Source organism: Pieris brassicae, chromosome 9, assembly GCF_905147105.1.
Source record: "Pieris brassicae chromosome 9, ilPieBrab1.1, whole genome shotgun sequence".
Taxonomy (NCBI): Eukaryota; Metazoa; Arthropoda; class Insecta; order Lepidoptera; family Pieridae; genus Pieris; species Pieris brassicae.
Genome location: NC_059673.1, coordinates 13,334,863 through 13,621,446, shown reverse-complemented (window position 1 = coordinate 13,621,446; position 286,584 = coordinate 13,334,863). Strand labels below are relative to the sequence as shown.

Here is a 286,584-nt window from a genome sequence, read left to right as displayed (position 1 = left end):
TCTGCTTTAGTCTACGTTTAGGTATATAATAGGTAGGTTTATAATAAGGTCGTTAAAGTTTTACTTTAACGCGACAGTTTTAATCTGTCCTATAAATCTAGTAATAAATGTTTCATTTTTGTTGCATTTGGAACGCAAATGCGTTCTGTAATGTCTGTAATTTAACCTTATATGAATTTTGTTTTAATTTAAAAGCTACGCCATCTTCCCTGTACACAAATATTGTGAAAATTTCGATTGCGAACATACAGGTAAATAAATAGGATTCGTCGAATCGAATGCTTGTCAAAACAGTACAGGCCTGGTTTGTTGAAAGTTTTCAATCAATATAAATATATCAATCTCTTTCGGAACAGATTACTTTTTAGCCGTACGAATGTATATAGCATTAAATATCGTTATTGCAAACCCTTATGTAAGTTATAAATTCTCGGCGTGGTGTTCAGTCCATAGAACGCCTTGTCGGCCAGCTGAAGGTGGAAGGCACTAGACCGCGCGGAAGGTCACCTACGCGTTGGTCTCACCAGATTAAGTCTTCCGTAGGAGGTTCACTCAATGAGTGTAGCAAGATGACCTCTCGTACGCAACGATGGCGAAACGTCGTGAAGCGCATCAGCGACGACGTTCACAACGAGATAATTGTCTGCTTCTAATACCACTACTACATAGTGATCTCAACCGCTTTGTGAAGAGTTTACCCGATAAGGAGAAGAAGATGTAAATTGTAGCCCAAAATCAAAACATTTTACAGCTACAATCTCTGCGATGATGTCATAACCCTCAATAACCGAAATTATTCCGGCCGCTAACAAAAACTTATTGTCTTATCCACCGGAGCCTACGGGCTGGCCAGCCCGTTGTTCGAATAGTCCACGAGTACGTGTGCACATATGAACGTCTTGTCCGTTTGTTTCAGCCAGTTGACATTCACTGTTGGACCAATACAACCAGGTCCCCTCGCCATGAATCCAACGCCGTCAACCCTCAAGTCATCTGTCGCACTGGGAGGCCGTCCAACTTTTAGCCAACTGGTCCACGGCCTTGATTCCAGGACGTTTTGCCCCATTAGCCATCCGTTCTTCGGGCACTGTACTACACCCACTGCCATTTACGCCCTTCTTGCTATGTAACTTCTTAAGATATATTTACTCTTAGTTCTCTAGAGGGTAGAACGGAGAAGTACTGGGAGAACTCTTCGTCCAAATATGTTATGTGAAAAATATGTGTTTTTTAGTAACACATATTTTTCACAACTCTTTACTCTTTAATCAACATATAAGTTATCCAGAATATAATTACTAAAAATAATATTTAGTTAAATGGTCAAAGGATCCTGTGCAAGTTTATTCAATTGTATGTGACATTTGGATATAACTTCTTGTTCCCCTTCATTTATTTTTCTATATTATTCATTATACTCCTATCGTATTATATATACGGTAGGAGTAGTGATGCCAGTGCTAAAGCTTGATTAAACTGAAAATAATTATTATAAAAGACAGGACCACATCACTTTCAACTGTGTCAAATGCATTTTTGAGGTTTTCAAAGTATTTTAATAACAAGAATGTATAATTATAACGAATATATAACGAACCTTTTTAGGTCTGGGCCTCAGATTTCTGTTTCATGTTCATTTGTTAATCTAATAGGCAAGTGGGTGATTAGCCTTCTATGCTTGACGCACGCCGTCGACTATGGGTCTAAAGCAAGCCGATTTCCTCACGATGTTTTCCTTCACATTCCCATTGGTGCACAGCCGGGGTCGAACCAACGACCTCCGGGATAAGTGACCCTGAAGCCACTAGGCTAGCACTGCTCTAAATAAAACATAAGTAAATAGTCATAAATAAAACGCTAATTAATAATTAAAACATGGAAGCAATTAAGCGGATGCCCTGATCAATATCAACAACATTTTATGTCCGTTGTATCACGATAATTTAATTTTATAATTATTGACAAAACTTAATTAAATAAACCTATTTTAAGACAAATATATTACAGATTAAAGATCATAAAAATCAAGTTTTTATTGATAAAAGACAACAATTATTGGAAATGTCAAAAACATTTGAGCCGGCTATGTATTTTCTTTTACTCATAAAAAATCCACGGTGCTATTTCAAGAGCAATATTTTAAAATAACAGAATATGCATAGTCACGTTTGCGGTAAACTGATGTTGACCATAATTTATTCTCTTAAACATAACTTGAAAATTCTCTCTGGTTTTTAAAATTCGTTAGTCACTGCTCCTTCCACTCAAACCCTTTCGAGTGCTCAGAGTTAATTGGATCTTTTGAAAAATTCTTGCCGGAATAATTTTTCATCTATCACTTTGCACGTAATTTGCGCTTGTTTGCCGAGCAAACATTCCTTTGATGTCTGCAATCGGAATATTTAAGTGTTCTGGATATTTTCACTGATTATTTATATTATAATTGTAATAACTGTATAAAACACAATACGATAGAAGGTGAAATTGCACTTACAATTACATCACCTTCATGTATACAAATAAGTGCAAATATTCCTGCTATGTAAAGCATCGTAAGAATATACTCCCAGGGTACTTTCAGACCGACTGACCTCAGAACTATTGTTTAGGTAGAGATTGAGAGTCGAGGCTTCTAAAATATTCTTCAAAGACACTGTTAAATATGACAAAGTTCAAATAGAAATAATATTTGACAAATTTCTGAAAGCAGATTTAAGTGTGGGTGACGTTCTAGAGTATTAGGTCTAGCTATGACTACCGTCAGTCAATATCACCTATATTGGTGATTAACATCCATTATATACAAAAATGCCTAACACATATGGAAAACCATTGATTAAAAAACTTCTATACGATAAAACGACTAAATACTTAGCGCAAAACTGATTCAGAAAGTCGAGAAACTTAATGTTGTAATGATTTCGTTTAAATTCGATAAGTTTTTTATGCTGATAAGCTAAAAGCCTTATATCCAAATGAAATCGTTCCGTTACATGCATTTTATAAAAGCACTAAAAAATTTGATACGAAATAGGGAACATAATCTCGATTTTACAAGCGCTTTATATTTCTCTCGACATTATTCTTGTTTTCACACGAATATCAAAAATTTCGTCTGTCACGTCTTTACTGCTTTCATAAAGGGTTCTCCCATGAAATTTCATGGGCAAACTTAGGCGCTTACTAACAGCTTGTTTATAATCCATTGTTCGCTCACAATACAGTCTTATTGTTAATCATATGGGGTATGTTTATGTGTAAAGTTGGCAAGGATTAATGTACTGTTAATGTACACTGCGAGATAAAGTCAACCTCCAACAATTTCAAGTAACAAGTACGTAATTGGCAAATTTGGAGAATTTACACGACACTTTGCGTAAATGGGAATGAGAGAATTTTAAATTTAGAATTAAACATTTTAGTGTAAATATAAAACACAAGTGTTATAATGATGAATTCTTGTTTTCTTTTTGATCGGCTTATAGGGCATACAAGCCTACGCTAAGGGATGCCCTAAAAGGTCAGCCATCGCAACCCATGGACATTTTACAGTGCCTTTGGAGTATACTATTTGAGGGAGAAGAATATTTTTTTTTTATTAGCTATCAAGGTGATCAAAAATTACAACAAATAGCACATTTACTCACTCACTCACTCACGCACTCACTCACACACTCACTCAAGCGCTCAAGCGTGTTGATAACAGTTGAAAAATCAAAAATAAATAAAATAAAAGATGTAATTAAATATATAGAAATATATTTTAAGCAACGTATAATTAAGCTTGTTATGAAAGAGCTGGAAACCCTGACACATGTATTTTTTACAAATGTACTTAAAATGAATAAACATATTTTTATGTATTATATATTATTTTGTATATTACATTTAAAACGACACAAAATAAAGACATCAAAGACATATTTAGCTCCGAAAAAGAAAACGTGATTGGGGAAAAAGAGCAGTGTTAAGCAAGGGCGTGTCACGAGAGTCGCCTCGTAAGAAGCGCCACTCAACGCTTAGATCGTGCGTTCGAACGCCATATGTGCACAAATGATATTTTCGCCTGAAAATTGGTGGCATATGTCAGGTATTTCCTCAAATACTGCAAAGAGAAATTGTCTAGGAACAATATTTAACACAATATCCTGTTTAGTTTTTGTCTTAATAACTGTGTATAACATGTATTTAATAAATAAATAAAACGACACTATTACATAAACAATATATTTATTTTTATTCTATAATTTTATGCCAGGAAATGTGTATGGTGTTTTCCGTCGTTTCAAACATTCATTATTATATATACAGTGTCTACGTGAAAGAGCACCACAGATGTCCTTTAATACCGGTAAGATTAGAAGATGTAAATAGTGTAAGGTTAGTACAATTTTAGCGTGTGTACATCAATCACCCTGACATGACTTCAGGGTGTTCGGTTAAATGGATTATAGGAAGTCGCAGCCTATGTCAGAGATTCAGATTTTACGTGTCACCGTGTACTATCTGCAAAATGACTTGAATATACAATAGTAATTTTAGTAGTGTTTTCGTATAATAAATTTGTTGAGAGTATAAAACGTGACAGAAAAATATAGCCAATATGGATTATACCATATATACGACGAACATAGAATATAACATTACTAACAAAGATAATGTAATAATAATTTGCTTGTGTTGGTTTGCAATGTGTGGGTGTGTGCGTTTTTATGTGATCTTAACATCACATTCATTCACTTTCATACAATCATTTCTTTTAGCAAAAATAGTTACGCAATAAGATAATGAAAAATAAATAGTAATCTAAAATGGTATTTACACTTTTGTCAAACTAGCCTATTAAAAACTTAGTTTTTAAGCGAATTAGGAATTATTTATTATCGTCTGAATTATTTTTTCTTATTTTATATAATTGTATGCAAACTACGGGGGCCGTCCAATAATTACGTCATATTTTTTTAGCACTAACTTCAAAAGTCTAAATAAATAGCTTAGTACTTCTTGGCCTCCGAATAGAGAAACTGGTAGCGGTGCCTATTTTGTGCACTTCCCGCCAGCTGCTGGCTTTCAGCTGATGCAGTCCTATATTATTTTTCCATATGAAGTATTGAATAGTGTCAAATGATTTCTAATTGATTAAGGTTAAATCTTAATTTAGTTAAACTATTAATTTATAATTCTTACCATCAAAGCAAGATTAAATATTTGATATACCACGCCTCCTCAAACCGACTTAAGTAAACTTTAATATAATTCTAAAGGTAATTTTATCTGAATTCTAAGGAAACTAGCGAGCTTATTCAATGGTATAAAAATATTTTAATGTTTTCTATTTCCTTTATGATCTGTTGTTATCATAATTAAAACATGAGGCCTTATTGAAAAAAGCAAGCTAAAGATTCCATTTTCATTACCATGGTTACGATATCCCCTTGCCAGTGCCCTAGACAGTGCCCTTTTATTCGCGTTTTATATTAATATCTACTTACGTTAGATTAACAATAAGAGAAGCATTAATAAAATTTAGATGACGACTTTTATTGAAAATGCTGTAAAATTTAATCAATTAATCAAACATTTATTATATATATATAGTTTGGTGCATCCTGTACCTTTTTTATTTACTTTTTAAATATATTTAAATCCACTTATATATTTCTTTGTTTGCAATGTTGGCCGCAGTCCTAGTGGCTTTAGCGTGCGACTCTCATCCCGGAGGTCATAGGTTCGATCCCCGGCTGTGCACCAATTGATTTTCTTTCTATGTGCTCACTTAACGCTCGCTCGAACGGTGAAGGAAAACATCGTGAGGAAACCGGCTTGCCGTAGACCCAAAAAGTCGACGGCGTGCGTCAGGCACAGAAGGCTGATCGATCACCTACTTGCCTATTAGATAAACGAATGATCAGGAACAGTTACAGAAAACTGATGCCCAGACCTAAAAAGGTTGTAGCGCCATTGACTTATTTTCATTTTCTATAAATTTCTTTGTAGATTTCGTAAAACAATTTCAATACAAAACCTTGTAACAAACATTCTGTTAATAATGAAATTTTCTCCAATTTTAGTATGTAATATGTAATAAGATTTTAATTATCTGCGAGGTGAAAGTTAACGAACCATTAAGAATCGTCGTGAATGCCAATTATATTGACATTTACTTCGAATATTTACGATCGTTTGAGGTCTTTTGAGGCCTTAGAGTGAACGATGTAAAATCTTAATAGAATTAACGATAGTCCATGGGTGAATGTGGAACTGAACGAAAGCATCAAAATATTTTAATATATGTAGATTAAACAAATTGTATGCGAGTTATGCAATGTATAGGTATGCAACTTTGACCTGGTCTTCATCCCTCAAATCGTTGGTGCAGCAATAGACTTTACGTCTATGGGCGCATTCAACAGTCGCTCGTACGGTGAAGAAAAACATCGATGGACAAAAGTCGACGCCGTGTGTCAGGTAGCTTGATCACTAAAAATTAAATTATTTCCCAATAAGTCCCATACTTTAAAAGGTTGTAGCGTCACTGGGATTTTTATACAAATTCTCTAGGAAAAGGGAAAATGTATATTGACGTATACGAAATGATAAAACTATCGTTAAATCCGTGCTATGATCCTCTGACGAATATGTTTAGTACTCTTCTTACGCGTTCTTTAAAGTGAACATTTTAAAGAACACTCAGTCCATAAATAAGCGGTATATACCAAGCGGCAACCCATGCTATAATTAAGAAGAAACAAGCGTTATGGTTCATTACATTTCCTACTCCGATTTTACTTCCGTTTGCTATTTCCCTCAGGTGCGTTTACGACTAACCAGGATCCAGAAGATAAACCACTCCTTATATGGAAATTGTATTAGTATAACTCCCAAGCGAAATTAGAGAATTGTCACTAAATAAATTCAAAGCCCTCGTTAAATGTAAATTAATAAATAAATATTTTTGTAAATTTGACGAATACTTATATGATACTAATCCTTGGGATTGATTTGCTTCAGTTCAAACAATTTGTGTGACTCAAAACTTAGCGATTACAAAGAGTGGCGGAATAGGTCTTGCCAGTTCTTTTTGCCCGCTCTATGCCCTCAACTTGCGAACTGATATAAATTGTAAACTTAGAATAAATTTAACTTCTTTTCTGGCGTTCATAAGTGTACTTGTTTACCTATATGAATAAACTTATTTTGAGTTGGAGTTTAATTTGTATGAAACATTAAAAATCTAAACCCGATTAGACCATCATTCTAATTTGTTTTCGTCTGAAATGCCAGAGCGCGAAGCTAAATCAATAACTTATACCCGACAATCAACATACGTCTAAAGAAAATAGCAGTTTCGATAGCCTGAGGTCAAGTACATTGAGAGCACTCGTCTCGTCAAATGTAGGTGTGAGTGTCGTCCGAAGTTGGTCTGACTTCTCTCGAGATCCTTTGAGACCTGATCGATACGACCCTTTGGACAAATATTTCTCAGAAAGGTTTCAAATTTAAATAATTTAGCTTTGAATTTGTATGCTTTTTTTACAATTTTATAAATATTAATTAAAAATGGGACAGGGACATTTTTAGGGTGAGACCCTAAAAATCGGTGAATGACAAACTTAGACTTTATTGTAGTAGAATTAATTTGGTATATAATCTATCGATAGCTGTAAAATTTATTAAAATTACTATGCAATAATTTCTAGGCAACGAGACTATTATACAAATTTGTGAGAAATTGCGCAAATATGAGGTTAATGAGATATAATACAAAAAAGAAAACTAACTAATTAATAAAAATTAACATTTCAGACATCATCTTTTATATTAGAACTCTTCAAACTTCAGTTGGCGAGTATTTTCATAAGCAAAATTAATTAACTCGGGCATTCAACAAACAGCGTCAAGAAACAAACGCATAAAATTCACTTATTCCTTCGTCAAACACCACAGCCGTTATTACTCAGTCGATGCAAACGGTCGCCTCTAATTAACCCAGTTACCGTATAATTAGCCTGCTGCCTTTCCTAGCTCGGCTGTACACTAAATTTTCACTTTACACAAGCTTCATTTTCTAACCTACGGAAATTTCTGCATTAAATATCTAAAGGATAATTGAAACTTAACAACTAATTATATATTTTATAATAAATTTCTTCTTATTTTTCATAAGGCGGACTTATGAAACATTTCTGTATATATACCAATGGCGCTACAACCTCTAAAGTCTGGTCTACTTCTACATCTGTTTCGTCATTATTTGTTATAGGCAAGAAGACAATCAACTTTCTGTGCGTTACACACGCCGCCCGTGACGTTTTGCATTAGCACTTTATCCGGCATATCGGTTTCCTTACATTTTCGACATTACATACTCGACCGTGCGAGATTTTGAGCTTTATTTTAATTTATATTTAAATTTTACGTTAGTTTTTGAATTAGTTTAAATTGAAGATAAATGTACTTTACATGAACTCTTCGTCATGAGGTCTCCGTTAAATTCGTTCAATAATGACTATAGTTATTAAGCTCGTTAGAATATTTTAAGCCAAGCATTACGATTGACAAACAAACAATCTAGAAAACAGGAGAAATATATGAAACTGATAACTACCTTGATGGAATGAGATAAATTATACATTTGGGTTCATATATACACACTCCAACATTATTGCGCTTAACATACTGTATACAAACTGAAATTATGCAAATAACGCAACAAGCGTTTACGCTATCACCATTGCTATTCTAAATCTCGCGGGAGAGTTGCATTTATAGCTTATAGGTGTACGTATAGGCGTGAAAGCTGAACGTTTATTAACAGTTTGTAGTTGCGACGAGCCAGTCGGAAGCGATAATGTCCGTGCTCCGCATTTATGGTCCGCTGCGTGCCGTTTGTTCAACCGCCCCGCTGATTCATTCTGACTGCACCCGATGCAGATATCGGCTTTGTCGTCACTTTATACTGTTTAAATAAGGGAAAAGGTTATAATGTCCACTTCATTTTGTGGTCACCTTATGGTTTGACTTGTGACCTGATATAGAGGCCGAGAAAAACACACACATCTCTAAACCCTATAGTTGTACACGTAAATAGTGCATATAGATGGTAACGTTAGTAACCTCGTTATAATTTATAAAGTAACAGCCGTACGGGTCAAAGGTTGTATGTGTGTTGTAGGTGAGATATGTCCAGTGTCCACCACGATAATTATGGGCTTGAAGGAGGCCACGATTCTTTTTACTACCCTTATAGTCGCCCGTTATTATTAAGAATATAAAACGAACGTTCATATAAAACGATTCTATATTAGGTGTTATTTATGAAGGGAGACTAATGTTGAAGTCGAGGCGACAAAATATGCATACATTGCATAAGTTAATTATGTATATTTTTGATAAAGTGAACATGGGTTTAATTAATTTATTAAAACATAATAATCAAATACACAGTATTTCCTTAACCTACATAGTAATAATAAAATAAATAAACAGATTTTTTTATCTTTGAATAAATTACATTTCGTATTAGTAAAATTCTCAATTGGGAACGTATTACAATTCATGAACTATAAACAATATTAATACAATGTTTTTAAAGCATGGTTCACGTTACCTGAATACCAATAACCCTTTCAAGACAGTAATTTCTCGCAGACACTAAATCTTAGTATTCATTCTTTGTCTGCTGAGTAAACGTACCTAAATCTTCTCAGTTTCTAAACCATTTGGTCCGACATCGCAGACACATGGTTTTACCTTAAGGCCATTTAATATAATTAATTTTCCCAACTTTTTCTCCATCCCCTATGGAATTGATATTCCTTTGTTTGTCTTAAAAAGTACCGGTTCGACTAATTTCAATTATAAATGCTTCCGGATGCTTATAACAAAATTTAAGTTAACTGTATTCTTTATACATGACAAAATTCATACATTACTAGTTTCCACACTAGGGAGTCCCTGTGTTGTGGATAACTAGATAAAAAGTAGGTTTAGTGTTACAACTAATCAAACACAAGTCTTATAAGACGTTGAGTATATGTGAGTGTGAGAATGGGTGGCACGTAGCACATGCCAGCCAAGATACGTTGTAAGGCCTCATAATATATGATAACATATTACTAGCATTACAAATCCAAGCTTTAATTAGAAAAATACTTATTTAAGTATTACAAACCGAAGACATTACTTAGACTAGACAATATTATGACACTATCTGGTCAATATAGTCTTGGAGCCTTGTTGTATTTACAAAAAAATAAAAAAGATTTTAAAACAAATGGTGACTTTCACCAGTATAATACTCGAAACAGAACCAATTTGAGTGTAGGACCAACCAGGCTCCAGAAGATAAACCACTCCTTATATGGAAATTGTATTCGGTTTTACAACAAACACCCAAGCGAAATTAGAGAATTTTCACTAAATAAATATAAAGCCCTCGTTAAACGTAAATTAATAAATAAATTAAACGTAAATTAAGCTTTTTTATAAATTTGACGAATACTTAAATGATACTTGGGATTGATTTGCTCTAGTTCAAACAATTTGTACGATTTAAAACTTAGCGATTAAAAATAATGGCGGAAAGTTTCTTGCCAGTTCTTCTTGCGCGCTCTACGCCTTTGACTTGCGAACTGGTTGTAAATGTAAATTAAAATTAATTGAACTTATTTTCTGACTGTCAAGTGTACTTGTTTACCTATATGAATAAAATTATTTTGATTTTGAGTTTACAAATATTAATATTTAGGTTATTCTTATAGCCAATAATTGCTTTAAAGCGGGTGGTATTTTAGCTTAAAAGCAATTTTTTCGACGGAGGGCGTTGAGTAGATAATATGCATCTATCTATATTGTATATTTTAATAACATGAAATGAGAAAGCACATAATGACATGATTACTTTTGTAATCGTTATTTAACTACTAAATGAAACTATTAATTAGAAAAATAACTAAGTTCTTAAACAAATTGTCAACAAAGTAAAGAACAGCCGCAACCTATAACTTAGTTTAATAATGATAAGTTGTGAAAGGGTCATTAAAAAACTTTTAAGCCTTTGTTAAACCGATAAAGAGTTATATGGATAAAGTTTCAATAATTTTAAAATACCCGCATGTTATGCATTAATACATTCTTTGTAGTAATTAGATTACAAGAAGAAAATACCCTCGAATACAAACATATTAATTACTTAGCATATACCTGAAGAGAATTTCACTTATAATTAGACTCCTACCCTGTATATGATACAAATATTGTTGACACTCCGCGGATATTTGAGCGGGGCCTAATGGAAAATTTTAATTGGCATCGCATTACTGTTGCGATCTTAAGTCTCTTTTGACTACGAAAATTATACAGAGATAAGACACAGCGCAGTGTTTGGTCTCATTATTTAGTTAGTCGACTTTAACTTAATAAAGAAAATTGGTAATTGGTAAATACAATTAGATTGTGCATGTATTTCAATTATACAAATTATATTCTATGGTATATAAATACTATTTATATATAGTGTACGCCATTCGACATGTTAATTTAGAACTTTATTTAGGGTCTGATTCACAATGTATGGATAAAGTACGAAATAGCTTTGCAACACATCAATTTGGAAGATAAAATTTCGTGATAAGAAACGGGTTTCATCGGACTCATAACTTATGGTGGACTTTATGTGAAGAATAGCGCTATTCGACAGTCGTGAAACGCGACAATAGAGTTAATGCTACCAATAAGTAACAAATAGCTTATTTGGAACTTATGTAAAACTTATCCGTACATTATGTAACAGACCCTTAAACAAATAAAATAACTATTGGTAACAAATGTATGGAGTCCAGGAAGATGTGCAATACCAACATGCCCTTCACTAATGACTTCAGAACGCTACTACGAAAGAAAAGAATACGAGGGTAGCCCAGAGGAGAAGACATTTACTCGAACGCTTCAGAGTAATATAGGGAAGTCGATCAGGATAAAAAAATCTATCGTTAGATAAAGCGAAGGCGTCCGTTAATGTATATGCAAATAGGTGTGCATTGCATGGATTTCAATAATATAACAATTTAATCGTGATAATGATGTCTGTCTTCCCTATTTAAAAATTTGTAACATGTCAAACATTTAGACAGCAATTATGTTGATGTTACGTTGCAGTATTTGATTTACCAGCTATAATTTTTAAATTGCATTTATATTTTCAAAATGTGTGTCTTTGTTTAAAAGGTGACATGACTAAAATGACAAAGTTGTAAAAGCCTCGCCAACTCTTAACCTAATTCCTTATTTTAAACTAATTTGAGTATACAAATTTATTTTAAGTTTTAGGAAATTATAAATACTGAAAACGACTAGCACAGTTTTTCACAAGCAAGGTAACGTTGCCTTTGAGTAGTCTCAAATATGACTAATTATACGAATTTAGGATTGAAATTATTTTAATTCTACTGTGTTAAAAATATTACTAAAATTATTGAGAATGGCGCAAAACAGTTTTAGATTTATCATTAAAAATAAATGCTTCCTTTTTTAAAATATAAAATAAATCAATGGCGCAACAACCTTTTTAGGTCTGGGCCTCAGATTTCTGTATATATTTCATGATCATTTGTAAATTGAATAGGCAATTAGGTGATCAGCCTACTTTCTGTACCTAACGCACGCCGTCGAATTTTTGGGTCTGAGGCAAGTCGGTTTCCTCACGATGTGTTCCTTCACCGTTCGAACTGATGTTAAATGCGCACCTAGAAAGAAAATCCATTGGTGCACAGCCGTGGATCGAACCTACGACCTCAGGGATGAGCGTCGCACGCTGAAGCCACTAGGCCAACACTGCTCTTTTTTATTATATACAAGTTACAATATAAGTAGTGTAAATTAGTCCATATTTCTCCAGAACTCATTATTTATTTTAATAACAATATTATAAATTTGTTGAAGGTTTAATCGATAAAAACTATTTATGGTACTCTGATTATTGTTTCACTCTGATTTCCCGTGTGTATTCTATTATTAGGCTTTTAAATTACTGTTAAAATTAAACTAAAACCACTTTGCGAAACGAGATTATTCGTCATTCTAAAACATTGATGTTTTGTTTCTGTTAAGCAAATCCAAGCTTTCGAGAACAGGACGGTTAAAAAGTCCTACAAGCTAAAGCTTACATCAGATCGGTCCACGTTCGTTATGTACACGTGTATCAGGCTCCCACCGGACTGTTCTGTCCAACTAGTCGCTATAAACTAAAATGGACTTCACTCTTTCAGTGTTCCAATACGGGTTCACAATTTTAATTGCTTCATTTTGAATATACGTAAACCGATTAAGTTTATGTTTGTCATTATAGCCTTTATATCGCGAGCAAATAACTATATTTGCGTTGTGGTATTTCTAGGTTATCGCATAGGTCTCTAGTTTTTGTAAAGTGTTTTCATTGCAGGATGCGGGTAGACATTATTTTGTTACCAGTGTAGTTAGGTATAATAGTGCATTTGAAATTTTATTTGAAATCTATACGTATATATATTTATAAAATTGTATGGAATGAATGATAGGTGTTTGTACTAAGAATATTATGAATAAAAAACAATTTCATTACGAAAATCTTTTTGAAATGCTTACTACAAAATTAATTTTATTAATTAAACCAGTCATTTTAACGTCCCTACTGAAAATGGCTATAATTAAAAATACTATAGTGGTTTCATCAAAGGGATATAAATCTCAATCAGACACACAAGTATGTTTTGTCGCCTTTTTACTGAAGCTTAAAATGACTGTTAAAGCAAGACAAAATTTATGTGTAAACATAAAACCCGTATTTCCTAATTACTACATTTTTTTATATATGTGACTATATACTTAATGCGAATTCTCGACTCTGAGTCTCTATATTTAGTTCACAAAAATTATCTCGTATTTTTCTCCTGAAAAAATAACCTATATTTGATCAAAATAATTGCTCACGGATATTCCAATCAAATATTGACATTCTTAACTTATACCTTTACGTTACTTCCTCTTCGATATTATTAATTTTTATCGAGTTACAAATTCTCATTTTACCGTTTTATAGGCATTATTAGAAAAAAATTGAAGCTCACTTTAAATCCAATTTTCATTTCCCTCATCAACCATATTGTTGGTTAACCAAGAAATGTTTAGCCGCTTTAGCTTTTGTAAAGCTTTATGCCGCTAGACATATAGGCCGCTAGGTATACTAAAGAACAAGGCAAACTAGAAAAAGGAAATTGCAGATTAACAACTTTGGTCTCCAACATGCCCATATGGGAGAACTGACTATTTCTTGCCAGTTGAGTAGACTTATAAACTAAGGTATACTTCGTTCTGACCGGAATGAAAATATTATAATTATTTATTTAATTAGATATTAGATATATAAGAACTTAGGTTGATAGAGCTAATTCTAATTAGAAGAATTGTATGTCGACTTTTGTCGAAATCCTAACTACCTTTGTAACGTTGGCCTGCTTAAAGAGCGTTGTTAAAGAGCGAGACCCATAAAAGCATGGAGCATTAAAAATATAGTGTCACTATATTAAACTTTTATCAAAACAGGCCTCACAATTTTATTGTAACGACCAGCTATAAATTCGCTGTTTTCATTACAATTTGAATACATTCATGTTTAATACAGCGCAACATATAAATTAAATAAATATGTATATTTGTGCTTTTAATGCCAGAGTTTATAATGACTATTTTAATAGGCCTTTCTGTATACCATTGCCATCGTTTAATATATAATTTATATCACTAAATAGCTTATTAAACTGGTAAAAAACGGCTTCGTACAGCCAACAAAGCAGCAAAATGCAAGGTAAGTGCCAGCGCACAAACTCGCTGAAACGCTGACGCTCGATTAATAACAACAGAGTTGTTGGGGTTGTGTATGCACAAAACTGCACAAGTTGGCTTGTTAAGCCTTTGTGCTGAGTAATTCCGGCAAATTCATCACAATATCTTCGTATAAGCCCCAAAGTGACTTCCGCTCACACACTCTTATGACATGATTAACGACGATTTAATTGCGTATGTAGTGTAGGGCTACAACTGTTTTTGGGTATGTCAGATTTCCCGATTATATGTAGCACATATATTATGTAAATCGCAAAGAATCGAAATAAATGTAGGCAATTTACATATTCTAGATACATTATCAAAACTTCGATTAAGCAAGGGCCAAGATTTTTAATTATGTACGTGACAATATCGCTACACTGCTATAGCCTTGGGGTCAGATTTTTCTGAGTTGTCATTGATATTTTTTCTCTCTAGGCAAGCTTGTAATGACTCTTACAGATGAATAAAAAGAAAGACACAAGCCTGACACACGTGTTCGAGATGCCACTATCCTCGTGATATATTCCTCCATTGTATGAGTATGGATGTAAAATTAACCATGTGTTGTGATGGTTTCGTTATGAACCACTTAAGCACTTCGCTAAGATTGCTTTAATAACAAACTAATTCGGTATAAATATACAGTGTAGTCTTAGCTTATTAGGCTATAAAGACATTTAAACTCACACACACAAATCACAAAAAACATATTGCTTCTATTCGCAAGAGTAAATTATACTGTAATAAAACTGAATTATAATCGCCTAAATGATATTTTTAAGCGATCATGACGACGACGAAGACCGCAACAAAACTGGAAAAAATGCTTCAAACACTAGCCAGGGAATGTTAAAAAGTCGGGCTTCACATGAACAAAACAAGAATCTTATCCAATTGTATGTGCCAGCCAATCAGAGTAAACAGTAATGCCCGCCTTCCACTGCGAGCGGAACGGACCCATTACGGACTCCGTTATTCTCGTAACGATGACGAAGGCGGGCCTAAATATAAACCCTAATAAACCTGTAGAATATGTTGACAATTATGTACATTTAGGAATACAAGTATCTTTCGACATGAACAGCAGCGAAAACGAAGTAGATAGAAGAATAAATGCGACTTGAAAGAAGTACTGGACCCACTAGGAAATTCTGAAAGGAAACTACAGTCTACAAGAAAAGAAGATAATAATGGATTCAAATACCTTGTCTGACATACGCAAGTGAAAGGTGGGTTTTCAACAAGAAAACAATAAGAAAAATCCTGTCTTGTCAGCATGCAACGGAACGAAGCATCTTAAAGTTGAAAAGAATAAACAAAATAAGAAATATTGACATTCGTAAAAAAACAAATCTTACAGATACACTTATAGACGTTCTAAGGCTTAAACGGAAATGGGCAGGGCATATTTCTAGAGCGCGGGATAAAGGATGGACACTAGAAATAACAAAATGTACTGGACCTACTGGAACGAGATGTAAAGGACGACAAAAGAAAAGATGGACAGATGACATTATAGAACTAGTAGGGAAAAACTGGATGAATGTTGCTCAAGACAAAGAGAAATGGAAAAATATAGAGGATGATTTTACCCTAAAAGGGGCCATACAAAAACTAAACCACTAAAAAAGAAATGTAACTTATTTTTTTTTAAAGTATAATAACACAACTAATACTAATATTAAGGAATATAACTAACCACTCGTTGTATGGATTAATGAATAATGCTTTAAAAATAATAAAAATGCTAACTTTGCAATAAAAATATGATGAAATAAATAATTCTTTTAGATCTATGACGGTGAAAATATTCATTGTGTAATTGATGTTTAATGTTTACGCATAAATCTTGCACAGAATACGGGATCAAAAATTGATTACTCGAACATGACATCAAATTGAAGATAGCATAAGTTTGATGATAAAACAATCTGTAGGATATTTATCAATTTGGTATTATGTAGAAGCATGTAGTTTTTTTTAATACTCAAACTGTTCTTTTGAACTTTGACTGCTATCACTCTGGAACTTAAATCTATAATAGTTAGACCTAACATGGTAACATGGACGTTTTTATGACACATAGCACATGACTCAGCTCTATTGTCAATAGTTACAATAGGGTTTTTTTGGAATTTTTTGAACTTTGATTTTAGATATCTAAGTTTGTACAGATTCATAATTTATTTGAAAATATTTTGTTGCATATGTTCATCAGGGATTAATTAGATTATATGGATAGATGGATTCTAATGACGAAAGAATTTCTTTAATCAGTCCAGTAGTTTTGGAGGATATTCAACGCATGCACACAAACGATTAAATCTTTTCTCTTTAAGTGTTGATCACGTCTTGAATAGTATCGGAACTTCTTGTAAACATCATTTGTAATAGATACTTAATGCAGTATACCCATAATGTAAATTAAAATATGTACCTTCAATCTATTGTTATACTTGACATTCGCAATTTAAGAAAATATTTAAAAGAATTCTCTCATATCATAATGCGACATTTGGATTTCACTCGAGTATCAATCGAGATATAATCCCTTATTTAATTTTTTATAAAACTAATTATTATTTATAAAAATTATATCGCGGATAATTAGTAACAAAGAGCAAATACTTGTAGAAAAATCGGGAATGAAAATAAAAGAAAATAGTCGGGGCCTTCCCAAGAGCATTGTTGACCCTGGCTGGTACTTAAATCAAATGGTTACCGTTTTAGGAAATTATAGAACAATGATTTTATTCATCTTGCCTTGCTGGAACGCTAAATTAAACGAAAATATGTTTTTTTTTATAACTATAACCAATTTAACAAAGAGATAGAGAAACAGATAAAAAAATAGTAATTGTCCTAAATATTACATCAACAGGAACTGTGAGAATATTACATCCCTGTTGATGTAATATTCTCACAGTTCTAGGATCTCTCCCGTTAAGCTGAAAACTTTGCGGTATGGTGGTGTGTTATTGTATACTGAATATCTTTGAAAAGACTCAATAGATATAATAAATATTATCAAAACTAGCGCAATGCTAATAGTTACCATTGTTAGTTAGCGCTCAAACATGAACTGTCATGTTTGAGCGCACTGGCACGTGTTCGTCTATTAAAACATTATCAATTTACCATGTTCTGTGGAATACATCGATTGCAGTGCGAATAAATTATAATGAATTATAACTTCAAAACAATAATTTCGTTAGTCAAAACAATGCGTGTTTTTAACTAGCTTATAAACACGCTATTGAAGATGTAGAAAATATCAATATTCAAAGATATGTACTTAGTGCTAGTTGTGAATTTTCTTTTTTGTTTTCTTCGATAATATTACTTTACCTCGCAACAAACTTAAGGGGCCTAATCCGCTTTTCAACTCGAGCTTTTACTTGCCTTATGACAGCGAGCTTAGGAACTTGGTCGCAGTATACACGAAGGCGTGTGCGGTAACGATATTACCAGACACTTTACTATTCCATTAATATAAGCAGTTATAAGTTGAACCAAACTAACGAGAAAGTAGAGGTATGTATGTACCATTTTCGTTTACAATAATTACGAATAAGCTTAATTACCCCGGCCTAAACTAAATTCAGGTTTCGTGTACCCTCCAGATTTTCAAGCCATCCTGTCATTCTATTAGGCCCTCTTTTCAGAAAAACTCGTCGTGGCAAAAACTCAACGATCCAAATTAAGCATTCTGTTTAACTAGCTAGGTATGTATATCTACAGTTCTTTACCTTATGAATCTTATGTTTGACTACTACACTGCTTGTCACGTTAAACACTCTATTTTTTATAATTATGTACATATTTATCAGTTTTGCCAAGTTGGCAAGCTCAACGCAGTTTAATCTTTGATTATAAGCAAAAAGTATATATTATAAGTAATAGGTAATTCGTAACATTACATAAAATTTAAAACCATTTTAATATACACGTTTTTTTAAACCTTACATTTTGGAAAGTTAAAAACGGGATCATTGTGTACTTTTATGTACTTGTATATGTATGTTTAGGTTTTTCTCTTTACGTTATTTTACAATAGTGATCGATAGCACTACATCTCAACTTACACTTGCTGGAAACTATATGTGTTAGTTGCTTAACCCTTGCAACCGCTTTCGCGACCTAACGTAAACAATCCCTAATGCTTCAAGAACAGTGTGGAGAAAGTTTTAATCTTTCTTTGCACACATCTGATAATAGGACAATCGTGTCTTCGATACCTTTGTTTGTTTAGGCGTCTATTTATTAAATACTTATGAACCCTCTTATACATCATGTAAATACCATAGTTCCGGCAAAATAAAATCGCTTTGAATAGAAAAAAAAGTGCGTGCGTACAATAATGTAAAAGCCCCAATAGATGATTATGTACCAGTATATGATCACTCCGTGTATTTGTATATCTATATTCACACTTTTTACACACTGTATACGAGCTAATGATGATATAAATAAATAAAAAATCTGCGTTTTCTGCACAAGACATTATGCGACAGAATTGCCATATATTGTTCTAATATGTAACTACTAAAGGAATAAATCAACCAATAGCCTGTATTTTTTCTTGATCTCCCTTTCTCACTCTCTCTCAATCGGTCTCAATCACTCTCTCCCTTTTCTTCGACAAAAATGCTGTACATCTTCGTGACGTTTCCGTTATCCGTAAAAAAAATTACCCTCATGCGCCTAAAGAAGTTTTACTTTAAAAATTTCTTTAAAATACCTACAAATATGAAATAATTGATCAATTGCCTACCTATTACATTATACCTTACATTAGTTCAATTCTGTTACTGTCACATTAAAATTATCTTAATTATTACTGGAGTGATGTATCGACGTTGTCGTTGAGTTTTTATGTTTTTTGCTGAATTTAGACCTTTTTAAATTATTTATTTTAATTTTTCATAACAGGTCTCAGGTGTATTGTAGATTGGTTTTTAAGATTTCGAGAAAAATCTTTTTTATACATATCTGGATTTATTCTCAGCCGTACGCAGTTTAAATTTTTTCCAATTATTTTTTTCAAGTGCTTCTAATTAAGTTGCGATCACTTGGAAAATTAAGATTACATATCACGTCAATATTTGTAATTTATTATTTCTATTTGACACAGCACGTAGTCTATCTGGGTCTTAGTATTTTTGGGGGAAAGCCATGTCCATCGTACAGAAGGCTAAGAGACCTTCAAAGAAATGTGATTGGTAAAAAAGCGCCTATAACATTGGAAATTACCCAATATGTTACAATATATTCATAAATAACGAAATCTTTGCTCGTTTGAGACGATGAGAACTATTATACCCAATTCAGCCGTAATTTTATAAACGGAGTCGACCGCAATAAACCTTTGTTTATACAATAGTTACACTATTATAGTTCTAAAAGCCGTGTCTTAAGGACTTTATTACACTGTGTGGGCCAACCTCTGACTTACTGAACGCCTCTGTAGCTCTAACCTTACCACAATTTACGACAAGAACAATTAAAATTATGAAGGCAGATGGAATGAGCTAGTCTGAACGTTATATGTGGCAAGTGTTCGCATTCATTGCTAATTACACAAATTCAAACTAAAATTTATACACGAGTCTCTTTGTTTGATCCGTTTTCCCTGCGTCAGACGATAATAAGTAGAAATAATAAGCTTCTGTCTTTTGTGATAAACTCATTCCATTAACATACTATTCACTATAACTTATATATACTGTGTATCTTGAGAAATGAGCAGTAGCGAAAAGAACTTGAAGGAACTGATTGCGCTTGGTAACACAGAATGCATAAGTTCAAATAAAATGGCTAGATTTAAGTATGTAACGATAATTTATGTATTTGTTATTTGGAAATTCGGTACTAATTTATAAAAATAGATTAACAACATCTTGTCTTCCCAATATTTGTCAGAAATAATCATTATATGTGATGAGTACGTGTTTGTACTAAATCAAAGAAGCTGAATATATACATTAAAGAAGCTTTTGTATTCTTACCAAAGCCATACATTGAGTTACGTACCAAGTTATCAAACGAGTTATCAAAACGTTACCTATTCTAAAATCAAGAAGCTCTCTTGCTTACTGGAAATTTGTATTTACAAATTGCTACAAGTGAAAGACGATTTAAGATTAATATTTGTTTATAATTTTAAAATGTAAATATGTAAACACCACGATTTCTTATGAAATGTAAATAGAGATGTTATTGAACGTTCTGCATGCATTATATTTAGGTCCTCTGATCCCTATTTGTGGAAGAATATTACCTGCACCAGAAATGCAAAACTGTTTACAAAGGCCGGAGCGGAGGCAAACTGTACATCGCTTACGGGTTTTATTTAACTCAAAATAGAAAGCTTTTTTTAAATTATAAATAACTTTTTTACAAATTCGAAATTTAAACGGAAATTACTACATTCTAAGCCTATACTTGAAAGATAATAATTTATATGCATTAACATTTTGGAAGAATTTTCTTTTACTTTAATGTAACGGGGGCAAACGGGCTGGGGCTGGAACATACTGTTACTTTAGTGTTTTAACAGTAACAGGAGTCACTTAAATCCATACATTTATAGTCCGTCAATATTTTTTTAAGTACATACTATTATTCCAATCCAAGACCAAATTAAAACCTAAACTTCTACTAAGTTTAGTGGTCCAAATTATATAATCAGATGTATACATAATTTATACTTTTATTTGTAAAATTTTGGGGCATTCGCAATCGACTCTGTATAATGCAATACGCCTACGAGAACAAACAGTGGCATCAAAGGTGAAGAATCCAAAAAGCAATTTACTTTTTCTACTCTCTCAAATTGGTTTCAGATTCATTCCTGTTGACAACTTTATCGAGCGCTTTTCGATAAATTGCGGTGAGGGTAAACTAAATAAATCCAAGGACTTTAGATAACGTAATGGCCTCAGTAATGTCTGCCTTCTGTAATGCAATCGGAAACTAAACCGGCCACACTCCACATTGCTCCAGTTTTTCTCCGTAACGAGTAAAGTAGTTATCCATTATCCTCTACCCCCAATCCAACTTTAAATCAAATAATTACGGCACAACAATAAAAATAATAAAACTGACTCAATAAGGCTCAATAATATAGGTAACTACAATAAAAAAAACAGATTTGATACTGACGGAACGGTGTACAGCTAATCGAATTAAAATGGCAACACTAATAAGATTGTAACAAAATTCAGCTTTTCCGTGATACGTCCATACATCGTAGATTAACAATGTACTTAAGTAATCTGAAAAATGAAAATACAAGTAAAAATAACTTCATTTAGGGTGGTCGTTATGCAAAATTCACGGCGTTATTAATGTAAACACGTCCATGTTATAGCTTTATTAAAAGTTAAAAAGATTTATTGCAAAAAGATCGTCAAGGAATAAGAAATAACACCAGCAGCGTGCCCTGGACTTACATCTATACACATACTTTAAATATATTCTATTATTTGCAGAAAATATGCACAATAAATACGCAAATAATTGTACTCTACACTAACTAGTCTGGACATAAATACTGTTTTATAAAAAGTTTTTATTTTTCTTCAACTTTTTAATTATTTTGAATTTGGAACATGTATATTATTTTAAAAACTTCTTTCGATTTTGCGCCATTTCACATATCTTTTCGTGTTCATTATCAAATTAGAATATTAAATGGGGTGTTAAAGAAAATAGGACTGCAGTGATCCTGCAGTGACAAAATGGGTATGAACCCATCGGTTAAATTCTAGACAAGTCAAAAGCCATATGTTGGTATATCGTACCATCACCAGATTCAACAACACTACATCTGTCTAAGACCAGTTAAGGTCGGGGCGGCCGCGTGCTGTTAGAACTACAAAGGCTGTTAATGTTACCTACGTCAGTGATGATTTTGTGGGGCGGGTCTTATCAGAGAGTCAAAAAACTACATTATTGTGAAAGAAGAGTGAAAACTTCTGCCAAAGTGTGACTTGGATCATGTTTTTAAACCTCTAAAAAATACACTAATCAAAAATATCCCGTGGACTTTCCAGCAGTATTCTGCACCTAGTCACAAGGCACGTACTACCAAAGCTACTCAAGACAGGTTAACCCATCTAGCCCAGACCTCAATCCTTTAGACTACAAATTACGGTCAGTTTTAAAGGACATGGCCTGTTCTAAAGGACATGGCCTGTTCTAAAGGACACGGCGACATTGAGTCTCTTAAAAAATCTTTGGAGCAAGCAGTAGCGAAATTTCCCTTGGAAAAATCGCGTAAATCCATAGATTAGTGGCAACAGATAAAGAGCCTGTATAATCCAAAGGTGGCCTTTTCGAATACATATATATATATATATATATATTTTATTTTTTTTAAATTTATACCTACATATTTCTTAATGTCTCACATTAAGAAATATGTAGGTATAAATTTTAATAATATTACATTATTCTTCATTTAAAATGCAAATTCATTATACACATAGCGGAACTTATGGCTGGACTAGATATTTCAGCAAAAATTTAATTATTCGAACTTTATCATACAGTGACATGCATGATGTTTATACTAATCAATCGGCAAGCAAACATTGCTTACTGGCGATAGGGTAAACTAATTCGACGGCATTGCAGGAGCTTTGAAGGATGAAGGACCGCGGAAAGTCCGGATTAAGCTTGTTTTTAAGTTTATCGCAGCTTTAATATTGTTCGTGGGAGCTTACAAAACTAGATAGCTTACATATACAGGCTTAATAATGGTCTGAAATGTATAATTTTATTATGGTACTCTTTTATTCGACTTGATTAAATCTTCTATTTAATTTCTGCATAAGCTCAAAAAAGTAGCTTTTTTGAAACAAAAAGATTTATATAATTCGACATTTCATGCGCTTTTCAGAAATCATGGTCAATAGAGATCTATACTATTTAAAGCTCTAGGTACTTAGACGCAGTTCTTGCATAAGCAAACAATTCGGACTTGATCCATCAGGTGAGGGCTCGGGTTCGTCGATTACTTTTCCTATTTCGTTCATTTCAGTCCGTTGTATGTTTGCATCGTTAAGACTAAATGTGCTAATATTTTTTACACTCTGGCGCAGCAATAAGCGAGTCTGATGGTCGTAGTAAATCGTTACTTGATAACGACTACGATTAACATTTTATTTTTTTATCATGTTTGGTGAAATTCGTTGGCAAATGGCAATCCCTTGCGAGTAATTAACCTTTTTGAGTGAAATTTGTTAATTATTGTAATTCTTTGTTTTGTTATATTTATTTCTATTTTGTTACATATATATTAATTTGCTTAAAATAAAGTCATTTTTTACAATATATCTGTTTGAAGACGTTTCCCAATCCGCCCGATAGGCCATGGTATAGATAAATTCCTGTTTTATCAGTCATTCTTATTCATAGGCAAATAGATCACCCTTCTTTACCAGACATTTCGATATATAAAAATAATAAATCATAAATAATAACAATTTATATAATATTTTATTCTTCTGGTTGAAAAAGTTTGATTAATAATGTTTACTGAAATTTGTAAACTAATATTACAGAAAACACTTTGATCTTTCCCATTTGTATTATTTTATTTACTACATACGCGCCCAAAATATTCCTAGTTTTCCTGAAACGTACAAAAATGTTAATATGAAAAATCTTCTCTCAGAACAACGTAATATATTTTAATAAAAATATGCCTTAATTTATACTTATATCCCACAGGCACACGAGGTTTTGCTTATAAATTCATTTATTTACCTTTAATCTTTAATAAGATCCTATAGAGATTATCAGTTTTCTTTATTTCTCGAATTCCTTTGAACTGAAGTAATTGCTAAAGATATTAATTTAAGGAAATTATTTTATTTATTAAAACATAGCCTATTTTTAACGAAATATTCAAGGCATATAACCAGATCAAAAGATTGGTATTATTTTAATATGATATTTTGTCAGAGCTATTAGCGGGACAAAACTTAATAGAATGAACACAAATCTGGATGAGTGGCTGAGTTTTAATTGGCATTGGCATAAAAAAACCTTTGTGACGTCTATCATTACGACTAATAATAACTTATTCAATTTTAAAACCATACATTGCCGTTATCATGAACTCAACACAAACAACAAAAATTCAGAATTTTAAAGCATTTATAGAAATACTACACCTTTAGCTTATTATATTTCAAATCCAAATCATTTTTTAGATCTAATAAAATTGTAAACACATATTTTCCTCCAAAACCTACAATTCACAAGTCCATAAATTCCGATATCTAACAGGACTTAATTTGAAATTGGCTCAAAAGTTTTCTTAGCTTTTAAATGGAGAGTTGCTTAGAATCACTGAAGTCAACAGAGCAAAGTTTTATCCTGACTTAAAGGTTGGTAGCGATTTACTCGATCTAAGACAAACACTCGCTAAGGTACATTAAATAATTGTGGAGGCAGCAAATTTATTGCAAAGCTTTTTTCAAGGCATTATACTCATCCTTGCAGACAGGAAATTTTAATAAAGAAAACTACTTGCTTTCACTTGCACTTAGCTTTTATATTCATTTTAATAGTCTTTAGAAATACCTTTAAACAAAATAAAATAATCATTAAAAGGATAAACGCGTTATTAAAACATGGCTTTGTGTAAAAACAAATTTCTTTTTACGGACTAATTAAGAACACATTATAATACTGTCCATAACAGATTATCAGAACTTAAGCTAAGTATTTTATTGATTTAAGATATTTTTTAATATTTTAGATACATATTTTATATAAACCTTCGTCAATGGTACATTAAAAATATTCCTACTCATCCTATAAGAAGTAAATAATTTATCTTTAAAAGTATTATATATTTTAGCATACTTTTAATTTGAAAACATTGGACACGTGTCTCTCTCTAGAAATTTTTATTTCTTCTTTTATGAATACGTATTTCACATGAGCTCGAAGTTGTTTTTTTATTATTTAAATAAAAACATTATATCTGATTTTAGTTTTCTTAGTCGATTCAATGAGATTATCGCCTGTGTTCAAAACACCTTAAATAAATCATCATCAAAAACTGAACACTCGTTTCATTACGCAGAGAATAAGCAAATCGTATCCGAATATAACGCAATCAGCAACACTTCATTGAAATGCAAACTGACATGAATAAACTAGAGAGGTCGTTCGATTGAAATGTACAATGGGCTCATCACTACTCCCTGCGCAGAGTTGTGATAGGAATTTATATTAATTTCCTGTGTCTGTCGAGCAAAGCAGCCGTTGGAGGCTGCGGTCGCCCGGCTGTCCGGTTCTGCAATGGACATGCCCGTATAAACTCGTACGCTAATTTTACCTCCACCACGAAATTTCCATTCACACTCGACTCTAGAAATTGACATTGTCAATTTGTTTAGACTATGTTCCAAGTTTGAAAGTTCTCGATACGAAATTACTACCAGACTCGGTTGGCTTTTTATGTTAAGTCTATCGAATAAACAATTTTAAAAAAAGAACATTTATTAAACAGCGATATAAAATCATTGCATTTATGATCTGATCTGATAAGCCAACCAAAAGCCGTTTAATACGAGAGCGTAAAGTAACAAACAAGTTTTATCTTGGAAACTTTCACAACACCTTCATTTTTCACAAGATCCTCTCGACAAGAAGGAAATACCAAATAGTTTGATAACTCTGTAATCGTGGTCTGGGTTTTGATTTAAGGACTTTGTTTAGCTTAATACAATGTGCCCTTGACGCGTCTACTGGTCTCATCTAACTGGATTTTGAATTTAGCTAATTAATAGGATACGAGAACATCATGAATCCAATATATTTATTGTATATATAATGAGAAATAACAAGATGTTTATAACAGTGTAATGGAAACACAAACTGGACACAGTGAGGATGTACCTAATATAAGAGCAGTGTTGGTCTAGTGGTTTGAGATCGTGATTCCTTAGGTAGTAATTTTGATCCTTCGCTTTGCACCAATAAAGTTTCTGTCTGCGCATTTAACACTCGCTTATACTGTGACGGAAACCAGCAATAAACAGTGTGTGTCAGGCGCTGAAGGCTGATCACAACAGATATAGAAATTTGAGGCCCAGACTTTAAAGGTTGTGGCTCTGCTGGTTTTTTAGAGGTAAATATGATAGACAAAATATATTAAGAGTCGTTCGTCCTTCAATAAGTTCGGTTGTTCGTTTTTGTCAAACATACATTTGCGCTTCTAGTGTAATTAAATATGACCGCATTAACAAGCCGTTTTACTTACTATATTTTTATATATGGTTTTAGCTTCACATTTGTTTATCTGTGAAGGCTCATAAAACCTACCTGTTATTTAATAAAATATGCTACTTATATCGATCACACAGAGATTTCATCAAATATCTAACATTATAACTAATATCGCAAACTAATATCGTTTGCACAACAAAAAGTTTTACCTGCCTACTGAATAATACAATAGACCACTAAATATTACGACTCGAAAATAAATACTTATTATTCGCATGAAAGTAAATTTCAGCCGAAATGTGAAGTAATCCCTATTAGCCGACACTTTATAGTGCAATGGAATTGTCCGGTGTTGAGCCATCGAGGTTTACGAGCAATGAGTACGGGCCCTGCTAATTATAGGATTACTCATACTTACACGTTACAGATTTAAGGGCTAAAGGTAAATGCTGGCCCCATGATGTTTATCGCCATCTCCTTTTCACGTTATATTAACGAAAAATAAGCAGCATTCTTCATGGAACGATAAAGATTTCATGTGCTTAGTGATAAAGTGGATTGCATCGCGTCGTGTTAAGCACTATGTAAAGAGTATAACATATAATTATTGGTATTATAATCTTGTGCATGTTTAAGTTTTAAATTAATAAAATCAATGTATTTTATCGTAGGTAAGTTAATTAAATATTGTCTGCCTGTGCAGTATTTGTATTAATATGTAGAAAATGTTTACATATAAGTTTAAAAAAAACAAAATATTTTAATAAAATAACAGGTAGCGTATAGTTGAGCACGTACTTTTAATTGATAAAGTTATTGTTGTATCAGAGTGTTAATACTATATCTTTTCACCGATAAAGATACCTACATAGATACATCTATATATATAAAAATCTTACTTCGGCAGAAAAATAAGAAATAGTTGAAAATTTGTTTTATAAAAAAAGGTATATTATAAAATAAAAAACAATGGCGGTACAACGTTTTTAGGTCTCTGATTTCTGTATTTGTTTCATAATCATTTGTTAATCAAGTAAGGCAAGTAGGTGATCAGATTTTTGTGTCTGACGCACGCCGTCGACTTTTTGCGGATAAGGCAAACCGGTTTCACTCACAATGTGAACATCTCATTTCGCCGTTTGAGCGAATGTTAAATGCGCACATGGAAAAAAAGTCTATTGGTGCACAGCTGGGAATCGAAACTACGACCTCAGGGATGAGAGTCGCACGCTGAAGCCACTAGGCCAACACTGCTTAGTATATTATTAAATCGTAATGTAATAAGAAAAGGGTTGGAATCCTAGATGTATCTTCAATTAATCACAATTAATTCAGCCGACATAACCTCCCTCGGTGATATATTAATTAGGTCAAAACACCGTGCCAGGACCGATCTGGTCTTGCGACTTGTAACGTTATATTACCTGATAATGAATCTTCCATGTAGAGTGTATTTGCCTTCTCATATTAACGAGTTTTATATTCAACTTGTCGAAACTGTTACGTAATTTTTTCTGTCTTCTAGACTGCCACAGCCACGTTGTTATATTACCTGGTATGTTTTAAAACGCTTCCTCAAATTCACTCACTTTCCAAATAATTGATTTCAGAGCAAACAGTAATTGTCTTAGTTTGTATATATATTATTATAGCGAATGCTATAGATTTCTTATCCTTACCTTTGAGGAAGGAGAATGTTCTTTTGTCAACAATTGGAGTTCGTTTCTGCCAGGGAAGGCCCGGTAACCCACCAGGAGTTGATTCCGCAGTTCACCACTGATAGATTTTATGTCTCTCTCACGCATTAGGAAACGTATAAATTTCGGAATATGTAAAGAAATATGAATAAACGCAAATGCTCTGAGAATATACGGAAATAAAGTAAAGTAATTTCTAATTTGTTGGTTTTTATACTTTAAACAATAGATTACTATTAATATAACCCAGTTTGGCCAAAAAAATTAAATAATGGCGGACAACGCACGAATCTCCGACATTGGTCGTTACGTATTTTGGCCCCCTTTCATATAAAAGGTCCTTGTTATTGAGCCATTAAGGAATCACTGTGAAAATTTAAAAAACAATATTTTCAAAGCATCAGAAATGTCAATACAATCTGTTCTAAACAGATATTATCTCGAGGATAGCTTTTCTCAACATTTCCTTTGATGCCTTATCTCGGGAAACTATTAATCTTTTGTTTTTCAACCTTTGTGACCCTGTTACGTTTATTACTACATCGTTCTATCTTTTATCATTTACCGACGGAAAATTAATCTTACGTTCCATAGAAGTAATTTTCGATTAACCAGACTTTGTTAATTGTTAGAAATATTTGTTACCTATGTATATATTAGATATATGTTTATTTAAGGTCAATTTACGATCAAACCAATAATTTTTATTTCATTAGTTAGATTGGTTTGTCATATATTTTCTTTTTACATGTCGTTCTATTACAAGTGGCGATACTCAGACAAACACCACCATCGCGTCGTTGGCAAACGCTGGACAGTAACATCCCTTGGAGCAATTGATCCAAAAGTAGGTTCCAATGTATGGCTACCGATGAAGAAACTATCGTCATCTGTTTTTCTTCTTCATTTTGTCTGTGTCATCATTATTTAGCCAATAAAGGTGTAGAGGGAGTCTTTTCTGCTGTTTTGTGGTATAAAACTGTATGCCATTTTAGTTTGTAAAATGCAATTTTTCCCATCGCAGACAGAAGACCAATAGGACTTTGGACTCGTAGTTTTGTGTCTTGTCATCCTTATCGGGTTTCCTGAGAACCACTGCTGTTGCGATTTTCCATAGTTTCGGGAAGTATCCAAGTTCTAGCCAATTGTTTGCCATTGATACATACAGTAACACTCCGGATCTCATTTATAATGTTTAAACAACAGAAGAAATACAAGTTAAATTATATCAAACAGTCATTTTTAGGATTAAATAAAGTCCCGTTAGTAGAAACCGAGGTACTACAGACACATTATTATGTATGTTTCTTCATAGAACGTTAAGAACCCTTATGTGTTTTTCAATTCGAAACACATATTGGATATCGAACTCATCTCTATAATCAGGAAGTCATGGTTCAAATGAAGACCGTGTATAAACAATACTTCAATTCGATATAATATAAAATAACAGAATATTTAGAACGTTTATGATCGATCTCAGGTAAATTGTAATTTGCTGTTTATTTTCTTTGGTTTATGGGTACTACACATTATTAACTCATTAAATCAAATATTTGTCAACTTGATGTAGCAGCCACTCGCTGACCACGATTTCTAAAAAAACATTCGAGTTACGTCATGAATGGAGTGTATATTTAATCAAAAAGTCTTAATTAATTAATAATAAAATCAATATTTCGATTAACATTAGTGAAAGCAACTTTCAACCCTAACTCGATAAAGACGAATAAGTGAAAAGTTTAAGTTGAACTCAAATATCCCAAATGGGATAACAAACATCTTGGTCATGAAAGGTTATCAATGATTTTAGAATTTGTTTTTTTAAATGGATCCACAAATATTAGTAAAACATCTAACCTTTATACCCGTTGTCCAACTCCTTACTTAAACTTGCAAACGCTGAAGATGTAATTGATTTCCGATGATCCATATTTTATTCGGTCGAATATGTTTAGAATAAAAGCTAACTTCCGTTTCCGTAGAAATTCGGGATGTCGAATTTCGAACAATTTTAAAATTCAACTTCTAAATCTTCCGTGACGCCCCCAAGCGAATAAACTATCATCAATGCAGTAAATCAGTTTCAGTTAGCATGTGCCGGCGTGGAGTGCGGACGCTCGATAAGCTGGACCAACGCTGACGAGACGAATTGCTATTGTTCTATTAATCCACCAGCGTAAGCTGAGCTCTGAATAGAAATACTTCCGTATTTCTATGTCAATAACGGAATGAATGAATAAAATATGAGATATTAATGATGTTATTAATGACTACATTTATAAAGCGTTCTTCGGAAACAGAGACTACGTACGTTCAGAAAGATTCCTTTTTTAAAAATGTTGTAGTGTATCAAATATTCTAAAAAAGAAAAGTATGTGTTCAGCAGTTTCTCAATGTATAAAAGCTTTTTGTTACTTTAGCTTTTTGTAGACATTACAAATTGAATTCCAAGAGGAAAAATCACGCGACAGAGTTATCTAGTTATATTTATTGTGTTAAAAATATTCAGTACCTTATATATACCTTACTTCGAGTAGTAAAAGAATGAAACCTCATTTAAAGGAAAAATCATTTTTGAAAATATTACAAATTTAATACTAACAATAAACAGTACAGTTCTTATCAGCATAGACACTACAATATCTGTTTTCCACGAGCTCTATTAAAACATTGCCGTTGACGAAGACTGGCTATAAATAAGTGGCTTGTTCAGCTCAGTATCAAAACCAGTCAAATCCTATAAATTCTACATCGTATTAATTGCACCAGCAATTGCAATTTTATACGGTTAGATTTAGAGCGTTGATTGCATCGAGATTCTAAGCGAATTGCAATTCTCAATACAATAATTCGATTCCCTCTCCAACTATGAACTGATATTCTGGTCATTTCTAACGTGAGCGTACTGATGGGATTGTTGGGGATTATTTAATGGACTAAAGTAACTAGGATATATTGCTAAACGGCTTGTGAATGTATATAACTTATTCATTGATTGATTTATTAATGCTATATTCTAAAATAATATGTATATTTTAAACATTGCAATAATAGTTGTTAGGTTTTTTGAATTTGTGCAAAAAAGTTACATAAATAGGTATGTATTTATACATTTTAATAAAATACTTTTTGTAACAAAAATCATATTTAAGGATTGTTCCATTATAGTTCTTAAGTGATAAAAAAGGGAAAAACACAGCTGTCATGTTCTTCTATCTCTATCTTTCAGACCAACCTAAACTAAGATTACAACCGTCTTACGGGTTTTACGAAAATATAAATCGCTTTGTAGTATAGTAATATAATTTTAATTAAATTATTAAATAATACAGCGAGTATTTCGAGCAACCTTTTACATCAATAACGTAATACTCATTGTCACGATTAATTAATCGAGTCTACTTTTCATTGTTCACAGCTTCTGGAGCAAGCTGTGTTGATAGCGTGGCGTAGCACTGGGATGACGTCATACCCTGAAACCCTCTAACGAAGTTATTCCGGCCGCTAAGGTATATACAACTTTTCGTCCTTACCCACTAGGGACTTTCGGGCCAGTCAGTGGCTAGATTGGTCGAGGATACTTCCTTTACGTTTTTCACAATAGGGTAAAGTGAATTAATTATATTCTATATACAATCATTGAATGGCAACAAGCTAGCACATTTTTCCTTAGGTTAACATTTTTTCTTAGCTTCCTTAAGCTTTATGTGGCGCATTCACGTGTATGTACTAAAGGTTGCCCTATAAAACTTAGGACTCTCTAAACAGCGCTGAATAGACTTCGTCGTAGTGGATTTTCTTGAAGAGAAAATTACTACCTACTTAATCTTCTGTATGACTGCACACAACGATAAAACGCATACATAATGTTGCAACGCTTTCTCAATGTCGGACTGGGCAGATAAATTAAAAAAATAAATAAAGCAATTTACTCGTTTTCGTCTAAATAGAATATTCTCGATCGTTCGTTCGTTTAAACCCTAGAACGGGTTTTCATAAATTCTGATAATCTATAGGATATGTAGTGTATGATACTTTGAAATCATTTCTAACACAATACTCACACACACACTTACACATCGCCACCGTCGTCATTGTAATCTTCGTCATATATATAGGAAAAATTATGAATAATATCTAATTATATAAGATCTGTGGAATATTAATTAATTACATACATTTTCTGCACTAATAGTTTTTTACATTCCTATTAATATTTATTTTCGTATCCGCCGCGTGATTTCAAATGCTAAGTAAGCATCTAGTGTTATATAGGTGTAATTTAACCGGGCCTAAGTAAGACTACAGCGCGTAATAAGCTGGTCCTGATATGATGAAATCATCGAGGCGGGGGTGTCACGCAACGCACAAATGTATCTGATTTATCTGCGTCGCTCGTCCGACACACTTGTTTTATTGTCGCGTCCTCCCAGCCTTGGTCCATAGTACGGAGATTTATTGCCTACATTTGATGCTGAAGTATCGAATGCTGTTCTGAAGGATAAATTGGTACTTAGTGCCTACAAGAGTAGGTACCTGCCACCCGATATCTGTTTGGCTAATAAGGTTTTAGAAGGCTTGAAATGTTTCGTAAAATGCATAAAGAATGTTACTGGTCCTCAATTTTTATTAACTTTTGTCGTCTCTTACGTAAAATCAAAGAGGCTATTAAACATTTCCCTCATCTTAAACCTACGAGCAGTGTTGGCCTAGTGGGTTCGGCGTGCGACGCTCATCCCTGAGGTCGTATGTTCGATGTCCGGCTGTGCACCAATGGATTTTCTTTTTATGTGCGCATTTAACATTAGCTCGAATGGTGTAGGAAAATATCCTGAGGAAACCGACATGCCTTAGACCCAAAAAGTCGACGTCGTGCGTCAGGCACAGAAGGCTGATCACCTACTTGCCTATTCAATTAAGAAATGATCATGAAACAGATACAGAAATCTGAGGCCCAGACCTAAAAAGATTGTAGCACCATTGATTTTTTAGGCTTAGTAAATTTTTAACTCCGGTGTGATTTTCAATGGATTTATCCGATACATACAGGTGTATTTAAACAAATCAACGAATTAAAGATTTTATTTATCAGGTCCCGTAATGGTAAATCGTAAAATAGATCAAATAAGGCTTTATTTATTGAATGTAAAATTTTAGGAAATCTAATGTTAGTGCTGCATTCATATTAAAAAAATACAATTCTCCATAAAGTACAAATGGCATCAAATTATAATAGAGATTCAATCGGGTTGTAATTATTAATGCGTTGCTATAAAAATATATAGCGAATATACTATTTAAAAAAAATATTATTCGTATTCATATTTTATCAGATTAAAAACGCTTTTGCAATTTAAATTTTCAAAACACGTGCCAGGAATTAATTCTCAAATGAAATAATGCTTTTCAAATTTATTTGTTTTATAATTTGCACAGATTAAATTGCATACGTTTGTGAAAAAATCCCTTTTTTAAATTGGTTGAGGTTCCCATAGTTAAAATCGACTTCGACTTCGTACCCGTTGACAAATAATATGAGAACAGACCAAACGGCCAGGAGGCTCATATGAAGTTAAGTGATACTGCCGCCCATGGACACTCAAAGCCTGAGGGCTCGCTCGTTGCCCACCTTTTAAGAATGGGTACGCTATTTTCTTGTAAGACCCTAAAATGAATTCAGTGGGCAGCTGGTTCTACATAATGATCGTTTTCACCAAAAAATGCCTCAAAAACGCTCCATTGTGGAATGACGGACGTTGACGTGATACAGGTGGAATTTCGTATTCTGACTTGACTCTGAACACTCTCCGGGGTAAATGCGGTTCATGATGCAGAGAGACTCCACATCTCTACGCATCGTCAAAATTAAGCCGCTCGGAAATGACGATTTGAACCGCTCTTAGTTAAATACGGTCCAGTGGAAGGAGCTGTACTGAGAAAATTCCGCCCAGAGGTGCGAACAGTACTTCATATGGTACTGAATTTTGTCTTTAAGAATCTATGGTCATAAAAACATAGTATTTTTCTTAATGTTTCATAAATTTCGCCAGCCATTCTATATTTCCAGCAACAAACTGAAAACATAATAAATAATAAAGGAGAGACTCCAAAGTGTCTTCGTAAAATGGGTGCCTTAAGATCGCAACATACAGATGCAGGGGCAGGACTGACTGATTCGACGTTTTACAATCAAAAGCTCAAAACCTAAAAATCCGATTTTGTCTTTCTACCGTCTTATTAGAAAGACAAAATCGGATTATGTCACTTTTCTAATTGGATTGGTGATAAAAACCAGTCTCTTGTCTTCTAAAAATTCGTAGGAAGTTCAAGTAGTATTCTGACTATAGGAACACTGTTGGCCTAGTAGCTTCAACGTACGGCTGATAAGATTCGCCACAGCCAGAAATGAGTAGACTACCCTCAGGTCGTACCTTTGAGCCCCGAGCGACAACCATTGACTTTCTGTATACGTCATCGTGAGGATACCGCGCTTATACCTAAAAAGTTGACGGCGTGTGTCAGCGCCGATTGTGTACTTGCCCATTAAAAAACAAATGATCACGAAACAGATACAGATAACCTTAATAGGTTGTAGTGCCACTGGGTTTTGGGTTATTTTGAATATAGAGCTCTAGCAATTTATCAATAGCACATCGCTACATTTGCATTTACGACATCCCAAAGACATTACTAAGGCTATTTTCTTATCTAATGCGGCCACAGAATTTATTTAGCCCTTTCCACGCCGTCATATCTCAGTTATCGTTCAATGGATATATATGTTCGTTTGATATAGATGTTAACAAGGTAACATCGCTTTGACACCTCATGAAATTCTTTCCGAAAACTCCGAATGTTCAATGTAACGTCCTATACGTTCAGACTTTCCAAATCAAGGTGCAATTACGGAAAATAATACTTAAGAATGGAAATGGGAATAAATAAAACTAAAATATAGTATTCTTGTGCTTATGCAAAGATGAATTTATTTTCCTATTGACATACTTCATGTGAATTGAATTAATTATAAACTTAGACATAATATTAATCATATGTTTTTATTGTTTATTATTATTTTGGGTTTATTAAAAATCTACAAAAATTATAAGAAAATATTACTTATTGTTATTGTTAGTTAGTTAATGCATACTTTTTCTAACAGTGCGCATACTAAATTCTCCTTTAAGATTTATTTATTTCTTATTTCCTATTTTTTCAGTAACCTAATACAATAGAAAAATTAAACTAAAAAAACAAAACAAGTAAAATCTGAAAACCTAAACCTTTTTATTCTTCCTATTCAGCCAATGTGCAACTAAACACAAACACAAAAGTAAATGTTGCTACTTTTATTAAATTTGTGCGCCCGTCGAGACGAAAGTCGAACAATTTAAAAACACAAACATGTTTATATTATTAAAATGGATAATGAAAAAGCGATAACAACAGATGATTTTGTTATGAAAAAGTTAAAAACTAAATAATATACACACATACATTAAACAAAATGCTATGACATGAAAATACAAGCGTAAAATAACAAACAATAATGATATTGTCCGCGGCAAGAATTCGCAGAAAGCCAGCCAAAACTTTGCGATAATGAAATGGTGGAGTGACAGGGACACGATTTTAACAAATTAAATGTCTAATTCAGAAACTTCAGTCCATTAACTATTAAAAACGAAAGAACGAACAGTTGAAAAATAAAATTTTGTTGAGAAATAAATTAACCCGACTGAGGGTAAGCTCCGCAATCTGCATTAGCGAGACGCACTTCTTTTCCAACGATTAAATAAAATTTCATGCCCGGTTGCCTACGGAAACTGGACAAAGGATATTTAAATTGAATGGATTTAATCCCAGAAACCTATAGATGTTCGCTAATGCAGCCTTTTTTCTTACGAGAGTGCTTTTGACATTAACATAGCTTGTGATGTTATTTGCAATACTCCATTTGTTTGCAGTTTTTATTATAGAATTGCTTTTAACAATTTAATTACGAATGTTGACTTAATTTTAAAACACTTTCCATCTTTTCGTTCTCGTATGCTACAAGTTTAAGATGTATAAATTGATTTATTTATTGTAATACTAAAAGTATAAAACTCTAATTTTACCATAGGTTTTAGTTTACCGCACGTAACAGTAAATAATAAAATACATGGGTTTAAAATATATGGTTTAAGCCTTAGAATCTGAAACATAAGAAACTAAATATTTAAAAAAGCGCCTGTCCGAACGCAAAGGCAAATTTTATGTTATTGGCCATAGGACTACGGCGTTATAACCCCATTACACCTTCTGCGAGATTCACACTTATAGCATTCTGTAACAGCCTATTTGCATTTATTTTGAATTATCCGGTAAATTGGATTTGCGTAAAATATGAGCATCTGTTATTTTTTTATATTTTCTTTATTTTTTGTTAATAGTTTTGATACAGAAACATTTAGATACCAAGTTTTTGATTATTTACAAATTGAACGAAAAAACTGCCTTTCTAATAAGTGCCAATGTACATTGGATTTTGATGTTTTAATCTACATAGCCCGTTTATGTCGATATTTTTACATAGGGCTCATGATTATAAATTTAGCTATATTATATAAATTCTGATTTCTCATCTACTTAGTAAGTTAGTGAATTTTACTGAAAAGGTAATATTTTAAATTCAGCATTGAGCAATGTTGGCGACTTTCATGCCTAAGGTCATAGGTTCGATCCCCGGCTGTTGTGCACCAATTTAATTTCTATGTGCGCATTTAACTTTCACTCTAACGGTGAAGGAAAACATCGTGAAGAAACCAGCTGGCCTTAGACCCAAAAAGTCGACGGCGTGCCTCAGGCACAGAAGGCTGATCGCCTACTTGCCTATTAGATTAACAAATGATCATGAAACAGATGCAGGATTCTGAGGCCCAGATGTAAAAAGGTTGTAGCGCCATTGATTTTTTTTAATATTTTAAATTAATGTTATGGAATTCTATTTCAATTATCTCCATACAACACAATAATCTTGTGAGCAATCAACTTACAAGATATTAAATACGCCCAATTATCGGTATAAAATACCAATCATACCTAATGTTCTGTAAACTTAATGATAAATTAAAAATACTATAAAACACAAAGGATATTTCCCCAGGGCAACATTAATGTTCCGGTGGTGGCGTCGGTCCGTTCGACCGAATCTGGAAATTAAGGCAGAAAAAAGTCAATAAATCCAAGAAGCAGGTTAGGGAAGGATAACAAATGTCTCTGGAACGACACAAAGCGGCAGGCAGACGCGACTGGAGCTATATTATGTGATACTAACCTCTTGGGAAGGGTGAATCCGCACTGATATTATAAATACAGATCTTGTCAATTGTAATGTCATTTAATACATATATAACTAGAATTTACACATGTTTACGAGGTATGTTGTAAAAATGTTAAAATAGTTACTTTTTTAAATAGGTCTAACCAAAAAATGTGTGCGTGTACAAGTGTGTACACATGAAAGAAATAAAACTTCTTTATGACCTTATTTTTCGAAAAATTATCTACTATATGCAACTTTACAGAAATTGGTTAAATAAAGTAAAATTAGATCAGGTTTAACAAAAGGCTTTTATTATCATAGACATGAATACAAATAATACAATTATTTCATTTTACCTAACAAGATTATTACAGAATTTCATGAATTGTAATAGAATTATTACTATTATTGTTATCGTTTTTATATATTTTTGTTATTAATGGCTTTGAATCTTTTCTAATCAACCGTGGTAGGGACAAAAAGATGGCCCGTAACGGAAAATGTGACGCGTAACAGAAAAAGTGACGCGTAACCGGAAAATGTGACGTGTAACTGAAATATGTGATGGTAAATTTTTTTCCAACGCCGATAAAGAAGCTTCGTTTCGATAAATGTAACGTAAATTGACAGTTCTAAAAGAATTGCGAAAACAAATCTACAAAAGCCGCCTCTGTGCCTAACGCAAAATAATTTTTCTTTCACAGGACCATACCATGATCATCATACCAGAGAAATTATGATATGTAGTTTACAAGTTTATATAATATAAGATCAATTTTATACCTAACTAATCCAGTTGGTCAGTTTTAATTAAATTCAGTAATAAAACGTCACCAAGTATAGATGCATGAGGCACAACTCCCGTCCACTACAAGTTTGCGAACTAATCCAAGTTTTCCTTTACCGGCTAATGAGACGAGTTTGATTCGCGTTCCTTGCTTTGAATAGTCCAACCTCACAAGTTCTGACATAAGTAATACATATAATTGGTCTACGTTGCAAAAATGTTTGCATATCTGTAACCTTACAACGACAGAGTATTTTAAACATTGTATTACTGTCGGGAAATTTACGACAGCGAATTCTTATGTTTTCATTCTTTTGTTTCTTCTATATTCTTATTAAAAATGCGTTTAATACTTCAATCTCATAATAAAGCTACAGCAAATCCAATTGTCTACATAAAATACCAATCGTAATTATTTTTACTCGTTGAGTTTTCTATGTTTATTTAACAGATATCATATCCTAAATACACTAATTTACTGAAAAAGACTCATTTATCTATTAAAAAATTTAGCCTGTCTTGGAATGGATTTCTTCATGTTCTTTGCGGTTCCAAATTTCTTAAAGTGAACTTTAACGAGTGACAATTACAATAAATGACTCCTAAATAATTACAAGCATAAACGTCCCAGTATTAACGTAAGAAAATACTTCTCAAAGGCCATTAGAGAACCATTTCTTCTCTCACATTGGAACTGTAATTCAACTTCCAACTAGCGTTCAAACAAACGTAGCCCATAATGGAAATTACACACCCCTGAGGTTGGAAATCAAATTGATAGAAGAGGTTATACAAACGATGTGGCCGAGCGAAGACCGAAGCCTGCCGAATATTAATCGGTTGGTAAATGCTCTTTTATTTGTTTTATCCTTCCCACGTTGCCGTCGCTTGGTCAATTGATCAGGCCAACACTTGGACTAAATTAATGGTTCGATAGATTTAACTGATTATCCGTGTACTAAGTATATAAGGGTTGTAGACAAGGCTGTGGTTTATGTTGCCTATTTGTAATACTAAAATGTGTCGTAGCCGTACGCTAAATTAGCTATAAAGATCTCCTAAAGTAAATTAATGAATATTTTGACTTGAATATAAGGTACAGGTACGAAATCACAAGTTTAAAAAATTTAATTCATAGCATATGTTTTGACGCATTAGCGAAGTTACTAATTTTTATTACAGTGGAGGTACAACACTTGGTATTAGCATCAAATTCTATACATATTTCGGGATCATGTTTTTTTATATGGAATGTTGGTAATCGCTTGTGCCTGTTACACAACGTAATTTTTGGGTCTAGAGCTTTCCCCGAAAGTATTTCCTTCGCCGTACGAATAAATGTTGCGTACATAGAAACTTTGTCCGATTTACGGGCTTAGAGGCGCGCGTCTAGCCACTAGCACAACACTGCTCAAATCAAGCAATGTCTTCTTTGAATGGATTGGATTATTAACAATATTAATGTTTAATTCATTTAAATAAAATTACCAATTTGACTTTCTTTTATACGTACAATGACATAAAATACGCGTTTCAACGATCACGTAATAAAGAAAAGTACGAGCGGTAGAACTATAGCGAACTAAATGCCCCGCATGAGGGCAAAGGGGTCACTCATCCAGGGTAGAACACCAGCCTAATTGGACATAGACTGCTCTTTTCACGTCACTCCAGCTTCTTCTGTAATTATGCTTCGTTACCTGGTTGGTTTTGGACTGCCACGTTTCCTTTTTCCTTGGGGATTCCTTGTTGATCCTTTTGCCCGATGAACAGCTTGCTTGGTAATGTGACTTGGATTCCTCTGGAGCGCCGCTTAGAGCAGCTATAAGAAATCTCTGACGTTCATAATTGCACTTATGAATGTAAAAATTATTAGACAGATCTTGAGATCGAGAAAACGAGTTTTATTAGATAATAATTTAGAATATGGGTCTACATCTTAGTCGGCCCCAGGGCCCGCATATGTGAAAATAAATATTTTGGCAATCTATTTTATTTGTCTTAAATATTAATCTAGATAGAGTTGTTTTGCATATAACATTTCGTTAATATTGAAAACAATCATCACCATTTCAACGCAAACCAATATTACATTTTACAAATAAAAAGCTCCATGTTTTAAAATCTTTTATTATTTGGTTTCAATATACTGATCCACTATCAACGTCCGACGGTATAAAGGCTTGATTAATGACATTTTCCTCTAGAAACCGTTTGCAATGAATTATCAACTGCAACAATTTTATAAAGTGTATTTCGGTTAGTAAAATTTTAAATGTTTTAATTTTATATTTTGCAATAAATATATATTTAAAGTTTCAATTTACTTGTAAAATACATTTTTCCTTTGACCCCATATTAATTAATAATTTAATTAGCGAATAATTGGGAAGTTGCTCGAATCTCGGGTTAATGAAGTATGTCTTAAAAAACTATTTAATTACTATCTGCCGACATATTTTTCCTTTTTTAGTAATCGCAGCATTTATATCATAGTTGGGTGTTTATTGACTTAAAGCAATTTCAAAGTATAATAGTTGTTTTAATATTAATTGATTTTTATTTAAATATAAGCACTTTTTGATTTGAGAAACTTTTCTAAGAATCTTAAAATAACAAAAGCTAGAAGCTGAAAAATATTACTTTCTTATGGTGATTTTTCACAGCGACATTTATCCGTTTCAGCTCTTGCTTCAAGTGCGCACTTTCTTCGTAGAAACTGGTGTTCACATTCCACGTATCATCTTTCAGTATAAGAGGCAGAACGTAAGGAAGACCTACGATAAATTATTTTGCAGATATATGAAAACCGTCAATGGCACTTTTTTAGAGATTTTCGGGAAGTTTTTAACCTATGTTTAATAAACCATTGCGGGACACACAAAATATAAATTTTATTAATATCTTTTATTCAGTTTTGGTTTCCACAGATTTTGCATACAAATCCTAGGATTAAACCAAGGTCTCTCAATATATTTTCATACCTTCCAGTGATGTGACAAAAAAAACTTATTTAATATATAGATATTTGCATTTATTCCATAACTAACATCTCTCAGCTTCGCGTGGAATTCCTTTTCGCAAGATGCCACTTCTCAAACAATAATTGCTATATCCCAGCCAATTTACTTTCAACTACATGAATTTCACACCTGTCTCTTCTTCACACTATCTATTGCGGAAAACCGTACAATAGTTTTGGAGTTCATCGCGTTTGTATAGACAAATCAGAAGTTTGATGATCGGACGTCGAGGCAAAATTCCAAACGAAACGAAAACGAAATTCCACCCGTATCACCTCGATGTCCGTCGTTCCACAACTAACCGTTTTTTAATGAAGTATTAGCCGCGCACCACCACTATGTGGAACCAGCTGTCTACTGAAGTATTTCCAAACCAATCCGACTTACGATCCTTCAAGAATACCGTACCAATTTTTAAAAGGTCGGCAACGCACTCGCGAGCCCTCTGCCATTGAGTGTCCATGGGCGGCGGGATCACTTAACATGAGGAGGGCCTTCTGCCCGACTGCGTCCTGTAACATAAAAAAGACCTACGCAGGCGGAGGATTTTATTTTATATTATCTAAGGACGACGTTACAAATCCTTGACATGTCCAATCATAACCAATGGTTATCTAAAGGTATGGTATGTAAATTTAGACTTATTGTTAAACAAATTTTGTAAACTTTCTGCTATATGTCCTTCACGAAGCCTCTTCTATTATTAAATAACTGTTTAATGATCATGAATTTCTATTGTCGATTTAATTACAAAAGCTATATACGTCACAATTTATATACCTTTAGCGGTGCCCAAAGATCCATCACTTATGACACCCATATTACAGTGTATTTCAGAACTGTCACGGGCTTTCCAAATGTTCTTCAAAGTTCGTGCAAACTCTGCCGCTTTATAGATAGAACCGTATGGGTTTTTAGAAGCAGACATTGCTGTCTATAGGAATTATAAATTCATTTGAATACGTTTGTAAGTTTGATTAATAATCAGTAGGATAGGCATCGTATAAGTATTCAATTGCTCATATAGAAAATAAACTCCATTCAAGGGTTTAAACGCACAAGCCCAGGCTAGTCGCACGCTTAACGAATGCTAACACTACACTAAAGCATGCTTTCTGTTTTTCTGTTTCGAATTTGTAAATCTAATGGCTCAGCCTCCTTTGTATAACTCACGCCCTACTTTTTGAGTCTAAGGCAATCTGGTTTCCTCACGCAGTTTTCCCTCACCGTTCAAGCGAATGTAACATGCGCACAAAGTCCATTTGTGTAGCCGGGGATCGAATCTACCTACCTCAGGGTCGTAGGTTTTCACACTGACGCCACTAGGCCAACACTGCTTGTGAGCAGAGCAGAGCAGAGAGAAATATATATATAGTGACTATATAAATAGTGACTTTAATATAAGTGCGAAAATCGAACGTTAGAAATTATATAATCTATAATTTATCCAGACCGAGTAAAGGAGAAAAGAAACAGTTTTGTTACATTGTATGCCAAGCGATTTTTAAATTCACATGCATAACCTAGTTTCAGCAAGTAATATATCTCGCAAGATTTTCTTACAACGCTAAAAACCGTTAATACCTTCTCAATAAAATCCTTTTTCATCCAAGTAGCGTTGAATTGAGTAGGATCAAGATTCAGTGATTCCAAGAAGTCTTTAGCGAGTAATCCAGAGTCACATTGCGAGTCACTTTCCTCGTGAATAACTAAAGGTTTTTTTACTTCGATGTGAAATGTTTCGTCGTTGGCTGCCCATACTAGTACATTGTTAATCACGTTGCAATGGACCTTAAAGTATACTAAACCTAGGTTTCGTAAATTATAAACGTGTACACGAATTTTGACTTGACATAACTTTTTTTTTAATAAACAAAAATTTACATTTGATTAGCGAAAATTAAGAATATTAAAATTATATTTGGGTATCTATCGAATAAAAATCTGTGTTACATTTAAATACTCAGCTAGAATCGACTTTCCGATTGCGGTTATTGGGGTTGAGCAATAAAACACATCTGGCGGCATATTCTTTGACAACGAATTTAAAATGTCAACAGCAATAAGACCATCAGTAACAAAAATTGGTTTCCTTTTTATTTTATTTTGTTTTTCTTTGCTATTTCTTTGTTTTCCTTCATCTTCCGTGTCTTCAGGCCATATAAAATTATTAGCTAATTTGGTTATAAGATACAACGTATCAAAAACTTCCTCTGATGGCTCATTATTGAAATCAAACGAATTTGGATTCGGGAAGTTTGTTATGAAACAAAATACGTCACCGTCTGCAACGCTGAAACAATAGCAAGCCCTCCCTCATACCGTAAGACTCAAACTGTAATAGGATTAATTACAAATAATTGATTAATTTAAGGAATATATGATTGTTCTAAAAACCAATTTCACCTGTCATTATACTATTAAAATCTACCTAATATCCACAATGCGGGATTGAAAGTGAATGTGATCAGTATATAATTGTATCTATGGCATGGTACTAATTGTACTAGCTACTCGCCACATGGCCCTCTGTATACACTATGGCCTATGTTCTAAGTCGACCAACGTCGGCACTATAGAAATTATAAGTATAAGCCAAAACGATACCGATCGCAAAATTCGCGTAGAACAAACAGTACAATGGAGTCTTAATCTCAATCACTACCACTATTGGGAATTACAGAATTCCGGCGCAGTCCAAAGGACTGTTGCGTCATCTTTATGATGTGGCGTTGCGACAGCTGAGCTGGGAGAGATAACCACTATGATTTAAACGTAATAAATCAAGATTTCGGCAAAATGGGTTATCAGCAATTTTATTATTATAAATAATTTTTATTGATTATACCTTGGTAAATCTGAAGAAACTTTGATTGAATTCATACAGGGAAATGCACATGCTGCAACCTCATTTTTCAATCCTTCAGCAATATGTACTTCATTCGAATAAACAATAATGTGAAGGTCGACCAACTGTGCCTTCCCAAAGACTATTCCGGACATAATTTTAGCTATAATTAACTTGGCAGTTGGTGATAATGAATTAAAAATTAACACTCTTAATGATTCGTACACCGGGCTGCATTGTAAATTCATAATTCGGTGAGTACCTTACTTCTTGTAGCGAATATCAACAAATGAATTATTATATTCAATCAAAATACTCGCTTATAATAGATTTTCTTGCCACATTGACAGACGTTTAATATTTGTAACACATAATGTTTGATCAGGAATGTCAATTTTATTCAGTTTGTTACATGTTTGTTATACTTCATCTTTACAAAGGTTCTATATAATATAAAAACGGAGAAATAATTTATGTTTAACGTTCTTGAAATTTAATTTTGGTATATCATAGATCCTAATATTGTACAAGTATATAATAGAAATAAACGAAGTTCGCGTGTTTAAAAAAGTTATAAACGCCTTTCTTTTTATGAGATGAACGGGATTTTGTGAAATCAGTTGATGCACAGATAATTATGGATTAGTTGACGTAATGTGTAATAACAACGTCAGCGTAAATAAAGCTAAGTCAACTGTCGAAGTGATAACTGACAACTGATAAATGATAACAAATTCTAGTTTCAAACTACTTTATTTTAATTTCAGCCAGAAGCGAAAACAAGGACACTTACGTGTTATTTATAAAGTTTTCTCTTGTAGAAATGTTTTGTGAATTATTTAATAGATAATAATGGCTTCTGCTTCCTCTCAAGACAACTCTGAGGGATCTCCAACGGCGTCAGTATCGTCCCTTAAAAATCCAAAACAAGAGCGATCCCCATCAAGATCTTCATCTAAACACGAAAGATGGCCGGAAATGTTGTTATCCAGGCCAGAAAAATCTTATTTCTACACAACAAAAAGTAAGTACTATTTCACTACTACTTCTTTTTTAAAGAATAATATATTCCATTTACTGGTTATTCATCAAAAATTGTTAGAAACATTCATTCCAATGAGGTGTCATCAACATACATATTGTTTATTGTGAATGTTAAACTCTGAGTATTTATTTTACATGTTATCCATTCCATAACAAAGAGATGTATTGCTTAAAATTTTAGTGCCTTAACAAATTTTTTTCACATATTGATAAAACATACAACTTTCTGTTTTATCAAATTTCAACACAATGTAATTAATAAATACATTGAAAACTTAAAAATTAATTACATGTTTCTTAATTTATTGTTATTCAACTAATTCTGTAAAAATATTATATATGATACATATAAAGTAATTGAACAATTAACTACTAGTTGTAGAGCAACGATTTCACACTGATATATTTGATAGATAATCTATTTCCAAATAATTACCTTTTTAAATTGATAGGAATTTCTTACGGATCACAGCTCTTATAGTTAACAATAATACAACATAGATATTTTTAAAATATTGCAATCTTAAATGGTGTATTAAAATATTTCATATATAAAAAAAGATGTTTCGACATCTCTGGAACCTGGATTCTATTGCTTTAAATGTATTTATTGAGAAAAAAAATTGTTTTCAATGAGGCAAAAGAATTATTTTAAAACGCAGACTCGCATACTGACTTTTTTATATAATTTGAAACTCGAAGAACTAGGGATTCATTTCCAAGAGTTCAAATTAATTAACATTTAAATAACCACTAGAGGGAGGTGGGGACGACGACTCTAGTAAATAAGAATGATCAAAATTCGCGATTATTATTTCTATAATTTTACTATTATATACAATAAAGTGTACAATTTTTCACAAATTTTTATTTCAAAAAGAATCAATGCCATTACGTTATCAACATATTTACATGATATATAAATTTAAATGATATATTAATTTAAAGAAATTGTAATCCAAACTTACCCATATTTTATTTATAAATACAATTGAGAAGTGGGGACTTGTCTCTAAACAAACAAGAGGTATGTGCACAATAAATACTTTTAATTATAGTGTTTTGGGAGCAAGATACTATTTCTTCAACTTCAAATTACTGAGGACAACAATTAACATTGATTTTATTCAATTTATAGAGTGTTTTTCAAGAGATGGGCAAACAAAAATTATTGAGAGATTCGAATTAACAAATGTCAAATTATTGAGAGTCCACTGTAAATTTATTTTACTAATCACAATTTAAAAAAGGTACTACAGAATAACATCCCTCATGTCATTGCAGCTTACACCCTATTTGAATTAAATAAATATTGGAGTGTATGTAATACTATTTTTTCACTTTTTATTATTAATTCCAACAAAGTATGGACAGACTGCTATATGTACCTCTAATAGAAATTCTTAAAGTTAGTTCATTAAAGTAAAATAAAAAAGTCTTGTACACCACTTTCTTAAGGCCTCTTTTCACTTTGATTAGTATGAGCGCAAGTGATTAGTAATTGAGGATGATTAGTGCAGGTGTGTAGTGTTCAATTCTCGTTCAGTGGCTCTGTTAAATAAATTCAGTTGTCAATAGATCTACATGTTTGGATGAACATCGAGAAGGGCGCTTGCAATTGGAAGAAGTGTTAAAAGCGGTGCTATCTGAAACCGAAAAAGTTTTGGAAGCTGAAATTAAGAAAATAGACTCATTCATGGTGCAAGTTCCCAACTCTTTAAGGAATTGACTGCTGAAAATGCAAAGGTATATCACTTTGCTCTCAGGTTGACCGAACAGTCCTGCTGCCTGGCCAGAAGTGTTTTGGCAGGCACGCTACTAGTGCGAGGGGAATTAGGGCGCATGGGACGTGGCTACTCGCAGGTCACTCGCAAAAAATTAGAACACGCTTTTAAACATGTTACTATGCAACCAACTAATCACTAATCAAAGTGAATCCAGGCCTTTATACCTACTAGCTGACTCTGCAAACATTGCAATGCCACATAAATGTTTGATAGATGAGAAGTAACAGTAGTAGCTGCCTGGTAGAACTAACTAATTGATGTATAATTCATCAGTTATGGACCAGAATATGAAATTAATTAGAAAAAAAATAAGAACAAATTTTGGAGTGAAACTCATTACTCAAGGTTACAGACATACAAAATTAATAATACAGAGTTGTATTCTAATAATACATACATAGTTATTTTTTAAAACATACTAATAGTCATTTTACTTAAGTATAAGACAATTTCCTTCAAGGTAATACTGCCAATTTACATAGACCTGAAACATGGAAACATGTCATCTGTAGGAACTGGACGTAAAAAAACAGGTTTCACACATCCTGTAAGTTTCCCACTTTCCCTAGAGATGGCAGCTCGCCGGTTGAGTATTGATTTTTCCGTTTCCGCCGCGGTCGCCGGAAAATCAATATTCACTGAACTTGCTGGAAAAACCATTTGTATATTGTCTCTACTAGAATCACATTGCGCGTATCTTAATATTAATCCTAAATTTGTGTTAAAACACTTTCTCTTGGCTTAGTTAACATGCAGTCAGGGGTATAATCAAAATTAATAGACCAGTGTTTGTATTTTCGCTTCAAAGTTTATTTGCTGCTTTATTATGCGTTCTCTTGCCGCTGTCCGTGGGGTAGAACCCGTTCAGGAGTTGGCGATCCCGTCTTCCATCGAAGGCGACGGGAATTCTGATGCCGAAATGGCTGGAGCGCAGGATACCATATACCTCTGCAACTTCCGCGTGTCAGTAGATGGCGAATGGCTATGTCTGAAGGAGCTACACGACATGGAGATGCAGGATTCCTATATCCGACCCTCTGATAATGGTGCGATCACTTCTCCGGACGATCCTATGCATTCATTGATGGGTAAATCTTTGTTGCTACGTTTGATACGTAGTGACTAGCGCAAAAAGGCGATACTAGATGCATGTTTTATTCGCATGTCAACTCGCATCGTCAATGCATCGATTTTTACGCTCCCATCACAATTTGAGACACTTATAGATTTTCAAAAGGTGTGCCGTTTATAAAATTAAATATGTTTTAGCTCGTGACCCAGTGGTGATAGAACGTAGCAATCTCGTGAACATCTCCAAGCTGATTGTAAAGGAATTGATTGAACAATCCCTCCGCTATGGCCGGATGCTCGACAGCGACCACTTACCGCTACATCACTTCTTCATTGTTCTCGAACATGTCATGCGTCACGGCCTCAAACCAAAAAAGGTATATTTCCTATTTCTTTAACATGCATTACAGTTACCGAGGTACATGTTATAAATGTTATGTCAGCAAAGGTAAGGATATTAATAACTTGTTGACATCGCATGTTCGTTTTATTATTCAAGACTATTCTTAACTATTGACAATCTAACACAAACAATGTAAACTGCAATAATTAAGGAGAACTTCGTAGGAATATCGCCCAAAGATACATTGGTAAAGTCATTTTTTTATCCTTTATGCAAATATTCTAGGTCGCGATCATCTGCAAATTTATCACTGCCTTTTGTATAAGACAATGTTAACATTTATGTAATTATATATCGATATCCTATAGGGACTCCTCGGGCCGAAGAAGGAGCTGTGGGACATCTTGCAAATGGTTGAGAAATACTCTCCTGAGGCGGCAGATATTACAGCAAGTGTGCGGGATTTGCCCACCGTTAAGTAAGTTTCGATTTTTTAAATGTTATAATTCTTACAATTAAAAAAATATCCTATATATATACTGACTTGGGATCAACTTTTAGTTTTGTATAAATGGGTGGTGATTCACATATTTACAAAATTAGGGACACGTGCTTGGAAGCCTAAACAGAACATCATACTAAAACATTATGTTATTTAATTTCAACAGTATACAAGTGAAACGATCTGCTATATTTGGAATCTGTTAAAAATAAATCTTATTAACTTATGTGTAGAACGGCCATGGGACGCGCCAGAGCTTGGCTTCGCCTGGCACTGATGCAGAAGAGACTTGCCGATTATCTAAGGATATTGCTGGAGCACCGTGAAGAAACGCTGGAGGAATATTTTGAACCCCACGCCCTGATGCTGAATGAGGAAGCGGTCATCATAACGGGTCTACTTGTTGGATTAAATGTCGTTGACTGCAATTTGTGTGTCAAGGTTAGTCTTGTAACCCATTTCTTTAGTACATGATGTATTATATTGTACTATATTATTTATTTATTTTCATCATTATTGCACATCGAAAATAAAGAAATAAAACAATAAACTTAAAATATGGTGCAACGGGTCTTAACGCTATTAAGCGATCACTTCCAGGCAACCCTAGTTTAACAGAAGTTAGAGCTGAATAGTTTTTGATCAACTGATTGAGATTTTGATGTGTAATTATTATAATTGTATAAGTATTTACATTTACATTGGAAAAAATATATAGGCACGTTGAGACTTATAAAATTTACGAAACTAATAAATTTGGTATTGTCTTTTATTAACATAACTTTTACATATGTAAAGAAAACCCTTTTTTAACGAATTGAAGCTATGTGTTATTACAAACTTTAATTATTTTACATAATATTATTATATCAATAAATATTATAAAGTCGACTACATATCTTTAACAGGCTTAAAAAAAACAGAAAGATTAATTTATTAATTACATTGACACGTATATTTTTGTATAATTTTTCACATTGAAATTACTAAAATGTCTACAGGAAGAAGATTTAGACAGTCAGCAAGGTGTGATCGACTTCTCTCTATACCTGCGCGGGAGCAGCTCCTCCCACGATCTCGCGAATAACGGCAACAATGGAAATAACGAGCCCAAGCAACGACACATCAACACTATGCTCGATCAGAAGAATTATATTGAGGAGCTGAATCGACACCTTAAGTGAGTAATTATTTTTACAGTACATATGTATTGATGGAAACACTGCTATCTAAGCCAGCTTAATGCATTCCATTACTAAAAATCGTTCTGATCGGTATAGAAAATAAAATGTAAATACCGTAACTTTAGACAAACCAGCTACCCACTAAATTATTTCCGAAGCAATTCGACTAAGGCCACTAGAAAAGAGTTTACCAATTCTTAAATGGCCGGCACGTGCTAGCCTTCTGGTAATGTGAGTGTTCATGGGCTGATGTATCACTTTACCTTGTTTGCCCCGGTAAATAAAAAAAATAGGTTTTAAGAAATAAATTATGGACAAATGAATTAAAAAATATAAACTACATTTACGTGAAATTTGAAATGGAACAAAACGTTTTGTTCAAGGGCTTCCATGTAGCAATATTTTTAACACGCTTAATTCTAGCATTGTACACTCATACTACCTATTCTTGTATATGATATGGAGTGTTTTTGGAGTTGTTCGTATTACCTGCAGCTGAGTTTTATTATCGGACGTCGAGACAGAATACAAAACTCCTCCCGTATCATACATACTAATTCATTAAAAAAAACACTTGCGTGTCTTCTGGCAATGTGAGTGGCGACTGTATCGCTTAACATTAGGTGAGCCTCCTACAGGTTTTCCACATGTTATATAAATATATAATCTTATCAAAATAAAGTCAAATTGTAACGTCGGGGATTCCGTTAAAAACGAAAGAGTGAGTAATACGAAACGTGAAATGATGACGCGCTTCATTCGTATGTGATTGTTATTACAAAGTGATAAAATTGTTAATTTAGAAATGCAATCACGTTTAATAAAATTTGTTTGGACGTTTATGTACAAATTGTTTAAATATGTCAAGTGAAGCATAGCGTAACGGTTGCTATAGTCGACGCATTTATAGCGCAACAATTTGTTTCGTCTTCCACAAACACACACAATTACATCGTCATCATAATATATTCATGTATTTATTATTTTTACAGTACCCTCGTTTTTAAAACCAATTGTGTTGGTTATCCTAGATGAAACTTTGTAAATTTAAAGAAGAGCGAAACTTCCCTGTAACAGTTCTCTGACTTACTAGGGAGGCCTCAATCTGAATTCTGTTGTACATATAAGCTAAACAAATAAAGAAATTTGAATTTTAAACTGAGTCGTCAGGCAATAAATGTATGGCATGGATAGGAATTTGCACGCAATGGGTTGCATTACATTGCTAATATATCGGCAAACCCAAAGTATCGCCCATATATCAGGATCGGTATCGTTTCATCCCTAAAATAAACTATGAATTTAAATGACGTGTAATACTGAATCTGTGTATTACTGAATACACAGATTCCTGTGACTGGCTGGCTACAGCAATAATTTGACGGTCGAAGTCGGACTAAATAAAATCATGGCGTTATACTTAATTTTCAAATAACAAAATAAAAACAATTGGAAGTTATCGTGTTAATGTATCGGAAGTACGGTCCATAATGAAATGCTAATTGTACAATTCGACCGCAGAGCTCTGTAGTTTATATTGAAGTCACGAAAGCATCTAATGCGTCACGATAATACAAAGCTCGCGACTTTCCATCCATACAAATATATTAAATATAATGTTTGCTATGAGTAATAATCTAGTTTTTACTTTATTATGAAGTAAAGGAGGGCTCTGTGATATTCCAAACAGTGCTAGAGTCGGATTCAAAGTCTAGACATAGCTCAAGTCAGACCCTACACAACTCTCCTCTCCTCTTACATAACTCTTTTTATTCCAAGAATAAAGAACAAAAATTATATGGTAGTACAATCGAAAGTTGGTATATTCTGCCAAACACAATGGCGTGCAAATTTGTCTTAATAAGAATTTGACATTATGAGTCATATCAATTCATTATCATTATACGTTATCAAATAATGTTTCACGGAAATATTTTTTTTTTTCAAATGTAGTATCTTAAGTTGATTTTAAAAAACTCTACTTGGATGATCTTTAATGTTTTTGTTAAATTATTGTAAACCTTGATTGCCACACAAAAGTTTTTCCTGTACAGTTCCAGATTAATTTTTGGCACAGACAGTTTCTCGCCATGTCTACTTCAACAAATGTTTATTCCCGTTGACTTAAAAATCTATTAAAAAAATGTTTTGTGAACATTTCTAAAATAAACATACAGGGAAGAGATAACTACGAGGTATAGACAGACACGAGAGCCTGATAGAGTATGTTATTATAGTTTGATATAACGGGGCAAAGGGGCAGGAGGCTCATCTGATGTTAAGTGATACCGCCAATAGACACTCACATTGCGAGAGGGTACGCAAATGCGTTGCCGGCCTTTTCAACGATTGAATTCTCTTTTCCATAAGTAACCTTCAAACTCAAAATAACTTTATTCTTATAGGTAAACAAGTACACTTATGAACGTTAGAAACTAAACTAAACTTTAAATTAATTGTAAATTTATATTTACTACCAGTTCGCAAGTCAAGGGCGTAGAGCGGGCAAGAAGAACTGGCAAGAAATTTTCCGCCAATCTTTTTAATCGCTAAGTTTCGAGTAATACAAATTGTTTTAACTGGAGCAAATCAATCCCAAGGATTAGGATCATTTAAATATTCGTCAAATTTTTAAAAAGCTTTGATTAATTTACGTCTAACAAGGGCTTTGAATTTATTCAGTGATAATTATCTAGTTTTAAGGAGTGGCTTATCTTCTGGAGCCTTAGTCAAACTGCTTCAACAAACGCTCACCGCATATAAGCAAATCGAATGAATTAAAGCACTTATACATCCCCCAGAGATAATTGGACATACCCACACACCCTTTAGCAAGGCTTTTTGGCTTTATTTTAACTTGAAACATTTAAAATATATTTAAATAAATAAGTGTTACCATTTTAAAGTACGCCACTATCTTCACGGCATAAACTCAATTTGAATTTTACAAGTCTTCAGGCTTAGTAGCGCGCCATATATTGTAATTGTCTATGATTTAATAATATTTTGCTTCTAACATGCCAGTGAGATAGTGTTCGTCGAATATTGAAAATATTTTGCAACAATGTTTTGATAAACGTATTCTATCAGAAGAGTTTAATTTCCTGACTCCGCAATTGTATTATGTGAAACTATTTGCACTGTGCCAGGTTTTGTTTCATTTAAAAGGAATTGAATTTTCAATTTCCCAATTTAACCTATTCGACTTGGGGTCGTTCAAGAGCGTAGCAATTCCTAAGACTTCGGCAATGCACTTGCGATCCGTCTTGCAGTGTGATGGTCCATGGGGGGTAGTATCATCATCAGATGAGCCGTCTGCCCGTTTGCCCAATGTATTTAAAAAATCAGCTGAGTAATCATTACCTTAGGCGTTTCTATATCCTTAACCCGTTATTGCCACAAGACGTTTTTATATAGAAATAGCTTTTGACGAGTACGATGAGATTAATCCATCGGTGGTAGAAACACATTGGAACCCAAACATAACGGACTCAAATTGAAAAATTTACCTTGATTTCAAAATATTATTACAATTTAGATCCATGATCAGGGAATACAATCATACTAACTGCTATTCACATGGTAAACAATATTTTTTTATATTATGATATATGTTTGGATTTTTTATTTTATATAATAATATTATAAAAACTCATGATTTGTTACATTAGAAAACCACTGTGGTTTGTATAAATGTAAGCATATCAGTCTTGTTTAGGAGCGCGACAATTGCATATAAAAGTAGTTTTTTAATTCACTGTTTTTGTTGGTTACCGCCGCGGTAGCAAATACCTCAACGTTATCTCGCCATATACGTTGTTTGCTCTCGATGTACAGAGCCGAACTTGTGTTACCGCTCGAGTCTGTACGTCATGCTCCACTCGTTTTTTTTTTCATCTCGATAAAAGTGCTCGACTATAAGGCATTTATTTACTTTTTCTGTTATGGCCAGTATTTTGTAGTTTAAAAATTCCTGTTATTTCATATTTATATGAGTCGAGCACTTTTCTCGAATGTGTTTGGAGGTTATATGTAAATTATAATGTTATATTTAAGTGCCACGGTAGCGAACCTGCAGTCAAAAGTGGAAGGCCTGACAACAACCAACGCTCTCATGAAGGAAGATCTAGCAATCTCCAAGAACACAATGATACAGCTGGTTGAGGAGAATAATCAATTGAAACACGCTTTAGGTATGTTTATTATAAATGTCTAATATATCAATAGATGTTTATATAAAAAGTCGTATTAAAGAAAAACGTTGACGATTTATTTATCCTAAGTTAGCGGTAAGGAAATGTTGATACGAAATCAAATTGTTATCAAACGAACTGGTGAAAGTGTAGCAGGAGTGAGTCTTTTCCTTCCCTAACAAAAAATATAATATTTATGGCTAAATAATGAATCTTTAACTCGCTTAATGCCTTCACAGTATTATATATATTTTATTTGTACTTTTTTTTACATATTTGATAATTCTAACGCGATTTAAGTTCGGTGGCGGTTGTTGGAGTATGTTTGAAATAAATTAAATACTTTGTTTTCAGCTAGTTGTCAACTCAACTGGCTTTAAACGTTTAAAAGATGAGATTATAACTAACTATAGACCCCTATATGAAGTGTACTTAAGTAACACTTGAATAATACTGTACTCGTTCTATTAGACATTCGAAATCGAGAATTTTATATTTATGTATGTATGCATGAAAATCTGAAGGGCTTATTCCAATTTATTGGCTACACGTGTAAGTTGATTGCCAATATTTGCTTCGCGCTTCTAAATAATAACTAAAATATATGTGAAACTTAACTATATTACTCGCGTTAAGTGTTGATTAATAAAACTTTGGTTTAAATTAGAAAAAAATAACTTTAGTCCCCCGGAAATACGAAAAGAAAACGGAAGAAAAAGTCTTCAAAATGTAAACATGCTTCAGAGATAGTTGTTAATTTCGCAACAGATAAGAAATGAGTCACGCCTATTGTATCGCTTAGTATACGTTTAAATGTCGCCGGCGCATCACGTATGCTATGGGTAATTCAAATAATAAACGGAATAACTTTTGGAAATCATGTCAGTGTCTATATTGAGTGTTATTAATAAGAATTGAAGTCCATTACCGAATTACCTCGAGAGTCTAATGTCCATTATTTTGTTCAGGTCAAGACATTACTAAAGATAGCAGGATCAAAGTGACCGAGTTGCATGAAGAGGAGGTGAGTGATTTATGCGTTTACAGTTTTTTTTTTCCTTTTGGATAAATCTGGGATTTCGTTCTTTTTATAACTCGTCGTGTTCTGTACACGGCACTGTTCTGTATACAGGTTACGGCGTAAATTCATACATTTACCCAGAGTTTGATTCCCGCTAACATTATTTTAGTTTAAAATGACGAAACGTATCTTCGTCCCCTGTTGAAGGCTAAGAGGCTCGACATATCGTTTTTGATTAATATAGTAAAGTATAAGGTTTGTAATGATAATGTTTATAAACATTGCATAATATTGATTGACTGATTGTTGTATTATTATTTATATTGAGGCGATTGTTTTATGTTATTTACACTACGTTGGACAAAATTTATGCTTGAAGTCTCAGAATTATATTTGTAAATGTTTACTAAATAATTCAAAACAATCAAATTTTGAATAAACATTTGCATTAGCAAATTATTCAAGTCGTACTAGTTTAATATAAAAAGTAGCAATGGCTTAAATGTGTAATTACTGAATTTATATAAATGAGTAAAGTAATTTGTAGTGGCTAGTGGTATAAATAAAAGACTCGGAAGATTTTAAGTATATGTTAATGGAAAATAATTACATTAAGAGTATATAAGAATAAGAGACAGTCTCTTGTTAATTACATCTGTACTGTCAATACGATCCAGTTGACTTAACCATTTACTTAATAGCCAGAAAAATCAAATAGAAAGTTACGATAAACGAAATTTATGTTAATTTTTACATATCCAATTTAATAATTTCTATTGATTTTTTTCCTTTATAAGTTTTGTAAATGTTTGAATCTTTTTGTATATATCTTTAGAAGAGCTATTAAAACTTGAAAATGTTGTAATACTAAAAGAAAGTATCGTAAATGTAGATATATAGAATTTAATGATTCGTAACGAAAATCGTGGCTGATATAGCAAACATAGTAGCAGTACGTTTTGCTCTAATTGATACTAAATAACACCTTGTGACAGTTTTATCTTAACACTTGTTATAATCGACACTTAGCTCGAAATCATACATACTAAAACTCGTTAAATAATAAATGAATATATTATAAATAGCTGATATTCCATTACTATAATATTAAGTACATTAAGTTAATGTTATTGTATTTATTAGTACACGACCTCCTCCAAAGTCTTCTTGTCTCTAATCTTCACTACTATTTTCGAACCTTTCCGCGCTTTCTCATTTCTTCTATCCTGAGCTATTCCCAGCAAAGGTGACCCATCTATCATCACAAATGTCGTTACATACTTTCATTAATTAGTAAATATGTTGAACATAAACAATCACACTACAAACAAAACTAAAATAATTTTTTAACTATACTATTTTATAGAAATATTTTTTGTTTACTTACGAGCAGTGAAGTGTAAATACAAAAAAAGAGATCCCGGCTCTCTTCTACGCTTGAAAAATTAACTTTCATCTGTTTCACTTATAATGAGGAATGTATGTGCATTCTCAAAAAACTTTACTCTAAACATATATGTGTGTAGGTTTATCGCGCAATAAAATAAAATCGTTGATTTAGAAAGAAATTGGTACATTCAGATTATTTAATTATACAAAAAAAAGAACAATCAGCCGTATAATATTAGGCAGGCACATGTCATAATAATAATAAGAACAATTTAGTTATTTATGATTGTTTTCAAAACTTATGTTTATACTATGTGGGAGAGACCACGCTGTAAAAGCACCTTGCGTTAAAAATTAATCCCTTGAAATCATTACACGGCAGTGATCTATAACTTCTGGGTAGGTTCAGAGCCGTGGCGTAGCATTTTTTTAAATACATAATAGTGCAAAATTCAGTTACCTATAGCCGTGTTCGATCTCTCGATAGATATAGGCAAGTTTCAAATTGTGGGATATTTACAAAATTATCGTTTTTTTTTGTATAGGAAAAACGCAGCGTGAAAAGTACAACGTCAGACAAATCGAAAAGCGACAAAGACACGGAATCTGCGAAACTTTTGGAGGAGGAAAGGAAGAAGAATGCGGAACTTCAGAAAGAACTTGACTTGCAAGTATGTTGAGCTTTTTTTTATAAATAGAAGCCAATGGCCCGATAATATGAAACGATAATTGGTGTCTGGTGAATTTGGAGGACGTTCCATCACTTCGAAGCCAGCCTCTTAAAAGACAGACAACGCAACATTGGACTGCGCAAAACAACTTGAGAGATTTTGCCACGCCGTTCTTGTATTTCCTCGTAACACCCCTCGCAGAATGATATTAAGTACTTTTTTTATTCAATAATAGAGAGTTTGAAAAAAGAACTCTTTCTAACTAAGCAATTTTTTTTAAAATTTAAACCAATTGAAACCATGACGATCATGCGATAATTATAACAATGCATAATTAAAACTGACTTAGACTTCGCACGAAAGATTAACGGAAACTCTTCGTTTATTTACCTTTTAAAAGTCTAGTCGTTAATGTATTTAGGAACTTATTAATGACTAATTAAATAGGCATTAGTTAATAAATATACCAATTAACAATAAATAGCTATAATTTAATAGTTGTACATATTTAGATTTGCTGGAAAATTTTACGTTATCTGGCTGTATTTTTTATAATACCCCAAAACGTTCTTATCTCTTTAAAGAACATCAAAGATTCTACAGTCGTGGGATTATGCCTAACAAATATATGTATCGAAAAATAGATTACATTAACACGAAAAAATTCAATTATAGCTTTTCCAAGCCTTATAGTATATAGTAGCACGCGGTGCTACGGCGTTTCGCCGCCTCGCCGAACATATATACCTATTTTATATACTATTTATTTATTAGATATCCAACGGGTATTCTCATAGTAGCACATTCTAGTTTATATGTTATTTGCTACAAAGGTTAAAATAAATATATAAATTATTTAATCTTTTCGTAATCGATTCGTATTTAAGAAATAGCCAAATTCACGACTTTTCCTATTTTAATATTATTTATTAAACACAAGAACAGAGTGTTACCCCTCAATAGAGATTAAGTATTTTTGGATCCTTTTAATGTTAAAAATCCTTTTTAGCAAATAAGGTTAGACTTAAATTACTTATTAGTCTTATGTACTTATAATACGTACTTATTATAAGTATATGTACGTATAGATTGTAATGTTAAATGATGTCTTTGTGCGTAGACAATTTACAAAAAACTTTTTTTCCTTATTGGGATTCATGTTAATTTGATTCGACATATAAATATTATGTTTTATATCGGATTTTGATGATAATATACAAATTTTCCAGATATCGCTTAAGGCAGAAATGGAGGTCGCAATGAAATTGCTAGAGAAAGATATACACGATAAACAAGACACAATTATCTCACTTAGGCGGCAGCTAGATGACATAAAACTGCTCAATTTGGAAATGTACAAAAAATTGCAGGTAATTTTCTTTATTATTTATTGTACATTTAACTAAGGAAGTTTTTATTAACACTAATTGACATGTGTTATGGTATTTCGTTTCATTATCGAAAATCGAGAGCATTTTTTAAATAGCGTAATAATTATATTTACGAAGGATATTTAACGATGTATGTATTAAATCCTTTTAATAAAATGTTAAAATAGCCTGTCTTAGCTTTAAAACAACTTATTTTAGAAACCAATGCGCGACAGTAATGCTTTTGATTTTTGTTTTTAATCTGAAATATTTTTACCATAAATCTGCTAATCATTTCAATTAGAGCATGCCCTATCTAGGATTTTGTACCCTTTACCTACCTTGACCGTTTATTGCAGACCTTGAACGAGTTATTTTATAAAGGCTATTACTATAACAATTAATTGACCTCAAAATCAGTGAGTCGTATTGTTCAAGGTCATTGCAAATTTTATGTTGGTGTAACAATGTCGCTGGTAGTATGATACCTCTTTGGAACTATATAGGTATATGTGCTGCGATTCTAATTTCCGCTTAAAATACTTTGTTGTGTTGTTAATATGCTCTTAACTTATTGCATAAATTTTGTAAGCTTTTGCTGGTAATATTAAATATAAATCAATAATTTATGACAGTAAAATTTCCAACAAGCCCTTCTGTTATTGTTGTATTCAAAAATCCGAATACTATAGTGTCATTGTCCCGAGAAGGTCGCACTTGAGTGTGGGAGCAAGTATTCAAATACCCACGCGTTCTCAAGTTAATTATCCGTTACATCCACTTATTGAATAAATCTTGTCATACGTATTTTCCCGCAGCGATTATTTCAATAAGAAGATATTACACAGTAACAGCAGTATTAAAAAATGTTACCTCGCTCGTGCCACGATCGTCAGCTTTTCCACCGTTGTATTCACTTAGTACGCTTTTACTCAACGCTTATGTAGTTCAGATATTATACATATGTAACTAATGCTATTGTATTCACCAATGCCGCGCTTATATGGAAGGAATGCGAGGTGGATCTCACGAAGAAAGGCGAAATGGTCTCCAGGCTTCAAGGAAAGGCTGAGCAAATTGGCAAAATACTTCACAACTTAGAAATATATAATAATTTGCTAGGACCCGAGCACGATCTCGTTAAAGCGCTTAGATCGCCCTCTAACGAATCGCTCGGGGCCAAAGTAGACACTTTAAAAGCACAAAGTAGCGGTCAAAAGGGTACAAAGTCGAAAGATGAGGGACCGCCAAAAAAGAAAATTAACCTACAGGAAATACCACCGTTCCGTAAAAATAAAACTATTAAAGAATGAATTGATCATGTACTTAGATGTAGATGGGTGGTATTTCCTAGCAATTATTATTAACCGCTATGTAGAAAATCTTTTATATATCATACTAACAAAAGGCAATAATTATCGAGTTAAATGGTGGCTTTGTTTTAGGAATGTGAAAGTTCCTTGAAACATAAAACAGAACTAATAGCCAAATTGGAAGCAAAGACTGAATCAATGGGCAGCACGATACATCAACTCGATGAAAAGTAGGTTTCTAAATATTTTCTTAAAAGTGCCTAGATGTTAACGATCGAGTCTTTACTTACGGCTTGACATATCAGGGCCTAGTTGGATTGACATCGAAGCAGACATATCCATTGCGTTAAGCGTTTGACTTAAAACGTTTTGAATATTCTAGAATTTAATAAATGAATGTCGAGCTGGCAATCCTAAGATATTTGTATACTTATTAATTGTCAGCTTTCAATTTCTCGCTGTTTATTGGAATATGGTTCAAGTTTCTACAGAACGTTTCAGGACATCGCATGACGTGATAGTTAAGTTGTATTCGTTGTAAACTCGAACTAGGCCTACAGTCGCACATTGTCAGCGATGCACAGCTTATTTCGTCATTGGCAAACCCTTACAATAAACTTTGGTGATTTTCAATATTTTGATAACAATTTTATTGAAATGTATTATGATGAATGAAATGATTACAAGCAAGGCGCTACGCTTTTGCTTCGTTGCTGTGGTTAACATGTTTTTTATCTTATAAAATGTATTGTGTTATTTTAAAATTATAACTGTCTTGTATTAAATATTAAAATTATTTTGTACTCTTTATCAGTGATATAGTAGTAAGCATATTTCAAATATATTCATGATCTCATATTCCATTATGGTGGGTTCGTTTTAACTGTCTGGTTTAAGCAAAACAGACGCAAATCGCAGGTGACAGCTATCTTAACACATTGCGCATTGTAAGCGTCGTTATTTAGCGTTTAATGTGAATTTTCTTTTATAGTTTTGTAATTCAGAGCTTAGTTGTAATGCCTTCGTTATAATAAAGGTTATTCGAACATTAATGGTATTTCATTTATCAAAACCGCAGATTATTTTTGGTTTATTGTCTAGGTTTGCCATTGTCCATTTATTTGCATGATAATTTTATATTTATGCTACTCTTGTGTTTCGATATTTTGTTTTGTATCGCTGATCCCATCCATAATCCATAACCAATATTTAAATATCCAATCGATATTTATATACTCATGTTGGTAACTATGTATACTTAACAAAATAGTGGAAAAGACGTCCCAGGTCCGAGAATATTTTTTATTTTGTGTTGTTTTGTTTGCAGTTATGTTTAGTAATTAAACAAAATACCTTCTTAAAAAACTACATATCCTTGATTCTATATTGAATTTATGCGGTATATGAAAACGGTTAGGTTGGGTTAGGTTAGGTTCTGTCACGTTTTAAACCAATAACTATGCCGCTTCTATAGATTTACATTATCACTTTTTTCAATAGATTTTTTATATAAAACAAAAGATATTTTCTTTATATGACAATGTAGCCCTTGCTACTTTAGAATAATTTAAAAATATATGGGATACACAAATGAATAAGTTTAATATTTTTTGTCAAAATCTATCATTGCGAAAAATAAAGCTTGGACTAAAATACGTTATACATGGGGCATAGGTTACAGGAAGATAAGACTGTTAGGAAGAGTCTGGAGGACACTGCTCGATCGTTAGGACAAAAGGCGGTGACCGCTGAAACAAGAGCCGTGGCTGCTGAGAGTGATCTTCGGATAGAGAGGGAGTGGCGAATATCATTGCAGGTTGGTTTTATTTATAATTAAAATTTAATTGTATTATTGTGTTACATATAACTGAAGGTGTACAGCGTAAAAAAAATCACAAAAAAGACTAGAATGAAAAGACTAGTTTTTTAATAGGTAGAAGGCTCACCTACCTCCTATTCTATAAAAAAACAGAAAAACTCAGTTAATGATGACTGGAACACACAGGTCTTCACTATCTACTATGTGGAACCAGCTGCCCACAATATCAAAACAGTATCTGTTGTAGTTAAGACTAATTCTAAACAGGTCGCTTGCATCTAATCTTTACATACAATTTTTTTCTGTTTTAAGACTGACTCGGAAACTTTCCTTATATTATTATTAAGATTTTTTTGCTGTATTCAACGAAGAGTTATTCAAATCGTCGACGACCAGTCACTTTCCGAGTGGCTTGATTCCCAGGCGTTGCGTAGAGATGTGGGTTCTCTGCATCTTCTACTGCATTAACCACGGAGAGAGTTCAAAGGAGTTGTTCGGATTAATACCTGCAGAGGAGTTTCATTATCGGTCGTCGAGGGTGGTATTTTGTATTCTGACGTTGCACAGTCGAGCGCTTCTTAAAGCACTTTTTGCCACCGCCATTATGTTGAAGCAGCTGAAGCATTTCAAAACCAATTTGACTAAATTTTCTTCAAGCTAAAACCGTACAAGTTCCTGAAAGGTCAGCAATGCACTTGCGAACCTTCCGTATCACTTAAGATCTCTGTGAGTCGCCTGGTCCAAAAATCCTCTGTACTTTAAAAAAAATATTATAATAGGTATTGTCTTTTGTGAACATAGCTTTTACACATTGAAAAAAAACGCTTTTTAACCGAATTGAAGCTATGTGAAACTAATAAATATTTACATAATTATGTTTATAATAATAATACATAACTTCAATCCGGTTAAAAAGTGTTTTCTTTTAATAGGTAATTATGCTTTTTCAAATTTTTATTATGTTTTCTCCATTAGGACTCAATGATACGGGATCGCGACAAAATATCGGCGTTGACACAAGAAATAGAATCATTAAAATCAATAGGACAAGTAAGTATTCAAATCATATAAATAGTACAATAATATTTGGAACCTCCTAAAACTTTGGTCTTTTAAACTGATTATTCTGTCGTTGCGTTGCACTATCTGTGCCAATTAACTCGAAGGCCCACAGGTTATTGGTTCATGTGACAAACATTTCATAACACCATTCTTAATGATAATGAAGGCGTTACAAAGTCTGAATTACAATTAAAATTTGAGTGTTTTTGCAGACACTATCCTGTGTCTGCATATATTTGTATTAATTTTAATTACATTTAAAAACGGCGCCAAAAATGTAACGCATTTCGTCTTGTTAAATTCTAATTTCTTATTATTTAAACCTTTCAGAAATATATGGCCTTACAAGAAGAACAGCACCAACTTAGAGTTCAATACAGTGATGCGCAAAAAACTCTGGAAGAAGTCGGCGCTACGTTATGTGAGAACAAATTGCAACTGGCCGAGTTGTTAGAAAAAGAAGCGAGGGCTGTACAAGACGACACTCCAAACTGGACTAGCGATAAGGACGCCTCAGCTTGTGCGGCGTGCGCTAAAGAATTCACTATTGCAAGGCGGAAGGTATTACTTTAGCTCCAAATTATTATATCCGAGTTCTTATAAACAATTGTCTTAGTTACATAAGTGAACATTATTTAAAAATAAACAGCAGGTTGTATAAAGTCCAATGAAGTTCTCTTATTCTATATTTCAATAATCTGTTATAACACTTCGTCAAATGACACATGACATGTCTATGATCCGACACATGACATTTATGAAACAGTTTTATTCCTGTCCTTTGTATTAAAAATAGTTAACCATTTTCAGCACCACTGTAGAAGATGCGGCAACATTTTCTGTGGAGCGTGTAGTGAAAAAACCGTAGCGTTAGCTGGCAACACCAAACCTGTTAGAGTGTGCGACGCATGCTTTGTCGAGGTTCGACTAACGTAACCCAAGACCCATATATAGAGGTTGTGGTATGACAAAGACTTATGTAGAAATTTATATTATAAACTGGAAAATTAGCAAAAAAGAATTCAACGGACATGGTTGTAAGAATATATCTATAGAACAATTTACCTAATATTTTAAATAATATATGGATTAGGATTTTTTAACTTCTATACAAGGGCAACATTCATTCCTTGATATAGTAAACACACTGTAGTTTAAACAACGAAATCATGCGTAGTTATCCTGAGGAAAGCGAACGAAGGACTGAAATAAAAACACATAAGTTTTTATTTCAATGTCTAGACTCAAAGGAACATACGCGAAAGTGGGCACAGTGTTCATGATTTTACTATTCCGTCAATAGATGGCGCTATTAAATGTATATTATTAACAACTAATATTTATTCAAGAATATTTTCGTTTGTTGTAAAGTGTATTCACCGTTGGGTACACGAGTCTTAATCCCATATATTCAATCGTTATCCATCCAATAGTTGTCTAATTCGTCTAAAGTATCGCTTGCGCATAAACCTTAATCTAGTTTTGATAGATGTAAAATCATAAAGTTACCGATATCCAGATTGAGTATTCTGATAAATGAGCTGGGTCTGGATATCCATAGTTGCTCCCCTCACTAATTTAAATCGATTTCGTTTAGTTTTATTATATAATTTCGTTTATTTTTTATTATCTCTTCGGGATATGCTTGTCAGATTAATAATTGTATCTTTTCTTGTACCAATGTAACCAAGCTTTTATATATAAATAAAGATTCTTACAGGACATACGAATTATATTTCGTATATGTCCAATGTAGTCTACGTTCTTTACAAGAAGCGACGCAGAATGTTTGAATCAATATGGCGGTAACCGTCTTTATCATTAACCCTTATTTTTAACGGTGGCCAGGTTTTTTGTGAAGAGCGTGGACTGTTATATTACTCAAGTTTTAATCTGTTAAAAAATATTAGCGGTTTTATATCAATTATGTTTTTAAATTGCTTACTTCATAGTTCTGCCAAGAGGTGGCGCTTATATTAACTGCAAATCTTTATTCTTAAAAGTTATACTCAAGTGCTCGTTCGGCCTATACTGTAATTAAAAAAGTTAATATGAAATCATACGATGTATTATGTAAGTTAATTAATTAGCTAACTTAATAATCTTGATTTTATAGAAGTCGTAACAAACTTATTAGCTTATCCATTAAAGGATACCATCCTTATTTATATATTATACTTATTTATATATATCATAACAATAAGCAGTGTTGGCCTAGTGGCTTTAGCGTGCGACTCTCGTCCCTGAGGTCGTATATTCGATCCTCGTCTGTGCACCAATTTTCTTTCTATGCACACATTTAATATTGGCTCGAACGGTGAAGGAAAACATCGTGAGGGAACCGACTTGCCTTAGATCCAAAAAGTCGACGTCATGTGTCAGGTACAGGAAGCTCATCACCTACTTGCCTATAAGATTAAGAAAAGATCATGAAAGATATACAGAAATCTGAGGCCCAGACCTAAAAAGGTAGCACCACATATTTATATATAATAATTAGATTATAATTTACTATTTATATAATATCCATCCCCAATATACCGGTAATGTATAACCGTGTCAATTTGATAAATAATAAAATCCTTAAAACATTGGACACAGAAAGTATCTAAACTAATGTTTAAACTATTATCTCAAAATAATATCATCAAAAAGCCTTTGTTGTAAATAAACGGACTTTTGGATGTTTCTGGTACAGTTATAACAAATGTGTTTTGTGGCAATGTTTATTTAAAAAGTGTTGTTTTTTTTTAAAGTTACATTAAAAAGAAAATACACTTTATTTCATATTTATAATTATTACAGTTTTTTAATTAAAATATACTTTTCTAGCTATGACATATGGTACCACTCGCGTATACCCGGTATTGCCTCGTTGGATAAACACAAACATTTATTCGAACCTGTTCTTCAAATTTGTATGGATAATATAAATCAGCTATTAACATTTCATTGCAATACCTCGGAACAATTATATTTAAGTTGTGACGATTAAATGCGTATCGTAAGAATAGTGTTTGTCTAGTGGCTTATTGTGCCTTCCAAGACGTGCGTTCGATGTGCGTTATTAACACTGGGTGAGTGCACTAGTATGTCTCGATCACAATCTATATGTATCAGACGGAAGGCTGGGCTTAAAAATAATAGAAGAAAACATTGCAATCTCAAGCCAAGATCTATTTAGATTGTAGCGCACTAATATACACGCTGGATTATTCGTAATTAAAGCGTATCTTCGGTAAAACGTTAAAGTGTATTTTCTTTAGACATTAATTATACTTTTTTTTTTATTATTACTATATTATAATAATGAAATTTGTTCTTTTTAATAAAAGCCTAATAGAGAGAAATTATAATATAATATTGAAATCGAATTGTGGTCTCGAACTAGCTTTTTTAATTTGTCTATGTGCTATATAAATATTGTTATTGGCTGTTTATGTAAATATTGTATTATTTTAAATTCAATATACTATTTTATTTATTCCTTTTCTTTCTTACACCTATAATAAACACGTTAAGAATCATTCTGAGTTAAAAACTGTAATATCTGCTCCATAGCGGTTGGATTGTCTTCAGGGACCTGCAAAATAGATGCATAAGTTCTTTAGTTTAGTTTTCTATATACAAAAGACAAATGCGTTGCCAGTCTTTTGAAAACGCTCTTTCCCTAATGGACCAAGTCTTATGCTTGAAGACACTAATCCAATAATGAGTTTATCTCAATCCACAAAGTCGAATGTTCGCTGTTATTTAAGCAATACACGACCGGAATATATTAAATTTGATGTGGGAATGTTACAATGATATATTTCTCATTAAATGTATGGATAGGATGCATTGCCTTCCTAACTAAACATCTTTTAATAATCCCTAGAAATAGACAGGAATCTGATTTTTTTGGCAAATTCATTGACATTTTGTTTCAATAAGTGAAGCCTGAAGTTTTAGTTCTCTACAATATCCCTTGACGTCATTCCACAACTGAGCATTTTTTTAAGGCAGCTTTTATTGGGCACCACCACTATGTGGAACCAGCTGACCACCAATATATTTCAATCCAATTCTACTTAAGGTACTTTAAGAAAAATTCGTATAGATCCACTTGCAAGGCTTCTGGCAATGAGAGTGTCCATGGGCTTATCACTTAACATCAAGTGATCCTCCTGCCCGTTTGCCACTGTTATAAAAGAAAGCAATATTATTGTAAACTTGAAGATTAAAAAGAGTGCTGAAGAGTTGCCAGTTCTTGCCTGCTCTATCGATTTAGGACCTTTATACTTAGATATATCCTCTCAAAAACATTTTTAAACATACCCAATGTCCGGAACCGAATACGGCCCAAAAACTCAATTTTCCGTATGTTTTGTAGAAGCCGTTTCTTTCGCCTCGTATTGGAACTCTTTTTGCATCGAAAAACTGTTTTGCGCCGTGCCATTTCAAATTATGTACCCAACTTGTAGCCCCTAAAAGTATCTGTCACGTTAAAATATATTATAACGTAATAAAACATACATCATCCTATAACAGGCAAAATATTATCAGAATTCTTACAACTAAATAAGTGATATAAATGATAAGGTATTTTAAGATTTTGGAAACGATTACGAATATGTAAGTAAGACTTTGGTAAGGGTATAAAACAATTCGTGAATGTATCAATGAAATAAACTACTTATTTATAATAAATTTCAAATTACTATTTCGTTTTCGTCAATATTACCGTCCTTTTGTTAAGATGCTTGCTGTAATCCTCAAAAATAAACATTGATAATTCTTTTAAACTTATAATAATGAAAATATTTTAAAGGAAGTTGTTAATAATAAATAATGATGGTAATCTACGTAATAATAACGTAAAAGGCCAAATTAAATTACTCACCACACAATGGCGTCACTGCATCCAAATTCCCATTATACACAGCGACTTTCAAGTTTGTTCGATTAAGTAGAATTTCTACTGAAAAATAAATATTTAATTCAAAACTGCTCGCACGAAGTAAATTTACTGTCTATACGGATCTGCCGCGAATTTTGGTTATAATATCGATTAAGAAATTTTATCCATGTGTGTATCCATTATACATGTACTGTTTTTTTAATATTCAGGTCATGCGCTCTTCATTGTTCGTAGTAAACCCTAATTCTTCGTCAAATCCTGACTTTAATCTAACGTCGAATAAATGATATTTGTATTTTATTTTTGTGTGAATATAGAAGGAAAATATCATGAATGAAACTAAACTTTAACACACTTATACACAAATTTTGATATTGCTGAAGGTATTTTACATACATGGTAGTTGTTTCAGAAACGATAGATACGCACATGATACCTTACCACTTATAATTGTATTAGGTAATCTTATCATCGAAAATAAATCAATGCTAATAAGCGAATACTTACAAAATCTAGTACCAGGCTCAACAAAGCTATTTTGCAAACTAAAATAGACATCGTATGTCAGATGTTTCCAATTGATACTTTGATTAACGTTAAGAGTCGGTTTTACAAACGTATTCATATTCTCATCTAGTTTTTTTAAAAGTAAACTGTAGCTATAATGATTGATGTTTTCCAAATTTATCATATCATATTCGTAGGACGCGTCGTCCATTATTGTACCAAACATAACGTAGTCGAGTTGTCCCGCCTTGTAATAATTCCTTGTTTTAATAAGACTGCTGATATTTTCAGCTATTTTTGTAGCTGTCCTAAAGGCTTTGATGTCTATTAAACCCTGAAAAAAATTTATATAGCCTATTTTATTGTTTTTAATGTTTAATTTTTTATTTTATTTGTTGAGAAAGATACCTTCTTACTAAATATATATATAACACTTTTTACGCGATTAAACAAATTTTTACATATTTACTTAATCATTAAAATCATTTTAATCCAACTATTACAGAAAGCAATAAACTAACTGAAATTAGTTGAGGGACACTCAATTATTCCTTATAAGTTTTACTGACACATCGACTGGCTATTGAGCAAATTTTAACAACAAACCTGGCCTAAAATTATTTTATGAAAGCACGTAAAAAACGTATTAGATTTTGACATACATTTTGGAGAATATACAATAACAAAAATTTACACCAATATGACATAATTAAGGTATTAGAAGCAAGACTATGAAAAGCATACCATATCAAACAAAAAGCGTGGTTGCTGCTTAGAACTCTCACTAGTGTCTATCCAACCTCCGCCAATCCCAATTCCCTTGAAGTTCATCTTCAAGCGTTTTCTTTCTATAGCCTTAAAAAAATATATAATACACTAGCCGTTAAACGTCGTTTTGCCATGTATATTATGTTCAGGAAACATTTATATTAGTTCAATAAAAATAACCTATCTACTATAATAAATAGGAGTTGATGGTACAGGATGACAATTATTAAGGGTTGTATGTTCCTTCCGTTTCATAAAAAAACAAAAAAAATTGTCTAATTTTTTTTTGGGGTGCACCCCCTACCCCTTATCACTTAGGATTTTGAGTGATAGATAGTAGCCGATTCTCAGACTTACTAATCTATACAAAAACTCATAAGCATCGGTCGAGCCGTTTCGGAAGAGTTTGGGAACAAATATTATGACACGAGAATTTTATATATGTATATATAGAGATATTCTACTGCTATAATATAGTTTTAAACTGTTGAGATAACGATTAGACGTTGAACTTCGGTTTCGCTTATATTATAAAAACATTGCAATACTTACCGTATGAAGAAAATATCCCAACCTTGCAGTCAATTTACCGCCATAACTTTGACCGACAACATAAGTCGGTGTTTTACGAAATTCCTTATGAATTTTGAAAAAAGCCTTCGTAAACCGCATCAAATCTTTTGCTGTAAATAATACTGGCATAAATAACAATGGTACTGTAGATAGACTCTTTTTTCTGTATATCTTTCAACGATCAGGTCCGAAAGTTCCTTTTATGAGATAATAAATAAAATATTGCCAAACTAATGCCGCATTGGAGGTTAATATATTTTTTATAGAGGAATTATCTCCGTTACGGTCTGTATTTGATACCTGCTTCTCTATCGCTTGTCACATATAAAGATGTGTTGACGGCGTAACTAAATCCCGCACCGACTGGATGGTCAATTAATAAAATGTTTCTGCCATTCACCTAAAACAGACATTAAGTTCGTCTTATCTATTTCATGTTTTAAAAAAATTTACAAGATTTGTTTACCCATGTGTAATTTCGTGGTGACATATCTGTTTTAAAGGGACCAAGCTCGCAAAAATTTCCAATTCCACTCGCAGCATTCCCCGGACCACCTTGAATCCATATTATCAAGGGTTTTTGATCAGCACCTGCCCTCGTTGCATCAGCATAGTACAGCCAGTAAAATAGAAATGCCCCAGGTCGAACTTCGATATATTTATGAACTGATTTCCAAGGTCTCTGACGTAGGGCTTCTAGATATATATTTGATTCTGGAACTGTATATCGTGACAGTTAAAGCACGCACCTAACACAATGAAGGAAGTTAACGTAAGGCGAATACTTACCGTCACATGCAGCTAAGAAGAACCCGTGAAGCAAAACAAGTAATATATAACTACACTTCATAGTTCTTTAGTACATAAGGACACACGATAGCTTTGAAGCATAGTGCTCGAATGCGCTAAAAACTGTTCGCGGTGAGATCATTGTAATTTTAAATTAATGAACTAATACGCTAAATGAACGAATTGAAGGATTATCCTGATCGCTACAATTTTCGTCACGTGTTTTTAGTTAGACGTAGAGGACATCCGATACATTAATTACTAACATAATTGTCTTCTAGAGCGTATATTGTCACATTAACGCCCTATAACATTTTAAAAGGCAACCAAGGTTGCACTGTAGGGCCGATTAGAAGTAAGCACAAAGGAAATGAAAGTTGTTCTACCGGATCAATATGTATTATATAATAAAACTATAAAATAACTTAACAACACAATAATTCATTAAAATATTAGATCCATAAAGGAACGAATTACATCAGTGTCCTGAATGTTCCTTGGTTTTGGGTTTTTAGGTTGATGTTTGGTTGGTTCAGTGGTAAGGCTTTTGGAGTCTCTGTTTTGTAACGATTGCCTTCTGGGCTTTACTTGGTGTACACCCACAACATGACCAAGGGGAGCTCCAACCAAACCGGGCTTGTATAGAATTTGCGGCTCTTGATCATACTCTTGAACAGGCTTCAGGTGATCTAGAATAAAATGGCATTATTAGACTTCTTAAGTCAGAACATTGAGAGGTAATTGACCATTGCAATTTGAGTTATACGGTATGTTTAAGACCGAGAGTTTTTCTTCGACACTCGAGATATGAATATTTCGAATAATTTTTGTTTGGCATCATTTCTCTAATATAATATGTACACGCTACATAAGCATGTTAGAGTCGTTGATTTTTTAATATACAGTTAGGACTTTTAGCAGTATTTTAGATACCATTAATTGTAGCAGTAGAGTCAAAAACTCGCACCTAGACGTTGAACTTATTTACGTCATACGCATTAAGTTAATAATAACAAATTGGCTTAAATTAATCAACCATTTATCAGTTTAAACATATTAAAAGTATAAATATACACCCAAACTGCACACGATTTCAATAATTCAAAGACCTAAAAATAACTGCAATGTCAGCCTTGAATACATTTTTTCTTATGACTTAAGTTTAATTTACGTAATTACTAGAATAGCAGTATACGTATGCTATACATTGCCCTTACTTTGCTACACAACTGTCAAATTATCGATTTTATGTCGCAAGTGATACCATAAGTATGCTTAATAAAATTTACGTCAATCTCACATTAGTGAATATATATACAGTATAAACTCCATATAACACCACGTCGTCACAACGTTAAAATTAATTGGCTTTGGTTGGTTTAGCTTGTCTTCCATACAATGATACACTCTACATAGCATTACACCCACTCAATGACGACAACAGCTGAGAAACTAAAAAATATGTCGCTATTAAGTTTATTTATTATGTTTATTACGGCATAAGAAATTTCTAAGAAATTCGTTCTATTGTTCACAAATTGGATTGTTTACACGTGTAGACTGTTGTTGACCATGACTAATAAGTAGGAGTCATGGATTATCTATACGTTTACCTTTTCTCCATTTAACGACAACCATCTAAAACGCCATAAATTGCAACGTTTCTTCAGTGTCGTTACATAGAGTTTACACTGTAATAGTTAAGTAAAAATTTGTTAGAAGAATCCTTGGAATTTACTCTACCTCAAATTTAACGTTGGAATTGTACTTCCTTAATTATTTATAACCTTAAATACAGTAAACTAAATATATTGCAATTTATTAAATTTTTCATGATTTATTACTTATTTTCCCGTTAGTGGTATCAGTTTAAAATCATGCCCTGCGTTGCTTTGTTAAAATGTGTTCTTTCAATATTATCATTATAAGTTCTAAAACATATTAGGGTAGAGTATAACATTTAAGGGTTATTTTTACATTGTTTAGATGGCATATAAATAAATAAATTATTTTATATTTTAATACAAAAGTAAAAATACAGAAGTATACATACCGGATGGACTAAATCGCATTGGGGGTCTATAGGGGTTAGTGCCGAAGTAGCCTCCAGGCGGAGGTCTCGTCGGTTGATAAGAAGACTTTACTGGCCGCTTTGTTGGAGCTTCTGTTGGGTGCCGACTATGTCCGAAAAGGAATCCCAAAGGATTGAAGAACAATCGCTCCTTATCGCGCTTTTTTTGGTTTCGTGTTACTGTTGACATAAGTATTATGTAATTTTGAGTCATGTCAGCTTTTGCGACACACAGAGCGTAATAAAATGAACCAAAGTTGTATAAACTCATTTAACCTTTGGGACATGAAAAGTTTTATGTAACATCATATTTGCTACAATAAGATGTTGTAGTCATAATAACAAGATACGATGTTTTATTATGTTGCATTCTTTGTGCAAAACGAAACATAGTACCTAGGAACAGATTTAACATTATCATATTTTACATTAATTTAACTAAAATATTTGGTATTGTAAACGAACTTAAAAATTATCAAATGGTCAAAAAGTTATAACACTTTCGCAAATTATAAATATATTTTATCAAGAACTGTACCTTGAAATGCTTGTAGGTCAAGAGAATGTGTGTTTTTTACTACCTTTAATTATATTTAGTTAAACTGAAATATAAAGTTTTTATTTAACATTAATTGAATTTAAACATTTTTATCCAACTTAGAATCCTCTTTTAAGAATTTTATTCGTTTTACTAAAGTATAATTTTAATTCAACAACAAGTACCTGTACTTAAATCATTCTCGTCGTAATCTTCGACATCACCGCATTCGTTAGGTTCATTCTGTGCATCATCCTGCAATCCGCCATGATTTTCTTGATTTTCATCAGCAAATAAACTGAAAATATGCCCAAAGGTCCTGGACTGCTGACTATATCTTGGATATCGGCTATGTGGGGCTATTTTATTTGTAGGGCATGGTTTTACTGTTATTGTTGTCACTTCAGCCAAAAACAACACCTGCCGGGTATAACGGGAATTAGAAATTTTCACATATATAATGTAAAAATATAAAAAAAATACTTACAAATAAGATTTTAATTAAGTTTGTAGTACTCATTGTCTTAACAATACATTACTGTGCGATGTCAAATTGATATCTGAATGTAAAATTTTAAAAGCTCGAGGTTTCCCACGCGCCAAGCGAATGCGTAAATCCTTGGGCAACGACCGCTCCTTTTACGATAATGAAAATTCTTAATGGTGTCCGAATATAACCAAATTGACCTAAAATATACTAATCCAGTTTTGGTAAGAGACATTTAAGAATCTAATTTGTAAAATCTAATCTAATTTAATACATTTGTTTAACTTATAATTTGCTTTCACTGTTATATATCTCTGTTTACCAAGTTCTGTTACGAACCTACGTCCTCTACGGCTATGAGTGAGTGAGTAAGTATGTATGTTGGCCAATGGCCCGTAATTGTCCCTATCATTGTTTTTAGATTAGTTCTTTAGAAGTTTAGAAGTTATTTTTTAAGTTGCCGGTTGACTGCTGGCAGAGCCATTTTGGACTGTCTGCAGACCGCACCTTGCGACCATGGTTGATGTTGGAGTTGCGCAGATCTTTGGCGAACCCAGGCTTGCACCTGCGAGAAGGGCTAGGGAAAGCTCATCGGCAGCATCGTTGCCAAGAAATCCACTGTGTCCCTTAATCCACTGCAGGGTAACTCCGTTTGTCAGGGTTATTGCCTCCAGTGCATTGTGACATTCCAATATCAATTTACTGTTTGTCTTTTTGCTTACTAACGCCATCAGCACAGACGCACTGTCGGATACGAACTTAATACAAAAGTTATTAATTCCTAACAGCTGCACGGCTCTGGCTGTTTCGGTTGAAAGATCGAGCTATATGTGCCCAAGGGTAAGTGTGTGTTGATGTTGAGATCAAGACAGAATATGCCAGCGCCGGAGCCACACCCTGTTTCTGAGCCCTCGGTATATATACGCAGCTCATTCAGGGTTGATCTATCGCATTCCTTTCTCTCATTTGCACATGTTATCTTCTATTGAGCATGTGTTGATTTGCAATCCTATCACACGGAGCGGCTATTAGAGGTTAGTATTCTATCGCCTTATTGAGAATCGCTGTGTGTGTGCTGTAGTGATTTTTGCCCCATAGATCCAATACCATCAGCCTGACGGCAGCCAGTGAACGGCTATGAGCATTTGAAGTCACAAAATCCTTCAATACGTTTACGCGATTATCATAGTATATCACATTCAATGGCCACTGTTTGTAGCTTATATCACTTTTTTTATATATAACTGGAAGTTTGCCCACAATCCCGCCGATGTGGCCATTGGACGCCTGTCCAGGAGATATCTATTTATTTAAATGATATGATATACCTACATATAATGATATAGAAACTGCCTAGGGAAGATGGAAGGCAAGGCTCTCACTGTTTTTATAAGAAACGACAATCCAAATCATGTATATTGTATCGATAATATATTATGTAATCGAAATAAACAGAGATGAAACCATCATACTATATTTTTAAAGTAAAATATATTTCGAAAATTTTTGCAACATCTTTACCAAACTTCAGAGTTTCATAATATTCCGTATTTGTAAATCCTATTTGGTGACAGCTATAAACTTTGAATTATGATGGTATCAATTAATTAAGTTATATATTTATATATTCGCTCCTACTATTTTATTAGAATAGTAAAGACAATTATGATAGCGATGTTGTAAATCATTTAAAACTTAAATTTTACTTGTGTATAAGTAGTAATTTAAGCCAGGTATACCTACAATATAGCGATTTAGGCTTTATTTAAGAAATTATGAGTAAGACTTATTCTCTTAATATCCTTGTTAATTTAATTTCTAATACAGTCATTGGTAATACAGACAACGCCCGAACACGAAAGACCATCGCTACAAGAGTTACAGCTGGAAGCTCTACGTCACCCACCGTTCTCACATAGAGTAGATTTCTTCTTTTTTCAAAATTTAGACCATTTTTGTAAACAATCCGCGATTTTGATGGCTGAAATAAATTTTCATACAAATCTCCAATTTACAAGCATAACCATCCTTAATTAATTGTAGTCTACAATTAGTAGTACCTAGGAGTCTGGACATTACTATCGAAAAGTTTTCTACGTACACTACCACTTTCGCGTAACTGTATTGACGAAAATACTCTGTTCGCAGGCAAGAGACATGTTACTACACTATCGCAAACTCGACAGTATAAATCCGAGATCCTGTATATTCCGTCATATTATCTCTGTCACATTTATAAACTTAATAAAAGTTAAAAGTTCATAATATTATTTAAAATTTTAAAAAAGTATGCTGCAAAATGGACATAAGAAGCTTAGACAAGATGGCTTAACAGTAGTGTATGTATAAAGTCTAAAACTGAATCTGAATTGAAAATGACTGCTCGTGTCGACAGTCGGTCGACACTTGTTTGTGTGCGTTCTATAAAAGAAAAGTTCAATCCATAAAACCTAACGTTAGATGTTGTGATGATTTCATAAAATTGTTTAGGTAAGTAGGTAAGTTTGTAAGCTTATATAACTACATGCATTTGGTACATAACAGAAAAGTTCCTCCAGTTACTTTGATGAGATACATTCTGGGCCATTAAAAATAGCGATTGTTTCCTTAACACAACGTTTGTATCTAATCTAGAAATACAGTTTCTTTATAATAAATATCTTATTAAGATTAAATTTGAAATAGAAGAACATAGTTTGAGTTGCTGTTCTTGAGGTAATGTTACTTAACCAACCATTATTTTTACATTATTCATAAAATAGTTCATCCCTCATTATTAAATTAATTTCCAGGTACCAGGTATAATACTTAAATTATTTAAAAGGTAAGACTTTAATACAACTTGTCCATTGGTAGTTTATGTTAATACTTTTAGTTGTCTTATTATCCTCTCTGTTTCTGAAAAGGAAATATTTATTTTATTAGTACTTTGATCAAATAGAACACTGACAAAGTTGTGTAATATCGCTACAGGGTTTATGACAATGAAAATTGACAACTGCAACCTAGTATCTAATCTGTGAGTGTGATCTGATCGTCTGCAATCTGCATCACTGCAGTACAATACGAGAGAAGTCCTGTTCACTGTTGTTATTGATTTTTGCAAATCTATTTACAAAATAAATAAATGAATTAAAATGGCAAAGAAACAGGAAAAGGTGTATTTAGGATATGAAGAGGAAATTATTAATGATAAAAATTTAACGCTTCTTAGTTATACAGTTAATAAAATCGGAGGTTTACCCGTAAGTACTATTCACAATCTTATGTCTTCTATTGTATATTTATATATGAAGATGATATTTATTTACATAAATATTAGATCGAAATAAAAGCTTGATTTTTATTATAGGACTGGCCCTTACCAGAGAATTTTAAGATTCCTTCCAAATGTCCGATATGCAGTTTGCATAGGCTTTTAGTTGTTCAATGTTATGCTCCACTTGAGAACTCTGAATATCATCGAACCCTCTATGTGTTTGCCTGTATAAATTCCAATTGCTGGAACCAATCAGAAAGGTAAGAAATCTTACATACCTAAGATCAGGTCTCTTTATATCAATAAGGTAATTTCTAAGTATGGTGAAAACCATTCTAGCTGGATTTGTCTTCGCGGCCAAATAAAAGATGACTCAAGTAAAACAAGTGCTGTTGTTGCCATACCTAGTGTAGACACTAATTTAAGCTGGTGTAAAGGCTCAGATGATTGGGATGAAAATGACAATGGAGATTCAGCTAATGGCAATGTAATGAATGTGGATAATATTTCAAGCCCAAACATTCACAGGTTAGTAGAATTTTCATTACCGAGTTAAAATTCTAGTTTCAGTTGTTAAAACATTATTCTACTGAATACAGAAGATCTTTGAAATTAGTTATATATAAAAGTAATCTTAAAAAAAGTCCTTTATTTTTATTAACATTATTGCTAAAGATTTATACTTCCTGAATAAAAAATCTGAGATTAAGTATAAGGTTTTAAGGAACATGGGCTACAGCTTTAACAATAAGATTTTCTAAAATACTGTAATTTTTCTAGAAATTCTGATGATGATGATGAAAGTAATTCTTATGACTTAGAAGCCGTTGAACAAGCATTGGGAAACATACACATGTGTGATGCTCATAATGCAAATCTCTCTCCATTGCAAGGTAATATATATAAATATATTATATTAAAATGGTGACAAGATGTTCTTAAAAAATAAGTTGTTATTTTAAATTTGTCAATAAAAAATATATTATATATAAATTTTTTAGAATAAGATTTTGGTAATGAATATTAGTTTGAAATAATTTTAGGAGCAGTAGGTGCTATAGGTGTCCCTATGCCAGCAGCAGAATTGGAAGGTGGAGATGAACCTGGCCTGGTCACAGTAGAAACCCCTACAGCCCCCACTAGCAATATTGAAGTGTTGTTACATCAGGTTATGTTACTTATTTATAGTGTCTTATATGGCTGCAGAGGTTGTGAGAAAAAAATAATAAATTTAGACTTTATTATTCTATAATTATACTGTATTAAGTGTAAAGTTAAAGGTAGCCAGAATTAATTTTGTAATTTTTCAATCTCTTTGGCCTTCTCTTTGATTCTCTTTGATCTTCTTAGTTGCAGACATTTTCTTAGCAGATTTTCTCGCCATTTTCACACGTTTTAATTGAGGACTAGCAGTAAATGTATATTTAGACTTTTTTATTGGATGTTCATATGCACACAAAACCTACCATCATAAACAATATTTTTAATTTATATTATTTTTATAAGGTATGTCACTGTACTAATAATAGCCATCATTTATATTATAGACAGCTGAATTACCTGCTGACTTACGAAGTCGACTCATGTACGGCCCTCTACAATTTGTCCCAAAATATATCTATGTAGAAGAAGAATGGAAGAAGTCTTCTTATAATGATGAGAAAATCACTGAATTACTCAACAAATACACCAAAGAATCAGGTCATTATTATCCTTTTCAGAAAAAAATAATTTTACAAACAAAGAAAGACATTAATGTTTTTTTTTTCATTACAAATGCTATGTACAGTGTGAATTATGAATTTGATATAACAATGATAAGTTTATTAATGATATTGGAATATCAGATAAACTATACTATTTAATAATATTATTTGTAATATTACTGTATAAGTGCTATTTTAAGTATGAGTAAATTATTATTTAATTTAAAATTATTTAAAGTTTGGGTTTCCAAAAACCAAGATTTAACAAAGTATTAATGTATCTTTGTCAATGAGTTGTTATTTGTATGTGTATTAATCTTATCAATTATAGATAAATAATAACCCATAAAGCACATTACCGTTTCCTTATATAGATTTTATTTATTTTTAGATTTAGAAGCAAATGTTAATGTAGAAAGAGGAAGCCTAGGAGGAGAAGATGAAGTGTATGAAGAAGCCACACCGCTTCACGGAGATAGACTCTTTCATTCCTTCTTATCGCGATTGCAAGATAACCCGGGACAGATACTTAGGTATGACCATATGCTGTATGAAATTTTCATAAAATTCTAAATGTCAATTATTATCTAATTATATATGTATAAGTATACAATAATATGTATTATTAATATTTCTTAGGAAAATAACATTTTGTTCGAGTATTTAGGGATTCAGTGGAAGGGCAATTTTTTCGACTTACTAAGAATTTCGACATAACGAGGTTCAAGTTATCGAGCTTCCACTGAATTGTTTTTTACAGGTACAGTCGTGGCGAACCACCACTACTTGGAGCACCTATAACATTAGACAGCCCATCTTGTCCATTAATTTGTGCCAGATGTGGTGCCAATCTAATCTGTGAACTTCAACTATTGCCAGGATTTGCAGAAACGCTTCAAGTGATTCCCGGAAACATACGTCTATCCCATTTGCATTTCTTATCTGTGCTCATTTTCACTTGCTCTCAAAGTTGCTGGCAAGCCAGTGATATATATGTTCCGGAAACTGTTATAATTCAACCGGAAGTTATCTAATTCTCTTGACATTTGCAGTGACTTAAAAGTCATAATAAGAAAATGGTTTGTAATGTTTATCTTTAATTAATATAAACTTGTGTTCTGGAAAATTGACCACATGTGAAAGTAGTTTAAACTATATTTCACAGACAGTTTTAAAATTTCATTAGCTCTTATATTAATGGTTACAATAATTAATTTTTATTTTTGGAATTACAAGGTTTCAGAATGTAGTTTTAGATCCCAGGTCGTTTAGGCTAATATTTATTATTGTATAATGGTAACCTTGTAATTACGTTCCTTGTCAATGTCATTTAAAATATTTTTGTCTTTAAAACTACTCTAAAATAACGCACATAATAGTAGCTACATGTATTTTATAAATCAGTCTTAAATGTTGTATTGTTTTGTCTCTTTGTATCCAAATCTATGACGAAAAGAGACTGCTGTAACTGTTAAAATTCTAATGTAGTTTTTTAAGAATAACGTTGTTTTCATTTATGTTTGTTTTATTATATGTCTAATATATTTATATTGTTTTAAGGTATTCATATAATGTATTCAGTATAAACTCTATATTAACGATACTGAATAATAAAGTGAGAGTGGGTGTAGTGCTATGTAGAGTGTATCATTGTATGAAAGATAACCCAAACCAATTAAAGCCAATTTCGTGGCTTTAGCGAGATCGTCGTTAAATCGAGGGACGTTATATGGAGTTTACACTGTATGTAAATGGTTTGGTTATCTAAATATAATGAAATAGACATTTCTTCCTTTAAGAGCTTACCAGTTCATTAAATAACTAGTAATATCACATTTTAATTTTCAACTTTTAGAAATGAAAATTCGTCTGTATCTGTGATTATAAACTTTGTTATAATTAGATTATAGGATTTTTTCTCTAGTATTTCCAGCTGCCTTTAGGGTGGGTACTGACGACAATCTAATAAAAACTTAATATAAAAGGTAATTATTACAATTGACCTCTGAAACTACAATCAGATCACCAATGTCCATTTAAAGAATATTTAACATATTTTTTCCCAGTCAGTGATTAATACACTATTAGTAACTCACAAGAGTTATCGTGCCAAGCCTTAGTTTGTCGTCTGAACTAATAGTGTATTGCATTTATTAATAATTGTCCATTCGATACCTGCCATAAGTAGAAACTACGTTCTAACTTAATCTTTAGCTATGTAATGACATGGAAATAATTGTGATTTCAGTTTTGAGGGTAGTTTCAAAATGCATTGATAGTTAGTGTAAGAAGTAAAAGCAATAAAATATTAATAATTAAAACTTGATGTTTATTATTGTACCTTAATCACGTCATTTTTCAACCTGGGACGTATTTTTTGACAACTTTTAAAATATCTCCAATAACAGACGTAATATGCGATTCAATGTTTAATGGACTAAACATAATCGGACAAAACTTTCGTTTTATATAAGATTTCACTTTGCTGTTTCGTTCTACAACGGGTCATTTCTTTAGGCAGTATTTGCCACGCACCATCTCTATGTGGATCAGGTTGCCCACTGAAGAATTTCCGAACCAATTCGAGTTATCGCCAATAAGGTTGGCAACACAAGCGTCCTTCCTGATTGCCCCGTTATACAGGTGGCCAAAAGTCGTGGATCAAACGCAACTAGGGGTTAGAAGAGGTCATCAAAATATTGTTTTACAGGTCTAGTGGATATAATAAAAAAGATACAGGTGTAGATTTTTTCGAATCTCAATAAGAATTAGTCAAAAAAGTCAATTTTTTATCAAAACGCAAAATAAATTATCTTTGCAGGGGTCGAGTTTAAGGACCTCAGTAGAACATTTTTTGCAGCTAATGACCACATCTAACCCCTAGTTGCGTTTGATCCACAACTTTTTGGCCACCCTGTATGTATAAAAACATCTAAATGCATGGTTCATCTACTGAGGGTAATACCTCCGATATATTTGTTTGCAAAACTTTGTAGCGCCGATGATAGTTAAGTGTGAGACAAACATTTCTCATACAAATATTTTCTGAGACTTCAGCACCAGCAAATTAGATTGTGGCATAGGCGGAGTTTGTGTGACGTAAATTGATCAGGAAGTTTATTTTTGAGTTCACGAAATGAAACAATTATTTAAAAAAAAAATAATTATCAAAACACACTTAAAACCAAAAGGCTACGTCTACATAAAAGTAATCTTAGTCCGCACTTGGTTCACTTGCCATACGTTGAGGTTCTCGTACTCTTCGATACATGCGTCCACCTAAAATAAATTGTATTCAATTATCAACAATAATATAGATAGATAGATAATTAATAGAATTTTGGGGGATTTAACTCTTGTAAAACGATGCGAAGCGGGAATTCCGGTACTTTACATACACTACATAATAGTAACTTTTAGGTATAAAGTGTCACCGGGTGGGTATAGTGACGATTTACTAATGGGTACGGAAAAACGTTACGGCGCGTTACACGGGGGGGGGGGGGGGCGTCAAAGATCTCCAAAAATAGCGTGACGTTGACTTAAACGCTCACTTAGCCATTGTATTGTACGTTCGAAGCCTGAATAATAGATTTATCTAACTATCCTCAATAAAGGGGTTTGAGATCAATCTCTCGGTCGGAGTCTATACGTTTCTAGGAAACCAACGAGCATTTTATGTCTCTATGGGACACGCTTATTGTAATTTCAGTTTGTACAACAAATTATTTACTAATATTACGTAACTAACTTTTTGTATAAATTCTCACCTGATCTGGCTTGAATCCCTTGTCCACACAGCGTTCTATGACGTCGGCTACCTTCACAGTGTTATTGGAACCGGCAAGTTCACGGACCACGGCGAAGATACGATCCGTTGCACTTATACCCCTGTTTTTAATGAGTTAAAATTACTCTATGTAGCGATGTAGGGACTCAGTATTTTCTGACGTAATAGTTGTTATATGAAAACGATGTAAAAATAATTTATTGAATTATAAATATATGTATTTTGGTCTCTTCAAAGCTCTTTGGTTTTGCTTTAAGCATTCTACTCATGTAAAATTGATATTTTACGGCGTAACACAGACATGTAAGAGGTGTTTTAATTTTTGATAAACATTTAAAAATGAAAATATGTATATACTATTGATTCTTTTTGAAGTGAAACTTCTTTATCGGCGTTGGAAAAAAATTACCGTCACATTTTTTCGTTACGTGTCATCTTTTTCGTGTCCCTACCACGGTTGATTCGAAGAGATTCGAAGCCATTAATAACAAAAATATATAACGATAACAATGATACTAATAAATAAAGGTAAAATTAAATAATTGTATTCATGTCTATGATAATAAAAGCCTTTTGTTAAACTTTATCTAATTTAACTTTATTTAACCAATTTCTGTAAAGTTGCATATAGTACATCATTTTTCGAAAAATTAGATCATAAAGAAGTTTCACTTCTTACGTGTGTACACTAGTACATGCACACATTTTTTTTTGTTACATTTTTTATTACAGCATAGGTTGAGATTCTTGTTATCAATTTTAATATAAGGTTACTTCGTATTGTTTGCGCAGTATTAACACTTAGGAACTTAGTTTATTCATGGCGAGAAAAGCAACTATAATTTCACAAAAATAAATGAAATTTATTTGAATTTAGAATTGTGCGCTAATCCATAAATAATTAAATACTTTATTTTATTAATTAAACAGATAAAGACCTATTATATTGTATCTTAGTTTGAATATCATTATATATTTATACCTTTGCACATTATCTTCAACATGAGTGAGAGACTGTTTGGACATGTCCACGAGACGAATGGCTTCCGACACGTCCTCCTTCTCAACCATGTCTGATAATCTGTCGAAAAACATTGCTTGATATTTTTTTATGAAATACGAATCAAAGAGAATTTACGCCATATTGACGTCACACCTTACCGTATACCGTACCTCACAATAACGTATGATTTTTTTTTTAGAATCAATAGTATAGGGCTTACTAGAAATTTCTTTTCTTGTAAATCGTACTTTTCATGTGTTATTAGATCGCGATTAAAACATTACAAAAAAATTTCAAACGAAAAGGTCATGTAGTTTTTTCATACTGTTGTAGCGACATCTACATTCTACGGCCACAATCATTCTGATGACGTCATACGTCAGACGCGTTAACGAAGTTATTCGGCCGCTAAGGATATACTTGACCAGTGGGGCCTTTGACAAGTCTGTAACCTGATCGAAAATCTTCCCTTTAAGTCGGAGGAGGAGCACCTATCCTGGACACCGTTTTATACTTGGAAACTGCTAAGCACAAGCCTTATACCGGTGAGAGTGTTAGCTAACTTTAAAAAAAAATGTTTTTTTTTTAAAATTAGAATGTCGATAATGCTATCGAGAATAATAAATGCAACAGAACTCAACATTTTCATATCAGCGTCAATATTATCTAAAAGCTTTTATATTTTTTAATAACGTAACATTACCTAAGTCTTGCAAGTGCGGTAGACAATCGCAGTATCGCTAGAAGGTTCCTCGCTGACGTAAACGTGACGTCACGGCTGTTACGTGCCTCACGACGTAACTCGACGTACGACGCTGAAATTTTATGTCCGTTTACTAAACAAATGTATTTGAAAATGCATTTTGCTCTTAATAAAATTATATATAAAGTCACTAAATTTTATTGGCATGTTTTTCTATTATTTCAAAATACGTCTTTAGCAATGGAGTATCAGCTGTCATTCCGTTCGTGCATTCCAGTCATTGTCATTATTTTTCTGTTTATCCTAGCAAATATATACAAGCCTTGCTTTAGTAAATATAGTAACGGGGTTATCAATATTTAAAAAAATATACTTACAAACAATATAATCAGTGAGGTGGGTAGGCACAGTTGGCTGTTTTCGTTTAGTGAGAGCGATGTACCGACGGACGAGTCGCATCGACAAAGCGCGTATTTCAGTCGGCGGCTGACACGAGTGCTGGTGCACGTACGCTATATGCTTGGCTAGCTCTAAATCCTTGTCTCTGAGAATTAAATCGACACAATATTTATACTACGTACTAATAATTTATATTTGAATCCGTGTCTATGAATTGGTTAGAAAAAGCACAGATGAAAAACGGGGCCGAGTTTTCACAAAGCACTAATGCAGATAATTTACGTTAACTTTAACAAAAAAACAGTGGCGTCGTTCTAAATATACTAGTACATACATACACACACACAGTATATAGTAAATAGTACTATACTGACTGAATCGTAAATTATTTCAAAAAATTTTTTTACAAAAATTTACGAATCAGTATAGTTAAGTATAGAATTTTAAATTGTTTTTACTTTGTTAACGAAATTAACTTATTTATTTTATGCAAGTACGACAGAAAAATATATATTTGTGAAAATAGACTTCAATAGTGCATGCGAGGATTTCTTTTAAATACTTGTTTTTTAATTTAGTTCTAACCTAATAAAGTAAAGAGAATATTTAAGGCTCTCTTCTTGTTTTATTTTTTCAACAAATTCTCTAATTCAAAGGTTTCGACCTTGTCTTCTCACTATGTTAGCGAGACAATTTGAATGAAAGTAAAATTATCAGCTACATCACATGACATTTCATTTTACTACTAACAACCGTTGTGGTTTTTTTACAATCCACAGCGGTTTTCTAATATAATAAGTAACATATTCTGATTATATTATATTATTTTGAATAATAAACAGAAAAAAAACAAATTTCGATAAAATGAGAATAACGTTAAAAGAAAAACTTCGGTAAGTGCTTAAAGACTAGACTAGAAGTCGTAGACTTTTGAAATTTGCTGCGTCAGAAGCGGGCCGATTTTCAAAACGCACAATTTAGTAAAATTACGTTTGGATTATTTTTAAACTGTAAATATATGTATAATTATAATTAAAATAATAAACAGAAAAAAAACAAATTTCGATAAAATGAGAATAACGTTAAAAGAAAAACTTCGGTAAGTGCTTAAAGGCTAGACTAGAAGTCGTAGACTTTTGAAATTTGCTGCGTCAGAAGCGGGCCGATTTGCAAAACGCACAATTTAGTAAAATTACGTTTGGATTATTTTTAAATTGTAAATATATGTATAATTATAATTAATATAACAAAATATGTGCATGTACTAGTGTACACACATAAGAAACTTCTTTATGACCTTATTTTTCGAAAAATGATCTACTATTTGCAACTTTACAGAAATTGGTTAAATAGTTAAGTTATATAAAGGTTAACAAAAGGCTTTTATTCTCATAGACATGAATACAATTATTATTTATTACTACTAAGATTGTTACAGAATTCCATTAATTGTAATAGATTTATTACTATCATTGTTATCGTTATTATACATTTTTGTTATTAATGGCTTCGAATCTCTTCTAATCAACCGTGGTAGGGATAAGAAAAAAATGGCGCGTAACCGAAAATGTGACGCATAACCGAAAAATGTGACGGTATTTTTTTTCCCAACGCCGATGAAGTTTCAATTCAAAAATTCTCATTCAAAAGTCATGTGGCGACAAAAAACCAAATTTATAACTTCATAACAACACAATAAAATTTATAAATATTATTAATAAATACCTATTAGGTTTATCCTGTATAAGCCAAAGCAGATCGAATCTGGAGAGCAAAGCCGCGGGCAGCTGTATGTTTTGTTCGATGGTGCGCTTTGGATTGTACCGCCCATATGCGGGGTTGGCGGCCGCAAGGATCGACACCCGGGCGTTTAGACAGGTCATTATACCAGCCTGAAATTTTACAATTATACGACTATATAATATAATAATAACTATATTTATTCGTTTTTGACGTGATAACGTCTTATAAATCGATGAATGACGGCTTTATAGGACGGATAGAGCGGGATTACATTGTTTACAACAATTGCAGAAAAAAAAGTAAATAATTCTTACATTTTAAGAATCTGATTTGCGATATAATCTCATATATTTAAGTTTAAAAAAAATATTTGAATTAACGTGGTAAAAAAATCATTTAACTCCTTTGTATTATACAAAATAATAATAATTTAGTGATAATAACTCAATTTAACTCATAAAGTTATACAGTTTTTCATCAATGTTTTCTCATGACGTTACCACGTAAGGTCCGTACGTAAATCGACTATATGACGAACAACTATTTTTTTTACGTGTTTACGTAATATTTCGTACGGGTAATGTCATATAAAAAATCTCTTGTCTTGTCTATCATCTTATATATGTTTAAGGACACAAAATTATTTCGTCCGGGGTTCGAATCAACGACCTGCAGCCGACTGACTGACTGAACAAATGAACAGTTTAATGTGCCCAATTACGGTGAGGGAACAACAGGTAACATCGTGAGAAAACAGGCTTGGACAAGTTGACGGCGTGTGTCAGGCATAGAAGGCTGATCACCTACTTGCCTATTAATGATCACGAAACGATACAGAAATTTGAGGCCATAGCGCCAGTGATGTTTTTATTACAAAATTTGACTTAATCAATAAAACAAAAGATATGAAGGAATGACTTACTCGTGACCATGCAATGCGCTTAAAACGCCGGGTCAGTTGTACAATATTCGAGATAAAATGCAATATTACCTTAGCAATACTGATGGTCTGCTGTTCCATGACCTCATGTATAGCGGTTCGGTCGCTGTCCGCCATTTTGTCAAATTCATCGATACAGCACACGCCCTGGTCCGCTAACACTAATGCCCCACCCTCCAGCATCATTTCACCTGTGAAGGGATCCTGTAAGATATTATATTTTACGTTATTTAAATAAACATAATAAATAACTTATAAGTTTCCTCAACCAGAAGTACTTTTATTATCATAACTCATCAATTTATTATTTCGCTGATAATAAGACCCAAACTTCCCAGGGAGCATTTTCAGTGTTTACCTTTAAAACGGCAGCGGTAAGACCGACTCCTGAAGACCCTCTGCCAGTGGTATACTGGGAGCGAGGAGCCAGACGATCTATGTAGTTGAGGAGTTGCGACTTGGCAACTCCAGGGTCTCCCATGAGACAAATGTTAATGTTACCACGAATTTTCATACCGTTCGGACGTCTGTAAAGTATATTAATAAATAATTTACTGTTCTGTTTTCTTCTCAGACAAGGCTATAGGCGTATGTGTTTTTAAAAAAAATGTGTGCGTGTACTAGTTAGTGTAAACAAGTAAAAAGTGAAACTTCGTTATGACCTTATTTTTTTTTAAATTATCTATATAGTGAAGTTGCATATCATATTGATATGCAACTTTACAGAAATTGGTTAAATAAAGTTTAACAAAAGGCTTTTATTTTCATAAACATGAATACAAATAATACTGTTACGAGCTAGGGGATCGGATAGAAAATGCCGTAGATTTCTTCAAAGGTTTATTTCTTGATAAATCAATGAGCAATTTATGGGCACAAATTAATTGCAGAGATGCACTAATTACACACACAAAAACAATCACTTATTACTTCACTTATGCACACTTCACACAGTACTTTATCACTTATATTCACTTTATTCGCACTTTGTCGCTTCGGTGTTTCGCTCTTGTTATCGCATTCAAAACTAAAGTTGACTAGTCGCGTTTCCGCTCGCTTATATATCCCTGGGAATAATTCTAAACAATATTCGAGAACTCTCTAGGCGGGCTTGCTACTGAGTAGCGATTGCACAATTCTAGAACGTCCGCACTCTTTGTCTCTTTCGCACGTTGCTCCGTCCTTGTCGTACGGCGTTCTAGATTCCAGTCCAGTCTAGTTTCGAGAAAGTTCTGATCTTCCCTCTCTCTCTCTCGTATCATTTCGTCCTTGTCTCACACCTAGAAAGTTTGGTCTAGAATATTCCTTTATCAAAGGGGTATACCTAGGCCTGAAAACGCCTGAAAACGGGTCTCCTGAAAACTGCACCACCCTACTACACATGTTCTGAAACCGACTGAAAAAAGGTTTCAGCTTCCTGAAAACTAGAGTAACATTATGGAAATTACAATTTTCTAATATGTGATTAACCCTCTTCTGAAACGGTCAGAAATCATATTACAGCCTGCTGAAAAGTTCTCTATCTAGTGGAAAAATATAGAAACATTGCAGTCGACCCGTCTACGTAACAATACTATTATTTCATTTTACCTTATTACTACTAAGATTATTACAGAATTTCATTAATTGTAATAGAATTATTACTATCGTTATTATATATTTCTGTTATTATTGGCTTCGAATCTCTTCGAATCAACAGAGGTAGGGACAAGAAATAGATGGCGCGTAACGAAAAAAATGTGACGCGTAACCGAAAAATGTGACGGTACATTTTTTTCCAACGCCGATAAAGAATTTTCACTTCAATAATTCCACTGAAATCAATAGATCGATCGATATCGATCGTAAATACGTTTACCATTAACCTATGGTGATATACGATGTAGACTAATAGGTTGATGATTAAGTAACAAAAGTTCTAAAATTTACTTATGTTTGTTGTTACTTATGTTGAGTTTGTAATCTAAGTTTTAAAATCAAATCATTTATTTGGTAAATAAGACAAGGCAAGTCAAAACAATATATAGCATGTAAATTTAACATCAATATATTCAATATACTAAAAATGTAGTGACGAAATAAAATACAAATTCACAATATTAAAAACAGGGCAACATCGTAATGGTACATAGAACTTAATACCTCACCTATCAACACCCCCAACCAGCAACAGCAACAAAGCCTTTTTAACATCTTCGTGGCCATATATTTCTGGCGCAAGACTTTTCGCCATACGTGAATAGAGATCGTCTTCCGCCAACTCCGCTAACTCCTCCTCGGTTAAAGCTTCTGCCAGTTCGCTTTCGTCAGCTTGGTTTAGACATGTTACACCCTTAAACATTCATTAACATGAGCGGTCGAAGTTTTTACTGTACCGTTATGAAAATTTCGGTCAATCGGATAAACAGTTTCGGTCTAGTGGAAGTCCTATTTGTCTATAGTCCTAACCTTTGTCTATGATATTAAAATGATCTAAGAAACGGATGATACCCTATAGACCAGATCAGGCAGTCACAGAGTGCACTCAAGACCCAACCAGGGTTGTAGCGGCACTGATAAAAATCAACGATCAAGTGCTTTTTTTAAGAGTTATTAGAATAAGTAAAGTAAAGAACTGTGTTGGCCTGGTGGCTTTAGCATGCGACGCTCATCCCTGAGGTTCATCGTAGGTTCGATCCCTGGCTGTGCACCAATGGATTTTCTTTCGATATGTGTATTTAATTACATAATATTACACATAAATTTTCACATCACATGATTTTTTAATATTACTGTAGTAATGAAATAAATAGAGCGATTGTACAAACTCCAAATAAGATTTAATTATGGTTCGACATAAAATAATAATAGTGTGGTATTGTAAAAGGATTTTTTTTTTCGAATAATTTTTATTATAAGGATTGGCTGGTTAATTATTAATGAAATATATTATTATTCAAGTATCACAAAACACAAAACATAAATAATATTATAATTTTGACATGGTTCTGTATGAGAACTATATAATATGTATAAAGATAACACTTTTTCAACGGATTGAAGTTATGTATTATCATAAACTTTTTTTTATTATTTCCTAATATGTAATAGGCCCTTAAAAGTAATTTTGTAATATTCATTGTATTGTCAATTTATGAAATTGTATGTTGTTAATTGTTACTTGTTAGAATAATTCATATACATATCATCAATAATTTGCTAAACTAACATTTAAACATTTAAATGTTATGAATAAGATAATTTTAGTTATACATAAAGACTTACATGCGCCTCTAAATAGGTATCAGATAGCAGCCCTTGGATCATTTGCCTGAAGCCAGAATTGAGCAGCGGCAGGAATATCCCCGTAACTGCTACATGGTCCCCTGGTTGAGCGCGACGCGTGGTCTCACCGCGACAGTACACTGCTAATTGACGAGGTATGTGGCCTACTGGCACTTGATCAGACTGAAAAAGAGCAAATATATTAACTGCAAAATCGCTGGCTTCACTGTAGCTGTTAATAACGCATATAGATTGAAAAACCAGATTCAGAGTCACATGCTTAAAACAAAATAGCAGTTTAAATAACTAATTAAGCATTTTTACCTATAATTTAAAATATTAAATACTTATTGTATGCACTCACATGCTCCTGTATCTTAATCTCTTGAAACTTCTGGAACCGTGAACCGCGTGTCTGTAAGTGTAATTGTCCAGCAGTTTTATTAACACGACACTCATCTGCTGTACAGGCAGGTGGCGGAGTAAACTGTAGGGAGCGGACTGGTTGATATGTCTCAGCTCCACAGGCACTGCACGAGTATGTAGCTACTATGAGTAGTGGCTTTACTTCGGTACAACGGGTTACTATTCCTGGGAAATGCAACAAAATTTGTTTTAAAAGTTTATACGGGAAGTAGACTAAACAAAGGAAATTAAAAATATTGTGTTATAAATATGCATTCTACTATAATATTATACTTTTATACCATGGAATAAGTGCAACTCACCTCTGACTGTAACTAGTTTTCCAATGTGTTCAGCTTTTACATCTCTGATGGGCACTGATTTTGATGTTGTTAAATCTTTGAAATACACTTCACTACAAGGAAATTTTTTAGTTTATTTTTTACCATAGTCTTGGACTTGCATCATTTCTATATGTAAATTTTATATATTATCAATTACTTAATATTATCAATACACTTACAATCGTCTAATAAGTTCAGGAGGGTATCTGTTTCTAGGGTCTCGCATTTCTCCCGGAATCCTGTGGCTTCTTGATTCTAACATAATTCTATGCTCTATATATACATCCAATGCATCTTTTGCTTCAACCTAAAACATATAAATTGCCTAGTTAAAATTTAGATATATATAGATCCACAAAACCTTTATTAATAATAATAATAATCAATGGCGCTACAACTTTTTTAGGTCTGGGCCTCAGATTTCTGTATGTATCATTATCATTTGTGAATTGAATAGGCAAGTAGGTGATCAGCCTTCCGTGCCTGAGACACACCATCGACTTTTTGGGTCTAAGGCAAGCCGGTTTCCTCACGATGTTTTCCTTCACCGTTCGAGCTAATGTTAACATACACATAGTAAGAAAATCCATTGTTGCACAGCTAGGGATCCTACGACCGTCGAACCTACGACCTCAGGGATGAGTCGAACGCTAAATCCACTAGGCCAACACTGCTCTACAAAACCTTTATTGCTTTACGGTACTTTTGTTAGGTGAAAAAATTATTTAATCAAAATAAGTAACCTCTCTGTGTTTGTGGTCAGGTAGCATTTCATAAACAACGTCTGAGACCATGTTAGTATATCGCCTCGTATTTTTGAGCACAGCTGCACATAACTCTTCATTCATCTCGTGTAAATCATCCAAGTCAACCACAAAGGCAGTCTACAACAAACAAAAATATAAATAAACAATGCAAACGAAAATAATCATAACCTCAATTACTTAACATTACCTGTTCCCTATGAGCAACTTTCGTAAGCTGCTCAGAGTATTTAAAAAACTTTGCTCCATCTTCGTCTGTCTGGCAAAAGTCAATAAAGAAATTTTTAAATGACTCTGAAACAGAATGTAACTATTTTTGTTAAACGGCAAAAGTAGGTAATGTTTCAACTAGTTACAACGCGATTTACCTCTATCGGCAGTGTAATCTCGCATAGCCATAATTGAATTTCGATATCTGTTTATTCTATTACGTAAAAAACTCACTAAATTATTAATTTAAAATAATTGCAGATGCTTACTGACCAAACAAAACAAAATAAATGTTTTGGCGCGTAACGGATACCAATGAGCTAGTTCTTTTTTTTTAAGCCACAGATTAAGATACAAAATATTATGCAACACAGATTACTTAATACTAAAGGCAGGCCAAATAAAGTTCTCGGTACAATAGTAAAATGTAGTGTATAGTCAAATCTTTTATAATTATACAGGTATATTAGTAATTCAAAGTACATATTTCTGTTACGTAATAGGATTCACCCTTATTTATTAAAATGTTTTGAAAAAAATCCAATTTAAATCTAACTTTTAAAAAAAATTTCGCACAAATATGCCTTAAAACAAAAATGTTATAAAAATTGGTTTATTAATAAAAATGTTATAAAGATTATTTTAAAAACAACCATTTTCTTAGCTCAACAAAGTAATGGTTTTAAAATCTAGCCATAAAGTCTAATCTAGTACATCTGTGTATATATATCAGTAGCAATTAGTAATGTTTACCTCTACTAAAGTAACAAGCTAATAAATGAATTAAAAAAAAAACCTCTACTAAATCTGTGTAGTAATGTCAATTTTGGCGCCAGTTTGTAATGTCAAAGACAAAATATAAACTTTGTTTTGCAGTGATACATTTAATTGTAAAATGTATGTTCTATAACGAAATTAATGTATGAAAGAACTAATTAACATGGGAGACTCTGTTGGTAAATATGTATTAAATTCATCGCTGTTGTTTAAACTTTGCTATTAATGAGACTAACTCCACGTATTGTTTCCTTACAGCTGGTCAAAGAGCAAAACGCCAAAAAGTTGATAAACATGGTCGCTTATCAGCTTTTGAAAAACTTAAGCAATTAAAGGGAAAAGGATCTAAGAATAAATACGATGTAGATGAATTAGAGAATGTGTATGATACTGTGGATGAAAAAGAGTATAGTGATCGCGTGTTACAAAGACAAGAGGAAGATTGGATTGAAGACGGTATAATTTTAGTCAACTCTATACACGTGTTTATATTATACAAAAGTTCCTTAATCATTCATATTTTAGACGGTACCGGCTATGTTGAGGATGGGCGTGAAATATTTGATGATGATGAAATTGACGATTCGTATGCTATGCCTGACAGCAAAGAGAGTGGTAGAGGTGTTAAAAGAAAGGCTAAAGTTGCTCCCCCTATAGGAAGAGGAAATATTAAGAATCTTTTAGGAGCTATGCCAGCAAAGAAAAAAGAGGTAAAACAAGTTTGTTGTTGTTGTATATAATGATCTCAAAATGCCTAATGGTTGGTTCTGCATCTGGGGTTCTTAATAATAATTAAGTATTTAAATTAGTAATGACAGAGTATTAAATGCTTCATGAGCTCTATTATATTTATGATGACTATGCATACCAACTAAGAATTTTTTTATTTGTGAACAATAATTGAATTTTTTTTTATTGAAAGTTAATAATTTTTCAGGATACAAAAATATCTGATGACAATATACTGTCAGATATTATGTCTGATTTAGATGGCACTGCTGCAGCAACAGTAAAACCCAAAGCCCAAGTAAACAATTTGAATAGTATTGATTCCAGCAAAAAGGATGCACAGAATTATTTTAAGTCATTAACTTCTGCAGTAAAAAAATCTAAACCTATGATAGTACTTGATGATCCACCTAATGTTAAACAGGAAATTGTAAGTTGAAAGAGATATTATAAATGTTGAATTATGGAGATTTTTTAAAGGTTTAGATTAATTCTAAACTATGTAAGTTTATTATTTTGTTAAGGTATCCTATATCTAATATCTATAGATATCATAAGATTTGTTTTATAGATTTAGTTAAGACTCTAGTACATTTTAAATTCTTGTTGATATAGGAAAAACCTGTGCTAGAATTAAATGGAGTTTCACCAAAAAAAAGTACTTGGAGAATAGATAAAGAAATTAAAAAAGAACTTGAAGATTCACAAATGCAAAATATAGAGGAATTTCAAACACAAGACATTGATTTGGGTGATGATTTTAGTAATGATGCTATATCTGCTGTTAACATAAAAGAGGAACTACCTAGTTCATCTAATACTATCACAGATGTAGCTGAAGAATTTCTCAATGAGGATTTTGATGTATTCCCAGTAAAAAAGCAGTCACCTAAAGAATTAAAACCATTACATACATCATGGAATGAACAAGTTGGTGATAACAATGTTGTTTCCATTCAGTCAGATGGTAAATTGCCTCTACAAAGTAATAAAGATGGTAAAAAGGTGCTCAGGTTTTATTGGTTAGATGCCTGGGAGGATAAATTTGTTAAACCAGGTGTGGTGTACTTGTTTGGTAAAGTGTATGTGAATCCTACTAATAAGAAAGCCGGTTGTGTCTCATGCTGTTTAGTTGTAAAGAATATAAACCGACAAATGTTCCTGCTGCCTAGAGAATATGTAAGTTAATTAATTAGCAAATTACTTTTTTTTACTTATTATATTTATTTTGATTATCTACTATAAAAAAAACGCACTTTATATTAAACAGTGGTAGTATAAATTGCAGAGAAGTTATTTATCTAATTTAAATTAATTTAGTTTCAGTATAATTAACTCACCAAGACACACCATTAGTAAAACTTCTTGAACTAAAACCTTATTATACAGTTTATATTTATTGTATATTCTGCTTTTGTAAAAGTTAAACGAATAAATAAAATATATTTCTAATAAGTATATTTATATGTTTCAGAAATTAGACCCAGTGACACTAGAGCCTACAGATGAGGAGGTTGGTATAATGGATATGTACCAAGAGTTTAACACTTCTGTGGCGACTGAGTTGGGTATAAAAGAGTTTAAGTCGAGAAAGATTACCAAGAATTATTGTTTTAACATACCAGATGTGCCTGCACAGTGTGACTATCTCGAAGTCAAGTATACGGTGAGTTAAAAACTAATAGTTTTTAATCTAAACAAGATTTGATTAACATAACTTGATCTTGCTATAATGTATCATGCTCTATTAACAAATACATGTAAATCTTCATTAATTAAAATAATTTCAGGCTTCCATTCCACCACCGCCTAACAAGAAATATCTTACATTCTCTCATATATTTGGAGCAAACACTTCATCGCTAGAGATTTTTCTTCTTGAAAGGAAGATAAAAGGTCCTTGTTGGCTTGAAATTGTTGAAGCTGAGAGTGTCGGAGCAAAGGTGTCATTATGCAAATTGGAAGCAAGTTGTGATAATATGGAAAATATTAATGTTATTAGGAGTGGTGAGGATTTGGAACCTCCTCCTATTATTATTGCAGCTGTAAGTACCTGTTTAGGCATTATACTCTTTTGTCTATACATTTAAATAGACACATATACACCAATTTAGTAATACTAGAAAATATTTCCATAATATTTGAACCCAAAAATCTAAATTCTTAAAATAAATAAATTGATTCATAATCTTAAATATTATTTATGAATTCATATTAGTCTGATGTTATGTTTAATGAACATGATATTCAACCAATGTATTTTAAGATGGAAAAGTAGTTATTGTCGTGGATTTGATTCCACAGGACACAATTTTTTTTCAATTTAGAAGACAAGGCTGAGCTGAAAATAAGATTTATTTAGGAGGCAAAAATGTGTTTGCCTAATGCCCTGATGGACTGTTAGTCAACATTTTTAATCATGATTCTAACTTTTATTTCTATCCAAAACTAAAGAAATATAAGTTTTTCTTGATTCTGTAAAATATAATTTCAGATAAATATGAGAACAGTGACTGATGCAAAAACAAATAAAACAAAAATCTTAATGATAAGCTGTTTATCGCATAGCAGCTTTCCAATACACAGGCCACCCCCTAATCCACCATTTCAACAACATTTTTGTGGTAAGTCTTTTATTAAAATAGTTATTCCATAATTAAAACGTGGTCACGGTGACCATGCACGCTGTAAAGCACGCGAAACGTCGGAAAAGTTTAAATTTAAAATTATGTAATAATTATAAGTTTATAATAATACAAATAGCTTTAATCAGATTAAAAAATTGTTTCTTTCAATGTGTAAAAGCTATGTTAACCAAAGACAATACTCAATATTGCAAAATTTATGTATATTATTGTCAAGCTGGCTCCTACACAATCAATATATTTATATATTGACAGTATTTTTATATAGATACGGTATTTTATTTTTAGTTATAATTCTTTTGGCGCTTTAGGGGAAAAAGATGAGAGTAAATTTATACGATGCGCGCGCAGCGTCATAAAAAACCGACACTCTGAAGTTGGAAATATTTTTTGTGATATTTAAATAAACTTTATTTAACTACATAATGCGTTATAATAAAACTTTCAATGTATTAAATACATTTTTTCTAATGTTAGTGTCGTTTTTTATACAAACGTAGAATGAGGCGAAAGATAAAAAAATATCGCCTAAGAAGTATAACTTCAAACGCGTTTACATAAGTGTGTGTACTTATGTAAACGCATACACAACACACACGTTTTTTTTTAAATTTGGACATTATTGTGTGGCCTTAGTACTGTAAGAATTTTTGTGATAATCAAATAAATCCGATTGTACGATATTTTTTTATATGAAACATGTTTTATTTTACTTAGTTTTCTTAGTTTTTAATTACTTCCTTTCAGATTGTTAGATACAAACTTACATTCACAATCTAATCAATGTACAGATTTTACAACGAATATACATGTAATACATTTTTAAATTCGTAACATCATTTACGTAGAATGTCCGACATTAGTAAATTTAAAAATAAACAGGTATTAAAAAATTCTTTATTACAAGTAAGTAATGAAAGATTTTTAATCAGTCCAGGAATTTATAGTGATTATTATAGATAAAAAAATATCAAAATGAAAAACTTTCTATAATATTTCTCTAATATATACCTTCAGTGTCTTAGAACTTCCCTATACACACATTTGACGTAGTTTTGTTTTGTGGCAGAAAAATAATTTGATGTTCTGTAGTTCCTACTCGGTATAGGCTAACATACAATTGTCCATGGGTAACACATTATTTTTCTAGATATAGGTACGTTTTATAATACTGTACTGTGTGTGTGTTTTTTTTGTTCTTTCATCAATAGTTTCCACAGCGCATGCGATGTGAGATTTTTTATGATTTCATAATTTTTTTCACACATCGATTTTGATTCGATCGACCGATTTTGTAAATGTAATAGTATAGCTTATGTCAGTCAGTGAAAATTTTTGAAATCGATAAAGTACTGTGTAAAAACATTACAAACATACATACAAAAACACATACTTATGTTTCCTCTTTATAATATTAGTATAGATAGAATTTTTCGCTATATTCCTATATAAAGCGTTATTGCAATATATAATAACATAATAAATTTGTTTTTTTTTCTTTACAGTAATGACAAAATGCCATGAGCTATGGCCAATTGATCTCAAACAAAAGCTGCCTCAGTACAAAGCGACAAAATTAACCAAATGTGACACAGAAAGAGAACTATTAAATTTCTTTATGGTTCAGTTTTGGAAATTAGACCCCGATCTGGTCATCGGTCACGATCTGCAAGGATTCCAACAGGACCTCTTAATAGGAAACATTCTAGACCTAAAGATACCGAACTGGTCTCGTCTAGGCAGGCTCAATAGATCTGTGGCCCCACAGAAAAGATTCGCAGCCAGAGACGCCTTTCTGGGACGACTCGTTTGCGATATTAAAATCTCAGCCATGGAACTAATTAGAGCGAGAAGTTTCGATCTAGATACACTGTGTGTCAATGTTCTGAAGATGAAAGAAGGCGACAGAATAGAAGTGGCTCCAGAAGACCTACCTCGGTACTATGAAAACAGCGACGATCTACTCAAACTCATCACGCTTACTATGCAAGATGCTTCATATATTCTAAAAATCATGTGCGAACTAAACGTTTTACCACTGGCCTTACAAATAACTCAAATTGCCGGTAACGTTATGTCTAGGACGCTGTTGGGGGGTCGGTCTGAGAGAAACGAGTTCTTGCTCCTGCACGCGTTCACCGAGAAGAACTATATCGTCCCTGATAAGGTTTACGGGAAGAAGAATACCGTCGAAGATGAAAATGAAGAGGAAGCAGTCAACAAGAAACAGGGAAAGAAAAAAGCGGCTTATTCTGGAGGATTGGTTCTTGATCCGAAAAAGGGCTTCTACGATAAACTTATTCTTGTAATGGATTTCAACTCTTTGTACCCAAGTATTATACAAGAGTTCAACGTGTGCTTCACGACTATTAAAAGAAGAATCACTACAAATACCGATGACGATGTAAACAATCTGATCCTACCTGCACCTAACACTGAATTCGGAGTTTTACCGACGCAAATCCGGAAACTCGTCGAGAGTAGGAGGGAAGTTAAAAAGTTAATGAAGGCCCCAGATTTGCCCCCAGAACAATACATGCAGTATAACATACGACAGACTGCCTTGAAACTGACTGCAAATTCTATGTACGGGTGTCTCGGATTCGCACATTCGAGGTTTTATGCCAAGCCGCTGGCCGCCCTCGTCACCATGAAGGGCAGAGAAATCCTCATGGATACCAAGGAAATCGTGCAAAAACTGAACTATGAGGTCGTCTACGGAGACACTGACAGTTTGATGATAAACACAAACTGCTTAGACTACGAACAAGTATTCAGAATCGGAAATGATCTGAAGCGGGAGATCAATAAAAAGTACAAACAGATCGAGTTGGATATCGATGGAGTTTTCAAATATCTCCTATTGTTGAAAAAGAAGAAATATGCCGCCGTAGTTGTGAGTAGAAATAAAAATGGAGAATTGGTGTACGCTCAGGAACACAAAGGTTTGGATATCGTGAGACGAGACTGGTCTCAGTTGGCGGCCGAAGCGGGGAAGTTCATCCTTAGCCAGATCCTCTCCGAACAAAGTGCGGACGAAAGACTTGAGAGCATTCAGAATCATTTAAACAAGCTGAAAGATGACCTCATGAGCAATCAGATACCTCTATCGCTTCTAACAATAACGAAACAACTTACGAAAAACCCGAACGAATACGCCGACAAGCACGCTCAACCGCACGTACAGGTCGCCCTCAGACTAAATAGTAAAAACAGTCGCCGATTCAAAAAGGGAGACATTGTCCCTTACATCATATGCGAAGACGGAACCGCGAACTCGGCGACCCAAAGGGCGTACCACGTGGAGGAACTAAAAAGTTGTGAAAATCTCAAAATCGACTACAGATACTATTTAGCGCATCAGTTACATCCGGTCATATCACGTATTTGTGAGCCCATCGAGGGCATGGAGCCGGCGAGAGTGGCAGATTGCCTCGGCCTCGACCCGTCCGGATATCGTCAGGCGAAAAAAGAAAACACGGAGACGTACGAAGTCGAGAACGAGCAAGAGAAGTACCGGCATTGTAAGGAGTTCACCTTCGTTTGCGTCAATGAGAGTTGTAAAGTCGAGAATCGGATAAGGGATACGTTGCTCAAAGGGGATAAAGACAGTGTGACGTTTTTAGAGAAATGTCAAAACGAAAAGTGTGAATTACGACCGGTTGACTATATGGCGAGTGTGCAAAATCAGTTGAGTTTGCAAATACGGGAATATCACAACGAGTATTATGCAGGGTGGGTCTCGTGCGAGGATCCGGCGTGTGGCGGCCGAACAGTCCGTCTGCCGCAGACATTCACGGCCGGGTATCCGGTGTGCCGGCATTGTGACAAGGGCCTGATGTTTAGAGAATACACGGAGAAAGACCTGTATTTGCAACTTAACTTCTTTGTGTATCTCTTCGATTTGAACAAACATACTAACGCAAGTAAGTATATTTTATTTGGTTATTTAACTTTTTTTTATTTTTATTATACAAAATAATATATTCAGAAGATGTTACATTAGAAAACCGTTGTGGTTTGTATAAATGTAATCATAGCAGTCTTGTTTAGGAGCGCGACAATTGCATATAAAAGTAGTTTTTTAATTCACTGTTTTTGTTGGTTACCGTTAGGCTATCTTATATCTGACTGGGCAGTCCATTTATTAGCCGCGGTAGCAAATACCTCAACGTTATCTCGCCATATACGTTGTTTGCTCTCGATGTACAGAGCCGAACATGTGTTACCGCTCGAGTCTGTACGTCATGCTCCACTCGTTTTTTTAATGTCATCTCGGAAAAAGTACTGGACTAGAAGACATTTATTAACTTTTTTCTGTTATGGGCAATATTTTGCAGAGTTTAATAATTCCTCTTTCTTCATTTTTATATGAATTGAGCACATTTCTCGAGATAACATGTTTGAGGATTTAACTAAAACTAGCCTTACCGCTAATGTATACTCGCTAATAACTCTTTCTCAATACTATTATTTTTAATAGTCAGGCCGTAAATTAATTAATATGATTATTAATAATTCTATAAAATAATGACTAAGTTTATTAGATATTTGGCAAATCGTTAACTATGAAAATCATTTATGATGTTGCATAAGCATTCCCAGACCGACCATGATAAATATTTATTATTGTTAAAATCATACTCACGTGTAGATCCTACTTATTTTCTTATAGATTATAGAAGGATAGTGTTCCAAATATTTCTTTTTCGAATATTTAATTTTTATCTTTTCAGAAACGAAAGTATCAACGCAAGTTGCCGCCGCATTTTTGGTCTTAAAAGAAATGGTTGAAAACTGGCTTTCACATTCGGCTTACTCAATAATATCTCTAACAAAATTGTTCAGATTCTTCAACGTGGATACAAAAGTCAAAATTAAATCGGAACCTGTAGAAATTGATATCACCCCAGAAACAGAACACATTGATGCCTTGATGGAAATGGGCGTCTATTAGTTTAGTTATTAATTGTTGTATTATGTAATTTGTATATAGTCTAATAAATTGTATACTTAAATGATTGTATTTTTATACCCAACACTAACAATACGTAAGCAATTATAATTTATAAAATTAATACTGTTTTATTAAGTTAAATCAAATAAATATATTAATTTATCTTCTGAAAGAGCCTGCAAATGTTTCAAATCTTGGAAAATTCTACGTAAAAATGATTTACAATCGTTGAGCAATATATAACCCAGCTTAGCCCAGTAAATTGACTCATAAAACACATGAAAACTAATGAAACCTTTTTATCATTAAACCCTATTTTTTATATAGAGGGGGCAAACGGGCAGGAGGCTCACCTGATGTTAGTTATACCGCCGCCCATAGACACATAACCAGAGGCCTTCGTTGCCGAGCTTTATAAAATTGGTACGGTCTTTTTGAAGTACTGTAAGTCGAATTGGTTTCTAAATAATTCAGCGAGCACCGGGTAGCATATACAGTTGTGGTGTGCGGGATGTAAAGTGTAATTAAACCGTTTTAAGCAAAGTATTTATCTGTATCTTTTCGTTCGTTTTCGTTTATCGTTTTGGTCAGCACGGCTCATAGTTTTTAAAACAATACGGAGCTAGTTTTCTGTCAGATATTTTATTTGTGTATAAGAGTAACTCCAGACCAGGGGGAACTGGATATTTCAAATTATATAAATGACTACTTCATGTTTGTCAGCTAGTTAAATTGAGAATAGGTTCGGCCAAGGGTTACATAATAATTATTGACCTCGTGAAGTGAGTCACCTGGATTATTTTACCCCCACACAGTATATTTCACAAATAGGTCGCTCTCCGGTGAAGAGTCGAGAAACCCATTAAGCAGCGTGAGTAACCGAGGAATGAGAGCTTGTTGACGCTGGACAGTGCGAGCCGAACGCACAGCACACAGGTTATGTTTCCGGCAGCGGTAATAATTGTCCGGAACGTACAGTCTCATGATCTCTCCCAGCAAGTATGCGCTTTCCGTCTTGTTTTTAATCACGCTTAAACCAAATTTGATTATAGCTATAGCATCAAGAACTTAGTAGAGTAGAGGTAAGGAAAAAAATTTACCTTCTTTTATACAAATTTCTGAGGAACTTTTTCTGTACCTTTTCAATCATATCCCTATAATACCTTTCATAAGGGGACCATATGACGCAGCTGGTTTCAAGAATTGGCCTTCCTAATGATAAATATAGCAACCTAGAGTCAGTGTCCGACAGACCAACTGTATTTCGCAGGACAAACCACAATTAACTTTAGGAACTGGGGTCACGCGGGATGTCTTCCATAACGTTGAGTAAGACCCCTGAATATAAAATAATATTGAAAATATGCGATATAGGTAATATTAAATAGTCTGCCAGTCGTTTAATTATATAAACCTGAATTATATAGGAATCATATCTGGAGCCGGAGGTGTTTTAGATTTTAGTTTATTTACAGTACGCACAATAATTTCTTTTTCGAAACTTTTGATATCAAAATGATTAGCGTATACATTTGGGTTACGATTGGCAGTTGCTGGATTTAGATGCGGGCGGTCTACCAGAAATACTGACTTGAAGTGACTTACAAATTCTTCTGCTGCGTCACAACCATAATATACTTTTGGGTTTCTAAGGGAATTAATATATTGCCAAAATTGCGTAGGTTTATTTACTAAATTTAATGAGATGGTATGTAAATAGTTATTGTTAGCTTTGCGAATGTCATTCTTAATGATTGACCTAAGATGTTTAAATTCTAAACACGCTTTTTTATCATTAAGAAACTTTCCTCTGCCAGTAGAGCTGGGCTTTAGTTCTTAATTTAGCAATGATTTCATTACGAAAATATACAGGTGAACCCTTTGATTAGTTAATTTTCGATTTTTTTCTAGGAAAACATTGATCAAAAGAGCTACATAGAATGCTATTAAAATGTTCCACCGCTTCATCAACATCATCAATAGCTAGTAATTCTCTCCAGTCTACGTCTTTAAGAATATAAAATAACGACAAAAAAATCCCATATTAAAGTTCCATTCAGTTATATTAGCAATATTCGATGGTTCACGGGTTTGCGCAGTTACTTTCAAGGGTGGATGATGACCGTCAATTCGGGACAACTGCATGCTGCTGATGTCGGAACTATTTTCATCCTGCAGAAGAGACCTATTCGTGCAATCGGCCTACACCCTCTATCTTCTTTGCCGATGAGTAGAGATATCTGCGATACAAATTTAATGACGTGGAACAAGTGATACCTGTATCTTTTATTCTCTCTTATAATCCATAATAAACATATTTTTATCATAAGTGCCTATGTAGTATAAAGTTATACTACATTGGTTAAACCTTTTTTTTGTGTTTAACGAGGGCGCACATTTACATTTCACATAGCAATAATAAATACAAACATTGTGCCTAAGCAGTTGAGTTTCAACATGGTCTGTAAACTAAAGTTACTACGTCATAATTTATATCATTATAATACAAATATTGACTTGCGACATGGAACTTTTGTTTTTTTTTTTATATAAGGAACTCTACGTACTAGCCTATCGGGCACGCAGTCAGTCAGATATGTGACCGAGTAGCTAGGTAGCAGGCGAGTGTCGAAGTCTCCCCTTTCTTAAAAAGGGACATTATTAACTTAGAGGGTTGGCGTCGCACGCCGGGCCCGGGCGACAACTACTCCGGAAATATCGTCATATTTATGGGCGAGTTAATTTTTGATTTAGTTTACACACCTTTTTAGATTTCGTTACTTTAGTTGACGATTTGCTATATTTTCAATTATAATGCTATTGGGTTTACAAATGTCAATCGGCGACGAAATACATTAAATCAGGTATAAAAACAAAAAAAAATGGCGTGTTCATGTCCACTGGAGACGACAGCCTCCAATTATATAGGTAATTGATATTAAAAATGCATTGCTAAAACTTCCTACATAATTTATTATTCAAACCATAATACACAAATCAAATATTTAATGATAACCCCTCCCGCGACCTCTGCCGCCTCTGCCTCGGCCTCTGAAGTTATTTTGCTCAAAGTTTCCAAACGAGGGCCGACTGCCATATTGCGGACCACGCGGCCTAAAATTATGATTGTGCTGTTTGCCACCGTTCATGAAATGTCGAGGACCCTGATGGTTGAAACTCCCACGAGGTTCGTAATTATTCTGACCATATTGCACGTTATTCGGTTCCGGGTTAAAGTTGTTTTGGTTACCTAAAGGCACACTAAAATTTTGAGATTCGTTGTATACGTTAGGAAGTTGATATGGGTTCTGCTGATTTCCACTATTGTAGGGATCCCTAAAGTTGCGCTCCGAGTTGAACGGTGGTGCGCCGAGCGAAGATATCTGGTTGAGGAAGTCTGGCTGCGAATTCCTCTGATCAGCATTTTCTTGGGGGTCTCCGAAGGATCTCGGTTGGAATGAAGTCGTGGGAGTGACATCCGCTACTTGTGCAGGGTAAGCCGAACTGGATTTGATGGAGGCTTGCACTAGCGCGAGAAGATCTGAGGCAGAGGAAATATTCTTAGCGAAGTCGAAAAGGGGAGGGGCTGGCTTTGGACTCTCTGCTTTCGGTGGAGTCCTGCTTTCTAGCGATTTCCTGACTATCTCCATCTCTTGTCGCATCTGATCTTCCTTGACTTTTTGTGTTGCCGATTGGAATAACTAGAAAAAGAAAGAATTGTAAATTTTAATTAAAGAAAAGCAAGCAAAGCTGTACAAAATGGGAGAATTTGACGTCTCACCTCATCAACGGTGTAATCATCATCATCGCTATCAATGGTGACAGGCTTAACGTCCACTTTCTCTGGTTGTTTCATGGGCAGAGACTCCGAAACAGCCGCTGCTTCCGCATCTGCGCTCACGTATTGTCTCAAACGCTCGACTCTTGCCGGTTCTCGCGCTTCTAGCTTCTTCAAATACGCTATTAAGCTGTGCTGTTCTTCAGCCGAGAGCTCGTTGAAGTTCTTGAGTAGAGTCTCAAGGTCCGAGTCCGAGAGGCCGTCCATTGCGTCCGGGAGGTCGTTAGCGGCTGCCCTGTTCAAGAATTAATAATTTCAATTTATTCGTCATTTGTAAAATTAACCGCTTACATAAGTAAAATATTTTATTTCACCTCTAAAAGTTACGCCCAAAACATAATATTACGTTCTTTAATGGTTTATTTATAAAATGTAGTAAGCCATATTTTGTTACATTTTGCTGCACTCGCCTTCTAAGTTTGTACTTTGAAATACAGAGGGACTGGGATAAAAAAAAATTGCAAAAGAAACGTTAACCATAACAATATCAATTTAATGTTTCTTGTTGATAATATTTTTTTTCTGTATGAAAAGCTAACCGTGCTAGCATCGTGTGCGTGTATTGCGTTATTATGCATTAACACTCCACTTTGTGTAATCGCCCTTCGACATTTGGGTGCAAATTAGATAATAGTTATTTATGGCACTTATTGGCCTATAGTGAAATTTCCATAAAAGTCCATAGTTTGCGTGATGGGACTCCTTAAGGATATTTCGAACGGCTATTGCATATATAGTGACATATTTGCTTGTAACTAAAATATTTAAATTTATTTTATATTTATCTATATCTAGTTCAGATAGTAAAATTGCTTTGTGCATTTTGACACGCATTTACACCAACATAATTTCACGAGACTAAACTTTAAATATAAGTTCTTATAAGTGTGAATTAATAACATAATTCTTAAGATCACCCCTTCGTGACTCTTGAGATCTCGTCAATATTTATTGATGTAAATAAATATTGAGCGTATTGACATAAAATCGAGATTTTTGTGATCCATCAATATTTTTCTATATTGATTGACTGTGTATGTGTGTGTAAGTAAGACAACAGAGTAAGATGTTGAATCTACTAGATCTTGGTTACCCTACCACGGTTGATTGAAAGAGATTCGAAGATATTAATAACAAATATATATAAGATAACAGCGATAGTAATAATTCTATTACAATTAATGAAATTCTGTAATAATCTTAGTAGTAATAAGATAAAATGAAATAATAGTATTATTTGTATTCATTTCTATGATCATAAAAGCCTTTTGTTAAACTTTATCTAATTTAACTTTATTTAACCAATTTCTGTAAAGTTGCGTATAGTAGATCATTTTTTTAAATAAGGTCAGAAAGAAGTTTCACTTCTTACGTGTGTACACTAGAACCCGTACACATTGTCCTTTATTTTACAAAGACAAATAAATTAAAGTTACAAATAATTAATCCTTACCTCTTATCATCATAAGCAGACTGAAGCATTTGTAAGGCGGAAGCGGCGGCAGCGTCGCTCCCTTCCGTTCTCTTGTTGGACTCAATGGTTTTTACTTGCTCCTTGAGTTTCGCCTCCCGTTTCTTCGCTTCGGCCATACCGACCTAAAGATCAAATTTTAACAGGCTTTCGCAATAAGTATTGTAATTAATTATTCATTATAATTGCAAAAATTTCACCCAGAAGGCGTACAATACGGAGTGTATCATTACGTATGGATGAATTACAATACCACAACTGACTGTTCGCAATAGCGAACGAACGCAGAAGGGACGCACGCGGCCGTAAAGCGAGACAGCAATAATAAGGCCGAGAAATATTGAAGTATTTTCTATTGCAAAGCGATTGTTCCGGCCATACGGCTGGGACACTAAACATTAACACTAGACATACAAAAAATATTGACATTTCCGTGAAAAAATACTAGAAAAGTAACAAATAAGTCAACAAAGTGCCGGAAAGGACTCTCGTATCTACGGATTTTATACTAAGGTTATATTCTACATTAAATTAATTCTTAGTACTTAAAAGGATATGAAAAAACTAGGTGAAAATGTTTTTTTTTACATATTTATTTATTTTTGTTTGTTGTACTTATGTTCCAATGGTTTTGCATTGGAACATAAGACTTTGACCTGTAACGTCATAACGTTAATAATTAAGCAATTTCATAGAACTTTTCAATATTTTGTGTATAAAAAACGCCATTATATCAAAGATTGCTGTTCGTTAATATTATTTTTTATTTATTCGATATCATTATACATTAGTATTTTTAAAATCAAGACTTACCACAGCATCAACGAGTTGAGCTAACTCCTCCGAAGAGACATCAGTTTTCCCTTGAGCAATGAGTGCGGCGGCCATCTGTTGGGCGATCTCTTCCCGATCTACTTCACCCACACCCGCCACTGGCACAATACTGGCTTTGCTACTCGTTGGTTTACTGCGTTCTTGCTATAAAATATGAGAAGGGCTGTTCATACACTGGCGCTACAACCTTATGGGACATTTAAATTATAGACATCATATATATTATATTATAGGTGATCACCCTTCTGTGTCTGCCAATTCAGGTTTCTTTCCGAAGTCTGCTTAAATTCGCACGGAGAAAGAAAGTCCTACGATAGTATTGTCTTTTGTTAACATAGCTTTTACACATTAAGAAAAACACCCTTTGAACGGATTGAAGCTATGCATTAAATTGTAAATTTTAAAACTTATAATTATTTACATAATTCTAAATTTTAAAAATTTCCGACGTTTCGCGTGCTTTTCAGCGTGCGTGGTCACGGTGACTGAAGACAAAAGGTGTTAAATGTCGTAGATATATATTTTTTTAATATTTACTTAATTATTTGAACAAATAAACCATTTTAACCTAATTAATTAATTAACTGTGCAATTAATAAATTTAATAAATATATTTAATTTCTAGCTCGTATTCGTATCCACAACAAAAGTTCTGAATTAGAATCGGTTCAACAAAAACAGCCTTTAAGCTGAACTATACATTAAATAAAAACACGCTTACTTGCTAAATCCACAGTTAAAGCATACTTGGGACCAACTTTTTTATATATCAGATAAACAGTATTAGAAAATAATTCAAGGCAATTTATATTTATAATCGATTTTACCCTTTGCCTGGCCCGGGTTCGTTTATCAGCAGCATGAAGAGTAGCAGCCGCTCGAACAACGGCCGCCCTGACTGCAGAGGTCGCAGCCGGTGGGACCAGACCAGCCTGCAAACCCCCCTTCAGTTTCTCCTTCGCCGTCTCTATTAGGACCACTGCGGTGTCTCGGTCTAAGAGCTCTTCGGATGAATTCGCCTTTTCCTGAAAATTAAAATCTATAGTTACCAATATGAACGCAAGAAATAAAACTAATAACGGATAAAAACGTGGTTAATTCGTTTACTGTGTATTTAACGAAACTTCATATCATATAACTATCACATCAGGTATCATTAAGTAACAAATTTCGTCTATTACGGAAGGCCGTACCCAGATTGGATTACAATTTATCAGGTGATATATATATATACCTATAATAATACATAGACATTTTGTCTAGTAATTATAAATACCTAGATTTAATGGCTGGAAAATACTACGCAACAAATACTCAAAGGAAATTTTATATTTCAATAAAAACAATATTTCATTTATCAGAGAAAACTCCTGTGCCTGTGCTCCTGTGTGAAAATGAAAAAAATCCGTTGATGTTAATTACCTTCTCCATACGTATGGCTTCAGCTAATAAGTCCACGACTTTAGGCCCCATACTCCCAAGATGGTCCTCCAACGCTACCAGCATACGCAGCGTCGCAACTATGTTATCTGCTGAATTCGTTAAATCCTAAAAGAAAACTAAATTATTATACCTGATCCAGTTAAAATTATTAAGAAATTTTGGATTTAATTAGTATATTTTAGTGACTAAAAAAACATCATTTATCTCATCCGTTTACTGAAGCAAAACAGTGTTGGCTGCGTACGTCTCTATCATGAGGTCGTGCGTTCGAATCGCTGTGCATGTAGGAATTTGTGCTCTATACACAAGTAACACACACGCGAACGGTGAAGGAAAACATCGTCAAGAAATCAGAATTTAATCTAAAAATCGATGGCGTGTAGAAAATTTTGAAAAAAAAAAACGAAACAGAAATCAGTTTTTTTTACTACGTCCTAATGAAGTTACACACACAAAAAATTTGTAAAATGACTTTATAACACATGTAGGTCCTATATCCAACTCGAGACAGCGGTAGTTCATCATCTCTTAAACTATATTGTTACTATTTATTTATATTACCTTGTAGTCTTGGCTATGACGTGCGTGTGACATGCGTGAAGAAAGACTATCGCCTCTAGACCGGGAAGGCGGCGAACGCATATCTGGTAATGACCCCAGCGAATCACCAGAATCCCATGGAGAGGTTCCACTGGAATGTCAGAAACAAATATATTATAGCCAAACGTATGACACGTGAACTATATTGCAAATACTTTGATGTGACCATACTTTTGCCACTCTCTAAGTGTGTTGTGTTAACTATTCGAATTTTTACCGAATCCACGTATATAACGATAAATTCCTTGAATCGTTAATAATTATAATTATATATGTGGAGCTAAAAACCCAAACTATATAATGTATGTTGTAAGCATAAATTGGCAAAATTAAATATAAAGGTGTACCCATACGATTTAAGAAAGTCAATGGTATTAGAAAAATCTAATTATTTTGTTCATAACATAAGTTAAAACAATTTTTCAATAATTCCATGCTAAATAACAAAAAGATATCATAAACACGAATTAATTTCAACATCCAACATACGTATAACGTATATATATACGTAATACGTTGGCCTATCCGATTGTACCATTTTTTACGTCATCGGGAAATAAATTATGATATTCGCTAATATAAAGTGCATTTTTATAATCACCCTTGAAGCTCATCATCCGAAATGAGTACGGTCTGCATAGAAGGTTCTACATTCGTTGGAGTGGGGCTTGGGTTCCGTGCTGAGGAGGACGCGGTGCTGAGGCGTCCTCTCTGGGACAAAGGACTCCCTCTGCTATGCCAAGTACTGCGGCTGGGACTTCGCGACCTTTTATATAAAGACCTGTATTGTGACTAGATTTTATATAACATTAACAAAGTAAATATATATATTCACTTTTAAATACATTCAATTATCCTCTGGCGATTTAGGTTTCAGGTGAGGCAAGAATACTAATGATTGATCTGGAAATGTAATCACCCCCTGCCCATAGACAAGCATTATCCTATATCGTATCCTCACCTCAAACCTTAATTGCCAGAGAATAATTACACGTATTTAAAAGTTAATATACATAAATAGCCCGCTGAGCTCAACGCAGTTAGTTACATAAACAATTTTTGATTATAATTTATACATATATCTGTATATACATATACAGTTACAGTTTATAATTTATTTATTTTATCAATTTTATTTCGAATTGAAAGTTATTTCTTTATTATAAAAAATCTTCACAAAGTACACAGCTTACATTAAGTAGCGTTAGCGTTATTTATTATGGTGAAATTATACAAGGCTGTCTAGAAAATAAAGGATATAGCAATCAAGTAACTAACTAATCTAACCTAACCTAAACATCAGATATTAGTACCTTTTCATCGGGCTCCGAGAGCGCGTGCGCAGTAATCTCAGAGGCGAGCGACGAGGTGGCGGTGACACTGAACGCTCTTTATCTCTGCAATAAGTCAAGTCAAAATATAGGTATCTTGTATACATATAAATATCGAAAATTTTCGTCACGATTTTTTTATTCCCCAATTATTTTGTAAGAAGCGGCATCCACGTCTTGCACCGCATGACATACATCATGCTGATGAAAAGCTAACGATAAGTCTACCAGCGGTTAGCACGTGCCCCGCGCTTACATCATAACGAGACTCGCACAGAGCACGTAAGTGAATCAAATATGAAATTTATAATATCAGGAATTTAGGACGACGTACGACACGTAGCCATCGCATACAATAATATATTTACAAATAAAAATATATAAGCGATTTTAAAACAAATGGTGACTTTCACCAGAGTAATCGGTAATGTAGTATACTCGGAACAGAACTGATTTGAGCGTACGATCAACCAGAATATAAATGGTATGGAAATTGTATTCGTTTTTACAACAAACTCCCAAGAGAAAAAAAGAAACATAAATTAATCAATAAAGCTTTTTATAAATTTGACGAATACTTAATAACAATTTGTTTGACTCAACACTTAGCGATAAAAAGAGTGGTGCAAAGTTTCTTCCCCGCTCTACTCCCTTGGCTTGCGAACTCAATGTAGTAGTAGTCAATGTAAATTTAGAATTAATTTAACATATTTTCTGTTGACATTCATAAGTGTACTTGGTTACCTATACGAATAAAGAGTTATATTATCTACAAGATATGCATACCTCAACTCAGTTACAGCAACAATAGGTCGGCGATCAATCTTGTACTTAGAGTCAATGAATGGTCGCCTTTCCATTGAGCGTCTTAAACGATCCGGTGACCTTCTACGTTCTTGAGAACGTCTCCTCTCAGGCGATCTTCGTCTCTCGGGTGACCGTCGCCTGTCGGAAGACCTTCTCCTTTCTGAAGACCTCTTCCTGTTAGGCGATATTCTCCTGTCAAGTGATATTCTACGCTCGGGAGAATGTAGCCGGACTAGTTTCTTAAACTCGGGTGTGCGTCTTCTGTTCTGCGGTGAGAGGGAACGCTTCTTTTCCACTGAGAGAAGCCTGCGATCCTAAAAAGTTATTTCTAAATTTATCATAAATTTTATTTCCTTTAAAGTAAATAATTACTAGCGTTATATTGACTCAGGAGAGACTTTGCCGATATTATTTTGTTTTACTGTTATTGTTATACGCGTCATGTTAATCCTATATCCTATAAATACGGCTCTGAAATGTTTGCGTATAGCCTGGATGTCCGATTTATTTAATTAAAAAACATCCTAACTACTCTTCAGAACAAACAATGGTAAAGTTGAGCTGAAATTTTTAGTTCACAAGAGATATTATTATTGATAATGTTTTGCAAGTTAGTGATTGGATGCCATTTATTGACACTTGTGAAGGTAACACTGAAAATTATAGTATATGCTTAGTTATTTAAATTTAATATTTACTTTTTGTTAGAGACATAAATTAATTAATCAAACCGTGTCGTTGTGATCTGACCAGACAATATCTCAGATAAGGGAAATGTAAAAACACATTTTAGACTAAAGAACTTACGTCGGTCTTAGACGGAATGTTATTAGGTATGGCGAGGCTGAATTTCCTATAGATCTCATGCACGGCCACGCGCAGTTCTTGGTCATGGAGCTCCTTCATACGCACCGTCCAGAATTTTATCCATTCGGGCTTGAAGTCGTGCTTCGATGGGTCTTTTCCCTCTATAAGGCAATATTTAGTTTTAAATATAACCAGTATGTATAACATATAAAAGATTTTCAAATAACACAAATTCACAGTATCTTAAGTCTGAAGAATGTATATGTCGCAGTAAAGTAATTAAATCAGAGAGTTAATTAAAAATCGATATTCAATCAAGTCGCTAAAGTTCCGTCAGACAAGTGAGTGAACGAAACTAGGCAACAAGACTAACCTAACCATTTACAATAAAACAAAACACGGAATTTTCCAACCTCTCAGTTCTTCACGAACACACCGAAATAACAATACCAAATGAAATAATCATGACGGAGTCTTGTTTTACATTGTTAATCAACACGCTGGCTTTCGGTCAGACAGATAGTTTAACATTTTCGACGCCGCTTTATTTAAATCAAAATGCTAGCGACTTGATTAAATATTGACATTTAATTAACTGTCTAGAGATTCAATTAACTATCTGATTTAACTACTTTACTGCGACATATACACCAAAAAAACCTAATCGTATATTTCATTTGCTATTCTCTAAAGAGAAATTTCAGTTTATTATTTAACAAAACAAAGACAGTCGAAAATCTTTTCATCTGTAGAAATTAAAATGAATTACATTCGAGTACAACAAAAAGACATCTTCGAAAGAGAACTAATTGTACAGAAAATCTATCGTTCCGTTTATATTAAGGATTTTCATAAATTTCTGTACGAATAAAAATTCCTTACTTACCAGCCTGCAGTTCCTTGTACCGTCTATTCCAGAATTTCTTCCACTCCTCAGGGTATAGGGGATGCTTTTCTGGATTCTTCTCGTGGTAGGCAAGCATTCTCTTAGCTGTCGTTTCTGCTTGTATGCTCAATTCCTTTGCGCGTTTTACCTTAAACTCCAAATTGCCCGGTCGTTGTCTCTATTAAAAAAACACTGTTCTAAAGTAACCCAAAAGCCATGTTTAATTTAACATCAATTTTCAACGATTTTTTTAAATTTATTTATTATAAAAAATAATATAATATAATCACAATATGTTACATTAGAAAACCGCTGTGGTTTGTATTAATGTAAGCATAGCAGTCTTGTTTAGGAGCGCGACAATCGCATATAAAAGTAGTATTTTTAATTTACTGTTTATGTTGGTTACCGTTAGGCTATCCAATAACCGACTAGGTATTTCAATTATTATCAAAATATCAGATATTTAGCCATCCCATCCCATCCATTTGAGATGTAGTACTTTACTACATCTCAAAAATCTAACATTCAAAGCTTTCCCTTCAACTCATACCCTTGGGCGAGAGTTATGTAACCAAACATTACTTGAGTATAAACTGTAAAATATCAGTTTTGGTACTATATATACCTATATATATATGTATATGATAAGTCCTTTATTAGTTCTTAGATTCATCAATTTTAATAGAACAGTGTCGATTCCAAAAATGAACAATAGATCGACATCATTTATATTCTTTATAAGTAATAGCTGTGTCACTTAGTTTTAAGAGCCTATAAATAAGTTAAGTTACATAGACATACATTAAATACCCCAAAATGTATGTTAAAGTTCTTTTTAAAGCTTAAAAGTTTTAAACTATTAAAGACACACAGCTTCGAAAATTGTTTCAATTATTGCAACATATCTCCAACAACAGCCATCGAGCTCGAGGAAAGTGTGTTTTTATCCTTAACAACGTGGAATATAAAATGTTTTAGGCAGAATTCAAAATTTTAACATCTGAAAGGACCGCAGAATGAATAGACCTGTCGTCGTGATTTTAAACTTTCTTCTCTCTCACTCTTTCTTTCTATAAACGATCTGAAGAAAAACTCACCCTCTCTTTTGTCAAGATATGAGAGTTTGTGTCAGGACGCTTTTTGGCATAATACTGCTCCGGGGGCGTTTGTTGAATATTCCTGTAAAATGACATTATTCCTGTTACATAAATGTCAGGTAATATTAGGATTATCAGGAAACGGATATGAACGAGGCAATTGACCGTTAATTTTGATTGTTGCGTTGGTAAACCATTCATATTTCTTTTTAAAATGATTATTTATTTAGATTCGAATTATTATTTAATTGTTATATATGTAGTTTGGAACTTAACCACTTAATAATGAGGAAATCTCTTGAGTGGGGTCGTTCAAGTATTACGTAAGCACTATACGTGATTTAGTAAGAGGGGGGTTTTTGATTTTTTTATTTGGTGATTACGTCAATAGTAATTATTTATTGATATTTTGTTACCATAACATACATAATTATACAAACAAAAAGTAAGTAGGTTACATAAATAATTTGGCAACAGGCGGCCTCTATCGGTAACAAGCGATTTCTTCCAGGCAACCCTAATATGGGAGAATAAAAAAATAAACACCCACAGAGGGTGAAGTACAAGAAGTGCATAATTAATTAATAAAAAAACTCGAAATAACATGCAATCCAAAGAAAAAATATAAATAATAATAATATAAGAAAAAATATAAATAATATATACAGTCGTGGTCAACTAATTAGGGACACTCTTTGGTTAAAGCGAATTGTGAATTTATTTTTTATTTTCCAACGAGAGTTACCAAGGCATAACCCTTGGTAATAGCTGACGTTGCACTCAGCGATTTCGCCGACTATAGTTTATTTGAAAGTTAATTATTGTATTCGTATTATTTAGATTTAGATCAGTCTTGTAGTAGATTTCAAATTGTAAAGACATATAAATAAATAAATTCTTTTTTTAATGTCTTTTCGGTCTGCCTTAACATAACTGGCGCAGTCGGTAGGATTGCACGTTTAACTAGGAAAACCGCGAATCAAACTCTTCAAAGTCCCCTGGTAAACGGCGACTCCCTAGTCGCGTTACTGCAGTCCAAAGGAACCTCATCAAGGGCGGTCACCGAGATCCACGCGGGTACACCTGGAGCATTGGGCGTTCCCTCGTGCTCTACTTCCTGTCCTAGATATAGTTTATTTATATATATATATATAATTAATGAGTGTTTAAACCTAAAATCGGTTTAAAACTTTAACATTATAACAATAGGCTTGTTCTCACATCGGACGGACATTCCTTAGCGTCACGTTACGCGTATTGTTAAGTGTAAGCGGATCTACATAGAAATTGTTATATTTTATGACTTTATTAATTCATATAATTAAATTCAAAATATGTCACTATTAGATTCACCGCATTTTAAAATTTTGGTAGATCTTATTCCCAAATATGACGGAACTAAGAAATTACTTAATTTTTATATTAGAGAGGTAGAAAATGTTCTCGAACAAATAGAAGTCGCGGGGAGGAACCATCCCACATTGCTTAGCGTAATAAAAAGTGAGTTGAGCAGTGCGGCTGTAGAGGCAATCGCCTATGAGACTATACGTGGAACAATATAAAGACAGCTCTAATTCGTCGCTTGGGCGAGTAATACAGGAGCTTACGAGGTCGCGTAAATTTAAAAATGAGAACGCCGAGTCCTTTGGCAAACGACTTCGTGAGTTACTGGACACCCTGTTATCTGTAGGAAACCATGCTAATAAAGGTTATTATGAGGAAATGGTAATTGAACAGTATGTTAATAACCTAGATTTCCATATTTCATTAGGCGTTAGAATAGCGAAACCAGATACACTAGAAATGGCGATAGTGGCAGCTAGACAGGAAGAAGCGCGACTTGCTCTTAACAAGCCGGGCCCTTCGACATTCTATAACGGCACGTTTAGACAAAAGGAACCGAACTTTCCTCAACATTCACATAACAACAGGTTACCCTTCCCATCTCGACTACATCTTCCACCCACAGGAAGAAAGCGATGTCGAGCCAAATTCTTGTCAGGAGGAAGCCGAATACAACCCGGATTTTCACGAAGCTCAGGGAGAGGAAGACCGGAGGTAGTGAAAATCAACGTCCAAAATACCGACCATCTACCGTACATAGAGCTGCCGGAGTTTCAAGGTAAGTTCTTAGTAGATACCGGTGCCAGTCGGAGTGTTGTTTCATCTGATGTTATTTTTGGCAATATTTGGGAACAATTGGTTGAGTTCGAGTCATTCGAAATATCCACCGCACATAGTAGATCAAGTCATAAGTACATAGTACACCTCCCGTTACCACCAATTTTTAACACAGACACAATTCATAAATTTTTAATTTTCGACTTCGACCCAAAATATAAGGGACTAATAGGATGTGACTTACTGAAACGTTTAAAAAGTAATATTGACTTAAATCGAGGAATATTACGTACAGAAACAGCGAATATACCAATTTATTTTAATCATCCTTTGCGTAAAATTAAAATTGAGCCCAAATGTGAGAAGGTAAGAATAAAGACTAATTATATAGATGGACAGTATATTCATAACAAACACTATTGGTCTGAAGGTTTGGAATCCCCCACAGCGTTAGTTACAGTTAAAGCCGGTTCTTTTAAAACTACTGTTGTTAATAGTACTGACGAAAACATGTTTATTTACGATAAATCCCCTATAGAGTTGGAGGCTTATTCTGAAACTAAGAACGAGTTTGTAGAATTAAATACATTAAATGTTAAAATAGACGTAGATAAAGAGGTCTGTGACGATTTGAATAAAATTCGAACTGGTCACATGAATGAGGAAGAAAAGCGAGAAATTACTAGGCTTTGTTATCGTTACCGCGACATTTTTCATTCAGAAAATGTACCATTAACTTTTACACATGCAGTTAAACATCAGTTAAGATTGTCAAATGATACACCAATTTACGTTCGTAGTTACAGACAAGCCCCACAACAACGTGCAGAAATACGTAACCAAGTTGATAATTTACTAAAGCAAGGTATTATTAGAGAAAGTATTTCACCATGGTCGTGCCCAGTGCATATCGTACCTAAGAAACCGGACGCATCTGGTAAAGTTAAATGGAGACTAGTAATAGACTACAGACGACTTAACGACCGGACAATTGAAGACAAGTATCCCTTACCTAACATACACGACATACTTGACAGATTAGGACGTGCTCAATACTTTACTACTCTTGATCTTGCTAGTGGTTATCATCAAGTGGAATTGCACCCAGAAGACATAGATAAGACGGCGTTCACTACTGAACGAGGTCATTATGAATTTTTGCGCATGCCATTTGGCCTTAAGAATGCACCTAGCACATTCCAACGGTTAATGAACCATATTCTTAGAGGTTTACCGAACGTTTATACATACCTGGATGACGTTATCATAATAAGTACGTCATTACAAGAACACATAGAAAGGCTGCGTGAAGTTTTTGAAAGATTTAAAATTCATAACCTTAAGGTTCAGTTAGTCGGAATTCCTCCAAAAACAAGTAAATTTTTTAGGTCATGAACTTACAGACGAAGGACTGAAACCGAATAAGGACAAGATCAAAGCTGTACTTGACTTCCCGTTGCCTAAAAACCAAAAATAAATCAAATCATTTTTAGGACTAGTAGGTTACTACCGCAAGTTTATTAAAGACTTCGCAAAGTTATCAAAGCCTATGACAGTTTGCATAAAAAAGGCAGAAAAATTGTGCATACGGCAGAATTCTTAGAATCATTTAACAAGTGTAAACAAATACTTACTAACGATCCGATATTGCAGTACCCCGACTTTAGCCAACCGTTCATATTGACAACTGACGCATCTGACTTTGCTCTAGGCGCTGTGTTATCTCAGGGTAGAGTAGGATCTGATAAACCCGTAGCTTATGCGTCGCGTACTTTATCAGACTCAGAGTCGCGTTATTCCACTATCGAAAAAGAGCTTTTAGCGATAGTGTGGGCAATAAAATATTTTAGACCCTATATCTTTGGACGTAAGTTCACAATTTATACTGATCACAGACCCCTTACATGGTTGATGTCGCTAAAAGATCCTAATTCAAAGTTGACGCGCTGGCGACTGAAATTGGCGGAGTATGACTTTAATGTTGTTTATAAGAAGGGACTGCAAAACACTAACTCAGACGCACTATCTCGATAATCAAGATAATTCATCACAGCATTGATTCACTTGCAGTAAACCTTGACGATAATGAAGACGATGAATTAATTGGTCGAATATTTGAAAATGTCCGTATAACACAACAAAATAACAGACAGACTGATGACGAACCGATGGCAGGCCCGAGTAGACAAGATGATAACTTAGACCCAGACGTACAACTAGATCCACAGAGCCCCTCAATTGCAGAATCAGCTATAGATGAAAATCAACTAAGTGAGGTAGAATTAGTTAGTACTAATAATACCCAACCAGATAATGAAAATAACGGTATCCCTATTTTATCTGACGCAATCGATAGGCAACTAAAACAATTTCATATTAGGTCAACCCCAGGTACCACTTACATGGTAGAAGATAGGTCGACCAACCGACGCACTGTTATTAAAGACGTTTTTATTACCGTAAAAAACACAGAACAGGAAATAATTCGGTTTCTTTAAGAGCACACCATTGCAGATCGCATATTCCACTGTTATTTTTATAACGATGAATTGTACCCAACATTTTGTAAAGTTTATTGTACCACATTTAATAATCGAGGCCCAAAACTTATTAGATGTACCACGCGCGTTACGCTAGTTGAGAATAAGAACGAACAGGAAGCGTTGATTAAGAAGTATCATGAAGGTAAGACAGTACACCGCGGTATACAGGAAACACTTAAGCAATTGCACAGAAATTACCATTGGCCTAACATGTTACTTACTATTCAAAGGTATATTAACCAATGTGACATTTGTTTGAAAGCAAAGTATGAAAGAAACCCTTTAAGACCCCCTTTAGCAGTTACTGAAACACCTCGTAAGCCCTGGGAACATTTATTTATGGACTTATATTCAGCAGGAGGAGACCTTTCTCACTATAATAGATAATTTTTCAAAATTCGCACAGGTAGTTCCGTTAAACGCATGCAGTAGTATACACGTAGCCGAAGCATTATTACAAGTTTTCTCTGTTTTAGGACTCCCGCATAAAATTACAACAGACTCAGATAATAAGTTCGATAATGACGTTATTAAGGAAATCTGCTCTCTACATGATATTAACATTCATTTTACAACCCCGTATAACCCTAACTCGAACTCACCAATAGAACGTTTTCATTCAACTATAGCTGAAATAGTTAGAATTCAGCGTATGATTAATAAAGACGACCCAATTCAGTTAATTATGAAATATGCCATAATAGCTTACAACAACGCTATTCACTCGGCAACCGGTTATTCACCACACGAGTTATTATTTGGTCACACAACTTCACGTAACCCATTGGAGCTGCACTTTCCGAAGGAATTTTATCAAGATTACGTCCTAAAGCATAAGGCAAACGCAGAAGCTATACAGCAATCTGTTACTGCCCTGATGTCAACAAATAAAGAACAGGTAATAGCCAGGCGTAATAAGCAAGCTGTAGACATCGTATTCAAGGTAGGTGAAACCGTATATAAACAGGTGGCGAAAACAGCAAGGAACGACAAAACTAAACCCGTATTTAAAGGTCCGTATAAAATTATTCACCTCCACCCTAATAATGTAGCCGAGATAATAGGTAGTCATCCAAATTCTAAGTCGATTAGAGTTCATTATAAACTCCTTAGAAGGCCCCACCTTGTTCCAGGGTCCTCATCGCAGGAGCAATCATGCTCTGTTCAAGAGGTGACGTAATCCTTAATCCCGTCAACAACAATCCGGGAATCCTTTTGCTTAAACAAGGGCGGATAATGAAACAAATAGATATTTTTAATTTAGCATGTGTGTATAACATGACTTATTTGCAGTCAACCATTAATGAGTTAGCGACATTATTCGCAAGCATAAATACCACAGAATTGTATACAATGCATACAGATCAAGTGCAAAATTCTTTTAGAGCTCAAATAGAACATAATCTATCTTTAGTGAATAGAAAAATTGATTATATTATTCCCAGAATGTTAGGCGCAAACGAGGTCTTATTAACGGTTTAGGCTCAGTTATAAAGTCCATAACAGGTAATCTAGATCAACAAGGCGCTCTTAAGTTTGAAGCTGATATTTTGGCCATTAAAAAGAAGGTTACTTCTATGCAAAAGGTTCAAAAGAAGACATTAGTAATAGCCGAAAACACGATAAAAGAATTTGGTCTCCAATTAGATAAAATCAATGAAAATCAGCGAAAGTTAGTTTTGTATTTGGAGAATACAACAAAGACGAATGATGTGCTAGCTAATCACGTTCGTAACTTAGACATTTATGTTCAAATAGATTTCAGTTTGCAAATTACATTAGATAAGTTAATGATATTAGAAGATGCTATAACATTTTCGCAATTAGGTGTTATGCACCCTAGTATTATAAGTCCGCAGAATTTAATATATGAATTATTACAGCTTGGAAATATATACAATTTAGAACCAATTACAGATTTAAATATAGGAAATATAAGAGAACTAGAAAGGTCAATAACAGTAAAAGGGTATAGTACTAAGCACTCATTAACATTTATTTTACAAATACCTTCTATTGATAAAAGTATATATGACCTTATTCATTTATATTCTATCCCTGATACCGAGTACCTCACCATTATACCCAAATCCAAATTCCTTGCAATTGGAAGCGATGAGTACGCATACCTCGACAACAGCTGCATGTCGATCACCGAGAGCGTTCATCTCTGCGAGTCTCTGCAAATGAAATCCTTCACAAAATCAGAAGATTGCATCGTCAACCTCATAAAACACAAGAATGCCAACTGCAGCCGTGTTAAGATGGTACTAGGTGACAGCAAGATCCAAAAATCGCGGGACAACACGTGGCTGGTCATACTTAAACGAGAAGAGATCGTAAGAGCACAATGTGGGACCAACACATCTTACCATCGTGCATCGGGAATCCATCTTATAACCGTAACAGAAGATTGTCGCGCAGAAGTTGCGAACATGACGCTGCAGTCACATGTCACGAAATTAGACTTAGATGAAATAATACCATTGCCCCAAAAACAAGTCTCACCTGTGGATGTCGTGCGGTATCAAGTAAATTTGCAAGATCTGGAATTAGATAACGTTCGGCAACTACTGGACAAGGCTGAAGATCTGGAGAAGCAGGGTGACATCAACGACTGGCCTAAGATGATGTCAACTCCAAGCTGGACAACTATCATCCTCTATCTATTACTGATATGTGCAGTATCATGGAAAGTATATAAAAAGTTATCAAGCAGATGCACCAAGAACGCACGGAAGATCACGCCTACCAGTGGCGACACTGGTGGAAGCTGTAAAATCAGCTTCTCTCTGAAGGACGGAGGAGTTACCAAGGCATAACCCTTGGTAATCGCTGACGTTGCACTCAGCGATTTCGCCGACTATAGTTTATTTGAAAGTTAATTATTGTATTCGCATTATTTAGATTTAGATCAGTCTTGTAGTAGATTTCAAATTGTAAAGACATATAAATAAATAAATTCTTTTTTTAATGTCTTTTCGGTCTGCCTGAACATAACTCGAGTCTAAACCATATTCCATATCTCTTACATGTAAGTATAATTAGTAATTTATGTGCCCGATTATACAAACAATAACAACTTCTTAAACATTAAACCTCTTTACAGTATAGCTGATAGATTATCGTAGTGCTATTTGTTCAAATAATGCTGGCTGGCCATTTAATTAGGGACACTGAGATATTGCGTTCTATTTTTAAAATTTGAATCTCAATACTTTTTTACTTCTTCTCTTATTGTTACGTGGTAGTTTTGGCGGCAATCCCGATATTTATTTTAGGTTTTGAAAAATATTTTAAAGAAAAATGGATAAAAATAAAAGTTGCGATCCAACACTACGAAAAATTATCATGAAGTTTGTTGTCGACCATGGTTGGCCATACCGAAGGATAGCAGAACATTTAAATTGTTCAAAAACTATGGTATACAATGCAGTGCAACATGTCAGACGCAATAACACAGATTTAAATGTGCCCAGAACAAAAAGATCGAGAAAAACAACTCCGCAAGAAGATATAATGATAACCAGGTTAGCTAAGAAAGATCCATTTCTAGGCTCTATTTTAATTAATCACAAAGTGTTTGGGACAGACGAAAGAGCTGGTGTCTCGGCTAGGACCGTTCGATGACGTCTGGTAGAAGCAGGGTTGTTCGTTGTTGAAGAAAGAACATAGAAATGCTCGTTTGGCGTTTGCACGTAAATATGGACATTGGACCTACGCCCAATGGCAAAATGTATTATTCTCTGACGAGACCAAGGTTAATTTGATTTCTTCAGATGGAAGGCAATACGTACGGCGTCCAGTAAAAGCGGAAATGAATCCAAGATTCACAAAAAAGCAGGTGAAACATGGCGGTGGAAACATTAAAATGTGGGGTTCATTTTCTGGACGTGGAGTGGGACCTATGAGGAAAGTTCAGGGTAACTTAGACCAACATCAATACAAGGCAATATTGGAGGAAACGATGCTTCCCTATGCTGAGGAGCATCTCCCTATTATATGGACGTTTCAGCATGATAACGACCCGAAACATACCGCCCGTTCAGTCGTTTCTTACCAGTCAGTCAGTATCGGTGCTAGATTGGCCAGCAAATAGCCCGGATCTTTACCCAATCGAGCACCTTTGGCACGAAATCAAGAAAAAAGTAGCCACTTATCGTACCACAATTTTAGATGAACTTAATGAAGCTTTTTGTGAGGCATGGGCAAACATTCCTGTCGAAACATGCCAGAAACTGATAATGTCTATGCCACATCGGTGTCAAGCGGTAATTACTAACAAAGGTTTTGCTACTGGGTACTGATTTTACACGTAATAAAATGGAGCTGTTAAAGATATTATAATACTGCAGAATACTAGTTTTGTTTAACTCTATTTTTCATTATAGTTTACTGTCCTTAATTAAATGTCCAGCTACAGAATTATACCTTAAAATTGAATACATATTCAACCTTTGATATTAAATACTTTTTTCTATTTATTTATTCTTTTATTTACATCCATTTAAAGCATAATAATCGGACCAAATTATGCAAATAATAGTTACTGAGAAATCAATAGGGTTTTATATTTGTATGTACATAACCGGTTATTGTTCTTCACTATCTTGCATGTCCCTAATTAGTTGACCACGACTGTATATATTTACTATTTTACACATATTATTATATTCGACATTGGATTCCCACAAAAAATTAATACTTTTATCTACTATTATTATTGATAGCTTTGCTTACTTTTGCTAACAAGAGGAGGGGGGAATTGCAATAAATCAGAAAACCTTGCAGAATACTTAAAGGCCCCAGTGGGATTGAGGCGTTATTGAATTTTGGTAGTGCGTACAGGGAACGCAGGGCATGATTAAAAGTAGGGCATGATTAAAAGTAGGGCATGATTAAAAGTAGGGCATGATTAAAAGTAGGGCATGATTAAAAGCAGGGCATTATTAAAAGTAGGGCATGATTAAAAGTGCGATCGGTGCCCTGAAACCGGTATACTTAATAATTTAGGCTAAAGTAATATTTGAAATATTATAAGGAATCGATATAAATAAAATATTGTACGATAATTCGTCGTTTGTGCTCGCACTTTATCCACATGACGCACACTAAGCACGCTAAAGATGATGATGTTAAGAGATTTTTGTATATATAAAAATGTATATTTCTTTACGTTTGAACGTGCTAATGAAGCGGTTTCAAAAATAAAAAAAATATTTGTCAATTAAATACCTTTTAATGTCATGTCTGCGGAATTCATCGTCATCGCTGATATCCGACAGTTGCTCCGTTGGTAGACCAATAGGTTTAATCTGGAAATAATTATTAACCGACTTCAAAAAAGGTGGTTATTAGTTTGACAAGGTGGTTATTATTTCGGCTTCCAAAAACGTTTAAAAACATGGGGAGATTTAATGACAGAACAATCGAGGGTTTGCCGTCACTTGTTATTTTTTAAAGAACTGGGGGCAAACGGGCAGGAGGCTCACCTGATGTTAAGTGATACCGCCGCCCATGGACACTCTCAATGCCAGAAAGCTCGCGAGTGCGTTGCCTGCCATTTAAGAATTGGTACGCTCTTTTCTTGAAGGAACCTAAGTCGAATTGGTTCGGAAATATTTCAGTGGGCAGCTGGTTCTACATAGCGGTGGTGAGCCGCAAAATCTGTCTTGTAAAACGCTCAGTTGTGGAACGGCGGACGTCGAGGTGATACAGGTGGAATTTCGTATTCTTGCTCGACTCCCGAAGATGAAACTCAGCTGCAGGTATAAATCCGAACAACTCTTCTGAACACTTTTGAATTGTGTGCCTTTCTTCTTATTAAAGATATATCGAAACGAGGTATGTACTCAGGAAAATTGTGAATCGACGGCCACCTTGCTTTGTGGTACAATACGTAATAACACATTACCTGCATACCAAAAATTCCACACAGTCAAATAGTCTATCGGTAAGGCACAATGCGTATCACTATCAATTTAAATTTTGCAATATATACCTTAATTTTCGGTTTCGAAGGGGCAGCTACGATAGGCGGCGAAGGCTCTTTGCTCTCTGAAAAAAAAGAACTTCATATAGGTTAAAATATATTTACTGATATTATGTGTCGTCAGAATGCAAAGCACGCGAAACATCGGAAAATTTTTAATTCAAAATTATGTAAATAATTATAAGTTTATAATAATAATACATAGCTTCAATCCGTGTGTTAGGTAAAAAGTGTTTTCTTAATATGGATAAGCCATCTCAACAAAAGACAATACTATAATACGGAATAGTTTAGATTATACCTGACTTACCTAACAAGGCTAAGTTGGATATCAGGTCACCGTCAATTACTTCTTCAAAAGTGCATCCATCAGCCTCAGAGAAATGTTTTCCAGAATATATCCATGGCACAATTTCATCTCTGTTGAAGAATGCTTCTAAGATACAGATGCATAGTCACTATATTATGAGGCTGGCATTTTAAACGAAAATTTGAGACCACGCAGAATGTATAGGGTTTTTATTTATTCAAACTATTTTTTATATAAACAAGGGCAAAGGGTCTTCTAATGTTGACTGATACAGCCTTCCATGGACACTCACATTGCCAGAAGGCTTGCAAGTACCTTGGCGACCTTTTTAGAATTGGTACGCTCTTTTCTTGATGGACCCTAAGTCGAATTGGTACGGATATACTTCAATCGGCATCTAGTTCCACAAAAACGAAACAGCCGTAAAAACGCATAGTTGCGGAAAGACGGAGGTCGATGATGAACCTCAGTTGCAGGTATTAATCCGAACAACTCCTATGATCGCTCTCCATGGTAAATGCGATAGAAGATGCAGGGATAACCCCACATCGGCCTTTCTCTCTTCCAATTACCCAAGAAAGTCATATAAAGGAATGTCCCAGAAGTGCGTAACTAAATGAAAAAGTTTTTTTTTCAATGTTCGTTCAAGTATTACGTCACGCTATTTTTGGAGATTCTTGACCCCCCTCCCACATTAAACGCGCCGTAACGTTTTTGTATCCAATAGTAAAACGTTTCGTGACCAAACCCAGTGACTCTTTATACCAAAAACTTACCATTATGAGGTGTAAGGTAATGGAAAGTGGAAAATAATATTAACAATAACAAGAGGACCCCGCCCATCGTTACGTAATACTTGAACGCTCCCTGAACTACTTGAAATAAAACTTACTTATTCCGTTGATATTCGTCCTTCTGAAAATTGACAGGTTTCATACGTCCATACTTCATTTCAATGCATTGAACGAGACGATTCATGACCATCATCTGACCAGTGCGACTGCACTTCTGATTGCGGTAAGGCAGCAACGCCTTGTGCGCCTTTGGGAAATGTTTGCTCTGAAATATTTTATATTAACTGTTATACACTTACTAGACTGTCTCTATCTATCATAGGGCACACGCACATTTGACGGAAAGAAACAGATATAATAGTGCGTAATTGTTAGTTTAGTTGTAACATTTAAAAGTATTTGTTCAGTTTTGTCACCCAAAGTCCCGCATCAGTTGGGATTTTCTCATGAATTCCCCAATGGACGGCTTTCTTGCACGAAATAATAAAAGTTTAGACATAAAAGTAAACAGTGTTATATTTACAGTTCGAATTTAAGTTTATTAAAACTGTATCGATCGTACACACGCAACCACAAAAACTAGTAGATAGCTAAAGATAGTAGTAACATAGATAACTTTAAAGTAGTACGTGCGGCACTGCGACTTGTGTACTATTGTTACATGCTCGTAACTCTTTATAAATATATTTTGGAATCATAAAACATTAAATCAAATAATTATTTTCAGAAACCGTGGTCTGTCAGTCAGAAAAACATGTATGTTTATGGCCAAATATTTTTTTTTCTCAACGCTGTGTTACTTACTATCTATAAATAATAGCACTTATAAACCAAAAATAATTACGAGATAATGGATCCGATGCGAGTAACAGGTCAAATGGTTAACAATGGTCCTCGGGTGTCCCTGCTTGAAGCAAAGAGTACACATGTACTGCGGCTCGTGGTGGGATTCCTCAGGCGGGTGCTCCACCAAGTACTCGACGCCTACGAGCGGAGCCCTTAAAACCAATAATACAAATATAGAAACTGAAATAATAGAAAGATATCAATCAGAATAGAAGACTGTAAAAAATAAAGTATTATTCCGCGTAATCGGTATAACACATGACTTTAAAATGCTTTATGGAGTAAAAAAATTGTTAATAATTATATTAAAAATACTCCAAACTAATGTTTATCCATATTTAAATCAATCCATAATTAAATATATTGATTTTTATACGTCAGTCAATAGTCTTGTGGTCATTTAGCAATCGAGTTGGCACGAGTTTATTGAATTATTATAAAGTGACATAATATTTATTTATCTATTTCTTAACAATTATTCTTATTTTTAATTTTATTTTCACAAGACTTCATTACTTACATTGCTAACTTTTACTACTATTATTATTAGTCTCTACTAAGTATTAGTATATTCCATTCTTATTCTTTTTTCGACTGAGGCACAAACTTGCTGTTGAATGACCAGCGCTGTGGAACAACTCTGCTCCTCAGCATAATGCTGAGCCAGGGCCAATTACAACCACAGCACATACGCATCACATACTTAAAACGTTCCTTGTTGTTTTAGACAAAAATTTGTTACCTCTCTTTTTTTAACTTTGATAGTTTAGATGTTTTGTTAGTAATAAATGTTATGTCTATGTCTATTCGTTGTGCTATTCTGTCGCCTAAAAGCTATGTTTAAATAATACTTACTTCGTATCATCAAGAATGTCTTGTATGTGGCATCGTAAACTTCTATAATGACCGTATTTTTGTTCCAGCGGATCCAATATTTCTTTTGGTTTTTCATCTTTAAGGGTCTTGAGCGCCTCTGAAACTTTAAGGATGTGTTAATTTTGATTAAAAGGAAACTGCGTTCTTATATAAAAATATATAGCATATAATATTTTTTTTAAATACCAGATCGAATCGCGGCTCCTTTTTCATGAAGAATATAAGGATGCTCATGGAATATTGACAAAGGCCACACAGATTTCTGGGACAGCTTCATCTTATGTCTTTTTCCCGAAATGTGGAGCTGCAAAATACGTATGTTAAAAACTATATATAATGATATTTATTTGTTAAATACGAATTGAAATTTATACTTCACTAGATTTTACCGGCCACAACTCTTGCGAACTTACTCAAAAGACATTTTCAATATTTTTTGAAGTGAAACTGGGTAATTTTTTTCGAAGAAAAGGGAGAGCGATTGAGGGCGAAACTAAGGAAAGAAGAAGAAAGGAAAGGAGATCGAGAAAAAATACACGCTATTGGCTGATTGATTGGTGAATTCGTTTAGAACTCTATACAGCAATTTTGTTGCATTACGTCTTGTGCAGTAAACGCAGATGTGTAAGAAGTATGAATATATATATATACATGGAGTTATCATATACTGGTACATGACCATCTATTGGGGCTTTACCTTAGTAATAATTAATTTACAAAGATGTTTCAATTCAGACATGTGTACTTTGTACGCACGCACTTGTTTTGTTAAATTGTTTTATGTATATAATATATAAAAATGTAGTAAAAACTATTTATACAATTTAGTCATTGTGATGGTTGTTTGTTTGACCCTGAACTGCAGAAGTCTGCCGGAAGTGAGGCGATGAAGTCAGCGTAGCCGTTTCATACTGCTCTCAGATGTCGAATGTTTTACCACTTGTCGTGGCCAGATCGTTAAATTAGTCACCGATCGTTGTATCACTAACATTTTAAACATTTCATTGACCATTTAGTTTCAGAAGGAAACATATATAAAATTATATTTATTAATGTCCTACATAATTATTCTATCTTTACGTTATTGATAATTAATTAATTGTATACATAATAATCAATTCAATTCATACCTGCAGGACCTGCTCTCCGCTACATTGCGCCGCGCAGGGAAAGCACAGATAAATCCAATTCCCAGGACCGTCGCGCCCTCGCCGCTCCACCATAGCACGAGCTGACCCATCTTCTACTCTGATCTTCAAAGTTTCTAAATGTTCCAAAAACTCCTGTTCAGCCTGTAAAAATATCATTATATACTTAAAAACTAGCTGATCAGTTGACGAATCTCACTTAACCACAACAACAACACTTAACACAGGGATCAAAAATAAAATACGACAAAATTTTATCTTCAATATATTTATTTCTTATCTATAGGTAATATGTTTCTGTAATATACTCACCGGAACCACTTCTATTCTAGCACAAACACAAGACTGTATTCCGTAAGACATATTGTCTTATTTTAAGTACGGTAATATTAAATACCTTTACGTTTTATTCCGTTGGAAGGCGAAAGAAGCATTCGATACAATTTTAAAGAGAAACACAACTATAGTTAGTTCTCTTGTTTTACTAAATTTAGTTAGTTCTTTCGTAATAAGATTTCCATTCCATTCCATTAAACAGAGTCACAACTGGCTAAGTTACAAATGCTCAGTATGACACCCGTTTCTCAAATCCAATAGATTTTTGACATACAAGTAGCTTAGCTCAAATTGCTAAATCTGAGTTAAACAGCCAAAGACCCAGTTGGAATATCGGCACGTAATACCTGGCAAGGTTTGGCGTGGAGGGGAGAGAAAACGCAATTAATGACAATTATTTGCCTTTTGGAAATTTATACGAAATTAATTATAGTGAAATTGTTTGTCTCTTATGAATATCGAGTTGTTTCAATGTTAGTATCATCTACCATAGTATATTCTTTATTATCATTTAATATCAACTTGTAAACCATAAGTGAAAACAGAACATTTTCCAATTATGTTAAAAAACCTTTTTAGCCAATTATTTTCTTCAGAGGCGAATGTATCTTGCCACATCTTCACATACAATTAATAACTATGAGGATATGGTTGAGAATTGCCATAATAATTTATTTGAAACATAAAACTATTTGATTATATATTTAATAATTGCCTAACCCAAAGGATAAACAAGTCTTAAACTTTCACTATTCTATTATTATACTACTGATTGTTTGACAAATTATGTTACATTAATGTAAGGAAATTATAATTCAGTAAGAAATAATTATGTGGAGAAATTATTTTTTTTATACAATTTTTTGCCTATAACCAGTATTAAAATAATTAATTTTCTCGATACCAAGTCCCTAAGATGGAGAAAATCTTCAATGCAAGTTGTGTATTATTAACCAAATATTATAATAAATATATGATTGATTAGCTGTTTAATGGTATTATGATATAGTAAACAAGATGGCACAGAAATTTACAATTTTAATTTTTTTTTGTCTTTTTTTCTAATTTTGTCAAATCTTCAAAAGCAAGTCTTCATTCATACATGCATAGTTCATAATGATAAAAATTTAGAAATGGTAAAATCACGAATTTTGAATAATTAATATTGTGATTGATAGGTAAAATAAATAGTTCTTGAGTCCTAAATAGTTCACTGTATACCGGAACACTTTACACAAACACACCAACTTCTTATTAAGCATCAACAAACTATAGCATTCCTCAAACACATTAAAGCTTTTAATCTATGCTATTGTACTAATGCCAATTTCTAACATAAAAATGAAATGTTTTTTTTTCTTTAATAATTAATTACTATGTCCTCAACATATATGTATAGTTATATACCTGTTCTACTAATAAACAATGTAAAATGAAAATGTTCCATGCAAACCAAATCGCATTTAATAGTATGTGATTATCCTCTACAATTTATTTGAAGAGGTTTAAGAAAACTATCTATTAAGAAAGAACTATTAAGAAATCTAGAAGACTTCACTAAAAGTAACTAAATGTTTATAAATGGTTTAAATGCAATATGAATATAAATATTTTAAATCTCTATATTTACCTTAGTGCCTTCTAAACCAAGTTTTTTTGGTACTTCTGTCACAGTATCTTCATATCCTTCAGCGCCTGGTGGACAATCAGGAAGGTCCATCGTGATTCACTACACTTTAAATTTATAACCGATGTAAGGGTATAAACTTATTTTCACTTCACTATCTTCAAATCTTCTGAATCTTGAGCAATTACACTGCAATGAAATTAGTGTAAAGATAATTTCTAGCTATAGTATTTTGGTTGTTCTTTACATTTACTATTAAAAACAAATTGATACTTACTCAAAATTTTATTGTAGAATACTTACATCCTTGTGATGGTTTGGTAATTTTCACAATGTGGGCATAGTTGAAAAGTTTTTAAACAATAACAGACTTACAATTTTTTTTATTTAATATTTTTTATGACCTATAGACAAATCTTAGAGGTAACATCGGTTTTTTTTTTTAATTTGCTATAACTATAGCTATAACTATATAGCCTTTCTGAACATTTTATAACAACCCAGTTATATAATGATTAAAGGCCCTTCTTTACAACAACAACAAGTCTTATATTACTAAATATTTTTTCACAGTACAGAAATTGTAAATTTTTAACAGATTATAATTATCATCATCATCATATATATTTTTTGTAAATTTCATAACCTTTATATTTCTAAAATACAAAGTTTTATATAGAAAATATGTATGTTATTTAATTATGTTTGTTTATGATGCAAGATCACATATCAAAATCATTAGATATTTTAAAAAGTAAAACAAAAAATGAATACAAAAATATTTATATTATATATTATTTATATGTACTAGGTAATAAATCTATCAGTTTATAATACAATCAAATATTTTCTCTCCTTAAATAAAAGTATTAATTGGATTTATAAGTTTTTCCTTCAATGAGTTGCTAACTTTTTCATGTTAAAACCTACTAAATTGATATTTTTGCTATAGACATTCGCGAGCATCGACCCCATTTTATCAGAATATGGAAATTGCTAATATTATAATTGTACTCACTCTTTACTCCAAGTACTAAGACCGTTTATTATATTAAAACAAAACAACATATATACTACAGCCGTATATTTCTTTCTCGGATAGAAATATTTAATAACATTGAACGTATTACGTATAGTATATCGTATGTAGTTACTAACCTGCGCAAGTATTGTTTACGTTGACACCTGACAAAACACTAAAAATATCTTATAATATTTATGCGTAATATACTCAACTATATTTAAAACATCTTATTAAATAAGATATTTAATTACTATACTACATTTAACACGCTAAATTATTCCATTATTAACAGCCATAAGCCAGTAGCCAATTTAGCCATACCACAGAGTACAGACTCATACTCTGTCGGCTGTACGCATCTATTTTTGCCGGCCTTAGGCGCAAAACGTATTCCACAGATTACTAATTAGTAGCGTAAATAAAATACTGATTAGTAGAGTAGAATAAAATACTGATCAATAGCGTACAGTATATTAACCAATTCTAGCATATACATTTGAGGAAGGAAATTTATGCAGAAGCCCTTGGGTTTGAGATAAAATCACTTATTATTGAGACAGGCAGACAGGCAGATAGGCCCTCTAAAGCCAATGCATTTTTTATGGGATTTAATCTCGAGTCCCTTCTCAACCTATGCAATTTTTTTTTATTTGGAAAATCCCTGAGAATTAGAGTCTGGCTTATGAAAGAAGATAACGAAAAAGCGCGGCAAATTAAAAAAAAATTAGTATGGTATCCCTAAAAGTTTGATATATTTTGTGGATTAAACTTACTTGATACTTGATTTTATTTTATTATTTTTTACATAGTAACTGTATTTCTATGACATTAAATACTATACGTATTTAGTATTTTACTATTGATACTTAAAATGACTGACATTGCATGGAAAACTAAAACTATATTTATTACAAAACACAACTTTATTCGGAATAATCAAAATCAGAATCCAAAAAATCTATATGCATAGATTCATCTGAGTCATTGCTGTTATCACTGTCTCTCACATTGATTATGAAACTTTCTAAGTGGACCTCTGTTGTCCTGTCCCTTTCTATATATTTATTTTCTACATGTACAAAATGATCAGTCATTTTCTTCCACTCTTCTGCAGTTACATTTTCATATGACTCTTTAGTGACTTGTTCTAACTGCTCTGTAGTCAATTTAACATTTTTATTTGCTACTTTGTGTTTTGCATACCAGCTCAATGGCAATTTGATCACAATGGTATGGAGGTAGTCTCAATACCGCATGGCCATTGTGCTTTTATATTGGCTCTGGTTTATACCGGTTTACTAGACATAGCAGTTCTGCTTTCGTATGGTAGGTAATAATAATAATAATCTTTATTTCTTCTCTCACATATACATACATAGAAGGTTATTATAATTAAACTAAGATGATAACATTTGGAAGTGTATGTAAGAGACTGGTCTCTGTAACAGGAGACCTGAGTGACAGATAGCCAGCCTCTCCACCACCGGACCGGAACACGTACAATCAGGTCATTGTCATTGGCTGTGTGTGCGCGCGTGTGTGTGTGTGTGCGCGTGCGTGTTTGTGTATGTGTGGGCGACTGGGTGTGTTACAGAGTAACAGTTATTAAATCTTCTGTTTCATCATAACTCAACGTCTTCAGCCAATTAGTAACCATTTTTTTACATTCATATTTCGATAGTGGGTAAATGTTAATTTTTTCATTTAATTTATTATACAGGTAACAGCCTAGGAAACCAAAGAATCTTTGCGAGAAAGAAGTTGTCCATCGAGTAATACGACAGCAAACTTTATGTTTAATCCGCTTGTTTATATTTAATTCGGGGTCGTAACTAGTTTTATAATGTTGTTTTAAAACTGTGTTGAGAATAAATAATTGACGAATTGTTAACACATCGGCTAGGGCATAAAGCTCTTTAGTGGGAAAAAGAAACGGTAAGGAATGACTTACTTTAGCACTGCTCGTTGGGCTCTTTCAAGTTTTAGTAGATTGGTTTTGAAAGTACCTCCCCACACAGTGATACAATAGCTTAAAATTGACTGACATAAAGCCTGATATACTACTTTAACAATTCTATTGTCTGCTATAAGTCTTAAAGTTTTAAAGATGTAAATGAGTTTACGAGTTCTGCATGAGAGAAGATCCACGTGAGAATTAAAACTCAAGTTACTATCGATAACTACACCCAAATACTTAACACTATAGGCAATGGAAATGCTTTTGCAATGGCAGAGTTGATTTGAAGAGCAAGTATGGGCTGTGATAGAAAAATAATCATGAATGTGAGACGGAACGTTTTTAATAGAGAAGGGCATACATTTTGTTTTATCAACATTAAGCGTAAGGCCGTTGCCTCTCAACCATTCATTAACAAGGCCAAAACCAAACTGAGCAGAATTATACACCTCATTCCAATTATTGCCAGAGAAGACAAGGGCAGTGTCATCTGCAAAAGATATTATCTTACCATTTGGCAACTGGAGGTTACATAACTCATTAATGAATGTTAGAAACAACGTTGGGCCAAGTACGCTTACCTGGGGGACACCGTAAGTTATTGGCAAGTCATTACTTACAAAGTCACCGACCTTAACCCTTTGAAATCTATTTTTAAGGTAACTTAAACTTAGGTGTCTCTGTACCTTGATTGGAACACCTCCAAGTGATTTTTGCTGCCGGCGTTGCGTCGTAAGTATTAGAAAAATTATTTAAAAATTTGTGTAATGTATTAAAATTCGTAAACAAACCGTACATTTACTATTTTTCTTCTATCGGTAATTAAAGATGTGAAATTCTGCATAAAAATCGTTATTTTTTTATATTTACCGATTATTTTCTATTGTTTTTGTACTTTAAAGTTTTAAATAATAACCCCCAACCACTTTTACGCTCCAGAAACAGTTATTTAGCTAACCTAAACGAACAATAGATAATAATTGGATTTTGAACAGCTCCGGCGCTACGGGAAATGTAGCTCCTCCACCCTTGCGTACCAAAGTACAGATATTTTATTCAAGCCTCCACGTGGATGCTGCTCTTCTTCCGCGCCTCCGAACTCTTATATACACTCTAGGGGTAGGCCAGACAAGACCACGTGGATAGTGGGGTGCTCTGATTCGGTTTTTGACAAACGATGACTGGACGCTATTAAAAAAAAAATGGCATTTAAATCGATGGTCCATGTTGGAAATTTTATCGTCGATACCTGAGTAGTATCGATACTTTCAAAATTTTGAAACCGTACACTAATTGAAACGTATAGTAATGTTATTTGCGAATTTGTATGAAAAAAATGGATCTCATGAACCGTAAGTTCCCGCAACCTAAAACTTTGCAAAACGCTTTATTTTAGTGAGGACTATCTACAAGAAAATATGGACATTTAAATCGATGGTCTATAATGGAAAGTTTATCCATTTTTTATTCTGTTATTTATCTTTCTGAATCAGCGAGGTTACCAATAGTTCTTACTATTGCATCGATTCCTTCTACATCCTCCAGATTTCCTGCGAAAGAAACGAAATATTCGATCAAATAAAACAAAGTTTAGGCTATTATACCTGTTAACTATTCGGAAAAAATATATAATAGAAATAAAAATGAGTAATTACATGAACTATGAAGGCAATAAATCATACTAACCTAAGAAATTCAACACCACACGTAAACAATCTTGTTTTTGGTAGAATTCAGCTTCTTTTTCTTGGAATTTGGATATTATGCAGAACAATATCTCTCAAACTCCACTTTTCAGTAAAACTATTGTTTTACTGATATTTAAATACGTAAATGAATAAATAAGAACAAAATAAACCAAAACGGATGTTTGTCAACAGCCATATTGAGAAATTGACAATGACATTCTGTATTGCAATCCGAAAGTTTTCAAATAATTCAATTATCTTCTTTCATAATCAATAATAATATTAAGATGTAATATGTTCTTGTACATATTTTGTTTTAAACTAGCTTATCCTTTTGTTTACTTTTGATGTCTTTGTTTATTTTTTCTCGCTTGTAGTTTCCCAACCTTTTACTTGAAACTAGCATAAAGTCAAAACTATTGCCATAATATAAAAAAATATATATCCTCTTTCATTTGCGAGACTCTAGTAAATTGAGTAATTTAATTAGTTTGTTGATAATTAGTTATAAATTTAAAATTGAGTTACATTTTCGGAATAGCTACTATATTCGCGATATTATATAGCGACTTACAAATATCTATGACAGTAGGAGAATCATGCGATATTGATATTCATAACTGAAGTTTACCCCACTCCTGTTACAGTTGCGTCTGCTGAGGCTTAAAATTACAATTATTAAAACATATCTGAGGAATTCAATGACACACGATCGGCTTTCATCCCTTTCTATTATTTCAATCTAGAATGATGTAGCTCATTATTAGTTTATTATGCTTTAATTAAAGATTTATTCATTATTAATTTAGACTTAGGAAAACAACAATTTTAAAATGTCATCACCAAATTATCCGTGTTTGGCTATTTTTATTAGTAACTGGATCGTCCGGATCCGTTAGGGTATGTCGAGGGCTCGTACGAGGCTTTTTTGTCGGGAAGGGGTAATAATTGATGCTTTTATGCACCAATGGGTTGGGATAATGTTTAGCCTTGTCGAAGTGGCGTGTGGACGCCAACTTCATCCATTGGGCTATGGTAGGGAGCTCCAGGTCGTGGTGGAGATCGATGTTTCTCACCTGTCACGTTACAAAACTCAAATTTCATTTATTTGTATAACTTAAGCATTTCTTCTCAAACATGACAAAAATCTAAACTAAACAACCAGACCTACTTTCGTATCACATACTTTTCACGAAGGACCAAGGGCCAGTCAGAGCCGAACATTATACATTTTTTTGTTTGTTTGTAAGAGTAATCCGATTCTAAAACTTATTACGATAATGATGGCATTATCTCTGTAGTATTACGAATTTTGACGTCTACTTTTTTTAACACCTAACATAAATAAAATTATATAGATAGGTATCACGCAAAATAAATCATATACCTACGTATCTTTTCAGTAAAATCATAAAGTAGGGAGCATCTGCTTAGGTTACATATACTACGCTGTTTCGATTTGAAATTTCATGGAATCTTTTTTTTATTGAATAATTGCGTATATTCTTACTTAAATATTATAAATGCAAAAGTGATTTACTCGTGGTAAATATAATATTATATCGAGTGCTAGCGGTAAGAAGCGTAGTATTCCCGTTTCAATGGGGCGAGGGCAACTGACTAGGTACTAAGTACTGACTAGTGGCTAGTGACATAAACGCCTAAAGTTCGGGTCGCATGAGACAGACCATACAGTGTTTCGCGGAACAAAAATGAAGTAAAAGCCAAATGATTTTTATTTAAATATTTAGTGAAATATACAAATCATTTAATAAAATCGCTAGTAACAGATTTTTTATTAAATAAAAACTTAATTAGACAAAAGTATTTGTACTTTTTTTGTATCAAAGAATTTATATTGTTTTGTGTTTTTAAGTAGAGTCAACCACTAAAAGTATTGTGAAGGATCAATACATATTTATCATACATATATACTTAGATCAAATCAAAACTGTGATGAGTGATAAAGCTAACGGCCAACTTTTGAGATATCTAGAGGGCCACTAGCTGATTAGCGATGGTCAGAATGGCTTTCGTCGTGGTCGCTCAGCTGGTGACATAGACGGGCAGAGGCAATAGAGTCCAAGGAGAAGGCTTTGGTTGGCTGTAATTTTGGAGATAGCGAAAGCCTTTGGTTGGGTGTGGCAGAGAGCACTTCGGAAGCCTAAGAACTGAGGATAAAGATTTTCTTGCTTGATTCATTTTCTGGTAGTTATGTCGGGAGATCAGCTATCACGCTGATCGTATCATCAAGGTCATCATTGACGGATTCACAAGGCTGTGTCCTACCCCCGAACTATGTCCCACCAATATCAATTATATTGATACGATCTAGGGGATGAGATAGAAAACGCCGTAGATCACTGTAAGGGTTTATTTTTTTAAAAATCAACGAGGAATTGGCGTTTTTTTAGTGTAATTAAATACTAGACAAACGCAAATTACCTGTCATCTTACATAGAAATAGAAATGTCATTGAATATGCGTAATATGTTATTATTCGAATATGTAATTAATCCAAACCCAAAAACCATCATATCCCTGTATCTTCATATCCTTTAGCATTAGGATGCAAAGCAGAAAGATCTCACTTGAGTCACTAAACTTAATTTTTTAAATATATATGACAAAGGGTCATGTGACTTTCACATCACAAGAAGGGTGTAAGACATGGGTATTTTCAAAATTTATTGTATTAAGTCGAAAATAACCGTCAAACCCGTGAAAATAATGATACAGCGCGAGTTCTATTACAAAATGTTCTATCTGTATCATCCTTGTGATTGAAGTTCGCACGAGCCTTTAGAGGGCATTCACCGAAACTCTTAGCTTGCTCTAGAGGTAATAAGTAATAAGTAATAATAAGCAAGATCGCGAAGCCACCTGCCCTAAGCCTGTAGGCAGCGAACCGCAGACAGAATCGCGTTTACAATGAACTGCACCGGACGTATTAGTTTTGCCGCCACTTTCTGGTTTTTAACGCATTTGGTTTTTGTTCAAGCATATACCACTTTCACTCCCGGGGCAATTTCGCACCATGGAACTCCTATGGAAATTGAGTATTGGGATTTTAAAAGAAAACCTATCGATCAGATGGTAGACATTACTAATGAACTTGGTATAAAAGTACTGGCGGAACATAATTATTTAAATTCAAATAACATAGCATTTTCTCCATACGGTTTAATGGGAATCCTAGTGGCTTTATACGAGGGAGTAGATGGTGAATCTTCGTATCAAATCCAACGTAGTGTGCCATTACCTAGGGATCGAAGAATTATAAGGATAGGTTTCAGAGATATACACCGCTCACTAAAGGTAAGTTATAATTATAACGTAGATTAAAATATTCACTATATGTTTTATTTCTTTTAAATTACAGCTTAAGCAAAAAGTGCATTAGGTATATATAAGTTTTTTGTTAAATTGTTTTAATATATCATTATACATTTGTGCCACGAAAAATTGAATGTTTTATGATATTGCATTTATTATACATATCGTCTCACGTCTAGAATTTCATTAAATTTACGAAGATATGGTTTTTACTAACTCTTATTAATGTCAGTTTTTCTATCTTTAAAGCAAATTATGAATTATTCTTATTTGCTTATTTGGATTTAAAAGTATTAAGTAACGTTGGTTAATTGTAACTCTTTTTTCTTGCAAAATACTGGTTTATATGTATGACTCACGTAGCTACATATTTTTAATAAATATATTTCATCTGTTATAATATAATCTTACAATAATAATCAGTGACGGTACAACCTCTTTAGATCTGGACCTCAGGTTACTGAATCTGTTTCATGATCATTTTTTTAATCTAATAGGCAAGTAGGTGATCAGCCTCCAGTGCCTGACACACGCCGTCAACTTTTTGGGTCTAAGACATATCCCTTAACCGTTCCAGCGAATGTTAATAGAAAGAAAGTCCATTGGTCCAACAGCCAGGGATCGAATCTACGACCTCAGGAAGAGAGTCGCACGCTGAAGCCACTAGGCCAATACTGCTGCAATATAATATTATACCTAGACCAGTCACTACAGTAATGATAATTTCATAAATCCTGCTTAGTATGTCATATATTTTGTGCTATCAGTAATAATCACACGAAGATATATGTATCTGTAGAAAATCTTTTCTTTATTTGTTTTAATAATATTTCAGACATATTTTGTTCCTGAAGAAGGATTTTTGGCAGGATTGGCTTTAAATAATGAAAATGTAACATTTACGGAAAGTTACAAAAATACTTTACGTTTTTATAGTTTTGAGTTACAAAACGAGCCCAACACTACAAGTAGTGAAAGCACGAATATGACATCTCCAATGGCAGACACTACATTTACAACAACAGCAGCAACGCATACTGATACTACCACAATGCAATCTACTACGAGAATAAAAGAAGAAAGTACTACAGATCACGTTACTGAATCATTGGGTAACACAACTGCAGCTACCATGGAATCAACAACAAATGTAGAAATAGTCACACAAACTGAATATACTACAAGTCAGGGTTCGAGTCCAACATTTACTACTGAAACTATTACAACACAAACGGAATCTCTTATTACAACTGAACTGTTAACCACTCGTGATTTAACTACTACCGAGATCGTATCATCACCAATTTCAACGGGAAGTACCTCAACACCAACTACGACTGAAATTGAATCATCTTCAACTATGACGCAAACCACATCATTACTAACTACAACCGAAGGCACATCACTACAAACTACGATGGGAATAGAATCTTCACCGACAACTGAAACAATGTCATCACCAACAGCATTTGCAAATAAAGAGGATGAGGCAATATCTCCTCAAACGATGCCTTTGATATCTGAACAGGCTAACAATAACAGTGCAACATCTGGAAATGATTCCACGCTAGAGACTCTGCAACGTAGGAAAAAATCATTGTTAGATTTTATATTCACCAATCCACCTGACATGGATGTCTATGAAGAATACAGGTCTTTTACCATCGGACAAGAAGGATCTGAAATTGATATGGATACACAATTTGTGCTTAATGGAAACCGTAGAATTGAGGTATATATTATACCTTCTTCCTTATATATCCTGTCTAACCAATGCGATAAGTATAGTTTAACAAAACTATGTATGTTTCAGGTACCGTATATGTATTATGATTCTGTGTTACACCATGCCTATTTACCACATTTAGAGGCATCCGCCATTCGTCTGCCACTGGACAGCGACCGTTATTACTTGCTAGTTGTGCTACCTCTCAGAGCAGGGTATGGGGAAATCGAACGACTGCTTGCGCGCATGGCAAGGGAGTCAGACCTCTCCGACGTTTACGGAGCTTTAAGACCTCGGCGTGTCAGAGCGAAAGTACCTAGCTTTGTTGTGAAGGGTCACGTTATTTTAACAACCGATCTACAAAAAGTAAGATTTTATATTCTTTATGGCGTGATGGGCCACTAATTAATGAGTGTACAAAGAATAGGGTTTATATTTGATTTGAAGCGTGTTTAAAAAATACTTCTCGAATATCAAAGATACCAAGGACTTTCTAATATTTTAACCGAAGTTAAATTTTTATAACAAAATCGTGAAAATTTATTTTAGGTTGTTTTGACCTATATTTTTATCAACACGGCTAGTAATAAAATCAAAATTTTACACAACACTTTAGTGATATTTCGATTTTTAATACTTCTATGGTCTTCTTTAAAACGATCTTGTTCGTTTAAATTTTGAAAAAAATTGTCATTCTATGCTTCATCAGAAACATATGAATATAATTTACAACCCCAACAGCTTTGTTTTCTATAACAAATCAATGTCAACATCAATGATTAATAAATTAAATATCGCCATAGCTCGGAATTCGCGACGTCTTCGAGCCTCGTCAAGGGGATTTTACTCCTATGACTTCTCAGACTGGGGTTTACGTGCGAAGCATTGAACAAGCTGTCTCCGTCTCAATGAGGAAATATCAACCAGATGAATCGAAGAGTGAGTATTTCATATATTTATATATTTTATTAGTCGTAGTTACAGTGGCTCATCTACGCAAGTCGTTAAAAAAATATCAGACAAAACAGACATAGAAATCCAGACCTAAAGGATGTAGCGTCAGTTTTTTTAATGTATAAACAACAGCATGCAGTAGGTTATACCTACTCTTATGAACACTCGTTTTCTAGAAAAATAATAAATCTATAAGGCCAACGCAGACCAAATGTTTTACTTAGCCATACTTACAATTAAATTCAAAGTTTGATTTTATCTTATCATAAAAAATTCAACGTAAAAATTGTGTTTGATTAATTGGAATTTGACAAATTAAACGCTTTAATAAGCATAATTATATTGTAAATGAATGTTGGGACCTTAACACGGCGTACTACAAAGCTCTGGGAACATTCCGAGGTCACGGTGGTAAACCATTTAATTGACCAAAGGTGCGGTCAACGTTTGAGACGATGCGAGACAGCAAAGTAACGCGTTTATTTTATAAAAAAAACCAATAAGCGCTAATTTTCAAATTAAATATTATAAGAAAGTATGCGATGATGTTATTATCCGTAATTTATTTTTATATTTCAACTACCAGATCCTCTCCGTTTCACTTTTGTTAATTTAAGTCGCATTTAGGATGAAGAGACGTATTTTTAGTGATTCACTAATAACCATTTCACTAAATATTTAAGCAATTAGTGGCAGTACATAGAGGTACCTAGGAAATTTGCTTAGGTATATGGTTATATAGGTTACTGGTTAGTTGACCACCACCTTGCTCAAACGCAACAAAGTCTAAATGAGTCTCATAAATTAAGAGCGTAGTAAAGAAAACATTAATATAACATCAATTCAATGTTTTATACCGTAAAAAATTTTCACCTAATTTTCTTGTTCGAGAGTAAGATAAAGTATAATTGCTAAAAGAATACAATTCGCAGTGTGAAGTATATAAACGTCCGTTGTCTATTGTCTATGAGAGATGTTGCAACGACACGCGCATTTGAATCAATTGATGCGCCCCCGGTGCTCAGGCAGTGACGGTAATTAGGTAAATTATTGTACAAATATTACTGGCTCATGGAAGTTATGATTCCTCGATAAATAAAGTTTTCAATTACATAAGTGGACTAAACTGGGGATAATATAGTTGATTGTTTCCTGTCAGTTGTCACCGCAAATAATTTAGCTATTTTGTTTTAAATTTAACGGTTCGCCGCATTTGCATGACGAGGTCGAATGTTTGCCGTAATATTTGCTGTATTTAGATTAAGCAAATTAAGCTACTTTAATCTAAACATAATACATGCACACATGTAGCAATTTCCTATGCTTAAACAATGAACGTTAAGGTAAATCATTTGTAGCTGAGAAATATACCTTTTGTCTTCTATTATTAGTTCGCTATTATTTAAAAATGGATGGATGGTTAAGTAAAGTAGAAAGACAGACAGGGACAAACGAACGACTGATGTTCTGTATTTAATTCTAATATATTACCCTAATGTTATCCGTTTTAATGTGCAGTCAAAGATTATTATTAAAATATTCACTTTCTCAACTTGTCGCTATATAATGTCATATTGAACTAGTGCGGTCCCATCTATGGGCACCTAAAGTTGTACACAACCACTTCATATTTCCTTCAGGACTCTTGTCTTCTTAGCTTGCTTGCAATTTGCATTAAACGTAATGTGAATATTAATATTTAAATATACGTACAGCTGGATATGTATAACTTTATTTCATGTGATTTGTGCATAATATATTTTCTTATTTCTAATGCCTTCTTACGAGTTACCCAATAAATAACACAGAAATTATATTTTTTACTAAATGGTTTGTCGAATGAATTACGTTTAATAAATATTAATATTTACGTACAGCTGGATATGTATAACTTTATTTCATGTGATGTGTGCATAATATATTTTCTTATTATTCTAATGCCTTCTTATGAGCTACCCAATAAATAACACAGAAATTATTTTTTTTATACTAATAGTGGTTTGTCGAATGAATTACGTTTTATAAATTTAATTTCAGTTTAAATATAATTTACTGACATTAATATGGATATTATTTATTTCAGAAAACTTATCAAAACGACGCCGACCCATTACATTCACAGCCACCTACCCCTTTCTGTACTTCGTCATGGACTCAACCATACATGTATCTCTGATGGCTGGCAAATTGGTTGACCCATTGAATTCAAGAATATTATAGAAATACAAAATTATACACAACTTTTATGAGACAAAACCTGTAAAGATTTTCAGATAATTGACATAAATATTTCTGAATACACTCATCATTAATTAGACCCCTGCTATTAGTTGAGATTTTAGTCCCATAAAAAGGACAAGTTACATTGGCTATAATAACTAATAATTGTATCAAGAACTTAGGAAATGCTTTGGGGGCTATTTGATCATAACAAATTTAAAGGCAACATCTCCATTAATGTTTAATAAATAAAACAAGTGGTTTTTTGCGTTATTTAATTACACATATCACTTCGCCCTCTTAGACTTGATCTTTCTTAAGTAGAACTCGAGCTCTTTGCCTTCCAATACGTAACCATCGGCGCGACCGCATTGGCCTGGCCGACTCGCCACACAGGCTGAAAAAAACATTTCTTAATTACATAGTGAACAAGTAAATAAAAATATTAATAGATCGGTAAAATATTCAGAGTAACTATGACAGATATCATATGACTGCTAGACAGTTCCCAAAACGGTTCCTGCCAATAGATGCAGCCTCACAACTTCTCGATTTCATCATTAATAGGAAGTATGGATAAGATTGTTCATTTATAAGAAAATAAAAGCTGTACACAATCCAGTATCAAGTTAAATTATAACATATTATTAAAAAATCCTCTCTCGCATCTGACGCACTAGATAATTACAAGGATTTTGAATTATAATTTTATTTTATAATGAAGATGGTTTAGATTTTGTCAAGGTTTACAGATCGGTTAAGTTTTTACCTAATAAACGTCCAGTGTGGAATTGTTCTTCTAAACCAGCTTCAACCTTGGAAAGGCGCTGTCTGGACAAATATTTCTTTGCGGTCTTCTTACTTCTTTTCTTATTAATAATGGCTTCCTCAGCTTCAGTCTTTAAAATAAGATATTTGTTATGATATTTTTTTATTTTTGTGGTTTATTACATTTTCTGTCAAGAATTGCAGACAATCAACTAACTATCTGTATCAGTAGTATTGTAACAATGTTGTAAATAGGTTTACAAATAATTCTGTGACAATATGTAAGTTTTTAATTATAAATATGGTTTTAAAAAATTTGGTAAATATTCTATAAGGCATATCATGTGGACATATACTAGTACTAGTTAAGTTAGAGTGACATTCTGGAATTCAGGAAATTAGAAGAGGTTGGTGCTATAATAACTAAGCAACACAACACTTTCAATTTGGTAAGGTAAAAGCAAGTTAACAAACAACTAAATGTTAACATTCATGAATTTTTAAATTGCCAAAACTTAACAATGATATGAAATTTACAACAATATTTTTTAAATGTTACCAACCAACCAAGATTCCATGGTATTATGATTTATAAAGGTAACTCACAAGACCGTCCTAATTCTACAGAGAACTCTTGATGTTCTAACACTGTTTAAAGAAATCATAAATAAAAAAGTTTATTTGGATAAATGGATGGAACATCCATTGGTAAATTATTATAAAGTTGAAACTGTTTCATTAATTAATGGCACCGACCATCTTTTACAACAACAGTTTATTCTAGAATTATTCAATAATAAATACTAAATCTCAAGCATGTTTCCTTTAAGGATCTGCTTATTTTACTAAGTGACAAATGTGGACCTAATTTATCTCAAAAATTAATTTATCATTTTCGCATAAAAGAGTGTAACTCAAAAACACTACAGCAAAAATATTAAAAAATTGAGACAGTTGTAGTTTGACTCACCAGTTTAGCACCCTTCTTTCTTCCAAGAGGCAGAAGGTAGTGGGATTCATACCACTGGCGGAAAGGGGTGGCATCAACTACCACTATAGCATTCTTAACAAGAGTCTTCGTACGCACCAACTCGTTGTTAGATGCATTGTATACTACATCTATGATACGAGTCTTACGAGTGGCACCTGAAAAACAATAATATATAGTTAATAAACAGTTGGTAATGAAAGACAAATAAATATTCTCAAGTAAATATCTCTGAGACATGTGAGAATTTTTTTTTACCCCATCATGTAATAGGCATTTCTATTTGGTTCCACATTTTAAATGGGTGTCCTGGAAATTTTATCGAACTTATGATATAAACATTGAAAACTTTAGTTTATAATTAACTATTTAAATTTTGGTAGATACTTACATTCCGAACCCCAAGCAAAGTTACCGGTGTCAAGACGTAATGCACGGTATTTAGTATTTCCTCCACGAGAACGGACCCAATGAATTCGTTGTGGGCCAAGCTGAAAGAAATAATTTTACAGTTAAAATACGGCACACTAATATAATCACAACAGCACTAAGAGGTTATATTGTAAACACGTTCTAACTTTAGTGTTAGCAGCCGGGCGACCTAACTCGTACTTCCTCTTCTTACGGATTGGGGCGCGCTTACCGCCCGTAGCTCTCCTCTTATGCCAGTGATCACGGCTGATACCTATACAAAATCAAAAAACGGATAAGTTGAAGAGGAAAGTTCACTCACTTCTCATATTTATTTTGTTAAAGATTTAGTACGTCAAACAAAAATAATAACAGAAACAATTTTCACATCCTCAGTTCACTTAAATATAATAGTTTTAAACTTAAAACTTATGAGTATTATATTGATAAAAGTTGATTTAATTTCACAAATTACAATTCTACTCACCCATCTTGTCTGGGTCAGAAAGAAAAGATTTGTCAAAAGGACTAATAGAATGTCGTAACTATTTCTGTCAAGTGTCATGACCACTGACTTTGACATAATACATCAGGAGAAGTATAACCGTCTACTATTCGTATGAGATAGAAACACCGCTTGAAAACATTGAAACAGTGTAAAAATAAGAGTGGAGACCTAGCTGTTTGGCTGTAAATGTTATATTAATGTGTCTTATGAAAAAATGTATAAGTGAATGAAAAACTTATTCACACTCATATGATATTTTTGATGGTAATCGTAAACAAATTTATTAAATTCTCGTGATGGTTGCTTTTGCTTCATTGGGAAAATAGGAAACACATTTCAAGAAAATTTATATAATTGATTCTTGTGAAAATCCTTAGTTTGTTTGTCTTGGTCTGTATAATTTATATATCTATTAGATTATAGATAGCTCCAAATTATAATGAACGTTTTCCAAATAAATTATGACTTAAAGGTCTATGTTACCAGGTCATAAAATAATAAAAAAAATAGATTATAGAGACAATTTAGAGTTATAATTTAAAATTAGTAAGCCGTTTACGCTTATTGCTCTATTGATATTTTTACAAGATAAAGCAATTCCTTGATTTTATATTTATCCGTTTACAATATCCTGGAACAAATTACTTAAATAATTTAAGTATTTAGTTTTGAGTAAAATCGAGTATAATTTAAATCTGTTGACTAAGGGCTTTATTTAAAAGGCTAAATCTCTTGTTATAGATATTTTAACAATATAATATTGATTCTTCTTTTGTTTGTAATATAATTCGTAAGGTAAATATTCCGTATCGCGCCACCAGCGATTTGAGTTTAATTTCATTGTTCTGTTTCAACCTATGTGGGATTTCCCAATTATACAAACCATCTTACCATAAAAGAACTGAAATGTTATTATTAAATTTGCAAACCACATTTCGTGTTGGCATCTTGTCATAATATTAAAAAAAATTACGTTATCACTTGCACGCTGTAAAGCACGCGAAACGTCAGAAAAAATTAAATATCAAATTATGTAAATAATTACATATAAGTTTATAATAATAATACATAGCTACAATCCGGTTATAAAGTGTTTTATTTCAACGTTATCACTTAACTTATAAGTGTATACTGTATGCGGCACACTTAATTTCATTAAAGTATCCGAATTTGATTACTAAGTTTACAACTATCAAGCAAAAGGATAAATGTGGATTAAATCTCTGGTTTTCGTTAGGTAATTAGTTATGCCCTCATATTTTATGTGTTTTATTTCTTATTCATAGAGAATACACAAGTTTCAGATATCTGTGGCCAATACACAATTGTCATAAGTAATACGGGACGCTAGTTATTGCTTACTGTTTTCTTAATGGTTTCTTTTTATCATGAAATTTCCAAAAAATAAGTGAAATAAATAGGCTATTCTTTTAATTAATTGGGCACTTCATTGTATTTGTGTTTCTAAGGTTATCAAAATGTCAACGACGGATTTTTATATTCGTTATTATGTGGGCCACAAAGGCAAGTTTGGTCACGAATTTCTTGAATTTGAGTTTAGACCCGATGGTAAATTGAGATATGCCAATAATTCAAATTATAAAAATGATACAATGATTCGCAAAGAAGCGTATGTGCATCCTTGTGTGATGGACGAACTCAAACGTGTTATCGTAGATTCAGAAATTATGCATGAAGATGATCGACTTTGGCCTCAACCAGATCGAGTCGGAAGACAGGTATAACAAAATTTATTGTTATTAATATTCTGAGTTATTTATTTAGTAGACATAACAAGCAGTCATAACCGCACACAATGCCATGTAGTGAGCAATAAGTAATTTCATATTTTCAGCACTTTAGGTTATACAAGTTTGACAAGTAGTAATAAAGTTTGTTTGTTACAGGAATTGGAAATTGTTATTGGGGAAGAACACATATCTTTTACAACTTCAAAGACCGGCTCATTAGTGGATGTTAATCAGTCTCGTGATCCAGAAGGCTTGCGGGGCTTCTATTATTTAGTGCAAGATCTCAAGTGTCTAGTATTTTCATTGATTGGTCTCCACTTTAAAATTAAGCCCATATAAGTTACTTTTAATATCTTTGGAAACTTAAATAAAAATATTTTATACAGTATACTTGTTGGTTTATTTTGGTAAAACTTCACTTAGTGTTAGATACACTAATGTATTTTTGTATTCTGTCAATTAAAAGTGCATTCAATCTATCTATTTGGAATTTGCTATCTAAAACATATTACTGTTTAGTATAAATTATAGGAAGTGTTAATGTTAATAGACCTTATTAGTAAATATTTTATTTTTCTAGACCGTTTCATTAAAAAAAATAAACTTCAATGCACAGGGCAGATGCAATACAAAAATCATTTTCACAGATACCTATTTCAGTATATTCTTTCCATAAGAACTAAAAACTTATACTACATTCTAAACTGCTATTTAAAGGCTGCCGATACTAAATATAAAACACTCAAAAATTTTCAGGCATAAGTAATATGCTTATAAAGAAACGTATGTTGCTGTATTTATTTATGTTTATAGCATAGCTTTGCGCGTTGCGCGCGCATCGCATCTGCCCGGCGGCGACTATGGCGGACGAGCTGTGAAGTATGGTCGAAGTTCTTTTAAAATCGGATTGTATCGACTGTTGCCAATGGCATAAACGAAGTTTTCTGTAAAAATTGTACATTGTAAATAGTCCTGTGTACATATAGTAATTATATTTGTGGTCGTTTTGTTTAGAAATTGTGTGAATAGTGTATTATTTTCAGTGTTTATTGAATTCAGTTCTCGACGCCGACAAATCTATAATTTGTGTGTTAATACAGTGGCACGTAACATAAAACAACAAAATAAGTGATTTCTCAATATATTTTACTCGTCTTAAGATAATTTTGTTCACCCTCTTTGTTTCAAAACTTAAAGAATAAAGCCATTGCCCGATCCTTGCAATATTTTGGTCCTTTAGCGGCTGTCATCGTGCCCCGATAAAACTAGTAGCTGTCATTACAAAGACAAAAAGAATACAAAAGTCACTAAATGGCTTCTATTTTGAATAACGCTAACCACAAGTAGTATGTTTGATAATGTAAATCGAATGATTAGAATATAGATCGATTATTATTAGTAGGTAATAGCCGTAGCTCCCTAAAACAGAGATTGTGAGTGTTGTTTACGGTTTGTGGTACTGAAGCGTGGTAAAACTGAATGCTCGAGCCTCACGATAGCCCAATGAAGTGGCCAGGCACAGGCGGTGAAGAAGAGGCCGGAGAAGGTGGATTGCAAACGGCGCGCGCGTCTCAAAATCGCGCTCAGGACGACGCTGCCGTGCACTATATGTTCCAGCGAGAAAATCAAGAAACCGAACTGTCCTTAGCTTCTAAACAACGGTGGGCCGTTGGTGATGATAATATTGTTGAGGTACGCATTTAATCAGTAATTATAAGCACCTAAAAATATACAAACCAATTTAAATACATACTTAATTCTGTCATTGTTTTGTCATTGTGACATTAAATAATTTGAAATTTTTGTATGAAATGCGTTCTTGAGGTATTGGGACATTTGTAATGACTTATAACCCTGAAATTTATATGGTTTGGGTATTAAATATCAAAACTATTTGTTCATTTTTAATAAAACACCCTGAAAGTATTTATTTATATTTAGGGTAAGATTCAGAATAGAGACAAGAGTAGGGCTAAGTATGATTCCTGTGTCAAACCATTACATTCAATGTAATTCTGAGAATGATGGTTAACATTATACATTCCTAAAATTGTTACTAAATGTTATTGCAACTGACAACTTAAATTATTATACAACAACCACCATAACATCAAAATAATATATATATGTATTTTATTTTATATAATATTCATAAAAAATGTTTTTTTAATGGCCTAAAAAATTAAATAAATATAAGAATTGATCATATTCTTTTGGAAGTAAATTCTGTTCTTTCTGTAACTAAAAAGTTCTGTCTCTTTTATTCCAGAATCAAGATAAATGGAAACACCCTACACCAATAGCAATGAATAATATGCAACCTCAAGGACAGATGGTGCCCTTAAAAAATGCACAGGTTACACCACAACAATATATTAATCAAAATATTGCATCATCAGTGGGGCCGCTGGCTATCAATCCATCAGTTATTGGTAGTCACCCACATCTGACAACCAGTATGGTTCACACACAGATGGCACCACTTCAAAATCATGCCTTGGGAAATAATCTTATTCAAAATAGTGCAATGATGCTACCACCATTACAAGGGATGCAAAATGCTCCACAACTTGGACAACAAGGAATATATGATATGCACCAACACCATGCAAATCCAATTCAGGCAATTAATGGTATAGGGAAAAATGAACACATGATGTATATAAGCCAGGCGGGTATGCTTGCCCCTGGAACTAATCAATTTCTCCAGCAAGGACAAAATCAATTAGGACTCACACCAATGCCAGCTGTTAGAAATCAGGTAAGTCTATCTTATTATTCCACTGGTAATAGATTTGAATAACTACAGTAATATACCTCAATATATATGTAATTTTGAAGTGTTATGTATGTAGTCATACAACTTAATAACAATCTGTAATGTAATTAACATGTTTCGAATCTAAATCCACAACAGCTTTTTTAAAATACTTATTTATTTATACTTCTTTACCATAAAATACAAAAATATTCATATAAAAAAACAAAATGCCTATGTAGGTAGGTAAGTCAAAACATTAATTTGTGTGTGCTATATGTGCTATATTTCATTTTGCAATGGTAAAAGGACATCTATGGCTATATTGTATGTTTATTAGAGAAATCACAAAGTTAAAGATATTTTTGTTCTTATTATCTCTTAGGTTCTCAATAGCTTGCTTAGGTAAATGATAAATGAAAATTACAGTTATTTCCCTATGATTTAATATTTAATTTTGATTGAATCACACATAGTTATGCCATAATAATATTATCAAATAAGATTTATTTGTACAAGCACAAAGTTTTTGGAATATAAAAGTTATTTAAATAAAAACTTAACATGTTTTCTCACAACATCAGTTTTGTCTAGCAAATACTGGTAACAGTTTTTTTTTAATTAGACTTAGTGGCTGATGGCTAATGTCAAAAGCTGTATTTTATTGAAATTTAAAGATATTGAACCTGTATGGACTAAAGCTCTTTGCCTTTCCCATTAGGCATAAATTTATATCATCATTATTAAAGATATTGTAGAAAATAAAGTTATACCAATAATTAAAACCTGTAATACTGTCAGTATATAATAGACAAAATATATTTATAAATATTTTGAAGGTCAGTTGTTTACGTCTAGGTTGTTGCAAAACCAAATTTATGATTGCTGATATTGTCATTATATTTTTAGTATGAAAGTACCATCAACATCTTTCATCTGAACACTAGAGATTGTATAGTAAAGAAGCCATATCAATCTAAATGTGAGATTTGTACTCTGGTTTTGTTCAGTTGAGACAAGCAAATAACTATGCATGTTGACAAATTATTCATATTAAAATAATAATTGATTGTACCTCGCATGGATTGGGAGAAGTTACCTGGTCTGGTCCTTGTTTCCAAAAATTGTTTAGCTAATTGTTAGACAACTGTATCCACATATCTCTTAATTATCATATTAAATGTTTAATAGTTAAGAGGAGATTGACCTTATTACACCTTCAACATCTACATTCTCCAAGATTGCAGACTACAGTAATTATCTCATTCTGTCTAGATCTATTGGTGACATTAGATCCTAATCTAATAGAAAATACAGTCAACTCTATTCATTTCATAAGGACTGCTCTAACAATTAAGATTTGTTTGAAAGTAGTTAATGTTTTTGAGTGTGTATGCTGGTAGCATTATTTTTGTCTATACCAGTAGAGACTATATGGACTATATGGACATAAACGATAAATACTTACTTTAAATTTTTTCACTCAAGTTAAATAACCAATGTCAATAATTATTTCAATTGTTAAAATCACAAGCTGTAATTTATTTTAAATTTAGAGATTATATAATAATAATGTAAGAAGATACCAAGGTCCAGGTACCCATTATAGTTGTCACAGAATATCTGAGCAAATTATTTTTGCTAAGAAAGGAAATCTGGACAGGTTGCTAGAATTACATGTTTTCTCTATAATAAAGACTTATCATATCAGACACATTAAGTCCATGTATAAAATATATTTTATTTGTCTAAGTGCAGTAGTGTTTTACAAAGTTTTTTTAAAATTTTGTAACTTGCAATGTTCTAAGGCTAGCATTCAAGATACGTTATCGTAAGACGGTCGAAGACCGGGTTAAGCCTAGTCATGGCCAAGCCAAGTTTACAAAATTATATTTAGAAACATTGTCAAACTTCGCGAAGTCTCGTTTGCATTGTTTTTTGTAAGACAGAGAAAACTTTTTACCAATTGGTGTAACCATGTAAAAATTTAATAATGTCGCCTGCATATTGTTATTAATATTATATGAAACTGCAGTATACATCAATTTAACAATGCAGTAAAGACAAATAAATTTTAAGTTCTAAGGTACTTTTTGAACCAATATAATTGAGATTTTGATAAATAAATTGATTTATTTATTTACCGTAGTAAAATATTTTAAAGTTTTATTTAGGTGATATATTAAACATTTTATCATTCTTTATTACCAGATTTATATTCACCAGATTCGCATTACGCCTATATTCTACAACGTTGAACTAACTTTTTTTCTTTTATATTATGGCAATATTAAATCTAGTTTCAAGAGTTGTTATAATATTTTTTGTGTTCGAAGTTCCGATATATTTGACAGACGACGTCAATTGCTCATCTTTAGCGCGCGAAGACTTAGTCTCGCTCCACTCGCCAATTTCCATCACTTGACGTAAATAAACTCCAGTTTAACTTAGAGTGTTTCTAAATACAAATATGATCGTGATGTCCTTGGACCTACGGGAGTCATTTCCGGCAGAGTCTCGTCGTTGTTGTATTTCATTTAGTTGATGGTAATAATCAAGGATTTTCAAAAGTCAATTATAAATATCTTGACGTGACTGTAAATCAGGAAACTAACTAATCGACGAACAGATGTATTTTAAATTTGTTCTGATAGTCCATATTTCTTTCATTTCGCCTACACTGTTTGAATTAGGTTGCGCCGTTTGATACATGGTCCGTTTCTTAATCCTTTTTATCAATGACAAGGCAAGGCACCAGGTGGACCTGGTGGCTTATCACTGTTTATTTTTCCATTCATTATTACTGGCGCTAGATATTTTTCTTGTGTGGGATATTGTGGATGTATTCGACGACCCTAATGTTTCGATCGGCTAAAAAGCTGGAGGTCCAGTTGCATGTTTTCTCTGGGAGCCAATAGGTTGGAAGCTTTTCTTGGAAGCGAGAGAAGCGCTTTCTGCCATAGACGATCGAAAAGCTTTCGCTACATCCAAAATTGATACGACGAATTACAATAAATAAATTAAGAGTCTTTCCTCCAACATCGATTTTGTTCCCTTTGTAGTAGAGACTCTTGGGCTGTGGGGTTCGCTAATTAATGACTTAAGTTATCGCCTGGTAGATAGTACCGGTGACCGCAGAGCTGGTGCTTTACTCGCTCAACAAATTAGTATCGCATGACAGCTAGCAAATGCTGTCAGCATTAAAGGTTCACTGCCACAGGGAGGTTGGTTGCTGTGAACCTTTATGTTAAAGGTTTTAAATTTATTTTTATTATTACTATGGTAGGTTAAGGAATTGTAAATACTGTATATTTATGTTACTTATTGTTATGTTTAGGTTTTAATAAATAATATTTTCGCAGGGTTAATATCCGTAAGTAGTTCCAGAAAAATGTTTACTTTTCGCTATAGCAATCTTATTTCGCGACCGATATCCTGGAATGGTGCGAAAAACCAGATTTCTTTATTGTGAAGAAGTTTTCAACACAAAATTGTGAGCGCATTTCTCTTTCCACTGATTTTAAATGAAGATCGTGTACTATAATTCTTTCTACTCTTACATTAAGGTTTTTAGACGACGAATTGTGATACATTTTTAAAGTTGCTGGTAGTCAATTATCTGTAGATTTGTTACGTGTCATGTGACGATATAGAATTTACATTTCGTTTTCTTTTGGTTTTGACTCATCGTGTACTGCTAATTACAGTTTAAAATTTCCTGCTCGATTCGGCGAATCAGATAATTCTCAATATACCATGCTGCCAGCATTCGATGTCTAGTTTAATAAGTAACTTCGTGTAGCTAGAACGCCCCATTTCTCTCGTCACTACTGTCCTGCATGTATTAAGTTAATCTACGATGTAATACATGCGTCAGCTACAATAGAACTTAATACTGTCAACCCTACTGACATAGATGAGAATGGAGTTAGGAAGGAAGAAGAGACTATATGACGAGAATTTAGATGTTGTATATTTCGCATCAGTCACACTTAATCACAAACATATGAGATAGGCTTAACTAGTATTCAACTAGTATTTAACAATGACTTAAAACACAAGAATAAAAAATTACTCTTACTATACTTAATAATTGTAAAACCATTTATTAAAGGGAATGTGAAAATTTTCAAAATTTTAGATTTTTAATGCCGATCAACAGTGTTTGTCTTGTTGCTTCATGAGCGGTAACATTTGTTTTGCTTTTGCATTATATTGGATATATCAGCATTCTTTAACTCAGAAATTGCTGGTTAGATTCTAAATTTGTGAACTCCTAGAACTACAGAGAAGAAACTAATCAGATTATAATCTAATCTAGTAGTCTGCTGCTTCTTTTTTTGACTGGTACCTGTTTATACTTAATAAAATTTTTCAAAATGTTCCCAATTTATCTACATATACCTTAATAATATTTTTAAACCAATGTCAATATTATTATTTAAAACTTGAAAAATCTAAAGGAATTAATTTCCAGCACACAACACAAAAACTTTTATGTTGTCTTAATAAATAATATTAATAACAGTCTTAATTTTCTCTGATATATGAACTGCCACACACACAGGACAAATTTCTTAAAATGCTTAAAAATGAATTTGTATTATTCTAAGTGCATTACAGTTTGTTTGTTATTTTGTTAAAGCTTTCAATAACTTTCTAACCTTTTGCATCCACTGAAAATTAAAAATCAATACTTACTGCGATGCTCTATGGTCAAACGATTGTGCAATGTGCGCCATCTATTACACGTTTAGTAAAACTTGACTCCTTCCGCGACGCTCCCCACAACGGGGAGAAGTTTACGCAGGCGCTGTGTTCGCCGCTCGGCGTATGTCCTTTGTTCGAAACAAGTCAACATTGTATTTTCAAGTTTAGATTTCCTACATAAAATTTGCAGCAAATAGGCAATTTAGTGTAAGAGATGTGTTGTGTCATTGTTAAAATAAGTATCACTATAATTTAGTTGAAAACTCAATGTGTAGTGTTTCGTATTTCAATAAGCTTTCGTTGTGGTACATGATTGAGCTTTAGGTGGATTGTACGCATGAAACCTTTGAGTGACTTTTTTTTCGAACCTAATGTTAAGGATATGGGCCCCGACATGGTAAGTCTTTGTGTTTTACTGTGTAGATATTTGAAATAACTTTATGTTTTAAGTCATGAATTCGTGGAAATCTTGACTTTTCACAGCAACAGGTCCGTTTTTGTTTTGTTTACTTGTCACCGGCGTCCGCCATTTCTGAATCGTAGTAGCTCACCGGTAGCTTTTTAGACTAATTCAGAAAACCAATACCTTTGTAAGCTATGTTAAATCCATTGTTAAATAGATATCAGAATGCGAATTACTCATATACATCTAATTTGATGTTATCGATATTGATATTCTTACAAGTAGCTTACAAGGCCATGTTCACTTGATAGGAAACAACCAGAACTAGTCGGCATTTCTTCTCTACAAAATCACTATTGCAAATAACAAAAATACATAAAAGTCTGCTAAATTATCAAAGAATATATAAACAATCTTATATATAACATCTTAAGCTGATTATTGCAACATCTACAGAAAAATACTTCTAGAACAGAACTGCAATCCTTACTTATAAAGTTAACGATTCATAGAGATTCTGTGTGTGTTTTTTATTTTAAGCATTTCTATATGAATATAAATATGATTATTGTTTTTGACTTATGATAGTTGATGTTCAATAAAATGTATTTGAATTGCATGAATTCAATAGATAGTGTGTATGTGTTAGGGGACAGTGGCTACATTGGATTCTTCGGCTAGCAGTTTGCTGCTAGACATTATCAAAGCAGAATAAAGCACAAAGTGAGCGGGTAACAAGATTTATATCACTGCTTCTACTGAATGTTCATGTGCTTTAAATCATTCCAACAATATATGATGCCCTTATTATTTTGCATTGTTATTCTATCTCGGAAGCAGTAGGAAATAGTTATTGTTTTGTTGTTTTCTACAAATTTACAACATGGCATCCAAAATGTGCTGCTTCAGTTATGTTTAATTAAAAGTTTAAATGCTTTTCCGCACAACTCAATGTGTTTTCTGTTATACTTGTTTTATTTTAAAAATGTTATTTAGTTCATCTCTTTGTTGCATGAATTTGTGGAACATTGAAATGAAGCATGTCATGTTATAGTGAATCAAATAATTTAAAGATAAAAATGAACATATTTTCTAGCCTCATAAATTATATAAAAATTAAGCTGTTGTGGGGATTTGAATATTAAATATAAAATTTATAGGTTTATAAAATTCTTAGATTTAATAATCATTTCTTGTACTAAAAAATATTTGGCTTATCATTACTATTAGGACCATATGATTATTTATTATTCCTGGAAGAGTAAATGAAAATGTGATTCTAAAGGTTATTTTTATTTAGATTGCACCTGCTGCAAAAAAGCTATGGGATAAAGGCCCAGGTGCGGGAGGAGACAGCAAGGGTCCTCCTCAACTACCTCCTTTGCAGCTTAATCCTGAACAAATGTGGCGTGACTCCACCTGGTCTGCTCAGGGTAAATTGCTAACAGTCTTTCATCTCAAATAGAGTCAAGATAATTCCTCTCTTAAATTATTTGTATGTAATAGCTTTCTTAGTTGTTACATAATCTTTTTCACCCTTTTGATGTCATATCCATTCCCTTACAAGTATTAATATAATATGTTTGTAAACATATTATATTATTTCAGTAACTTTTATTTCATATACATAACATTAAGTCTATCAATTGTAATGACAGTGGAACACAATGTTGGTGTACCGATGATGGGTACACGACGCGGTGTGGCCTTTCCTGGTGGAGACGCGAGCAGCATTCTGTCACCAAGGGACACAGCTGGACTTGGAGTAAAGATGGTTGAATATGTGCTGGGTGGATCACCTACAGGTAATTAGATTACATTAGAACCAATACATTGGTAGTTGAATTATATATTTCACAAGGTGTAGGACAGTTCTAATGATGATGTTGTCTGAAGTTTAGATCAGCTATAATCAAGCATAAACATCATTCTAATACATAAGTTATTTAAATTTGTCTTTTACTCCTATTACTATTACTATTTACATCAAGTTATATTTTCTTTATTTATAATCAGTAATTCATAAATTATGTCATAGTACCTAGTTTTTTAACCAGGTATGTAGTTTAAGAAAAATAAGTAAAATTATACAGTTTTTGGAATCAGTTGTTACTAGAACATTTAATTTTAGGATTTTGAATGAACTAAGACATAAAATGATGAGAAATAATTCTTATTTAAATCTAATCTTTATGTTGTAACATGATTCTTATAAGAATAACATAGACCTTATATACACACATATTATTATGTAGTTGCTCTCATGGAATTTGACTGAAACTATATTGTGTGTCCTATAATACCAAAACAAAGATTGGTAGTGTAAAAAATTTAGTTTTGAAACTGGTTTATTTACATATCGTTACTAGACCATTTCAAGTTTGAATTTTTTGAGAGATCACTTTATGTTTTCGAATAGAAGCAGGTGGGGTTGCTTCCGGTGGCAACGAGAAAGTCGCTGGTGTAGTGTCAGGCCTGCGAGGCATGGTCCTCGAAGAACGCAACGAGGAGAAATCAGGCTCACCGTTTGACAAAGATCTGCATGAACTACATGACCACGGGCAGTTGCCTAACGGCCTTCATAATGGCCAGGAAGACGACAAGGCTTTTAAGTAAGTGCTTATAATATATAGATGAAAACTTTTATTTTATTATTTCTTTAATTAATTCATTATTAATCAATATCTTTGTTCTTGAGGTAAATTTCAATTAGATGAAATACCATATGACAATATTAAACAATTTTATTTTATTTATGTATAACTATTGTAGCTTAGTCAACACAGATGCAAAATTTTATACGAAGTTAATTAGAAGGCTTAAATGAGCTCGATAACGTAATATGGATAGATTCGGCCCCAGTGACTATGATGGGGCGAGCGTGAAGGTCGGTAGGAGCTCGAAACGGGCCGGTGCGGGCAATAACCGCGAGCGATCATGGCCTCTGTCAATGCCAAGCGCCCCACTCTGTTTAATTTTTACCGTCTGCGCCCGCGCAGCCCTCCCCACTGCATACGTAATACTTTATCATACTTTCCAACATATGATTCACAGAGTAAACAGATCTGCTTACATAGAAATTTTATTACAATTATTATCAATATCAAAAATCGTTCATAGATATTTACTTAATATGTTACGACCATTTTTGGACACTATGGACATAATATCATAGCGATATTAACACGTCAAATGTACGATTAAAAACCTAAACCTAGTCGTACACGTTGCAGTCGCACTCCGGGCTCTCGGCAGCCATCTCCGGCCGAAGAAGACGGAGGGGTGGGCGTGAACCAGGGCGTGGGGGTGCGCAACGGCGAAGCGGCCTTCCCGCTGCTGCCGCCGCACGCGCTTCCCGCGCACCAGCCGCAGCCGCTGCACCATCTCCCGCATCTGCAGCACCCGCAGGTCTCTATTCTCAAATTTCCGAATTTTTCATTTAAACGCCTATTACAACAAATCGTGTTCGTGATGGCACCGTTTTCGGTAACATGGTTACGTGAATAGACAAATTGTCAAAATATATTTAATTATATAGAAACGTAACTTTATTGTACACTGTCAACTGGTTAGTGTGTAGTAGTGTAGTAAGGAATACAGTAATATTTTGAGCCTATATGTAACATTACGCCGAGCAGTGTTGGCCTAGTGGCTTCAGCGTCCGACTCTCATCCCTGAGGTCGTAGGTTCGATCCCGGCTGTGCACCAATTGATTTTCTTTGCATGTGCGCCTTTAACTTTCGCTCGAACGGTAAAGGAAAGCATCGTGAGGAAACTTTCTTACCTTAAGACCTAAAAAGTCGATTAACAAATGATCATGAAACAGATTAAGAAATGTGAGGCCCAGACCTAAAAAGGTTTTTAGATTAGGGCTGATTATTATTCATAATTAATAAACATTACGCACAACGGACCAATTGAGAGTCTAGTCCCACAAACCTTTAATAATAACACAAGTAATAATAATAAAAGCCCGTGTAATTTTCAATCTCTACAAACATAAAATTTACAGCTTAGATTTGTTATATACATTTTTTTTCTTGCTATCCTAACTTCCTTCAGTACCATTGATCGGAACTCTTTCACGGGTAAAGGCCTCATCTAGCCTTTTCCAAATATCTCGGTCCGTTTTTATCGACATTGTTTTATAATCCATTTAAAAAGGCTATTATACTATACTGTTTGTAAATTTCAATACAACATACCTAGGAATTTTTTATCCTTTGACCTTGATTATCATTTTAATATTGACAAACGAGAACATTTTCACTTTCTATTTTAACACTATAGCTGTACAATATTAGACATATTTGTAATAATAATTGTAGCGCCACTACCCTATATGGGCCTTAGCCTCAGATTGCTGCTGTTTTTCTTTAATGAATTATGTTAGCTGTGTTCTATATTTTGTAAGAGACACAAGTTAATTTTAAAATCATCCTTTAATTACCATCTTCTCTTTATTACCATCTCAGGTTTGAGAATAGCTCATCTAAATAATTATTTCTATACTTATAAATCTAATATGTATATTTTGTATTCCAGCATCACCCAGGAATGTTAGGTGTGGCTCCGCTCCAGGGCCTGCCCCATCCACAACATCCACAGATACATCCTGGTGAGTCCATTGTGATTTTTGGTTACATTAGAAGAATAGTCGCTCTAATATTAATATAGAATAAATCATTTTAGATGTACAATAGCATACAATTCAGCAACTAATTTGAAATTTAAGTTCGGCCGATTTAGGCAATTGACCAATATATGTAAGGCCAGCAACGCACTCGCGAGCCTGTAAATATTGTGTGTCGTCCACGAGGCGGCGATAACATTTAAAATCAGATGAGCTTCCGACCCCCGGTTCTATAAAAAAAATATGTCTTATAAAATCTTGATCGGTGCTATGTTTAAATGCGAGAGAATTCCAATATTATAGGGAAGAGGTACATAGACACTTTTTATATAACGTGAAAGGACTGTTTGTACCACGTTTAGATGTAAATAACATAGTTACCATGACAATAAACACGGCCATTTTCTCCAATGCAATTTATTTCACTCTGTTTCCAATACGAAACTCATACAGTTTGCACTGCTGTGTTAATTGAATCTCTTAGCATTGGTTGACTGGAAGAGATGAGCTCGGTGAACCCAGCCATTATACTTATTGTTTTCTTGTGTAAAAAAAAAGGAATAAACCTGTGATAGGGTTTGCTCTGACATTTGGCTCGTCTTATTTATGACAAAAATAAATTCAAAAAAGCTCGATTTTTTTGGCATTTGATGTATTTTAATGGGATAATTTTGTTCTCCTTGAGAGTTGAAATCAAGTTAATGATTATAATATAAACCAGTTGCAAATATAAAAGTACTTAAAAATTTAATCGAGTTTAAACATAAACACTCTTTATAATGAATCCAAAATGTACATGCTATTGTGGGTTTGTCTTGTTTACTTATTTTAATTAATACATATTTTTGATATCAGTTTTACATTTATGGAAGGATTTTTTTATTAGAAAATAATATATTTCTTTATTTGAGTTGTGTTATTTAGAAAGATAGTAACACTTATTATCCAGCAAAAAAATAAAATAAAAATAATTTAAATATACTGAGGTTGTTTTTGTTTTATACAGACTCACCCAATAATTAATATAAATGAAATCAGTCTAATTACACTCTTTTAACTGTATGAGGAAACCAGCAGACTTAGATATTTTTTATGGAAATACCATTAAGAATTTAAATCTTATCGCTTATGTCTAAAAATTAATATAAAAAGTCGTTTGAACAAAAAATACACTATTATATTTGGTTTTTAATGTATAACTACTTAACATGTTTTGTTTTCAGGCATGACTCTGAATGACTCCATGAACCAACACATTGAACTTGTTCTACAAATGGAACAGCATCCTCAATTTGACAATAACAGCTTCGCAAATACACCACAGGTAATAAATAATAAAGTCAAAATTATATATGTTTATGAAAAACTCTTCTTATTAATCAATTAAACGTACGTGATACTTTTATCTTACTTTATGTGCCTACAGCTTGCACTAACCTTCTGAGAAGGGCACATATAATTCGGTATACGTGGGTAACACTGAAAATGTTTAGAACTGGCCAGCTGTTAGAAACATTGCTAATGAAAACTTTTTCGAATTTCAATTTTAGAACTCTTTAGTAACCTAATGTATATTGCATTAGTTTGTCATTTGTTTGTGAATTGGCGGCAAATCTAAACTCTTGAAACATGTGAAAATGAACCTAACGCGAGAAAATTTTCAACAACGAAGCTACGATAGGCAGCGATTAGCATTTTCCCCATACTAAAACAGACGACCAGAACCACCTTCGCATGGACTGGTTTGACATATATAGTCTTCCGCCATACAGTCCTGACTTGGCGCCCTGCGACTTTCATTTATTCCTAAGAACTATAGATAAAATTCGAGTTATTAAAGAGCCTTGAAGATGCGATGAAAGCGTACGAAAATGCCGTAGAAGAGAACTCTTAGGAAGAATTTCTCAGTGGGTCCATCGAATGCGACGATGTGTCGGAACGATGTGTGTGAACGGAGATTACTTCGAAAAACAAAAGTATTGGCAACTTTCTATATTAAGCCGTTTTTCATTTTCTAAACATTTTCAGTGTTACCTAGGTATAACTTTAGTTAACGAATTACACAGGTTATCTATTTTATTGTCCGTTTACTGAACTGAATAAAAGTTCTATTATTTCTCAGTTATTGGTGCTTGCATAGTGGTATAGGCAATTATTGTAAGCGTTTCTTGAATTACATTTACTTCATTAAATGCCAGTTCTATATCCCACGAGAAAAGGCTTCACTTTCCCCTATATAAAAGTTGTAGCAGTGCCAAGAGTAAAAATAATATGCTAAATGTCATTATATGCTTATTGATGGATATGTCTTAACTAAGCGATTGAGCCGCTTTTTTATCACATCATCAAATTTTTTATTCTTAGTATAGCATTTATCATGAGGGCAAGCTAACTATAGCTAATAAGCTATCTAATAAGAATGTAGGGGTTGTGAGACATAAGGAAATTTAATTTTAGGTCTTATAAGCCTTCTAAATTGGCTTATCCGGCTTGGTATCATGGTCTATATACCTAAGCTAGATTACTACAGTGGCTTTATTATTCCAGTACGCTGGTGGCGTGGGGGGAGTAGGCGGCGGCGTGGGTGGTGCGGCGAGTGGCGTGGGCGGTGGCGCCCTCGTCAACGGCGCTTCGGTCCAGCCTGCTCCTGACTCTACGCAGCATCATCAGCCCTTTGACGTACAGGTCAGTTGTAGATATGTTTCTTAATACTCTAAATCTTTATTCAGCAGTTGGCATAACGTTTATTCCAACGTGTTGGTGGTATGTACTTGTTTTTGAATTCTAAGAAAATTCTAATATTTTAGGCTTACAATTTATCTCTTTCATAGAAAAGGCTACGACTACAATAATCGCAAAATGAAGCCTTTTAATTTTAAATGCTGGACTAGAGGAGTTTGCTTTACAAGTAAAATATGCATCATGACATATTATATTGACATAACACCAAGAAAATACAAACAGGTTGTCTAATTAAACAAACAATGGTAATAACTACTGCTAGTTTTAGAAAAATAACAAACACACAATGGAAAAATGTGAATTTGATATTTTTTTAGAAAATTAACTGATCGTCACGTAAGATTATTTTATCAAATTATTTTTTACATATTTTTTAAATATATTTAAAGCTGCAGTTAACTACCCCAACATATTTAATTTCCTTCACTCTTGTAAAGTAATTGGTCCCCTGTGTCATAATTAAAAAGAATCGGGAACCGTCCTCTGGTGGACTGTCTACGAATTTTGTGATATTCAATTGGAGTCCATTTTTTTCGTACCAATTTACTGCACAGTCAATATCATGCTGCAAACAAATATTCTTACATAGAGTGACATTTTAAAATCATTTGCGAACAGTAGACACCTGGAGCACCTCTAGCAGACAGCTCATTTATCATGATCAAAAATCCGAAAAGCCCCAAAGTGTTACACCAGACCTGTTGCAATATTTTTTACAGCGTATTGTTGGCCATGCTATGAACTTCATTTAAGGGCTCGTGAAACTTACTTTTGCTAACACTTGTAAGGACTTATCATTGTCAACGCAGTCAAAAGTCATTATTTCAAAATATCGCATGTCCTCCGCTGTCGACTCCAGAATCTTCTTCCCGGTACTTCTTGTTAATAGAATTATCTATATATACATCGAACTTGCATATAAAAATGTCGGGATCGGTTTCGCTGTCGCTGTTGGAAGTTAGAGTAAGGGCCCTGGTTTTTGTGAGTTTTCACAGCCTTGAATTTCGAATCGGTAACCCAATATTCTAGGTAGGGCACCAGATCATACAAGGGCAAGTTCTTCGCCTAAGCGTGAACTGCAGCTAGTGGGGAATCCTGGTTTTTAGTATTTAACGAGAAAACTATGTTTAAATAAAGTCAGTTGTTTGTCGACATTCCTGGTCTATACTATACTAATTAATACTAATTTAGTAGCTGTAAAAAATTGGTGATGTATTATGCTTATATCAGATAACCTTGTATTAAAGTTAGAAAATTTAAATAACAATATCAATAAGGTTTCTATCATGCATTATTTTATTTATACAGCAATGCTCCTTTAAACACGTACAGGCATCTTCATTCAGGCTCTTTTAAGCACGTTGGAACACATAAACGAATAAACATAATGTTAGTGAGTTTCCTACTAGGAAATAAATTATTGTTTCTAATAAACTTATGAAATACCTAGCTGCCAAATAATTTTTTTATACTGCCAGGGCGTTATCAATTAGATATTTTTACAAATTTGTTACAATTGTGTTCTATCCCCGACCCTGTTTCTTCTGCATATCAATGACATGTTGCAACTTAGCAACATTCATTGCTATGCGGACGACAGCACTTGGGATACTCTTTACACTGGCCGGGCAGGTATTTCTCGGGCAGTTGTCGATGAGTACCGGAACAAACTTGTGTCTGAAGTCGAAACTCTACTACGTGGAGTCTCGGACTGGGGTAGACTAAACCTAGTCCAATTTAACCCCAAGAAGACACAAGTTTGCGTGTTTTCCGCGAAAAAAATACCCTTTGTCGCTACTCCTCTTTTCGAAAACACTCTTCTTGAAGCCACAGCCAGCATCGGAATACTTGGCGTTGACATATCGAACGACGTTCAGTTTCGCGGTCATTTGGAGGGAAAGGCTAAATTAGCCTCCAAAAAGCTTGGTGTGCTCAGTAAGGCGAGACGGTACTTCACTCCGGGCCACCGCTTGCAACTCTATAAAGCGCAAATACGGCCCCACATGGAATACTGTTCTCACCTCTGGGCGGGGGCTCCCCAGTACCAGCTCCTTCCACTTGACCGTATCCAACGAAGAGCGGTTCGAATCGTCGATGACCAATCCCTCTCCGAGCGGGTCGATCCTTTGGCGTTGCGTAGAGATGTGGGGTCACTCTGCATCTTCTACCGCATTTACCATGGAGAGTGTTCAGAGGAGTTGTTCGGATTAATACCTGCAGCTGAGTTTCATCATCGGACGTCGAGGCAGAATACAAAATTCCACCCGTATCACCTCGACGTCCGCCGTTCCACGACTGAGCGTTTTTCAAGGCAATTTTTGCCGCGCACCACCGCTATGTGGAACCAGCTGCCCACTGAAGTATTTCCGAACCAATTCGACTTAGGGTCCTTCAAGAAAAGAGCGTACAAATTCTTAAAAGGCCGGCAACGCACTCGCGAGCCCTCTGGCATTGAGAGTGTCCATGGGCGGCGGTATCACTTAACATCAGGTGAGCCTCCTGCCCGTTTGCCCCCTATTTTATAAAAAAAAAAAATCTTTTAGATTTTTTACGCTTTGAAGAGCGGTGACTAATGAGATAATAAGACACCGCTAAGGTAAAAACCATACTTTTGATAGAATTTTGGCCTTGAAGAATCAAACCTTAGTTGAATATATTCAACTTCCTAACTCTTCCGACATAAGACATATGTAATTTTAAAAACAAAACCAACCGAAATCTTTTTGTCGAATCTTACTAATCGTAATTTACTACTTTACGAATAAGTTATAGTAATATTTTAACGTATTATGGGGCTTGTGATTTATTTGTTAAAATTATTTTGAAATTAAAAAAAAAATATTATTACTGCCTACATATGCGAACTGATTGAAGGTAAATAAAAATTAATTGGAGAAAAACACGAAACAAAATCGATTTTTATTTATTTAATGCCAAATTATAACATCTAGCGATTAATTAACTAAGCAAACTTAGATACTTTAATTCCTCTTTATTTCAAAATACAATAATGAGGGAAAAATTCGCCCTAAACGAAACATATTTTTAAATAGAATTCTTAAGAGCGGGCTATTACCAAAATCTCTCAACGTAGATTTGCTAAAATCGAAGTATGTGATGTTTAAATTTAAAATAATTAATAATACAATATAAATTCCTCGATACAGAAAAAATCACAAAGCTACCTCTAACCTATGTCTAATTTAGTTTTATTCAATTATGGGGACAAAAATTATTTAAATTATAATACATTAGCTTGGCCGAGAGCTGTTATTATGATACATTGCATAATTTACGAAGTATTTAAATAAAAAGCATTTGGCGTTTACTTCACTTTTGTTCCGCGAAACACTGTATCGTCGGTCGGCGAACATCAGGCATAACTTTGTTTTACTAGTCTATATCCCTCGTTCCATTGAAACAAGAATACTACGCTTCTTAGCACCAGCACTCAATATAGTATTATAATTACCACGAGTAAAAAAAAACTCTTTCTTAAAATATTGATAGCATATATAAAATAAAGTTATGTTTTTATATTATCTATTAGTATTGATAATGTTCGGCTCTGACAATTACAAATAAATACACTTAGGCATAGGGGAGTACGCTTGCATACGCGTTGCTCCCTTTTGTTATGGGGCTACTCTTTCTTTAACCTTAATTGCTTATACACACACTGTTCAAAATACCCTCGAGATTGTACTATAGATGCGCAATCGTTGCATTGCCGTAATTGCGTTTGCCACTAAGGTGGGCGGAAGGAGACGCGCGAGTGAAATCATAAATTTTGCTAGTTTTAGGCCTGCTCTTAAGATCATCGTTTGTAAGATTAAACTTGTAATAATTAATGTTAACATAACAAAGATTTCTTTTTCAATTTCCATGTTTCCTCATATAAATTAAGAATATAAATACATTTCTTGTAGGCAATGTTGAAAATATAAAAGAAATGATGATTTCGGTTAAACAAAATGTCTCGGGTCGCCCGACAGAAGTGATAACTTAAACTAAGTTGAACTATTTATTTCTGTAAGGTACTGAAGATCATCTTCTGCTTTATTTATTATATTTAAAGTTATAATGAATAAGTAAATGAGTATGAGCTCTCAGAAATTGAGATTAATAGGATTACGTGACTGTCAATATGTTTTAAGGATATTAGTAAAACAACAAGTAAAGCAAAGTAACTAAATTATGTTACACATTGTACTCTCATTAATTTAAATGTATACTTATTTAAGTTAAGTAATATTTGAAGCGGTTCACATAATTAAAGTTAACTGACAACTTTTCATGACTGTCTTAACCATAACAATAAATAGTTACTTCATCGTGTATAATTCTAAATTCAGTGATGTTACATAAATGATGAAACTTGGACTTAACGTTTTTACTTTCTTTTTCAAATAACACTTGCTTAGCTCGTTTGAAACCTCATCTTCGGTGTCAATAACCGGAAGGGTGGGTAAAATTTCACTTCAAATTACACTTTCAATTCAAATTTCAATTGTATAGATAATCTTTAGTTGGTATTTACTATTTTTTTTAAGTTACTTAGTTGAAATGACTTTAGTCTAGAAAGATAATAAATACAGTCAAAATCTGTTATAACGACATCGAAAGGACTACTCATTTTTGGTCGTAAAAACCTATGACGTTGTTATTAAGAACCATAAGAATACAACAGAATTCAGCCAGGAACTTTTATTTTGGTAAATATAACCGGTATTTTATTCTAAACGATGTCGTCGAAAACGGTTTTGTCTGTATTAACATTTTCTGTCACTTCTAGAATCTCGAGTCTATAGTAACGTCTTATTGGGATCTGCAAATGGGTTACAAAACGTTTACGTATGGCATTATAGTTGAATTTAAAGTCTGAAAAAGAAATGTAGTTGTACCCTTTCACTATAAATGGAAACCTCTTAAATACTCATTTTGAGATCTGGCACTTCATTGTTTGTGAGTGTAGCACATTCGTAACCTTTGACGTCAACAATGAAAAAAAATTAAACCTCCAAACCTCTGAAGAACATTTCAATTACCTTGGTTGTCAATGAGCTATTTTTTTTGTTCATATTTCATTATATAACAGATACAATATCGCAATACATATTATATAGTTACGTTATTAACAATACGAAATTTATTCAATTTAGCAGTCATTATGTATTCTATACCATTGAAAAGGTTAACAAATGCCCTTATGGTAACATCTACACTAGTAAATTTCCACCAGATAATTTCCACAAGAAAACAGTATTATTGAGTTATATTACATTTTTTTACTATCATTAATTATTATAAACGCTTTTCTATAACATTTTAAGCAAAACTTCTTGTCATCTAGGGTTCTTAATAATCAATTCCTTTGCCTTATACATATACTTGAGCAGTGTTGGCCTAGTGGCTACAGTGTGCGACTCTCATCCCTGAGGTCGTAGGTTCGATCCCCGCCTATGCACCAATGGGTTTTTATCTATGTGCGCAATTAACATTCGCTCGAACGGTGAAGGAAAACATCGTGAGGAACAGTGAGGAAACCGGCTTGCCTTAGACCCAAAAAGTAGACGGCGTGCGTCAGGCACAGAAGGCTGATCACCTACTTGCCTATTCGATTAACAAATGATCATGGAACAGATACAGAAATCTGTGGCCCAGACCACCAGTGTGTGGAAAAAGGTTGTAGCGCCATTGATTTTTATATACATATACTTATAAACATACGTCATATTTTAAGATTCCTCCTTCGGTTTATTTAAATAAGTAAATACAATTCAATCTAATTTTTGGCATAGAATTACATAATTAATTAAGGGGCTAACAATAATTGTTACCTATAGAATAAAATAGTTTAATTTTCGTCACCCCCTAAAGTATATGAATTTATTTGGGAATGAATTATAATATGAATATCACAAGTTTTTTTAAACAAGAAAAACTTATACATATACTGTAATACAAGCGGGTAAACGTAACAAAAATTGTTTTCTGTATGGAAATACGACGTCGATATAATTGGTTTGGCGTTAGCGTTTGAGTATTTCAATCTGCGTGAGTTTCAATTGAAGTATCTTATTCAAATTCCGAAGCGTTTTTTGCTATTCTAATGCAATCGATAAGTATCATAATTTCCAGTTGTTACTTTCTATTGGCATCACATAAATAAATGTCGTTAACCTTACGTGGTCACGCATAGAAACCTACGTAATTACATATTAAGTAACTCAAAACTAGCTAGTGGCCTATATTTGTGTAACGCCTAATCGAGCTCGTGAAGCCTCTACGCTCCGCACTTTACATGGAGCGTTTATTCATGTATGTAGGTGTTACCGTTAGTGTTATGTAGGAACGCGTGCTTTTAACGAGTGACTATCTCCGGCGCTGTTCTCACGATGACTAGGAAGCAATAAGCGTACACCCTAACTGCACACACCATTACCGATTGTAACCGCGCAAATATGCGATACAATCTTCTCGGATGGAGGCTGGCGCGGCGTAGCGTCCATAAAGCCTTATCGAATACAAACTGCCGAACCAATGCTTTCGTAACGCTTTTGTGCTTCTTGGATTGATTTAGCATGAAGCAACTGTTTCACTAGATTGTTCTTAATTTTTGCAGTCTAACAACTTCACATATAAAGAGGACAGAGTTCTACAACTTCCGCATAGTAGTCAAGTCTAATATTTAAAAAAAATACAAACATTATATGTGTGTGAAATTAACTGAAATTAATTTACCAAATGAGGTTATTTTTAAATTATGTCCGTGAATTCGAAGAAAGTTCTATTATTTTTCATTCGCGGTGTCGGCATAAACAAGTAGCACGTTACAAGAGGTGAATGAACGTATGACAATGTCATGTTGTAACTTGGGAGTTGCTCCGATTTGCGAATCGTGTGAAAATTTGCAATATACTGTTAGCACTATTTTCTACACATGCTACATATAAAATAGTAGATCTTTCGAAAGGAATTTAATCTGAACTTAGTTTTTAAGTATTGTAACAACTTAAAAGAAAATCTTAAGATTTCTACGCCAATCTGGCTTAATTTGTTAATTCGTGTACGTTCATACATAATTAACGGATGTTCACTTGACTATTCATTACTGGCAATTAATTCCCGCGGGCTATGCGCGCGGCGCCGAGATCGACCTCGTGGGAAATTAAACTGTGCTCGGCCCGTCTTGCGCCGCCTCCGCCGCCTCCGCCTCACGCCCTCCCGCCACTTGCACACATATGAAACACTTTCTCTTGAGCATTTTCACATTTTTCTCTTCGTGCACTTTGAAATAGCATACAAGAATGTGTAATTTGTGTACCACAAAGATACTCTTATGAGGAAAAGCTATTGTCTAGAACTAATTGCCGTTGTTTTCCTTTTGTTTTACTGCGCGTAACGCATAGTACACTTTATTAAATAATCTAGAGGGTATTGAAATTAGTCTGCCCCTGTAGTGAGCTAACGGTGAGTAGCTCATTAAATATGGAGCTGTAATCAGTATGGTGTGGTGAGTCCGCAAAGTCCTCTACGCTTTGTTATCAAACAAACAACATGGCTTGCCCACTTTTGTTTAATAAACTTTGTAGATAAACAATGTAATTTCTTGTTACATTCGTACAAAAGTGTTTTGTTATAGTTTCACCAATAATTTATCAGTGACGTAAGCATTGCGAGTTCACGTAAAAAAACGTGTTTTTTTTGGCGGAAGAAGTGAATAGAATAATGTTGTAATCGAAGTTGCTGCCGCGAATCGGATCAGAATCGCTCAGCCGCGCCCGATTGCGCCGATCCGCATGGATGATCGCGGAGAAATTGAAGTATACCTGTAACGGGGAAGCCGTAACGGCTTGCATAAAGTTTCGTGGCTTTTTGTCTCCGCCATGTTTTTTACCGAGAAAACCACTGTGAACTTAATAATTATTCCTGTTAAGTTTTACTTTCGATGTATAGAAGTTTCAACAGTATGAGAAGGTTTTCTCATAACCACACGATAGTATTTTGTATATACTGTAAAAAACAGTGGACACAGAAATAGGAACGGATTAAAATTAAATATCTAAACTATGCATATAGTAAGTATGCCTTTCAGGAAGTTTTGGTACTATCAATGATAAATATCATATCCTACACCAAAAGTGTAAGTAAAAGTAATAAACGTGCTAAAATATTAATTTAAACATAAAGCTCAGGTATTATTCTTGTGAAAAGTACATTCTTTTCTTTCTGGGTATAAATAGCGGAATAATTAGCCATTATGAGTACGACAACAACAAAATTTAACGCTAATGGATACGAGGACGAAGCGACGTTGGCTTCGCAGTGATGTTTGCTCAAAGAAAATCTCACTAAGCCCGAGGGCGCTCAGCTTAAGCTGTCCGCGTCGTCCGGACCGCGGTTATGAGATTACTCTCGCTTTGACGAACCAACGCGGCTGCATACACTACACTGCATTTTAAAGGTTCACCACACTTGAAATCCTAATTTCCTACTGAAATCATTCTTTCTCTGTGTAGATCCGTAATACCAATTTTATTTATGTACTTGCTGACATGGAGTTTGTTGTATTGACAGCGGCTGTGTGGTTATCGAAGTCGATAATTCATGTTCTAATTGATACTTCGATCGCGTTAGTGAACGTATTCGATGAATAATAACGTGTCAGCCCGTCTAGTGATTCTAGATAGGTGAGAGATGTGAGAGCAATAATTTGTAGGCTGTAGCCGCGATGCTACCGGAGATAAGTCGCCTTATTGCCAGCCGCGCCACAGCCCGCTAACTAACGCTTATTAAACTTCAACAACGCTCCCGCTGATCACTTCACCTTCTTGTTAGCTCACTAAACTTAGATTAATCGTTCGCTCATCGCCGGTCACCACCTCCCGTGTTATTTATTTTTATTATTGGAAGCAATTTTGTTTTAAGGATATAAAAGTTTATTATTATTGATTGTTATTGTCGTGAACTATTAAAAGTAATTGTATGTTTTATTGTTCATTATTCCAACACATACAAGGCCTTATAAACAAATAAATACATTTCATAATAATTATAAATAAAACCTCTATAGACCTCATATTTTTGGATTGTCTCAGATTGGATTCAGATGTCTGTATCTGTCTCATGATCATTTGTTTTTATTAGTAGGTATCAGCTTTCTATGCCTCATACAAGCCGTCTAACTTTTGGTTCCTTGGATTACCGGTTTCCTCACAATGTTTTGCTGTATGTTGTAATGCTCACATAAAAAGCCCACTGCCGAAGTCCAAACCTACGACCTCAAGTATGAGAGTCCCATGCTGAATCTAGACCAATACTGCAGAGCTTGGTTTTGGTGAGTCTAATACTCAATTTCATATTAGCCTAGGTGTCTGCCGTAGGATGATATTGCAGGCCTATCATTTGTAACCACGCGAAATATAGCTTGATTAAATTGCATCGCAGCTGACTGTTACTTCGTGACAATGATGGACGACTTCTTCGTTACAAGGGTTTTTCTACATGTAAGCATTAATTAACACCATCGTGCTTTACATTATAAAAAAGTCATTAATGTCCGTGCTCTAATGCTTACGACTTCGTCAAATGGTATAATTGAGTTAAACCAAATAAATTGATACTGTTCTGGCGCGAGTCTTACATAACTTGAACTTTCATCCTATTTTGATGAAACAAACTAACTTTTCTGTTTAACTGCTTTACTTAATATAAATTTAATTAATTTCTATGAATTATAAAAATAGACTTGATTATAAATAATTAAATGTTTGACGTAATCAAAATTATTAATAAATAAGGAAATCCCATTTATTAAAGAAGATGCGCCGACATCACGCGACGCGAAATACGTGAAGAGACAAAGGAAGCCATCCAAAGGTTCCGCGAAATAGTCACGCAAAACATATGCTCAGCTGTTCAGCCGGAAGGCCCTTCTTTCTAGAATTTTATTATCCCCTACGTAAATTACGAGTGTTAAATGCTTTATATAGCTTGGCAAGTTGTAGAATACTTTATTAGATCATAAATGTTCCAACGTAAGCACAATCGACAAGCAACACGCACAATAGCCAGTTTGCCCTCTCATGTATACTGCTACGGTTTTGTGAGAAATTGTTAGTAGTTGTCGTAGTGGTAGTAGCTAATTAAATTTCAAACCACAGTATAAGATTGGTCTGCGAGTTAGTAAAACACACACGATGCAGACACAAAAGTATGGCTTGGGGATAATTTCCCATTACCATAATTCCTAATGAATTTAAATTGCGTGGCTTAAGCATTAACTGATGCATTTAATGATTTAAATTTATTGTTTGATTAGTTTTTGTAAGCAGACTCTTAACGAAGACGATATGCTATCGCCAACTTTTTTGAATGCATGTTTTTAAAAAGATAATAGCACCACACGGTTTATGTCAAAAAGCTTAGAAAGCGTTTTTATTAGCCAAAGCTTAGTTGTCGGCTATGTACTTCAACACAATTCTAATTATACTAGGGATCTCGTAAGTTTCATGAAAATAAATGCTTTCGCGAAGTTATAAATTTGTAATTTCTGTCTATTTATTTCTTTCCTCTTTACAAGATAATAAAAGTAAAGATATCATACAAAAAAAAAAAACATCCAACATGTAATAATTTATAGCATAAAAGCTGATTTCTGAATTGGATTTATTTCCTTACCTCTGTGACCTTAAATAAAGGCTTGCAAGTGTCAACATAGACAAATTTTGGCTTAGTAACAATCCCGAGATTACCACGGTGAAATCCTTTTGAAATGTGTCCAATATCCATACCGTAACATTTTAACATACCTGCAATAATTACACGTTATTTATCGTTATTTTTGATTCATCAGATACAGCTTGAACATATTGTCTACCTAATAGGGGTAACCTTTTCGGAAAACTATCCCATTCTTCTCAGCTATTGTGTTGTTGGAAAACCTTTGATTGTTAACACAATCTGGGACAATGTTTACAATGGGGCACGTGAAAATGTGAAACGTTTAGCTTTTACGTGTCAAATTAAGTGGAGAGCTTGAACAATAGCGCCAAGGGTACACAACAAAGTTAACAAACTAGTAACTACAATTCGATGTATGTATACATGCAGTAGAGACAGCAATAGCAGTCTACTCTAATAGAAACAGGCTAGGTTTGCTTGTTTGTTTGCATTGAATAGTCTACAGAACTACTGAACTGATTTGGAAAAAAAATGCTATTAGAATCCTACATTATCCCTGATTAACATATGGGCTATAGCCCATGTTCATCAGGTTCATCATGTCCATCTTGTATACAAGATATTGAATAAAATGTTAAACCGTTAAATGTGTAACCACAGGTGTGCTAAAAATAATAATTTAAATCCCCATATCGCGTATGCTGCGTAGAGAAAAGTGATATACTATTATTTTAGAGAAGACTACATCATTTACAAAAAGTCCATAATACCATGTCGCACTATGAAATTTAATTAAATAAATATTCACCTGTAATATAATGTATATATTACAGCTTATGAAAATATATTAACAATTCAAAATCACTATATATTTAATCATATTGGTAACAATGTAGGTTTATGAACGTGAAAAAAAGGGAAGATCAAAGTTAACATTTCCAAAAAAACTTCAATCAAAATTTTAATTTGAGGACATATAGAAATCTCTCTAGATTTGTTCCTTATAGGAAATGTTAGTAGTTTTTTCTCATTTGAGCCCGACATGTAAGAAAAGATATTTTTTTTAAGGATTTGAGTCTATTTTCAGTGTTTTCCATATTCCTTGTATATAAGCTTCATGGTATCAAAAATATTCATTCAACATTTGGCATTTTTAAAAGTCAACTTTTGACGTTTAGTCTATGAAATATTATACCCTGACTTTCCAGAAAATTACCCCATTCATTTACGCTGACTTTTAAAGTTCAATATGATATTTTATTGAAGGAACAAGGGACATATCGTTTTTACGCATTATATACATAATTGTTATTAGGTAAATAATATCGTTTGAGTAAATAGCATCCAACTAAGCTAGTACTTGAACAAATTGTATCAAATTTGGTATGCAAGATGTACAAAGTGTAGAACTATTGGTTTATTTATGACTTCTTTTAATACAATATCGTTTCTAAACAAAGTGTGACTTAAATCGGAAGGGTAAAGCTAAAGCGTTAATTCTGTTGCGGCTTTAGATCCACGTTGCCTAATTAGCTCGCCGTTTGTATCGGTCTAGGCCAACTGGTCAAAGGATTTAGAGCTAATTACTAGCTCCGAAATAGTTGTGCATGGTCTAGTTTACATTATTAAAAGTGAATAATAGGTGAGAAATACGTTGTGACAACAAGTTGGCAATGTTTTGTGGCGAAATCGGCTATAGTTCCTATTAAAGACTTGTAATAACAATAGCTACGCCAACAACATGTTTGGTGGGGTCGCATAATCCATAGTCAACAATAATATGAAGATGTTTGTGAAACTCCAAAACTAATGAATCGTTTTCCAAAGTTTCTGAGTAACATCGTTGAAAGCCAGCAGCAGCATAAGGTAGGGAAAGTTATTGCGGAAGAATGGTTGCATCGTGTGCTATGTTTAAAGTTATTCAAAAAAAAGAGAAGAGCGGGCAGCGGCCGCGATGTTCGCAAGCACGATAAGATCGCGTGAGAGGCGTGCCGGGGCTCGCGGCCGGGCACGCTTCGCCGCCCCGTACCGATGAACCCCGGATGATTCGTCACGCTGCGTTAATAGTCACCAAGCACGCTACACTTGACTATCTATTTGCTATGATAGCTACGAGGTAACTGCTTATCGCTTACATAATACCTAGTTATTGTAATTATTAGTGCGTTTACATGTTATTTCGTTGTAGTTACGACTCCCACCTACAAGTATCGAACGTATAATTATGCCCTTTTCAAATAGCCCATTGTTTTGTTTACATTTTTATTTCCACTTAATAGTCTTTATCCTATTCAATGATTTCGTATTTCCATCTTTACTGGCCAATTACTTGGTTGTCTTCCATCGGTACATTGTACTGTAAAACACTTAACCGTGTGATGTTTTTCTAATTCGGTGTAAGGTTTCGGTGATAACAGTCCATACAATTTGTAACAGAATATTATGAGGGCGTTACCCGCGTGGCAGATGGTCGTGGCTCTGATTAAAGTTAATTAACTGAAGCCATTTATAGGCGACGGGGACGGGCGCGGCCCACTGTCGTGCTTGATGCGCTGTCGCACCCCTATATGTGACCACTGGCTACGGTCGACATTACATTATAAAGTAGATTAGCTCGTAATACTCTTTTTATAACTCCTTAATTGAATTGACATGAATAAATCGCATTGGAATGTAATTGTACTACCAACTAAGCCTATAGCGGTAAGACACGAGTTCTGCCGCAGTTCTATCGACTCCCATCGTGAGTCGTCAAGATTTATCGTGCGCCCACACGCAGCTGGCTCACGGCCCATCGTCCTCGCACCCTTTTATCACCAGCTAAAACAGCGCTTGTGTTAATTTGTTTGCTTTGACGTGGCCAACTAATGAATTGCCTTGGGCCTGACCCATGTCCGCGACCCGACAGAATTAAACGCTACGCCCTTAAATCGTTACGAATGAACAAATAAATCGTAAATCGTCGGTAAAATTAGACCTTATTTAAAGAATACGATATTTCTTAACGTTCTCGTAAAAAATATTCACTATTTATATGATACGTTTACGTACTTGAAATTAAATACTAGCTCTTTGTAAAATAGAGCTGTGAGGATTAATGAATGTCTGAAGAGTATTTGGAGCGCACTGATTTAGCACGAGTGAATCAGACTCGTTCAGGTGAGTGCGCATTCCGCACGCTCACAACACTACCTGCACGCTCAAAATATCTCTTTGCGCGCGTGCGCTCATCGACGCACACTGAGCTAGTCGGCGTGTGGACTGTTTATTTTTGTCGTACTTACGTTATACACTACTAGTTCCTTGAATTAAATTGCTCACATTTAAAGTATTTTTATATTTACACCTTCAATATGAAATGTTTCTGCCAAATCGATGCCGTATGCGATAAAGGCGGATTTATCATATTTTTCTTAAATCAACTGCTAAATAAAATAATTAACCGAAATTCTAAAATCGTAAAGTGCGTACTTATCACTACGTAAACGGTTAGTATTTTTTTTGGTTAACCACTTAATTAGGTACTGCTCGTAAAACTGTCTTCCTCATCTAATATTTACCGCGTTTGCCCTTTTTATTATCCGATTACATGAGCCGCGCGGTTTGTAAAGAGTTTCGTTTGGCGAGGGGAAGTCGTTTCATTTGTTTCTTCGCAAATTACTTCAAACAATCTTAGACCTTCGCGCAGCTCTCCTTATGCATTGTAAAATAAATTATTTGCAAGCATTACAATATCATATAATTAGCGTGGGCTTTTGTGTTGTTCATCGGTCGTGTCGTTTCCAATAATTAATGTTTCGACCGATATCATTACGCGATGCTCGTAGCTTATCAGCGATGTCCTTTGGGTAAAATTTGTCGTGCCGCGCATTTACTTTTCGTTTATAATTTATTTTTGCTTAAATGTAAAGGTATTGCAACTCGTATGAGTGTCTACATGATTTAATAATCGGAAATAGTAGCGTAAGTAGAGATGTTGGGGATAACGTGGCGTCGCAATTAGCAGGGCACTCGACGCGTCGCCGCCCGCAAACCAAAGCACGGACTCCACTCACATGTCGCCGCGCAAATTAAAACGCGACACTCGACCCGATCACACTCAAACAGATTTGTTCTATCGACTGAATCGTTTTACAACTCTGGCGGCTATAAAAATATAAGCCTAGGTCTCTCTCCACCTATCAAACAACATGTACATTATGCAATTTAATAAATTAACTTGGTGTAATAAGTTGTAAATAAAAAGCTGCTGCAATGTTGGAACTGCGCGAGTGAACGGCAAAAAACTACTATTGTTTACATAAAATAGCAATGGAAGCATTATTTTAAAAACTTTTTTCAAAGGTTCGGAAATATTTTCTGTTTCTGTTATTTATTAAATGGGTAGTGGGTGTTTCAAATCATGGGTGATAGTTATTTTATTTCTTGAGTCGTAGTATTGAGTTGATTATTATTATAATCAATACTACTAATATAATATAATAATAAATATATTATGATAATGATCCTAACACTGTACAACTTATAACAAATTCCTGTATAAAGAAACAAGTATTTTTAGCCTTCATCAAACAAAATAGTTAGAACCCATTTCCCCCCACCAAATGAGTCCAGTCTGACGTAGTTGAAGGTGCAATCCTAGGGGAGAGCCTTGCCTCTTTGTAATTGAGAGCGCCAGCGGAGCGATAATTGAGCCTACCCGACGCCCGCGAACCTAACAGCGGCCGCGCTCCCGACCGCTGAGTCGAGTAAATCAAGACCATTACTCTCCATTACCTCATAATACCAAATTGACTCGCGAGGATTTTACAGACTCCCTACGGCTTTTCTAGCTTTGCCAAACTATTCTTTTCGTGTTTGTATTCACATCACAACAAATGAGTGTGAATATAAGTTTTATGTACGCTTTTAAAGCAATGAATAAACTGACTCGTTTACTAAAGACTCAAACGTGCCCCATTCCAAAGAGTTTAATAATATGTAAATGTACCAATATAAAATATTGTGTAGAGTGTTACACCACTCGTCACGACAAGGACGTCTATTTAGTGAAGACATGCGAACTTTTTAAACAAACTTTGTTTTATCTGCTCTATAAAAGAGAAAGAAGGTGCGCGATAAAACGATCGCGTGACTTTGTGGAGAAATGTATCTTCAGTGAATGCCTTGATTAGGCGGGTGTTATGTAGCCGTAGCTGAATAATTTTCTTAACAAATTTTCTTTAAATTACCAAAGTAAATTGAAATAATCGGATCGAATTAAACTAAAAAATTAGTACGCAGTATGATACTGAAATATAGCTGGCACTATTCCCTTATCGGCAATGACGTAACCATAGGCGGTGCCGACGTAGAAGCATGTAGATCGCGAAATTGATTGCATGTTATCAGATAGGGCACGGGTTCTTCGCTAGCGTTTAATACTGGCGTCGGACTAGGCACGCGATCCTTGACAGGAGATCGCCCGCGCCCCCATCGAGCGTGGTAATTACGAAGGGCCGTGTGCTCCGGCGACGTCGCCGCCGTCGACTCCGTAGCACGGGCCCGCAATTACCCAGCACACCTAATACTTGTCTGTTTGTCTACCTTAATGTATATCGCTTCGTTTGTTCTCAAACGTGTATTTAACTTATTTCCCGTCATGCTAGCTGAACTGAATTATCGTAGCTATATTTTCTTTGTGCACATTTCCATTATTAACTGTACATACAGGTTTAAAGAAATGCTGCAAGTATTTACACGTATACATAATAAGCGATGTTTTGCGTTGTGATTTCATTATAAAATGCGTAATTTTGTATGTTCTTTGTTTGATAGCAATGGCACAACAATACTTTCTGCTATAATTTAACCAGTTAAAAAATAATTTATGTGCATAATGAAATGTCGTAACGAGCTGGAAATCAAAAATATGGCGAGGAACTCGTTTCTTTTGTCCATTAGTTGAAGTGTTGATGTTGCGACATGAAATTGGAAAAGGTTTGTTAAATGGTTCGGTGGTGAGGGGGTGTTTCTACGCGAAGCCCCGTAATTTGATTGGGATGGTCCGAGAGCCGCTAAGAATCGCGCCTCGTCCGACTTGCACTAATTGCCCCGCGCAATATAGAAAACAATGACAAAACTTGGAACCGCCTCGGTCGTTCTCGGCCTTTAACCTCCGCTTTTTATTTAAAATTCGTTTACTCGCCTCGCAGATTGTAATTCAGCCGAATTAGTACGCCTGACGTTATGCAAACATTGTAAACTTAATTTTGTCCCTATTAAATGACTGATTATAACTTTTGTGACATGAATAAAGGCGTTTCTTATACTTAAGAAGCATATAAGAAAATTGTAAATATTTTTAATACATGGGTAATAAAGTACACCGCGTCAAAAGTTCTAATGTACTGAATGAACGAATAGAGATATATCATATAACATCAGGAATGGATGGTTATAATAAGGTTGGACTCGGAGTTGGACGCACTCGGGGTCGCGCGAGTAATTGATTGTGACATTTGATGGACGTGAAGCAAGTGTATGTTGCACCGCACCGGGGACTGTATGTACACTTGACAACGTCATAATAAAGCTTCGTTTATTTTTACTAGAATTACATGTAAAAATTAAACATTTAAAGGATAAACATGTTAATTCCTAACATGTACCTGCCTCGATTGTTGAAGTCCGCACTATAGTCAATACGTTGTGGACATTACTAACTAAATAAACTCACCTTTGCAACCTCTGCAAACCAACGCCGCGCTGAAAGTTTTAAGGTCTGCTTAATAACGCAAGCAATTTGAGGGTCGGCTTTTGTTTGCTTTCTTGTTTCACTAAAGTGATTTGATGATTTTGACTTTTCAATTCTCGAGTTTGCGAGACCCTTCTATAATATTTCTACGTCGCCGTTTTGATTTGTAATTGTTAAAACACAAGTTGTACAGAAATGAGAAACGTAGCGTCTAATTAAAAGGCAAACGTTTCTTTTTCTTACATAATGCCAACGTTTTTGTATATCTGACAACTTAGTTTTTCTCTGATGATAGCAAAATGACTACGTTGGTGAAACTAAAAGGTTTCTCTACACTGTAGAGAAAGCCACTTAACCACTCTCCTAGATAGAACTTTAACGAACAACCTATGTGATATTCAGTATTAACATGTCGCTTATAAGATTAGAAGATATTTCTTATTGCTTTATTATATAATTTTTTTATGCGTATGTAGTCATTTCTCAGTAATACGACATATAAAATCGACATAACGTTCACATATATGAGGCCGCCGTTATTGCTAAGTAATATTGATTAGAGTGTCGCTACGAGTCAGGACACGCGAGGTGAGATGTTTTTATTCGAGCAACACGTCCTCGAGTGGCGACTGCCACGATGTGTCGTCCTCCCGCGGGACACGAGCCGCACTTTCGAATGAAGATATTTATAGCCGCCCCAGAAGACGCCGTTACCTAATGCTACGTTTTATGGTAGGCCTTATTACGGTTCTCCTTTAGATTCCCTTATATTACTACACTCCGAACCCATACCACAATAATCCTATTTTATAATATTAAGCCAACTATCAGGTTTAATATTTTAGAGGAATCCTGTCGATGGTCACTAGTGACTCACAAAACCGCCACGTGAAAGATATTCTTTGCGGCAATCGTAAATTGGGCAAGTCCCTGGGGTGAACCGAAAGGCTACCTTCTGAGTTTGTGCCGCATATACTAATCGTTCCGCCCGCTCACTTCCTTACACCCGCCTCAGCCTTAGATCTATGCATCCCGTCCTAATGGCCGCGAAAAGCCTCCTTTGTTGCGACTCCTATTTGTTATATCTCGACGCGCTTTACCAAGACACCGTCTTTGACTAACCTTATTGTTCTTTCAAATCGACTGTTTTGTTGTGCATAAATGCTTTGTCACCTAAATCGGTTAAGATGCTCTCCTTTAATCAAGCTTCATTATGAGGTAAATGATGATTCGTGCGGGGATTTATGTTAACTTATGACAATATGGTGTCCAATGTGAATTATGTGAATTAATACTAATTATATATGCATGTGTAGTTCAAAATTATAGTTTATAATAAATTCGTTGGGGAGCCGTATACACAGCGTTGCCTTTGCCATGCTCTGTTGCATTTAGTGGCGTTGACCTCGAGATCATTTTACTCATCTTTGATTGTGACTGTTTCTTCCGTGACTTGTTCTTTACTCTGCTATGGTAAAAACGTTATTATAAATAATAACTTGTTATGTGAGATAAAATAAGATACAAATTTTAGTTGGTTTATTTGATACTGACGTTGAGTGGTTTCTATAAACTGGTTCTCAAACGAATTTTGTTGTCATTGAAGGTCAGATGAAGCTTTTAATATTTCCTGAGTACATAATGTCCCTGCTATAAACAAAAAGAATCACTAAATGTAACATGCTTTCGTATATTTTTAAACTTTACTAATGCGTCTTATCTAAAAGAAACATACGTCACACTTTCAAAATAATGACACTGCCTCTGACACACTTTGCTTTATGTCAATTTTCGCTAAGGGGCTACTCTTGGAACCCCATGATGACTGCGGTCCCTCGTTACTATTTCTGTCTAACCAGACGCTAAAACACACAACTTTTGTCACTAATGATGGCGCTATTTATTTATACTACGTACATTGGATATGTTTTAGCCTTAACAACAAGAAATAATTTCTTGACGTGAAAGCAGCCATGTAATTCATATTTTGCTATTGTTGCCATGGAATATGCATATGAAGTAAATAGACTTTTTATTTTGCGCTACTATTCATCCAGATTCATTGTTCTTCGAAATTGCTCGGCGCTGGGTAGCACACTACGGGTCTCTGTGTTTTGTGTCTATTATTATTGTTTCTAACAGGTCTTGCCAATCGAGAAGGATTTTTCAATATTCGGATACTTAACAATAGCGGTTTAGATGTACTCTCGTACAGTATGAAAATAGCTAAATTTTTATCAATCTCCACTACTTATAATACTTTTTATTTTACGTTTGCGGTCGGTCAGACTAGCAATATTATCTGTATTGGCAAATAGATAGCCGATAAAATGGTAGTATGTTTAGCTATAGTTGTTTACTCGACAGCGGTAAAAGGTTTGTGAGTCCCTCGCGGCGCGGATGCGCTTGTTTTCATTTCGTTATTTACTTTTAATTTGGCAGCAAGCGGATGATGTGGCCGTTGTAGGGACGTACCGTGTGAATAATTGAGCCGATACTTTACTATTTATTAGGCCTGGTGTCGAGGGTCATATTTATATTTCCATAATTATTTTTGATACCTACACCTTCCAGGATGATTAATAGCAGGAATCGTAATGGAAGAAAGCGTTAATGAATAGGGAAAACCTATAGATTAGAATGTTGTAATTAGAATGTTAATCTCAAAAGCTTGGGCGATAGTAAATATTATACTAATTAATTAACTGAGGGACATTTAACAAAACAATCCAAAAAAGCTAAGCCGGGCGTGGAAAACGGCGTTCGCACTTTGCGACTACATCGCGTGCTTGGTAACATTACCGGTGACTTGTGGGGTCGCCTTATTGTCTTGACTCTCTTTGTAGCTATCAATAGCTGCTTAAGGGAATTAATTTTCCCTTTTATGTCTTGCTAACATTTTTTTTTAGAAGAGTTGAGCCAGAACCTTTGAATTCACATTTTCTTCCAGCTAATACGTAAAGTAAGCTTTTTACTGCAACGATGTTTTTTTTCTTCTTAATTTTTGTAGATAACGTGTTCCAAAAATATGTAGTATATCAGAAATTGTCATTGTAGTTTTGATAGCTTTTTTCACAACTTTCATTGTTTCTATACTTATCTCCAGGGGCCATTCTTATAAATTGGATATGACTTTACGTTTTTGCAGTGTTTATTTATTTTATTTTCATTGTTGTCTGCAATCATTCTCTCTTACAATTACATATTGAGCGTACAATCTTCCTTAGAACTTTTGCGTTCTTCGGCAAAGTTCACTAATTGTTTAAAAGTTGTTTAGCGTTGAAACATTTGATTTATTCAACATGGAGAGGTAACAGGATTTATAAAATCATTATATTACGTAATAAATGTCGTAAGCGACAGTATACACAATCTTTGCATTAATACAATTATTAACTTTAATAAAACAAGTCATCGCAGACAATGTTGTATGTGTAGGGACTGCAAGGAACTGAGTACTGGCCCTGAACAATGTTTACGTTGAGGCTATAAATCGATTTTGTGAAATAGGTACTATTTGGGGAAAGGAGTTGAACTTGATTATAAATAAACGAGATATCATGAGTCGTGGTCGTGAAAGTGGGACGACTGTGGTAGCGGGTTTACTAGATGCAGGTCGACCGCTGCAACAACGGTGTATGTTGAGGAGATGGTGGGCGGCACGAGGGGTGCGGGAGCGGACAGAGCGCGCTCACCTGCGAGTTGCGACCGCCGCGGCAGTTCCGCGACTATCGCCGATCGCGTTTCACGTATGGCTCGATAGACATGAAGCTTTCAACTCGCGTTTTCACGCTCTGTGTAGTGTTATCTCTAGTGTTTGTGTTTTGATTGTGATTCTGGTGATAATATTTTGACGATATGGTGGTGCTCGAGGGTGGCGGTGCTCTACTTGAGCCGGCTCTAGCCCTCGACGGCGCAACTGCGGCCTGCCTCGAGCGTGCTTATGCCCAAGCAGACGTTTCGCTTAAGCTATTACCAAAACGGTACATTAACCTGCATCAATGGTTGTCTCCAGTCACAACTTCCGTCACTGCGGCCTCCGCTGCTGGAAAAGATCTCAAATTGCAAATCGTAAGTGTATTTACGAGATATGTATACAAATTATTTATTAAATACATAGCCTAAAAACGATCACATTTAACGATGTGATGTAACTTGGTTTTTTAGTAAGGTAGGCAAGATACCGCTAGCATGTTATTTTCTCTTTAATATCTCCTATGTTAAAAAAACCGTAAAGATATTAATTAAATAATTTAACAATACTTTGCATATATATATTATATTTTTTACATCAGACGCTATATTTTAATGGAATCAGGTTTTGGAAAAATAGTTGATTAACTTTGCCATTCTTGTTTTAACTACTTGAGGTCATTATTTAATTGGAACATGTATATAAATATCCGTAATTATAATAATAGAAGCAAACCCCTAAAATGCGAAACTTCGGGACATTCCCGCGATATTAGACACTCTTTACTAAGTTTGACCACTCGCACTGTGAAGAAAATCACTAATGAATACATTAAATAGTATATTATTTACATACTAAATAGAAATTAAATATAAAAAATTAAGGTACATACATACTTTTATTTATTATAATGAAGCATTTGTAATTTGTTGTGTCACTGTGATACATTTTTATATTGCACATCATAGTTGTATTAAAATAAACTTTCAGAACTTACAATATATATATATCTATATAGTGTTAGGATATTTTTTAAATTCATTTATTTTAAAAAATAAAACTGAATAATATGATCTAAATTATGATAAGTTACATTTGAAAACCACAAATGCATATATACAAATAGGTTTTCAACTTCCTTTTTTAAGTGTTAGCTAGTACTGTGTTAACGTTAAGCTATCTAATAACCAACTGGGTAGTCCATCTTTAGCCGCCGTAGGAAATACCTTAGCGTTCTCTTGTCATAGACGTTGTTGACGCTGCTTTCGACGTTGCTCTCGATGTACAGTTTGGGTTTGTTCGTCATGCTCAACTCGTTTTCATGTCATCTCGAAAAATATGATAATACGACAAATGAATAAGCCAAGAAAATTATGCTGTATGGTTTGAAAATGATTTTTACAGTTTTTAGGGTTAATATGATGATCGATTTAATTAAGTAATATTAATTTAATTGATACATTTCGATGTGTTTATTTTGATAAACGGTCCACCAAAAGCTTGGGCGGTTTTCAATATATGTGTAAATGTATTCGTGTACATATCTTTATAATCTCAGTTTTGCAGACATTAATAGACGCTAAAGTCGGATTGGAAAGCGTAGCCTTTTGCGCGTGGTGAGACCGCCGCGGAGCGTCCGAGTATCTCGCCGCTCGATCTTCCCGCATTCATACCGTATTCCTGAAATACCCAAATGAAAAGATTCGGTTTTACAAACCAACTCACCTACGGCCTTTGAAAGTTCGTGCACGGTCTAAAAGTTTCATTATAGAGATTGAGTTCGCCTTTTATAGTGCATTTTACGGTAAATTTCCATAAAATTTACAAAATTTTGACGAGCTCTCTCACCTAGAGATTACAAAAAAAATGTGTTTTACTCTCGTCTTAATAGGCTTTTTTTACACCTAAAAGACCAATAAATTGATTCCACAGTGCCTTTAAAAATCTGCAGTTACTACAACTGGCGTTTTGTTTATTAACCTATCTAAATTATGTTCATGTAATTAAATTAAAATGTTTACGGGATATCTTCAATAACGCCTCCGGATTAGATCATTCCTTGTGTCTGTGAAGAAATAAAGTAAAGTTAATCATCCTTATTCAAACTAAAAATAAATTAATTTATACTGTAATGGATATCAATTTATCATTATTACACAGTCAATGTAAGTGCTCAGTTAAAATAAGTTGACAGGGGCATGTCCGAATAGATTTAAAAAAACAAACTTTCAAACCAGTACCTTAAATTGATTAGATTAGTTGACTGCAATTCAATAAACATAGTAAATTTATCTTCGACTTGTACTTGACTACAAGGGTAGATTTACTGCAGCACTCGTTTGTTTGCGTCTTTTCACCTCTTGTTATATTTTGTTGCCAGTACGGCAGTAAAAAATTGTAATGTGCTAGAATTGTAGGAACGACACGTTGCTATTGTGCTGAGCAACTTTTTATAGGTATAGATGTATAGCAAACTTGAAAAACCATTGAGAAAAAGTATTGTTGTGGGAAATTTTTACATCAATTTTACAAATCAATGTATGCAATATTTATTCAGAATATTTGTTACTATAAAGTACTTGACCTTATCTAGCTAATAGATTTTGTCGCATTGTCCGTAGCTAATTTACATGTAACGCGTGGTGTATAATAGGCGTCCGTAGCATGTAGTACTATTACACGCTAAAACAACACAAAGACGAAGGGTAAGGTGGAACATACGAGCCGTGGAATACATTAGCCGCCTCCAACGGGGCGGTTAGTGGAGCGCAGTAATATATTTCACTAGCGGTCATTTTCGACAATTAACCACATAAAATAAGTGAAATTATGCATACGGTCGACGACGGCGTATATCACGTCCAGTTACGGGGCACGATACCCACCCACCTGTTTATTCATTATTCAAAGAAATGTTTCGCTCTTCCATGCCGCGTCCCGGAAGTGCTGCCTCTGTTACCGTGATTGATGGAGAGTTCTTTATATTTATTGTTCTTTTTACTTTGGCATTTTGCGTCTCTTTAACGCTATGCTTTCATGAACATAACTTAATATGTCATACATATTAGATAAACATTAGATATCAATATTTCAATGTTATTTTACTCATGTTAAAGCCTAAATGGCTCTCCTCGGTAAGCCTTTGCTTCAGCCGGACTTCACAAGCCGTCGGATTCATTTTCTGTTGCAATTTCCTACAATTTCCGGGCAGCGTTTGGTACCCTTGACGTGTTGGAAAATTATTTTCACGCAGATTGCACACCGGATTCAAAGATTCATATTCAACTTTTATTATATGTAAAGTTTTTTTATACGTTATTTAGCATCGAAAGCTTCCGAATAAGGCCTCAATGATAACCGCGGTTCAACGACCTTTTTGAACAAGTTTAGTCAACAGCTAATGTAGGCGTTTTATTCTAGTATGCCTTCACGTGCTTTGACATAACATAATGTGTCTAAAAATTCGAGTTGATAGTTGGGAGTGGGGGAATGGCGAACACGACGTGCGCTCAATCCCATTCGGCATCACCTTGAGGTGTGAATCAGCAGACGGCTTGCGGCGCGCTCACCGGTACGATCTAACGGGGTAGTTCAAGAATAGCATGCGGTCTATTTAGGAATCTTCTCTGTTTGTTTGCCAGCGATATGTGTCATTGTTAACTAATTTAAGTTACATCTTCTGCCAGCTGTTACGACATTGCAACCTATGATATCACTTAAGAAGGGAACTCTAACATGTCAATATTTATTTTTATGATACGGTTACCTCTCAATGAATTCTTATTTCTAATTATCATTGAATTTATACGTAATAATTCCTCAGAGAATATTACGATTCTATTGATTTATGTCCTGACTTAAAGCAGTAACTTGCGGTGTCACATACATTTTATTGCTCTTACATCTTATAGGTTTTGTAGGTAGGTAGTAAACGTACCTTTTTTAGAAAAAAAAAGGAAATTGCCCTACCCAATTTATAATTATTAAAATGCTCATTTTACAATCCTGATGCCTTTTAATTAGCAATTTATATGCACTTATTCATTGTATCAAGAACGGTTGACGTAATAATGAGAATTTTAATTTTTTAGTGAGGTCGTCTGCGTTAATAAATACTTTATTAATTAATGTGGAGCCTGGGTTTGCAACGTCCGATAGCCGGGGACATTATCGCTGGAGAGTTGCGTAAACATCACAATGTAAAACACGATACCGTTTAGCCAGTTAATTAATTGCTGTGACTGGGAGCCAGGAGCTAGCGTAGCGTCGGTCGTCGCGGGCTCGTTATGGAAATAATGAATACGATCCGAGCATAACGAACAACCGATGCACAAGTTATTAGTTGTTGGGACCTCTAATCGGTAGCGCCCATTTCGATTTTATTGTTAGCAACATTGTTGGTCCTTTTTTTATTGATTGTGCGTAGTTTATTAAGTTGTATATTATTTCTACATCAATACGTTTTCTTATTGACTTATACAATAACATAATTGATTATGGTCTTTTTTTACATTGCCATTAGTTTTATTTTTTATGTTTTATAAAGTTACGAGAAAGAGCAAGTTCAGTTTAGCGTACGGGTCTTACAGGAGTTATAGGGGTCGTGTGATTGAAGCTACGAACGAGACATGTCACTTGATTTAATTAAGAGTCGCTATACCTACCTCCGTATCGTCGCTCCACCACCTAACACCACCTTATAGTACCTTTGGGTTAATTTCCAACCGAGTCATTCTGCACGAGATTTATTTCCATATTAAACCTTCCTGACGACACGTTAACATGCGCCGAATTTTACTAAAGCTTGGCATATAGAGCGTGCAATTAATATTCCTCAGTTCGAAATCGTTTTTAACAGTAACATTAATAATAAGTACAAACGCATTGGTAAAAAAGCGTTAAACGAGGTGAGATCTTCCAAATCCGTTAGTGATTGCCTCATTTGAAATAAATTGCTCTCATCTCTCATTGTTAGCTCCTGTCAAGTTCAACGTATGTTTCGGCTTCTATCATTTTCACCTTTCAAAATTGCTCTATGCGTGGCAAAGAAAGAGTAAAATACTGAAACATTTGTAATTCAAACATTTTCAGTACAGGTTATCTATTTTTACGACATTTAAATATAATTTTCCAAAGAAAGGATAACATTGGATAATTAGAAAGAGATTTTACGAATTTTCAGTGTCGGCGTAATGGGCTACTCTTGTCGGCCGTCATCACGCGTCGCGGGAGAAGTTTGTTATTAATTCATCGTTTCTCAACTCGCTTTTCCTCTGTATTCTACAAGTACAAAATTTACGTTAAATTTAGAATGACATTTGATAATATAACTAAAACTCTATAAATAAATTTGTAAATTTGATTAGTATTGAAGTTTCGAGGTAGAGTCTTCTACGGTTCGACGCGTGGTATTAAGTGACATGAACAATAATCTAAGTAAAAATGTCACAATGTACCAAGAACCCATTGGTTAAATCATCTTATTATATTTAAATGGCGAATAGTATTGTCAAAACAAAAAATATGCATATATTAAAATAATGCGAAACACAAATCTTATATTTATTATCTGGATGTCCGTAGATTGAAAATAGAAATGAAATCTTTGCCACAATTACGGCGAGTCACAATCGGCAATCACAATATGATGGCCAAAAAGCGTCCACGCGATGTTGATTGTGACATTGTGTGATAAAAGCAAAGCTCGTATTTCGTGGTCGGGCGAAGGGCGAGCGGGGCGCAACACGCTGCCACCCGCATTTGTGATGCAAATTGTTGCGCCGCGGCGTCCGCGACGCAGAGCGCCGATGCGCTTCACGCCTTACCTGCTTCGCCCGACATAATTATTTTTGAAAAATATTCATTTGTTCGCATTTACCGCCTTCACTCTGCATCAAAGACATTATGAAACTTTGCGGTAAACTTCACAAAACCAACCTTTGTGTTCGTAGCTTGCTTTCGTATACTAAGTTAACTAGATTTTTGCGCGAGTAAATCGACACCTTTGTTGATACTTCAATTGTAATAAGGGAATTCAATAGCTAACTGACTGCAAGAAGTCCGTGTGAAGTTTCGTGAGAACTTACGACTCTCGGTGCTCGATTGAACGTTATCATATTTCAAACGATTTCGCAAAACGAATAAGAACGAAGGCAAGAAGCGTGCGGTGAAACCAACTCTAAGCGTGGGTATTAGAAACGCTCCGATTACCACGCTACCTATCTATAAGTACTTCTGTTTTGTCTTTTATAATGCTGCTAAAATATCTCATATTGCAAAATAAAGAAAGCATTTTTATCATCTGCATCTATTGTAGTTTTAATTTAGTTTGAGTATATAGGTACCTATGTTATTACTGTTTTTTTTTCTTACACAAGATATTAAACTAAACTTAAATCTATTTTTTTTGTACATAATACTCAATGTTTTGTTAGGTAACATACACGAGAACGGATTCTACTGGTGGACTTTTCTCATTCGACCTGAAATAGTGAAAAATATAATGAGTAAGGACATTGTTGAACTTATTGCGTGCAAATTGCATTAACTCAACTAAGTTCAATGTTACAATCTGTGTAATAGCTAAGTCATAGTTATATAGTCATGAATGGCAAGCCAAGACCAGTCTGACTTGACCTACATTTGTTTAAGAAAATAACGTTATCTTAATAAGTCACGTTGTTTTAAAAAAAAAAGATTTAGTTTAATATAGCTATATAATATACATTGAAAATGAATAAAGACTCATGGAAATACAAACGTAGGTCTGTTAAAACATTTTTCTTTTAAGACTCTATAATAGTAAACAATATACGATATTCAAGAATGTATGGTGACGTAGCCTCAGCTTAAGTTGACATTGACTTTACAAGATCGGAACACCACCTCTGCTATAACCGCGTTCCAGTAACGGTATCCATTCGAAGGTTTTCGCTGGCGCGTGACACACTTCGGGCGTACATTCACCTCTGCCATCTCAGCGCTGTCGTTCTTATGCTCATATCCACGTCAGTTAAATTGTATGTATATAAAACTAGTGTTTTTTATTAAATAACGAAAAAGTGCATACGGAAATTATATTAAAAATGAGATCAACCGTTAGAGTTCGACGCACTCGTGTCCGCGTTAAGTAAAAGCTAACAGTTTAACTAAATTACTGTTACTATAGTTCAATTAAATAAAATATTTACTGGATGTAAATTATGTGTTCAGTGTTTAGATAAGGTTTATTTTAGTTTGATAAGAATTAAAAAGGAAAGGTTGTTTTACATATAAGAAATAATGTGATCACATTACTGAATGTATATATTCGTTTTTAATAATTTATTTTATATAATTTAAAAGTTGATTTATGATTTACATTGTACATTAATATTTTCTTATGTAGATAATATAAATACAGATTAAACTTTTAATATCATAAATATATTCTGTAAAATGTAGTATAATGATTATGTAAATATATTTTGCCAATAATAAAACAGGTTAAATTCTGTTTGTTTCACATAAAGGTGCTAAATAAATCCATAAAATGACTACCTAAACAAATTTTAAACTTTTAAAGCCCCTCAACAAACAGGTTTTAAAGAAGCTATTTCGCTATCCTTCTACCACTTCGAGCGGTATAATTACATCGCGTTGCTTATTTTCCTTTCGCTCATTCTGTGAAAATTAATTTTAGATTTTAATATAAAACGGTATCTTTTGTTTAGTAATTCGGGGTTCGAAACGTATATCTATTATACCTATATAGCGTGGTTAGTTTTCTGTTAGCGTAGTTGGTACCTGAGGGGTCGTAGGGTTATGTGGGCAGTTAGCGAGAAATTGGAAGGAGAGTGGCCCAGGGCCTAACGCGCCACTTCATTATACCCTCTCGTTACCGAAAACTTATTATACTATGCGTCGTATCTTATGCATACAACTGTAAACCAAAGGTTCTGTGCCGTGCTACTGTAATAAACTTTAATATCTCATCATTAACATGTAATTCTATATTTTACCCATATTCTTACCTGAATAGCCTGAAATTAAAGTGTACGTAGATGAATTATTGGCTTTACAAATAACATTTTTGTACGTGCACAAGGCGTAGATCCCGGTTTCTTGCGTGCGTGTTATTACTTGGCCCGTTTTATTCAGTAATATATTCATATTTTCACCACCTTGGCATCCTTAATATTCCATTTCCTTCTCTTTGCACCGTAAATCCTATTGTCGGCTATAACGCTATTTTATTTATTTCAATAATTATTGCAAACGTATTCATTTATAGAAATTTATTTCTATCTGATAGTCACTCATGATGATAATGAATTATATTTGTGACATCTAAAGCATACCTTCAGTCTTAGGATGTTTAGTCAACTTTGTACCTCACTTATGAAATAATTAAGTTCTTGATTAGCATAACTTCCTCGACCCAAAAATATATAATCTTAGTTAATGACTACTTGAAGATGAAAATATCAAAGGAAAAAACGTATAAGTAGCAACATTAGTAATTATGACGCAGTTTGGTTTTGGAAATTTCCACTGAATAAATCCAATAAAACAAAAGGGCCATCACGTTTTTGTGAATAACACATTAAATTATTAATGTGTTACCATAAAACTGTTCATTATTTAAAATTGTCTATCTTCAACAGACCAACAATCAAGAGATATATAAATATTCCTAGTACCAAACTAAAGCTTGATATTTCCGATAACAATTAAAAATCTAATCGTGTTCCTTCTGTTGTGCCAGTGTCCTTACTTCAACCGCCTGACCGAATTGATGTGTTGCAAACTGATTTAAATCCATTACCATTCCATTCGTTCACTAAAGCAAGTGCTAGATGTTACGAAATTCATAGTGGAACTATAACCTATTTCACTTTCGCTAATCAAACGCCGAGAACTTAAAATATTTTCATAGGCAAATGAAATTTAAAACAGAAACAACGACATCTCTTAATATGCTTGATCCACAAATACACGCTACCGACTTCCAGCATCCAAATGTTTACTATTCTGTGTTGTCTCTTCAAATGGCACTTGCAAATCTTATCGGACTACGCTTATCCTTATGATGGCCATTTTGGATTATTTTGTGAAATATTTTGTTGTGAAACCCTCTTCTCAATTTACATAAGTTTGGCATTGGATTCGTTGGTTTTGAAGGGTGAAATTAGGGTGATGGGTGTGACAGCTAGGTGTGGCACAGCAGACGTTGATGCGGCGATGTCCGTGCTGTTTTATGACGGGGGTGCGCCGGGACGCGGGCGCGCCACTAATTTTGATAAAAGCCTCGTTCGCCCGCACCCGTGACACCTTCAAACTCGACGAAGTCGAATAAATTCTTAATAAATAAATTGGTATATATAATAAAGATATTTATTAAGTTTTATAAATAAATGTATTGCTGTACGTTTTTGTCCCGCTAAAACTCGAGAATGGCTGGACCGATTTGGCTAATTATGATTTTGAAATATTTGTAGAAGTTCTGGGAATGTGTGATGGGTAAACATTATTAAGAAGTAAAGATTTAATTTTCCAATAAAACTTTTCCCAGTTGAGAAATATTTGATGTCGTTTGTTAAAAATCATATGTAAATAAAAAAACTCGTTTAGTTGTCATATGTATATATTCTTCATTATCTTGTGCTTTTTGTTTGCAACATAGTAGCTTCTTATACGTGTAGAACCTGTTGTTGTTCAGACTTGATAGTTGATTGGGAATGCTCGAAATATGTAGGAAGTATATATGCACAACCCTTGATGTAAATATTGTTTGTTAATAATAATAGTTTATAAGTTGTGACTTATTAAGTTTATGAAATTGACGTTTTGTCGTACTGACCACTTTAACCTCAAATATCTCTTTGGTAAGGAATACCAAATTCATTTTTTCACAGTTATTTACTTGTGCATTTGTTTTTCGATAACCATGATTCATTTCATTTTCTCGTTTTAAATTTTTTTCTTTGCGTCACTATTTATTAAATGGAAAACATGAAATAACGCGTTAATTACGAGTATGAGTTCCACCGTGGCGCGATTAATTCTATAAAATATTCCTGTAGTATAGAGCATATCTATCATGTTTAATCAAAATATCGGGAAAACTATGTTCTACTGGTCCGTCATATTATATACAATATTGTGTTATTAGACGAGGATGATATCTGATTTCGATGGATGGATTCTATGGTATATTCATAACCGAGTTAGGCCATTGTGTTATACTTGTGCAATTGTTTTCGAAAACCATGATTAATTTAATTTTCCTGTTTTAATTTTTTTTCTTTGCGTCACTCTAATTATTATATGGAAAACATGAAATAACGCGTTATTTATGAGTAAGAGTTCCACCAAGAAGCAAATTGGGAAGGTGAAAAAACTTGAAAGGTGGATACGGTACCTTACTAATTGAGTTGAAGCAAATCGGCAAACGCGCATCGAATGCTGCGTTACATTACTCAACCGGCACAATAATGAAGACACTTTAAGTGGATCCTGTACGATAATCTGAAGCGCTCATCGCATCGGATCTTGCTGTAACAGATAACCTTTTTTTTTTTTTTTCGAAATTTGGATTACTTAAAATTCAACTCTGATGGGGCAGTCGAAAACGCCTTCAAAGATTTGATTGACTTCGTCCGATTGTTTTTTTTTTTAGTAAAGTTATCAATGAACTACCTATAAGATTGCAAAAGTACATAGAAAGTAATGGAACATACATAGATTAATTAAATATTTTATATTTGAAAAAAAATCTACTTTTTGTTCCTCCCATACAAAACGTCAGTTATATATATATATATATATATATATATATATATATATATTGTTTTTATTTATATTGGGTGTATAACGTGGCAAGTTGGTCCTTCGGGTCTATAAGGAAAAAACATATCACTATTTCTGTGTATGTTTGATGCAGACATCTGAAGCCATGACCAACCGTATTTGAACTAAAACAAAACTAACATTTGACTTCAAAATATACTTTGTTATAGAATGAAGAAGATAGGCAAGCTTTTAGTAAACGATGAACATTAAACAGCTGGAATTAAAAATAATTCACTTGTTATATTTCTATAAAGTTTTAGAGTCTGAGACACAAACTTGGAAATTCCATACATATTATGTTTTGATATGTTAAGTATTCATCAATATAAAGTTGTAGTAAGTACCGACAGGGCGTGGGCGGAGTAGGCGTGGTCTCGCCCCGCCCAACGTATACCCGCCTTCGCCCTTTGCCACCTTTTCGGTTAAATCTACAGGCTTTCTACTCCAAAGGTTAGCTAGAGCTTTCCAATCAAACAGCCTAATTAAACGGAAAAATAACTTTTTTAAGCGGAGCAATAGTTGTATACACAACATTTTAATGGGAAAAGTTTAATATGAAAGAAAATGAGGGGTATATTACCTGACGTAAAAATGATTTCGTGGAAATTGATTACATTTAGCTCGAGATGACAAAAGAGATGAGTATTAACTCAGCGGCAGCCTGCGGGGCAGATAAACTTGTTACAGCAAGATACACGCTAACCACGACCGAAGACACTGGAAAACGACAAACGGGAAATATCTAATCTTGTTTGGCCTTCCGATCCCCGGGAACATTTGTTACAACATTTATATTTAATAACAATATCATGAATTTATGAGTTCTAGAGTATCATTTATTTCATTGTTGTGTTTGCAAATAGATTAGTTACGTGAATATGTGTAGAACGTAACGTAACGTAGTGTCGTAGAACTAGAACACTTAAAATAAATATCATTTGCAGGCTGTACATGTTGTGCAAAGATTCTAATTGGTAAACAGTTAAAAAATGCGCTTAAATTTTACTAAATACTTCATAACTATTATATATAATAGTTCATTATTATTGTTCAGGTCTCACGTAGCGGGGACCATCTCTTTTCTAGCGCTAAAAGGTTCTTGTTGACGTAGCGTTCGATTTAAGAGGCATGGCTACATTCACGTTCTTATAATTGATTGCTTTGTCGCGTAATTTGTTTGCCGACGCCTGGAAAGTGCTATTCTCGCGGGAACGCCGAGTTGTACCTCCTCTCGTCATCAGGTTTGTAAATAATAAATGCTATCCGACGTCAAAGCGCCACGCTCCTTAGTAGTTCTTACCTACCCAACGTGACTCGACATAATAATAATAAACTAATATAAAATTAATTGCTGTTACGATGCCGCAATGTATTTCTTATTTAGGTGTTTTACCTATTATTTCTATATCTATAGCTACAATAATTACTCTAAGTTTAAGCTCTGACTTTTAACCTATGAATGTAGACAGACGGCGTAGCGTGGATATTTGTAGCTTTGTAGCAGCAAGCAATGTAGAGCCGCGCACGTGTCTCACTAATAACCATGTAATTGGTATCGAAGCTCGCCGTAGCCGGATTAGTGAACGTCTAATTGAATGCGAGACGTTTCCTTGCTTCCACCTACCTTACTACGACGGCGACGACTTAATTTTGTTGCGGTCAAGTTGCGCCGTGTACGTGCAGAAGCACCGCACGCCTCACAATTAGAACAACCAGATGAATTAAATTGCCATGGAATCCCGGGCCTTAGCTAGAGATCAAAGGCGACACCCCGACCGAACGAGACTTTGGATTTACCCGCCGCAAAGTTACGACGCTAGATAATCATTTCGTGTCAATTAGCTAATGAAAAATTAAATAGGCAGGCGGAATGTGGAGAAGCTCTGTAATTAAAATTACGACGGTGGTGTCTGGCATCTGTAAGGGAATTTTGTCAACTCCTAACTTACTGACAAGTACAAATTGCTATAGAGATAGCTTTATTTTGATGATTGATTTTTAAGAACATAATTCGTTTCGTCGCACTCTTGAGATGTCCGCCGCAATAATAATTCCTTCTCTTGAACAATTAAGGTTTGGTTTGGGCGATGTAGGCGATTCCGTTAAGAATAAGTAGTAGATGTTTTTTTAAAGATACTGACTATTCACCATGGGTTTTTTGTATAAATAGTAGAGTTTGGAATTAGTAGGTCAAATTTTATTTTTGGAAAGTATTAAAACACGTGATACTTCGCAGATCACTCTTTTAACAATAATAAATACACAAACGGATCGACTAGAACTTAGTATATATTTAAATAAATAATGTGTGCGGGGGGCGTTCACTACTGCACCTGATGGCCACAGAAACAGTGGCACGAACGATGTATGTACGACCAATGTATCATCGCGTTTACTAGACCGCACATGCTTCTGGAAGGAAGCCAAATAACCTCTTCCCAACAGGTAAACCGAACGGCCCCTTTTAGATGACATCACACTCGCTATTAACACCTCAACACGTTCTGATTCATCTGATTGAAAATATCCCATTAACTCATGTTATTTTTATTGTTGCATTATGACTTCATATATTGGATCAGAAGATGCATACACTATAATATATATTTACTTAATATATCATCGCGACAGATTTGATACACGAAATATTACCAAGATGTAATTGTAACATATTCCGTATCATATCAAAATAAATTAATGTAACAGAATTGTTTAATTTTACCGCGCCGCTAGTGTTGTACCGTTAACGTTAACACGGTTTTCTAATACAACATAATATTCTTTTTCACTGGTTTTTATTTGCGAAAGCTCCAGAGAAGATAATGCCGTAAGCTGGTCGAGGCACATGCGTCGGACAGCAACGTGCCTTGTTATTAAGTTTTTAAACGATTGTGTTAATTAGCGCGCTTCACGGCGGTTAGCCCTCGAGCGGGGCACTATTCAATAAAAAAATTATACGTTTCTTTATGGAATTAATTAAGTTTGCAACGTAGCTTAATGTTTGTATTAAAATATTATTCAAGCTAGATCGTTAAATCTAGGCTGCATATTCACGTAACAGTAGTTGTCGGCTAGTAAAAAGAAAGTTTAAAAATGTATGTATTGTTACAGCAATTGTTCCGGACACAACAGGCGGCGGCTGCGGGTGGACAGGCGGCAGCGGCTCAACTTCAGCTCCTGCAGCAACAGCAACAACAACAGTTCCAACTACAACAACAACTGGCTGCGCAGCAAGCGTTCACACAAGCGCCGTATGTTATAAACGCGGGCCAAGAGGGCGCGCCGTACGTGAGCGCGTTAATCGCAGGCGTGCCGCCGTACTACGGGGTAGCGGCGCCGTGGGGCGTATACCCCGGGCTGGTAGCACAACAGCAAGCGCAGCAGCCCCGACGGCCGCTAACACCGCAGGCGGGTGAACAACAGGTGAACGGGCAGGGCCAGTACGTGATTCCCTACTATGACCCGAGTTCCTTGGTCATGGGCGGCCGTAACGGCACGCCGCTTAGACTGGTATCGCCTGGTGGAGTGCTCGCGCCGCGCCAGTACCCGCCGGCCCCGGCACACGCGCCCGCCACTCCGGCACCGCCGCAGCCACAACAGCCGCAGCAGCAGCCCCAACCCGGTAAGTCTATATTATGAGTTTTACAGAAACAATAAGACAAGACAACTATTTAAATTATATATTTCACCTTTTAAATTACATCTTACTCAAAGCAGACATAGTAATGTCGTCCGCTTGAAATACTGTATTTCTCCTTAGATACTTGACAAGGTTGTATATACATATTCAAATACATTACGAAGTGAATAGACCATAACAATTACCTTAATTTAGGTATTGATTATTAGCTTAAAGTAGTAGCTTTTTTTTAAAACTTTAACGAACTTACTATATCTTTGTTGTATATATAATCACACTACTCATGCATTTGATTATAATCACTAATTGACGACATGTTTTGTACATGAGATTAAGAAATATTTTTCTGTATATATTATAACCATTGCCTGTATTGTTGAAAAAAAGTAGTCTTTTTAGATTCTAGATGATTTCTAAAACCGGAGAAATTTAAGCAATGAGTTGTTTTAAATAAGGAATTCCTGCCTTATTTATACCACATACATTGTTTTAAGTTCTATGTTGTGTAATATAACATTTGATACATAGTTATTATTATTGTCATAATGTACATACAAATAGATTGTAAATAAAACTATCGTAATCATTATGCGAGCGATGTATGTTTACTATTCTGCCATATTAATGTTTTCATCTCATAATAATATTATTCTTTTTAGTACTTGCCTCAAGCATTTGAGGCACTATTAGTACGTACTACTTACAACCCTCCGTTAATTTTTAACCCCTTTTTTTGTCCTTTGTACGTGAAGTCGATGTAACATATGTCCATCTTCATTTTCATCTACAAATCAGTATAATGACTGATTTGTAGTATTCCATATTCCTCTGCATCGTTCAATTAGTTAGTCGTAGATAAGAACCTACATCGCTAGCTAGTGATAGTGAGTGAGGTAGGCTCGGTAAGGGCCTGGCGACGTTAGTGGAGCGTGGCGGTATGGTGTTGCAGGCGGCGCGGTGGGTGCGCGGCGGGACTCGCTGGAATTTGGCGGTGGCCCGGCTGGTGCGCTCCAGGAGTACGCCCGAAAGTGGGGACCCTCTCCACTGTCGCCGCCGCTCGGGGCCGCCTTAGGTCCGGTAGGCCTTAGGACCGTGTCAGCTGCGCCCGGCGCTGAAAACGCCAAATACAGGTGCCGACACACATGCACTAAACACGGCACAGATAGATAAAATGCATTATGGTGCTTTTTTTCATATGCACGACTCTCTTAATATGTGTAAAAATTAACGAAAATTAATTCTATTGTGTATATGAGGTTATGTACTAGCACCATACTCCACTTACACAATGATAATTAATGGTAAATTTTGGAAAGTAAGGAAATATGCTTCAAAAGAACATTGCGTGACGGAAAGTGATTCCAAGTTGAGGAAATAAAAGAGAAATTTTAACAAGTAATTAAAAATTTGATTCGCGTTTCTATTTATGATATTGTGCGATGTAGGTGAAACTTAAAAGAAAAAATAGTAAAGTCACTAAACTCAAGTAGCTGTATAAAACATTATTTTATCACTTAAATAAGAATAATATATAAATGGAATATTTGTTCCTAGTTCCCTCTACCATGTACAGATACACACAATTATAAAAAAAACATAAAACACTGTACATAGTTTTGTATATTTTGTCGCTGTTTTGTAGCCGTGTACAATATTCATCATTGCATGTCCACATTGACCATTGCAATTAATACGTACGTGCTTCTTTTTTGTCACGTGCTTATTGTGTGCTTAAATTCTTTATTTTGATTTCAGAGCCGTCAGCAGTTTAGCACAAGGTTTGACGTCAAATGGTGGCATGTTTGGCTCATCATCTTCGCTATTGAGTAAACTGAGTGGCGTCGGAACTATCTCAGGTTGGTACCATATTGATATACCAACACCATTTCAAACATTATATCGACAGTTCGCGCCGTTACATGATAATATCACAATTTCTCGTGTGAACCATACTTTTTCCACTAAACCAGTGCTGTTCTAATCGATCTTATTGCGGTATTCTTGCATCACATTTGAGACTTACGTAAACGATATTCCAATTAATCAATTTTTTTAATGCGCCACGTAGCAATTGGTGCATCACTATGCGTAACCGTTTGATAATAACGCAATTGTTATTATATTGATTAGATATTAATACTGTAGCTTTACAACTATTCTAGGAACAAAGGTCTCAGTATTTAGCGTTATATGAACCAGTTTCAGCCTTTTTATAAAATCCTTGCAAATATTAAGGTAATTTAATACAAAGTTGGAAACAAATTTTATTCAACGATAGCGTTTTCGCTTTATTTTATTTGTTGGTACAGTAAGTATTACATTAAATGATTTTTTTGTCTTTAATTTAAAAGGTATCTTATATCTCCAAAAAACAAACTTTTCTTTTGTAAATTTTGTTCGTCTTATTTATGTATATGATTGTTCGTATTATATGCGCTTCAAATTGCTAAATAACGTTTCCGAGTAATTAGGGAGGATTTGATAACAATTTAGCCCAAGTCCGAACGGTTAATTTTTTTATGTTATGTAATAGTTAGTTATGTAATAGATGTATGATTCTTATTCTAAAGTCTTCGGTCGTATGGTCTGTGCCAGGTAAAATGCTTATTAGATTAGCCAGATTTTTTTTGCTTAAACTAATAAATTTTTGTCACATTGAGTTCCAAAACCAACAGATTTTACAATAAAAACACATGCATTTATAGACATTAAAATTAAAATATACAAACATGATGTCGTCGCCTCTGGTTTAAATTAAAATCAGCGTTCAAAATGATTAATAAAAAAAGAAAAGTATTCCCCTAATTCTACTTTTAGCCGAAGTTTGTAAGAATATATTTAAGCGCATTATCGTTTAGCCGTGAATTGGATTTTAAAATTTTTGTTATTTAATGGCAGAGCTAGTGGGCGGAGGAGTAGGCGTGGGGGTAGGAGTCGGTGTAGGATCAGTGGGGGCACTGGTGGGCGAGAAGCCGGCAGCCGGAAGGTCTCGTCTGCTTGAAGACTTCCGCAACAACCGCATTCCCAACTTACAGCTGCGGGAGTTGGCCAACCACATCGTGGAGTTCTCACAGGATCAGCACGGATCCAGGTATGTCATTTATCTAGCATTTTTTTATAATAAACAACTCAACAATCATGCGCAGCGTGGTGCAATGGATTAAAAAAGTGACGAATAATTTTCATTGTATTATAGGTAATCAAAATTAAAAACTGCGTAAGACAATTGCAAATTCATAATATTATACAAAAAGTGCGTGCGTACAAAGCACACATGTCAGAAGTGAGACTATTTTGTAAATTAATTATTACTAAGGTAAAAGCCCCAATAGATGATCATGTGTATGTGATGACCAATATATGATCACTCCATGTATTTGTATATCTATATTCACACTGTTCACACACTGTATACGTGATAATGATAATATAAATAAATAAAAAATCCGCGTTTACTGCAAAAGACCTTATGCGCCGTAATTGTTATCTAACGATATTAAACGTAACTAATAAACGAAATACATCATCAAATAGCATATATTTTTTCTCGATCTCTGCCTTTTCTTCGACAAATACGCTGCAAATCTTCGTGACGCTAATATTATTATTATTGCGTTTCAGCCGTAAAAAAATTACCATCATGCGCCTAAAGAAAAGAAGTTTCACTTCAAAAAATAACTAAAGCGATGCACCAAACTCATGTAACTTTATTCTGATATATTTTTTATATCCCTTTTCATGATATAATTCACGATATTAACTAGGAACTGTGATTGTTCCCCAAAGATAATATTTACATGAAAATAAATTGAAATTGAATATAAATGTGCTAATAAGTACATTTATATTATGACGAATAGTCATAATAACTATCTTTTATTTTGTATAAAATTCCGTTAATGCGCTGCAACAGTGAATACGTGCAACATAACCTGGTAAAGAAATTGAATTAAGTAGATTACATAAGTTATTAGGCAACCGGCGGCCTTTTCGCTAACAAGCGATTTCTTCCAAGCAACCCTAATATAGGACAATAAAAAAAATAATTTCACTAATCTATTGCAGATTTATCCAGCAAAAATTAGAAAGGGCCACTGTACAAGAGAAACAAATGGTATTCAATGAAATCATTGGAGCAGCATACAGTTTAATGACCGATGTTTTTGGAAACTATGTGATACAGAAGTTCTTTGAGTTTGGAACGCCTGAGCAGAAAACGACACTAGCGCAAAAAGTAAGATATTCTTAGCGAATTTTGTTAGAAACCGTTTATTAGATTTTAGTTTATCTATTAAATACTAAGCTGTACAATATTTGGTGGTGATTTTAATAGAACATTGATTTCGAGATTATAATATGAGGTGCTTCTTAACACCTGCGAGCCTTTGTTAGCAATTGTAGAACTACAATTTATTAAACAACGTGGGCTTTTCAGGTGCGCGGTCACGTGTTGGCACTTGCACTGCAGATGTACGGGTGCCGCGTCATCCAAAAGGCGCTTGAGTCCATTCCGCCCGAACAGCAGCAAGAGGTCGTACGCGAATTAGACGGACACGTACTCAAGTGTGTCAAGGATCAGAATGGAAATCATGTGGTGAGTTGGATTGTATATTATTTATTGCTTGTTAGCTTATTAAATGATGTTACCAGGATTGATAAGTTCACTGAGAGAATGTTGCTGTTTAACGTGTAAAATTTTCTTTCCAGGTGCAAAAGTGTATAGAGTGCGTAGAACCCGGCGCGCTGCAGTTCATAATAAACGCATTCGCGGGTCAGGTGTACGCTCTGTCGACGCACCCCTACGGCTGCCGAGTAATTCAGCGCATCCTCGAGCACTGCACGGCCGAACAGACGGCGCCAGTGCTGGCCGAGCTACACGCGCACACGGACCAGCTCATCCAGGACCAGTACGGCAACTATGTCGTGCAACACGTGCTCGAGCACGGCGCGCCCGACGATCGCGCGCGCCTCGTGGCTGCCGTCAGGGGCAAGGTCTTGCAGCTATCGCAGCACAAGTTCGCTTCCAATGTGGTCGAAAAGTGCGTCTCGCACGCCACTCGCAACGAGCGCGCGCTGCTCATCGACGAGTTGTGCGGCTTCAACGACAACGCACTGCACATGATGATGAAGGACCAGTACGCCAACTACGTCGTGCAGAAGATGATCGACGTGGCTGAGCCCACGCAGCGCAAAGTGCTCATGCACAAGATCCGGCCGCACATCGGCTCGCTGCGCAAGTACACGTACGGCAAGCACATCATCGCCAAACTCGAGAAGTTCTTCCTGAAGGCGCCCGAGCTGGGGCCCATCGGCCCGCCGCAGCCCAACCCCGGCTTGTAGTCGTCCGAATAAACACGACTTGTACATTGGGAGCGATGCGACGTCGGTCGGGCGAGGCGCGGCTCTCCGCCTTTATAAATTTGTGAATATTGCGATTGTACATTTGTAAGTAATTAGGGCCGCGGCCCCGGCGCTGTACATACTGCGGCAGACTGATGTACAGAATACAGATACGATTACTGTGTACCATAGCGGCCCCGCGTCGCGTCTCCGCGCCGCGTTCTCGTAGACTCTTAAGTGTTCTAGTATTATTCCTTGTTCGTATGAATCTATGTATAAATATTTGAACGTCTCTCATTCTCGTGTAATTTATGAATCGAAGGAAAGCAGCGGTCCGATGCACCCGTGCGTTTCCGTTATTTTAGCTCGTCGTAGATTTACTGTTAGCTGGGCTAGGGGACCTTGAATCTTGAAACGATGAACGGATGCCGCAGGCAGTTCTGGACAATCGGCACTATAGTCGTGATTTATTTTTATCGTTTGTTAATGTTCGAGTCGAGCTCTCGTTTACGTTAGTTAAACCGGCTACAATCGTACATAGCTTATCGAATATTTTAGCGCCGGTGTGTATAATTTGTCGATTATGATTTGTGAAAATGATATTTTTGTATATTTTTATGTAAGTTAAACGTTAAGTTATTTAGTGCAAGTGCGTATCGAGCGCCGCTTATGTTTCCGTGTAGTGAAGCGTGCCGTAGGTTATAGTGATGATTGTAAAGTCCTGTACTGATAGTTGTAGTCCGAGGTCTGCCTTGCCGATCGCACGTCACGAGCGTAGCGTAGCCTCATTCCCCTTTGTAATTATTTTTATAGGAAGCGTAGTTTCCTACGACACCTCAGATTTTCTACGTTTAGATGTAATTGAAAATAAAATTATTGTATATGGCTGTACAAAAATGAAATAAAATGATTTGTAAAACCTGTAATGTGATGGAACGGGGCGGCGCGGGCGCGTGGTCGGTGTTCGATCGACACGCGCCGCGCCGCCCTCTAGGTTGTACTAGATAACATTTATATGAGGATCCATCTATTTAGACATTAATTAATAAAGCATTTCTGTAATAATATTACAAATGACTTGTTGTTTTATTCAAACATATCCACATTTCCCAGTGACCAGCTTTCTCCTTTATAAGAAAAAAAGGTGTCCATGTACTAGTGTACACACGTAAGAAGTGAAACTTCTTTATGACCTTATTTTAAAAAAATCTACTGTATTATGCAACTTTACAGAAATTGTTTAAATAAAGTTAAATTAGATAAAGTTAAACAAAAGGCTTTTATTATCATAGACATGAAAACAAATAATACTATTATTTCATTTTACCTTATTACTGCTAAGATTAGTACAGAAATTATTGTAATATATTTATTACTATCGTTGTTATCGTTATTATATATTTTGTTGTAAATGGCTTCGAATCAATTGTGGTAGGGACAAGAAAAATATGGCATGTAACGGAAAAATGTGACGTGTAACCCAAAAATGTGACGGTAATTTTTTTTCCAACGCCGATAAAGAAGTTTCACTTCAAAAATTTATACCCTATAAAATCTAACTTAGTCGATTAGCTAGCCAAGTAATTAAGAGATGCAGACAGGTTAAAAAAAATTTAGAGAGTGTATAGAGTAATTGATGACGGGTACTTAAAATATGACTGTAGATAATAGTAAATTTAAGGTTCAATTGTTTTCTAACAGAACTAAATTAAAATCATTCTAAGCACTTAGCTAGTGAATTGATAGCTTTTTGTAATGATGCCAAGACATCCTCATGTTGGCATGTTATATGCAGGTGAAGTTGCTTTTTGTCTTTAGTTTAATATTAAATGCTTAAATTCAGCTTTAAGCATTTAACGTTAAATTTATAACAAGAAAAACTTTCCTTTTTAACTTCAGACGCAAAAAAGAGGGGGGGGGGGGGAAATGAAATGTAAGTTTGTTTATCGTTGGATGCTCGGATTCCATCCCTGACGCTGCCGCCGTAATGGGTTTGCAGGTCATGGAACTCTTTATTCCATTTTCTGGGGTGCCAATCGGTGGCAAGTAACAGCTCCGGTTTATACGTCCTTTCAAGAAGGCCTCGCGTCGAAAGCGATAATGATTTTAAGCGTAGACGTATGCGGACCAGGAAACTTAAAAAAAGCATATAACTCTGCTCCCAGGTCCTTCAAACAAGAGATTGCACAGGGAGGATAGTTCGCTGGACCACAACGCGAAGGAGAAGGCCGACCTTTTGGGCCGTCTCTTCGCGTCCAACTCGACTTTGAGAATTCACCACCGACCATTTCGCGGATACTGAAACCGAAAATCATAATATGGCAACGTGCTGTCCGCAAAGCTTTATCTTCCTTGATATGTAGTCAGTTGATAAGTCGAGCGGGCCTAATTATCCCAATTGTTATCCGGATGTGTCCTATACCCGACCCTGTTCCTTCTGCATCTCAATGATATTTTGCAACTTAGCAACATAAATTGCTATGCGGACGATACCACAGGGGATGCTCTATACACTGGCCAATTTCTCGGGCAGTTGTCGATCAGTACCGGTACAAACTTGTGTTTGAAAATGAACCGCAATAAGACACAAGTTAGCGCGTTTTCCGCAAAAAATCACCCTTTGTCGCTACTCCACTATTCAAAGACACTTAAAAGCCACAGGCGGCATTGAAATACTTGGCGTTGACATACCGTTCAGTTTCGCGGTCATTTGGAGAAAAAGGCTAAATTAAAGCCTCTAAGAACTTTGGCATGTTCAGCAAGGCCTTCGTTCTTGGCTATCGCTTGCAACTGTAGTTCACTGATCACTGTGTAATTCACTGGTTTTATACAAATAATCTTAAGCTAAACGAAAAGAAGACAAAATGTATTAAATTTGTTACTACAAATGTAAAAAGTAGTAATTCTCAAATAATAATTAAATAGTAAAAGATAGTAAACTCCAGTGGGGCCTACACATAGAAGGTATTTCGAATAGCTTAAGTTCTGCAGCGTTCAGAGTATAAAAGATTCGCGATTTTACAGATGAGAATACAGCAAACCTCGTTTATTTCAGCTATTTTCATAGCATCATGTCATATGGTGTTATTTTGTGGGGTAATGCAATGATTTTGAGCAACACAATTGGTTCACGTGTGCATTTTCTTCCATTCAAGCTTGTTCAAATGCGCTTTATTGATTGATGTATGTTTGCAATCTGGTATTACTAATATGAAGTAACACTTTACTTGCTATGCTATGTGATATGAGAGAGATTATTTAGGCCATTCTACACATTTATTTACCCTATAACAGATATTATATATCTACACTTATCTCGTCTAGCACTTTGAATACCTGTATCAAATTTCTATCCGATGACATCATTATTCCAGTGTTTTTGCCATTGTTTAAGTGGAGGATAGCTGGCGTATTTCAGTGCGTAGTTTATTTATTCGGCTCCTGGTCAGTTAAGTCATACAAACGTGATTTGCAGTATTGTTTCTAGACATTCACTATGTTTTGTTGATATATGACCGTAATACCAGCACAATATGCGATAGCCCGCCTTGGGCTTGCGAGTTATTAATCGCACCTTAGTTTGTAATTTGTCGACATGCTGTTCCAACTTGTTTGTATTAACAATGTTTATTGTATCTGCCATTGAGATCTATATAAGTAAATTTAAACTTTTCCTTGTATATTAAAAATCAGTTTTTTTTTTAATTTCGCATTTTATAATTGCATCCCTACAAATACAATATATTGCAAAAAATAATGTATGTTATGTGAAAACTTTTAGTGACAAATATACAAAACATATGGTAACACCACATTCATTCGTAGTTTACGATTCGAGGTAATAAAAAGTGGTTTACTCTGAAAATAATTAATAAATGATATCTCATTTATAGATTTATTATATATAAATTATATTTAAACTCGGTGGAAAAAAATGAAACCCATTCGAGTTGGAACTTGCCCATAATAATAAATAACTTTGTAAGGTATTAAAACAAAAATTCTTAGAAATAAATTCTTAATACTTAGGTAATTTACAAAATATCATTTTAACAATACGTGAACGTAAATAAATTAAATCATTTAAAGCGGAAATACCTTTTTATATAAATTAAATTAAATAAAACGACCATGAACTCTTATTACAATTTATTAGAAGTGTAAAAGCTTAAATCGTTATAACAACCAACACAGGCTTGGCCTATTTATCGTCCTCCTTTTCCTTAGATTCTTTAGACTTAGGTTTAGTGCTGCGTTCACGGTCGCGTGATCGGTCACGATCACGAGAGCGCTCACGTGGTCGCGGTGACCGTGACCTCGATTTGTGGCGGCGGGATCTCGATCGGGACCTTTCACGTCTGTAGGATCTGCAATTATGTGTAATAAATTTGGTGATTATTAATTCTACGTTCGATCAAAAGTATAAAAACATACTTTTATAAGGGACCTCTTCAATATCTTCAGGTAAAGTATGATTGATTGATATGATATGATTTAATAGTTAAACTCATTTTAGTGGAAAATTGAAAGAGATCAAGAATAATAATATTATTATTAACACAAAGAATTTAATTGATTATAAAAAACGCTAATTCGTTAAACCAGTTCAATACATAACGTGGAGGTATTTTATTTATTTGTACTCCATTAATGAAAGAGAATGATAACTAGGAAGAGAGATGTCTTACTTTTCACGAGACCTATCCGGTTTGATTGACCGCGATCTTTCCCGATGTTCTCGTTCATCCTGCAAATAAATAAATTTTAATTACAATCAAAACTCTATATAGCGATGCTATAGGGGCAGTTATTGTTTTATCGAAAGAATATTAATAATAATCGATTTTAGTTTAGTATTGTATAATTCTAGTGTTACATATAAATTTTAAGTTTGTTTGTTAATTAATTATGCACTTCTTATACGGTACTGTCAGTAGTCATTTCTTTTGTTAGAGTTGGAAGAAATCGCTAGTTAGCGATAAGGCCGCCTATTGACTAATAACTTATATCTCTCTGTATATCTATATCGTCCCCGTAGAGCGAAAACTAATTAAGTCAAAAAATTGCCAAAAGGAGTTATTTATGGCAATAAAATATTTTTTTCTTTATTTAACTGTAATTTTATAGGTATCCTAGTTTACGATTTACAAAGAGTGAAAAGTAAATAAATATATTCTTTGGTCCTAAAAAAATACCTAGCTTGAAAATAAAGAGATTAAATTACTTTTATTATAATTTTTTTATTCCATAGTTAGGCATTTAGGTAAACTAAAGACTAAGCTTTAAAATTCAGCAATTAGCCAAAACACCAAAAGGCGAAATCTCATAAAATCCAAATATCGTTTGTTCAATCTTTATACTACGAATGTATTAAAACATTTATGGTGATATACTTAAAATCTCGTTATGAAAGTTCTAGACACCCTTCTGGAACCTTATAGAAAGATTACAAATCACATATTTTTTAGAAACAATTGGACAAACAGCGGTATGTTATTGATGAAACATAAATAACAGATATTTACTTTTAACCTCTGACATGCAATCTATATACCAATCATTGGTATTGGTATTATACGTATATATTATACTAGAAAGTTACACGTTCCTCATGAAGCTTTGTATAACTTGGAATGAGATTGATGGTAAAAGGGAGGTTGAGACTGCCAGTGCCATACACTGGTGGATTACTCAAATACCAAACCATGTCAAAGAATATATAGAGTATATGTAGATGTATAGATACATGCGCTGAGCAAAATAGAAACCTATTTATCACGGCACATTTTATACATTTAATACAACGAGCGGATGTGTCTCTAGTGATAGAACAAAAATATTTAGGGAGTCGTCATAGCCATGTGGAAGTGGATTCAATGCATAGTGCAATAGAGAGAGAACGTGCTTGCTCTAAAAGAAACAAGGATTCAGCACAATCTTATGTTGTCAAAGAGTTGCATTACTCGGAAATTTTAGATGTGAGAAAATTGAAAAAGAAAAAGGCTAAAGATTAGGTGTTTGTGTCCGATTTGAGAGGTAATGTCCAGGTCTAGTTGTGTTTCGATATGATCATAATGGAACCTTGAATTTACTGTATTAGAAGTTCAGACCAACACCACATAACAAGAAGGAAAAGATGGCAGACTACAGAAGAACTATTAGAAGGGTTAAAAAACTTACCTCAAGCATACTCCGCGCCACTACCTATTTTAGATGCAAAAAAATAAACATCTTCTGAGTTTTTACCGACAAAAATGAAATTGATCGACTTTTGGTAACAGTGGACACAGGGGAAAAGACAATTTGAGAGATATTAAAATTTTACTTGTAATTTTGCAAAACGGTTTGACATTTTTTTAAAAGTAGCTTCATTTGATACTATTATAAAACAAAATGCCTTTTAACTCTTAAGCTTTTTTTTTCATTATGCACATTTTACTTCCACCAGTTAGTCCTATATTACTCAACTCAAGTTATTTATCATGTAGGTGAAAAATCACTAACTAGAGGCGATTATTATTTAATTCATAACTACGTCGGATATCCTACAGAGAAAAAATAATCAATTGTTTTTTTTTAAAGATTTCTCAGTAACTAAACAATTAACACTTTAGGTAGCTAGCATCATTTTAACATAATTCCCTTCAAAATGAAACTAAATACTTAAAAATATGTCATGATATGCGAAAGTTATGGCAATTTATATATTTCAAAACTTTAACCCTTATTATCTCGAAACAGGTTTTTAGGACTTAATGAATTTTCGCTCTACGATATGTAAGGTAAGTGTAAATAAATAAATTGTCACATTGTATGGTCAGCAACGCAACATCTAGTAAATTTAACGTTTTAAGGAGTATACACTGAATAGATCCACAATTGTTTAGCTATAAACAAGGTAACATCATTTTTAATTAGTACTTCATAACATTAATAAAATAAAATAAATCAGTGGCGATACATCCTTTTTAGGTCTGGGCCTCAGATTTCTGTATCTGTTTCATGATCATTTGTTAATCTAATATACATGTAGGTGATCAGCCTTCTGTGCCTGACACACGACTCTTTTTGGGTCTAAGGCAAGCAAGTTTCCTCAGCGTTCGAGCGAATGTTAAATGTGCACATAGAAAGAAAGTCCATTGGTGCAAGGCCGGGGCTCGAACCTACGACCTCAGTAATGTGAATCGCACACTGTAGCCACTAGGCCAACACTGCACTTCATTTCATTTATATAAAAAAAATTAAAGACTTAACTATCGAGACGTTTACTTTCGAACTTCAATGAAGAATCAGTGTTGCCATCATAACCAAAAAATAAGTTAGCACTACAACAACTAAAATAAATCAGTACCGTAATAAGTACATTAAATTTAATTGAAAACAGTAAACAGCAAAATGTACCTCCTCTCTTCTATCCCTCTCGCGACGGTCTCTTTCTTCACGTTCTCGAATACGATCGCGGTCACGGTCGCGATCACGATCTCTGTCACGATCACGTTCGCGGTCATGAACGTGCATGGGCGGAGGGTGCGGCCTATATGGGGAAAAGGGGGCTCCCATAGGATGCGGCGGAGCGCCCATATGCGGCGGAGCCATGGCAGGCGCAACTCCTATCGGGGGCACCATCGCCGGAGGAGCCATGGGACCGGGAGTCAGCTCCTTTATTTCAGTAGGCGCCCACCCGGTCTGTTCGGGTGCACCTGGAAATGTTTGTTATATGTTTTAATTATTTTCATACAGTATGTAACTACTGGTGACTGGTCGTATTTGAATTCGTGTATGCGGTGATGTACTTAGACTATGTATTAGCGTGTTGTTCCCACGTGAATGTAAGTGCGTGCTCCTATTTCACCATGCCTCTTGCTGATGTCATGTGAAACATGGTGTTATGGTTGCAGCTCCTTACAAACTTTGTGTAATACCAAAAAAAACTTGGCGATTAAAAGTGGCGGAGAGTTTATTGCCAGTTCTTCTCTTCCGTTCTACGCCCTTGATTTGAGAACTGGCAGTAAATGTAAAATTAGAAGCATTTCATGTATATTTCTTTTTTTGACGTTCATAAGTGTACATTGTAAATAATATACCTATATAAATAAATGATTTTTGACTTTGACTTACATACATTTTTTTTAATAAAACACTGTACTACTATTGTTTCATTTACACATTAAAATATTTATGTATTTTAAATACAATCATGTCCTAACAGCTTACCCAAAAGACAAGAATGGATAACCAATGAATAAATTTACTATTTAATTAGGAAAAACAAAATTACAAGTTCTATAGACACTAACAATACGCATAACGAACCGTCTGAGAGAGAACGAAAGAGTCCTAATGCGGAAATTGAGTCCCCCAACCAACCATATGCACTAACAAATAATAGAACTTTTCTGTGTTCACTTAACATATGTAATTCGGTAACTAAAGTAATATACCGAATCATATGTGTCCTTTTCAGAAGATCAGTCGCCTTCTGACGTACCCATCAGGCATATTGAAGCTAAGGCACTGTAGTACTGCCGAAGTACTGTCCTTGCCATATAATAATTTTGTTAAGTAAATTACAAAAGCGAGAATTCTCCTCGTACTCTAAGCTCGTTGTAGCCCACAAAACCAAGTATAAATAATTGGATACATGAGTGGGTAAAAAGAGTACACTGTACGTCCTAAGAAACACGTGCCTCAAAGATTTGTTTAATACCCGCTCCGTCACCTTATACTTAATTTCATAAGGATCCCAAATCGCGGAATTACGCTCCATATGACTTGTCACCAGCGCATCATTCAACACTCTCAGAGTAGCGATATTCGTGAAGTTTTTACTATCACAAACCGAAGGTGTTTATAGGATTTTAGACAAATCTATCTTATGTGTTCACGAAACATTAAGTTTGGCGTAAACACAACGCGGATATCTTTTACTTGCGTTGTTCGTTCGATTGATACCGTATAATTGTATAGGCACATTAGAGCGGGTAAAGCTCATGATGAAATACTTTACAGCATTAAAACTCAGCATATATAGATGCAGGTCTTGGTTACATAAACTTAAATCAAGAACTATAACCTCAAAATAATTACTGATAAATGTCGTCTAGTGCACCAATATACATAAAAGAATTTAAAGACCTCCTCTCACAAGACCAGAATATCTAGGCTTAACAAATGACTCGACACTTCTAGTAGTAAACCGTTAATTCCTAGATGAAATACATCATAATAATATTGTCTTACGAGAGTGTAAACAACGGTCATCCAAACCAGACAATTTAGTCTGTTCGCTCAGTCAGTATCTTTAAACGGCTATATGAATATATGTAATACATACCCCAGACAGGCTCCTGATAGTTATGAGGTGGGTAAAAGTGTTCCGGTGGTTGGAAGTAGTCGGTTGGTGGAGCACCCGTGCCTCGACCGTACTCACGGCGCTCGGCAGTCATCACCTGTGTCAAATACATTTAAAAAATGAATGGCGCTACAACCTTTTTAGGTCTGGGCCTCAGATTCTGTTTCTGTGATGATTATTTGTTAATCGAATAGGCAAGTAGCTGATCAGCCTTCTGTGCCTGACGCACGCCGTCGATTTTTTTGGGTATAAGGCAAGCCGGTTTCCTCTTGATGTTTTCCCTCACCGTTCGAGCCAATGTTATGCGCACATAGAAATAAAATCCATTGGTGCACAGCCAGGGATCGAACCTACAACTGCAGGGATGAGAGTCGCATGCTAAAGCCACTAGGCCAACACTGCTTCACTACATTAATGTATGTATTAACTAAAACAAAATCAAAACTTATTATTTTTAAGATTATAATTGACAGTATAAGTTTGGAGATTCTTAGAGAAATAACAATATTATATAATAAAAGGTAATAGATTTATTTATTTATTTAATATTATAACACGAGAATATAATTTTTATTTACAATTTTCTAAACCTAAAAAGGAATACTAAAAATAAATTAAAATTAATAAAAAGAAAATTAAAATTCATTTTATGATTAAATGAAATGCTCAAAATATAATAATATCTGACTATTGCTCATATAAAACTGAAATTGTAATTGTGTACTTGACAAAATGTTTGATCATCCAAAGTTTTATAAATGCAATACTAGTGTGTATAATATGTTAATATTATGTAGATGTTTCAAACCTGAATTGTATTTTCTCTTGATTGATAATTGTTCTGCATTGGAGGTGGGCCATCATCATGTCTTACCGGACCTGGTAGTAAAATACAACATAAATAAAAAATTCTATCTAACATACCACTAGCCATTACAACAATTAAAGCTTAAATGCATATTTCATTTCCATATCTAATCATAAAATAACCTACAATTTGTTAATTTCATTATTAAAACCATTAATTTATTTAAATAATATAATTAAACACCTGTAGGTCTTCTCATTTCAGGTGCAGTGGGTCCAACATGCAAGCCCACACCTGCTTCATTGACCCGCATACGCCTCTGTCGCTCACAATAGGCACTCCATGTAACCTCATTGAAACCATAATTGAAATAATCTGTAATTAATTTTTCAACCATTAGTGACTGCTAAGATTTCAGTTTAATGGAAGTTGTCACTTTCTACTATGCAAACATGTTTTATGAATTTAAAACATCTTTTAAATTCTTTAATCATATTGATATGATTAATATATTGTTATGTATTCTGTACTATGAAATATGTATAATAAAAAAACCAGGTTCACTCACTTTGACAGCTTGAAATGATAATCTCTCAATACATAAAAATTTGTGATAGGGCACAATTCCAGAAATTAGGAAGTGCCATCCTTCTATAAGCATAAACCATGGTAGTTGACAAAAAGGTCCATTATAACATAAACTACACCTACAGTCATGAAAGCCTGTAGTTTTATATATGCTTCTTTTTAAAATCCTCTCATTTAAAAACAATCTACATAAGATTATAGTTATAGAAGATAATAGTTATTACAATTATTTTGAGTTGCACTTTCTAAAAACTTTTTACTTTATATTCATTAAATAGATCGTTTTGTGACAAGAGTTACCTGAGATATCAGCACCAGGTTTGTTCCATGGTTTATCTTCAATAGTGTCAATGTTAAACTCAAGAGCTGGCACTCCATTGATGCTACCAGGACCCTCAAGATCTTCAAGATTGACTTTGCCTCCAGCTGTGGGGCCTGGTCGTGTTTTCTCACCACCTGATGCTACTAATCCAACTCCTCGCTGAAATTATTTAAAAAAATTCCTGTTCCCTCAAATACATAAAATGTACCTACATATATTATGAGTTAAGTATTCTTTGTTTAATTAATTGATTGTTTAGAGGTAGATAACTTAGTCACTGAAACTTTAAAACAAATTTGGAGATGTTTGAAGCGGGAGCCGGGATTCGACAAATTTACTGATTTTATAAAGAGTTGTTATTGGTGTTATACAGGGAGGGTGTAAGTTTTAAAAGAAATAATACCTTGATATTTAAGCTAGCATACGCCTGAGGACCAGACTTAATCTCTCCAATAGTAACTTTTACATCGTCACTATCATCAGAATCAGAATCTCCATTGTCTTGACTATCGGCATCTCCATTTGTCTCACCACCTTCCTCGCGTTCCACTTCACCAAAATGCTCATCATTAAAATGTGAATCATCATTACCTTCTTCTTCTGGTTCTTTATCTTCTTGCTCCTACAAATAAATTATTATATTTTATATCAATACACTAGTAAATATGCATTTTAAACTTAGGTTATAAAAAAATCAAAACATACCCCAGTTTCACCTATAGGAGTTGTTTGTTGTTTAACACTTTCAGGAGCTTTCTGTTGCCCTTCAGCATCTTCATTTTGGTCATTGTTAGATTCACCGTACAACCACGAATCGTCATTTTCATCATTATTTGTTGTTTCAACACCAGCGTCTGCCATTTTAAAGCGAACATAGAATACAAATTATAATGTAATATACAGTTGCGGGAAAAAAGCCACTGTCACACTACACAGATAACAAACAAGAAGAATAGGCTATACCGTTATACTGTAGTCTTTTTAATAGAATATACATGATCATATCGCTGCCAACTAGCTTAATTAGCCGTTCAATTAACAGCCTAGCCTTTTAACGAAACGGCGCCGCTTAACTAACAGCCTGCAAGATATTCAGCCGTAGCGTTTGTCACAACATTTAATATTGTGCGTTTCACGGGAATCGAGATAGTATCCTTCGCCGTTAGGTTGCTAGAATTGTAATCAGTGTTGCTACGGTTTGAAGAAATCAAATAACTAAAATCCGGGGTAAACTACTGCATACAGATAAATTACCTTCATTATGAGGCAGACATTTGGCTTAAAGATACATGTTGATTCCGTTCCGTTATTATGTGTGTTCCGTGGGATGGGAAACTGAATAAAACTACTCACGTTTCATAATAATCCTTCAGCCAAAATTTCATAGTTATGGAACTCTACAAAGACTAACGAGGTTGCAGAAAACATAAATCATGAAATTCGTGAAATAAAAAAGCGAATTTATTACGTCAGTAATTTATTCTTTTACTACACGTGTGATGATCATCTAAAGGACCAGTTATACTTCAAAATACTTCTACAGATTACTGAAGACAGAGAGATTAATAATTATGTTACCATGTTTTTTGCTTCTTGTCCTACATTTTTTTCAGCGACACGTCGTTTTAGTACACTCCATATTAATTCGATAGGATTAAGGTCGCAATGAGCCTTACTACTTTACGACCATGTTTTTCAAGCATCAGGTCGCATTCATTACAATTTAAGACCGAGGAGGAAGATTTGTCAAGAATTTTCCGTTGAAATTATACCTGTTCACGTCGTCATAATAATCTCATAGTCATTATTTGGCAGAAATAAAAAAGTTGAAACAAATGAAACCATCAAAGTTGTGGTTTGGCGACGCCAAATTTGACAGTTTGAAGAGTTTCGTTTCGAGTGGCATGACATCTAGCTGTTTAATCAACTGCCTGAACATCTTTCAGGCCACTAGTTAAAACATGTGTTGACAAATTTATTTTTGGGATTCTCTGCCGTTTAGGCATGCTATAAAATATTTTTAGTATTTTTAGATTTTTCCTCTCCTCGATAATGGTATACGAAAAATTTAAAGAATGAAACATGGTAATCCAGCTTTATATAGTATAATTATATTGCAATTACACTTTTTTAATTTATAACATGAAATAAATAAAGTATATAACATAATCGCAAAACTTTCAAGCTATTCATAAAATGATTTAATCCAATCCATTTCGTCTCTTTGGAAACATTTTTTGTTCAACTTGCTCAACTTTTTGAGCAACATTAGCTAGTTGTTCAGATGCATTTGAAGCTGCAGCACCACATGTTTCTGCTAATTCATGAACTCCTTGGGATACCTAAACAAACAGTAGAAAACTGTTACACTAACAAAACAGAATTTTTACTAACAAATCAGAATTTAAACTTGTAGGAAATACATTTCTTTTTATAGGAGGTAACTCAATACAAAAAAATAATGTCAGTATAATTGCACCATTCTAAAGTACTCATCTGTCTCTTGTTCATAGCGAAAACACAATTGAGATGAAAGAGTATTTTGGTCAAAGGAGTGAAATTAGTTTGATATATTTTTTCAATAGACTTAACTAAGTTTAAAATTGAACTTGCTAAAAGTAAAGTAAATAACTTATAACAACAATACAATATAAAACATTAAAAGTTTACATACAACATCAGCTTCAGCTTTGACTTCTGCTGCTGCAATGTGCATGTTGTTGACTGCTTCTTGAATTTGTGGGACTTGCTGTAGAGCTTCAGATTCTAACACTGGGGCAGCCTTCAAATAAGACAAGAATATGAACACTCTATATTTATAATGTTAATAATGATTAAATACAATAAAAGTAATTAAACTCACTGGCCTGGAGGCCCCCACTACAAAGGTAGCTGTATATCATCAGATCAATACTGAAGTTTAAAAAAAAAGAATACTTGCCTGCTTACATCTATGCATACAGTGACAATGATGTTTAATGACTGGCTCTGCAGCGACCACCTCATGCATATTCATATTGTTTTGTTGCATCTGGAATTGACTTTTTTAAATAATAGATCCAGATGAAATAAGAAATGCAATAGATGAATCACTTACGTTTTCAACAAAATTTGGGTCAGTGTAGTTGTTTAGTTCATTGGCCATGTTTTTAGCTTCAGACAACTTCTCATGACCCGCAGTAGCATTATTAATTGCTTGAGCGGTATTTAACAAATTTGCAGTTACTGTATCACCTTGATGTTGGCCCTCCAGTAACGAATTCGGAGCCAAGCCAAGTTTAGCTTCCAACTGCTCTATTCTATTTTGCAAAACCGCAATGGGATCCATTATAATATCACTAAATTATTATTTGTAAAGGTTTTCAAGAAAGTAAAAAGACGCATAAAAACAAAAGAAACTCAAACGGGGACTTTTTCAAATATAGAATTATATTAGTAAATTAAGTTTTAACTCTAAAAACTAAGCTATTATGAGTTATCACTTATCACATATGACAATACTATTATAGATTAAGTAACATACTCATTATTGATATAGATTATAAATAAAATTCAATGTTGCAAATCGTCAAAGTCAAATCAGACTGTCAAGTACAGCTGAGAGGTGTACATATAAAAAATACATAATTTGAAATACCATTGATATTTCAAAAACTCTTATTTAGGAACTATGGATGAAGAGTTAGGAGAACTAACAGAAAATGACTTTATAATACCTCCAGTAAAATACGAATGTAAGTTTCCTCTAACATCTATCATTAATGTATAATTTGCTTTTTCTATGTACGATACTTAGATACTTTGAAGTGAATTTGTTGTACGAAAGTAAACGTTTATTTGTTTGTTTCAGATTTAGATCATACAGCTGATGTTCAGTAAGTTCTTAACTTGTAATGTATATTATTGTAATCTTATCAGTCTATCTACTAGCAACGCAACGCTTTTTTTACAAGGTTAGGGTAAGAAGTTTGATTTGCCTATATGTATTCAATAGCCATATGTATAAAGAGATGACTGGAAATCATGGACTATGATAATATTGAAATAATGGTTTTACTATTGAAATTTGTTTACATGGAATTTATAATATTGTGAAATTATTATGTCAAAATCTACATGCTTAATGTATAAAATTTTCAGGTTACATGCCTGGGGTGATAGCCTGACTGAAACTTTTGAACAATGTGGTATGGCAATGTTTGGATACATGACAGAACTTCCCTATGTACAAATAAAACAGGTGCACACAATAGAAGCATCGGCCGATGATATGATGGGGCTCTTATATCACTTTCTTGATGAGTTATTATTTTTGTTTTCTGCTGAACCATATTTAATATGTAAAAAGTTAAAAATTATAGAGTTTAATACAGAAGAGTTCAGAATAGTTTGTAAATGTTATGGTGAAGAATTTGAGATTGGAAAGCATCCTCAAGGGTCTGAAGTTAAGGCAATAACTTATTCAGCAATGCAAATAATTGATGAACCAAAAGACAATAAGTTTGAGGTATTTGTAATCATTGATATTTGAGATATTATTATATATTTCATAATATTTTAAATTTTTATTTACTACTTGATCTACCCATATAAGATCATGGTCATAATACTTTTTAATGAACTTAAAATTTAAAGCTATAAAATTTAAGTTTAGAAATAATTAAAAAATTGTCTTGTTTAAAAACACTCATCATAACAATAATACAGTGGGTTGCATTGATTACGACCTTAGTTGTAAAAACCGTTTAGCTATAATGATGTTAAATAAAGCATACTAGAGTACAAAATTCATGCTATAGTGACTTTGGATTTAACGCCGAGTTTGGGGTAGCAACTTTTTTTAATGAATCATTTGAAACTGAAATTCCTAGATATCCCATGCAGATTTTGCCAAGTAGTCAGCCAAAGACACAAAGAATTTTTTTTGTTTGCATTTAAATGTCGAATGTCGAAATACATCGTATGTTGGATTTATATCATTCCGAGACCAAGTTGCATTCGACAGTTTGGGTGTCTGCTGCGTCCTCAAAATTAATATTTTTTCTAAGTTAGTTAAGTTTTTATTCCTTCTGTTTCCACATTGGACATTTTCCAGTCACTTAATTACGAAACTGACGCAGAACGCAGTTGACGTTATTTTCTTATGATTTTATGAACATTCATTTCTTAGAGCTGAAGAAAAGCATGGATTTTCCTTAGACCATTTTTGCTCAGTTTAAAAGATATACAAAACGACGTAATAATTAACATAATATAATAAACATAATTAAAATTGTCATCAAATATTAGGTCCTTACATATGAAATTGGCGTTTTGTTTGGGAGGAACAAAAAGTCGAATATTTTTAAACATAATATATTTAATTGATCAAAGTATGAACCATTGTTTTCTATGCACTTTTGCCATCTCATAGGTAGTTCATTGATCCCTTTACTAAAAAAAACAATCGGACGGGAATCAATAAAATCTGTGAAGTGATTTGGACTACCCCATCAGAGTTAAATTTTTTTCCCTTGCAAGTTGTCCAAATTTCGAAAAAAATGGTAATCTGTTGGAGCAAGGTCCGGAGTACGGAGGATGTCTTAGACATTCCAATTGAAGCTCTTCTAATTTGGTAGCCGTCTGTTGTGCAGTGTGTGGTCTAGCGTTGTCGCGAAGTAGCAGTGGCGTGGAGCGATTGACCAGCCTAGGTTGTTTAGCCGCTAGCTTTTCCATCATGGTTTGCAATTGCTCATCATGGTTTGAATAGACATCAGGCGTAATAGTCTGGCCAGATTTGAGAAAACTGCAATGAACATACCGGCACTAGTCCACCCAACGCTTACAAGTAATTTATTTGGGGTTAATTTTCGCTTGGGGCAGGATTTGGCTGGCTGGCCAGGATCCAAGCATTGCGCTGAGCGCTTCCGATTATCGTTAACAATCCATTTTTCATCACAGGTAATGATTCGGTTTAAAATAGTAACGCAGCAGTCGACGCGCGTTTGCCGGTTTGCTTCAGACAATTCGTGAGGTACCCACCTTTCAAGCTTTTTAAACTTCCCAATTTGCTTCAAGTGAATTAAAACAGTTTTATCACTAACACCGCAGCCTGCAGCTAACTCGGACGTGGTTTGCGATGGATCCGCTTCCAAAATAGCCTTCAATACTTCATTATCAACTTTGGTCTCAGGCTGTCCACGGGGCTTGTTCTGCAGGTCGAAATTTCCAGAACGAAAACGTTTGAACCAAAAACGAACTGTGTTTTCTTTTGCATCATGACCGCCATACACATCATTCACCCTTCGAGGCGTTTCCGCAGCACTAGTTTCCACGGCGGAACTCGTACTCGTAAATAATGCGATACTTACGATACGATAATAATATAAAATGAGTGACGCAAACAGAAAAAAACAAATGAATGACGGTCATCGAAGCACAAATACATGAGTAAATAGCTGTACAAATTTGAATTTGGAATTCCTTACCAAAGAGGAGAACATCGTGATTAAAGTGGCCAGTACGAAATACGCCAATTTCATATGTAAGGATCTAATATATACGTATATATGAATATGTTTTGATGTTTGACTTTATTGCTTTTAATCTTGAGTAAATCAAATTCAAAACAGTTCTGGTAAATTAATATGATTAAAGACAATTCAAAGTGGCTTTCTGCGAAAAATGGTATATTGCATTAATAACGTTCCTGTATATTTATTTCGTGTTTGTGGCCGAACTTTCTACTCTTATAATAATATTAACTGTAGATCCTTAAACTATAATTTCGACTATTCTTGGCTGTATAATATTTATATATTTTTGGTATATTATGCAACCATTGTTCATAATTTCTCCTTTAGAAATGAAAAAACTGAAACCACTGTTTAATGATTCACTTGAAGAAATAAAGTGGCAACACCTATTTATAAAATAATGTGGCCACACCAAAGAAGTTACAACATTTAGAATGGTGGATTGTCACACAATTATTGAGTTTCTAAAAACATTTTTAGACATTTTTTTAATTTACCTATATTTATATGATATAATAAAGTAAATACAAAGTAGTGATATAAATCCATAAACCATGGTTTTATTAGCAAATTCGGAACCGTATATTTAAGGTCGTACATATATTTTTTTACGTTGAATTGATGACCTTCTGTTATGTTGAACTTGGTAAAAATAAAAACCAAAAACTATCAGCCAGAAGAAGACTATTTAAATAGTTAATTTTTTTATTTTATTGCTAATTGCAACCATTTATCACCTTTTTTTAACTCTGAACTTTTATGTCTGTGCGTTACAAAATTTTGTCTAAAAGTCTACTGAAAAAAATACCTACCTACGTACACGACAATAGATCCGAGAATAATAAACCACAGATTAGTCAAGATAAAATATATATATTATTATGAATAATTAATTATCTATGTGGAAAATATCTCGTCAAGCAAAGGTCTAAATTAATCTATGATCTTACTTTGCTTCCGCCTCCGTGAATGCACGCAGTGCGCGCTTAGTTTAAAAATATAATACGTTGTAATGTATTAATCTCAATCATTTTCGAGATTACAATTTCTAAAGTTTTTCTCAATTTTTCTCCATTGCTTGCATTTTATGGGGATTGGTTATCATTTCAACGATGAGATTATTTTGTTGAGCTTATAACTGGTAACAGCGACATAACAACCTGTGTCATCTGTAATCAAAATATATAAATTTTGGAAAAATAATTAGTAATAACACTATAACAAAGATTAATATGTTGAGGTCGAAAATCCTAAATTCTGGACACATATAATTAAATAATATTCCGCATAAACCAAAATAACAATAAAGAATCGACGTTAATATTTAAATAATCCGAGACCGTTATAGAAAGATATATCGAATTAAAATCATTGCTTGACCTACGTTCTACTTACTAGATAAGGAAGTCAAACTGCAAGCTCAATTGTTAAATTTTGTGAAGATTTGTAAGTGGACGATAAGTAAACTGAAAGTCCACAAATATCACTGTAATAAGACATACAGGTTAAGTTTAACTTAAAAAAAAACAACTTACTATGAAACAATAACATTCATTGACTAGGATCGATTACGGAATAATTAAGCGAATAGGTACCATTTTAATATGTTTGATTATGAAAAATCTAAAAATCAATAAATTTATATACTCAAGCTATGTTTTAGAGAGTATATGTACTCTAAATTAATAATTATAATTAATCAGCTGATATAGAGTATCGAAAACACAGCTCTTCAGTTGTATGGCATAGCATCTATGCCATTCTTTACCAAAATTCATCTTGATCGACGGTTTAAATACGACAGTACATAGTTTTCAATATAATTATAAGTTGCTTTATTGATTGTCACCCAAACAACTCATACTTTTGAGTAGGGAATAAAATTCCTTCACATTTTAAGTATCATTAGAATCTTTTGAAAATAAGAAACTGTTTATTATTATATTTTTAAATTTTTCCTCTAACCAGTCTGATTCATTCTTTGTCATGCGCAAAGGGCTAAGCTGTCTACAAACCGGTCGTGCAACGAAAATTAAAAAATTCGTTATTTTTTTATGGCTTCTCAAGCGAGGGGAGGAATTTAGAAAACGGCGTCTAGGGGTTGCTTGGGCTTGTACGGTCGCATCGCGCTTGCGCGCGTAGTTCGCGCCACTGCTACGTCGCTTGCTAGCCAGATGTTCTGAAAAGCTTCCTGTCGTCGTTTGATACCTCTGCGTTTTTAACTTGTTAAAATATTATAAAATGTGGACTAGGGACCTTATTTTATATCTTTTACTAGTGATTTATTAGATGTGTAAATTGATTATGTGTTTTTGTAAAGTGTGACAATTAACTGAAAGTTATCGGGCGACTCGATATCCACGAGTTCACTCGAGAGACGAAACCAACAAAGCGGCGGACATTTTATTTTGAGTACTCGATAATGTAGCGTTTGCGTCGAAAACATTAAATGTCGTTTTATGGTTCTGTATTCGAATATCGTTCGCTTACACCTTTTGTAAGTATAATTTAAATATATTAAGTTAATTATATGAAAAAATCATGTTTACGCAGTACCTGATATGCGGTTATGATTACGAATTACCGCTAGGTCGTCGATATTTTTGGTAAAATGTCGTTGAAATAATGACGTAAGCTAATTTAGACATTTGCTTGCATTTCTGGAAAATATGGAAATGTACTAGAACTTATTAATTTTAAGAAGATTCGTGTCAGAATAAATTTGATAAGTTGTGATTTCCGCGCGCAAGGCGCCCCTAACCTCTTCCAATTTTATTGAACTGATTACGTTTCCTTAAAAAGCAACTAAAACGTGTTGTATAATATTGATGTTATTGGGGTGTCAGCGATGCCGAGGGGGGTGAAGCGAGGGCAGGCGGAGGGCGAAGCTGAGGTGGTGGTACGCGTCGGGGCGTCTCCGTCGCAGACCACGCTCCTGGATGACAGCCCGAGCCAGCCTATCAGCTATCACCTGCTAGATCATGGCTATGGAGCCACGCCACAGCATCAGATACGGCGGGAGGCGCCCTCCGCACCGCCGAAGACTTCAGAAGTAAGTTTAAGCCTTAATCTTTATAATTTGGTGATTAGTTTGAGGTCATGATGGAGTTAGGTACAGTTTAGTGTTATACCAGATTTCTACACTGACCATTTGTAAGTAAGTTGTATTCATGTCTTTTATGTTAATGAGATCATGCTCTACATATCAGCTGTTCACAGAATTATTGTTTTCACAATGATTGCTCATTGAGAATTCTTCAGGAAGAGTTTCTAAGAGACTAAGTGATATATTTCATGTAACATGAAATATATCAGTGAATAAACAGTTTTTTTGAGCAATTTTTAATTAAGTTGGTTATCAACAACTTAACCCACTAATTAAGTAAGTAGATTAATTTAGTTGTCTATAATATGACCTAAGGTTGTTTTTTCAACAATATCATCATTTTAAAAGTTATCTGTATGTCAAAACATATAGTGTTAACATTTAGCTTAGAAGCTTATGAAATAATTAACTAAGGACATAAACATTCATCACTTTTATGCTTAGATGCACCTAGGAAAATTTACTGCGTTTTAGACAATGTGTTTAAATGCAAGATGAATGCACATACATTTATGTAATATATTTTATTTATTTATCATCTCTTAAGTAATCACAGAGAATCTTTAAGACATTTTATATCAAGAAAGTGTTACTGTGATTTTGGTTATGGTTGGGAGATTTTCACTTAATTTAAGATTATCTTATAAAAAACGGCTGTGAGGCTTGACACTTGCCACAATAAGATTAATTATAAAAAAGGCTGGTACAAAACAATATCTTACACAGGGTCTTCAATTTTGACTGTACATACACAAGGTATGCAAGACAAATAAATTTTTGTAAAATGTATGATTAATTAACCATTTATGGTCCCAATCTTTAGGGTCAAAGACCTAAATGAGGTCAATGGACCCAATAGTACATGTGGGGTGTATTATCTATTTTTTACATCATATGTTAAATACTTTATGAACAAAACAATAAAAAATTGTATTACTGCAAAAAAATATACATACAAAGAAAATACAACATGGGTTATTGTTTTTTTTATATAATTTATATCAAATACTAAAATCTTATGTAGGAGTTGGAAACTGATACTATAACTGTTGGAGCTGTCATATAATAGTAACATGGAATTATTTAAATGATTTTGTGAATATTTGGTTACAAATTATTGAAGCTGAGTTGTTTTACAACAAATACATTTATAACTGAGGTAATCTAGACTCTTTAATCTTCAAGACATAGTAGTGTTGATATTTCTCTATTTGATCATATAATTTTCATAATATCTGAAATCATACATGTGCTTCACTTTGTTATAGCAGGAGGTCTGATAAGCCAGATTAATAATAGGGAAATTAAAGGAATTTGTGGAAGGAAGTGGTTAGGAAGTCCCTTAGATAACATGCTTCTGTGGAATTTTAGTGACCAATCTCATTTTATATAGGTTGTGTGTGAATAAACATACGCCATTTTGTTGAGATTTGATAGAAATTGCCACTTACTGGAAAAGATTTTCTATGTTATTGGTTTAATTTTTATAATTATGGATGTTTTCCTATTTTTACTTCCCTGTCGATTTGCGTCTTTAACGACTCATATCGTAAATTTAACAGATTTTCCATAGAAGGATATACCTTTGTAAAAGTTTTAGGAAATAATAAAATATTGAAAAGTATAATTTATGAATTCAGATTTGTAGATAAAAAAACCCTATATCCCGATTGGTAACAAATAGTAGGAACAATGGTTATAACGCATATTATAGTTCATATACCATGCCCGAACTGTTGTAATTCTTAAAAAATATATTCAGGTCAAGTTTTCTTATATTAATTCTCTATGTCCTAGACCTATAATTATCTCTTTCCTTGATATTTGATTTCGTAAATATTGATCAGATTATTTTACTTCAGTAAAATACTAAATGTATTAAATATGTTAAGAAACACAAGTTCACAATTTGTCTCGAATGGCGATTACCCGCGTGCGACGCCATGTGGCCCAAACGCCATGGGGTCACGTGGGCAGGTACATATTTCCTGCGCTCCTTTATTGCGCAATTCAACTTTACTGTCACAGTGTAACCGTTATGGGTAGTACAATTTCATGTAACTTTCTCTATACTCCATTACTCGAACTAAAATCAGCCCTAATCCTAGAGGTTGCATTACAAAATTATTTCTAACAGATCAGAAGGGATTTGATTAGTAAATACGAAATTGTTAATGCAAGGGTGTCGAATGATGTTTTATCTTAGTTGTCGCGCTTTAAACATCTGCTCTGATTTAGACGATGCACAAAGACGAGCGGAGTCGAGACCCCGCAAAGCGTCAAATTAACAATAGTCTTGTCAGTTGACTATTAATAATAATACAAGTTTTTAAGATAAGAAATTGGCATTCTTTTGCCAGAGGTCCCTTCCGAGAGCACGGCGCTTTTGTGTTGATTCTAATTTATGTTTGGTATTGTGTACGGGTACCCTCCCCACACACTTCCTTCAAGGGGGCTTTGGCCCCACGTTGCTTTAAGTTGAATTAGTTGCATCGGTTCATTGAAAAATGCCTCATGCATTTATCCTGTGATCTACAAATTTATATTTATCTTTATGTAAATTGTTTTACTTCATAATTTGACATACTGTGGTGATATTTAATTAAAATGGTTAATGGATTTAAATTATGGAGTTACGATGATTGACTCTGTGATATAAATGTGTTCTGTGTCGTGATTAGGTGTTGATACGCTATACGTAATTGAAGAGTGGCGATTAAAAATGACGTACCTGAGACCGAATATTCTTAGAGTGAGTCGTGATTTTTGTCACGTTTTGCAGTGGATGCAAGAGTGGAAGAAAAATCTCATTACACCTCAATAATTACGTAATTATCTAGTTATCTGACAATACAATAGCTACTTGTTTAATGTTTGTTGCGGTCCTGCCACTATTGTTTTTAAAGATATGGCTTCATTGACAACATTGTAGTAGCTGGCATATATTTTAGCATTAAACTACGATATAATTTAAATTTTCACATTTTAAATCATGTTTTGAGGGGTGGGGCGAGTGAGATAGCTGTCATCGCCACTCGCTATGGTATCGACCTAAATTAAAGTATAATTTAGGCGTTGAAATATTTTATGACTGTCTTTTCACGACATCCTTTGTACTCTGAAATTCTGTACATGTTCGGATCAACTGTCCAGTACTTTGTGTGTGTGATAATATCACGTACATCTCCCCACCCGCACATAATATATTTACGATTTTCATTCTTTCAATTATAAACATTAAAGATACAATTACCGTTAAGTAATTGTGCGTTATTAATCGTTATGGACAACAAATGTCTTCCAACATACCAGTTTAATGTTTATAGCAGGAACGAATCAATCTCACGACAGACTGGCTTCAAGTCGTTAGATACGTCTTTCGTCGAAGGAACAACTTTCTTATATACTTTTATTTTATTTATTTATTCACACTTTAAAAAAAAGAAAAACAAATAATTTAATACATAAAACTTATAAGAGATAGAACGAGCGGCATTATCGCTAACAAGCGATCTCTTCCAGGCAACCCTAGTAAGGGAAAAAACTAGAAAAAGTAATATGAGTAAAAGTGCAAGAATTAAAAAAAAAAGAAATATGGAACCTTAAGTAATTAAAAAAAAAGATACACACTTTTTAGTTTGTATTTTTATTTATCTACCGCTAATCTCATGGATTTATGAATGGCAATACAAAAGAATAGGAACTACAAGAATTACACAAGTCACAAGAAATGTTTATGCAAGAGCTTTTACCTTAGTTCTTTTCCTTATTTTTACACAGTAAGATTTGTTAGGAATATGTTTCAGATCATATATCGCGTTAGTTGCCCTAATATAAGTTTCTATAAATCGATTGCTTGTTAAGTTTACCTAAATAATAATCAAACGAAATATGAACTTTGTCCAATTTACAATTCTACATGGTCAATTTATACTTTCGACAAGTTATAGTTTTGTAGTTAGGAACTAAAGACGATGATTACAAGTCGTGTGTTGAGTACTGTAAAACTAATTTTGTACCTACATCATTTAATGATGGTGATAAATGAAATGTCATCTACGCAGTTCACCCTTTCCATGAGACGTTTGTATAGTACTTTCTAAGTCTTAATGTAACGAATAATTGGCAGACGGTGAAACGGAGACTCAACCTTAGCGAAAGCAGTTCAGGAAGTCAGGGGCATGTGGTGCCCATGAAGGCGGACTTCAAGACGCCCAAACAGAAACGAGTGAAGGTCCTCACGCCGTATAGTCGCCCGTCCAGTTCTATGAAAAAATACACAGAACGCTCCAGGTACAAATTTATTGATACAGGTAATTTTGGGTTCGCGATTTTTTGCTTATCATTCCATCTCATTTTGTTTTCTCTGAATGAGTTCGAATGCAATTTATGCTCGTATTCACTTTGATGTTCCGGAAGTTTCGAGATTTAGTCTGCACAATGACAGTATTTATTAATTCATTCGTTATAGTAACGTTTCATTGGTGTGGTAATATCAATGGTATTAATAGGTTTTGGAAAAACGCATTATTGCATATATTGCATTAAAATGTTTTTATTCGTACAATCACTATTTCATGTATTTTATTGTAAATAACTTAAGGTCGTTTCGAATAAGTAGCGAGGCCGGTGGTAATGGTATTAATATACAATATCGCAATTTCGTTGTTTTGTCCCAATTAAAAATAAGTAAGATTATTAATTCGCGGACCAAGTAAATACCACTATTTTTGAGCAATTAGAAGAAACAAATTGTAGTGATTTTCTTTCTGGTTCAAAATCTGGTATTTCTTGTTCCTAAACAAATAGCGCCGAATCCCTTCGCCAGATTTTCAATGAAACAGTAGTCAATGTCCAGTTGATCATATTATTTATTGATAAATATTGACATCTTTAGTGAAGAAGCCGTATTACGAATGACAAAAGATATGTGGTGGTCGAAGATTAATTCGTAAATGTTAGTAATTATCATTAATAAACAGACATTTGTGCAGGTTCTTAAATGTGCAAATATTTGTATGAAAACTTTTTTTTATTAATAACGTTATTCAATTGGTCTGTGGTTTGTTCCAGGTTTGACACATCATTAGGTTTATTAACAAAAAAGTTCGTAGCTCTGCTCAAGTCATCGCCTAACGGAGTTTTAGATCTGAACGTTGCGGCGGAATACCTCTCAGTACAAAAACGTCGTATCTACGATATAACAAATGTGCTCGAGGGCATTGGGATTTTAGAAAAAAGATCGAAAAACAATATACAATGGAAATGCGGTGAGTGCTTTTAACCCCTTGTAAAGGGTTTTGCCGACCGTTAGACTACCTGGCTTACATGTTCCCAGTATTGTTTCATTATACACATATTACCATAGAAACCGATTTATCTTCGCTAGTAACTCCTTAAATTCCTGAGACGGGAATGAGGTTGCCATGTTAGCTAATAATAATAATAAACCCATTCTCAATCCATACTTTACAAATTACATTTCCATACTAATCAAATGGTGTTAGTTTTGTTTTTCTTAGTCTTAAGTTATTGTTATTACCATCACTTCGTGTTATGCAGTTTAGGCCTCCTCCTGAATGCTCCATTTGGATTTGTTCTTTGTTTCCACCATCTATTTTTCCCGAGAAATCTTTACGATGTTGTCAGCCTATCGCATTTGTGGTGTTCTCACGTTCCATTTTCCTGGAGGACCCCTCGGAGTCTTCGGGTGGCTTCAGCCATCCATCTTTTATCTGTACACCTTGCAACACGGTCAAGGTGCATATCCAACCCATTTCCATTTCAGTTGTAAGGCGTGGATTGTAATAGCTGATCTTAGTTTTCGACCTGATGTGGTCACTTCGTATTTTGTAAATATTTATGATTTTTAGGATGCTCCGCTTCATTGCTCTCTGGGCACTAGGTCACCTTCGACTTAACTCTTTCCGTAAACGTCGAAATTTGGTCAACGTAGACGCATGGGAAATTGCTAGTATTGTAGTATTTTTATCTATATACAATATTTATTTTGTCAATTCGATATTTTGATATCATAGTATAAATGTAAATAGATTAACAATAAATACATACATGGTCGTTACAGCCGATGACGTTGTTATAAGTACCTAATACATAGAATTCAGCCGGGGCCTTTGATTTTGGTCAAAATAATGTTGTTGTTGTTCTAAAGGATGTCGTCGTACACGGTTGTGACTGTAAATAGGATGTAGGTTACATGCAATTATTCCAAAAACATAAACTAATCTCTTGTGGTCTCTTTTGTGGTGCTATGTTAGGAGAAGATGTCGTTCGACGTCCATCGTTGTACTAGGTCCCAATTTCTATTTGTATCCTGCTATAACTATAAGTATTCGCTGCTTATCTCTTTCAATGTCAATTTATGGTCTTTTTTATTGCTTTCCATTTCAACTTAATGACCTGTAACCTAGATGGAGCAGAGGGCGTCCTCAGGTAGTCTCCATGGGGTTCGGTTCTTCACCTCTCTCCAAGTCATTCCGGCTGTCTTTGCACCTATGACACCTATGATACAACGCCACTTTTGATTGGCACGGCCATGCTTACGCTTTCATGCTTGGCATATACATAATTGGAATCTTTTTGGAGTGTATGGCCTATCCATGTTCCATTTCAAGCTAGTTTAGTTCAGTAATTAGCTAGTCTTTGTACGTATATATTTAGCCGACTTTCAGAGTTGTTGAGGTTGAGGTTCAAATCCCTGCTGTGTACTAATTGATCACTCGGGTACACTTCCCTTTCTATATATTGATAACAGATTTACATGAAAGGCGCATTTAGAATACATGTGCAAATCTGTGGTTCTAAGCAGTTATTGTTTCAAAATTTAAACTAACAAAACTTACATGGCAACAGGGGAATCTGTAATCAATTACGAACGTCCTGAACAAACTTAAACACTGACCAGCAATCCGGCGTTGTTAATAATATTGCGCTAAGGAATGTGTGGAAAATGTTAAAAATTATAAAATCTGATGCTGAGGAAGCTTATTGAAGGATACTATCCCTATTGTTGCAAGGAGAAATGAAGGGCTGAAAATCTCCTGCAAAATGTATTTAATAATAGATTTATCACTCCTACGGTTATGAGTAGCCATTATTGCAGCAATACGTTGCATAATAACAAGATTTAATTATGAGCTACCGGAGACACGTTACAAAACAACTTTGTAAGGAGTTGAAATTAAAAAAAAATGTAAGTAAGGCCGATCAGTCATCAGTCAGATGGCTCATATAATTCGTGTATAAATATAAAGATATATATCACCAAAAAAATACAATACTCTGAGGCGAGGTGTTGTGGCGTATTCCTGCCTCTTATAAGCCATCATAAAAAAGGCATTTTAATAAATAGCTCGTATTTTAAGGTAAAAAACTTATTTCCTATTAGGTATAGGCGCAGAAGGACTAGGCGAAGAAAACCGCGTGCGTCGTTTGCGACGGCAAGTGGACGCTCTAGGTGTGAGAGAAGCGAGGGTGTGTCGGGCGTTGGCAGTGGCCGACCACGCTCTCAACCGTCTATCGGAGGAGCATGGCCAAAGGGCGTATATAACGTACGCGGACCTCCGATCTATACGCGAGTTTAAGAACCAAACTGTCATACCTATCAAGGCACCGGCGGATAGCAAGCTTAATGTGAGTTTATATAAAGTCATATATGAATTTAATATTTTATTACATAAACTGGCTATACATTGTGAAAGTGGAAACTTTGTAGTTCTTATTTATTTCATCAATTAACACGTAACTTAGATCATATAAGCAGTAAGTGCTGAAGTTGGGAAATTGACTTGCTTTATAATGAATAACATGTTATCGTTATTTAGAGTGGGTATGATACTTTAGGCAGTTGAACTTTAATACAAGTGGCTTGATTTAGACATTCGATGATTGAATAATTTTCTTAACAATAATATTTTTAGGCCGTGCCTTAAACCTTCTACTAGGATTTCGATGTATAGGGAAGTTTTTATTCGGTATCTCTAAAAATAGACTGATATGACTGACTATAGAGTGCACACTTTAATAAAGTTAAAATTATATTTCCCAAAAAGGTATAAAAGTAAGTATCTAGTTTCTAAAAACTGTCATTGTGAAAAAAGCATGATTTCTGCCTTAATTTGATTATCATGTCAGTTATCAAATATGCATTAAAATTAATGATGATTACATGTGATACATACGAACAATTCAATTATATTTAATTGGTTAAAACGGCGTTGCAGTAGTTAAACCTTAATATAGGTTAAAGGTTTTACTTTTAACAATGTTTCAGCATCTCATATTGTTTTATAATCTTAGGCTAATATCATACCAATATTAATTATAAATGATAAAATTATATTTTAGAGATGTCCTCGTTTGTGCACAGAAACATACATATATATTTTTAAGTGGAAGTCGAAGTAAGAAGTAGACATGGGGAGAAATTGGCTGTGCCAAATATCAATCTGGAACTGATTAGAAAAAAAAACACCTTTTGTATGGCAAATAAGGTTTACAATAATTTACCAAAGGAATTAAAAGATCTTCTGACTAGAGTCTTTAAAAATCGACTTGTGTATTACTTTTGGAAAAAATGTATTGTTCAATATTGCGTGAGACACTGTAGTTAATACAAATTTAATAACATTTGATATGATATGTACGATACAAATAATATAAAAATTCACCAACTCATATGACTAATAATGTAAAAAATAAACTCCTTTAAAGACAAATTTGCGCGCCATTGTGTGTGGCAGAATATGCGAACTTACTATTGTACCATCTTACTAATTTTTGTACCATTCTTGCAATAAATGATTATTATTAATAATAAGATGATAAAACAATTGTGTTAGTTAATCACAATATTGGCTGTCTATGATGTATGTGTGTCTGTGTGATCTTGTCCAGATTCTTTATTAACCAATAAAATTGGCTAAATGCGTTTTTAAATATTAACATAATTCCAGGTCCCTCATCCGGATGAGGAGAATGGCTACTCCATCCACCTGAAGTCCTATTCTGGGGAGATTGAGGTGTACCTCTGTTCCAAGGAGCGGTCTTCATCGTCATCCCCAGGTGAGTTTAGTTACTGTGGCTGTTAGTGTGAGAGTTTCTGAAAATAAAAGAAATTGTACTTTTGCGTTAGAGAGAAAATATCTTAAAACGAATTTGCCTTGTTTCTTTAATTGATCTCGGTCCCATAGTCCCATTACCTGCTATGGAGTACGGGACTGACATTGCAGCGTGTTTTATCAGAAATTTAAAGTATTAACCATGTTATTTCATTATTAAATGCATCTGAAAAGAGAATTAGGCCCCGCCGATGAATCTGATTAAATATGCTACGACGAAGGTGGGTTTGTATGTCAGCTCTGTTTTTGTTGGATAAAACTAGAACTTTCTAGAATCGTATGATTGTGCATTTATTCTGTTGATAGACGGATAATTAATACATTATTTTTGTCAACAGTAATACTTCCAGCGGACCCGTTACTGGAGGACAACAAGGCGTTACTCGCGCCCCTTGTCGCCCAAATGCAGGCGATGCCTTCAAGCTCTATAAGCGCTAGTTTTACGTAAGTATATTCCTTAATATTTAAAAATTTTAGTTATTACTGTCATATTTAATTATAGTAATTAAAAATAAAAAATCAATGGCGCTACAACCTTTTTAGGTCTCAGATTTCTGTATCTATTTCATGATCATTGCTTAATAGAAAAGGCAAGTAGGTGATCAGCCTTCTGTGCCTGCACAAGGTCGACTTTTTCCAGGGTAAGCCGGTTTCCTCACGATGTTTTCCTTCACCGTTCGACTGATTCTTAAATGCGCACATAGAAAGAAAATCTATTGGTGCACAGCCGGGAATCGAACCCAAAAAATCTCAGGGATGAGAGTCGCACGCTAAAGCCACTAGGCCAACACTGCTCATTGTAGTAAATATTTTATTTAAGTTAAATCTTTATTTTTGTACCAAATGGCCATAAATAATAAAATTAAAAAAATGATTAAATATGTTAATATTTATTTATTAATGGCATCGTGACGATTACCCGCTAAAGTGATAGTGATCTAGATTAATTTTTATATAAAATAAATTTTTAAAATAATACGATTTTTTTTTATTATCGCTATTATTAATAAAAACTTTATCTTATTTGGGTCTTTGTATTATTTAAAGTTTTATTGTACAGCTTACAGCATATATCACAAAATTTAGGAAATTATTAGTTTTTGTATGGTCAAGTAGTTTTTGGGTATTTTTGGTTATATTTACTATTGATCAACGCTTTCTCTTAACTCCCCTAAGCTCTGCTTTAAAAATCATTATTTTTTAGAACCCCAATTAAGCGTGAGCCGGACAGTGACGATGATCAGGCGTGCATGTCACGCAGTCTTCCCGTACAATCGCCCTGCGTCACGGATCCCACTCTACCATTGCATTCGAGGGTTGCGTATACGACGACTGTCGATTTGCCTGCTGATCGTGAGTATAATAAACTAGAAATTTTAACCCTTTTAATCGCATTTATGCAACTAAAAATATAATGTATTATAGACTTGAAATACGTAGATACAGGATTTACACGTGTTCTCGTTATTTTAGAATCGTAAATTTTTATTATATTATAATTATAAGACTTTAAGGCATCACTTGACAATATTTATAAATTATTAAACGGATAGTAAACAAACATAATTTATAACGTGTTAGTTTAACTTTCTATTTTTTTTAATGATAGTATTAAATTAGTTTTGATACATATTTTCTTATAACGTAAAATATAAAATTCATAAAAGAAACGAAAAGAGGTTCGTAGCCGACGAAACTGTATTGTTTAATGCATGTCTTTAACGAAAATGCATGGGATTCATGATTTTTTTTTAGTTTAAAATTGTTGTTAAAAAAAACTTTCCGGCGAAACATAAATTGTTACGGGTTGCCGAGAGTAAAGTTCCTTGTAATCCATCATATTTAACTTACCGGCAAATCAATACACTACTTTCTACTGATTTTAAACGAATAATTGCAGATTCCGGAGCCCGAGGCAGACTGCGAAACGCTTTGATCTCAGACAGCGACTTCGCCCCTATGTTAGGTGGAGGACGGCAATTGCTTCACAATGAAGAGACGGGTAAGCGTATCTCATTTAATTATGTAAAATATGAAGTCTGATGGTTCTAATAATGAATTCCATAATTCGGGTACACTGGTGAAGGAGAATACCCTATCACTCGCACCTAACAAAACCATAGTATAATAAAGAAGCCTAGTGCTTCTTTTGTTTATTATATTTCATCTGATTGTAAACCTTTTAATACTAGTTTATTTGATTTTTTTTGTTGAAAAAACATTTTTAGTACTCTATAATATCTTTGGAGTTTCCATTTGGTTTAATATTAGATCAGGAAATTCTAATTATTCTGCTGCGTCTTGTTTTTTATGCAATTTACTATGTAAGGTATTTTTAATTGCCCTGTGAATAATATACTACAAAATTGTAATAACTCAGCTTTGAGGGTATTTGGTCTAGTCTAGCAGCTGATATGTGTTCTAAGGTCGTATAGGTCATACATTAAACGTGGCTTAGTAAAGGGCTTAAGCTAAGCTTAAAGATGGAGGGCAGAAGAATGGTCGTTTCGTAGCTAGCACTCGGCCTGTGACTTGTGTTGCATTCACATCACAGTCAGAGTTCTAGCTACGCGGCGTCCGAAACGCCGAATTTTTCACATTCTCATCGTCTAAGTCCATTTTCTGCTTAATTGCGTGCGGACATCATCAATGTTAAACAAAAATTTCCTACAGTGTATTGGATATTTATCGATATCATGTATACTTAAATATAACCGTTACATGTAGTATCCGAATGATGAATTCGCCAATCAAACACTGTGTGTTCTTATTTTAAATCTATTAAAATAGATCTAGAAGTTTTAAAAACAACTTTAATATATGTTGTCGACTATTTTTGATTATGTCCGCACTAAAAATAACATTGGTCTCACATGCTTCCACTCATTATGTCATCAGTCATTGGGCTTCAAAAGCTTAGTAATACATAACAAGAAAGAGTTTTCAAAAGTAATTTAAAAAATATATTTTATTAAGGATAATAAAAAACACAGTGTTTTTGGATTTACTAATCATTAAACTCTTTTGTTGTGTGTTATCTGTGACTTTTTGTTTATATGTATGGATAACCTATTTTTTGTGTTTACACGTGAAATATAAAAGGAAATGTTTGTGCTATTAATTGATAAAAAAATTATGGCTTATTACTGTTTATCAATGTTGTTATAACAATGCAATTAAATAAATAATAAAAATTTTAATTGTTACTAAAATAATTTAAAATTGTTTGAATCGAAGCATTCAGCTTGTCCAGATAGTACATTGTACGTATCATACGCGTTTCGCTGTACTTACTACGTCTTTGCAAAAAAACAGATTATGATGTGCTTCCAAGAAGACACGAAAATGATGTTCTTAGCAATACTAAAATAATATATAGGATAATTTAATAGTCTAATAATTGCTTGCTACAATGTACTGTGGTGTTAGCGTAAGTTGTACATAGCCGTGTGGGTTGGAGCCGGGGCTTGTTGTGAGCTGTATCCCGTGCGGCTGCAGTTTTGCTTGTAGCACCATGGGATTCAGCTCAAGCACTCCCCACTAACATCATCTACTAATACCGCATTCCATCGATAACCAGCGCATCTAACCGTACCAGTATGTGTTTTTGTGCGTAAATGTGATAACACTAAAGCAATTCTAAAAGCTTCTATCAAAGTTGTGATCGCAGTGTGAATTCTAAACATGTATGAAACAAACAGAGGAAATTAAGAACAGTATGATTTTCATTGTATATGGTGTTTTTTTTGTATTTTAGGTCTGGTGGGAAGATCTTAACTACGAGACTACAATTCTTATCTTTAATTTACTTCTAAATATTTTTAATATGCCATCTAATATTATTAAAGGATAGTTGGGGCTAAATGATTAGGCATTTGTAAAAAATTTAAAAAATACATGAATCGAATAAATTGTAATTTTTATTATTTACTTTGCAATTGTTTTTAAGCAGATTACACAACATGATGCATTTCGATTCCATTTTTGACGTAGTCGTCGTTACATTTCAGAGCCGATGGAGTTGGAGCCATTCCTGGCCTTGGAGCCTCCGATGTCGGCGACAGACTACGGCTTCTGTCTCGATAACGACGAAGGTCTCTCGGAGCTGTTCGACTTTGAATTCTAGGCCCTTTCGAAGACACAATCCTCGATCTATCTTCGAGACCTGTCACTTTGTATGCAAAAATCACTTTCAGCTCTCGAAGCTGGGTTATGGCTTGAGTCGCGGAGTGGGCGGTGTTTGTGTCACGTGTAAATATTGAACTATTTTTACCCGGATCGACGAAAAAGTTTCTACTTTTTTACCATTGTAATTTACGGGATAGTTGTGAACTCTTGGAGTACCTCAATCAGAATCAACGAGTATTTGCAGTTCGAATGGGAATGTAAACGCGCGGTCGTTTGACGCACATAGAGCAATAATTTCGAGCTATTACGGACGAAGGGTCCAAGCCAAATTGTCAAAAGATGAAATCAATTTATTCCAAGCATTAATAAGACGCTCAATGGCGATTATTCTAGACTCAACTTTCATTTTTTTTAATGTAAATAAAATTATATGTTTTTTTGTAATGTTTAAGTTTGCTCTGTTAACAATATGTGTATTGGTGGAATACATATCTGCGCTAATATTCAAATCTTCTTTAGAACATCTTCCGATAGCGCTTCTGCATTCAATACCAAAACCCAATTTCGATATTTTCAAAAATTGTAGACGTCTTGAACCCGGATCTCGTGGTATATTGAAGTCGCTATTGGAAGAAGAGTACCGTCGCAGGTCAAGTGTCCGTGTAGATAAGGCCACATGCGTGTACGTTCCCTTCCGCGGCCGCACTGTACATAGTCTCGCTCAAATCGGCCGCGGCCTGTACATATAAAGTAATGAACGGTGATATCATAGCGGCCTTCGAATTTTACTTGTAAAGCTAGAATAGGACCCGTCAATGCTACGTTTGTTTGCACGATGTGGGACGCACCTGTTGCACGTATACGCTCGAGACACGCTACTCTCATTTAATAATAGAATCTATCTTTGACTGGCTTACAGAATACTTAGACAAAGATTGAGAGCCGAGAATTATGTAGTCCCGTATGTTAAAATCGTTGTCACACTTACAGATATGTCTCGTCCGAATCAAAGGAGCCAAGTTGGACTCCTGTGTGTTAAGTATGGAAGTCATACCTTGGCACTAAGTTTTGATTCTGAATCTCACCCTTATTAAGTGATTAGTGGTAGAAGATCCCTCCCTATGTGAATAAAGGGTCTATTTTGGTATGTCATGTAAATATTATTGACGGTTCGTTAAGTTGAAATCTAAAAGTATATTGAGTCCAATAAAAAACTATTCGTAATTACGCAACAGGTGCGTTTTACTTCAAAATATAAGCCACACTCGACTATTGTTTGCCAAATATTTAGTTAATATTTCGGTTACGTTAAGCTTCACGTTTAGTTGTCACTGTAAATACGGGCGGGGCGGGGTCGTCGCATTGTTTATTATTTCAAGTATCATTTGTATAGTACAAAATGTAAAAAAAACTGAAACCGTCTCGTAATGTAAGTACATTCGACATTGTTGCGGATATATGCTTTCTTTTGTCTATTGGTTTGTGAGGGATGCTGAAAATAGCCAAATAGGCCATAAATGAGACCTACAGTTTAAGACGTATGTTGTTATAGTAGTTATATATTTTCTTCAGCGTCAAGGTACGTGAAATAAAGTTTTTATTTCTATAATATGAACCCTCATATAGGTGTTTAGGATTCCCTAAAGCAAATCTCTTATCCTAAAGCAATTCTTTCGATGATATTTTAGCTCTATTGAAATCTTCCGGGCTTATATTCGCAACGTCGTTAGCGTGCGACGCCCTCACTCCGATTAGTGTACAGCACAAAATTGTAAAAACCTATTAATAAGTGCATATCAAAATAAAATATTTTAGCGGTAAATGCACGTGCGTATGTTGAATGGGTGAAGGCGCTCATGGGACCTGTGCCGCTACTCTAGTAACTTCCAATAGCGATCGTGATACCGAAGCTTTTAATGCAATTCGAATGATCGAAACCATAGTATGATGTCGCAAACTTGGAATTGCGCGGTACATAATCTGATGAGCAATCGTTATGGCTTTTGGGATTTAGAGTAGCAGCGCTGCTGGTATTTGAACATTTTAACTTTTAAGTCGAAGCTCGCTATGTTAAGCCATGAACTCTAGTTTGTACCACTAATTCTGATGTACATATACTATTAAATAAATATCTATAGACTTTATTTCCTGTTAATGAAACCGAAATTGGAAAAAAACTAACATGTGGGATAAGACGGGTTCATAACTCAATTAAGAATTTGCGTTAAATATACGTATTTCGAGAGAACATCAGAATTATTTCCATTAAAAAAAAAACAGAAATGTTGGCTTTGCATAGCAATCTTTGATGATGAAAATGGTTGTTTTATTTTCCCTTCATTGAGGACTAAATTACAAGGCCTTATAAGTTGACATCGAAAGCGATATTGGAGATCGTATTTCGCGATATATATTTGTAAGGACAAGAAAATTCGCTTCGATGTCAACAATAAGTCTGCAAGAGATGTCGTTAGATTTTGTTGCGATGTTACGTTTTGGTTTAGAGTCCCGCCAGACACTGTTAAATCATTTGTCTTCATTAATACCTAATTAAATAAGTAATGAATTTCCACTATTGTATATTTTTCTTAAATTAGTTTAAAATTCATTAATTTTTATTTATGAAACATTCGAATTGTAATAGCAAAGAATTCGTTTAGATTTTATTGTTGTTTTAAAATTCTAAGTGATCGAGTAATGATGAGGTCACGTATGCGATTTATTATACTTTTAATTTTTAATTTTGTTGAGGAGTTGGGAGATATTATTTTATCGTAGGATTTTTTGCAAATCGTTTGTGACACATATTCAGGGGCCAACGATACGAAAAAGGAAGTACAAATTTAATTTTTTTTTCTTGTATTTTAATACTATCTTCTAATTGGTATCACATTGTATTATTTATTACTTTCAGTGTTTTCTGTTGATTTGGATTATTTTAGATCAGTCGGACCAGAGACATTAATGAAATTGATCAAATGTGCTCCGCATTGTAATGAGGATCAATTAGGAAAAATTATTTAATATAATTTTTCAAGTCTACGAGTCAATCAAATTTAAGAGCCGCCAAAAATTGTTACAGAAATCTCTTTTTTTGTAGCTGTTGAATTTGAATGACCTGCTGTCTTCGAGAAATAGCTTCGTCTCGATTGAGAAAAGTAACATATAACGCACATAATCAGTTAACAATTGGAAAATACTGATATAATTTCGTATAGATAGAATAGCACTCGGAATATAAATAGAACGATACGAGTTCTACGTACATTCAAGTACTTGAAATAGTGATTGGTTCCGTAAAGCTCGACCGCGCGGGCGCACCTGAGAACCATTGAATCAAAACTTTGATTTTGACGTGGTTAATATTGAGATTAGTATATTTCGAACTATATGTTTGGAGGCAAATATTGAATTGTCTGTTGATGCACTTATGTGCGAATCTGTGCCTGGTTGTAAAACCGATTGTCAAGGACCTCATACGTTACGCTTATCTAGGATGTATAACAGTTCATTGAACTTTCCGTCTGCAATTAACTGGCAGAGAATAAACAAAACAACGATTTCTTGTGACAAATGCGTCGTGTTGACGATCCACAGGGTCCTAATGTACATTCGATTTGATAGTAACTGTTTGTTCTGGATGATTACTAGCAATTATTTCTATGGTATAGATGTAAAATTAGGCGTGCGCGCATTGTCGAATTGAGATTGAACAGTTATTATACGGGTCGTTAGTTTGTAACAGTTCGATTTTGTTTACGTCTGTCGCGGGATTATCAATTTGTATAGTTTTGTTCACTGTGACAATGTGTACTTATTTCTACTTCCAAAAAGCCTATCAAATGGTATTTAGTTAACTCGCTTAGTGATGGACATTTTTGGATGGTATGTTTTTGTGTATAATTTTATCTGGTTTATAAATGGTGCAATGTTATACTGTATTTATGGAGTGCTTGTGAGATGTGTCGTGAGACTGATCCCGTCGTTTTTTTTGTGTTGGAAGACTGAGATTGATTATTCCAGTATCAAACGTGCGAGTTATTTGTTGATTGAATTTAAATATAAAGTCATATATATAGTTAGGTTATATTTTTTAATAAATATAATATTGAGATATGTAATATAGTCCTGTTTTTTTATTTCCTATACAATACTTAACAACTAAAGACTTAGAACCCTAAGGTTTCTTAACATTTTTTTGGTCCTTAGGACCTACATTGAAAATTCTATGTCTAACAAACGTCAGTCCCGGATGAAGGCCTCTATTGGGAAATCTTTGAAGGACGTACTCCAGATGTCTGTAAATGCAGTGCTGACTAAGTCGTTAATGAGCGGCCTTATTACAGCGAATCCTGGTTTCCAAGATGCATTTATAATACGATCCAAAACACTCTCTGTAAAGACAATTTATTTTAAAGCCATATCATTGTTAGACCTTTAACTTAGGTAGGAAAATTTACTTTAAAACGTAGAAAATATTTGTAAGTAATTGTATTTCCACTGATATTGTCAAGAGAGTTAACTCAATTCCAAAAGAAAACTAAATTCAAAATACAACGAAAAACGCATTTAGCATTTCCTATTTTTATACATAAAGAACTTTTATCTAGAATCAGAAATAGGTAAGAAAGATCACGAGTTGAGTCTGCAGAAGTTGGACAACATTCTTACCCATTATACTCCGGCCTTGCAGCAGATTGCTGACATGGATATCCATATCGCCAATATGGTCGATCTCAACGAGTACATATACGCCGCTTCCATTTCGTTTGATTCTCGTTGTCTGAGAGTAATCACGTAGAGTCAAGTTCCAGTGACCAGTACGGAGTACTCCAAGACCGAAGGCATCTCCCTAAAATTGAAGGTTGGTTATGGCTTCCTACAAGGTATTAGGTTTTATAAAGCAGTATAAGGATGGAGCTGAAATATTATTCAGACTCACCTTAAATTCGTAATCACCTTCCAGTGATTTTTCAGGAAAATATTGCGAATAAATTATTCTCTGATTGTCCCAATCTGTCCTATAAAATATAACATAGAATTTGCGTATGTTGTCAAAGATTATTGTTTCTTCAATGTCAAATATGATTGGATATTATAAGGTTTATGTTACAATGAATAACATACCTTCAATTGGAATTAAGTGGACTATTTCAACAAGATATTAACATATAAAGTAATTAAGTAAACGCCACTTTTATATTATGAATATATGTAGGTACTAACTTGTATTTTGTGACGGTAGATTGCGACCAACCTCGTTCAAAGACGTTTTTTAGTTTCAGCGTATACCCCATCCCACCTACGGTTCGGACCTGCTTTACCTCACGCGCGAAATGAGGATCAAACGGTGCAACACCCATATCTGGTATACCTATAATTTATTCCATGCAATGCAATGGTTAGTGTTGGAATTTGATTGATAAGCAAGTTTCTCTATCCTAATGTTTACCTCTCTTAAAATATGGCTTCAGTTTATTTAAGGCTCGTTTGACGCATCCGTCGAACTCTGGCGATTTCTTCTTGCATGTTGCAAATATTTTTTCTGTAATATAAGACAGAATCTTTACTATGAGGCGTCATAATCAACTCTAATCGTTATATCTAGGTACTATTTATATAATAGCATTAAAAAAACTACCAGGTTTAGTTTAATATTAAATATCAGCTACGTAAGATGTTATTAAAATGCATTATGATAATGAATAACATAGACCTCAATTGTTTTATGGTACCATAAAACAATCCATAATTCATTTAATTAGTTTATCTTCAAGGCTGGTAACGTTTCACAAGCGGTTAGAGAATATGTTGCGTCAACTTAACGACTTGTTGTCCATCCAAACGTAATGTGTGTACACTACATAGTAATATATCTTGATTTTGCCTCCGTTTTTTTGAGGCCTTAGTAGGTTTTGAACTAGAATATTTGCCTATATTTATTGTAAGCGATGTTGCTTGCTCCAATATCCATAATGATTCTGTTCTTGAGAGGGTAATAATACATTTCAGATACTCCCATAGTCATCAGATCGAGGGAATTTGGATTTCTTCTCGAAGGGATTTGCATAGTGAAGTATGATGTACATATTTTGTAAAAGTAATTTTGTATTATTAGTAAATAATACAGACACGTTGATAGTGAAGTTGCAATAATAAAATCGTATGATTGTTAGTTTCTATGATTATCAATTATATAATGATTAATATCATAATAATAATAAAATAATCATAATAATAATAATTAATAAAATAATTTTACAAAAATGTTTAAAAGTCTGAAGATAGAATATCGTAGAATCTTAGTTGTACGATGTAATCTATTAGCGATTCCAATATATTAAACAGACTTCATAGTAAGAAGCTGGATTAGGACAGCGTTTCAAAATTTTAGTTATTATCTATGGTGATCGCTTACTAAATTCATTTCATCACTTGTTAGTGTGGCTGTGTTAGCCTTCACCTTTCTCATATCTTGAGAAATATTTCCATTTAAAATGAGTAAATTTTGTAACAGTGAGATAAACAGAATCCTTCAAACGTCTAATCTTGAAGCTCCGCCTAGAAATAACCTAATAACGTATGTAAAAAAGTATGATTATGTATTTATCTTCGATGTTCAATGAAACTTGTGAACTGTCAGCGTTTATCTAATTCACTGTAACCTTAGATTTTTCTTATGATCAAATTTTCCTTAAAGGCTGCCAAATTATTATCGATGAAAAAGTATTTGAAATGTGTCTTTGCCCTGTCTTATTTCGCAGTTACGGGTCTACCAAAGAGTATATTATACTGGACTAAACGCAATCTCATTTATAATACCTGGCTGGCGACTGACGTACGATAATGACCATAGTATATATTACGTTTATAACTTTTAAACACTTTACAAACTGAAATAAAAATATTTAATGACGAACAGTGTAATACTTTACACTGGTTGAAAAACATTCGTAATTTGAAATTAGACATAGACATAACATTTATTACTAACGAAACACAAAATAAACTTAGCAAAGTAAAGAAGTCTTATGTAGAAGTATATTTTATAAAAAAAAAATAAAGATATGAATAATTTTTAAGAAATAGATAAATAAATATTTTTGGATTGATTAAAAACTAGATTTCGTGGGATTTTTGTTGAGTACCAGATGTTCGTTATAACTGCAACAAAAATGTGATTTTAGTACATTATGATTATGGCAGCAACTTTTTTTTACCATATTAGGATATGATAAAACGACGTTCGTGAAAGTAAACGTATCGTAGGGTGTACCGTGTAAGTACCGGAAATAAACTTCAATCAGTATAGTATTTCTCGTCGTAATATATTACGCAATGATTACATAAAGTCCCGTACTTCCCCAGTCAAAGGGCACACATTTTACGTCTGTCACTCAGCAGGAGTATTTCTCTTAGTAGGCGGATCTGCTGTGCCTTCCAGAGCGAAGAATATGAACAAGTTGATGGCGGGTGTCAGCAAACAAGGCTACGTTCTTTCCTAAAGAGAATAAAAATCCAGGGGCGCTATATGGATTGCATACATTTCTTTCATTATTTTTTATTTCAAGTCATTGCTGCAAAATCCTGGGATCGAACCGTCGACCTCAGGGATTTGATTCACGCGCCGAGCCCTTTATGTACTTGCTTATAAGTGACAATAATCTAAGAAACGATTACTGTTTTTCTAGGTATTTGAGGCGTAGACCTAATTATGCACTAGATAATAACACTGCAATAAATTTATTTTAAGATAGAATAATGCAAATGTGTTTAACCACAGCAACCACGAGTCAATGCAAACTGTGATTGTAAATATTAGCTTACATTGACTTGTATTTTGTAGCGTATAACATTGACATTAATAGGTATTTGTTTTGCCAGATTATTTCACAAGATCGGAAGCCGTACTCCGTCGTTTGTAAGGAGTTAAGAGTTAAGTTATTTATTAAAGAATAAATTAAATCGTCATTCCATTTAATTCATTATCTACTATTTTTTGCATTTTATTTATAAAGAAAATAATTGATATAACAACAATCTAATCGGACGTTAAAAGATCTTTCACATCGCTTTAAATTAGTCTCGTCAATCAATCAATTGGGCATATTAAACCTGAGTTACGCCGCGCAATAAATGAATCATTCCATATTAGGCATCCCAGCATCCTATTTGTCCCTCCTTTAAAAAAAGCGATGTCGCCAATAAGTGCATGTCACGTTGAATATTGTATTTTATTTTTCATAATAATTATATTTTGAGAATGTAATATTTGCTAAAATATGTGAAATAGTTGCTTTGAGTTGGACGGTATCAGCCATGATCCCTTACTTGTCTATGAATGGAATATATCGATCGAAGCAGATGTCAGGTTGTATCTGCCGCATTCTTTTTAAGAGCTTACGTTTAACTATCAAATAGGGTAATCGTAAATTTTGTTAGAAATAACTACGTAGATACTAGCAGAGAAACAAAACTAATTTTTAATTTTAATGTAGATTGAATAATTCATGCTGTTTAATAATATGAGATTAACGTCAACATTACAAAATGGCCTTATTTGCCAAAATATTAATTCTTGAATGTTACTTATGTAATGACTTTGCGACCTACATTTGATCTTTCACTGCGTCGAGTATCATTTAATGTTACTTCATATAATCGAAAATTCCGATGTCTGATAATTGTGTATTGTACAATTGTGTGTTATGTATAAGTTCAAAGTAAATTGAGTTTCTTCTTTTGTACATTGAAGAAATATATTTTTCAAAGATATTAAATTTCGGGCCTATTTTTTTGGAATATATATTACACTTTTATAATCCTTTATATTAGTTTAGAGTTTAATAAAATTTATTGTTGTTTTATATAGTTCTTTCAATGATTTTTTTTTCTAAAATATAAGTTCCTTAACTAAAAAAAAAATTTGAACTAACTAACTAATATTTTATAAATAAATTATTATATATAAAATACTGTAGAAATAATATTATAATGACACTTACGAATTTCAATTTCTTCCTTTTCCGATACTGTGACTTGAGATAAACTTAACACTATAACACTAACACTCAATAGGTATTGTAAATAATACATTTTATATCTTTTCGTAGCTTGGGGCACGTTGATGTTTGAGCAACTGTTTTGAATGCAGTCTCACTTGTCATTGCTGCAGGTCTGCGAAAGTATCCCTACCGTTGTATTGCAAAACATTGTATGTTCTGTGTGAGAATAAAACGGGGATTATATTTTTTTATAGTGTAGGGAGCAAACGAGCCTACGGGACGCCCAAAAAGGGCATTAATCATAGCCTGGACACCTATTTTTATAGGTGCGTTGTCGGTCTGCATTGTGCCCATCAGTGATACATTGGAGATAATATGAAGGTCATTCGTTTATATGTAAAAAACTGCTTCCTGTAACTAAACTTCAATACGAAACGTAAAACGCCTGATGCTTTTTAATATCCAGTTGAATTATCTCGGTGGAGCCATTCAAGTTTGTATAAAAAGTAAGTACAAATTTGTTCCCAGAAGTCTTCTCAATGAGACGTAAAATACGTTTTAGTCAGGCGTAACAAGGCTGTTAAGGATTTATTTATCTTTAAAAAAAAAAAAGTTTGTGATAGTCGTTTATAACGCAGCATTCGTCTAACGAGCAATTAACGATTGCAGATAAATCGAGTTTAAGGTCAATTTGTTATTAGTAATATCTTCAAAGTTACTTTGACCAACATCCCATAAATTTTTCAACCTTTTTTCTTAGTGAAACACTAAATTTCATTTGTTTATGTGTATAACTTAATATTAACATATTATTGGAAGACGAATCATAAGCTTCATAGCTGTAACGAGCAATGGAAGTTAAGAGAAACAAATCTGAATTTCACGATCTTGTATATCCCTTAATGGATTATATTATATATCTATCCAAAATGATGTTCCTAATTTGAAATAATAATAATTAGCGTCCGACGCGTCAACTTTCAAAGGAACTGGGAATACCCTCTTTGGAAATCTGAATTCCAAAACTTATTAGGTCACACTTCCATTATAGACTTCGCCCATGAGAATTCACCAAACAGTGGCACCCTTTTGGATTCTGAATCACGTGGCATAGCTAATCAGCTTTTTCTTTATATAGTTATTGCGCAGCTTTGCGCTGTGATTCAACGAACAAAGGGTGCCAGTGTTTGATGAATTCTCATGGGACGGGCTTTGGTATGCGATGCTAGTTGTTTGGACACGTTAAAATATAAAAGTATTTCCTCCACCTTTGATTTTGTTTCCTTTGGAGTAGAGACTTTTCACAGGCGGTAATTAAATATTAAAGTTCGCACCTGGCAGATAGTACCGGTGATCCCAGAGCTGGTGCTTTCCTCGTTCAACGAATAAGTATCGCAATACAGCGAGGAAATACTGCCAACGTTAAAGATATACTGCCTCAGGGACCAAACGCTTTAAATTTGTTTTAATCTTATATTTATTAATTATTATTATTATTATTACTATTCAGGTTTAAAAAAAATGTAAATAATATTTGTGTGTTGGAAATAAATACTATAACGGGAGAAATGAATAAATTGTTCTTTGCGAAATGTTTATTTCCTTATATCTAGTATACCATTTGAATGATATATAATTTACATAATATCAATTGTTTCTAATTAAAATTATAATCAATAGGTTATATAATTCAATAAATCACTAATTTCAACTTTAAAATTATATGATTAACATGGGTCTTTTTTAAAATATGATATAACGATTATAACAATAATTAGCAACCGCGTACAATATGTTATATTTATAATACAATATGTATTTTACGTATACATCTACTACGTAGACTAAATATGACCTAATTATTAAAAATAGGAAATTTGACATTTATTTATAAAACAACAGTGGAACTGTTGACTGTATCAGATTATATAAGAAAAATTTTAGTATAAGATAAAAATAGATTTCTGTCAAAACAGGGTGTAGTTCATTCGAAAAAGAACAAAACCATACACCTTACACAACCATATAGCACCTTTTTGATTCTCAAGCAACTTACCATCTAAATAACTATCTTAATAGGAAACTATTCTTCTTCCTCTTCCTCCTCCTCCACTTCGTCAGAAATCCAGTCATCATAAGGAATTTTTGCAAGGATCCTATCTAGGAATCTTGACATCTTTTCAGCGAGGTCTCGTTTAAGTTCTGGTTTCATTTCCTTAAGGAGATCTTGAGCATTTGTATTGATGAACAAGTTCAATGCTGCCTCTGTAATTATAAATTTTTCATTATATTCCCATGTAATATTATATAGAAGATGGTCGTTGCATTTTGTTATAACACATTTTCTAATATGGGAAGTCATATAAAGGAGAAAAAAGAACTATAAAGCTGCCGCCTAAGGGAGAAAAACTTGACTTGGAGCATTGAGAAAAACATGCAGAATATCATAGAAGCTGTTACGCGACTTTTAATGAAAACACCTTTTCAGGAGTGTTTTCTATATCTATAGTCGTAGAGCTCTGCGCATTTAAATGGCACTTCATTAAATGCAAAAACCGCCACTAAAATCTATCTAAGTCACGTCGAGACTTCTGAGCCATATGAACTATATAGTGGACGATGAAAAAAGAAATGTTTTAGAAAGAAAAAATGTATGAGTTACGTACGTAGTACACTACTGCTATGATCCAAGTTCTCAACACCCATTTGGATGTCCTTCACGGAGAAGTCCAGTTTCAGCTGCTGCAGCTTCAGATAAGTGCGGCCTTTGCGGGTGTAGGGAGCTCCACGGAAGTATACTTTGGCTTTAACTCCGTCTAGAAAAAAGAATAGATTATTTTTGTTGCTTCTAAATAATATAATGCCCTGTGCATTTGTCGTATAATTGAACGTAAAGTTGAACCTGCGGCACGATTTGCGGGTCATATGTTCTTTAGAAATTATTACATAATCCCCTTAGGCTACGCGTATACAGACTTGACTAGATACTTGTGTAAGAAGTCTTTACAATGGCGTAGGACAGTTTATTTTAATGTAGCTTTGAATATTTGTAGTTGTGAACAAAGCTAAAAAAGTATTATCTGTGAAATTATATCTGCTAATGTATGATTTTGAAATTCTTTTTCTTCACGATACAGATTTCCTTTGCTCTATTTTTTAATTTATTGGCTAAGCTACCTACCGTATTCTCCCCAGTAATCTCCACCACCTGAAGCCCTGACGAGTAGCAGTACACCAGAGGAACGGTAACGGGCCTTAGCACTGATGTGAGGGCCGAAAAGTGTTAGTTGGAACTGGTGGGTCTCTAGGTCTGATCTGAAAAATAAGACAGCCATTTATTGCTATACTGCATTCGGCAATATGCCAAACATTTATTAAAAGCGTTTGTTCAGGATGTTCTAAGATTTTATTCTTTGATTGGATAGAAACATTTTATTCATAAACGTCCCCTAAGCTTGAAACATCTATTGAATTTTTTGTCTTTGTCGCTGTCGTGTCATATAATAGTCTGCAAGAATAAAATTTAGGCTCATAGTATGTTGACAATTGATTATCATATGTTTTAATGTGACAGAGAACATTTTTACAATAACTATTTACTTAGACTACCCAAGTTAGGATATATCCTAAAGCTATAGCTATAGCTTTATTTGAAACATATTGTGTGCCTCAATATTTTTCTGTCATTAGTTACCAGTAAGACTTTACTGAAAAGAAATGCAAAACACTGTTTATTATTTCTTCTTAATATATTGTTCAATGTAATATGGATTAATAATTAAAGTGACGATATTTACAGTATTGGTAACATAGTAATAATAATTATTAATGGATAAATAGAAATCGAAAATAAGTTTTAAAGGCTTGGTACCTTTAATGCTAGCAGCATTTCCTCGCTGTACTGTGATATACGGTGAGCGAGGAACTCTGGTACTATTATGTTAATTAGTTTTGTCATTGATTACAAATATAAATCGAAGGTTAAATTTCTACAATCATCTAAGTTTGGTGATTCACAACATTGTTTGAAGTGACTAGTAGTGAGACACGGCTTTGTGTGATTGAACTGTGTGTCACCCTACGTGATTGGAATAAATTATTTACATTCCAGGGGTTAACGGAGTTTTCTTTCTAGCTTCTTAAATTTCTTTTTACAGTTCGATACTCAAACAAAACATCACATAGGAGGTGAATATTTCTACTGTTCTGCTGTGATATAAGGATTAAGTGTGTCGCTCGCTCAGACTAACACTTGATTAAGAGAGCTCGAAGCGTCTACCTTTTTCTATGGTAACATTGAAATATTATTCTATCGATATAAATCTGTTAGAACACTATAAAAAGGGAAAATTTCCAGAAGCAAATTTTGTTTAGCAAATATATGAGGTTTATATAATATTCTGGGCTGTTGCATATTGTCTAACATTTCTAACCTGACATTAGTGATGGTCATATTGTTGACTCCAGTTGCATGGATATCCTTGAAAGTCGCTCGGTATCCATCAGGGCCACCTCCAAGTGCGATAGACAACTCATCGATGACAATTTCGTCTGACTGTAATCAATATTAGATATACAAAAAATATTTTTGTAACTTGTGTATGTAATTTATTATAGTAATACAATTTTGTATTTGCATTGCACCGCGCGACCGTCACCGCTGTGATTTTTTAGTAAAAAACAATTTACTATGTATTTGTGTTAAATAATATTCATATTGTTTATTTTTGGCGTTACCCGGGAATCGAACCCAAAACCTTTTGTCTTTTAATTGACAATTTTTTGTCATGGCTAGCATGTTCAACTGCGCCTCATAGGGACAGTTATAGTAGAGCTATTCGTGTTCAAGTATACATACACAAATTATGGTTTAACTTAAATTATGAAATTAATATTATTATGCTTAAGTTATTATTAATAATATTGAATCAGAAATTACCTCATTAAGTCCAACTTCCGGTGCTCCACTCTTTAGGTAGTTCAAAAGGTTGTTAAAACTACGAAGTAGACACGCATCAACATTTGGATCTTGTTTTGAACATCGCCCTCCGAATATTTCTACAAGAAGTAAATTGTTAAATAAATATTTAAAAAAATCCTACAGTACTACATAATCAGGATTACATTAAGTACATGTCATTATGTTTAACACACAGTATACGACCACCGACGTATGAAGGCTTCCTCCAAATTCTTCCACCTGTCTCTTATCCTCGCCACCCTTTTCCAATTTTCCTCGCTATCCTTTCCATTCAATTGTTTAAACAGGAATAAATTCCGTACATTTTTTTAATTGTCAGATAGACGCGGTGCAGGACTTGTCTTTTTATGATATAAAAGTTGGACTGTATGTGGTATCGCATACTTTTTTGTAGGCATTATTGTTAGTTCTAATTTTTTTCAAAGAAATCTTTTTTTTAAAATTATTACTACACCTTCAGAGTAACTTATAGTAAACGCTTAAAAAATCATATTTCACAAGTATATTTCAGCTCCTATTAAAAAAAGAAAAATTGTTCAATAGCTGACCAAAAAAGAAACAGTTAACTATTATCTGTAGGCATTAGTATCAGCTGTTTCGCGCTTTCTATGTCCTATTAGTATGCGTCTGCGCACTGGCCGCATAACGGTACCGAGTAACAGTGAAAACAATAAACAATAGGAACCGTCAGATAAATTTTATCTGGACGTGAAAATCTTATTTTTCTATTCTTTAATGAATGGAAAAGGTTCGAAGTCACACAATTGCATTACATAATTACAGTATAATTATTAGTTTTACATTTTTCTTCTACTGTACAGTACACACAGTATACAGTAGGTAAACTTTTGTTTAAGAACTAACATTATTATTTTATTCGAGGATTCCCATATACTCGTAAATTGTTCTAAGAATATTTCAAACATATTGCGCAATATAGCCGACATGTGGTAGAATATAATACAACACGCAATAAATCTGTGTTTATTTATTTTATATAGGTATTTATCCTTTGTCCTTATTATTTACATAAAATATTTATACGATTTTTAAACCTAAAGAAATATAAATGCATAAATGTAAGATTTATCAATTATTTCAAGTAATTTATTTACATAGAACATCATGTAAGTATGAAGATTGTTAGAAAAACCAGAATGTTTTTAGTTTCTTAGCTCCAAAATAGGTTTGTTGTTCGGAGGACTTAAGGTTTAATCAACTGACACGTAAAAATATAACATTTTAAGCTTTCAAAAATAAAACCTATTGCAAAAATATCGCGCTTATATCACGGTGAGTTGTAGATGTAGATGTCTAATATTCTCTACATAACATTTGTAGACTGCCCTACATAAATTAGAAGAACCTTTATTCTTCTGACTTTACGTTATAACTTTGAAAAATAATGTACAATCGCGTTAATTTAAGTATTACTTCAAATTGTTTCTTAATATAGTATTTATATGAAAAAAGTGTTTTTAAATTCTTAGTAGTAGCGATATGACTTTCGTATATTTATGTTATGTTATATGATCGAAAATGTTGGAGAATACAAGCCTTTTAACGTGTTTCAGTGTAAGCTACGAATATGTAACGTTAAACCTTTTGTGCTACAACGAAAGTAAATGTTAATAATCCACCTGTTTGACGACAAGGTTTTTTTATTAAGTAAAAAATACAGGACAAGTCAGTAGTGTATGTTAGGGAATATGTAGTTTGACGACCAAGCCATAGAAGTTTCTATTAATGTTTATAACCAACGTTATCTTATTATTATGATGTATTCTGCTTCTATATAGAATAAATAGTATTCGTTGTACAATAATAGTTACAATATAAAATGTATATACTTTAATATTATGTCGTATTCGATAAATAAACTTTGACCAATAAAATATTACACAAATATATACAATTTCTGATTTTGACATATACGATATTTGTCGCGTTCGTGATCCGTACAAACAGTTTGGGAATGAGTTAATATTAACACTTTACAAATTCAGACGAAGGTTAAGAGTAAACAAAAAATTACTGACCTATGTCACTCAACTAATAGCAAATATTATTGAATATATTTTGCATCGTGACGTCTTTGAAAAATATTTTTATGTTAGAATAATTGAACAGAAAAAATAATGTGAATTGATTTTGAACTCCCCTGAAACTAAATTTTTTACTAGAGCTGTCGATTTTTATCTATGGTCAAAATGTTTGATTACGTGATTATGATATTTTTGTAATTACTTACGGTCAATGGCCATATAATTTCATTGTTATATAAGTTTAGTCATTGTATGCTGTGTGTGAAGATTGAATAATAATTTCGCTTCTTCTAAATAATATACTCGTAGTTAACAATTTAAAAAAAGTTTACCCTCGATTAAATCTTTTTTTCCTTAAATTAAATGTTAATTGGGCATAGAATTTCGTATTGGCGTTGCAGATAGATATAATTTAACATACACGTCCAGCTGTCAGTATAATTTTAATATTGAATTAATTTATATTAGCTAACCTCAGAAATATAAATCACATTGTTACACTATTTATTAATATATTATTGTAAGTAAAATAATGGATGATTTTTATATAATATATAATTTAGTTCAGACTTAAAGTTAGCTTTACTGTGATATAATAGCAAAACATACCTATAGGTAAAGGTATATCTAAAGGTTTCAGTAAATTAGTCCGTAAAATATTACAATTAAATTAAATGCTGAAATATGCAAATGTGTAGAATGGCGATGTTATATTGGGGACTTTGGACATATTGTTTTTCAAATAGCACAAGGCTTGTCGCAATTGTCGTAAATGTTTATTGGGCACTAAACAAAATACAATTTGTATATGTTGAATACAAAATAGGGATTATGTCGCTTAAATCACAATAAAACTGTGTTCGGAGATTATCTGGGCATCTGGTGACATTCAAAACAGCGTTCCAAAGAGAGATTCATTAAGTACTTGTAAAACTGTACATATACTGCCATATCTTTGAGCCCCGTCTAGCTCTCATACACTTTATAGGCCCGGTTGGTGTAAATGCCTTATTATTTGAATATAGGTTTAAAGAAGTTGGTTTTTATTTAGAAATATTTGCTTACAATTATTAGATTTATAGGATTTACGCACAACGAGTCAAGTGCGAGTCTAAGTGCGGAAACTGAGTCCACAAACAGGACCCGGATTTTTAAAATAATCGCTTATGACCTAATCCTTTGATTTATATCGTTTAAAAAATGTAATCGTTTTTCAACTATAAGAAAAGCGTCATTATTTTTCCATCTATGTTACATTAGTCCAAGATTATACAGTGATTACGAGTAAACATCCCATATTACTTAATACGGATATTTCTCTGACAAGAACATTTTATGTAATAATGTTACTGCTGCCGCATACGTCGAGATAAAAAAAAATAACTAAAACATTAACTAAAGTGCTCATCCTTCACTATCCATTACACCGTAAATACAATTTGACAGAAAGTAATTGTACTGATTTAATTTTTATAAATGGGGGTAAGTTTATAACTGGAAATCCGATGAAGAACTTTAAATTGACTTTGAAATTATTACTGTTAATTTCATATGCAATAATTAAAAACTGCTCATTATTCTTGACTTGATAAGCTAAGAAATTAAAACTATGTCTATTTCGGTTATGACCAATATATTAAGCTATAGAAAAAACCTTGTGATCAAAACTCCTGATTTTTTAAGTATTGTTTGAATATTTCTTCCTGGTCCTACTTCATCGGTTAAATCTTCATAGATCTTACAATGTAAAAAACTTTCTTTTTTTCTACAAAATGTTAAAACCTAGATAAATTAATGTTGAATTCTTCAAAAACTTACGTGTATTTGATTTGCTCGGTGTGATCACAGCAGCGAGAAACAAAAAAAAAATTTGATACGACTTCATTGTACGTTTAACAAAATCCAGAAATAATTTTCCGAGCGTGCGCCAAGTTCTGCCTCCGGCACTGCAATGTCGGGAGTTTGCGTCGTTGAACAACTTCCACTTTCCATAACATGGTGAGACCGGCGACCTAACAGTCTGTCATCGTGTTATATTTTATTTTAATATAATTATTCACTTTTGATTCAATCAGGTTTAAGGAGAGCGGTCCTTGAACTCTCCAGTGACAAAGGCATACTTTTTGACAAATTTGTTTTTTAAATCGGAAAACGTTACCTTAACTCCCGTTAAAGCCTTTTAAAAATGAGATCAACAAAACGGATTGTCTGATAAGAAACCAGCTTTCAATATGAGGAATACACCGTTATCTACCGGTTTGATGGCGCGAACACTTTTGTTGGACTAACACGATTTTTATAATAAAAAGCTTTTTCTAATTACTGTTAGTATTCTGTGGGCCTTAACCAATAAAGCAACATAATATCGACTCCGTATATTTTACGTAGAGGCTATTTTACGTATTTACGTTATATGCCATGTATTTAATAAAAGTACAGATTAAGAGGCTGGAAAATATATGTTAAGTTTAAGCTTTTGACATGTGTTAATGACATTAGCGAACTTAAGAGTTTATTTACAATGATATGTATTTATTTTATTTTCTTGAACCATAATAAAACTCATGGAACTTCCTTGGTTGAAAAAGGAATTATTTAACATAGCAAATAACATACCTTAAAAGATCTTATAAACATGATAATTTAATCTAAAGGACTTTACTTGATATATATTTTTATAAAATTAATACAAATTGAAAAAAAAATCAAATTAATGTTACTTGGAAAGTAATGAACATATGTAATAATTATAAAGAATTAGAAAGGTACGTAGGATTTCATTAACGCACACTAATTTGATTTATACATTTAAATTTTTTAATGTATTCATTAACAGTTACTCATATGTTATAATAAATATTATTTTATTAAAAATTGAAAAAATCATCTTCATCGAACGGTTCATCCTTATTATCTGCAACCAGGGCGGATAGTTTAAAGCCACCCTCTTGCATTTGATCCACTTTTGGAAGTTCTTCTTTAATCATCTCTTCTACATTTATTTTGTCTAACTCCTGTTGAACCTTCTCTTTAATAGGTGTTTCCAAAGCATCCATTATTTGATATCGAAGAAGATTAGGGAGTATATTAACTACAAATTCAACTACATAGTCTAATGTACCAGCTCCATCGAATCGCACTTGTATGTTACCAACTTCTAGGTTCAAGTCTCGGAATTCTGGTTTCTTTCTAGTGTCAAGAGGTTGTGCTAGTATTACTCTTCCACTTATATATTCAACCGAGAATGAGGCACTTCCTGACCTTGACAAAAGACCATTTATTGCTGATATATCCCAAAGAGTATTACCCTGGAGTCTTTGTGTCCCGACTTCAAAATCGGCCATGACGGTATTATTATCCATTATTAAAGATATATTTCCTACTCTGTGGAACGATGATATTCCTGCTACCCATGTTTGAGTCAAACTTACTGTGAAAATACTCACAGTGGTATTATAATCTTTAATTTTGTAAGGATCCATTTCTAAATCTCTGACCTTTTTCCTAGCATCCGCGATGACCATATCTAATGGAGATATTGAATTAGGAAATTGCATGTCCCCAGCTACCTCGTCGAGTTTCTTGTTAACCTCTTCTCTAGCTTTTGTATAGGCTTCTTTTAGTATATATGGTTTAATCGAGTCAAAAAGAACAGGGCCCAAAGAATTGACGACTCCTTGTAACATTCCTCCGAAAAAGCCTGCATTTTGGAAGTTCATTGCTATGGTACTAAACTCTATGTCAATATTTATATCTTGAGTTCTTAATTTTCCATCTCTCTCTACGCCGATGTTTGCTTTTGCTGTTATTTTTATTCCTGTGACGTCTACCGTGAAAGGTCCTTGAACCTTACTCAGCCATGTTGTCATGGTATAGTTGCCACGAGCTTGTAGGTTATCGATGGCTAGGGCTGCATGTACCTGAAGTATAAACAAGAAAACATTAAAAATTGCTTTCAAAATTACAAGATGTAAGTAAAAATATTATTTTTTACAATATCATGCACACATCACATTTCTGCGTTTATATTCCTTTTTTTCTGTAGGCTGAGATATATGCAGTGTAGTGCAGCGCCTAATATTACGAGGATTTTTAAATGTGAATTTTAACACGGAACTTTGTTTTCGAAAACTAAACCCAAATTGGATCCTTGAAATTACCAAACATAACATCTGAGGTCACGAAGGCTGTTTCTGGTCATTAACGGTAATATTAAATGGACAGCCGTTTTTAAAACCGGTGTAAGCAAGTTAATATTATATTAACACGTGTTTAGAACTCATTATAATTACAGTAGCAAGTGACTACTAAGAAAGAGATACTCAAAGGCAAGACCATAAATTGCCTAGTGCATACGTAAATAATGTTTATAATCGCGCAGCCCGTGCCCATAACAACATGAAAAGGAAATTAAAAATACCCTTAATGATTAAAATCGTCACGGTTTCATAAAGTACTTTTTTCATTTAATTTTATCAAAACTCTTTTAAACTCCTTACAATCATACCTCTGCAACATTATATTAGTTTATAGTTATAAAAACTCGTTGTAAGCACGTTAATTGCACTTGCGTCGTTTTACTTATAAGTTAGTGTATTTCCTACTATATTTTTAAAATTATAATACCTAGTTTTAGACATATTATTATTTACGTATGTGAATATAAATGTCAACGATTTATTATAAAATAACTACAGACCTCCATGGCTCCAATTTCAGCTTCTACGTGCAAAATTCGAAATTTGCTAATTCCATACACAGCGGTATTTTTAAAGAACATAGTTCCAACAGAAAGTGAATGTTTCATGTCTGGTACGTAATATGGTTCTGGAATTTTAGCACCAGGTATTCCAACTGGGCTCGGTTTTTTAAAGTGCTCTAAAACCTGGAGAATGTAGTCACTCATCTTTTCTTCGCCCTCAGCAAGCTTAGATAGTGTTGTTGTTTCGACATGAGATGCATCTATAAACAAAATACCATTTTCGGGTTAAGAATTGAGATATGGAGTAACTTACATGGTTTATAGTTTTATGCTGTCTGTTTATACTTTATAACTTATAAACGTAACCTCAAACTATTTATCGTTTATCGTTCGATTACTATGGCGTAAATAACACCAAACCACAACTGCAGGCGGTCGTCTCACAACATTAAATCACAATAATCACAAATATAAAATAAAAAACACCTTCACTGCTTCCAAAATTGAATATGGCGTATAAAATGATAAATTTCAACCACATTGTCGAAGTTAATATATCCCCTTAGTGAATGGACATCTCGACTGTATGGGGTCACAGTTTATCAGACTATTTCGTTGTATGAAATCAATTCTCGGTACTACGTACTCGCTCGTTATCTAATTGTTTTTATTTGTTTAACGTCCTGTCTACCTAATTATTTGATGTTTACTCAGTACGTTTTGTTTTTAGGTATTTAGTATATCGTATACCCGGTAATGCGATAGGTGGTTTCAGGTTCCTAATGCTTAGGAAACAATCTAGTTTTAAAAGATGACCGTAATAACGATTGGAGTAGTTTGGCCCTTGTTATTTTTCATCAAATTGCATACAAAGGGAATCGAACGGGTATATACTTTGTATAGGTAATAATGAAATCAGCCTAACACTGGCGTAATTTTTAGAATGTTTTAATTATATTGTTCCTAATGAGGTTCTTAAAAGGAGAGTGGCTTGTCGCTGTTTGTAACGGATGAAATTGATGAATGGACAACTCATGGGGTTATTTAACCAAATAACAAATTTAAAAGCCCCATCCCAATGTCTTCCTTCCTGTTTCTGAAGGAAACATACATGGGTATGTAGCTCTGTAGTTCGATACTTCGATACTACATCACCAACAAACAACATGGCTTAGAATGTACAATTTATAAGCGTTTATAAGGTCCGTGGTTCAATTCTTCAATTAATAATCGATGTTCGCAACGAAGATAGGCAAGACTTGGTCTTAAAAATTATTTTTACATAAAATCTGAAGTATTTGTTGATGGATAACAATAAATAAAAACTATAAAATATTTTATTATAATATTATTTTGTTTTATAAATACTATGCGCCTATCTGACAAAGGTAAGCAAATACTAAGCAATACATTATTATTACACTAATATTAATGTGATAGGGTGGGATTCTAATAAATATAAATTAACAGATAATTTAAAAATTAAAGAAATCGTCTTCATCATAACGATTTTCTTCTTGAGTTGGGAAAAATTTACTAAGACTAAGTCCTTTTAATTGTAATTGATCTACTATTGGCAAGAATTCTTTAATGAGATCCTCCACATTGACTTCATTTAGTTCTCTTTGTATTTTAATCCGAACTAGGTCGTCAAAGGCAACGATAATTTGGTTTCTTAAAATATTGGGTAATATATTTACTGCCAGCTCAACTATATAGTCTATCGATCCTGCTCCATCGAATCGTATTTGTAAATTACCAAGTTCAACATCTAGATTTCGGAATTGAGGTCTTTTTCTTGTGTCCAAAGGCTGTCCTAAAATTATTCGTACTCGTACATAGTTGATTGAAAATAACACAGTTCCAACTTTTGTAAAGTATCCCTTGAATGTAGATATTTCCCAATTTGTGGAACCTTGTATCTCTTGGGTACCAATGCTCAAATCGATTATAATTGAGTTATTTTCCATCTTCAAAGTGGTATTTCCATCGCGATAAAAGGAGGATAATCCAGTGAGCCATGTTTGAGTTAAACCTACGTGAAATATACTAACAGAATTTTTGTAATCTTTTATCTTGTAAGGATCCTTCTCAAGAGCAATTACTTTATTTCTCGCCTTTATTAATATCATATCAATAGGTGATATTGAATTAGGAAATTGCAGATCACCAGCAACAATTTCAAGTTTCTTGTTAATTTCTTCCCTAAGATTCGTATATACATCTTTAAGAATATATGGCTTGATACTATTGAACAAAAATATACCCATTGAATTGAATAGTCCTTGTAAGACCATGGATATTATTCCCGAATTCTCGAATTGTACTCCAATGTTATCGAAACTTATGTCCATTGATATATTTTGTGCTTTTATTTTTCCGTCTGTATCCACTTCGAGTGAAGCTGTTGCGATTGATTTTATACCTTCAACATCCGTTTGGTATTTGCCGGGGTATGTTCTCAACCAGGTACTTAATACATATTTTCCGTTAGCGTGTACTTTATCAATTGACAAGGCAGCAGTAGCCTGAAATTGAGAGTAATAATTGCAATCAAAACCATAAATTGGCAGTTTGTGGGATTGTTATTAAATAAATTTGCAGTATTTTTCCTAATAAAAAAATTATCCTCATTCATAATTTAACGACTACTTTAAGAAAGGAAAATTGAAAACATAGAGTCCTAAATTCTAGCTAAATAAAATAAAATGAGTTTACGTTTTGTTAAATCTTTTGTTAGTGGTTACGTGGTAATGTTTTTTCGACCTTAAGGGAAGATGCTCGATCTATCTAAACACTAATTGGATGCCTCACGGCCCGTTGAGATGTCCAGAAATGTCCAGAAGTTGTACATAACCTTAGTGAACGGAATAACTTAGTGCTTTTCAGGGTATGTCATCGCAGTGTTTGTAGACAATTGACATAGATGGCGCTACAATATAATTGTTTGTGTCGATACCCGTGAAAGGATGCAGTACTAAACCAATACGATAATGTCGAAAAAATAAAAACTTTCAATAGGTCAACGAAAAAACACAAAGTGTGTTTACCTCCATTTTACCGGCTTCAACATTAACATAGAGCACACGAAATTTACTAATGCCATATAAAGTAGTATTTTTAAAGACTATGGATCCTCCAAGAGGCAGGCTCTTCTTCATTTCTGGAACGTGATATGGGTCAGGTATCTTCGCGCCGGGAAGGCCTACGGGATCTGGATTCTTGAAATGATCGAGGGCATTTGTGATGAATTCGCTTAACTTCTCTTCCTCTTCCACAGTGAGTGAGCTTTTAGTTACGGCATCTACAAATACATTTGTTATTTATATAATGCGGATTTAATTTATTCTGTACTAGACCCTGCCTTTTTATTGGTACAGTTGGTAATGTATAATACAAAATTCTTCTAAATCATTACCATAACAAAGTTAATAACACATATAAAACCACAGTTGTAATAAAATAATAAATTCTCTTATGTGGTACATAAATATACCTTGAGGGTTCCCAGAATGAAGATGACAAATTATAAGAAATAAACCTATTTCAGACCACATTACGACAATTCCACTTCACTATACTAAATAAATCGGATTACTAATTTGGCAGAGCAGAGGTCAGCGTTTTATCGTAAATACTGTGACGTATCTTCATACTTATCATAAGATTTTATAATAATAAATCAAAATAGGGGGTTGATTACATTAAAAGAGGAAATCGGTTTTTCTACATTTGTATATTGTATGGCTTTATTGGAGGTATTTGTTTCGCGGGCAAGTCGAAATATTATCATATTGATTATTGATCGACAATAATATTGTCGTGTTGATAATAATAATATTTTCAAGAAATTCATATTAATTAAAATTTAATGTTATGTTCACAATTACCTACAACGCATTATGTACACACATATACAAAAATTTCAGGCCTTAAATAAATTAATTCAATTATTTTCGTATTAAAATAGCTTAAAATATTCAGCACGAGCATTAGTATAAACTTATCTTAGCTGCAATAACATTGAATGGATGTGAAGGTAGCAATGTGGAGGCAACAATAATAGACTTTAGTCAAATGAGTATTCGCTTAATAATTAATCTTTAAGATAGACGGATAGAGATTACCTTCATAGTTACATAAGGAATAGAGAATAGTAATAATATATTTAATAAATAACATGCAGTATAATTAAGAATATATATCTTTTAGTATGAGAGTGTAATCTTCATATACTTGTATTTAAATCTTCTGTATTTATGTTTGTAATTAAACATTTAAGCGCCGCGACCGATTTTTGATGAAAGATGATTTGCAGACCAGACAAAACCAGAAGTGAGGTCAGGCGCTCTAAATCTCGTCTTAATTATTTATTTTTAAAGTTGTTTTGTATTATATAAAAATAACACATGAGCAGTAAAACTGCCTCAATAATGTTAGCACTGACTTGTTGGGACTCCACTTCCCTTACCTTTGATTTTAATTTTTCCTGTCATGTGCATTCAGTAGGGCGATAATTAATTACGCATCAATCACACAGCGGTGAAGGCATAGTTAACGTCACCTAAACATTTCTTAGTACTCTCTTGTTTTCACATTTAAAAAATGCGACCTAAAGAAGCGATATGAAGCGATTGATCCAAATCAAACGCTGTATCTTATTTTTTCTCAGTGAAACTTTTTATGGATATATCGAATGTATTAATTTTATATTTCATTTGTTTTACTTTTATTTCATAGAGATGTATCTGTTATGTTTCCTAAATGAATAAATAAATATGTATAACTTGTCTCTCTATATTTATTCTCACACAATATGTATTCTACTATTGTATGTTATTATTGATTGATACACATCGGAAGTCAATAATATCCTCATCCTGTACAAGGTTGGTGTTGAGTATTGATCTTGACACTAAAACCTTAATGACGCTTGACTGACGATATTATTGAAAACCTAGGTCACCATATTGTACCTATAATATTCTGTTTTTTTCATAGAAAAAGAGCAAGCGCTAAGCAGGTTCAGCTGACTGGCTGGCACATTGCCGGTCAATTAGGAATTGGCTTATTTTGAAGGAGCCTAAGTTGAATTGATTCGGAAATACTTCATGGTTCCAAACATTTTAATTTTTTTAGTTTTTTTTTATTAATTTTTATTACTATGTACAGCTTATAAGAAGATGGCGAAATCCGTTGTCGAACACAGATGACTATATCACCAATGACAAATCTGACTAGAAAATAGCAAAACAGAAACGTGTCGTATATTAACCAAGAGCGGGTTTGTCAGAACTTTGGCATTTTCCATAATTTGTATGGATTCAATTCGCGTTCAAAAAAAACTAAAAGGCATTCAAAATTCAATTCAACCATGGACTGCAAAAAACCAATAAGTTCTAACTAACTAGAGTACACCACAAGACTGTCAACTATCACTTATATGTTATAAATGATATGGACATACTAAAGGTAATAATAATAATCATTTTAGTTACACGAGATAAAGCTAAAGTACTTTAATCTTACATTGTTTATAAGAATGATAATCGTTCAATTAATTAAGAGTGCAAAATCAATTAGTCTATAATTGTAAAGCTTGTCAATTCATCGTGTATTCATTTGTAGATATTTATATTGAAAGATGTATATAATAATAATGGCGTATTCTTGCCACTAACCGCCATAGAAATTCTGATCAAATTAATATTAAAATAATCTCAGGGCTATTTTTTTTTCTCAAAAGTATTAAAGTGTACCACACAAAATCTGAGTTGGCAAGGGCCGATGGTGATTTGAATTATACATAAATTTACCGGGGCTTGAGGCAAAATCACATCTCGACAGGTGTGACCCATTAAAGCTAAACGATTTTATATGGGAAAGACATTAACTCACGCATTGTCACGTGACCATATTTATACAAATGTGGGGTGGGTAACGCCCGGACAAAAATTATTTTATCTCAAGCTCTTGAAGCTTCTATAATTCCATTATTGATCTCGACGCCTGACATGCAACAACACAGCGCTTTTTCAGGCACTTTTTGCCGCACATCACCCCTTTGTGGAACCAGCTGCCAGCAGGTTTATTTCCAAACCGATACGAATTACGAACCTAGACTATATAGGAAGAAAAGAGCGTACCGGTGGTTATCACTTTACTCAAAGTGACCGCATTCTCATTTGTCTCCTGTCCCATACTATAAAACTAAAATATCTTCAGTATTAGTACCACTTACGACAGATTTAAAATAGATTAACAATATTTTAATTTTATTAATAACTATCTGTTTTTCTCATTCTATTGTCCCACATAATCTCTAAAAGTTAACCTCAGAGTAGTACTCAAATTCTTGTTCTTATTTTAGATAAACTATTTTATTATTGGGTATAGCATATTATGTGAGCAGTGTTGGCCTAGGGGTTCAACGTGCAACGGTTCAAGTTCGATCCCCGGCTGTGCACCAATGGATTTTCTTTCTATGTGCCCACTTAACGCTCGCTCGAACGGTGAAGGAAAACATCGTGAGGAAACCGGCTTGCCGTGGACCCAAAAAGTCGACGGCGTGCGTCAGGCACAGAAGGCTGATCACCTACTTGCCTATTAGATTAACAAATGATTATGAAACAGATACAGAAATCTGAGGTCCAGACCTAAAAAGGTTGTAGCGCCATTGATTTTTTTAAATATTATTATTGTAATGGTATACATACGTTGCAATACATGCAATTCTGAAACAAAATTTAATATATTTGTTAAATATTTTATTATTATAATAATTATAAAACCTGCATCTACTGATTGAATCTATGATAAACTTAAGTCTTAACAAGACGTTTTAGTAATCGTAAACTTTACATTTTAGCAAGATATTATTTTACTTCAGATAATATACGTTTGTCCCATTTTCTGTATAAATTGCTGATTTTCGCATAATATTCACCTTGATTGAATTATTCTTGACGTCAGGTATATAATGTATTAATCAGCATATAAAATTACAGTCTTGGAATACTGTTAGATAAAATGTTACGTGTTACGTACATCTTTGTGGTGTTCTGTTTTATAAATGTAGTTTCATTGTTTGAAATACGTAAGTAAATTTATGTTGAAAAGGGAATATACGATGCATCTAGTTTTAAATATAGTTGCGGTCTGTTTCGGTGATGTTTATAAATAAATATTAATTATTTTGTATTTAGTCTGTAGCAATATTAAACAAATAGTAAATATACAGATTCTATACATTTAAATTTAATTAATATTTTACTTGAAGACGTAATACTTAAACCATTTCGTGATGTTTTACAACATGCTGAAATCTCTCATCAGTGTACCATTAAAAAATGCAAAACAAATCCCATTTATTTAATGGGATTGACTTTTTTAATGTAAATTTTTACGAACGATTCGTAAATATAACATTTCAAAAATCACGATTAATATTTTGCATATAGAAAACGTGCGTTAATTAATTTTATTATTATATTTGCGCAATATTACTTAAACTAAGTTATAATACGAACTATTTACACCATAAAAACCACTTGATGCATGTGTTGTTTAATCGACCTAAAATGCGTAATGAAGTACGTGCAATTCATCGTAACTAAAACTATTTTGTGACTGACATGTCATTATTATCCACTGCAGTGCTGTGTGGGTTTATGTAGGTGGTATGCAATGCACCTATAGATAATCAGGAGTATAAAGGCTTTTAATTTCTGCATAACTTGATCAAAAATACGATAGGTATAATGGCATCATACACACTACACGAAAATAGGCACAGGAGGCTGATCACCTTCTTGCCTATTTTCGATTGGCTAATGATGATGAAACAGTACCAAAAATCTGAGGCCCAGACCTAAAAAGGTTGTAGCGCCATTGATTTATTTTTATGATACCATCATCGAATAGTGCGTCCTACCAGTGATGACTCGTCTCTGAGACTTGGTATCTTACTTCAAGCCACACAAGCTTCGCGTGCTATGGAGAGGGATATGCTTGGTGTTTGTAGGTTAATTTTAAAACTATAAATATGCTCTTTACATATTAGGAAAGTGTTCTTACTATCACTTTGAATTTAAAATTATGGGTGCGTGTAAACAGAGCACTAAATTAGGTTTGAAGAAGTTTATTCTTAACATAAACATATATCTACGTATGTCATGAGAAATAATATAATATATCATGCCGGTGTCGTACGCTATGTCTGCATCAATTACCAAAATCCTTTGCAGGCGTATTCAGAACGGTTATATCCTGTACGTATCGATAAATAATTCCATTTTGGCACTTTAATTAACGTAGATTATGATTTGCAGCGGATTATATGAAAATATGCAAGCGAGATCAGAGCACTATCAATGAGTGTGTGAGGGATTCTGTACAGAGTCTGCGACCACACCTCGTCTCTGGGATACCGGAGTTCCAAGTTCCCAGTATCGATCCATTTTACATTGATGAAGTAATATTTTTCGCTTTTTTTAGTGTTTAATGTTGTGCTTTAATTTCCGTAATCTTCCAATAGCGGAGCAGCCCTTTTTCCTAATTTATTCAATTAAATTTTTGTCCTGTTTTGTGTTATTGTAAATTATTATAACCCGAAATATTTATTTATTTATATAAGGTTTTATGCCGATGACCGATTTAGTCAAGGAATCTGTAGTTATATTAGTAATATTCATATTAACTGATGTTAATTACTTGTTGAGCGTTCTTACAATTTATATTACCCTTTTCTAGATAATAGCAATAAGCGGTGAACTGGCACCTCTCAAAGCAAAAGCAAAAAACGTGAAAGTATCAGGCGCTAGTAATTACACGGTTAAGAATGTTGAGTAAGTATATTTTACAACATAACCTAGATAATTGAGTACCTAAGACCCTAATAAACCTCACATTATGTAAGTTTACATTTTAAAATGGGATATATTGATAAAACTTATTTAATAAGAAATTATTCCTGGTTTTTCCCCGTTTTTACCGACGATATTTCAGCGATAGCAGCTTTGTGAATTTATTTTGTCTAAAAGTAATTATTTTCTTCTTAACTTTTATATTTCGAGTCCATAAGGTAACTTTTGGTATGGAATAAAATGGCAAATAAAGTTATTTTATTAACGCTCTTTTTTCTAAATATATTCATTACATCTTAATCTGCTGTCTTTAATAAGGTAAAACTTAAGTCATGACTATCCCCAAAGTGAAAATACATCTTAATTTTTGTTTTAGTGTAAACTTAGATACATTTGCTATACGAGTCATTTTTCGGTTTCCCAAACTTCATTTGGAAGGACTTTATCAGCTGGACACTCAAATCTTGGTGATACCGCTTCGTGGTCAAGGAAACTTCGTGGCCGATGCGAGTGAGAAATACTTTTAATATATATAGAGCTTAAGAATATTTTTTAATATTCAAATTCAGAAACAAGGCCCTCAGAAATAAAATTCTATGACCATTTGACGTGACATATTTCTTTATTTATAAAAAGACAAAAGATCTGAAATAATTCTCAGCTAGGAACAGTTTTTATTAGAAAATTCAATTGTCGTTTTTAGTATTTTAGTTATCTCATATTTATGTTTTCGTTCATAATCTAACCTAATCTTATCTTCCACAAATATTTGCGAGACATATTCTAAACTCTTAATATATCATGTAACTTCCAGTAAAGTGTGACGCTGACGTACAAATAACCAACAAAATATACGAGAAGAATGGAACGCAATATATCAAGTTCCAGAGTGTGAATGTTGAAATTGACATGAAAGACTATCGTCTTAGGTTGTATGGGCTGTTTAATGGAGACAAAACACTGGGTAAGATGAATTTATTCTAATGTTAATTTAATGTCAATGTTATTGTTGAATATTAGCCATATATTGTCATTTCATAAAGTATGGATAACCTACATTGTAATAATTTTAAAACTATATTGTCGGAGATATTAATCTACGAATCTGAATATTCTTCGTTGCTGACCACGACATGAGATGCTCATGACATGAGCTGTCGATTAAAGAGAGAGATCTGTATATTATCATTAACAAAATAGCATGTGTATGTAGTATTATGTACTATTTATTTCTGTTTACGACTTTTTATATTATATTTACAGCAGTTTTAACGTCTCTTTCACTTAGTATATATTCATATGTAGTTGTAGCTATTAACAATTCGGTCTCAGTTACTTTGTTAGTATGTTGTGTTAAATAACAAAACAAAAATCTCCTATAGAGGGGAAAGGACTCACATTTTAAGATGTGATTTTATTTGTAATCAACACATTCAGGAAAACCATTAGAAACGCTTATCCGATTGATGGCATTAAAACTGTCAGATCGGTTCTCGGCGAATATACACGAGGCTAAGGTTTTACTTGGTTATTTAATAATAATAATCTTAATATTTAAAAAATGTAGCATCGTCTGTCGGTGTATTTTTTTATGATATCTTAATGATGTCTAGGTAACACATCAAAACGCAGTGAAATAAAACTTTTTTAAGTATGAAACGTGTATTTACGAAAATATTATGTAAACCCTAGTTTCAAGTGCTTTTTAGCAATCGTTGTTTTCTTCTTAATTTGATACCTGTTCATTACTGCAGGTTGGCCGTCAGTCTGGCAAACTGAAGTAACCACATTCCCTAATCTTAGGAAGCCATGAACCAACTAATTATACCAAAGCAAGTGTAGCTAAATAATGTTACGAATTCGGGATTACTTCCGTGAAAGTTTACTTTATTATATACTGTCTGCTGCTCATACAAACTATAGACTATATTATAAACAACACTTGTATATGCCATTACGCACATATTTTTCCTTATGTATTATTTCATTTGTACTTGTGAATTGCAGAAGAAGCGACGAACGAAGCTATAAATCAAAATCGTGGTGAGTTTCTGCAAGCAATGAAGCCTTATATTGAGAAGACTACAGCAAAAGTCCTCCTGGATACAGCTAATCGTATTGTTAATTCGTTACCATTGGACCAAATTTTTCCTAAGCCATAATTGTTATTAAAAAAATATGGTTAATCGGTGTTTTATTTTTGATTCGAAAAGTATAGTTTTGGTGATGAAAAATGTTATTGTTCGTAATAATTATGACTTTAATTTGCGTTTTTTGCGGAAGTTACTTCCTATCTGTTGCATTTTAAATTTGAGGCAAACGGACACTCCAGAAGTTCTCTCATGTTGCCAGAAGAGTCACAAATGCGCAACGCATCTTCAACAGTCTTTCCGGTTTTGCCAGTGTTCTCTGAATATTTGTGATCTCAGAAACGTAGAATTATGTGGTGTGAGTTACTACTTACTACTATTGGACTAGGATTGTTATAGGGAGAGCTGTGGTCTTTGATTAAAAAAGCCAGTGGCGCTCTGGGTAGGTCTGTGATTTATTTTTCTGTTTCTTAATTATTTTAACATGTAGGTGATCAGCCTATGCATGATACTAGTTCTCAACTTTGAGTTTACAGCACGCCGGGTTCCTCGCGATTTTTTTCATTACCATACGACGGAGTGTTAAATGCGCCCATAGACAGGAAAGCCATTGGAGCCTACAACCTCTTAGATGAGAGACAGCAACACTCCTTAGCCTTACATTAATTGTAATAATACATCTTTGTGGCAATTTCGAAACATACGACAGTTTGTTGAACCCGAATGTTAACCGCAGCGTCCTTGATTGTGTTTTCTAATTACAATTGAACAGCGGATTTCTTTCCAAGCATCCTCCCGATTCTTCCGTTAATAGCGGACGACGTGATAATCGCTGTCGGTTAAGAAACGTTATATTTTCATCATTTAAAAATAATCTAATTTAATACTGGACGACTATAGGGGATCTAAATTTATGTATTTGCAGTATGTAAAACAATAATCAATATTTTGTGAGCAGGATTATCTGTGCAAAATTGTATTTCGATCTAAATAATTCGCTTTTACGGCGAAATTAATAAATATGCTTACGAATGTTTAATATATAGGTATAATATAAATACCTACGACTGGGACGTAAATATCATCGCTAAGTTCAGTTGTGTCGAAATAAGAACAAATTCATATTAATGGGACACGATTGTTTACTTTTTAGGTGTTTAAAAGTATCGTATGAATATCGGCCATTCCTTTAGCTAATTTAAAGAATTACTAAACATGTCTTCAGCGAGAAGTCTGCTCCGAGGTGCTTTAGGCGTTTCTTAAATTATGTATCGCACGAATTTCCTAGAGTTAGCCGTCTAAATACCTTACAATTATAAATGTATCTCTCTAATAAGTAAAATAGGTTCAAGTTTGAGTAAATTGGTTTAACTCAAGTTTTTTAAATTAAGGAAAAGGCCATACGTTATGATTTTGTGATCTAACATTCCTAGATGTGAAAAGCACTTATTCCTCCTTTGTTCCTTTTTCCTTCATAAATTGAAGTTAGTTTTCGTGATTTCTAAGGAAATATATATAAAATACCTATAGTTTATTGGTGTTTCTACCCCTAGGTTCTAAGCTACTACCACTATAATCACATCACTTATTAATTCCTATTGGGTTTTTATTTATACACAACTTATTTATTTCAAAGATAACGGATTGATATGCGCGCATAAAGGATCGGCACCTGCGCGTAGACAAATTACATAACTAATACCGGTCAAGGCGACAAATCGACTGAGTAGTCAAAATGTAAGCAGATGCAGGGGATGGCCCGCGAGGTGTCTTTGCAAGGCCTATTTTCAAAATTGACAATCATTCTATTGTATTTTACTACATACTAGTTGTTGTTTGTAGTAAAAACTAATACAAACTATTGTCTATACCAGATGTAATTCAAATTTTGCAAATGGCTTGAACGTTGAGCCAATTAAAAATTTCCATGGCAACGGGATAAAAAACAATATAGATTCTATATATAGATAGTATATAGTATATAGGCTGGTTATAGATAGGCTATTTTTGTATATGGAACTTGTTTTAAATATACATTTGGATTGTTATCATAATTAAACTTGGTCAACGTATAAATATTTAAAAATGCAGTTAATTAAGCGTGTGTCTGTCTTTTAACGTAAATATAAAATAAATTGAAACATCATGTAGTAATTAATCAAACGTAAAAGAATACAATTTTAATAGAGCTTTTAACTTTCCATTATCTACGTAGTAAATATTTTAATATCAATACATTTATCTTAACTATGAATAGAGCGCGGAGTGTAAACTGACCGCATTCTCACTGCAATACTTGCTTGTAATTTGCAGACTTAAAATTTTCCGTTCTGGAAAAATCAATATCTCTATATTAAAGTTAGCTTTGAAATGTAATAATTAATAACACTTGAAGTCTCCCAGATTTTTTATTGTCATTTTGTGTAGTAAGATGGATGCATCGCGCATTGTTAGTTTTATATAAACAAATAGTAATGGTTTTGGTGTGTTATGTTGTTTTATGAGAATTTGTAAATGGATGTGGAGCAGTGCGTACTCCGATTTGGAACCCAAAGAATTTTTCCTTGTGTTAACTTCCTCGTGCGGCTTTTAAAAAATCCAAGCCGTGTGTCAGGCATAGAAGACTACACCTACCTATAAGAACCAAATATCAATGTCATAAATCATCTAAACGTATGTATTTATAACTATTTGTAAGCTTGGTAAATTAGGGGGGGTTTTAATATTTTATGGAAACAAAGGAGGGAGGCATAGCACGAAGCTTGCGAAATGGTACATCTTCGTAAGTACTGGAGCTCAGTAGCTCGCCTTGACCAAACATTGCCCAACTCGCAGGAAACGGAATTAGTGTCATACACCCATATCCCGTGCGGTTTAGGTGAAAGGAATTTACCGCGTAAATCTAGATTTTGAGCCTATTAAAATATATTAAAGATTTTTCTTTCTGTATTAATAAGTAAAAATTAAAAATTATATTTGAAACTCGAACCTGTAATTATAAGCATTGAGCTCATGATCATACAATTAAAACTATTTAATCACCTTCCTAGAAGTTATAGATTGCTGCCGTGTAAATATTTTAAGAGGAAGGGCAAGGTGGAAGCATATTTGGACCATAGGTTTGACACCAATTGTAAATAACCTAACTTTGACATTATTTTATGTTCTTATATAATACATTGTAAAAATTGATATGACATTTGCATGCCTATTTATATATGGCTGATTGTGCGGATATTTGAAGCTGGTCTAATTGTACCACTATCTTGGCAAATAAACGATTTATTACTTATTAACCTCATCTCTTATTTTATACTGTTTTAATAGTAATACGTTGTACATGGTTCCCTATGGAAAGTATTAGTTTAGACGTAACGTCTAATTAATCATTAGGTTATACGCGTGTCAATAGGAAATTTGGCAACAGTCTCGTGCTAAAACGGATGCCAGGATCACGCAGTTTCCATTTCTGCATCCCGTTTACACCTTTACCATTAGAGGGGGAAGGTGGATGTTTTCGAAGGTGGTAAATCGGTGGACGTTCACATGTCCTTAGGCTGGTGGAAGGTGTCTTAGTGGCGGTCGAAGCACCGAGCCGGCCGGTCGTCCACGCCGTTTAATACACTTCTGTTGTGCAAGATATCGAAATGTTGACTATCGCTTCGGTCCTGTTTATTCTGCACTTTGCTGGTGCTGAAATACGTAAGTATTGCATGGATTGAGAAATCTTTAGAATTTTCTAGGGCTCTTCATATTCCCATATATTTTACGTATTGATGAGATTTTCGAAATTCGCCTTGTATGAAATCTAAATAAGCTATGACAAAGAATTTAGTTTGAAATTAACTAAAACAAAATTTGGGGTCAAAATAACAGTTTTGATATTGGTATATATTTATTCTAAACTATTGGTTTACTCAGTCTATATTAAATAGTACATTGTAAATTATTAAATAAAAATGAGATAATTTTAATTTGAATATTTTTTTTTTAAATTTGCTCGAGTTTGAAAGTCTTTTAAACGTTTATTGTATTATAGTTTAAGTGGTATTTTATAGTATTATTTAATCAGTAGTAGTAAGGCGAGTAATTTTTAGCGAGGCCTTTTGTAGTGATGGGTACAAAAACTTCGAAGATTTTTCATTTTATTTACTATTTTTGTGTGATTTCAGCGCCTTACATCAAAATATGCCATCGTGATGACCCCAATGTGGACAAGTGTATTATGAATTCTATAGAGGAATTACGACCCAAACTCAAAAAGGTAATTATATACATACCTTTTTAGTGTCCAATTTTCAATTTTAATAATTTATTAAAATAGAAAATGCGGTATTTTAAGAAGTTATACTTTTATTATATAAAAGTCTTTTAAAAAAGTCTTTTAAAAGTCGTTCAACAATAAGACGTTTAATACAGATTTGCGGCAATACAAATATATAATTACGCATTACATGTCCGTAGGGACTATACGACACTGTCTTATTATTAATCTGGACTACAAAATCATTATTTTAAATAAATATTTAAATCCCTTTTTTGAATTTAGTTGTAAGGTCTTAAAATTCGGCTTGTTCTTAAAATGTTACTAAACCTAAGGATTGCTTTGTGGATCTGTTGAACCATCTCCGATTGGAGTATCATCATTTCCTGTAAGTGAATCTTCATCTTTTGGCGCGGAATCACCATTTTTTGGATCCACTTTGACAGGAATGTCTTCGCTGTTTTATTCATTGCCACCTTTTGAAGGGTCATTATCAGGTGATTGATCACCATCGTCCGGAGATTTGTCATTATTTGATGAATTGGGAGAGACTGGTACATTACTATCTGGGGAATTTTCATCGTCTGGAGAGTTGTCAGTGTCCGGAGAGTTGTTATTGTTTGGAGAATCATCGTTACCTGGATTATTGTTACTATCTGGGGAATTGTCACTATCTGGTGAGTTGTCATTGCTTGGAGAATCATCGTTATCTGGGTTATTGCCACTATCTGGGGAATTGTCACTATCTGGAGAGTTGTCATTGTTTGGAGAATCATCGTCATCTAGGTTATTGCCACTATCTGGGGAATTGTCACTATCTGGAGAGTTGTCATTGTTTGGAGAATCATCGTCATCTGGGTTATTGCCACTATCTGAGGAACTGTCATTATTTGGAGAATCATTGTCATCTGGGTTATTGCCACTATCTGGAGAATTGCCATTGTCTGGTGAGTTGTCATTGTTTGGAGAATCATCGTTATCTGGGTTATTGCCACTATCTGGGGAATTGTCATTGTTTGGAGAATCATCGTTATCTGGGTTATTGCCACTATCTGGGGAATTGTCACTATCTGGAGAGTTGTCATTGTTTGGAGAATCATCGTTATCTGGGTTATTGCCACTATCTGGGGAATTGTCACTATCTGGTGAGTTGTCATTGTTTGGAGAATCATCGTTATCTGGGTTATTGCCACTATCTGGGGAATTGTCATTGTTTGGAGAATCATCGTTATCTGGGTTATTGCCACTATCTGGGGAATTGTCACTATCTGGAGAGTTGTCATTGTTTGGAGAATCATCGTTATCTGGGTTATTGCCACTATCTGGGGAATTGTCACTATCTGGAGAATTGTCATTGTTTGGAGAATCATTGTCCTCTGGGTTATTGCCATTATCTGGGGAATTGTCATTGTCTGGTGAAAGATTATTGTTGGGTGAGCCATTATTTCCTCCTTGATTCTCTACATTTGGTTGCGCTGATTTACTAGGCTTTTGAGGGCCATTTGATGGGGATGATTTTTGTGGTGAACGATTTGAAGAAGGTTTAGAAGGTGCATTTCGGTTAGATGAAGATGCCTTTGCTTTCGCTTGTCCACCATTTGAAGAAGATGATGCAGCGGCACTTGAGTTGGATTTTGAGTTATCTGCTACAAATATATCCTCAATGTCCTTTGTTGATCCATCTGGAGCCCTGTCTTCTTCTTTAAAGTCAGCAATAAGTTGGTTTTCTGAAGCTGATGATGAAGCAGCGGCAGCAGAATTGCCATTGTTTCCATTAGCTGATGCAGCAGCGTCACTAGATGCTGCTGATGCGCCCTGGACAACAACAAGAGTCCCTCGCCTATTTGGGTCTGGTGCATGATTAACCTGTTGGTCTGAATTAGGTTTAGATCTTGAGCCTTGAACATCTATGATGATGTTGGTTCTTGTTCCGGGAAGAACAGTTGGCGACTTTACTTGATTACTGCATTTGAAACATCTTGAATTTTGGCATCTATAGCAAGGTCTTTCGCGTTTGTTCCCGAGTAAGTACGGATAGGGTACGTATTCAACGGGACTACGCAGCGTGGGCGGATACTTGACAGTCACGTTAGTACGTTGGGGAACTCTGACTTGGATCACTGTGTTTTTGCGATTGCAAACACCAGCATCACTCTGTAAGTAAACGTGGAAGCTGTCAAAACATTTTATCGTAGAAATTATTTCGTAACTCATTTCAATCGTCAGTTTCGAACGAAATATAAAATATTTTGATATTTAACAGTTTTTTTTACTTTTCCACGTATCACAGAAATGTTTTAAAGACCATACATTTAAATATTTATGTTTTTATAAACACTTCAATACGTGAAGCTTTATTAATATTTTAATTTTTTTTTCATATTTGGTTTTTGTTTTCTAATATTACGATATGTCAATAACGTATTATTATGTATTTAAACATCAAAGCTACTATTGGCGTGCGACTCTTATGTCTGAGGTCGTAGGTTCGATGACCAGCTATGCACCAATGGATTTTCTTTCTATGTACGCACATGATATTCGCTCGAACGATGAAGGAAACAAGGACCCCAAAACGTCCAGGGTGTTTTTCAGGCACAGAAGACTGATCACCTACTTGCCTATTAGAATAACAAATGATTATGAAACAGATACAAAAATCTGAAGCCAGACCTAAAAAGGAATATTTTATCGAAAAATATTTTTATTGAGACTTTTCAAGATTAATTATATATAAATATATATATACAATTTTTGCTCACCTGTATAATAAAAATAGCTATATAGGTGACTATCCGATACAGCTCCATGTTGTCCTTTTTTGAAAAAAATACAAAATAGTTGCCTTATATACTGCGCTAGGCACTGATAGGATAACCAATGTTCGTCATAACTTCTGGTACATTGTTAAAAAATTATCAATTTAATAAAAAGCACGTAGGTTTTACGTAGTATTATGTATGTGATATGGTTAGTCAGGTGTAATGGAAAATGTACTTAAATAAAATCCTTGTTTACTTATTTGTCTGTTTATGTATTAAGATATCTGAGAGCAATGAAATTTTACCTTTTCATTTTCTCAGTTTGCGAATATTTTGTCATATTTATTTGTTAACGCGCAAGTTAAAGGATTCAAAAGAATTTCAATAAGTACTAATGAATTATATATATCCTACGTACGGTGAATAAGGTGGCTTTGGTTTAATGTGGGTATTCGTATTTCCAACTAATAGGTGGCGTTGACAGCCGATCTTCACGAACCTTTAAAGATTAAAACAACAGCTATTCTATTTATTAACATAAACGAAGCCTAGCTTAATATAAAAAAAGTTTGATTACGTTACATCACTGATTTGTATCTTCTATAAAAAAATAACTGATACATAAATTTTATTCCTTGACGAAGTTGCGAGAATTATCTTGTTTCATATGTAATAATATATACTCGTGTCACTTATTGTAGACACGCGTAAAATGACTTATTACCTATTTCTGTAAAGCGGTTTTTTGCAAACAAACAAAGTTGCCCTTATGCGTTCTTGCATAACACTGATTATCGAATATAAATGATTTCTTTGCGTTAATTGTTATAATAGGATATCCTTTACAATTTAGTAATTCTTTCCTGTTTAGTGACTCATTAAACCCCTTAAATGTAATGCCAAAAATTAACTGACCTTCTGAACCACTGACCATTTAGCATATTAAGTTTTTAACAAACATAGAACTAAATTTTTTTCATTAATCATGGAACAAAGTTTTTGCTAAACTTTCTGGAAGTGGGTAGTTGCCCAAAATGTCATACAAACTTGATTTTTTGACAGACTTTTCATAGAAGAGTCCTTCTCCTTAGCTCTTTTTTGGTTCAGGTTTGATTCCTGATCAATTTTTTTTTCTGTACCTTGTGCATGTAAAGGATAGTGTAAAATCAATACTAGAGCTACCCATAAACAAGGCTATAGCGGCCTACAACATTCACTCATACAACAAGGGCTTGACCAAATAAAACCTAATAATAAAAGCGAAGTAATTACAATATAAGAGGCATTGTCCATATAAGTGTAGCTATATTATTAGAATTTGATTATGGTACAATAAATATTGCAAATATAGAAAATTGAATTTTTAAAATGAATTGGAAAGTATGTCATTGTCAGGTAAGTTTCATAAGACCGAAGCGTGTCAAGTGGGTTCAGAAGTAAACTTTTAGATTCGCACTTTGTTTGTTTATTAAACACGTCCTTGGTAAAATGCATATTACGACGTATTTATGACCATAATTGTACTAATTTACTGTAGTACACAAGGTGTACCTTGTGCGAAAGTAGTTTTGTAAATAATTTAAAGGGTACTTTTAGGGTTTTTTTATATTATTACTCAAAACTGACTTGTTTTTACTACACAGTTTAAATTCTCTTTTTGGTAAATGAAAGTGTTTAAGCTGTATTTAGGGTGTGTGCTAACATGAAACAGAGGGTAACAACGAAAATAATAAGTCACATTATATAACTCGATTTAAATCGTTCGGCCATTGTGCGTAACTTTAATACTTGAAAAAAAAAATTGTTATTTATCTTCTCAAACAACACTCAGAATTAAAATCAACAATGTTGATCTAAGTTTTTAACATAGAATGAGAATAAGCTTCTGATCGTATTATTTCTTTATTCTTCGTACATTTCTTTAAACAAAATTATCATGTTTTATTACAAAACGAGAATGATAAATCACAAAATATGGCTATTTCATTAGAGGTTTTTATTCTGTTTATAAATACTGGAAAGTTTAAAGCGATCTAAGACTTGCTATTGTAATATAAAATTGGCTGGCTGGCTTATGTTATAGACAATAGCAATAATCACACAATAGTATCAGTCAATAAGGAGATTAACTATTGTTTCCAGGGTATTCCAGAGCTGGATGTGCCTGGGATTGAACCTTTGAGCCTGGGTCAGATTGCACTCGCAAGGGGACCGCAAGGTGCCAAGTTGACGGCGGTTGTCAACGATGTCAAGGTCCGGGGTCCCAGCAATTTTAAGATAACAGAATTGAAGTATGTATATATCATTCACACTAGAATATTAATTTAGTGGTATCTGAAAATGTGTCGGGGCCGCCGGCAAAGGCGACCCATGTGACATTATAAATTTTAAGACAGTGTAAGATAACTAATAAAATCTATTTCTAACACACAAAATTATTTAGATAAAAATATTATATAATAAGATATTTTTAGTTATCCCTGGCTTGGCTTGACTTTAATATACTAAATCATTATATTGAAAAACAAATTTGTAAGAGTTGAATGATAAACATAATTTCCAAAACATCACTCAAACACTTTTTAAAATGTATCTTTATTTATTTATTCAAGTTTATCACATGACTATACTACTACATAATACAATATCTACTGTATATGCTACAAACTCGTTTATCTAAAATGTATGACTATTTAGGTAAACATAAATGTTACAAAAAGAAATACAATTAAAATATGTACAAGATAAAATAAAAATACTTGAAATTTTTGTTAAGCAGAAAAAAACGTGTGTATACATGTGTACACGCGTTGGATGTTTTACTTCTTTGGTGTAACAAGATAAAATTTTTATCTTTCGCCTTATTCTACGTTTGTAGAAAAAACGTGACTAACAATAGAAAAAACTAAAATGTTGACTATAGCTAACTTCAGGGTGTCGGCTATATGGAACGGTGTGCGCGCGCATCGTAAAAATCTACTCTATAAAAGAATATAGGAAAAGAACTCTAACTGCAAAAAAATAACAGCAAAAAAGCGGATTAGGTACGAGATAGGCTTAACACTTAACAATACTTTCTTTAATATTAATAAGATTATGTATTTATGTCGCAGCCAACTAGTTTAATTAGCCATTCAATCAATAGGCTAGCCTTTTAACAGCATTGTTTAACCAGCGGCCTGAAATATATTCAGCCAGTTGATCAAACAGCTAGGCAAATGACTTGGACACACCATGGCAAGACATAGATTATAAACAATACCTTATAAAACATCTTAGCTATTATTTAAAGACAATGTAATATTAACCTAAACAATATCGATTTGTTTAAAAACATTAATTTTATGTTTTTAATTTTCAGATCTGATTTAAACAGGAACAGATTTGATTTCAAGCTGCTGTTACCGAAATTAGAATTCGCTGGTAAATATAAAATGGACATTCAAGTGCTGCTGCTGCGTCTCCAAGGAAGAGGGAATATTACAGGTTCTTTTAGTATGTATCATTTAGTGTACATCAAATATTTTTACCCGTATTTTTAATAGAAAACAATGGGTCTGTTTGTTTATACTTTAGAGCATTAGGTTCTTTGCCTACCACGCCGAATGTCTGTCTGGAATCTGGATTTATCTGAATCAAAACGTTGAGTCTGAAGCCACAAGGGCACCACTGCCATTAAACCTATATCTAATTTGCACAAGTAGTTAACTTCAACCATTTGTAAATACAGAAACTTAAGAAAAAATAATATTCGATACCTTTTTTTTTAATAATCATACGTCAGACATGTTACATTTAAGACCCATCTTATGACGTCTTACAAGTTTGTCCTTTAAATCAACCGAAAAAAATCAAATGTATTATACTTCCTATAGAAATCTAGAGCAATCACGTTTCAAGTTTATTTTGTGCAACGTGTGTTTCGCAAAGATTATATATTTTTTGTATCGAGATGTAGGTTAGACTGTTCATTGAGACATGAGCAATAGCCATTATGTTCTTGTAACACGTACCTATTAATAATAAAATTATTGTAATAATCGCAATCGGGCGCAATCTTTGGAATGCTTTTTTATTATCAGCCAACTTCTATAAAACTTTTATTAAAGAATGACCCTTACTAAGTATTGGGACGCGTTTATAACGATCCTTAGATAATTGGTTGACATTTTTCTGTAAAAAATGTTTAGTACATTTAACAAAAAATATACATTGCGTGATAAGTACTATAACATTTAGCAAGCTCCAATAACGTAATAGAATATGAATATACCAAAAAACGCACATTTAATAGTATATAAACATCATGGTTCTTGATTATGGAAGTCTTAGAAAAAATACTAAATCTAATTAGTCTTAAATAATGATCATTAAGAGATTAAAATCATTAATATTTAAGTCAATATGATCAATATGATGATTTCAATTTGTCTAATTATGTGTAGATAAGATCACTTTACAATTTGACAGTTAGAAGTTGATAATTTTCTAGAAAAGATGAAGGAAAGAAAAAATATTTATTTGATTAAAAATTTAACCAAACCTAGTTAAGTTAAACATATTAAAGTGGCTGTAACCAGCAATACTAAATTTCAGCGGGCCTATACTATCTTGGAGTGACAGCTTCAGCGATTATACAACACATATTAAGAAACTATAAAATAAAATTACAAACAAACAAACGTAGAACATAAAACATGAGACCAGGCTACAAAATCCCCAACCCTGGATGAGTTGAATTTACTAGCGGAATATCAGTAAAAAAAATCTCGTATATTTGTGTAAACAAAGTTAAGAAAAATTTCATTTTACCTTTACAGAGGACTACGCGTGCAACGTAACAATGAGAGGCCACAAAGAGATAAGAGATGGCAAAGAGTATCTAAAATTTGAACCTATGAAAGTGAAACTGCGGGTTGGTGATTCATCAATCTACCTGACCAATCTCTTTGACGGAGATCCAGTGTTGGGACCAGCTACCAACAGGGTTATCAATGAAAACTCCCAAGTCTTCCTTTCAGAAATCAGCCCAGTCATGGAAAAAAGTCTAGCAGACATCTTTACAGAGATATCGAATAAAATAACATCGAAGTTTACGTATCAAGAGTTATTCCCATAATTGTTATTTAGTTGTAAGTTTGTGATATGGTGAGTATAATTTCGTTTTTAGTTAAGTTTCTCTGGTCATTTCGGACATCTGTCGGTCTTATTGCTACCACACATCAAGACCGGATTGGCATGAGGATTTTTTGAAGATTAGATCAGAGATTTATGTATAATTTATATAGTATAGGTCGAAGATTATCGTTATGTTTACAATTTACAAACCTACAAAAATATGTTTTCTGGCTAATTCTCCTATCACTGAGAAAATTTAGCTACTATATTTATGTCCAATAAGCACATATTCACGTGTACACGTGCTTATATAGATATTTTTAAACACGTATATATAATATAATGGCCTTCGTTTTATGTCTAAATAAGACTACTAATTATTATATTTTTTTAAGGTAATAAGAAAATTTCGCGTAATCATAAATTAGCTTTGTATATACTATAATATGGAAATTGGTAAAGTGGCATATTTTCATAAGCTTGTACTCAAAGACATCCATTTTATTATCAAAGTCAAACTCAAAATAACTTTATTAATATAAGTAACCAAGTAAACTTATAAACGTCAATAATCTAACGATAGTACCTAATTGTATTCTGCAGAACTTAAGTATGAAATCGAATGCCAGTTTAACGATAATCTCTTTATATTTTCAAGGCATTAAAACCACTACACAAAATTCATATATATTTTCGCTTATAGATTTCTGTATTAAATCCTTAACCAAAATGTTTATATTAAGATTTTGATAATTAGCCAAAACCGTGATAAATTTGTAAATATTAAAATTGTAAGTAATATAGTAACGGTGATTTGTACTGATTTAATTATAATTATATTAAAATTACAGACTTTTATTTAGTACTACCTTTTTAGTAGATATACCGATATGAAACAAACGAATTGATCTAGACGTGTTCAAGCTTTAATCTTAGCAATATATATTTTTTTTCTTTATAGTTAAAGCCTTATTATAAAATATCATGAGTCTCAGCTGAAAAAGGATATCTTGGTCGTGGATTCTATTAATGGCGAAAAAATACTGCTTTGGCTTAGACACAATAACGATCTGATCATTTAGTTGATTTAAAATAAATGTATTGATACATACCTCCTAGTCACTCTATTTGGATGTAATATTCCATCATGTTATATCAAAGTTACAAAGACTATGTTTAGATACTTAGCAATCATAATACGTGGGTAACACTGAAAATGTTTAGAACGGGCCAGTTAGAAACATTGCTAATGGTTTTTTTTTTCAATTTTAGAACTCTTTGTTAACCTTGCTTGATTTGTTGTGTAGTATATTGCATTCATTTGTCATTTGTTTTTGTGAATTGGCGGCATTTCTAAAATTCTTGTTTGACGTGAAAATGAATCAAATGCAAGAAAATTTTATTATTATAGGCTGCGATTAGCATTTCTTAATGAAGCCCCATCTTGTGCCACTATTTACAATTGGTTTACCGAGTTTAAGCGTGGACGTAGCAATCTTAATGATGATCCGCGTGAAGATAACATAAGTGCTGTGCGACGACCTGCAACACCTTCGCATGGATTAGTGTCGCCAAATGTTGGATAAGTTCAACGGCGGTTTTTTTAATGAAATAGCAGGCAAACGGGCAAGAGGCTCACCTGATGATAAGCGATTCCGCCGCCCATGGACACTCACATTGCTCTTACTCACACTACTCTGTACGCTCTTTTCTTGAAGGACCCTTAATCGAATTGGTTCGGAAATACTTCAGTGGGCAGCTGGTTCTACATAGTGGTGGTGCGCGGCAAAAACTGCCTTAGAAAACGCTCAGTTGTGGAACGACGGACGTCGAGGTGATACGGATGGTATTTTGTATTTTTCCTTGACGTCCGATAATGCGGTGACTCAAATGCTGTAAATGACATCGTCACAGGTGATAAAAGCTGGATATATAGCCACGAACCCGAAACCAAAAGACAATCAGCTCAGTGGTTGTATCCTTTCGAGGATCGGCTAACTAAGGTAAAGAGCAGTCAAGAAAAAAACGACACTTGTGCTAAAAGAAAGCAGGACAGTTACTGCTGACTGTATGTCAATCGCTGTCTGCCTGTTTTCTTGGAAAAAGTTCGACAGCAGGATCCTCCTTCACCACGACAATGCTTCAGCGCAATCCGGACTGTCGAATATTTGGCTATGGCAGGTGTCGAGATAATAAGTCATCCATACAGTCCTGACCTGCGACTTTCATTTATTGGTCCAAGAGCTAAAGATAAAATTCGAGGTATATATTATGGAGATTTTACTCTGAACGCCTAAAAGGTCTAAACTCATCTGCTCATAGTCTAGCTGACTGATTGAAGACTTATAAAAAAACTAATCTGATCCTTTATCCTTGATAGGTCATATGTATGGGGCTCATGTTTGGTAGAAGTACTTCACCGTGTACAAGGTACCTCCTGTGTATTAATCTGCCACGCTCCCCTATTATAATATAGTTTAGAATGATGACAGTCGTACTCACTTATATTAGCGACAGCGATACTGATTCCTGCGTTTGTGAATGCAATTTCAATGTAGTTCTCTCAATATCCGTAACTTTGGACTGGCGAGAAACCAAACCTCATTATAAATACTAGGAAACTTGTCGGTATCTTTATATAGTAGCTGAGTTCCGTCTTTAATATTAAAACTTCCATTAAATAATAATAATACATTTGAATAATGATAAAAAAACGCATTTTTGCAGGTTGACTACCGAAAAGAGGCATGCAAATGTCATGTTAATTATAATAATGTCGTAATAATAATAAGTTATTCATAACAGTTAAGTTATTTATAATTGATGTCTAAACTTATAGTCTAAATAAACTATCATTGTATTTAGATAAAGGACTTTTTTAACCGACATAAAACCGAAAGGAAAGGAGGTGGAGCCACGTGTATTTTAAATGTAATCCTAGACAGGACAAGTTTTAGGTTATAATTTCAATCTGGCACCGATTATCAAGTAACTAGTTGCGCTAGTCGTTACGAAATATTACCATAAAATTACTTACTTAAAGGGAAGTTACCTAAACTATCGTTTGTCACAGTTTAGTGAGCATTTAGCAAAACAATTATCATCCCATGTAGGATTTTAATTTTTATTAAATCACGAAAGTTTTTTAATTCTTTTTCAAAGCAAAAATATTAAAAAAAGATAATAATATTATATTTATTTTATATATTAAATTTATATTTATTATTATTTATCATCCCTCACATTGTTCAAAGCTTACGTCTTGCACGTCACTTGCTATGATGACGTCCAATTTTATTATTCTTATATTGTATTATACTTATTATTTTTGCACTCCATTTTAAATGGTTGATTTGGGTTGTGATTTCGATGTTGTTTCCATCATATCTACAAATTTTACAAAAAATATAATAAGGGAGGAAACCTGTATAAATTTAGCAAATTTTTGTGAAACGAGTTAAATATGTTGTATGTTAGTGTTTTGCGTTAAATTTAGCCATTTTTTTATATTTGACGTTTTCTACGTCAGCGCACAAAATCGGGACAATTTAGGTCCCTATTTATTAAATATTTTAGTGTAATAAGCGGGATCTTGTAGTGTGGGTGAGTGGGTACGATAATAATTTTTAAATACCTAACTTTATTCACAAACGTGCAGTATTTTCTTACGTGTACTATTTGCAAAGACATCAATATTTTAAAGTTACATAACGTTGCATACATATATCCAAAAAATTTAACCACGAAACTAACGAC

The 286,584-nt window shown here is 33.8% G+C and overlaps 23 protein-coding genes and 1 long non-coding RNA gene across 35 annotated transcripts; 10 read left to right on the top strand and 14 right to left on the bottom strand.

The window, feature by feature from the left end:
- Nucleotides 1-41,052: 41,052 nt before the first annotated feature.
- On the bottom strand, nt 41,053-45,067 carry LOC123714430. The gene is made up of 7 exons (XM_045668671.1): nt 45,045-45,067; nt 44,783-44,924; nt 43,888-44,227; nt 43,519-43,725; nt 42,715-42,868; nt 41,555-41,688; nt 41,053-41,142 (listed from the first exon to the last, which is right to left on the bottom strand). The coding sequence occupies exons 2-7, from the start codon at nt 44,815-44,817 to the stop codon at nt 41,053-41,055; spliced, it is 960 nt and encodes a 319-aa protein (XP_045524627.1). The 5' UTR covers nt 44,818-44,924; nt 45,045-45,067.
- A 461-nt stretch (nt 45,068-45,528) lies between these two features.
- On the top strand, nt 45,529-65,787 carry LOC123713922 (RUN and FYVE domain-containing protein 2-like). Of its 4 annotated transcripts, none has more exons than XM_045667807.1 (14): nt 45,529-45,806; nt 48,883-49,061; nt 49,396-49,505; nt 49,763-49,970; nt 50,531-50,709; nt 54,770-54,906; nt 55,875-55,930; nt 57,862-57,987; nt 59,217-59,357; nt 60,803-60,900; nt 62,345-62,486; nt 63,465-63,539; nt 63,882-64,112; nt 64,362-65,787. In XM_045667807.1, exons 1-14 carry the CDS (start codon nt 45,635-45,637, stop codon nt 64,485-64,487), a joined length of 1,980 nt encoding a protein of 659 aa, XP_045523763.1. In that variant the 5' UTR covers nt 45,529-45,634; the 3' UTR covers nt 64,488-65,787. The 4 variants fall into 4 exon arrangements, with proteins under 4 accessions (XP_045523763.1, XP_045523762.1, XP_045523760.1 ...); XM_045667806.1 differs by lacking the exon at nt 45,529-45,806 and adding an exon at nt 48,283-48,659; XM_045667804.1 differs by lacking the exon at nt 45,529-45,806 and adding an exon at nt 48,283-48,701.
- A 228-nt stretch (nt 65,788-66,015) lies between these two features.
- LOC123713923 (retinoid-inducible serine carboxypeptidase-like) lies at nt 66,016-71,376 on the bottom strand. Of its 2 annotated transcripts, none has more exons than XM_045667810.1 (9): nt 71,089-71,376; nt 70,766-71,013; nt 70,600-70,699; nt 70,279-70,409; nt 69,703-69,813; nt 68,959-69,292; nt 68,434-68,511; nt 67,869-68,017; nt 66,016-67,134 (listed from the first exon to the last, which is right to left on the bottom strand). In XM_045667810.1, the coding sequence occupies exons 1-9, from the start codon at nt 71,147-71,149 to the stop codon at nt 67,069-67,071; spliced, it is 1,278 nt and encodes a 425-aa protein (XP_045523766.1). In that variant the 5' UTR covers nt 71,150-71,376; the 3' UTR covers nt 66,016-67,068. The 2 variants fall into 2 exon arrangements, with proteins under 2 accessions (XP_045523766.1, XP_045523765.1); XM_045667809.1 differs by having other exon boundaries at nt 70,766-71,019; nt 71,089-71,372.
- A 156-nt stretch (nt 71,377-71,532) lies between these two features.
- Nucleotides 71,533-76,109, bottom strand: LOC123713924. The gene is made up of 5 exons (XM_045667811.1): nt 76,091-76,109; nt 74,185-74,394; nt 73,883-74,117; nt 73,142-73,339; nt 71,533-71,777 (listed from the first exon to the last, which is right to left on the bottom strand). The coding sequence occupies exons 2-5, from the start codon at nt 74,215-74,217 to the stop codon at nt 71,533-71,535; spliced, it is 711 nt and encodes a 236-aa protein (XP_045523767.1). The 5' UTR covers nt 74,218-74,394; nt 76,091-76,109.
- A 1,101-nt stretch (nt 76,110-77,210) lies between these two features.
- Nucleotides 77,211-81,440, top strand: LOC123714632 (programmed cell death protein 2-like). Its single transcript, XM_045668985.1, has 8 exons — nt 77,211-77,429; nt 77,537-77,703; nt 77,783-77,971; nt 78,224-78,336; nt 78,487-78,611; nt 78,991-79,144; nt 79,541-79,682; nt 79,910-81,440. The coding sequence occupies exons 1-8, from the start codon at nt 77,322-77,324 to the stop codon at nt 80,181-80,183; spliced, it is 1,272 nt and encodes a 423-aa protein (XP_045524941.1). The 5' UTR covers nt 77,211-77,321; the 3' UTR covers nt 80,184-81,440.
- Nucleotides 81,441-82,298: 858 nt separating this feature from the next.
- On the bottom strand, nt 82,299-93,016 carry LOC123714550 (DNA replication licensing factor Mcm7). The gene is made up of 16 exons (XM_045668844.1): nt 92,873-93,016; nt 92,695-92,798; nt 92,484-92,624; nt 91,920-92,047; nt 91,720-91,811; nt 91,356-91,582; nt 90,992-91,174; nt 89,875-90,059; nt 88,086-88,254; nt 87,779-87,931; nt 86,770-86,936; nt 85,023-85,189; nt 84,646-84,757; nt 83,922-84,020; nt 82,920-83,040; nt 82,299-82,428 (listed from the first exon to the last, which is right to left on the bottom strand). The coding sequence occupies exons 1-16, from the start codon at nt 92,901-92,903 to the stop codon at nt 82,348-82,350; spliced, it is 2,160 nt and encodes a 719-aa protein (XP_045524800.1). The 5' UTR covers nt 92,904-93,016; the 3' UTR covers nt 82,299-82,347.
- A 528-nt stretch (nt 93,017-93,544) lies between these two features.
- On the top strand, nt 93,545-101,872 carry LOC123714209 (DNA polymerase alpha catalytic subunit). The gene is made up of 10 exons (XM_045668400.1): nt 93,545-93,670; nt 93,750-93,947; nt 94,017-94,201; nt 94,429-94,650; nt 94,836-95,399; nt 95,695-95,886; nt 96,011-96,265; nt 96,715-96,844; nt 98,371-100,791; nt 101,602-101,872. Exons 1-10 carry the CDS (start codon nt 93,637-93,639, stop codon nt 101,820-101,822), a joined length of 4,422 nt encoding a protein of 1,473 aa, XP_045524356.1. The 5' UTR covers nt 93,545-93,636; the 3' UTR covers nt 101,823-101,872.
- Nucleotides 101,873-104,775: 2,903 nt separating this feature from the next.
- LOC123714035 (uncharacterized protein CG7065-like) lies at nt 104,776-132,872 on the bottom strand. 5 transcript variants are annotated; one of them, XM_045668062.1, is made up of 23 exons: nt 132,691-132,872; nt 131,536-131,721; nt 129,552-129,713; nt 128,608-128,725; nt 128,401-128,524; nt 127,544-127,697; nt 126,798-126,964; nt 125,906-126,015; nt 125,605-125,660; nt 124,839-124,918; nt 114,940-115,021; nt 113,840-114,017; nt 112,954-113,114; nt 112,126-112,460; nt 111,322-111,405; nt 110,610-110,789; nt 109,970-110,099; nt 109,388-109,513; nt 108,793-108,990; nt 107,945-108,109; nt 107,114-107,256; nt 105,604-105,895; nt 104,776-105,523 (listed from the first exon to the last, which is right to left on the bottom strand). In XM_045668062.1, exons 2-23 carry the CDS (start codon nt 131,623-131,625, stop codon nt 104,828-104,830), a joined length of 3,831 nt encoding a protein of 1,276 aa, XP_045524018.1. In that variant the 5' UTR covers nt 131,626-131,721; nt 132,691-132,872; the 3' UTR covers nt 104,776-104,827. The 5 variants fall into 5 exon arrangements, with proteins under 5 accessions (XP_045524018.1, XP_045524021.1, XP_045524020.1 ...); XM_045668065.1 differs by having other exon boundaries at nt 110,610-110,774; XM_045668064.1 differs by lacking the exon at nt 132,691-132,872 and adding an exon at nt 132,551-132,666.
- A 6,260-nt stretch (nt 132,873-139,132) lies between these two features.
- On the top strand, nt 139,133-144,518 carry LOC123714429. Its single transcript, XM_045668670.1, has 5 exons — nt 139,133-139,519; nt 140,373-141,269; nt 141,351-141,629; nt 142,067-142,202; nt 144,301-144,518. The coding sequence occupies exons 1-5, from the start codon at nt 139,133-139,135 to the stop codon at nt 144,435-144,437; spliced, it is 1,836 nt and encodes a 611-aa protein (XP_045524626.1). The 3' UTR covers nt 144,438-144,518.
- Nucleotides 144,519-144,665: 147 nt separating this feature from the next.
- On the bottom strand, nt 144,666-147,193 carry LOC123714361 (40S ribosomal protein S8). The gene is made up of 6 exons (XM_045668591.1): nt 147,092-147,193; nt 146,772-146,878; nt 146,585-146,684; nt 146,176-146,351; nt 145,207-145,336; nt 144,666-144,834 (listed from the first exon to the last, which is right to left on the bottom strand). Exons 1-6 carry the CDS (start codon nt 147,093-147,095, stop codon nt 144,725-144,727), a joined length of 627 nt encoding a protein of 208 aa, XP_045524547.1. The 5' UTR covers nt 147,096-147,193; the 3' UTR covers nt 144,666-144,724.
- A 1,237-nt stretch (nt 147,194-148,430) lies between these two features.
- Nucleotides 148,431-149,253, top strand: LOC123714203 (protein mago nashi). The gene is made up of 2 exons (XM_045668394.1): nt 148,431-148,851; nt 149,020-149,253. Exons 1-2 carry the CDS (start codon nt 148,591-148,593, stop codon nt 149,200-149,202), a joined length of 444 nt encoding a protein of 147 aa, XP_045524350.1. The 5' UTR covers nt 148,431-148,590; the 3' UTR covers nt 149,203-149,253.
- A 434-nt stretch (nt 149,254-149,687) lies between these two features.
- Nucleotides 149,688-206,115, top strand: LOC123713968 (maternal protein pumilio). Of its 3 annotated transcripts, none has more exons than XM_045667892.1 (16): nt 149,688-150,555; nt 151,133-151,624; nt 158,035-158,167; nt 158,393-158,539; nt 159,157-159,346; nt 159,968-160,142; nt 161,280-161,352; nt 162,591-162,691; nt 163,915-164,052; nt 199,170-199,680; nt 200,648-200,828; nt 201,454-201,554; nt 202,597-202,789; nt 203,764-203,932; nt 204,134-204,292; nt 204,406-206,115. In XM_045667892.1, exons 1-16 carry the CDS (start codon nt 150,343-150,345, stop codon nt 205,036-205,038), a joined length of 3,609 nt encoding a protein of 1,202 aa, XP_045523848.1. In that variant the 5' UTR covers nt 149,688-150,342; the 3' UTR covers nt 205,039-206,115. The 3 variants fall into 3 exon arrangements, with proteins under 3 accessions (XP_045523848.1, XP_045523847.1, XP_045523849.1); XM_045667891.1 differs by having other exon boundaries at nt 159,154-159,346; XM_045667893.1 differs by lacking the exons at nt 149,688-150,555; nt 151,133-151,624 and adding an exon at nt 156,459-156,728 and having other exon boundaries at nt 159,154-159,346.
- Nucleotides 206,116-209,172: 3,057 nt separating this feature from the next.
- LOC123714568 (pre-mRNA 3'-end-processing factor FIP1) lies at nt 209,173-217,046 on the bottom strand. The gene is made up of 9 exons (XM_045668882.1): nt 216,814-217,046; nt 216,512-216,730; nt 216,087-216,267; nt 215,442-215,573; nt 215,199-215,269; nt 214,373-214,487; nt 212,440-212,738; nt 209,727-209,785; nt 209,173-209,405 (listed from the first exon to the last, which is right to left on the bottom strand). The coding sequence occupies exons 1-9, from the start codon at nt 216,967-216,969 to the stop codon at nt 209,240-209,242; spliced, it is 1,398 nt and encodes a 465-aa protein (XP_045524838.1). The 5' UTR covers nt 216,970-217,046; the 3' UTR covers nt 209,173-209,239.
- A 1,151-nt stretch (nt 217,047-218,197) lies between these two features.
- Nucleotides 218,198-219,573, bottom strand: LOC123714205. Its single transcript, XM_045668396.1, has 4 exons — nt 219,206-219,573; nt 219,050-219,139; nt 218,783-218,890; nt 218,198-218,450 (listed from the first exon to the last, which is right to left on the bottom strand). The coding sequence occupies exons 1-4, from the start codon at nt 219,434-219,436 to the stop codon at nt 218,310-218,312; spliced, it is 570 nt and encodes a 189-aa protein (XP_045524352.1). The 5' UTR covers nt 219,437-219,573; the 3' UTR covers nt 218,198-218,309.
- Nucleotides 219,574-219,700: 127 nt separating this feature from the next.
- LOC123714180 (protein archease-like) lies at nt 219,701-220,663 on the top strand. The gene is made up of 3 exons (XM_045668356.1): nt 219,701-219,842; nt 219,959-219,983; nt 220,249-220,663. The coding sequence occupies exons 1-3, from the start codon at nt 219,779-219,781 to the stop codon at nt 220,637-220,639; spliced, it is 480 nt and encodes a 159-aa protein (XP_045524312.1). The 5' UTR covers nt 219,701-219,778; the 3' UTR covers nt 220,640-220,663.
- A 4,086-nt stretch (nt 220,664-224,749) lies between these two features.
- LOC123713972 (transcription factor E2F5) lies at nt 224,750-243,093 on the top strand. The gene is made up of 10 exons (XM_045667901.1): nt 224,750-225,120; nt 225,470-225,675; nt 229,859-230,022; nt 230,803-230,999; nt 233,138-233,382; nt 234,705-234,813; nt 235,208-235,313; nt 236,074-236,222; nt 236,770-236,871; nt 238,880-243,093. Exons 2-10 carry the CDS (start codon nt 225,472-225,474, stop codon nt 238,993-238,995), a joined length of 1,392 nt encoding a protein of 463 aa, XP_045523857.1. The 5' UTR covers nt 224,750-225,120; nt 225,470-225,471; the 3' UTR covers nt 238,996-243,093.
- Nucleotides 243,094-243,113: 20 nt separating this feature from the next.
- LOC123713973 lies at nt 243,114-248,189 on the bottom strand. The gene is made up of 6 exons (XM_045667902.1): nt 248,003-248,189; nt 244,450-244,542; nt 244,224-244,371; nt 243,940-244,018; nt 243,669-243,849; nt 243,114-243,391 (listed from the first exon to the last, which is right to left on the bottom strand). Exons 1-6 carry the CDS (start codon nt 248,091-248,093, stop codon nt 243,240-243,242), a joined length of 744 nt encoding a protein of 247 aa, XP_045523858.1. The 5' UTR covers nt 248,094-248,189; the 3' UTR covers nt 243,114-243,239.
- Nucleotides 248,190-249,752: 1,563 nt separating this feature from the next.
- Nucleotides 249,753-257,040, bottom strand: LOC123714473 (protein takeout). Its single transcript, XM_045668728.1, has 6 exons — nt 256,847-257,040; nt 252,942-253,060; nt 252,436-252,557; nt 251,184-251,317; nt 250,669-250,818; nt 249,753-250,267 (listed from the first exon to the last, which is right to left on the bottom strand). Exons 1-6 carry the CDS (start codon nt 256,911-256,913, stop codon nt 250,086-250,088), a joined length of 774 nt encoding a protein of 257 aa, XP_045524684.1. The 5' UTR covers nt 256,914-257,040; the 3' UTR covers nt 249,753-250,085.
- A 782-nt stretch (nt 257,041-257,822) lies between these two features.
- On the bottom strand, nt 257,823-260,373 carry LOC123714470. The gene is made up of 3 exons (XM_045668725.1): nt 260,217-260,373; nt 259,728-259,990; nt 257,823-258,948 (listed from the first exon to the last, which is right to left on the bottom strand). The coding sequence occupies exons 1-3, from the start codon at nt 260,269-260,271 to the stop codon at nt 257,896-257,898; spliced, it is 1,371 nt and encodes a 456-aa protein (XP_045524681.1). The 5' UTR covers nt 260,272-260,373; the 3' UTR covers nt 257,823-257,895.
- Nucleotides 260,374-261,119: 746 nt separating this feature from the next.
- Nucleotides 261,120-263,295, bottom strand: LOC123714471. The gene is made up of 3 exons (XM_045668726.1): nt 263,227-263,295; nt 262,781-263,034; nt 261,120-262,258 (listed from the first exon to the last, which is right to left on the bottom strand). Exons 1-3 carry the CDS (start codon nt 263,285-263,287, stop codon nt 261,206-261,208), a joined length of 1,368 nt encoding a protein of 455 aa, XP_045524682.1. The 5' UTR covers nt 263,288-263,295; the 3' UTR covers nt 261,120-261,205.
- Nucleotides 263,296-266,753: 3,458 nt separating this feature from the next.
- On the top strand, nt 266,754-270,780 carry LOC123714476 (protein takeout-like). Its single transcript, XM_045668730.1, has 6 exons — nt 266,754-266,826; nt 268,061-268,203; nt 268,482-268,576; nt 268,971-269,104; nt 269,409-269,558; nt 270,602-270,780. Exons 1-6 carry the CDS (start codon nt 266,760-266,762, stop codon nt 270,754-270,756), a joined length of 744 nt encoding a protein of 247 aa, XP_045524686.1. The 5' UTR covers nt 266,754-266,759; the 3' UTR covers nt 270,757-270,780.
- Nucleotides 270,781-273,073: 2,293 nt separating this feature from the next.
- On the bottom strand, nt 273,074-274,231 carry LOC123714480. The gene is made up of 2 exons (XR_006754313.1): nt 274,177-274,231; nt 273,074-273,318 (listed from the first exon to the last, which is right to left on the bottom strand). It is a non-coding gene; the product is annotated as an uncharacterized LOC123714480 (long non-coding RNA).
- Nucleotides 274,232-274,256: 25 nt separating this feature from the next.
- Nucleotides 274,257-283,631, top strand: LOC123714478 (protein takeout-like). Of its 2 annotated transcripts, XM_045668734.1 has the most exons (5): nt 274,257-274,386; nt 274,857-274,948; nt 279,853-280,001; nt 281,072-281,205; nt 282,531-283,631. In XM_045668734.1, the coding sequence occupies exons 1-5, from the start codon at nt 274,332-274,334 to the stop codon at nt 282,827-282,829; spliced, it is 729 nt and encodes a 242-aa protein (XP_045524690.1). In that variant the 5' UTR covers nt 274,257-274,331; the 3' UTR covers nt 282,830-283,631. The 2 variants fall into 2 exon arrangements, with proteins under 2 accessions (XP_045524690.1, XP_045524689.1); XM_045668733.1 differs by lacking the exon at nt 274,257-274,386 and having other exon boundaries at nt 274,613-274,948.
- LOC123714469 (dentin sialophosphoprotein-like) lies at nt 275,078-277,759 on the bottom strand. The gene is made up of 2 exons (XM_045668724.1): nt 277,711-277,759; nt 275,078-277,102 (listed from the first exon to the last, which is right to left on the bottom strand). The coding sequence occupies exons 1-2, from the start codon at nt 277,756-277,758 to the stop codon at nt 275,411-275,413; spliced, it is 1,740 nt and encodes a 579-aa protein (XP_045524680.1). The 5' UTR covers nt 277,759; the 3' UTR covers nt 275,078-275,410.
- Nucleotides 283,632-286,584: the final 2,953 nt, after the last annotated feature.

What these genes read in the sequence shown, in the direction of transcription:
- LOC123714430 (XM_045668671.1), bottom strand. Translation starts at nt 44,817, where the DNA reads ATGAATTCAATCAAAGTTTCTTCAGATTTACCAAG. An exon ending in GTTTCTTCAGATTTACCAAG is followed by an intron (nt 44,228 to 44,782) that starts GTATAATCAATA and finishes CTATTGTTTCAG; the next exon opens with CGTTGCAGACGGTGACGTAT. An exon ending in TTCTAGCTGAGTATTTAAAT is followed by an intron (nt 43,726 to 43,887) that starts GTAACACAGATT and finishes GTATACTTTAAG; the next exon opens with GTCCATTGCAACGTGATTAA.
- LOC123713922 (XM_045667804.1), top strand. Translation starts at nt 48,440, where the DNA reads ATGCGTTCTCTTGCCGCTGTCCGTGGGGTAGAACCCGTTCAGGAGTTG. An exon ending in GAGCTGAATCGACACCTTAA is followed by an intron (nt 50,710 to 54,769) that starts GTGAGTAATTAT and finishes GTTATATTTAAG; the next exon opens with TGCCACGGTAGCGAACCTGC. An exon ending in AGAAAGAACTTGACTTGCAA is followed by an intron (nt 57,988 to 59,216) that starts GTATGTTGAGCT and finishes CAAATTTTCCAG; the next exon opens with ATATCGCTTAAGGCAGAAAT.
- LOC123713923 (XM_045667809.1), bottom strand. Translation starts at nt 71,149, where the DNA reads ATGAAGTGTAGTTATATATTACTTGTTTTGCTTCACGGGTTCTTCTTA. An exon ending in CTTCTTAGCTGCATGTGACG is followed by an intron (nt 71,020 to 71,088) that starts GTAAGTATTCGC and finishes CACGATATACAG; the next exon opens with TTCCAGAATCAAATATATAT. An exon ending in CACGCTTTTTGTTTGATATG is followed by an intron (nt 69,293 to 69,702) that starts GTATGCTTTTCA and finishes AATTTTTTTCAG; the next exon opens with GGTTTAATAGACATCAAAGC.
- LOC123713924 (XM_045667811.1), bottom strand. Translation starts at nt 74,217, where the DNA reads ATGAGTACTACAAACTTAATTAAAATCTTATTT. An exon ending in CGAGAATGATTTAAGTACAG is followed by an intron (nt 73,340 to 73,882) that starts GTACTTGTTGTT and finishes TTATGTCAACAG; the next exon opens with TAACACGAAACCAAAAAAAG. An exon ending in AATGCGATTTAGTCCATCCG is followed by an intron (nt 71,778 to 73,141) that starts GTATGTATACTT and finishes ATTTTATTCTAG; the next exon opens with ATCACCTGAAGCCTGTTCAA.
- LOC123714632 (XM_045668985.1), top strand. Translation starts at nt 77,322, where the DNA reads ATGGCAAAGAAACAGGAAAAGGTGTATTTAGGATATGAAGAGGAAATT. An exon ending in AAATCTCTCTCCATTGCAAG is followed by an intron (nt 78,337 to 78,486) that starts GTAATATATATA and finishes AAATAATTTTAG; the next exon opens with GAGCAGTAGGTGCTATAGGT. An exon ending in CAAATACACCAAAGAATCAG is followed by an intron (nt 79,145 to 79,540) that starts GTCATTATTATC and finishes ATTTATTTTTAG; the next exon opens with ATTTAGAAGCAAATGTTAAT.
- LOC123714550 (XM_045668844.1), bottom strand. Translation starts at nt 92,903, where the DNA reads ATGGCTATGCGAGATTACACTGCCGATAGAG. An exon ending in AGATTACACTGCCGATAGAG is followed by an intron (nt 92,799 to 92,872) that starts GTAAATCGCGTT and finishes ATTCTGTTTCAG; the next exon opens with AGTCATTTAAAAATTTCTTT. An exon ending in ATACAGGATAAACCTAATAG is followed by an intron (nt 85,190 to 86,769) that starts GTATTTATTAAT and finishes TTTAATTCTCAG; the next exon opens with AGACAAGGATTTAGAGCTAG.
- LOC123714209 (XM_045668400.1), top strand. Translation starts at nt 93,637, where the DNA reads ATGAAAGAACTAATTAACATGGGAGACTCTGTTG. An exon ending in TAACATGGGAGACTCTGTTG is followed by an intron (nt 93,671 to 93,749) that starts GTAAATATGTAT and finishes GTTTCCTTACAG; the next exon opens with CTGGTCAAAGAGCAAAACGC. An exon ending in CTCCTATTATTATTGCAGCT is followed by an intron (nt 96,266 to 96,714) that starts GTAAGTACCTGT and finishes ATATAATTTCAG; the next exon opens with ATAAATATGAGAACAGTGAC.
- LOC123714035 (XM_045668062.1), bottom strand. Translation starts at nt 131,625, where the DNA reads ATGGACCTTCCTGATTGTCCACCAGGCGCTGAAGGATATGAAGATACT. An exon ending in ACATTCCGTCTAAGACCGAC is followed by an intron (nt 112,461 to 112,953) that starts GTAAGTTCTTTA and finishes ATAACTTTTTAG; the next exon opens with GATCGCAGGCTTCTCTCAGT. An exon ending in TCGGATGATGAGCTTCAAGG is followed by an intron (nt 110,100 to 110,609) that starts GTGATTATAAAA and finishes CTGACATTCCAG; the next exon opens with TGGAACCTCTCCATGGGATT.
- LOC123714429 (XM_045668670.1), top strand. Translation starts at nt 139,133, where the DNA reads ATGAACTGCACCGGACGTATTAGTTTTGCCGCCACTTTCTGGTTTTTA. An exon ending in ATGGAAACCGTAGAATTGAG is followed by an intron (nt 141,270 to 141,350) that starts GTATATATTATA and finishes TGTATGTTTCAG; the next exon opens with GTACCGTATATGTATTATGA. An exon ending in TAACAACCGATCTACAAAAA is followed by an intron (nt 141,630 to 142,066) that starts GTAAGATTTTAT and finishes ATATCGCCATAG; the next exon opens with CTCGGAATTCGCGACGTCTT.
- LOC123714361 (XM_045668591.1), bottom strand. An exon ending in GAAAGAAGGGTGCTAAACTG is followed by an intron (nt 145,337 to 146,175) that starts GTGAGTCAAACT and finishes CTTATTTTAAAG; the next exon opens with ACTGAAGCTGAGGAAGCCAT. An exon ending in CCACACTGGACGTTTATTAG is followed by an intron (nt 144,835 to 145,206) that starts GTAAAAACTTAA and finishes TGTTTTTTTCAG; the next exon opens with CCTGTGTGGCGAGTCGGCCA.
- LOC123714203 (XM_045668394.1), top strand. Translation starts at nt 148,591, where the DNA reads ATGTCAACGACGGATTTTTATATTCGTTATTATGTGGGCCACAAAGGC. An exon ending in CAGATCGAGTCGGAAGACAG is followed by an intron (nt 148,852 to 149,019) that starts GTATAACAAAAT and finishes TGTTTGTTACAG; the next exon opens with GAATTGGAAATTGTTATTGG.
- LOC123713968 (XM_045667891.1), top strand. Translation starts at nt 150,343, where the DNA reads ATGCTCGAGCCTCACGATAGCCCAATGAAGTGGCCAGGCACAGGCGGT. An exon ending in CTCCACCTGGTCTGCTCAGG is followed by an intron (nt 158,168 to 158,392) that starts GTAAATTGCTAA and finishes TTGTAATGACAG; the next exon opens with TGGAACACAATGTTGGTGTA. An exon ending in ATCAGCCCTTTGACGTACAG is followed by an intron (nt 164,053 to 199,169) that starts GTCAGTTGTAGA and finishes GTATTGTTACAG; the next exon opens with CAATTGTTCCGGACACAACA.
- LOC123714568 (XM_045668882.1), bottom strand. Translation starts at nt 216,969, where the DNA reads ATGGCAGACGCTGGTGTTGAAACAACAAATAATGATGAAAATGACGAT. An exon ending in CTCCTATAGGTGAAACTGGG is followed by an intron (nt 216,731 to 216,813) that starts GTATGTTTTGAT and finishes ATTTATTTGTAG; the next exon opens with GAGCAAGAAGATAAAGAACC. An exon ending in AGAGGGATAGAAGAGAGGAG is followed by an intron (nt 209,786 to 212,439) that starts GTACATTTTGCT and finishes ATTTATTTGCAG; the next exon opens with GATGAACGAGAACATCGGGA.
- LOC123714205 (XM_045668396.1), bottom strand. Translation starts at nt 219,436, where the DNA reads ATGGATCCCATTGCGGTTTTGCAAAATAGAATAGAGCAGTTGGAAGCT. An exon ending in ACCCAAATTTTGTTGAAAAC is followed by an intron (nt 219,140 to 219,205) that starts GTAAGTGATTCA and finishes AGTCAATTCCAG; the next exon opens with ATGCAACAAAACAATATGAA. An exon ending in TCAAAGCTGAAGCTGATGTT is followed by an intron (nt 218,451 to 218,782) that starts GTATGTAAACTT and finishes CTGTTTGTTTAG; the next exon opens with GTATCCCAAGGAGTTCATGA.
- LOC123714180 (XM_045668356.1), top strand. Translation starts at nt 219,779, where the DNA reads ATGGATGAAGAGTTAGGAGAACTAACAGAAAATGACTTTATAATACCT. An exon ending in ACCTCCAGTAAAATACGAAT is followed by an intron (nt 219,843 to 219,958) that starts GTAAGTTTCCTC and finishes TGTTTGTTTCAG; the next exon opens with ATTTAGATCATACAGCTGAT. An exon ending in GATCATACAGCTGATGTTCA is followed by an intron (nt 219,984 to 220,248) that starts GTAAGTTCTTAA and finishes TAAAATTTTCAG; the next exon opens with GTTACATGCCTGGGGTGATA.
- LOC123713972 (XM_045667901.1), top strand. Translation starts at nt 225,472, where the DNA reads ATGCCGAGGGGGGTGAAGCGAGGGCAGGCGGAGGGCGAAGCTGAGGTG. An exon ending in CGGCGGATAGCAAGCTTAAT is followed by an intron (nt 233,383 to 234,704) that starts GTGAGTTTATAT and finishes ACATAATTCCAG; the next exon opens with GTCCCTCATCCGGATGAGGA. An exon ending in TGTCGATTTGCCTGCTGATC is followed by an intron (nt 236,223 to 236,769) that starts GTGAGTATAATA and finishes GAATAATTGCAG; the next exon opens with ATTCCGGAGCCCGAGGCAGA.
- LOC123713973 (XM_045667902.1), bottom strand. Translation starts at nt 248,093, where the DNA reads ATGTATTATTTACAATACCTATTGAGTGTTAGTGTTATAGTGTTAAGT. An exon ending in AAAGGAAGAAATTGAAATTC is followed by an intron (nt 244,543 to 248,002) that starts GTAAGTGTCATT and finishes CTTATATTACAG; the next exon opens with AAAAAATATTTGCAACATGC. An exon ending in TCTACCGTCACAAAATACAA is followed by an intron (nt 244,019 to 244,223) that starts GTTAGTACCTAC and finishes TATATTTTATAG; the next exon opens with GACAGATTGGGACAATCAGA.
- LOC123714473 (XM_045668728.1), bottom strand. Translation starts at nt 256,913, where the DNA reads ATGAAGTCGTATCAAATTTTTTTTTTGTTTCTCGCTGCTGTGATCACA. An exon ending in CGGAAGTTGGACTTAATGAG is followed by an intron (nt 252,558 to 252,941) that starts GTAATTTCTGAT and finishes TATTGATTACAG; the next exon opens with TCAGACGAAATTGTCATCGA. An exon ending in AGATTACTGGGGAGAATACG is followed by an intron (nt 250,819 to 251,183) that starts GTAGGTAGCTTA and finishes TCTTTTTTCTAG; the next exon opens with ACGGAGTTAAAGCCAAAGTA.
- LOC123714470 (XM_045668725.1), bottom strand. Translation starts at nt 260,271, where the DNA reads ATGTGGTTGAAATTTATCATTTTATACGCCATATTCAATTTTGGAAGC. An exon ending in CAATTTTGGAAGCAGTGAAG is followed by an intron (nt 259,991 to 260,216) that starts GTGTTTTTTATT and finishes TTTTGTTTATAG; the next exon opens with ATGCATCTCATGTCGAAACA. An exon ending in CTGAAATTGGAGCCATGGAG is followed by an intron (nt 258,949 to 259,727) that starts GTCTGTAGTTAT and finishes TTTATACTTCAG; the next exon opens with GTACATGCAGCCCTAGCCAT.
- LOC123714471 (XM_045668726.1), bottom strand. Translation starts at nt 263,287, where the DNA reads ATGTGGTCTGAAATAGGTTTATTTCTTATAATTTGTCATCTTCATTCT. An exon ending in TCATTCTGGGAACCCTCAAG is followed by an intron (nt 263,035 to 263,226) that starts GTATATTTATGT and finishes ATGTATTTGTAG; the next exon opens with ATGCCGTAACTAAAAGCTCA. An exon ending in TTGAAGCCGGTAAAATGGAG is followed by an intron (nt 262,259 to 262,780) that starts GTAAACACACTT and finishes TCTCAATTTCAG; the next exon opens with GCTACTGCTGCCTTGTCAAT.
- LOC123714476 (XM_045668730.1), top strand. Translation starts at nt 266,760, where the DNA reads ATGTTACGTGTTACGTACATCTTTGTGGTGTTCTGTTTTATAAATGTA. An exon ending in AGTTTCATTGTTTGAAATAC is followed by an intron (nt 266,827 to 268,060) that starts GTAAGTAAATTT and finishes TATGATTTGCAG; the next exon opens with CGGATTATATGAAAATATGC. An exon ending in AAACTTCGTGGCCGATGCGA is followed by an intron (nt 269,105 to 269,408) that starts GTGAGAAATACT and finishes TGTAACTTCCAG; the next exon opens with TAAAGTGTGACGCTGACGTA.
- LOC123714478 (XM_045668733.1), top strand. Translation starts at nt 274,799, where the DNA reads ATGGGTACAAAAACTTCGAAGATTTTTCATTTTATTTACTATTTTTGT. An exon ending in TACGACCCAAACTCAAAAAG is followed by an intron (nt 274,949 to 279,852) that starts GTAATTATATAC and finishes TATTGTTTCCAG; the next exon opens with GGTATTCCAGAGCTGGATGT. An exon ending in TTTAAGATAACAGAATTGAA is followed by an intron (nt 280,002 to 281,071) that starts GTATGTATATAT and finishes TTTAATTTTCAG; the next exon opens with ATCTGATTTAAACAGGAACA.
- LOC123714469 (XM_045668724.1), bottom strand. Translation starts at nt 277,758, where the DNA reads ATGGAGCTGTATCGGATAGTCACCTATATAGCTATTTTTATTATACAG. An exon ending in TAGCTATTTTTATTATACAG is followed by an intron (nt 277,103 to 277,710) that starts GTGAGCAAAAAT and finishes GTTTACTTACAG; the next exon opens with AGTGATGCTGGTGTTTGCAA.